Consider the following 288358-nt stretch of genomic DNA (forward strand, 5'->3'; position numbering starts at 1 on the left):
AAGCTTTTGAATGATTATCCTGATTATCAATTTATTCAAGATAATACAGCAGTAGTTTATCGCGATAATGTGCATTTTGTATCAGGAAATACTGTGATTGAAATGACTAAGAATTTGATCAAACATACCTCAATTCGTTCGTTTTAAAAATGTGAGATTGTTGTAGCAAAAAAATTGTGCTTGTTTTAATTCATATTCCGTCGAGTCAAGATTTCAATGACTGACAGGTAATGAAATTTGCTGTCACAAAAATCTTTTGCATTGCCTAAATATTAGAATTTTTCAAGCGCACGAAACGTTTTCTTCGCATGATGTAATTTATGATGCCACATTGCCACAAGACCCAAAAGTATTCCTTCAACATTCTCCAAACGATAATTGAAATCAATCTGGGGCACAAATTCTCATCCTTATAAGTGAATATCATTTTTTATTTTTATTTTTTATTATATCATGGGGGCACGTTATTGGATTCAATAAATTTTAATTGATCCAAATAACCCATGAGTTTGTATAGTCCTGACAGCACATTCATTCAAAGCGACAATTTATGTAGTTTTCAATTTAAAAAATCCGTATTTAGGACTAATAACAAATAATTTTAATGAATTAAATAGAGATTAAGAGACATAACTCACCAAGCTGCTCTTCTGGTTTGATATGCTTATGCAACCACTGCATCCTTCGTGTAAAACAAATTGCCCCTCCACTCAAACAATACTTACAAAGCCCATTGGGAATGTTTTTCCGATCAAAGAAGATATGGTATTTTGTACAAAAAAAAAAAAAAAAACTCAAATCACAACGACAAACCCAGTATTTGGATTAACCATGAATTTAAATAATTCAATCGATTCTTCTTTAGTATTTGGGTATTATATGCCAGTTCTCTGAACACGTAAGGTACTGATCCAGGATACATCAATATAGCGTGTACATTTGGTAGTGTACAGATTTTATTTATTTTTTTTTCAAGGCAATATGGCACTTTGATTGACTATCACCAAACAAGTACAGTAGCGGCGCTCCACATGAGTTTTTGGAAATCGTGGCTGGATCAAAACCATAACTAAACATACCGCATCACATATGATTAACAGATTGGTATGACTCGAAACTAGCGTGGTACGAAGGTTTCGCGTATATAAGCATCTTCAAAGCTACTTTTTAAGCATAAAAGCTTGCCGTCTAGTGGCCAAAATTGATACTACCTCGAATGAATTATCGTGAAAGATGCAAATCAAACATCGGAAGACTATCGAATCAACAAAATATTTGTTTCACTGAAATAATGATTCATTTATTGCAAGCGCATATGCAATGGTATCAACAGTTCTTGAAATCAATTACAAGTGTATGTTTGTAATTTTTAACTACACATGGTTGTTTCAAACTGAGAAAAGTTATATTTCATTGTATTAAGTAGGGTACATGTAGCAACTCAAGAACTCTTTCTTGGTTCCACTCAAACATATCCTCATTTACTTGGATGGAATTTTTTTTGTTTGAAGTAGCTATATAATCTCACGGAAAAAATTATTTTCTGAAATGAATATCAAAACCTGTCCCGTGAAACAAATTCTTGTTTCAACACATTGCACATTGCTTTCATCATAGTTATCATTGATAATGTCGGATAAACATCACATTGAGCCAAATATACTATCTGGCAATAAGGCTTATATTTCAGCAAGTGTAGGATTATTGTTTCCAATCTACTATTCTTACACGAATTAAACGAGGTTTGTTGATTCAAGCGAAGTTGTTCCGAAATTTCCAGTTTAATCCTATGAAATACATATGTACTTGTTTGAAATACATTAAACTTGAAAGCACATAGCATTAAAATCAATGCATCAATATTTTTGTTTCAAGTAAAAAGTTATTGTTACGAGTGAGAAATTCTTCGCACCCAATAGACTGGAAGTCAAAAATATTAGTTGTTTGGTTCGATAATTATTTTTTTTCTCAGTGTGCCATATGATGATATTGCGTTATACGAACTGCCACCATTTCTGGAAAATAAAAAATAGAAACTAGTTAAAAATATACTTACGCTTTTCCAGTAACTGTTTCCCCCCTAGTTATAGTTTCGATTGGTTTTAATGATAAGAAGTTATTGTTAAAATATCGTGCTTCTTATAAATCAGATCCAGAACTCACAGTATCACAACCGCGGATGTCAGAGTCTCGTACCTTTGGAACAACCTTTCTGAATTCTTTGAGGTCTTTAAAGTAATCTCAGAATATCAGTTGCACTTAACATTTTCTGTTCATAAAAATTCACTGCTTTATGGAATAGCTTGAAACGTTGATCACGTATTGCGGTAGAAATCTCAACGGTTCCGTTCTCGAATGAGTGCTAGGCTGCGTGTTATTTATTGAACATTATTTATCCTGCAAAGTCAAATTTTTATGAGTAGCGTGCCTTGTGCATAGGTGTACATAAAGAAGGAGAAATTCGATGGCGGTTCCGTGATCATCGAGAACACAAATTAACTTTAAATGTAATTGGAAAGACTTCAATTTAAGTCCTTTAATCAGAAAGCAATCGACTGAGGCTAGTTATTGAGGCGCCATAGAAGCGGGAATATTATCAATATTAAATTTAGTAACCGGGTAATATCCAACGATCAATGCGAGAGCTAATAATTATCTGAGTTTTACACTTACTTCCGCTTGGGAATTCCTGAATCGAGAGGAGATAGCCTCTGGCTTCTGAATGCGTTTCATGAACTATATCGAACTAGTTATGGAAACGATTTAATGATGTCCTGAAAAATGATAAGGATAAGGTCCGAGTCAATAATTAGGAGACCGTTCAATTTTTTATTAATATTTCTTATTTTTCATTTTTTTTTTTTTTTTTTTTTCATTTTATTCTTTCTAAAAACAGAGTTGTAATTTTCTAATAGTTTAATGTATGTATACATCGTAGTGTTATTTCTTTATTCTTCTTTAGTAATCATACTTTTTCAAATAATTTCATGATATTTTCTCTCTCTCCACTCCCCTCCCTAAGCATCTTTCTCTCGGCGTCTCTTGTCAATTCGCACACATCACTCGACCCATCTACACGCGTAAATAATTGGCAATTTGCTCTCACATTCTCGTTCGCACGCATGCAATGTCATCAACGCTTTTGCATCAGAAGCGGTATTTTGCAATAATTATTTCGGTTATTGGTATCTATTCATATTATTATTCATATTATTAATATTATTATTATTATTATCATTATTATTGTTACCATCACCACCGCTACCACTACCACCGTCGTCGTAATTATCGTCATCAACATCATCATCATCATCATCATCATCATCATCAACATTATCATCATAATCACCGTCATCATCATACTCATCGTCATCGTCACCATCATTGTGGTTATTATAACGTTAATGTTATTTTTCGTTTGCTATGTGTAATATGTATACACTATACATATATAGTAATTTTAAGTTCAATTTAAATGTGAGTTATTTTCATTTTAGTTAGTTATTCATTCTTTCTTTAAACTATAGTTTGAAACTTGGTTGTTTTTTTTTTGTTTTTTTTTTTTAAATTCTCCTTGCCTTGCCATTCTTCACATTCGTCTTAATTTATTATATAAAATTATTATCGCTACTACAGTTCCTACAGCCCTAAACGCTACGCTTGTTTTCAATGTCTTATTCGTCGACGTTCGACTCGCCACTTCGGTCCCAGGCCTTTTACGATTGATCGTCTATATAAGTTCAAAATGCCATCGGACCGAAGATTGCGACTCGCGAGTAAACGGATCCTACGAATGCATGTATATACATATATATACATAATTATATATATATATATATGTATAATGCATATATATACAGAAAGGTATACAAATTGAAACATCGCTTTTTATTTTCCTTAACGTAGAAATATTTTACCCACACGGTGCAGTGCAGGCAGAGGGATTTTTTTTCCGGTATTTTGTTTTTGTTTTCTCTTTTTTCTCTTCAAATCTTTCGAGTCGGGCGAAACGTTTCAACGGCGGGGCTCACTCCGGTTTTCCGTTCAGCCCGTGTAATATGAAAAGTGGGTTTTTATTATACACATGTAGAAGTATTCATTACCTATATATATGGATATAGCTGCTCAATATCGCTTATACAATTAGATCAAGGAGACGAGGTTCAATATTTATTCATTGATTTATTTATTGTAATCATGAAAATTATTTAATACACCTATTACCTATGATGCACGGTACGTGTCTCATTTTGATCAAATCAGTCGAGTGTCTCGAAATGTGATGATTTTCCGAAAGTAAGTTTAGAACGAAACAAGTCTTATGGTCCCTACGAAAGTGACCATCATTTTTCCCGGAATTGCAGGAAAAAATTAGTGCTCATTTGAAAACAAATGGTAGAATCGCAAAAATTTGGAAGCATGGCACGCCACCTACGATAAATCCAACAACGCCAAGTCTTGTCCGTTTTGCGAACAAGAAGACTTTTGACCGAAGCTTCTTCCCAGTACGTTTATTTTTCGTGACGTTTCATGATTTGATTAAAATGGGACACCCTGTGTGTGTACGCTTGTATGCGCGTGTGTTTGTGTTCGTTTACGTTGATGTAGTATCGTTGAAACGTAGGTTGTGAAATGAAGAGAAGTGAAATGAAAATGTGAAACACGTCAAGGAAGAAATGGAAGACTTTTATAGATTGTAAATTTCACGTGAAACGAGACGACTGTGATTATCTTATGTAACATTTAAATGCAACACTGCGTATATTGTAATATAATATTATATTATTTGTACCTGTAACGTACGCTAATCGTATGCATACGTACATAAAATCGCTGTATGTACGTAGGAACGTGGTAGATTATTTACGAAAAACGATTCTTCTCTTACGTACTTCAGCCTTACGCGTTAGCCTTTGGGGAAAACGAAACATCATTCCGAGATTTTAAATTTTCAGCTTAAGTATAGCACATAAGTATCACGTGACTCACATAACATGACTATTTTCCATTTCACATACGGGTGAAAGATTATTCTTTTCGTAGTCAGTGAAAAAAATTTACCAAAATACAAATTACTACAACCCTTTTTATAACGTCACATTACATTACAAATTTTCATTCAGCGATGTATTCAAATATTGTTGACTATAATTTTAGGCTTTTGTGATTAAGTAACTTTTTCGGGATTGAGTTTGGAATAAAATTTGAATAAATTTGTTCTAAAGGATGATTGTTGTCACTAAATATGAAAGAAATAACTTTCGCATGTAATTCAAATGAAAAATATTCGGTAACTAAAAATTCAGGCATCCGAAAGGGTGTTTGTTTCGGCAAAAACTATCGCGTAAGCTTTGTACGGGTAAAAAAAATTAACCTAGTTTGTATTTCAAACAGTCTATTACGTATAACGTACCTAAAGTGAACATGTATGCACCTCGTAGCGTGTACACATGACATGTGTCTTTATACATTACTGAGTTTAGCGTGTATGGTCTGACACTACAAATTTTCTAATACTTTAAGGCTTAGATATACCTACACGCCACCTCTGCGCAAACCTGTTATTGAAAATGACGAATGTACACCCGAGTGAAGTCGATTATGTCCCCCGAAACTTTTTTATTTAGCGGGTCAGAAATAAGGTTGGCAGCACCAGCGTCTATCTTGTGCCTAACGAATAGCACACACCGTATCTGATCTATACGCCGCTGCGATTGGTTCATGAGTGCCAGGCCAACCGTATTGCTAACTTGCTTAAACGAGGAGGGTCAGAATCGACTTTAATCGGGTGTTGTATCGCCGTACTACACCAGCAAAAACGTCGGTATAATGTGTGTAATATGTGTATGTACGTCAGATGCAGAGGTCGGATATAACACTCGCTGATATTTCAATTCAGGATGTATGTACAGTAATGTTCATTAGTGTCTTCTCCTTCCGGCTACCTGGTTTTCGATCTGAAACAAAATGCGAGCTCGATTCTATACGAATTATGTGACAACGGCTGGCGATGAAGCCGACGTGAGAGAATGCGAGTGATTGTTACATAATTCGTACAGAATCGGACTCGCAGTTTGTTTCAGACTGAAAACAAGGTGGTCAGAAGAGGAAGGTATTAATGAATATTACCGTTCCTATATGGGACGTACAGTCAGGTCGAAGAATTGTTTGAAACAAAAACGCACTAAACCGGAGGATCAGATAGTTTAGCGTAACCTAACCTAGTTGTTACATACAGAGTGATCACCTAAAGACAGAATTGTCCGCCATCTGCTGTAGCTTAACGCGCATGCGCTACAATCCGAGAGCAGTTGTTTGCCAGGGTGACCAACCGTCATGAACGTAACCTAAAAAATTTTCACATTTGTCCCGCGCAGTTATGCCCAGTACCGACAGCTGTCAAAATTTCTCAGTTCACACACATCGCGGCGAACTGTCGTCTAAATTTATGACGGTTGGTCACCCTGACAAACAACTGCTATCGGGTTTTAGCGCATGCGCATTAAACTATAGCAAATGACGGACTATTTCGTACAACTAAAACAGTTTTTTCAACAAATACCTAGTGTATTGTGTGACAAGTACGGAAAGTGGGTGCCAACTAAGCGAGTTATGGTTTGCTAGTCATCGTACGACTCGGACATCGCTAATTCGCACGTGTTTTGCACAATAATTTTGCAACATCTGCACGCAGAATTTGATTTGAGAACGCAGGTATTACTGGCAGTGCGTAAAATTGAGGTTAGGGTAACTCACGCTCAACAGCGCAGACGCTGAAAATGGGTTAAATCGAATTATTCGCAACTGCATACGTGCGAAAAAAATGCCCAGCGTGGAAAGTAGAACATTTTGAATATGTTCATGCGCCAACTTTTCATTATTGAACCGTTCGAAAAAAGGGTCTGTACATCTGACGGGATTTGAAAATTGAATTTTTCAAGCAGGTGTTGCAAAAGAAAAACAGACTATAGAACGTTGAATTTCAAATATAGAGACTCATTGGAGTTAAATACTTCAGGAGAAGTAATATTATTCTTCTATCGTTCATCGAAAAATTCAGATCGCTTATCCTGCAATTCTGATTAACCGTAAGTCATTTTATTCGTGATTCAATAATCCATAGATTTTTTGAGTTGAATATTGGTTAGATATAACATTTTTAATGCCAACTTACAAGTTTGTAATCTTGGAACTAAAACGATTGTTCACATCGAATTTTCATAACCAATTGTGACGAGCTCAGAGAAAAGTCTGTTTCAGTTTACTAGGATTATATTCATTTGTATGAATAAAATGAGCTATTGTTCAACAAAATTTTATCAACTGTATGGATTTTCCGATAGAGAAATAGTGGAATAACGCGATGTCCCTGACATTGTTAATAGCAGGATATTTACAGCTGGAATTCAGTGTTCAAAACTTTGTTTATATAAAACCAGAGGCAATATTTCAATCATGTTGAAGTTGACGATGGTCAGTAATACTTTGCAAACCTTAGTCGAGTCGAGTTTTTATTTCGACACATTTTCGAGCTGGCTGTACGTTTCTTACATCTTTAACTCGATCGCATAGTTCGCTGGGTTGTTGCAAAAATAGCAATCATCAACAGCTCGTGTTCAACTTATGAGGTTGAATTAAATATTGGATGGTACACGTATAATTCATGATACATGCTTGCATGTATGTACATATATAATATGTGTGTATATGTGAAATTGAGTTTAAGAGCCTGGAATTATAATTACAAATTCATTTCAGAATATCGTGTCAATACTCATGTATTATTGTGCTCTTTGTATAACGAGGAAGAAAATTGTGGTACGAGGAAAGCAATTTGCCTATTGCCTTCGTATATCGAACGTGATTTTTGTTCATTTACTGGGTGTTTGATCGAGGCATCGCACAGCGGACTTGGCAAATTAACAATAAGTAAACTTAATATATTGTGCGTTGGTTGAAAACTGCTTACATTTGTGAAAAGTCACTTCAAGTTATATCGAGCAATTGAAGTGTGAAATAAAATAAAATATTCAATCTAATCCAGACAAACGAAGTAAAAATATATCATCATGAGTAAACAGTGAAATTCTGCCAAGTTCTTTTGCTCATTGCTGGATTCGTATTTCCTAGACCCGAAATTTTCCGGCTTATCGAATCGTGAGTAGTTTCAAAAAGAGTTGATCTGCAAACTTTGGTTCTCGGGTGCTCAGCGCTGCGTTGTGAGCAATTTCGGTAGTTTCAGCACCGCAAGTAACGTACCTTATATAACAGGCAAGTCTATATAACTCAAACTATTCTCGTGCCTTTACCAATTATAGTTAATCACGTGAACATTTTTTCACGCGTAACATAAACCTTTCGCATAAAGCAATAAAATCATTCTACAACAATTGAATACAACGACTAAAATCCAAAGTTTTATGAAATTCGGAGCGAATAAACGGCGCAGAGACCGGCTAGCGGCTGGGAAAAAATTTGCTAATCGTATAGGTACTTAGCTGGACTTTTTCATGTTTGTTTTTTGCCCGGTTTTAAACGGTGGATCGGATCAGCACGGGTATAACATAAGTTTCAGATTCTTATGCATGGTCAGAGAGAAGTGGTAACATATAGAGGTACCCGGTGGTAATTAATTGGGGCAATTAGCGAGCAAGCGATTCACCGTGGCTTTTGAACGAGCCGGACTTCCTTCCCCTTCGTCCCGTCGCACCAACCATCGCTGTTCCTGACCACCGCGATCCTTTTGCCCGAACGGCAAATTGCCAAAAGTACAAATTCATTGAAGCATACGTATATATTATACTGTTTCGTTGTCGGACTGGGGCATGATTTTTCACCTGAGTGGCATAAGATTCTATTTTCAGTTGCGGCCGAACTAAAAATCCTTTCGATGTACAGGATTTTTGGCTCAAGTTCAGCGGGTTCTCACGTTACATGACTTTTTCATTTCAATAACATGTAAGAAATTAGGAGCGCGCAAAATTATTCAGTTCGAGTGATGGAAGGGTTTCATTTCGATACAAATTATAACGTGTTTGTTTTCGAGGTTCCTAGAGAGTCGTATTCCGTCTGCTATTTTTAACCAAAGATACAAAGAGTCCTAATTTTGTTAACGTGTATTTGGCTTCTGGTTGCTCCGATCTAGGAGAAAAGTTTCAACACTTTCGAAAATGAAGCAACTATTCACACGATAGTATGCATACCAGATAATGGTAAATAACGATTGTTCAAGAAATCCTGAGAAGAAACTAAAACGAACGTCTTACTCTAGTGAAGGATTCGTTTAACGGTAGGATGGTTGACTCCTTGGTTTGTTAAAACAATATCTCCCGTACTTCACATCAATTTGCCGATTCCGTTTCAGGACACATTTATAGCATCCCCGGGAATCAAAGCTTGCAACAAGATTGGAAAAAACGAATGAAAAAACGGAAAGTCATTGTAGAGTTGAGCCGCGAACCACAAGGTAAAATATGGACGTGAGTCGATTGAATAATAAGTATTTGACAGTAAAGAATCCATCCTAGTTCAGTTGTTGTCATTGCCTATTTGTCAAGACCCGTCGTGTTCGAAGTAAAGCTCAGCGCACAAGTCAAATTTTGACTATTTTTTTGAGTATGTTACACAAAGCGAGAGAAAACGAGTAATTTCTCTACGTGTGAGTATATACTGCATGAAGTAGTACTGTACTTTGTTCGCAGGACGTAATTACATACGTCATACGAAGCAGAGTTACACTTTCCGAGGGTAAAGCATGAGTACATATTTAAGTCGGACGATAACGGGTCTGGTAGCTGACAGTAAGCTACACTAGATTATAGTTTCATTAGCAGTGTCAGCATAACGTGTGAAATACAGGATCTGACGATCATGAATTTTTTTAAAACAATTTTTATAACTCTCTTTACTTCTGACTGTTCAAACTAGAAATTGCCATTTTGTGATGATACTGATTCGTAATACTTGCACGTGTAGCTTTTTTTCACACTTTGAATCCTCAGCTTCGTCTTCTCTTTTTCTCTCTCTCTCTCTCTCTCTCTCTTGCTCTCATTTACACATTTCATACGCGGTTCAAAGCTCGGCCCAAACTCCTGAAATTGTCCACGCGTTCCTCCCGTATGAGCGTTTCAACCACTTTCGTACTTTGACATGCTTTGATACGGTAGACGTGCATCTATGTAAGTAACTACACATACCCATTGTAAACACGTGTTCAGGGATGCAATGAATTTTTCACAAAAGACTGGGCAAAAATTTTATTTTTCATTCTAGAATTTACTACCATCAATATTGTTGAATCGTTACTATAAAATCACAGAAAATGAGCTACTGAACAGCTTTTGCCTAGGGTTGAAAATTTTTAAAAAGTTTTCCGTACCCTGACACTATACACTCTAATTTTCGATTGAAATATTTGGATGCATAAAGGAACAAATTAATAATGCGACAATTATAGTACCCCATAGGAATCGAGGGAAAATTTATTAGTTTCCATAAGAATTTCATCTGGTTGCCTACCTATACTATTTTCAAAACATGTCAAAGGTCGTGGAATACATTTAAGTGTGCGTTGTTTTATCCGCAATAGTTATTCAATAAAAGTGTGAAGATGAAATTTGCACAGGTGATACGATCCCTACTTTGACTAACTAAAATTTACGTGGCGTACCTACATACATATATAATATATATATATATATGTATGTATATTGTACTTTGCTAAACGATTCAAGTGTTTTAAATGGCAAACTGCATGTATGTGCAATATTTAGAACCGTAAAACTACGTGAAACTTATTACTTATAAGTCTGAGATCCGAACGAGAATGCCCAGGCTAGCTATCGTGTAATCGGGATTGTGAAATATGAATTTCACCGACATCCCTTAACTGGAATTTCTTTGCTAGAACATCTTTACATGATTCTCTCCACTAGCTGCAACCCGATATATTTACAGATTTTCATAACAGACAACCAACACCGTTAGACGATAGTAATTCGTAATAATAGTCAATATACATATATAGTTGATCAGATCTTTTAACTAATAAAAAGTATCAATAATAATAATATAATAATAATGATTTTTCATACGATACAATGATTTATACGTATATTAAATTTTCTTCTTTGTTTTTTCTTTTTTTTTTTTTTTTTTTTTTCAGTTTTTACCGGCCATGTTGCTTTTGTCAACCCCAACACACCTTAAAAGCGTTTTAGTGATATCACAGTGATTTCATTGCTCCAATATTATCAATAAATTTTTTTTAAGTTTATTTTATTCACTTTTTTTTTTCTTCTCTCATTATTATCCTTAGTTTAATATTTCTGCACCTGAGAACCGTCGCGTTTATAACGTTCAGTTATTTTTTTCTTTTTGCCTACCTAATTTTCACTATCGTACTTTTCAATTATTCAACTTTGTTTCGATAATTGTATATCATACTCGTAATGATGATAATAACAATAATAATAACAATAATTGATTTAGGTTAGTCAAGAACGATAATTATACGTGTTCTAGAAAATATGAGAAACTCAAGAATAGAATCGCGAGGATTTAGACAGATTCGCGAGATTATTGCAGACAAAATTACATATAATGTATATGTAGACAGGTGTATATTCGCATGTATGTACGTATGTATGTTACGGTGTTCCAAAAAAAAAAAAAAAAAAAAACTTTTTTTTCCCATTGAAACAGGTTGAAGAGTTGCATGCTTTTGAAAATAAGTCTCATCATTTTATGATAAATCTACTCTTTCAACCTTAAATAACTTTTGAACGAGTGAATTTATCAGAAAATAATAAACGATTTTTTATTTTTTTTTGTTTTTCGAAGATTGTTCAATTCTCTACGGAAAATGTGATTGTGAATTTTCTGCACGACACATCGTGTTAGCCAGGTATTAGAATCAGGAAGAGCAAAAATCATTTTTCCCGTATCATTCTTATGAAAAATAAAAATGCGCGATGCGCAACCTCTTAATGTTAATATTAAGAGATCAAATTTTAACATGTGTATTTTTATACCGGAATAGAACTTTTAAATCTATTTCGAGGAAAGGAAATAATGTTCGTTTCAAATACCCTAATGCATATAGGTATGTATACATATGTGGGTGTAATTTAGCGACGATCCGAAATTATAGTCTGCTATAACCTGCACTATATATTAACATGATGCAGGTGTAAAGATATTTGCGACGGTATCTCGGCTACAGATTGAATTCTTCTCACCGTTTCTCCTTGAGTCTATTTTTTATTTATCTTCTCTCGGTTACCTTCTATAAGTAATAAAATAAAAGTAACAATTACGAACGTTAATGCCTAAGGCCTTCTTCAAATCATAATATAATCTACACAATATATGCGTGTGTGTGTGTGTATATATTTAATTGTCAATCGTACTTAATTACGTTTCAATGATTTCTATACGCGTATAACGTGTGACAAGGTGAGTATATCTCATAATTTTACAAGTTACTGATTCATATGGTACATTACACACGGAGATTCGACTTTTTTTTTTTTTAATTCACTTTTCGTAAAAATAATTTTTAATATTAATATCATACACGTATAATAATATATAATGTATAAAGTACGCAGGACACGTTGAAATATATTTTACGTAATATGTTACACAAATGCAGACCGTGGACTTATTATGATGTAAAAGTATGATTCATAATTTCCCGCATTTCGTATGCATGTATGTCATTCATTGCAAGTTATATTATTATCGTAATGATAATTACACTTTTCACGTAATATCGAAGTAGAAAAGAAACAGGAACACGTTCACGTATTTAAGTATCTATATTCTATATATATATATATAGCATGTATAGCATACGAGTATGCATGGATGTAATGAATCACGCACTTCTACACGCCCTATTATCATCTGTATATAATTAATTACTGCAGAACCTCGTTTTTATAATAACCCGTTCAGGCCTCTTCTTTTCACGATAACGAGGTTTTGCTGCATTTGTAATGCATAATATACGAACGCATCTACGACATTTAGATTCGCTTTGTAACTTGAATTAGAATTATTGTTATTATGATTATTTTTTAATGTTTTTTTTTTTTGTCGCATTTTCTATACTTTTTTTTTCACTGTGATTTACATATGATTATACTTGCATGTAATTCATTTTTCTAATTATCTATACAATTTTACAATGAATGATTTTTTTTATACCGATCAGTACGGTACATGACGTCATATATATATATATATATACCATATATATATATATGTACAGAACGTATTGTTATGCAATTCAGTACATGTTTAGTCATGAATATTGAGTATATTAAGTATTTATAAATGTATGCGTATGTGTGTGTGTGTGTGTGTGTGTTTTATTTATATAAGTTGCAAATTATCGGATATATATCTTGTAATCTATCATATATCCTTTCGATCTACCATATCGTAAAAGCTACATATATATATATACATGTAATATATATAGTAGGAAAGCTGCTCACGTTATTTGTCAATGATTTTTGGATTCTTTTATTTTTTCTTCAGTTTCATTTAGTTTCCCTTATATAAGTCCATCATTAACGGATTGTCGTATCGTGAATTTGTATATTGAAATTTATAACTATTGGAATATGTTGCGGGTGCGTTGTGTTGCGTGGGGAAAAAGCCGATGTTCGGAGGGTCTGATTTGTCATCATTTTTCGACTTCATTTTGTTTTTAATCTTATGATTAATTTTTTTTTTTTTTTTTTTTCATTAAGACGAGAAGAGGGGAGAGTTTGGGGTTTGAAAACTTGCTGTTTTTCGGCGGCTACGTCATTTCTCAATTATATAAAATGTCATTTTTCGTGCGAGAAGTATATTTAAAAAATTTCTGACCGCCATCCACTGCGCCAGCACGCAGAAAATTACTTGTACCTTGAATAGCTCGATTTAGCCGGAATAATTTTCAGAATGTATAACACGCCTTATAGTTACAATAATTAATTCAATATCTGCGTAATTATAAACGAGAAAACTGTATTATACATAATATAGCGCGACGATGAAAATCGTTTGGTCTATAAAAAGGCGAAGTCGTATAGTTGTTGTTTTTTTTTTTTTGTTCTTTTTTGTTTTTTTTTTTTTTGTTTTTTTTTGCGTATATATTAGTATTGGTTTGATTATTATTTAATTTAGAAGGTTACTTTTACGGTATGAATTACTATTGGAATTTTCATTATATTATTATCATCTATTTTTATCATAGTATAATTGGAAAAACGGAAGGCTACTGCATGTATGTGTATAATATACGTATACATATACAATCATATACCGTCCTTGACACGGTGCACTTATATATGTGTACATATCGTTATAATTTAATCATATATTAAGTGTAACTTTTCTCTCAATATTATAGAAAATCTATCGTATATATTTTTTAAATGCAATGAATTCTATTATAGCTGAGAAATCACTCGTTTCATTCTAAGGCTCCTTTTTGATATTGCATTTTTGATCTGTGGGCTTTTTCTTTCTCTTCTTGTCTATATAAGTGTGTAGGTACAATTTGATTTGTCATTGAAAATAAACAAATAATGCCTTGATATGCGTTAGCAATAATATATGTGATATACCTATACGTACCTCTACATATATGTATACATAGATTTCTTATTTTTCATGTCTTATTCGCTCTTACGATTTGCCGTAGAACCATATTTTCTAGTTCACTGTGAATACCATATTCGTCTCGGTTTTAAGATCATGAAAAACACCAGATGAGTGAGAAAATAAGACACGAATCACAGTACCGTAACAGTTACGGTAAAAGTCATATAAATTCTGAAAAAGGTTGTGATCAACGAGGCGGTAGCAAGTACAACTTCTTTATGAACAACTGAATTCGATCTTTAAAACATCACAAGCTTGTGCACTGCACTCCGTTTTCATTCGGCTCAATTCACTTTCGAGCTCCTTAAACACACGAGTAAATATAATTTATTCGAAAAAATTTTGCGGTAAAATTAAAAAAACAAAAATACAGAATGATTTTGAGATCTGTATTTAAAAAGTTTTCTTATTTTGCGCGCGAACGAACTCGTGTGGATTCATCTATATCGGTGACACAAAAAATGGCTAATACGTTTCTTTTGCCTGGCTAAAGCGATTTGGTCAACTCCGCGTCGCATGATTTGCAAGTTTTTGTGAGCTTGGTAAACTTCAGAGAAAAGCAATTAATTTCTAATACTGTAAAGGGCCGCGAAGTGTGCAAATTTGCCGTGTGCGTTCTCGCGTATACGAGGATATAGAGGATTCTACTCATTGGAAAAATTTTTTCACTCGGTTAAACGTCAAAGTACGAGTTTCGATTGGTTTCCTCACGCTTCGTGCCCCTCTTATAGTTCACCGGAATTCCCTAATTACGCTCTCAGATATTTTCAACTCTCAGCGTACACGATCACTCTGATCCTACTCGAGGTACCCACTCGCGTGTATACACGTGCATACTGTTAATGCAATGGGAGAAATAAAACCAGCTACAATTGAGGGTGAAACCTAATTGTGCAACAAATAACTTTGAATGGGGAAAGTTTGTGTCGAACTTTTTTTGTCTGATTAATTAGTTGCTTGTTTTTTTCAGATTCTTGGTCTAAATGCGCGAGGTCACTGAAATCTCACGGAAAGATATATTGTAAGGGAGCATTTTTTCTTTTTTTTTTTTTTTTTATTCATCGAGGGAATCGAGCTCGCAGCTAGACGGCGTATTAAATTCTGTTCAAAATCTCAAAAAATGTAACGGACCCGTGTTTTAGAATTGTGTAAGTCGCAAAAATCATTCTTGTTCCATTCTCAATGAGTCTTGCCGGCTTGGGATTATGAGTGAGATCGAAATATCTCGAACGATCATGTGAGAAAATCTGCATTTTTTCAATTTTTATTCGGTCCTTTCTGTATTTCGAGTTCCGTGTATCGTAAACGGAAACGGTTGCGAGATGAAGTGATATTTTCTGTTTTAGAAACGAAAATCTCAACCGATTTCTTTGGCTTCAAGAATAATTCTATATTCTACACTAGATAAATCGACCGTACCAAAAAAAGGTGATTGGAAGATTTTTATTTATAGAAAATTAAATGGGGTTTAATAAGCAGTTATGATATTCTAAAATCGAAGGTGTGAAAATAAATATGCTTCTGTATCAAACTCGAGCAGTCGATATTGGTATTACAGCTGAAATCAATTCAATATGACGACAGACGTGAAAAATCGGGCCTGGAAAAATTTTCAATACATGGACAGTTGAACAAACCATCATATTATTAATAAACTTCGGAAGCCACATGGTTTATACATGTATATTTTTCAATCTTGAATACGAATAGTATGAAATGCCACGTGGCGGTTCAGATGCGATTTGAAATACGAACGAATAACTGTAACAATCGTTCACATCAAATGTCCGTAAGCCGTAGCTTTTGTCGTGATTCGTCTTTGAGATAACAGAGAGAAAGAAAGCGAGAGAGAAAGAAAGAGAGAAACAGAGAGAAAAAGAAAGAAGCGCGCTGAGAAATAGGGACATAAAGCCTTTTACAAGAGCCAATGTCACGTTCGAGATCACTGTACAGTTTGCCCATAAGATCAGTTCAAAGCACCCACGGATTCTGTTTTCCCACAGAATTTCCGAGCATGAATTATCTTCTCCCTGAAACATTGTCTCAGGGGTTTTGACAGTAAGCCAATCCGCAACCGTCAACATCGCGAAACAATATTCTCGTGAGTTATCACAGTGCGAAATGCGTTGCTTTGCGCCAGATGCGAACTACACATACATACGAATGATGGCCACTATGATTGAGGAAAGCGCATCATTCGTTTATGGCTAGCTTATAAAATTCTGTAAAAACTTGATATGGAATTGAATCAAGCCTTTGAATGATCGTGCTGACGATCAATTTATTCAAGATAATACAACGCGAGTTTATTGCGATAATGTGAATTTTGTATCAGGAAATACTGTGATTGAAATGACTAAGAATTTAATTGAACACATCCGAATCGTTTTGTATTAAAAACATGAAATTGTTGTATCAAAACAAATTTAGCTCGTTTTTAATTCATGTCGTCAGATCAAGATTGCATCGGTTGAAACAGGTCTTGGAATTTGTTGTTACAAAAATATTTTGCATTGATTGAACAATAGAGTTATTCAAGCGCGATACATGTATTCTTTGAGTGATATAATTTACGATTCTGTTGATTCAAAACGAATGTGGAATTTGCCTGATATTTAATGGGTAAAACCAAAAAATTCATTGTTATCCATGAAGAAGTATAAATTGAACACGGGTCTTTTTTTATAGACAATATCAATTTCGATGACTTCAAACTTGACACTATGCTACCTTTTATTTGGGACAGGTGTAATGACAAATTCGTTTCACTTTATTCGTCTCAGCCAACTTAGCCCGGTTTTATAACTATCTCTGAGGCTATTTTCGTAGCGAGAGAGTTCGCCGCCTAGTGGCCGTTTATAGTACTGGTTCTCATAACGAATATATTAGCCACTTGTTTCATAGCATGTGGTGTTTCCTCAACCTCGTAAAACAAATAATTAAATAATTATTGCAACTGATTGAACCAGTTACGCCAAACAATCTCTGTTTAGATGAACAAAGTATGGCATGTAATTGATGTAAATTTTTTGTTAGCTAGATTCGTACACTTATTTTGTTCGAACTACCTAATGGAGCACGCCAATCATAAAAGAGCCTCTCCGCGCGCAACTCGGTGAAAGTAGAGTCTACAGATAGGAAGCGCGATGAAAAAAACTGTGTCAGAGAAAAAAAAAAAAAAAAATACCATCAATAAACCTGTCAGAAGTCGACATTTTTTCCTGATATAACTTTCAAATAGGACTATAGTTCAAGTAATAATTAATAAAAATTGCAATTTTCATCACGCCCAAATTCAATTTTTTTCTAAACTCAGCTCACTGATTCTAGCTCAATGATTATACAAGTCTTAAAATTCTTGCAATAAATAATGGCGAGAAGCATGGTACGTGAGTATGATTCACGATGTGAAAATTGTAAATAACTGAATAATAACAAATTTTGTAATTTACCATTGCAGTGTTCAAAAAGTCTGCAAAACAAAAAAAAAAATTTCTATTACCGCCACGCGCAAACGCTAGACGAGCTCTGCTCACTCGCCGAGCGTTTTTTGTAAAATCATTCATAGTTACAATATTTCTGACCAAATTACAAAAAAATTTTCGAAAAGTTTTCTTCAAACGTCACGGAAAAAACGGCTCGCTGGAAGTTTTCTCGAACTTGAAGTTCGTCGCATACTTTTTCCTGTCAAAGTTTCCGAAGCCCGGTTACTGGTACCTCACCATTTGTTATTAATTATAAATGAACAAATTCAATTTTTATGCGTCTTATCGACTTTCGAGGTGTGACGTATGTATTCTGAACGTATTGTAAATATTTCAAATCATTTCACCAGTTATCGAGCTAGAATCGGCGAGTTGAGTTTTAACAAACATTGAATTTGGGCGCAATGATAAATGCAATTTTTATTAATCATTACTTGAACTAATAATCTGATTTAAAAATTATACTAACAAAAAAATTTCGACTTTTGACACGTTTGGTTATTGATATTTTTAATTTTTTTGCGTGGCACCTTTTTTTCATCAACCTTTCTACCCGTGGACAATACTTTGACCAAATTTCGCGTGGAGAGGCCCTTTTATGATCGGCGTGCTCAATTGTTTCTGTCAACGAACACACGACTTGGAGGAACGATACACGAACTTCAAATAAAATAATACTCAGTTGACTCGATTTCGGCAGCACATCAAAAGGTTCGCTCGAGCCAATATTTCACTCGGTCGCGACAAGAAAGGCTTTTGTTGAATCAAGGAAGTCGCTTGACTAAATCATTTTGACAAACTAACTAAATCGAAATCGTCGAATCGAAGTCATCATATTTGGAACAAATAAGGGCTACTAGATTGAAGTGAATGGACTCGAAACAAAATCTATTTTGTTGGTTCAAGAATTTTTTTCCCTCCGTGTCCACTTTACAAAGATCTAAGCACCTATCTGTATCACGTGTGGCCCTAACCTCAGATTTCCTCAGATGCGATGAATATGAACCACCGGATCGAACGATTGTCACAACTGGTATATTCACCCTATAACAGCTTCGCGACAAGTGATTGTGAAAAAGTACAGCTTCGATTTCTACCGTGCGGGCTGAACTACCTCAAGATCGGCGATAACCGGTGTCGCAAGCTCCGGGGCTGAGTTTGACCCATAATCCAAGTGTTGGACACTACAAATACGGCTCGGTCATACATGAACGAGTGACCGGAGCAGGTGTCCTCGTGTTACCTGGTCACAGTGACTCTGCCACGTGGATCCCGGTTGGATCGATCGCCCCGAAGCTTCCTCGGCAACTATTTGAACAATATGCGTCGGAAGGCCCGTCGGAAGTCCTTGTTGAATACGGTATAAATGACGGGGTTCAGTGCCGAGTTCATGTAGCCGAGCCAGAAGGCGATGGCGAAGGCTCTTTCCGGTATGTCGAGGCTGGGGAAGAGGGGCTTAACGATGTAGAGGAAGAAAAATGGCAGCCAACAGGCGATGAAGCTGCCCATTATCAGGCCAAGGATCAGGGTCGCTCGTTTCTCCTTCTTCCTTGCCAGCCGACGCTTCTCCCGTTCCGGATCGCGTGGCTTTGGCGGCTTCACTTCTATCGTCGGGCACTCTTTCACCTTGCCCACGTCGACTTGTTCCCGTTTTAACTTGTTCGTTGTCTTTCGGCCGAATATCGGCTGGCACAGACGCAGCTTCAGGGGCTTGACCACCGCGCACCTCGACACCACCCCGCTGTCCGACGAGGATGGATCGAACTCCGAGACCATGTCGACGTCTATGCCCACGCTTGGTGCCCTGCATCGCACCGGTATGGTTTGGGTCGTCGTACCCTCGCCGTTCACCGATAGCGACGCCTTCAGTGTTGTCTTTTGCACTTGCAGCGGCACGCTCACCTGAAACATCGAAAAGCTCGCTTAATATCACGCGGGTCACTTCGAAATGCTTTAGAGGATGAACCGACGGGACCATGTGTATCAAGGGTTAGGAGCAGCGAAAAAAAATTGTTCAAAAATATGAAGCAATGATATTTGTGAAAATGAAAGTGAACACGAATAAAAAAATACATTTCCCGGTTCCCTAAAATACGTTCAGCGCATTTCGTCCACGGTTAATCCTATCTTTTTTCAACGTAAATAGGTATTACTATAATAAAATTTCCTGTGTGATTTTCATCCAAGGGCCCTCGTCGTTGGTGTAAATTTAATTTTAAATGTTAAACAAATTAAATTGAAGAATGAAAAGAAGTCTTCAACGGAAAGTTACTTTCCTTTTGTTTTTTTTTCAGGGTTTTTTTTACGGTTTTTCTGGTTTTTGGAATTTTGTATCAGATGTGATAAACAGTCCTGAAGATGATCCACATCTTAGGGTCGAAACGCTGACGTATAATTCGATGTATTCAATAAGAAGACCTATAAAGTGAAATTTTCTACAAAAAAATATATTCCCCAAGATGTGTTATAATACTTAGCAGTTAACCTGGGCAAGTTTGAATCGTCAAGGAGATGTCAACGATACAGTATAGTAATAACTAAGAAATGTGATTTTGATGTGCATCTTGATTAATTGAAATTTCTCTAAATAGCTTTCTCGGGTTGCGGATGTTCAATTAGACGAACATTTCATACTGCACGGTGCTGAACAACCTGATCATTTTTTTTTTTCACTTCTCGAAGTCATTATGTATGAATTTTTAAACATATACTCTTGGTAAACAAATATTTTCAATTTAAGTACCATATGATTATTTCAACATATTCTTCTTGCCCTTTAAAAAATGACAGAAAAGTTCCAAACACCAAAATCAATTTTGGTTGGATGAATAATTTGTTTGCGACCATACCTTCACGTTATCAGAATGCTTTTATAACCGATTTCTTCTGCTCTACAAGATAGTGTTTTTCGAAATTTTCATCCACGATATTCACATACCATTTGTTTATAAGACCTTCGGTTTAAAATAATTTTTTAGGACCTTTGTGATTTTTTTACGCACTTCAATTGATAAGTAATACCAACATGTTATTCAATAGTACGATATTTAAAAAATTTTTATATGTACATTAGAGTGTTTCAAAAAAACCGACTATTTTTTTTTTTCGAAGAATATTGAAAAATCTTCCGAGTGTCCCTCAAAAATGACCTCGGTAAAATATGAGCTCTTAATATTGATATTTAGAAGTGGCGATTCTCAATTTTCTATTTCCCATTTAAATAACATAGGAACAAATTTTTTTTAAATTTAGAATTTTATTGCCCGAAAACGATTCAGTGTGAAGATATAAATAAAACATATTCTTGTAGGAAATATTACGCTCTGCAAAAAAGATCTGAATAAAGATTTGCGTAAGGTAAGTCGTTTCGGAGTTATCAGACCTCAAACGTCGAACCGTTTGAAATAATGATGTTATTAATTTATAAATGCTACAAAACTGACTCATATCGTTGATTAATGTAATTTATCAATTAACATTTCATTGGAAGTCTATAGTTTTAATTTTAAAATCAATAATATTGTGTATTTAAGTGATATGAGTCAATTTTGTAGCATTTATAAATTAATAACGTCATTATTTCAAACGGTTCGATGTTTGAGGTCTGATAACTCCGAAACGACTTACCTTACGCAAATTTTTATTCAGATCTTTTTTGTAGAGCGTAAAATTTCCTACAAGAATATGTTTCATTTATATCTTCACACTGAATCGTTTTCGAGCAATAAAATTCTAAATTTAAAAAAAAATTTACCCATGTTATTTAAATGGGAAATAGAAAATAGAGAATCGCCACCTCTAAATATCAATATTAAGAGCTCATATGTTACCGAGGTCATTTTTGAGGGACACTCGGAAGGTTTTTCAATGTTCTTCGAAAAAAAAAAATCGGTTTTTTTGAAACACTCTAATGTACATATAATCAATTTTGTTTACTTAGGTACCTCTTGGGATATTTGACCGGTCGATGACGTGTAATATGAAAGCGATTCGAAAAATCTAAGCAAACTCTGATTAAAAGAATTTTATGAATAATCTAAAAGACTATCGAAAGGATCATATATATATATTTTTTTTTGCTGTCTTTACTTTCTGCGAAACTTACGTTCGCATTTTATTGCTCATACTTGTAATAACAAAACAAGAAAATACAATTACCGTCATTCATTTTTATGAAACCCGAGTCCCAGGTAAAATACTTACATTTCAATTGAAATTCTGATTGAAATTTCAAAAATAAATCAATAAAAATTACATGCATCGAGGTCTTTTTGCCCGAGTTTCGATACAGGAACAACATGTTTGCTATTGTATAGTCTGTACAAAATATATGCAGATGGCCCAAGTATTCTTGGAAGAATTGATCATGTGTCAACATTTAGTAATTAGCGACGACGATAGACGCTTAGGACCCTCGTCATACTCGATATGAAATATTCATAAACTTCCATTCGTTTCAAGTACGTTTAGGCTTTACGAGTCACTTTTACGTTATACGTTGTTGACCGGTCAAATATGCTTGGAGGTGTGAATCTAGAAATTTTTCAAATAAACGTCACAGGTACTATATTGAATGAGATGTGTTTAAAATCGATTAGAGGACGTGAAAAAGAAATTATATCGACCGTGACAAATTTTTTTAAACGAAATTGTTACCAATGAATAGTGTAAGCATTGACACGTAATGCTGTAGGCAATTTTTTTTTTTTTATCACCAAACGTCACTTTGGCGTTGAGTTTTTTGTAATTTTTTGACAAAAAAATATGTCTAATAAATTTTTGTCATATATTTTTTCATCACAATTATTTATAACGATTTATAAACAATAGTTTTGAGGAAAAAAAACGAAGAACGCTAGGATATTCCACAAGCGGAAAAATTTATATCGCAGGAACAAGAAAAAAAAAAAAAAATTAATGAGGTTTTTTTAAAACTCGTGATCAAAGTTTTCTTATTTGTTCACTTGCATATAGCGGCAGTACGGTTGCATACAGTCGGACAGAAAGTCAATGAATTGAACTTTCAAAGCACTGGACGACGAAGTGATTACAATCTGCTTCATTCAATTTTGATGATTATGGGACTATCAAACGTTAGATCCGATTTACGAAAAGACGAAATTTCTAAAATAAAAAACAGTAACAAATAACCAACTAAAGTAAAAATCTCGATGTAACATTTTTTTGAGGCTTAAAATCCTTTCTTATACATGTTCGATCACACAGAAAAAATTGGTCATTTATTTCAGTAACCTTTCCTGAAACCGAATTCACCAATTCAAAACAGGTCACGGGGATTTAGCGGAAGCTAGGCGTTTTCGGGATCATATTTGAGGCCATTCTGAGGACCGAACTATTGAAGTTAGGTAATTGCCGTCGGTGAGTTTTTTGATGAAAGATTTATGCTCTACGAATTTGGTCCTATGCATTTTTGCTCGACCTTTCGTCGTTGTCACAACGTTCGAGCTTTAAGTATTCGCGGTGCAAAAAGTTGGTCCTTTTTTTGGCGTTTTCGTTTGTTTTTTTTTCTCACAAATTTTCCAAGCTATAGTCTAATTTTGGGTCCTAAAATCGCTTGTTTGACTGGCCTAGTGAAGATGTTTGTTATTCACTATCACTAAATGAAATGATACATTATTTCGACAGTCCTGACTTGAAAATCAATTATATTTGACATTGTCATTACTGTGTTGATTGTTTGAATAATTCTAGGTTAATTTTTGCCCTTGCATCGTTCTTCAATTCTTTGAATATTTCAAAGGGAATCCTACCACGGTGCACTTTATAGTCATATCATCGATCGATTAACAGTTCTAATTGAACATGTATTTCAAATAATTTTCAACAACCGTAGTACGAGTAGATTCTATCTTACGTGTATAATTTAATTACGCGAATAGTGATTTATTTAAATCGGTACAGCACGGTAATTAGATCTTCTTTCCAATAAAGGGATTTAAACGGATGAGAAAAATTAAACTATTTGCATCAAAGTATGTATATAACTAACAAAACAGCAGTATAATTGAAAAATCGATAACAATGCGTGGTTTTTTTTTTTATGGAAACTTTTTAAATAACTCTTCATTTCCAAGGTCACATCGGAACAGATTTTTGGGTATTTTTTTCTACTTGTTACGTCCGTGAGTAGAGTTTAATCCTGAGCGGTAGGAGTAAGCTGGTTGGCTTCGCTTTTACGTTCCAGGTCAACCGGAAATCAGGACGAGGATTGATTAAACTTGAGTATGTTTGATATATCAATTATATGTTTATTGCGTAGAAGTTGATATACCGGTAGGAATGAATTGTGCTGTGCGAAAGATGTATAACAAGTCCAGATGTGGAGTTGTCGAGAGTTAGAATAGGAGTGTCGCTAGAGACTTGAAACGTACGGGTGCAGAAAAGGTGTGAAGATGCTAAAGGTAGGGAATAGAATTTGATGAGTAAGCGCGATAGTGAATAGCGTGAAACTACGTAGAGATAAGAGGACAGGACAGAGACCATGATATTAATATAAGAACTGTGGGAGAGTTAGCGAGTAGGAAAAATATAGAGAAGTATGCTGGACGTAACATACTAAATTTAATAAAATTACAGAACAGAGTTCCATTGTATGTATACCAATCGATATCAACCTTCTCAAACTTACCGAAAAAAAGCGTCCGCTGGGTTGAAATGTGTGTTAGATTTCCGAAGAATCGCCAGTTCTTATATGGACGTCGACGAATTACGTTAACAATGATGAAAGAAAAAAAAAAAAGTTATGTAACATTATTTCTTCTTGCGGTCCGTTTCATTAATTTTCTCGGCAAATGTAATAATAATAATAATAAAATCGATTTATTGCGCTATTGGGACAAGTCTCTGATACACATCAACTCAATTAGATAAATATGCAATGTGTGGAGCAAGAATAAGCGGTACAAGGAAACTGCATATTTATATTATCAGACCGAGGCAAATTTGACGAATATCAAATAGAGTCAAGACATTTGTGGAATTGTTTTCATTAACAAAAGCTTCTTCGCGGGTGGGAAAAAAACTATACCTACATATATGTTTTACTTGGGGCAACTAAATATTTGCAACCGTAAAACAATGTTTTATTGACTCAAGAAGAACTTCTTCACCTTAAGTAAAACATATTTTTCTGCTGCCTGCAAAGATTCCAAATCATCATTTCTCTTCGAGTAGTCGTGACGTCAAAAAAAATTTGAAAAAATCGTTTACACTAGCAGATAAATTGTTCGTGTATCTTACATTTTTGGTTGGATATAATACGTGAATTCATGCAGAAGCGTTTGGATTTGATTTTATCGCTGTTAAACAATCGAGCTTTTTGGAACACCGTCTTTGATCAGAAGTTATGTAACAGACGGTCAGAAAGCATATTATACTTTTGATAAACCATACGTTTGTATTTCACTTACGTTAGTTTTCTATAATATTTCTCAATCCGTCAGGGAAACAATGTGTGAAAGGTCTGATAAAATCGAAATAAAAATGCAAACCGTAAACTCAAATTATCGGCAATTCGTAAGCAGAAGATAACAATCACATGACCAATTAACATATCTAAATCCAATTTGATTTCAATCGAATTTTAACGCGTTTCATTTGTTTCCTACTATGCTTGCTGTTCTTTTCATTTTTGATTGATTTTATTCCAGCCTGAATCCATCCCATCGTTTTCAAAAGGACAAGCGAGACTGCCAAGTTCGCTTTGAAAGCGAGGACCAGTATCTGAGTAATGGATATGGAACAAGGGGATGCTGCTGCGGCTGGGAGGAGGGTTGAACTGGTTGCGAAATAGGGCGAGGAGGGATGAGCAGAGAAAAAGAAGAAGACTTGGAGAAGGAGACTTGGACCGAGGAAACTGATGGGGAAGAATGATTACTGGGAGGACCGGAAGTGCCCAGTCGAGGTAAAAACTTAATTCATGAAACTTTCACGAAGAATAACGGGAAAGAACAGCAAAGCGAGTTGTCGACAAAAGAGCACGAGGTTGAATCCGTTGTTCGTTAGCAAATTTTCAAGGGACGATCGCCAACCTGCTCTTGTATTGATAATCCGTGAAGCGGATGGAGTTGCTTCCGACAGATATTGATTATTGATCGTCCGTAAGTCAACTAATTGGTCTAATTTTGGGAAAGCCGAGTCACGATCACTTTTGCCGAGATCAAAAACGGTCGTTAGAATATTTTCTATTGTTACAGGTTACTTGAGAGAGAAAAAAGCCTTTGTGGCGAAAATATATTGGAAATTTTGATGAATTTCCTTTTCTACCAAGTCACTGTATTCCAAGGCAGGGTGATTTTCGATTCAAAATTTTAATACACTTTTTTCTCCTAACTGAAACGAAAAAATATCTTGTTGGACGAAAGTTTGTTTGTCGTTACTTTTTTGACAAGTCAGAAATTTCAATAAATGAGGTCAACTTGAAACCGTGAAATAAATTTTTCAATATCCAATTACCGACGAGGAACGTACGAAACACTTGAAAGAGCCATATATCCTGAAAACAAAATCAAGATTTCTAGAACACAATCGCAACCTGACTGAAATCTGCATTCTATCCAATCTGTCAAAGTTTACTTTTACTCATTACTTAAATGGGTTCAAGTCTCGAGGCGTGGTAGGTGAATTTCGACTATTAGCGTGTGAAATTAATTCTGCTTCCGCGCACCCCAGAGGGGAAAAAATACATTTGTTTCAACGAGTAAGGGCGATGCGCAGGTCGACGTAAGTCAGGTCAGATAACGAGGTGATTGATCGGCGCGAGAAAGTAACCGAGGGCCGGCGGGAGTAAAAAGATAGCAGAAATTGAGAGAAGTACAAAAATTCTATGCCCTGTATCATCCACTGTTTAGTTATAATTTTCAAAAATTCGGCAAGTTACCAAAACCACATCACAACAAAATTACAAGAACAACTTATTGTTAGGTATTGCCATTTTCTGTCGTTAAATTGTGAAAGATCCACAAGCCCTAGGATCTATTCATCGTGAAATCGGATCTCGCAGTACCGTGTAGCGATATCGAAACATCATTCCAAGAGCTATGTATTATACGTACTTGGCAGGCACCAATCAACCATTTGTCAGCAAATCAAAACTCTTCAAAGTTGATATCGTTGCTACGACTTATGAAAGCCACGATGACAACGTGAAATAGTAATACTGATGATCTAATTGCCGCACCTACAAATGATCATCTCAATTTTTTGCGAATACTATTTGTTTCATGGCGTGGAGAAGAAGAAGACATGTAAGAAAAAAACTTTTTTTCAATTATCTTTGACAGCTAATGACCACGAAATCACTCGACCGATTTCGATCAGGCTTTAACACTGTGGTTACATGGACTGGGATTAATTCTTTTACTTCTGCGTGAAACGAGGATCGATTGAAGTGTTTTTGTACGGAATAATGGGTGGAATGGGGCTGCTGAGTCCATTTTCGCGTTTGAGATACGTGGACTTCGATACTTTGAGACGTATCCGACATCGATCAGGGTATTCTTAAAGGTAACTTGGTGGCGTACCTTTGTTCTTTTCTTGAGAACAATAAATACTGACGGTTTTAAAGTGAAAAAAAATTCGTGACCGATATTTGGTGTTTGTGTGTGAAAATCCACATTTCACATTAGTCAATCATGAGTGATACGTAGGTCAGCACATGGTTGTCGTAAGGTTAGTCCAATCTGACTTAACGAGGGATTCCAGAAAACGTGGAATTTCGGCTCAAGTGTGAAATGCGTTTAATACGAAATTATTCCTAGGTGGATTTTGACGAACGTAAAATTTGACAAGTCGTTATATCGACGTTGACTGTACTTCCTTTTTTCCTCAACTGATGCAGCAGAGGTTCCGAACATTACGAGTCAATTTCACGTTCGACAGACAGCGTTTCGAATGAGATGTAAACCCGAGGATATCCGAGATTCGAAAAATCGAAAAATCGAAAAATAATCTCTAATCCATTCTGCACAGTGTGACCTATTGAAATATGAAATGAAAAGAAATGAATATTCGCGAATCCAATTCGTGAAGTTTTAATCCATGACGGGGGAAAATTGGCGGGTATATTGCCAATATGGAAATTCAACTTGGCGTATAGTGCGTTGGGCATACTGCTTCATTGTCGCGCTCGTAAAATAATCCAGAAATATTGCACCTTCTCCAAATATAATTCGGCAGGAAATTGCAGAGATTAGCATTAGGTACCGATATAAATTTTTGTTTTCGCCAGTTGCCGAGTGGGCAAAGAATAAATATCGACGAAATGAAATTGAATGAAAAATGGGTATTCGTTTCACTGAAAATAGCTCAGCTGTTTTTTGTAATACACGTAACGGTGCTGGAAATTCAATCGCGAGGGAAAAAGGTCTATTATATCGGATTCATAGCATATGCTGCGCACGGTCCGGACTAAAATTAAACTGTATTCAAAGTTCGTTAATATCGTTATGATAGTGGAATCATACTTTCCTTCAATTAGTCCGTTTTCTCTCTGGGTACATAATAACCACGCACGCCTTGCGGGATATTAATGTCCTCAATTTTCACGGCGTTATCAATCGATTTCACAGGCAGTGTTGCATTTCAGATTGTTTTTAGTCCTGTTGTACATCTATGGAGAATTCGTTCCTGCGTATGTCCTGTTTTCCATACTATATATGAACTATTTTTTGCGAATCGAAATACGTTGCGGTGCCCGTTAACTCACTAGCCTGTGCACTAGTGTTTGTGATAACACGGTATTGATTAAAAATTGAATGACGAGGGTGGATGAGACAGAGCTGCTGTGATCGACGTTGAATCACAAACGGATTAGTCTGTTTCTGGATTCTCGATTTCACGATCAGGCAACACGCCGCGCATATCACCTCCGTGCATGCAGCTTTAAATTTCAGATCGCAATAAATTTTAATCTGAAATTTGCCAACCAACGTTACATTGTTGTATAGTAATTCGGTTTGTACTGTTTCGTAGTAATTCATTCATTATGTACTGCGTAAGTATAAGTCTTTTTTCTGAATTTTTATTTCTAATGTTGACAAGTGCATATTTGATACAGTAAATTGAAACATTGATCTCGAATATTTTTTTTTTCTCTAAAAAGCAACGGCAATTGAATTTCAGTATTTTTGTTCAACTTTATGGTGTTCCATCCATCGTCTGAGATATCATTTTTGTGCATTTGGAAAAAGAAACAATACGACCTAATTTTTTTTGGAAGTTATTCGAATATACATTTTAGACAAGAAAAAAAAAAACAGGATTTGACCCAATTCAGGGACAAATACGCTAATCACGAAGTTGCTTAACGATGAGTTTAAATAATTTACGAGTGAGGGATTAATTTCTTTATTTGAAACGATATTTCAAACAGTTTTTATAAATCTTATTTAGTGTACACAAAATGGATTCTAGTGCTGTGGAAAGTTCGAAACAATACGTAATCAGTCAAGAAAGCTGTTATAAACATAGGTATAAATAATGAAATGAAAATCGATCCGCGTGAATTTGAGTTTCAAGTTTATAACGAGACTTCGGTATGTTATTCATAAATTAAATTCACAAAGTGGAATAATATATCAATTCTTTCAAAATTAGTCAACTCACCATCTGCGCGTATTTGAAAGTTAAAAGAGATATTTATTTTTCACTTTTTAAAAGTTCGAAATTCTTGGGACCTAACATAGAATATCTCAAGATCTTTTAAAGTGTTTTAAACAGGCGTTCTAATGCCTAAAGCTATCGTAAACAAATATCAGTTCGAAAAAATTTTCTTCAAAAACCAAAAGACTGTTTTCAGGTCTGGACAACGGCCTAAAAAACGGGGCCAGATCCGAGATGATTGGGGATGAACGTGATTCTATCTGCCATGGAATGCCCCATGTATCTAAGACACGTACATCTTTCATTTTTGATGATGAAATTGTACGTAATTAGTCCCAAGGCTGAATGTCGTAGGATTCCACGTTTTTCTTCATTCTCTCTTTTTTCGTTTAGTCATCTTCGACGTCGTAATTACGTTCGTTTCGGCTTTTAAAAGCTCTTTATTTATCGCGAAAATTTCCACGTTATACGGTACGGATTAGGAATCAAATGAAATAATCTGACAGACAGCGTTGAGCGAGGATGCGTGATGGATGGTGAAAATGTGTAAATAGGCTGTTCGTATAACGGTCTACGTGGGTAATTTTCCTTACCTATATACCTATATCCATTTTATAATACGTACATTAATGCGTGAACAGGTCGGTTAACCTTTTTCAGCCGACGAAATAGCCGGACTAAAATTTTAATTAGACTTCCCTCTCAATTTATTCGTTTTCCCGCCTTTCATTCCTTTGTTTCAAGGGCATTTACTTATTTAGTTGTTCTACTTAAACGCCCGGCGTATAGAACCACTTGCTTCTTCCCTAGGAGTTCTATATTTAATTTCCATGCGTTATCAAAAAACGATTGTTCTTACATCATTGCTGGTACGTCTAACCTTAGAGTCAATTGATTGTTTTGAAAGCGTGTGCTTTGAGTATTCGTGAGATCAAGGAATCCAATTATGACCATAAAAAGTTCTATTTTCCACGCCTTCGTAAAGTTTTGAGCCCTCCAAGTTGACGACTTTTTGATTATTCTCTCAAATGGCTTCATAGCAATAACAATCATTTTTTTTTTTCGGATTTATTTTTCTTTGGAAAAACACTGTTTTTGAGTCGGTGTGATTTATCATACAGTAAAACTACAGCTTATATTAGAAAAATAACTCGGAATTCTTGAAATCACGTATTTGACCTAAAAAACGTTATTATTCAATGTTTTTGAAAAGAAAAATTCATCTCGAAAATAACTTTTCACGGTCACAATCGGATTCCTTGATATCAATTATCCTTAAAACACGTACTTTCAAAAGTGAAAATTCACCCAACAACGAGTCACCAAAAACATTGAATTACTTTACGATGCCATTCCGCAACGTTTGGCATTTAGGTGGTTAAACTCCGATTAGGATCGAAAAAAGTTTTTGCAAAGTTCAAACAAACTATAATTTCCCCTTTCGTCATATCGAATACAAGATCGCAGCCGTATAATTAATCAGCGTTGCGAGGTAAGTGGAGTTTTCATTTCATCCCGGGCATGCCCTTGTGAAAATGATGGGGGTTATTTGCACATCGATAAATCCCCGTATAAAGAGAGAAAAACGTTGTGGAAATACCTAACGGAAATTGAAGCGAGGCTTCTGTCGAATCGAAGACTTGTCGTTTTTTACTTTTTACCTTCACTTACTAGATATCCGTAACCCCCAGCTTCCACCGGCATTCGGTATGGGGATAGGAATTTAATTACCGGTATACACTCCGCACCTCCCGAGTTCATTTTAACTTTTACGCCTTGAGTACAACATGCCTGCCAAGTTACCCTGGCAACGCCCGTGCCAAAATAATTAGGATAAAATTGAAAATCCGCGCCCGGAAGACCGAGGCGCCTCCTTACCTTCAACGTGTCCTTCTCCTCAAGCTGAGGATTGCTGCCTCCTCCGGGCTCGGCTTCGGAGGTGCTGATGTCGCTGGCAAAGTCGCAGGTCACTATGGGTATTTGGATCGGTTGGTTCTCTATCGTTGCGACGTTTTCCATCGTCGAACCAGCCGTTCTCCTCGCCCCCATCGCTGGCGTGCTCTGGGTGAAACTTGTCTGTCTTATGTCCGGTGATTCCGGAACAACTGGCCGCGGTCTTGGCTGCTTCCGGATTCCACGCCGCGCCCGAGCTTTCGCCGCGAAGTATATCCTGATGTATACGAAGACCATGATGCACGATGGGATGTAGAAGCTGCCCAACGCCGAGTAGAGGACGTACCCGATGTCCTCGGATAACTGGAAGAAATTAAAATCACATGATTAGAGACCCGCTTGCTTCGGAGTTTCACATTTTGAAACCTCGATAATTCGAGTGAGGTAGCTAACCTTGAGAAAAACTTACAACTACGAAGGGAAAGATATCGTCATCGGTCAGAATTTGAGATTATCGATTTTGCCCTGAGGAATTTGTCGAGAAGAAATTTTTTACAATATATGACGCCGGTTTCATTGATTTTTCAATACTGAGATAGCGTTGATTGGAAATTCCTGCATTTTAAAAATTGTTGAACTTTGGCTGCTAAAACCTCCGGAACGAGAGCCTGGAAAAGTTTGTAAAAAAAACGTGGTTTGGAAAAATCTCAAAAGGAAAAAGAATCGAAGGTGAGAAGGTGCGGAGGGTGGTCGAGTGGAGCTGGATTCCCTCCCAATTACAATAATTCGATACCTTTTCAAAGCAAGATCATCTCTTAACAAAATTAATATAAAGAATCGATTTTAGGTCAACCAACATCATTAAATATAATCTCAAGGATGATTGAATAGTGACGTTTAGAAAACTTTCCAGCCTCTGTTTTTTTATCTTGTTTTTTTTTTTTTTTTTTTATTTTTCAGCGTCATTATGTTTCTTGCTCAAACTGTTTTATATTCCCGCTCGGCTATAATGCTCTTATGTCAGAATCTTCAGAGATAAAGACCCGTCCACCCTTCATTATCATGCTGTTTTTTTCTCGTACACCCATTTGCTTCTGCGAAGATCTCAGTTGCTGTAAAACTACTAAATTTGCAAAGTTTTTCCTCACAAATCGATAAAAATAAAATAAAACTTTCGTTCATAATTATAGAAAACGGCATTGGAGATTTAATGAATACACGTTGAAGCCAAATTCCGAAAGCTGCTTGTAGACACATCCAACATTTTCAATATATCTTTACGGTAGGTTGTAATAGAATTGCTTTATTGCAAAATAATCGACAGGTAAGAGTCGTCGGACTGCAAAAACTTTTCCCTTCCTGTTTCGTTATCGTTAGAATTAATGACGAGTGACGAACGCTTTCAATACGCCAAATGATGGTTGGGCGATTTTAGATCTCGCTTGGCTGCTATGTGGTATTTAATATCACCAGGAAAAATTAGCACCAACATTGCCATGCCATTATTGTTATCTACAGCGTGTTATCTGGGACATTTCACATAATTATAGCAAAAAAAAAAAAAAACCACAACGCTGTGAGAATTATTATTATGTTATTGCTGGTAGTGTGCAGCCGGACAGAGAAATATGAAATATAGCTCTTGCTTTCCCACGAGAACAGGTTCGCCACGTTCTTCAGGGAAATTCATAGCGATTGTAATCGCGATTACATTACGTGTGACATTCTCTTTTACTTGAATTATTACCGTTCATTTCAACCCAGAATTATGCACGTGGCGTTCACAAAATCCAACTTTTGTTTTCTCATCAACGATCTAAATTAGTTTCCTCTTGCTTTGTCAAATTTGTAAATGATGATGATATAAGGTAAAACGAATACTATATAACGACAAAATTTTACTGCAGACTTGAAAAAGAAATCCAACGATAAGGACAACAACAAGTACAATTTTCTGTTCAATAGTCAACACTTTTCTTACCTAAAGTCTAACTCTTGGTAAATTCATAAATATACTATCTGCTTGGTCTGCGTCAGAATTACTTGAATCGAATGAAATTATTCAACTGAAATTAATTAAAGTTTGATTCAGATAAACATTTTCATCGACAAACTATGTGACTTTCGTAATTTGAACTTCCCAATGTACAGTAAAATAAATCATTTTCGGGTGATCGAATATTTCATAGAATTAAAAAATATTTATCAAGCTACAAAGGTTATTCGAGTGGATATAAACAACTTGAATGATTAAAGCAGTCGGTTGAAATTGTCGAGTAAATCAAAAACAATATTCAATAACCTCGAACGACTAACGAATTGGGTCAATTTCGACTAATCGCAACATTTTTTGCGATCAACTCAATTAAATTATAGGTACAGACATTTTTATGTAGCATATTACAGACGTCTCGAAATTAGTGTGACGTCACATTATTCGCAGGCTTGAGGTGATCGTATAATCCACACCGAATGTAACTTGTAGTTGAGTTGAAATTTGTTAAAAATTGCATGGACTGCCAACGAAAAATTCAATAGGCAACAATAGGCAGAAACAATTCATCCCTCTTGTAATGGAGTTTTTATCATAAAATTATGCGAAATTTATTCACCTCATTGAAACTCTTGCCCGCTTTACGTGCGGTGTTTAACAAAAATATATTGTAGCCCATTCAATCGTCGCAAGACCACGGAAACCGAGGCTCGAATATTCATATACCGTAAATATCCAATACCCGAGCAATATTGTCTACATATAAACGACTTGTACATAAATATCGATACAGGGTGGACGTTAAAGTGTTCGAGCTGTCGTAAGTAATTTTCTTTTCACGTTGACATTGACGCATTTTGTAAATTACTGGCTTTTCGAAAGGAATAATTATGGTTTACGCAGATCTGAACGGCATTTATTGTAATGTCCGTTGAAAATTGGAAGCACCTTAATCCATCCTTGTACAAGTTGAACTTGAGCTCGGTAAACGCTTCCGACCAAAATCGTTATTCTTATCGCATAATTTTGCTTTACGGGCCGAGAAAAAGAAAACCAACGGTTACTCTAAGCATTAAATTCCCTTAACGAAACTCGAGGACATTAAATTCATCAAAAAGACGAAGTGTGTTTATCAATTCATCGATGTCACACAAGGAAATATAGTTTGTAGAAATATTGATTTGACAAGGAAAAATGATATTACACTTCGTTATATTTGAATACGAAGCTATTGAAAAGTTTTTTCCTGCTAAGTAAACGTAAATGATTCAGTGAAGCATGTTAACTTTTATGTGAACTGGCAAATGATTTCATCCGTTTTGATAGAGACTTTTCCTTTCTAATATTTGGGATATCTTCCATTTACAACACAGAGAAACAGTCACGTATTTTATGAATTACAGAGAACAAATATTAATTTTTTTTTTTCGTTTCTCGAAGAAAAATATTGCGAGTCACTGTTGCGCGGCAAATAATCCGCGAATCAGGAAACGATTTTCGGCGACATGCCACTTTCATCCCTAATGGATTTTTCCGTTTGATATAAGACGCGTTTGATTGATTGCGTCCCTCTCTTGCCGTCTAATCGAAATTTAGATAGCGCACGCATGTTCCGAAAAATACGATCGATAATACATACATGTATAATATAATAACGCAAGTCGATCAGAACTAATGAAATATCTGTCAACCTTTCTAAAGAGGCGACATATATCAGTTTAATAATAAATGATTTGAGTGCGTGCAGCCTGTCAGCCTTGCCAAACGATTGCCTTCGCGGCTTAGCAGTCCGACGTCCAAATATTTGCCGAACAAATTACTCAGCTAAATTGAACGGAAAGAAAAAGTTTTCGTTATTTTCAACCAGTCGGCGCCAAAGGTGTAAAAACGATCTCAGGCGTTTAAATGTGTCGGGAAATTGTGCGTTGCTATATGTAAAAAAAAAAATGAACAAGCATTGGTACTGATATTCTATCAACGTTGATCGCTTTCACACGCGATCAACCGATCGGGATTGTATCTGGTTGATAAATCGCTTTCCGACTATCTCAGCAGCTCGTGAAAATCGCACTTAATAAATCTTATCAGAAGAATTGTAATTCTGAATGATTAATAAATCGACGAACATTAGCGCCAATTTATCGCTTATTGCTGTGATAAATCGGCAGACGAGCTCGAAGCACAGGCGAGCTCACGACACGTCCTCGCAAGCTCTCGAGCTGCAAGAGGAAAAAAAAAGAGGAGGAGGAGGAATAAGGAAGAGGGCGAGACTGGGGATCTTATGCGCTGCAAACGGTGACTCCGTGATCAATATATCGAATTGCTGGGAAACAAGAGCAGCGAATATGTCAAGCTGCACCTTCCTATATCAATGAAATCCCAAATTTCAAGCAGCGAGACTAACGTTAAGTCACGACGAGCATGCGGCAGCACGTTGCACTCGCATTTAAAGGGGTTGATCACTCACGTGTCGCAACGGCCAATCATCCCGGATTTCACACCCTTGTCGCGTATCCAGAGAGGAAAGCTGCCTGGCAAACGGATGAATTGTAACACCTTTTATTTCTTGACCCTTCCACAGGGGAAAACATCGAGTGAAGCCCGTTGCATGGAAACACTTTGGTTGAAATTGCGACCTTTTTTTTTTTAAAGCATCATTTCACTTTTAACAAGCTCTGCGATAGTTAAAACGTTCTAGTATCTTCACATTGCTTGTCCAGTGCAGATTGACAATAGATTGGTGTATTCGTAGACGTAAATTTGTCGTGGATCATCTGACGATAAGTTAGATTTTCGGTCGTGTATTCAATCAGGAGTTTGTAAATAATTATATCTAACGCAGTTGGCAGGGAATTCATTTGGGTATAAACAAAATGAAATTATTTTAATTGGAATCACACGAACTGTACGAATTTTCAGGAATAATAATATTGTAGAATCATGTGATTTTTCTGACGTTGTTACGAAGAGTATTCGGTTGCAATTTAATGTTTCAGAATTTCTTTTATAGACCAAGAACCTTTTTTAATTAATATCAAGTCGATCAGCTTTAGCTTATGAACCTTTGTTTAGTGATTTTTCAATTCAAAACGTTTTTGAACTGATTGTACGTGCAAATGCTCAACTAGAAACTGAGAAATTATTGAAATTTTGAACCAAATTCGATACTACGTGTGAGCGAAAATAAAAGGTTAAAAAGCCGCATAAGAACCTATACCATGAAAACGAAAAAATGAATGAGCTCTTATTTTGACAAGTCATCGCAACACGCGAGAATGACCAAAGTATTTCAGTTTTCCTGAACTTCGTGTACGTTTCCTTTAAGCAGGTCTCGATGAAGAGTCTCATATTGTGGAAAAGTAACTATTCTGTATTGATAATACTTCCGTAATGTACTTTTTGATTGTCATTTTTCTCGGTCACTGTTTCGATTGAAATCAAACTTGACTGGCGAGTGTTGAACACAAACGTGACGAACTACAATTATAATCAAAGCGGACGATACTGTCCACAAAAAATTACTTGAAAAACTCCCGTCGCTAGATTGGCACTTCATAAAAATGTATCGCTTTGAAGAATAATAACTGAACCCACTAACGAGAGGCCTTTCCGTCGAACCTGGTAGTTGAAATCCAGCGAAGATAAATAACGTGACCCAGGGCAAGAGTGATTCCGAGTAACGCCAGCAAACCTGTAGGGCCCGTAAATCGGGCATTCCGTTGATGAAAAATTCATCATTGAACAACGGACTCGCTGCAAGATAAACTCGTGTCGTAGGATAAAGCTAGGGATGGCAAAGCTGAACTAAAGACGTGTAATAGTCACAAAGGTAAACCACTTTCGTCGTTCGCAGCGCTACAAGACCCCCGGTGCTTTTGCAACCTCGTTAAACTGGTAAAGAAACTTGCACGCGTTGAAGTGCCCTGGGATGTGAGTAGAGTCGAGGGTACCTGAAAAAGAGAGCCAACAACTCTTGCGTGCAAGTCGACATCGCGAAAACGTCGACCCCTGTAGCAGTTGGGAGTAGAAGCGGGAGGGGGTGTCTAGCTGCACCACCTCCGTCAGGTTTTCAAATGCAAAGTTAGAATGGCCATAATTCTAAGTTCCCTCGGCGTACCAACCACGCGTCCAACGCGGACGGGTGGTACAATAATAGCCGAGGCTCAGCATAATGACGACCAGCATGTGTGCAGGCCGGACGGCTTTGTCGCCACAAGCATCGCGTAGGAAGAGAACAGAAAAAAAACGAAAAAAAAAAAAAGAAAACAGAAAGAAGGCAGAGAATAAGTAGCAGAAAAAAATGAGGGACGGAAGCAAATATGGCCACACGGAACGTGAAGTAACTCAAATCCAGGTCAGCCGCGCAACGTCCGTGTATATATAGCAACGCGACGTATAACGACTATACATGTAGGATATGTAACGCGTTTTTTTCTCACTGACAATGGATTCTAATATCCATTGCAGCGTGAAAAATTTACTCATTTCAATTGCGTGTACCGCGAGGATTTGCTGGTTCCTTGACATTATGCTCGATTTTTACGAGCTACCGTGTCATTCGTCTGGTCGTAGAACTGGATGAAGTAAAGTGATCGTAAACCATTCCAGTCCCTTTCATAATCACCGTAAAGGGCACTGAACTAGAAATTTCTCTTGCCTGCATGGTTCGTCGAAGAGTTAAATAATTTCGACCGATTGTCGTTGCCGTACGGGTGGTGTTACGGCGGGAATTATTATGCCTGCGCAACTACGGTGTTTGCAACCAGCCATCGGACGGTGAAAAACCTCGAGGTTTAGTGTCTCGCTCCAGGAATCATCAGGGCAACTGCGTCGCGCAAGAGCTGCGAAAGGCTTCCAGTTGCTGACATAGTGGGTTGGAAATTCCTGGAATGGCCACGATTGCCGCAAGCCACGCGCATATTAAAAGCGGAAACAGCAACCGGAAAAGGACCCGGAAGCTTGGCATACCGGATGCTGCTCGTAACGCGAGTGCGCCGTGGAGAGACCATCGCGTATTCACTTGTTAGCTATACCTACGGCATGCTCACGTTGATCTAATTATTCAACCGATCAGCACTCCTTCAGGGGTTAACCTGTTTTGACGTTCGCTCCGTTTCGAACGAAACTTTGCAGCATTGTTAAAAGTGACGCCAAGACATGGGACGTTGTATGTAAGCTTGCACCGATAAATTCAGAGTTTTCTCAAGTTACGTTGTTACTTCGCACCACGTGGATGCAAGATCATGTCAGTCGTGTTGGTAACAACGTCGGTTCGTCGTTTAAAATCAGGTTTGTCGTGAAATCTCAATTCCCATGAACCTACAAGAAAGACTTGTACAAGTGGCGCTACAACTGTGAATAGTTCATTTGACACTGTGTCACTCTACTATTTTTGGAATACTTTACCACTTTCTATCTGTAATTCTTCCTCCATGAAGATGCTCATATTAAAGCTTGTTGAACATCTTCGGTTGACTAGGAGTAAGATAAGATAAAGATCTTAACTAGGAGGAACAGTATCTCTAACCTACAATGACCGAGGCTCGCATTGTCCTTCTTAGAAGCTCAATTATTCTTGTCAATCATTCTTCTTACTCAATTTGTCTACTTATTACTTATGAATATTCATTTATATCACACAATTTTATTATTTTCATTATTTTTCATGTTAATCAGGCGTATGTCAAATTGATAGAGTGGTGGTTACTCTTTGTAGTCATAGCAAGATCACTGATGGGGTAATTGAAGTAAATTTGATGAAGCACACTAAACGGTACAACAAATTCTGCCTCGCCTGATTCGGCGTTCGTATCATTAAACCGCAACCCTGTCAGAGGGTGTATTATTAAAAGGCAGGAGAAGTGAAACTGATAACTCCATGTACTGTACGTGTACGTGTATTAAGCGTTTGGCATGCAAATATTCGAGCAATTTTCATCAGACCTGGTACGGGAAAATGAAGCCAAAGCCTGCTATACCTCTTAGCAGCGTTCTTCGCCTTCTCCGTGGGATTATTAGGCGTACCTAGGCCAAACCGAGCCTGACTCCACTCGACCCAGCCTAGCCTCACCTAACCTACCATCCGGGCCAGTGACATAGGTGCTGAGAATCGCGGATCTCGGAGGATAAAGGCGTACGAGTTGTAAGGCATATGTCGGGATTAATATCAGTATTTTATAGCACTTCCGACGAAAGGAATGAGGCGACAAGAAAGAAGGGAAAGACGCTGGGGAGAAACGTGGAGAAGGAGAAAAAAGGGGGTAACGAGGAAAGGGGCGAGGACTGGGACTGGAAGGAGGGCACTCAAACTCTCTGCCGTAAACCCACTCTATGCGAGCGCACTTTGAAAACTTCTCCAGAGAGAGAGAGAGAGAGAGGGCCGGGCGGGGGTGACCCGAAAACTTTTTTAAACCTTGAAAGAGTAAGAGTGACGGGGAGAAGACTTGGGGAGTTGAAAAAAATTCCAGCCCATGATAAAATCCAAAAAAGACTCGAACCGCGCTTCCAATCCTTTCCTCATCTCGGTTATTCTTTTTGTTTCGAATGCAGGATACTTCTCGACCCTTGATAAAGACGTTGTTGTAACACGCGTTTCAGTCGCAGAGTTTAATTTTGTCACGTACCATTGTTCAACCGTACAACGGAACTCCGTGATCGTTTAACATAATACACCTATACATATAGGACGAGTTTTTTTTGTGGATACATCAATTTTATACAAACTTGGCTGTCGGCAAACGCATTGTATCACGCAGAAATACGCAGGTGTATGCACTGCGCCACATAATGGTTGGCAGCCCAGTTATTGCAGGACGTTTTGAACAAGCAGCATCTGAAGCGAACTCAGAGGCAAGATGATATTTGCTTACGCCGGTACAATAGACAAAAGCGGACTTCGCTCAGATACTCGCGAGGCTGTTAGTACAGGCAGTCTGTACCAAGTTCATGCTCCACGCAATCGAAAACACCCAGAAGAGTCTGCAGACCAAACAGAACGAAGGTGGGTAAACTTGTAGCTCCTTTTGTTCCGCCTTGTCCATGGAAGTGATTCGAACGCTGCTCTATCGGCGAGCAAAGAATGCAAACTGTGGATTTATGGATTTTAAAAAAGAGAAACAAACTCCGTTCCGGTACGTGTGCAAACTGCAACAGGAGTGAAAAGCCCGGCGTGTTATTTTCCTCAACGCCGGTACGTCAGGCAACGACAGTACCGAAGGTGCCGATAGGAAAACCGAGATATCGATTGTCTGTTCACGATCGCAGGATAAGCGCCTGCCCCAAACTCGCGGGCAAGTTCGACGGTGGAAACTGTGATTTCGGTGCTCGCTATCGGGATTCCTCATCATCGGGTGTGTACTAACCTGCCGAATGCAAATTTCCCAAACACAAATACCCGGGAACGCAACGACCTCGTTAATCCAACTACTGCAAGCGCCGAACTCGAACAGTTCAACAGTTATGGAATTGGGTTGATCTCCTTCTCTCGCAATCTACTCGAGATGTTTACAATCGTTACGAGTTATCCAACGCCAGTTGCACCGGTGGATGGGATCTGGAAAGTGGCAGGACGAGGTGAGGATGACTCTGACGTGCGAAGTGGAGTTGACTCGTACTTCATCCCTGAAACTTGGACGAAAGTTTGTCTATTCGTTAAGACACCTTGTTCTCGTGCAAGAAGTCTGTACTGCTCTAAGGCTCTAAGTATTTCCCTCTGACCTAATCCAGTCGTATCACTTTTGCGCAATAGGCCTCTTGGATATCTCTAGTGGCAGATACAGACGACACGTGGACGTGCGAGTGCGGTCAGCTGTGCGGTTTATGTATTAATTCAATTAAAAAGTGCTCTCCGAAATAAACAAAAAATGTGTGGTACGAGGTACTGTTGTGTTGTAAATTGAAAAAATACCCGATTGAAAAATCCGGAGTTAACTTCTTATTCGTTTTCGAGACGAAATTGGGAAATTAGCAAGAGAAATGAGTGAATAAAAGCGTTCAGAAAAATGTAAATAATATTATAACAATTTGATACAAGGAATTAACGTATTGAAAATATACAAACGTCAGATTTTCTGTAATGTTTTATTTTTATAGTACACCAGATAACAAGCCGTGGCAGCCGAATAAGAACACTCGGAGAGAACATAAGGATCGAGAAAATACACGCAAAAATGTACACAAACATACATACACAAACAGAAACTGCAAATCAAAATATACAGAACTCAATATTCATTACTGTGTTAACGATGTGAGATGTTTTTAAGTAATATATACGTACTAAAACCAGCATGAATAAAAATCGAAGCAGATATGCTAAATTTTAATCATGTTTAATTTAAAATCTGGCATCAACATTTTTAGAGAATCACGTGCAAGTTATTTTTTATTTCATTGTTTTTCGTCTACAAATATTATTAGTTCAAAATTTTATACTTATTCTTAAAGATGAAATAGTCTCCACCGATAATATATTATTAGTTTCAAATTTTTAAAGAAATTCTGTCATTTGTTAATGCTGTTATAAACCGAAATAAAAAATGTATTTTTCTAAATCTAATTTCAATGACCAATATACTTATTCCTTTATTATTTATATCTTTTTGATAAGGAGATACATCTCCATTTTCCATTTCTGTTTTGCATGTATAGATGCAAAGTTCCTGAAAATATATTTTTTTACATTATTATTGAACTATTCATTTATCTCATAATTAATACATACCTCTAATTTCACTTCGTACGGCGGATTATGTACTCTCGTCTGTGGTATTACTATCCCACTGATGATTCGTTCTCCACTAGCTTCATCACGAATTTCGACGACCTCCTGAACATATGATGGCTTTGGAATAGTTTATACCCTATAAATGTTTAATTAATCGATCATCGTATTGTTAGTAATACGATAATTCTAAAAATAAATACGTAGTAAAAATTACAATGAATTTGAAAGAATATCTCATATGTTTCGTGCATTTACTTACCTTTCGACACAGATTATCCGCGAAAGAATTCTGCATGGATATTCTGAAGTCCACATTCGATGATAGTGTGGCTCATAATGTCACTTTTAATTTCGTATTGCACTAAATAAAACAATAATTTAAAACGTGCCGTGATTTATATGTGAATCGTATGTTTACTGGTATGAAAACAACGTCCTCGAGTTGCCGCCGTTAACCGACAGATAGCGTCGCCGTCGTTTCTCCATGATATCCAAGAGGCGCATAGTGGTTGACAGGTCTGTAACTGTGTGCGAACGGCTGCCCAGGGAAATTCCCACCGCCGAGTCCTTATTTCGAAGAAGTTGTGTATATTTTTCTTATATACCCTCTCTGAGAGGGCGCGTCTTGTCTGGAAAAACATGTGTGCTCCGGATGAAAGGAAGCCTGCAGAGCTACAAGATTTCAAATTCTGATATCCCGACTTCGAATCAAGACAGGAGTTCACACTGAGATACTACTATGAAATACACTTAGATGTGTGGCATCGATGGGAATCGTTGGGTTGACTTTAAGGGGGAAGGCCACTGTGACGGCTGACAAAATAACCGATATTCAAGAATTTTTTTTCGTAGAGATAACTTATTAATAAAGGGATCGAGTGTTGGTATTTTGTTAAGTGTATATTAAACCTGTTTTATGTCAATTTTTATTAAAGAATATTTAAAATTAACGGATGAATGGGCCTTGACTTGAAGAAAAAAAAGGGCATTGGAAAAAAATAATGTTAATCCGTCTCCATTTTGTAAATAACGAAAAAGAAAAAAAAAAAAAAATGGCCACGTACAATTACAGCTACAATTGTATAGATATTTATAAAATTTTGTTTTGCATTTTCAGATAACCCTTCACCGAAATATCAATGCCACGATGGAGCGGAAATTTTTTTATTCGTTAATTTTAAATACTTTTTCACAAAAATTTATACGAAATAAGTTTAATATACACTTAATTAGCTATCCCTGTGAAAAAATTCGTAAGAATCGGTGATATTTTTTTGGCCATCACAGTGGCCTTCCCCCCTAAAAATGAATGAGACAGAAAGGCGAATCAGAAGTTAATAAAAGAGGAGAAATCGTTTGAAAAATATCCAGCAATGTTATCTGTGCTGTTAGTAATGGATACGAACGAAACAATATCCCTACTTCATTACGTAATTGAAGTGAATTTGAGCAAAATCGAGTAATACGAACCGAGACATCAACAATTGGAGATAAGGTTTTATAATTAGAACGTTGGAAACGAATTAATTTTGGTTTCCTGGATCCGATTTTAATATTTTTGGACTCGTTCGGTTGTCGATAAAGTTCTCCAACGATTGCCTGAATATGATTTAACAAATAGTTATATCCAGAGTGTATAAAAATAGATTTGTGTATGTATAATAGGGTACAGCAGATGTTTGTCAATAATTACATTTGCGTTTTATAACTCTACGATGATGGTTTGGACTCTCGAGGTTTGCTCGAAGGTTGTTCAGAAAATGTTGGAGCATCTGGTCACGGACAAAAATGAGGCCAAAATATCAGAATTGGATGAAAAATATCAAAGTTTAATCAGTTTGAACGTTCTGACTATAAAACCTTTATTCAAATTGTAGCATTGGTGCATTTTTGTCGCTAAATTAAAATTTTTGTTACTATAAATTTGATGTTACGGTAAATTGGAATGTGGATCTAATTACTTACTCGTGGCATTAGGGCACTATAACTTCAAGAATAAAACGCGCCGGTCCTTCGTTTTGTCGTAATTTTTTTGCCCGTGTTGTAACAGAGGCAGAAGCTCAAAGGTCATCCGCACGCGGCCTGCCCAGTAATAAGAGCGCAGACTTAATTGGAAGACTCTGTCTAATTTGATCAACACGTTTTAATATCGCGTTGGTCGAAGGGCTAGTCACGTGACTATAATTTGCTATTACGAACTGTCTAAAGGATCGTTTTTTAAATCAATGATTGGTCTTGCGATGTCTCAATTGAGAACCAGAGGATAATATGAGAAAAACGTTATTTCCTATCACAGTATTTGGATAAAGATATCGATTCTTGCACGACTTCTTGCTCGCTCTGCGCCCTTCTTTTCTTTTTACGTACCTACCGGATATATAGTATTTAAAATCTCATAGAACTTTCATGGAGATGGTGTGGAGAAATTCCTCACTTGGATTGTGGACCATGTGAAAATTTCTCACCTTTACCGTGACTTTTTTTTCATGTAAACTGTCTTGCTATTCTAGTTTTCTCGCAACTAGAATGCACGCGAAGAACACGCACGAGCATATAATTCTCTGTTTTAACTCTCCCGTCTTCGTTTTCGTTTATTCTTGAATATCAGGGCAGTAATAAATAAGTTGCAACTTCCAAACTATTAAGACCCACAATTCTTTCTCATTATTGAAATCTTTGCTTTTCAGAGACAATTTTCTGCAATTTTTTAGCGTTTTTGAAACTGAACTTTTATCCGTCAAGTATTGGATAACGTGACTCAACGGTGGCTTATAAAAGGCAATATGAATTTTATGCGGCTTATACAAGGTTTCAGAATTGCGTTTGTTTTATGGAATAAAGGCAATTCAGAGGTGCGAACAGCTGGAGTACATTGTCCACATAGCGAAATGTGTCTCCATTTGTTACACACGACGTTAGGAGAATACTTAAATTTACTGTAAGCACTGTAAAAGCCGATAGTTCTGTTTCACTGCGAGAGTGTTACTGCCGTTACACGCGTTACTTCGACCAGGGACCAAAACCATTATTCCAACAGTATTGAATTTATGTGACTTGTAATAAATCATAAATGTACTCATGTAGAGTCACCTTGTCACGTTAATAAAACCTCAGTCAGTCATATCTCATATGTACTACACTGATCTGCGTTTACTAAAATACGTTTTTTGCACCTCATTCTACTTGTAAAGAAAACTGTGATTAAATTAATCAAGAAAAATTAGAGAATGCTTTTGATTTGCTAATTTATAACAAGATTTCTACGGGTAAAAATGGCGAGAGTGAAACGGTTATCAGGAAAGAGTCTGTTATTGACGTAGAAAATGAATATGTTGATAAACACAAGAAAAAAAAAAAAAAATGCTCTTAAATATATCAACATTTATAAAGTACGTTTCCACTGAAAAATGTCAGTTTTGCATGTTCTTGGAACAGCTATGATTCATGTATAACTTCATTCTCAGTAGTACTTGAAGTTTAAAATGCTAATTTTTAATGCATTATCGGAAAGAGCGTAAGTTTTTAGCCTAATGAATGATTTCATATTCACAGAAACCGAAATTCAGATCGGAGCAGTGCCGACAGGTTTCGGCGATCGCCTTTTGGATTCAGAATCTTACCACTCGGGGGATGATTGAAAGCCGGGAATTTCGACAAGAAGCTAATTAGATCTGCCAGCGGGGGGGAATTAGGAGTGATAATTTGGAATTCCATCTCCGAAATGCATTACCCCATCTCCGTAGTGTAAAGAACCGGCCGTACCTTCAAGCCGGAACTACTTAATGTCGTACTCGGTTCTTTGCGCTCTTGGACCATCCGCCGTTCCCGCCAAGCTATACATTCACAAAGTGCTTTTGAAGCAGAGCATATTCTTGGACGGCGTGAGTTCCAAAGAACGTCACAGACGGAGTAAGACTCGGCTGTACGGCATCGCGTAGAAGAAATGAAATGTGGGATGAGGCGAGGCGGTGGCGATGGTAGATGGTGGATGAAGGTGGATGCGGGGGTGGAGGTGGGCTACGAGGGTCGGGGGACCAGGGAAACTTTTCAAATATACCTCCCGCCATTATCCTGGCGAAATTACAGAGTAATCGTATACGGAATTGACTCGAGCTCGGGCGAAATGGACGACAGGGATGACTTTAAAGTCTTCGCTCGGTGGCCGCAAACGCTTGGGTCAAGGTCGTTTCACCTTCCGTCACATTAGACCTCCGAACGAGATTTAGTCCGCGTTATATTTTAGCCCCAACTATTCCTTACGGTCATCGCGTATTCGAGCTTGATCGTACAGCTCCACATGCCTGCGCGTATCCCGGTAGGATCTGATCTCGGGAAAAGTTTTTCCACTCGCCTTACGTTCTCCCGTTTCTTTCTTCCACGGGGAATCCCGATCCTCAGACCCGGCAAAAAGCGAGAACTTTTTTAGACGCGCTTGCGAAATTCTTGACGCATGATGTAAGTTACAATCGTTACGCAATGTCGGAGATATCCGAAAAAAGTATGCGATTCCTGATTTCTTGCAGACGTAGATACACAGGGTGTTTCCAAACAAACGTCGCGGTATGTCGGGTTGCTGGCCATTGGGGAGTGGAAATATCGATAAAACAGGTCTCCCGAATCGTAATCACTTGAGTCAAGTCAAGTTGTCTGATGACTTTAACGTAATTCCGAAACGCGATCACTGAACGCTTCAGCTTGGGTTATAAACGAAGAAAACTGCTTGGCTAAGCCCATGCAACTTGGCAACACGAGCAGTTCCAGCACACCCGCGACGACTTTAGACGCGCAATTAGACCGATATTTGTTCCCGTCATTCGTAGGAAACCCAACATATTGCGGCGTTCACACGGAAACACCCTGTATATCTTGAAATTTCATTCAAAATAGATTCTTCGACGATATTGAATTTCCCTGTAGAATAACGTCCTTGGGGTAAATATTCAATCTACTCATCGTGAGAAGACTGTGATTATATGGTAAAATGAAAAAATTAGAAAAAAACAAAAATAAAACAGAACAGCAAACAACGTGAGTACAAGTTTCAGTCAAAATCCTTACACCTACTTGGGAGCGTTTCGAATTGAGGTAACATTTTTTTCTTCCTAAAATATGGTGTAAGCGTCAGTTTTTAATTCACAAAAAATATTCTCACAGTATAGAGTTTTCTGCTGAAGTTTAAAAAGTGCCTCACAGCTTGCAACTTTTTCTCGTTCAAATAACTTTGAAAAAAATACTCATTCCAGTTTCTTTGTGAAATTTACAAAAAAAATGAAGAGTACGGTCATCTATGAATATAATCGTATAGATAATTAAACTGTCTTCAAAAATTATAACACCTTCTTTACGATGGTCGAAGACTAGAAACCAGATATTAACCTTTTTGTTCGAAATGGCGGACTGAAGGTGACCTTCCATATTCTATGAAAACAAGGATATACCGTACTATTTCCGTGAAGTGGGCCACGGTGACCCTGGATTGCCTATAATTAGGCATCACTGTGGAGCGCATCAAGGACATAACCCGGTATGTTATTGTTTATATCAGCATTTGAAAAAAACTGTCTAAACGATTATTTCAGAAAATTTCGCGCTGAAATTAGAATAATCACCTCATGTTTTATACGAATTTTTTACTTCGGGAGGACTCGTAGTTCGGCAAAAAGTAACGTTTAGACCTTGTTTCCAAAAGACGTATTGCCCGAATGTGAAATCATATAATCTAAACGTATTATGTCGCGAATTAGCATCACTGACTATTCGGAGCAGAAATTCCTTCATTCTTCGAGCTGCGAAAATATTTCCATATAATTGCAGCGGACCGTCTTTTTCTCTCTATTCTTTTCCCGCGTGGCTAATCTGTAGTTTTTTACAGGTGTGTACAAGCAGTCAAAGAACAAAGTGAAATTATTGTTCTTAAATTAGCACATGTGCAAATCGTACTCACGGATGGGGAAATAAATCGAAAGGGCCCATAAACTACGCCAATTTTGGCATAACTGCGCGTTACACGGAAGTCAGGCATGTGTGCGATTTTATGAATGTCGCAGCCAGTTCCTGGAGCAGTTTAACTCCAACTTTTTTACACTTCTAGTTTATCTATCCAGCCAATCTGGCTGCAGTTCAAACGAATCGCCAGTTGGGACGGGGATGCCAACGACGCGGTTTTTCTCCCGCGGATGTCGAATCGTTGCTCAACTTTAACAGGTCTCTAAATCACCGTCGTTTCACCGGTGTCAATGGATAACTGCAAGATTGCAATTCGGCAATTTATGCTCAACTTAAGGGGGGAGCCTGCTTTAGAGGCTTCAAAAAAATCAATTTTTTTTTTTTTGCATAAATGTCTTCCCAAACTATCCAAGAATGTGTCCCTAAAATTTCAGACGCAAATTCGAAATATTTTCAGAGTTACAGAAGAAATAGTGAGCAAGCGTCAAGCAGATATACGAGCGGTTTTTTGAAGTTTTCAACCAGTTTTTTGAAGAATCTGAACCAGTTTTTTGATGTTTTGAACCAGTTTTTTGATGAGTCAGAAGGGCAACTCTATGGACCAGGAATCGCTGATTAGCATATTAATGCGGCAAGTTCAAGAAAATTACGATTTTTTATGTACGAAAACTTTGACGCACGATTTCTCCGTTTTTTATTTTTACGTATTTTCCTAATTGGTGGGAAAGATAAGGAAAAAATTAAACGTCCTATCGAAACGAGACAAATTGCATTGTACTTGGGATGAAATTCTCTTCCAGTTGAACCTAAAAAACCTTAAGAAAGTTGAGATTAACCCACTTTTCAAACAATCTAAAGTGAATTCTTTTCCCAAGAAAAATGAATTTTTATTTTAATTTGCGAAAAATTGTTGAATTTTTCACTTTTTGTGGAATTTTCTTGGGTTAACTAGAAGCTATACTATTGAGAAGTAAAAATTTTTTTGGTTTCTTTGTTTCACATGGAAATTGCGACCTGCATCTTTCCCGCCGCACGACAAATGCATATTCGAGACGCCTCGGTGAAATACTTGTACCAGGCATAATATGACATGTATCCTAATGAAAAAATTCGAGAAGACTGTTGAAATACATAACAATAAACCCTGAAAGTTTCGTTTTAATTGGATATTTCTTCCCAAAAAAATTCTCGAAAAAACCGATTTTTTGAAGCCTCTAAAGCAGGCTCCCCCCTTAAATCTACTGTAATATTATAGTTACCGCTTCTTTTCGGGTCGCTTCTTCTTCCGGCGAGGCGTAAATTCGCGAACAATATAATAAAATAGGGACCGGTCAAGCTGCATCGTTTTATTACGTATATTCGCGAGCCTGTTGAGGAGCCGAAATCATTTTGAACGGATAGTTACCGGAATGGTAAGACAAGAAGTAGAACCGAAATGGATCGAATCCGGGAAGGGAAACCGTCTCCGTGACGTAACGATATGCTTCGAACCTTTTTCTTTCCATTCTAAATCGGCATCACGTATCCGTAAAAAGTAAGTCACTCTTCCATTCCCTTTGGAAATCAGATGAATTGTCATGCTCTTTAAACGATAGATATTTATCTTGTGTACGTACGTAAAAACTACGGCGCAAAAATAATTAATCCTTCTAAAATGTTGGACGAAAAAGCTAATGAATCTAGTAATTATTCGTGGAACTAATCAACAGGCAGAAGAAATTTCTCAATGGTATATATACATGTCACCACTGTCTGCACAGTTACAAGATTTACGGGATTTTCACATTGACCTGGGAATGAACTCGAAATTTATGAAGCTTCCATAGTAATTCAATATAAAAATATTCAAAGGCCTATGAAACAAGAAGTTCCCACATTCAAACCTAATTCAGATTCTTAAAACAATGGAATTTCCAGAAGGATTTGACAATTATTTCAACCCCGTAGAAATATAGAATCCCAATGGAATTTTGCCAAGCAATCTCTATAATAATAATTTCGGAAACTACATGCAATTCCCGTACAAAAACCCACGTAACAATATTCTAAATTTTATAAGAACTCAATGCATTATTCATCTCGTAATGAAATTAGTACATATTATCAATTTTTAGCTAGTCAATCACTTCAATACGGTTCAATCTTTCTGCGTTTCGATAAGAAACGGAATGAAAATCACTGTTCAACTACGGACGTAGGTTAAGCTTTTCTTCCTCGTATTCGTGCTTGGCATTGGGGAAACAAATTCAAATATTCTTTTTAAAATTTGATACCGTTTTCGTTTCAACCATTTTTTCAGAGTTTTTATTTGTACGGTTCATGAGCCGTTGAAAGGTCGCACTAATTGTAAGCCGAGTGTTTCAAGATGGAACTCATACGCTTTGGCGAATTTTTTTTCACGCCATTCGCGACGTTATCCGACTTTGCCAATAATGTCATGAAATTGTTCTTTCATCGGTAATGTAATAATCACGAGTTTCTTATGTTACGTGAACCTTAAACTCCTTCGCTCCTGTTAGGCAAAATTCATTCAGATACTCCGATCCATTAAAAAGTCGCCGCTCTAACGAAACTTGAGACGAAGAAAGTTATAAAAGGCGAGTTGTTCTGAATAAAACGAGGAGTAATTTTTTTCTTTTTCATCTTCTACCTCTTCTTCTTCCCCTACTTTCGGGGCGTTGTTTTCCTTTTCATTTCTTTCCTTTCACACGAATGATCAATTTTCACTGGTCCACGTAAATGACTGTCCCATAACACCGGATTATCATGTTGCTTTTCGCATCTACATGCATTTACACATTCATCTCGTGCACTTCGACGCGCAGATCGATAATCTACGTACGAACGACGACGTCTATTAATAAGGTGGATGAAAATGCGATCGAGTAGATATTTACATATTACAGTCTCTTCACATCCCAGGCACGTAGCTAATAGAAAATCAGAATGACAGGGCAGAAATATCAGACTGTTAAAAAACGAGTATCAGTTTAGCAAACTTGAAGCCACCATTTGATTTCGTTTTGCGACATATTTTTATTTTTTGCAGATTCGGCACAATGGCTAAAAGAATATTCGGTTCGTGGTACGACTCGCAAGTTTAACAAATCTGCCATCGGCGGTGTTACTTGTGGTATAAACGTGCACTTAATATCAAATTTGTAAGCGTCTATCCACGACCCTCGCGTTTTTCCCGTTGATCTCTTCGACGAAAGTTTAAAGTGGAATAAGTTCGGTAAGCTATTGTATTTACCCACATAAATGAGACGATTTCACCGGATAATAGTAGCGTTGACTTCCGGTATTGCGATTGTCTTGAGCTGGCGTCTTGAGGTGGCGAAACCGGCAATGCCTTGCGGTACGCTGTTTGCGAAGTCGAGTCCCTCCGGAGCTTTTTCTCTTTTCTCTCTTTCCTGGGGTATGTACCGAGAGGAAAATTAAAAGTAGCAACCGGGCAGAGAAGCATTTCACTGTACGGTAACCCGGTGCACGAAGTGCACACAATCAGAACTGACAATGAGCGTGGATCGTGGAGTGGAGAAAATGTTGGTCGAGTTATACTGTACTGTATGTACTGTAGATCCTGTAGGTATTTGGGTAGCTGGTGCGCCGGATGAAATCCTGCAGCCTCATTCGCACATTCTTGGGTGTAACGAGATGGGTAAACTCCTGAATTGATGATAATAAACTTTGGTAGTATAAACCCGTGCTTTCCAAGCCACCGAAGCGCAGGTTTAACCCCAAGGCGTGACGATAAATGGGTTCGTCTATGAAAAATTATCAAACGACGAGGCGCGCTTTCACCCTCGCTTCAGCATCGTGCGCTGTTGAATCTGGAGAAAAATTGCCAATTTCAAGTCTTGACAATCCGACAATATTTCGGCGGCTAAGGCTGAGGGTAAAAGCTTGAAATTGGCTGCTTACGCCGTTTTATCTCGTCATCTCTCACTCAAAGACGCTACTTTTAGTAAAATAAGAATTCCCGGCTCTATTGCCTCGAGTAAATTTGAAACGACTGGCAACGGGTGAAATCAAATGACGTCTCGTTTGCTCCCTCCCCATGTGCCTATCCCCTTGGGCTCTTGCCGAATCCGACACTTTTCACATTTTTGACAACCACGGCGTGGAAAGTGCTGATTTCAGTCGGAAATTCAAATCACTTCTTATTTTAAAACGATGAGATTGAAGCTCTCTTTAAAAATCGAATTCGTTTCATTATAAATCGTTCTAAATATATAGTCATACATTACCGAAATTGTTGTTGCGGCTTTCGATGACGATTTTCAAGTAAATTCGAACGGGTTTAGGTGATTCTAAGAAGAAACAAAATCTTCATACTCTGTTAGAAACCTTGCAATGACTATAAAAATCCACATCGTTTGGCGTAAGATTCAGCGCCAAGTTATTTCTCTTAGATCAAACAGTGCTGATATTAATATCAAAATATGGTGTGAACTTGACTTAACGTAATATGGCATTACAGTTAACATCGCTTTTTTATGGATCTAGTCGCAGAGGAAATTATCATCAATATCAAAATGCTTTTCGATCGATTTCCTTCGACACGTTTCATCGAAAATAACAATAGTCAAATGTAAATGATTCTTCGTGAAATAATATTACCACATCGTACCCATTTATGATGAATTCTTATAAAGCGAAGAGTTGTAGAATAGGAAAAATAATAGTCAATAAAAACTTCAATTCACCTTGACAGATTTCTAACCCTCTAGGGGGCAGTTTATAAAATTTCAACCCTACGTTCCACTTTCTGTTGATTAAAAATAAATAAATAAATAAATAATTAAATAAAACCACAAAAGTTCTTAAATTCAACCTAAAAATAAAAAGTTGCCTTTTCATTAGATCTCGATGTTTCAAGATCTATAGAGAATCACTTTCGATCATTTTTGTGTGATTAATTATTTGTTCGATAATATCTAGAGAGCAAATGAAGGAATTTCGATGATATTAATCCCAGTCGATAGGCCTTTTCTTAACTTAGAAATAATGAGATTTTGGTTCTGATCGGAGCAGTAGTTTTCGAGTTATTCCAATAACAAAATCAAATACTAAATAAAGATGCAGATATCTCGAGAATGCAAAAATGGGTTTTCATGATTTTGGTCCCCATCAACGTTATTCTTCTCGACTTCGAAATGATCAAATTTTAAAAGCAATCAATCGAATAGTTTTCGAGTTATTGAAATAATAAAATTATAGGAAATGGAAGATTTATTTGACATTGTTTTCAGGATAGCTCATCAAAGTCAGCCAGATCAACCACTTGTTCTGAACATCATTTTTTCTTATCAATCGCGTAAAAATACTACAGAATGAAAATAATGCACATATATAATTACAATAAATATTCGTAGAAAATAAATGTCAATCAGTGGAGAACTGTGGTAATCACAGGGCGTAATTCAAAAATGATTCCATCTCTCCTAAGTTACAAGATAAGAAACACATGCAAATAAAATTGATAATATAACGGTAAGTAATAAAGTATGAACCTCATATCCTTCCCAAATGAAAGCAAGTACTGCTTTGATCGGCAAGAATTTGTTAATCTTTTAAATTAGTGCACGGATGACATCGCGCTTGGGGTGAAAGGAAATTCTTGCATCTTTATACATTATTCAAATTAAATTTCTTCATAATCCGGAATATTGATTATGACAAAAAACAAATTACGCTGATGAAATGTGATAATGTTGAAATTGCAGGAGCAGTCAACTGTATCGCAGCGATTCGCCAGCAGGCGAGAATTGAACAAAAAATATTGTTCAAGTTAGGCTAGTATTCAAAAATATTTGTTGTGCGAGCATCAACAAAAAATATAACAGTTACGTCATGCTGATGACAATGACGCTGATGTATTTCGTGGAAGTGTTCTAAAATTGTAGTGGCAAAATTTTAGTCCAGCTAGAACCTGAGTTCTATGATTTGTTACGAAATGTCGTGAGAACAGCAATAGTGTTAGGCTAAAATTACGATTGGAATTTTGTCAGTTTTAACATTCGATTTACCGAGCACATAAACAATTGGTGCCTATACATATCCTGTACATAATCCTATCTAGCAGATTAGTGATGTTTTTCCCACTATCATTCTTATTTACTGATATTTTTTTATTCGTGGTGGTACAGCAGTATATTACTGTATACATATAATGCAGCACATCTTGGAAACCCTACAATAGTCTAAAGTAATGATTGCGATAGCACAAAGATGAATTTTCGAATATGATCCAAAAATACAAATGTTAAAGGTCATGGATTACGTTATGTTTTCAAAGACTCAGTCTATTTCGAATCTGACCTAAAACTACAAAATTCAACGGTTACGGGTAAGGTTATTTTTAAAAAGATTGAGCCTGTATTGAATGTAATCCAAAAATAGTAATTCAAAAGGTTAGAGTTCAAGTTATGTTTTAAAAGATTGAGTCGATTTCGAATCTAACTTAAAGCTACAAAATTTGAGCGTTACAGGTTATGTCGAGGGTTATGCTATGTTTTTAAAGATTGAGTCCATTTCGAATCTAACCTAAAAATACTAAGCGAACAAATACAAAGATTGAGCCTGTTTCACGGCCAGTCCGCGGTGGCGCTGCGAGCTGATTCTTCATTTCGAACGTCACCGACCGTCCAACAGATTATCCGTCTTACAATTCGATTTCCTGATTCCAAGTGTACGTGTAACGATCGAATCACGCTACGATCGCATAAGTTTCTCGCAACATTCTCGTTAGCAGTGCAATCTCGTTTCAGCGGGGATACGATGACACAGCTACATTTCACAGTACCCGTCGGTAAAAACGTATGCCTGTAATTGCGATACACGATAATACAATTCAAGTTTCTACGAGAGTTTTTTTCTCCACCAGAGATCCAGATTCGATGACAGATAAGCGTTGAATTGTGGCATCCGTGACGTACCTATTCGCTGTACCAATTAATCGTGAGTTCGCGACTCACACACGAGCATGAGAGACGGGGTGCGCGTAGGTATTCTCGAAGAAGAGTGCTCGAGTTCACGCTATTATATTTTCCCGTATGGATCTAAAGGGTGCCGGCCGCCCAGCTTATTCTCAACAATAAGCCGACCATTTTTTACTCGTAAACCCGGAGACTGGGGAATAATTGACCGTGTCCAGGCTCTTTTTCACCCCTCAACGGCTCACGCGCAGACAATATTTCAGCCGTCTTTGCCGTGGGGCGGATCTGGCTCGCGCTACCTCCAAGCTACATTTTTGAGTCTGACGAGAGAGTTCTCGCGCTGCTCGCCGGGAGTCTTGCCTCCGGCTCTGCCGCCTCGATTCCAAAACCAACCCTCTACGTCGCCACGCTGTAGGATCCCGCGGAAGACGTCCCGCGGATTATCATATGTACATTATTATACCCTCGGAAAATATACCATGCGAAAATTAAATTCTCGGCGAGAATCTGCATGAGCTCACACTGTTAGCAATGAATTTTCAACCGGCAGTACAATCGGGTTAAATGCGAAATTTTCACTGTGTTATCAAATCGTAACTTCTCACATAAACGATGATTTAAAATACGTACGTATGTACACGATACTCTAATGTCACAAAATGACAATGCAACGATCGTTACAACGTCGGAAGTGAAATTTTGAACAGTGTCTGACAATGAGTTGTGTCATTCTTGTCACCTCGCTATTCGGTACACGTGTAACCTCACAAGCTACTTCGTATTCTCAGCTACGAACCCCAAATTTTTACACCCTGTGAAGAAAATGTAACGCATGTAAAATATTGTACAATTCTTGTGACTCTCTGGTTATACTGTTCTAATAATTTTCACTAACGAGTTAAACATGCAATGTGTTTTCGTACTGCAAAGCGGTTCTTATAAACACGATGTCAATTCTTCTTTATGGGAAATCTAATTGTTCAAGTATTACTATTCAGTTAAAGTTTCAGCTAATGTTATCCACCGAGAACAAAGACCCAATAAAATGGATTGACCCGTATGATTAGCCGCTTGCGTCACACCTGCAGTCCTTGATCTCAAAAATAATATTTATTGCACAAATGATGTTCCGCGTATTAAGAATTTAGTCATATTCCATTAGCATGTGGGTTGTGGTTCTTTTAAATATCTTCAACGATATTTCGGTAAGTAGACATGAAAGTAACTCGTTGTATATGTATATTAATAAGACTTGCAGAACTACGACCCTTATTTCTTGGGTTGCGTTTATTCAGGAATACTTGGTAACGAGTATTATGCTAAAAATGTAGACAAGCTTAAAGTGTAATTTTCACCTGAGGCGTTAATTGCTCCGACAGACGAAAAGGTAATCGAAATCCCACGTTGTCCTCGGAATCTCATAAAATCTCTTCCAAAAAGTGGTTAAAAATCTTTCCGATTCGGCTTCAGTTTTATGAAATTCCTTAAAAATTCCCAAGTCTCATATAAGATCTTGAACCCACGAACCTTCACGGTGTTCCATGTAACGTTACGTACGAGTTCAAAAATTGTCAAAAATCTATCAAATCTATTGAAATATTTCAAACCCCGTAACGTGCCGCAGAACGTTTGTAGCCTCAAAACTCACTGCAAGTACTCAACATCACAAACGTCTTAGTCTCATTTCGTAAAGTTTTCTTACGAATTATCCGAAGACTGCGACGGTATGTAATGAAAAGAAGTAACGACTCGATACGATGGTGCGAAAAAACAGAAATTATACGGCGTTACCTGCATTCACACAGGGTCGCTACCATGTAATGTGAATAGGGTTCGCTTTACTCGACCAGTTTGCTCATCGTCAGAACTGGCCCACGTACCGTGCGACTCCGTAGCAAGAGGGATTCGTTCCTCAGGCGCGTATGTTGGCGTCCTCGTCCTCGCCCTCGTTGGAGTGGTGGACAACTAGCAGCAGATGCCCCCAAGCACTTTGCAATTACCTGCTGTATAGGTACCCAGGACGGATTGTTATTTCAGGTGTCTCGTTGCGCCCCGTTTTTCCGCAAAGACGTTCTGAGCCAATTTAAGGCTACAATTACAGATTCGTATGTGTTCAAGAGACTCGTGCTGTAGGTACGCAAAGGATTTTTTTCTCGCCTCAATACCGGCAAATGGAATTGAGAGGTGAAAATACAGATGCGGAGCTAACGGAGCAGACTTTTTAAAATGAGTTTTACCAGTCTGAGAGATGAGACGTACCGTATAAGAATGGTCTTCGGAATCATACGAGAGCTTCGCGTTTATTTTATCGTAATGATCATCCTTATATTACTCTCATTTTTAGTTAAATGAATATGTTTAAGAATGTGCTCAGATGCAGAAGGAGAATGGTATTTAATTACATCGCTACACTTTTTGTCGACGATTATTGAAAATAATTTATTGTACAGCGTCTACAGCTGTGGATCTCATTTACCTGTGAACACACTTCGGTCGTAATCTGACTCATCTGCGTCGGTGGAAAACGTTAAACAAGCGCTGTAGAAGGGAATGTCAGTTAATTTTCATTTAACGGAATTGCACTCAAGTGGAAATGATGCTCACATTACTTTATTCATTAGTACAGCCTTTGAGGTATATTTCATGGTACTGCGTAAATAAATCAAATGTACTTAATTTCATTCGTTAAACACTGATAAATTGTTTTACGAATCACTTCAGAGAGGATTTAAAATCATTTTAATCCAAGACACAGCGCGTGTTTCCAAATGTAATAAAGGAACTCATAAAAATACGCCACTGGTGGTACAAAACCATCATTAAGCTTGACGGATTTTGAGTTTGTGTTACAATGAGAATGAGAAAGGAATATGTTTGACCTCTGACCCAAAGACAACTCAATTTTTGTAAATTAGATCACAACCGAAACTGTATCTTTGTGGATTTAAACTTTTTTGATAAGATTCATGGCTGCCGCGTTCTATCGATTTAAAAAAAGTAGTTCTCTGAACCGGTTCGTTTTGGAAATCTGGAAATACATATTTTCTTTAATACTAGAGAACGGGGCGGATTGGAACTAGCTGGTGAAATGAGGGATAGATTTTAATTCAACATGTTTTCCTTACTATACGCAAAATTTTTATTTTCGCTTGCTTTACACCGGAATCGCTTTACTATGCAATACAGAACAAATATAATCGCATTAACTTTTTTCAGATTGATTTCTACAGGCCTGCAAATTTTGTTAAATTCTCCTTAATTCACGTCTGTTTTGTCCCCGACACATTTCTAATGATGTGGCAAATTCTGCAGAATGTTTTCCTAATCGAAGAGTTCGAGAGATTCGTTAATATCCGAACGATTATCTAGAAACTGTGCGGGTTTCTGTGACGTGTTATATTCATTTTTGCCACTCTAGAATTTTCGAGGCAATCAACTTCTCGGTGAATAACTTTTCGCCATTCTCCAAATAATGAGGAATAACATCAGCCATCTGAAGACTATTTTCATGCAATATTCAAGCCAGGAAAAAAGAACGACGGTTCATAATAATTTTATGAATAAAAGACGCTTAGTTGGGTGTTTTTTTTTGGTTTGCGTAATCGCCACAAGACGAAGTGGCGCTTGCGGTTTGAGCATAACTCTCGATCGTTAAGTAATCTAAGCAACGGCCGTTCGACTGATGACGGTTTATTTTATTTTATATTATTTCCAGTATGGTGAGAATCCTCTCACCCATGAATTTCATTTCCCTAAAAATCCGTGAGATGCGAAAATAGTAACATGTGGTAGAAAACTACATATTGTTCCTGTAATTTTCCTAGTATCCATGATTTTTCTCGAAATCCATACTTCAAAAGCAATGCCCTACTGAAATTAGAACGAATTCTATTGGGTAGTTTATTAACGACAGCAAAAAATGAGAATCAGCCGACTCTGTCGATAAGAACGGACTATAACACGCCCTTAAGCTCTCGCAGCATCGATTTACGAGGTGGATACAAGTCGGAGTAACTGAATTCATTTGCAACCGTACGGCGTTCGAAACTCAACATACGGCCGTTTTAATGTTTACCGAAGAATCCATTATTGAGATGGCAGTAATTGGTTTTTACCACGCGTACATGTACGATATGGTACCCAGGGTGCGGATCCGTTCATCGGTACGTTTTGCTTTCCGTGAGCCGATCAAATATTGAAAAGACGCTATCCAGGTACCGGTTTGGTGCTTCGTTCGGTGAACTAGACTGCGGAAAGTAATCCGCTGCAATTATTCAGCAGACACCCACGCCTTGGGCGCTTTTAAGGCGGGAATTCAAGCTCTGCGGATGATTGAGAGGCACCATCTCATCTTGACGATCCGACAACCCGACGAACTGCCAGAAACAAATTCCGCTCCGCCTGAGATGCGGCTAAGAATATTCAAGTGTGTACTGAACCATTTTACGCCAATAATGCCTAAAGACGATGATGACGGACGTCCTATTAGCTGTTTATAGGCTCAGCGGTATCCGGAAATCCGGTTTCAGTGGCTCGTGACGGGTACAAGGGCCAGGTGGTCATCCAAATTAGACTAAACAGTTATGTTTTGACTAGAAGAGTAAAAAGGAAATAAATCTTCAGGTAACGGAACGTGGCAAAACAAAAATAAATATAAATTAGACGTTGAAGAAGCCAGCTACTGGAACATAGCGCAAGCCAAACATCACTAAAATTTATCTCTGTTCTGTAATTTCTAAGCTTACGTTATGTTTCAGAATCGAAAAAGCGTAATTGATTTTGACACATGGTACAAGTGACCAGAAGAGGTGCGAAGAATGGCCACCGGCTGTTGCGTGGAGGTAGAGTTCCAGGCACCGATCAAGTTTCGAGGTACACTGTTGAAAATTTCTTTGTGGAACCGCCTTACACCGTACTGAAAGTTTTATTCGGACACGGAACAATGAATTCACACAATTTGGTAAATTCGCATTACTTTTGTATGCTGTTCCTTTCAATTTTAGTGTATATCAAAAATTTGCACCGTAAACTTCAAACAAACACGTAGTAATTTACGACGCTGCGCCGAATTAGTAAATTTGCAGCATGATTTCGCAAATTGACAACTCTTTCGTACAGCGAATATGTCGTAAATTGACAGTCATTTCTAACAGTGTATTCTATCAAATCGCACACTACTTGCGATTGACATTGAAGTTGCGCAGACTGTTTCACCCGATCCTCTATCGGTTTCCATAACTTATATTAGCGGCTTACAACCACTCCTGGTTCATATCAAGAGAGACGAGATCATCGGTCGATTGTGCACCATGGTTACCTTCTTCCGTTATGTCTCCCTGCCATCGAAGCGAGGGCCTGTTTTCATCGGTTATATCGAGGAGCGGTCACCCGGACAAACGCGCATTATGTAGTCACACTGTAGCTTGAGCCAGGCAATTCTTGAAGTAGCCATTTCCCGCGAGTGTTGGAATATTAAAGACTGCTTACCGATTCGGGACGGTTATGAAGGGCGGGTGTGGGTCATGCTGCTCGCTTCTAAGCCACATTCATTATGCAACCATCGCTCAGCGCGCACCACGCGCCATCCTCGAATAACGAAGCAGCAGCCATACACCTCTGTTCAAGCAGACTTGGCAACCATGATTGAAAGGACATGATTTTTCCCATGACATAAGTGAATAAGTCTGATGCGCGATGCTGGAACTAGCCTTATTCCGCTCTGGTTTTCTCGTGTCTTTCGAAAGGACGAGGAGACGTGGATATACGGGTCCTTGATCGGAGTGCGCTGAGCGGTATTAGCATGCATAAATGCTTGCAGGTTGAAAACTCATCGGCCTTATGACATTTTAACAGTTGAATAAGCCCGCCTGAATCACAACAAAATTTGTACATCGGTAAATGTAAAGGTTTGGTAGCTTTGCCCATGAGTTTCGTCCTTACCATTTTTCGCTCTCACTCCCTCGACGACGACCGAACCGGTTACACGTGTCAAAAACATAATATATATATATATATAAAAATAGAGCGAGCTCTTCGAAAATTAAATGCTTATCCAATTTGTCAAAATTAAACGAGCACCTGAATTTTTTAAAAAAAAGAGAGAGAGATATATGTAATGAATAAACTACGAAAAGGCGAGATAGGCAATTGAATAAATCAACGGACGAAACTGGAAAAACACGAGGATAAATCATACTCGGATCGTTAGTGACAAGTTTGCATTATACACATATTTGTATTCCTTTTACACATATTATATACATTTTATACAAATAATGAAGATTTTACCACATACACGGTAGAAAATAACAGTTCAAACGATTTTATCAGCTGGTTATACATTCTGTTTTCTTTTTCCTTGTTGTTTATTAAACGTTGACACGGAGATGCGGCAAAGGTGATATACAAAATTATTTAGTATTTTAATTTATTTATGTGTATTGTAACGGAACAAGGGCACTCCGTCACAACACGAAGAAAAAATTGTACAGGAAAAAAGTTCAACTACGGGTTACAATTGCGCAACTGAACGTTAACCCTTGTGTAACAAACCAAATAAATTAACATTGTTGGCCGACCGGGGTTGTAGGTAAAATTGTACTGTAACTTGAAATAATTTTACGTATTGGATGCGTACTGATTCATTTGTGGTTAACGTCGGTATTTAAAGCTGAATACAGTGTAAAAATTTGTTATCTTTTTTGTGATTGTAAAATTGGGTAATGTTCCAGTTCTTATTATTAAATTCATTGTATTTAATAAATAATCATTAGAAATGAATATTATGTAGTATAACCTATTTGTTTATAGTTATTCACTCTCTTTTTGTGTAACAATATTTTAGTTTTATGATATATTACACGAATTCGGTTATTTTTGTACGTATACGTGTATTTCTTTTCAATTTTAAAATTTTATCAGTCAAAGTTAGAAAAACTAACAAAATATCTTCGGCGCATATTTCGATAGAAAATCGGTCAAATCGTGGCAATCTGGGAAGTTTTTGGCAAATTTTTTAAAAAGAAAAAAACGATTCAACAATGCGTACGTCGATGGGCACCTGGGTACCTGGTTGGCTACACAAGGGTTAACTTAAAGATGTATAATATGTATAGAAAATTATTCCAAGCGCATAACGCAAGTTTACTTCAACAGAATGTTCGAAGAAATCACAACTTTCGTTCTTGAAAAATGAAAAAAAAAACACAAAAAAAAATCGGAGTTTGACAAAAATTGCAATTCACGGAACTTGTCTGTAAATTTTTCTTCCCATCCCTTTCAGCTTATCTATAATATAACCACTCTTAATCCTTGATATCTACACACGTGTAATTCGAGAAGTCGTTCGCGCAGCTGTTCGGTTGAGCGCTGACTCCGGATACGCAATTCACCCGAAGCTTTTAACTCAGGGCCGGTTGTATATGCCATATGTTAGTCAAAATAAAACAAAGTGTGCATGCATTCGTGTATTTGCAAGCGGAAAACATCGAACGACGTAACCGCGGCACACACAGCTCGCGATTTGGATCGCGAACACGTGTGTCACGTCCCAGCAATTTAAATTCTGAACTACGCGCGACGATATGTATATAAAAGCTTCTCTGATAGTCCAGAACGAGTTGCGCTACTACTGAGAGCTGAGCTCAGGATCCAGACCGCGAATTCAGCGTGCCGACACTCAAAATACTAGCATGCGGATGCACAAATAGATAGTTATGCGAGTGATGTATTTTCAGCCGTAGAAACCTTCTTCGCTAAGTGAGTCGCGAGAAATATTGATTGACGTGACGTGGTTGGTTTTCAATTGCGTTTTCGCCTTGTTCCAGACAGCTTTTCTTCATATATTTAAATAGAAATTTATGAACCTCCCTTCTTCTCCTCGACTCCTCGGCAGAAACGTCAGCCGATGACGTTTTTCTGACCTCGCTAAGCTTCAGCGCAAAATAATATGCATTGAAAAAGTTACCTTCCAGGTGGGCACCTGACACTGATGAAATAAGAAATGATCAAACTCCAATTTATAGTAAACTTCACCGAGTTGATATATCGTGAGAGGAGTTTATAGGTCCGGGAAAAAATAATTGGATATCATCATTTATGGATTGAGCATGTCTGATCATATACGAAAAATTGAACAGGCCTGACCATGTATGTCCATATATACACCCGTATGCTTCTGTATGGTCGTATCAGATCGCACATGAGTGAACATGACCGTACATCCCGTGAAAAAAATTTCTGTTATACATACATCGCTGTATTTGAATATTTTTCAAACTTCTGGAACACAGACGTACACCTTACACAGCAATATCCAACAATAACAATATACAAAACTTGAAATGTTACACCACTTACGAGAAAGAATATCATAGATGAGATTCTGAATAACTTATTAAAAAACAATTTTCTGCGATACTTCATTTGGAAGATGGACTTGATTTTTGAAAGTTGAAACTGTAGAGTAGAAAAATTGTTGCAGTTCAATAAAAAAAATTCTTGATTAATAAATTACAGAGTTTCTCTTCACCAGGGATGACTTAATATTATGCTCTGATATGGACGTATGTATCCTGTCCATATTAGATCATATCAAGCCATATCGTATCTGATTATTTTTCCCGGGGGTTAAATATTATATACCTACTATGGATGAATACAATTATGGTCAGAGTCGTGCCAAATATTTCGTGGGATGACATTTCGCTGGAATTGTATTTAGGGTCAGTACAATGGGTACTTTTGAACAGAGTAAATTTGAAACTGGCCACCCATCATCAGTTTCATTTTCATTTTTCACTTATTTATCCAGAAATTTTACAATTAAATCCTGCTCTGTATCGGGTGAAAAGTTAACCAAAATACACCATGAAACTAGGTGGTGAACACGCTCACCGTAATTTTTTGATACATTGTTTCCCGCGCGTTAAACAACAGACCAATATTTCGTTAGAAGCTGTCTTTTGGTTTTTACACGTCACGAAACTCAAACGACTTGCCGAGATGAGCGTCAGTCACTTTTTCCCCGAAATCAATACTTCCCCTTTTAAATAAAGTGATGAAAAGTGAAAACGGCAGCGTAGCACTAAATCGAAATTAACGTCCCAAACACAGCCAGAAGAATTGTTTTACCGATAGACCTGGCAACGTCCTTTAACACAACGCTATAATCTATCTATGGATGACTTAAAATCAGAGCGGACAATCGCAATGAGAATGCAAGCTTAGCAGTTTCAGCAAAACTTGACAAAAGTAGGATTATGGGGGGGGGGGAGGTAAGGTTTTGCACTTTCGAAAAATCGAATGTTTTTTTTGTCTTATCTTATTGTTAAACATTTCAAGAATATATTCCCAAAATCTTAAGTCGATCTGAGCAAAACTCTTGAAGTTATTGTCTAGTTAGTCTCCTGCCCTTCAACACTATAGCTCGGACAGAAGGTATACAGCTTATTCACTTCTATCGTTCTGGTCCATTATCCTGTTTCGAGAATATTTTATTTCGTAAAGACAGGTAAGTAAAGCCATAAAGACATGTTTTACATTTTTATGTATATACTGTACACTGTACAATATTCTTAAACGAGAGACGAGTGTCAGTTTGTCGTTGTACGTTCGATCGTGCGCTTGTGATTTTTTCTCGAAACTACTTTTTCAAAGTCCGTGTTCACTGCCATTTAAAAACTATTTGACCGATTCATTTCAAACTTGGTAGACATTTTCTACATATAAAATGCCTCCCCCCAACGTCTAGTTAAAATTTTTTCTTTTACATTAAGGGGGTTTCCCACCCACAAAATGGTGGAATTTTGCGTGGAAAATAGCAGTTTACACTTTAGATGGCCACCAAATATTTTTAAATGCATAAAAATATAATCAAAGAACGTTGGGGGGAGGATTTGATGATACTTGGACTAAATTTTAATGGTTTTTGATATCATATAATTTCTAACCGAGATATAGTGAACACCGCAAATTGTTTTTTTTCTGAGACGTTCTGGAGCAATCTCTGTCACCGGCTTGTTTTTCAATATTTCCGCATGAAAAAATTACAGAATATCGTTAAAAATATACTTAATAATGTACAAAAGGTTTGATTAAATTTGCTCAATCCATACTTTTAAAAAAAATTCAGAAAGAAAGTGTTTTTTTTACGCTAAAACCCTTACCCCCCCCTTAACACACTCCGATACCACACATTGATGATGTGAGGATTCCGACAATACGGTAGACGTGTTGCAGTAATCCGTCTCTTGAATTTTTAACTATCATGAAGTGTTCTTTCGGTAGTACCTTTTTAATCGTTAAGCTCACGTAGAAGGACTGACAATGTTCCGCTTATGGCTCGTAAAAAGTTAATGTTGCATATGATGAAAGATGAGTGTAAACTTGGCCATTTGCTAGGCTTAATGTTCACCGTTATGCAGAAGTGCATGTTGCCGAGGTAATTAAGTCTAAGTGAACGCATTTATACTTGCAGTGTGAGTAAAAAATAGTTGAACAAAGCTCGAAACAATGCGAGGTCTGTTGGCCGCAGAGAAATTACCAACACAGGGTGCGAATTTAACGGGCGTGATGCTTCTGAACACCGGCCCTTTTGGCATGAATATTTCAGGATAATACAGAGTCAAGCACGAAACACAGCGTTTCAAGAAGCGTGCGAGCTTGAAACATAACAATGCTTATATGGTAGTGCTGACAAAGGCTGAGCTTTATTTAGAGCTAGTTATCTTACACCGAAGGCTCTGTCTTCCGTCCGAAAAGATACGTTGGTAAAATTTCGACAATACCGTTGACTTGAACGAAAATTAACTCTGCACAGATATGGTTTTCATTGCAGTTTTCACATCAAGATTAAGATTCGTCTGGGATATTACGCAACGTCGAGTCGAGGAGAGTTCAGTGAACCAGATGGGCGTATTCCATAAAAATCTCCATTCCTCGCTGCCCCCAGTTGTGGTATGAAGTATTACCCTACGAATTCGTGTTGATATTGAAGAATCGACTCTTGTCAAGTTGTGTAGCCACAAGGGTGGCATATCTCTGCGGCCTTAATTTATATTGGGTGAAAGGTGTTCACCCCGTGACGGTAGATATTAATTTAGAGCTGGTCGCCAGCGACTGCAGCCGACTCTGAGAAATGACTCTTGGACCAAAGTTTCTGTTTGCGAAAATCGAAATTTACTGAGAGCACCGCGACCTAACGGCGTTCAGGGTTCAGAGTTCGGGGTTTACGGTTCACCGATTTTAATCTCGGAACGAATCATTATTCTCAATCGAGTTCTCCTCTCTCAGGACCAGCCTGTATTCATCCCTTCCCCCCCGGCACCCCGGCACTTCCCCCTCCCACCTCACATCTTCGCGTTCTGTGTTCCTCGACTCGGCCAAGTCCCACATTTTTCTATCTTATTTTATCTTCGGCGCGAGATTGCGACGAATAGGTTCCTACCTACATCCACGGCTCGGCTGGCTTCGCTCCGCTTATATTTCACAATAACCGCATCCCGTCGCTATGTTGGCCAATGTTCACCCCTAATACTCACATTCCATTAATGTTTTCCGCTGAGTGTGAAGGACGAGAGACCCACCATAGCCACGGCTCTGACCCGCTTGTTCTTTCAACAACAAAGCCCACTTTCCGTACGAGACATACGCACTATTATCAAGAATTAAAGTACCTACTCGACCGCAGGACCTGATTACGAGTGAAAGCATTCCATTGTTATTTCGCACACAAGTGAACGTGTGCGGGTGAAAGATTTCGACGATTCAGTGCGGTTTGATAATTCTTGGCGTAAGACTTGGGTGAATACCGATGTCATTCCGACTAGCTATCATTCATATGTCTACTAGTTTTACGGGTAAGGTACGAACCGTCTTGCGGAAGTTGAAAGAACACATTGTTGATTTGCCAAGAAAATTTAACGCTGAAATATGCAACATTTCAGTTTCAATGTACAACTCAAGTTCTTGGCTACTTTTCGGTACAATCATTTCAGGATTACTTGCGGAAAATGCATCACTATCATTGTCAATAGTAGCTTGATTCTGATATTTTTGTGACGGTTGTACAGAAATTTTTTTACAATCTTGACGTTGCGACTTCGTCAATCTTTTCCACCGAAGCAGCTCAGGTTCTCTCTCCTTCGGTCTCGACTTCGGAATTATTGCAGATATTTTCGAAGATTCGTTTCGGCTGCCTGATTAAGGCTCGGAAAGTTGACCTCAGCAGTATCTGCCGGGTTGAGAATTCATATATCACACAAGTCTGGTTAGATTCTGATCACTTCCACCGATTGGAGTCCCGATGTGAATCGAGCCAATTAATACGCAAGCCCCTATTGTAGCCTCGGGAGAATTTCCAGACGGATTATACATACACAAGGTGCCTTGGAACGAGGTTGTTACTCGGCAATGTTCACAAAGTGCAAGTCCGGATTCTTTACGTACTTATGATTCATAGACATTCGTTGTTTTGCACTCAAAGGGATGAATATAGCTAAGCCGTTTCTTTCAAGGTAACTTTTCTTCATTTCCCGTTTCTAAGATCAAAGTAGACTAGTACGTTTCATTTAATTCATTACGATGGTTCACGGTACAAACGAATATAGTAAAATATAAAAGATGTCTGTATGTTAAATAAAATTGTCATTCACCGTTACACGAAACTTATCATAATTGGCGTTGTTTTCTCTTTTTGTCTCTTCCTCTCGTTTGATAAAATTCGTGATTAACTGATTACGTATCGATAAATTAATGGATAAGAAAATTGACATTGACCTACGCATATTTCATACTTTAGCGGTATTAGAAATCAATGATTCAGCTAAAATTTGCAGAAATGATCTGCCTGTTGTTCGAACGCGATAACGTTTAACGATGTAGCTGCAGAAGTGGGCGGCGTTAGAAATATGTATACACTATACCTATGTAGATATTCAACATTGATTTTACTGGTCGGTTATTCCGTGGAGAAAAAATGCCCCGCCGCTTCGTTTTACAGCTTTTTTTATGGCCTAAACAAGCAAAGGAGATGGCAGAATGCTTAAAAGATATCCATAAACAACGAGGGAACGACACTTGTTTCTAAAGAAAGAAACCTAGGATGCGGAAAAATCAATCAACCATTCATTCGTGTCCTCTGAAAAATGCTGATAAGTTTTTAATATAAAGGCATAGTTAATGGAAATGCCGATAGACTCATCGATGTGAAGTAGATTTAAAAAATTTTCAACTGTATGATTGAAGACTCGTCGAACTTCAAAGAAACTCTCTGTTAAAGGTGTACTACTCGTGTAAAAAATTTTTACACATGATTCCGAAAACACAAATCTTAGGGTGACTTTCATATATCTCGAAAAAAACTTAAATCAGGACACTGCTCCTGCTCATGTAACATAATACACCTACTCACGCTCAAATTTTTTTTTACTTGTATGAATGTTAATTTCAAATTTCTACTGAACATTCACGTTTTGAATCGCTCCTGATGTACCAAGTTTAAAGATAAAGATTTTTTACTTTGCAGCAGGAGCTTCAAAACTGCTAACTCTTTTCCAATAAATGCAATTTAGTGCGGAACATGCGTTACAAAATAGTCGGTCAAATTTGCTGGCCAAAATACTTGGCCGCCATTACTGTAATAATTTCAGGTCATGAGCTATCTTTCTATGAAAAGTAAACTCCTGGAAATATTTTTTCCTAGTACTTTTATATACAATCATGTTATTTCTAAAGGTCCATAACTCTTTTTGTTTACCCACACACACTCGATAATTTATGGTTATTTTCATCCCATTCGCTCGTGTCTGATCCATTATATTACGCTACCAGTCGTACAAAAAGCAGATAAACTTAACGTCGTACTTCTTATAATAAAATAGCAGAGCAAACGATCAAATTATTGTCGCAGTTACAGGAAAATAGAGTACAAATGACGATATTCACCTGATTGTTAGGTGTTTCGTAATACTCTCGTTACAGTGAATTTTAGTACATTATCAACTTCGGTGACGACGAGCATAATTACACCGATCTCGAGCTTATACCGATTCGTGGTCGTAAATCATACGCACCCAATAAAGAAAGGCAATATCTCTCATTGTGTACCCGGACATACAGGCACCAATGAAGAGGATTCTGAAATGAGGGGAATCCCGAAAGCCAGACGATGGCAAACACAACGAAATTGAGTAATGGCAATTGGTAAGTGCGAATGCGTCACGAGTTCAGACTTTGTGTAAGTAGTATAATTTCTCGCATACTCGAATGAAGTTGTTCATCCTAGTGGATTCGGGGTCGGACTAAATTTCATGCGCCTACCGCGAAGCGAGGTTGGAGCTTCTTGTTTCGTATTTGTAAAGCCAAAAGTGTCAAACACTATTCAAGGCATTAATCACATCTGTTTGTTGGAAGTTCACTGCAAGAACAGGGGTGAGGACGTTTTTACACCTACGTATGTGCTCGTGTTCATTTATATAAGCGAGAGTTATATAGAGTTATATATTTGTTGTACGATGTGAACATTTACAGGTTTTCTCTCGGCTCAGTGGATACAAAGTAGTCTCATTCAGCCCTCTTCATAACCCCTTTTGAGGCTGGACATCCATTTTACATCCATTACAAGTCCGTTGCCCTTGAATCGCTGAGAAACGGTACACGAGGAATACCGTATTCAAAGGGATGCTTGACGTGGCGACGAAATGTAAATGAAAGAAACGAGGAATAATAATATCGTATCAATATCCGAAGACAAGATCCTGATACTGTCGTTAATTATTTGGAACTTCAAAGAGTATCGAGTCAAGTAATAAGTAGACTTTCAACCATTTTCAAGAAGATGGAAATGCCCTTGAACCCACCGCATCAGTTTAACTGAATTTGTTTGAACAACTTGTTTCACGCGATCCACCTTGTGTCAAAGGATCGATCGAAGGTGATGTGGGGAGAATATGCTTGACAAACCCCAAACTCATCACGTCACATTTGATCACGCCAGAATTAACATGCACTTGTGGATTTGAAAACCTAGTAACCCCTGTCAAGAGTTTGAAATTGCACATCAATGGTAATCTGCATCTCATCATCCCTTGGAATTGAGGTAGGGAACTGATTAACCTAGTTTTCAGGTATGAACTCAGGCCTTTTCCTTAATCATTCTCACGGAACGTTTCATGAAAATTCACCATGATGTCGATGGAAAGAGCATGTTGACTAGGATCACCACAAAAGCTATACTTATCGTTAGTGGTAGTGATTTTCTTATAAACCAAGTGAAAAGTGATGAACGAAATAAGCGTCTTCGATAATGTAGTTTTCTTACATACCTAGTATTGTAATGATTTCTAGCAGCATTCACAAGGACGCGGGAAATTATGAATATGGTTCAACTTTCTTCGTAAGAATTCGATTCGATTTAATGAGAATATTGGTACTCGATTCTCGCCCGTGCGAGAATGATATTGAAGGTATAAGTTCAGATTTAGTTAATCAGAGAAATGTGAGGTTTTCAGTATAAGACCTTTCACGCAATTCAACAACTTGCAGTTTTGGCGATAATAATAACCAATAATTCATCAAAGTCGAGGGTAAATAATATTATGATTGGCATTTTCGTAAGTAATTAATATTTTTTTTCAATCAATACGCATCTTTCTTCGCTATTCCAACTCTATATACGATTTTTCTAGGAAAGACCGACGTATGATCGTCACCGTATTCAAAATTCAATTATCAGCAGAATCAGATCTCCAGGTGAATATTTGAAGTAAGGCCAATAAGCTACGTTAATTTTCTTCCATTTACATAGTACGTCTAATTTCATCAACACTCACTAGTACACAGGGTGAAACAAGAAAATGTATCTCACCGCACATATTACATCAGTTGGTAATAATAACACTTGTTGCATTGTCTGTCGTGGTTGCCAAATTTCGTACGCTTGGTAAAAGTTAGCCGTTTTCGTTGAACTGGTCGACCTCTTTTTGTGGTTTGCGAAACTTGAGCCGTGCAAGGTGAAATGAAAATGAATTCTCTTGAAATTGAGAAAATTAGGAGGATCACGTCTCGGTTGAAAGGTGCTTGCGCCACATGACGGATGGTCATTCACCGTGAATGAAGAACCGTACTGAGATTATTAATAAAAATTCCATCTACCTCGTCTTAACCGCCACTAGAACATGATTACACTGTTACCTGGATCGTATGTAATAATTCTATTCACAGTTAACGATGCTAACCAAGTATCAGTCATACCAAGAAGACGGTGTACGGTGCTCAGCGTCTTCGCATTGTACGTTACACACCTTCTTGAGGAAAAGACGATAAAATACTTTATTACTCAGCTTTTTATGACAAACCCATTCTAGTCTTAAAACCGCGCTGTGCACAGAGTGCGGAAGTTATTTCGTGCAGTATTACTCACACGTTACCGCAACGTTTTTTCCGAAGGGACAAAGTGTTGCCTGTCTGTCCGTTTTCGAAGATCTCTTTGCGTGAACATCCTCAATTGGAGATTTATTTTCTATAAATACACCTTGAAGATTCAACCGAAGCTAACTTCAACGAGGGTGAATCACCTCACCCTGTTTATGGAAAATGAATAGCCCCTATAAATGGGTTGTGTAAGCGCATTAATTATTGCCCTGAGTTAGGGCAGCCATTAATATCCGCCGATGTATTGACTGTCGAAGATACTTGGGAAATTCATTATTGGGTTCATGAATAATTATAGGCGAAGAAAATCCCGTGAGATGTACCACGAACGGTACAAGGACCAACTATAAATTCCTTCCAATGAACAGTGATTAAAGCTTTTAGAATGGAAAACAAAGTCATCCCGATAGACGTTATCTTGAGAAGCTTAAGACTTGCTAAGCAATTTATTCTAGAACAATATTTCACCTCGACGAATATCCCCTTCTCCTAAGCTAACTTGAGGCAGAAGCATACGTTTAGCGTTTGAAGTGGAAATCCAAGAGTGGTTCAATGGATCTTGTGATTTATACAGTAAAATTTTTACCCCAAAGATACGAGCCTATTGCATCAACTGTAACTGGTTTCTAATTGAGCAGACAGTAATATTACATCAAAAATATCGTCGTTATTTTTATCCGGTGTCTGATATTGTTTTTTTTTTTGGCAAAGTCTGCATACAATACCTTCTACAATTGGTGAATAAATAAGAATTTTCACGACAGTTGAACCATTTTGAAATAATACTACATCAGAGTTGTAGACGGGTGAAAAGGGAGAAACAACCCACAAATCCTTTCGTTACTCAGCTCCAATTTTCTTGGCACTTCACGTCACAACGATTTTCATGAATATGTACATAAATTTTCTACCCGATGAGTTAATACAAAATATTCTGAATCATAATGAAGTTCAATGTGCCGCTGAAAAATGCTCAATTACGTGGAAAATCCTATTTCACATCGTCGTGTGAAAGCTTCAAAACAAAAAGATCCCTTTCTTCATACAAATCAGCCCGAATTACGAATACCATAAACGGACTGGTATGATTCAACTTTTGCTAATGGAAAAAATCCAGATTTGTTGGCCTGATAGTCATTTTTATGCTCATACTTAAGTCAGCAGAAGAAACTAGTCTCTCATGACGATTTTGACTTTCTGAAAATTTTCTGATCAGGTCACCAGCGATTAACCAAGTATTATAGAAAAATGAAGAAATGACCTTGTCTTATGATGTCAAGTTTATCGTTGATTTCATTAACAATATTTACGAGGGTATCTTACTTGTAATCCTATACACATTGCATGCACCGATGCAATTTTGTTGAAGATTTTATTGTCCAAATAACGCTTCGGAATTTGTTAACTGTCTTCAGCAAAAACGTTGTTAATAAAACTTTCTATGTTTATGCTAAGGGGATTACTTTTTTCAGTACTCAGGCAATCTGCAGAAAAAAAGAAAAAAAAAAAAACTCGCAGTACCATCAAGAATAATACCAACGTAGACGGTAGAAAAAGAATTGTCACAACAGCAAGAATATTGCGAGTCTTCCTAATGGGTTATTTAGATTGCAAATAACTCGTTTCGTTCTAAATTTGCAAAATTTTTGCTACCGCAGTATACTTTATACTGTCGCCATTCCAGCCCGTCCAGCATATCTTATTTTTTAACGAGTATTTAAAATGAGACTGACAATCAGCTTGAAACTTTACGGTGGCAAATTATTCTGTTGAAAGAGGCTCGCTTTCAACTTCCACCTAACAATAGTCAATCGCTATTATTTGCTTTCAGCTTTGTCTGTATAATGTACGTATACTTTACCTTTTCCTATGAAATAGAATTTTTCAGCGAACAGTTAAACAGTATTCAATTACACTAAGAATCGTCGCAGGAAAATCACAAACTAGTTTACATTAATCTCAATACTATTTTATAACTTGTTTCACTATCGGTACATAGCTATAAGCTAAAGAAATATACGTTCGGAAAGTGAAATAAAGAAATAACCGCGCAAGTCTTCCATCAATTTAACTACGATAAGAATAATAGGGTTCAATACAAAACGAGGCGGAGAATGGAAATCCGGACAGCTAAGATTACAATCATTCAAACTTAGGCTATACGGTTTTGCCACAACTTGTTTTCCGATCGTTGCCACGAGATGTTCGATCATCCCTGCAGCTCAGCCGGTTATAAGTTAGGCATAAAAAACCTCCCCTGACAGCAAGTCGATTTCACTAACCTCACCCTGATTCAGCCTCCCTTGGTTCACCGCGAGGTCAGGATAGCAGTTGAAAAAAGTCAATATCGCAGAATCTGAGGATGAAAATTTGCAACGGACGCTTTGTTTCGGCTCCAGTTGCTTTCGGCCTTCACTTTTCCGCTTCTATTTTTGTCTGACCTTTGCACTCTCCTCAGTCCAATTACCGGGACCTCCGGAACAAAAGGTGGACGCATAAGCGTCAAGGTAGCTTCTACGGGGTGGAGAACAAAGAGTGAAAGCAAAAACCAACAGAGGAACAACGCCGTTCTAACCGGAATGTATTATCCATAGAGGGTATGTATACCCTGTGACGCGAAACGTTCTACAGCTTCAGAGGTGTACCTTAGGCGAGGCTCCGTTGATTGGTTACCGTGGTTTTGGCATCGCTCTAAGGGACGTCCGAAAGAATATCCCGAGGTGAAAAATAGTTAGCGGCATACCGCGAGAAGCCGGAAAGCACGCGAGCTCAACGTGATAAATTTGAAATTTTCATAAATTAAATTCTACTTTAAAAGCGCTTCCGGGTGCCTCGCTGCAGCTCGAACTTTTGCAACCACGCTGCTCCATCTGCATCTCCAGGCTAGGTATTCACACAGGTTCGTGCAACCGCGTGTGTATGCAAATTACGAGCCGCACCGAGGGGTTGGTATCTGGCTATCCGCGAACGAATGAGTCGCCGAACGTTCATATTCAGCCAATATGTACGAGCAGAAAGTCTTGCTGTCCGCTCCGCGAAAGAATTTATTAAACTGTGCAAACTGCACTCTGCTCCCAAGCTTCGACATTCCGCGATATGCATTTCCACGCGGAGCACTCCCCGCAATTCATCTCGGTGACAGGCTTCGATGTAAAAATTGCACTTTTAGCAGCCGTATTTTTAATCTCTTATCGACGATGTTCACCTTACGTATACGTCACGTATTCGTAAAAAATTTTTCACGTGTTCAAGGAAATTGTACAATCTTTATCGAGATTCTAAAAAATGCATATCAGATGTATTATACCAGCTCAAAGTTAGTTTTATCGTATACTGCGTAAAAAAGTCATTTAAATTCACTTTAACTCATGCGAAATCATTCAAAATCGTTTTATTTCATAAATTGTGTTTGTACTTCTTACCTAAAATTTACCCAATATAGGTACGTTACAGACATTTGGCGTACCAGTTTCGTATTATCTCACAAAGTATGCGGTGAAGTAATCTTTTTTTCTCAGTAAATATCGTATAGTTTCGTAAGCTTTTGGCAAAGTGGAAGCGTATTCTTTTCACGTAACGGAGATTTTCACGACTGTAAGAAAAAAAGGGCAGGAATATGGATAAAATAAAAACGAGCTTTTGGATGTAACGTGCTGAGAGCGAAACGGCGCACTGCCCCTTTTATTGGGCCATGAATTCCGTTGGTTCAATGTGTAAAAACGCAGCACGGGGTTCCGCAGTATCATGGGTCCTCGAAGTGTTTCAGATATTCAAAACACCCTTTAGTACGGTTGAGCTATACGATTTTTGAAGTGGCGTGTTGCATGTTCGAAGCCTCGAGCTTCCTTTTTCTTTCGATATCTTATTCCGATTAAGAATATTTCGGCACTCGTATTCTGCGCCAGCCTGGGAACCATTACCAACGGCCATTCCAAGCAACGTCGGCAAAAATTTCTATTCAACTATATGGTAATTATAATGGGGGAAAAAAAAAATGTACCGTTGGTCACGATTTTTGAATAGTACAATAATTGGTTTATAGGAGAAACTTGAGTCACGTGTTCAGAAATTAAGAAAGACAAGCAGAAGAATAAATTTTCATCGCAACTGTAGGATTAAAAATAAGGAGTTAAAGTGAGGTGGATCAGTAACACGTGCTGAAAGAAAATCTGATGGGACGATTTACATAACGCGAGTATGTTTCACGCGTTTTTCCATGCATCTTTTCTTACACAAAGTACCTGTTTCCATAACGGTAGAGTGAACCTGTTAATGCGCATGCGCGGAGTACAGAAAGAACCACTTTCAAGTTCTAGAACTGTAATATCTGTAATATCTGGTTTTATATCGGTTCATCAAAATGCTAAATAGTTTCCTCACAGCCTCGAATATCGTTCGTCGAATTGCAGTTATCCATCAACGACCAATAAAGTTCATTCTCATTGATTATAGTAAAGTTTCAGATATTCAGAACACAGCCGATTGTTTACCGCATGCATCGAACATGATCTCATTCAAGACGCAGCTTGCAGGATGATCAATCGTTCTTTTTATTGACCTTTCGGTTTTCTTGTTCCGCATCATCTGCTTTGCTCCTATAAAGTTCACGGATGAAACAATCTGCCTCTAAGCCAGCACACGAAGATTCTTTATTAATTGGACCAGGAATTTCAAAGTAAAACTCCAAGGCGCCGGCAATACCTGCAAACTGGACTCCTCTGATCTGAAGATATATAGGTATATATATGTATACCAGGTGGCCGGTTTGAATCACTCCAGGCGAATATCTCAGGATCGAAAAAAAATACAAAAGATAACGTTCTATACGATACAAGGGTTTCATTTTTGAGATTTTGCAAGTAACGTGTAAGACCAAACAGAAAACACGTAGTCATTATACATATAGCTGATAGTGAGATGAAAGACTTATTTATACACCTTAACTTTCGCGCTTAAACCAAAATTATAAAGAATATTATATCATTTTAAACTCGCCAATTCTGTATGCTTAAAAAAAATTTTCAGCACGGATTAAGGACAATAGATACGTGCAAACGTTAAGGCAAAAGAAAAAAACAAATCAAAATTCAGGAATGCACAAAACAAAAAATCATCTTTTGCGTCTACCAATTTGTCTTTAATCTAGCCATCAGTTGCCAATATCCAAAATACGAGTACTTTCACCCTTGATGCGATACAAATTTTGTGTGAAACTATTTCTTGCATTATACTCTATTATACGATATGTGTCGTGGCAAATGTATTTTCCAATTTTGTGAAAAAAATATTTTTGGGATCAATGGAGACTGTCCGGAAATTGACCTTTGAATTTATCCTAAGTCAGTCGCAGTAATCGAACAGTGCATTGACCAAACACTGGGATCATATTGTGACGATGTATTCTATTAAAAATTAATAGTAGGAATAGAAAAAAAACCGAAAGTTTAATTTCATAAGACAATTCTAAACAGGTGATCAATCATCCACCCAATTAATTCTTCGCTTAACGGAAAAGAAGGAGAATCGTTTTAACAGTCTAAATAATACACAATACTATGGACGTCATAAAATGCTCTACTCGCCAATATAAATGTTAATGGTCATTGTTTTATGCTTTATGTATTTCTTTATTTATAATGGTTGTCGGTTTTTTGGTATAATCCAAGTATACTTTTATCTATACACTCTGTGCTGTCATTTGTATTTCGTTTTCGGAAGTATCAAGCCAAGTTTGTTGGCTTGCCACAAGTAGGATTCATTTTGTGTAATAGGATTAACTTGACGATATGACTCGTTAACAGTAGCTGAATAAATGAATAATATTTCTTTCTTGACCTTGTCTTAACAATCTTGTGCACTTTCCTCCGTTAATCTATTTACCTTCATATTCAATCGTTATTTAAAACATTACAACATTGTACTGTTGGATAAGTCCATGGCTGATATTCCGATTTGTTACTGCAGTTACTAGTAACTGATAACTCTTGCCGATAGAAACAATCCGGCAATTGATGATAATAATTCATAAGTAATTCAACGGTTAAACGAACTCATCCTAGTGAATTTCGATTGCAGTTATATGAAGAGTATTTTCTAAACCGAATAATATGTAGTACTGTTACTTTCCTGTGAAAAAAGCCATGAAAGTCATAAAGAAGATTGAAACTCGAAAACCTAAACTGACGCAGTCTATCTCACTGTCAGTTTTGCGTTTGGTGGTTTCATATTTTGTGCATTACTGTTCGATGATATTCTCAGCTTATTCAGGATGGAAGAGTTGAATGTTTATTCAGAAAGTAGTCTGCAACGACAACAGAACAAATTTCGCAGGTTTAGAGAGAAGATTTGAAAGATTGATGTGAAATACAGGTATGCAGAAAAAAAAGATCACTTTCACATCCAAGCCACATCTACGAATTTAATTGGAAGAATTAGGTAAAAGAAGCCTTCATACTTATAGAGTGTAACTCTGAAAAATTGTTCAAGTTTTCGATAATCCCAATCGTTTAACTCGTTAAAACTTGAGCGTAAATATTTTCCCGACTTGAAACACGCTGTGATATTTCTGATGAAGAAACGGTAAAATAAAAGTAAAGAAAATAGGAGCCCGTGGAAGATATGAGGACCGAAATCAGTGAGGGCGACATGGAATGACAAAAAGAGAGTGGAAGAAGGGTGTGAATGAAAGAGAGAGAGAGCTAGGGAGAGAGAGAGAGAGAGGGAGAGAGAGAGGGAGAGAGAAAGAGTGAGAAGAAGAGAGCCGAGATGAGAAACGGGAAACGGAAGACGTCTTTGTCGGAGACACTTCAAAGATTTCCAGATACGAACCGATCTGACCTTGGTATTAACTTTTTTCTCCATCCTCTTCCTCTCGTTTTCCATTTCTTTCTTTATCCTTCTGAATCCATTCTTTCTTTTATACATTTTCACCGCATTCGCTAGCTTCTGCAGGGTCAACCCTGCGATCTGCCACGGTCTCCACGATGTTATTAGGGATAAAAAACGACCAACGCTTACTCAGACCGTCGCGTCGTGTCGTCAGGAAAAATGACAAGAAACGTTCTCCTTTAGGGCCGCCTTTTCTTGTTGCCCTTCTCCACCCCCGAATGATCCTGCGAGCTTGGACCGTTTCTCGCTCCTTCTTTTTTAGACACCACTACTACTGCCACCGACTGTAGTGACAGTGATCAGCCCCCGCCACAATCATGGCATCACTAAGGCAACGCGGAATATCAGCTTGGTTCATTTTGCTTTCATGGACGATTTTTCTAGCCATGAATACAAAGCATGTCCATAAACTCATCTTCTCTTGTCTCCATTGATTAGAATCATTCCATTCCAACGTCACTGAGCTGCTTCGTGGACAGCCATCGCGATGCGAGTTGAGTATTTTTTTTTTTTTTTTTTCATTCTGTTCATACTGAAAAACCGTCCCTTTTTATTGTCTGTCATGTTTTCCTTGCCATGAGACCCCTACGGGGTGCAATTTCCACGATGTTCGGTTTCGAATCAAAGTGGCTGCAAACAAAACAATTCCGACTCTCAATGAAGTTGAAGCCGAACAATTATCAGACGATAATTGAAGATTTTATCCGTGTAACATTCTCGAATGAAATCCCAGTTCAGAACCTGTTGACTTCGCTTATCGTTGAAAAATTTCACTATACTGTATCAAGTACTATCCTACCTCGAATACCAAGATTTAAGAACAGGCTTCGAGTCCGACGACAAATTGCAAATAACTCATGTTCGGATATTACTTCGTTATAAAAGAGATCGTGCTTAAACGTAATACCCAGTCAATAGTTTTGTCAAATTACCTAAAATTTTAGGACCCTTATAGTCCAGTCAATAGGGGTTTTTGCCCTATAAAAGGTAGGGTAGTACTGATTTTGATATATGTCATTTAGTTCTGGGCCCCGATGAAAAATCCAAGTTTTCAATCTTGTGGGGAGCTGGGTCAGCACGGTCCGCCATCTTGGATTAAAGGTACAAAGAATTGGTTTTTCCAAAATTTTGCTATACGCATAATGTTGTTGCGACGTTATTACTATATAAACATTTATAATTTTATATACAAATGGTAATGTTATTAATATTTTCATTTTCATATGATTTTTTGAAAGAACATTCCGTTTCCGTTACTGTAACTCGTTACTTATCAGATTTACAAAAAAAAGAGTCTTCTTCTAATTTGTATTAGACAGTTTTGTCGTAGGATCAACCCTTCCAAAATTATTTCGAAAAAAACAATTTTTGTACCTTTAATCCAAGATGGTGAAGCACGCTGCCTCCTCTCCCACCAAGATCCAAAATGTAGATTTTTTATCGGAGTCCGGAACTAAATACCATGTATCAAAATCATTACTGCATCACCTTTTTCACTCCCTATCGACTGGACTATTAGGAGTTTGGCAAAGCAGTCCGTTTCAGCGATTTAATTAGCTACTTTTGAAGTGCACGCTCAAAGAGTGACTGCACTAATGATTTGATATCCTGCAGGCAGTTTGAACCCCTTAGGGAAAGTGCCACTTCATTTTATGAGGGTTTTTCTTGTGTATTTTTTGCACATTAAGCAATAAGAGTTGCACTTTCGAGCTATTAAGTCTTCAGGATAGTTTTTAAACATGAGTTGAATGGTTTCTTTTTTTACAAAATTATTAAATTCGTAATTGTTGTACACAAATAAAGTATGAAAAATACGTGTTTTTTCTTTAAATTAAATTGCGTCACGATCACAAAAAAGCAGATATTGTGCCAAAAATGTTTTTCTTATGTTTGAAGACCTACATAAAGTGTAAGAAAGATACCTTTACTCGTATCTAGGGTGTTTCATCATTTATACAGGTAACAGGCATAGGAGGGATGAATGCTAACGTGAAATTTAGATAAATAAGATAGATACGATAGATCGTATGGATAAGCTTCTCGGAAGTCAACAATGTGACTTGTTAATGAAACTTGACAAGGTGATAGATTCTGATAAATCCACAAGGAAGCTTGTCGGGGTATCCGGACAAGGTGATAGATAAAACGGGCCTTGTGGAAGTAGATTTTCGCAAAGTAGATACGCTCACTTCGATGATTCAGCGAATTTACTTCTAACGATAACGTCAAAAAAAAAGAGGGGCACATTATTTGATAGAAATACAGATTTCTAATGACTTGATAACTCTGATGAGTGTAACTCTATTCGTTTGCAAACCTCAATTGATGATAACACCGGTCAACACGAATTTCGAGTCTTGGTTCTGAATGTCAAGTTTTGATTTCTTCTGTCTAACTGATAGATGAAAAAATATTTTTAATAGAAAAAGTTTGTTTTTGTAAAAACGAGAACGATATTTTGGATTTTAAGAAGAATTAACTATTTTCTCAAACATTTATAGTAAATAACAATTAAACAAACTTAGTTTCACATTCGAATCACTTTCATTCAAAAAGAACAAGCCGTAATAAACCACAAGTGTGAAAGAATTTATAGACAAAGTTTAAAAACGAATATTCTTCGTACTTCTTCTATTTTCGTATGGACTTTTGCGTATTAGACCCCAAACGTAATCTCGCATCATGCTCTCGTTGTACTAACCCTGATAACGTTAATCACGGTGAAGTCTATCACATCTTGGTGAAAACGTTTTTCTTTTTCTTCCGAATGAGTACCTCAACCAAAAACTTCAAGACTTATTTATCAAGGTAAAAAAGACAAAAACAAACTTTATAAGTAATAAGTAAAGGTTTTGGCTATTATAAGATGTATAGAATCAAAATTTATTTATCCCAGTAGAAACTCGAAATTTTTTTTTTTTTTGCCGACCTGTGTAATTCGACACAACACTAATAATCGCACTTGATCGTTTGTTGATTGAATAAGGTATATCGAAAGAAAAATTCCTCCAGGTTTGATCTTTGAATAAATAATACAAAACACAAAACAACGAAATATTTAGTAAAAAACCCATATAAAATCTCGTCAAAGTCCGTTCAGCAGATTAAATTCCGCACCCAAATTATACAAAAAATGGCAATTTCGACTCTCAACAACAACGGTGTCGAAATTCTGATGACGAATTCGTGATCAGTGACGGAAAAATCTTTACGCCCGTCGAAATCCGTGTGGTAGATTTAACGTGCCTCTACAAGAGATAAAGTGATTAAACTTACTTTCATTCAAGATTTTCACGAACACTTTCCACGCGATCCCCGTTCTGCGCGGGACTTTGCGGATCCCCTCCATCCCTCTTTTTAATATATTACACACATTCTCTTCGCAGTTTTTCCTCCTATCACCGCTCGGTCGCCAACTGTTTAGGCACTGCAGCCACCCACCTGCGGCTCTCAAGCGGCAATATTTTGATGAATTTTCCCCTACTTCTTCAACGCGGCAATTTGCATTATTATATACCGGCATAGCTGTGTAATAATTATTATTCATTGTTTCATGAATTTTCATCAACGAGTCGCGGATCGAGCATTTCTATACACGCCCGTCCGTTCGTTCGTCCCTCCGAAGCCGGTATTACTCCGCATTTTTTTACCCTGCAATGATAATTTATTCACCCGTTGCAATCGTAGGTCGCACTTCGTCTAGACACTGCATGCCGAGGTTGTTGAACGTTTTTACGTTCGGAATTGTCTCGAATTCTCTCTACGCTTTCTACGTAAAAATGTTTATCAAATATCGTACACATTCGAACCTCGTTGATTTTAATTACTTCGGTTAATACGATTGAATAACAAGATTTAACTTTGGCGGCATCTTACTTTAGTACTCAGGACGTACGAAATGAGATGACTTATAGATTGAAAGATGAATGTATTCAGCTCGAGAAATTAATTATATTTCGTGATTTTAAATTTATTCACAGTATTCACAACGTACAAGTATGTACTAGGGACACAAGTCAATATTGCCTATTCAATATTTGAAAAAGATTAAGCAGCTTGAAATCCACCGTCACAGTTAGTAACACGATAAAAATTTACGAAATTCAATCACCGTACGTGGAATGTTAAGCTGCAAAAATGTCGTTTCTGACAATGATTTTTTCGATACGACTGTGTACAATGAATTCAAAGTTGTTCACGAAATATCTTATTTCCCCGATTTGAGACATTTTCTTGGTTTGCAGGGATTACAAAGGCTCCGTATTACAGCGGGGCAGCTTGAGCGAAACACTAAAGCAACCTTGTTCTTCGTCGTGAATTATACTTTTCGCCGTAGATTCTTGTCGACCCTTGTGCCCGAGCAAGCAAGTAAATAGGTACACCAAGGATATATATATATATATATATATATATATATATTTTAGGTTTAGTAATTTAACAAGCGAGCAGACTTGCGTGAGAGGGAAAGAGGATAATTAATTCAAGGCAATGATAAATGTATCGAGAAATTGATTAAAATCAGACGTACGATTTTCATCTGTAGAGTTAAGAAGTACCGCAATTATATATCTATATTAAAATCTTGCTTTGTGTAAATTAACTAGGAGTTTTTGAACGCTGAAATTCTGAAATAAAGTGAAAAAAAAATAAACGAAGAGAAAAATAATAGTAAAAATGAATGTGTTCACAAAGATTCAACTGTTTTTATTTCGTTAGTGATTTTGAACTTGACAGTTCAAAATGTAAACAGTAAGGAAGAAGATGGCCGGCCATATTAAAATTTTTATAAATAATGTAGAAAAAAATGACATCAATCACGGATAGATTTTGAGTAGAAAGATCAAGTATATACGGTATATATAAATTGAAGCGATAAGGTGATGTTCAAATTTCGGTGTAATTAATCTCTGGTCAAAAATATTTGCATATAATCACGTCGTGAAAAAAAAAAGATTTAAATCACATCCTACTGCCAAGTACATGTTTGTTAATTCACAATTTTGGGCGGATTCATATTCTAATTTTTGTCATAGATGTTTGTAGAATGGAATACCCATCGAATCGGTTTTGGTACAGGTAATTCTTGTTGAATATTACACGTATTATAATTCTTGGTTTAGTAGAATAATATTAATGTCATTGTTTTCATAAGTCTTACTTATACAGATAAAGTGAGTTCAAAAATATACGGCAGATTCTTTAAATCCGTCTAGATCATACTCACAATCAGAAAATGAGAAGATCAGTCTTCAGACGTAGACACGAATTTTGGTGGGAACTTAAATTGTCTGCGTTAAGTGTTTCTTGTGAGAGAGATGCGACATCTAGCGGTGGTTCAAGAATAGTATTTCATTCTTTCTCATACATATTCGTAATCTTATCGATTTAAATTGAATTCTAAAATTGTCGATGATCACAATTTTTCGTAAAATTTCGTACTCTTTTATGAGAATTTATCGAGTTTACTTGTACTTTCCAACATTTCGAATTCCAAGCTTGGATTTTCGTATATTGTTACAGTTGCCTTCTGCCTCATCGAGAGAAACTATTACATTCAACTACGGTTGTAATTTTTCCATAGAATTTCATACTTCTAGATTCAATGTGAATTTGAGTCTCCGACTTTTGTAGATCTTAGTAGATATTCATAATTTTCTACCAAAATCTACGTTAAACTATTACGATTTTGCGGAAGTTGCATATTTTCGCGAATTCTAGTTAAACATCGTTGACTTTCATAGATATTTATGAAGACTCGTAGTTTTCGATGAAAACAAAAAAAAAAAAAAACTATATAAAACTGCGATTCTTGATGAATTTTTATGAACCACCCATTTTCCTAATTTGTCGTAGAAAGCATTTTCACCGGGGTATACTCGAAGTTTTGACCGATCGAGCTTATTTGTAGAGTTTCAAGCTACCTAAGTGTCCGTAGTTATTCAAATATTTATCATAGAATCTCGATATCAACACCGAATTGAGTTTTTGATTGAATCTTATCGATTGGAAGTCCAGGTAAATCTCGTTGCTGAATCAGTCACTATGAAATTAAAAAAATAGTGAAAAAACTTCACGTAACGCAAGACTTGATCATTGAAAGTTACACAACATCAAGAGTAAACATGTAAGAATTATCTTCAATCTTGTGAACTTCTACTTCAAAGTGCCACCTGTCAAGCAAAGCACTAAATTGATGATATTTCACAGACATTTTATGGCAAAACGTATGGCTTTGTACATCCCAGCTGCTGTCGCTTTGTATGTTTTGGCTAAGGGGGAATTTTTTTTTTATTGTAAAGCTTTGCCACCATACTCACATCAATTTTTTACACATTGTTGACGCTGTAACAGTTGAAGTTGTCCTTTGGAAACCAATGTCGGTGATAATTTCGCAAAAACATTATTTATACAAAGAAAGATTTCAATGTGTTGTGAATATATTTATTATTACATCCACCTGAACTAAACCCCGTGTAGAAATTTGTTAAGGCATGCCAGATTACTGAAATGGACCGCATCGGGCATATTCGTGGCTTGCCACAATTTGTGAAATACTCGATTATGATTGACGTATGGACTTTTATCAATGGAAAATGTTCTCAAACGATAATTTTAGAACCGAATTCGAATTTTCAACCACTGAGAATTCCATTTAAGACAATCACAATTGATATGGCTTTGTCTCGTATTGGCTGTGGCTGCCAAACTTGCATCGCTGTCCGGGCGCTGAAGTGGCTCCGTGGTTTTACTGCCCGAACTACCGAGTATCTTCACTTTGCTTGAAATATGGGATGACTCATTACCGGCAACTTTATTGTTTCTAGCTGTGGCGACCATTCGCTACCAGCAAAATTCTTTCAATATTATTTTTTTTTGATTCTTTGTACAATACATCCTATAGCCAATAGTTCATTAGATTCTAAGTACGCATACAGTTAATCCAGACACGAAAACTACCCCAAGCCAGGTCAAGCTGTCTAGAAAAGGTAAGAGTCCTACGTCTGGCAGGATTAATACCGCGCTGAAGGAACTACAACCATAAAGCAATAAAATAATACCAAACAATGACTTAAGCATCGGAGGGTCGTAGAGGACTTCAGCGGGGGTTTTCCCTCATTAACGGTACTCAGTTCGCGGCCAGGTGTGGACGCTCTCCTGCCTGGACAGCAGGTACGCGTAGGTGACCAAGGGTCATGCATTGTTTAATTATAAGACATACCTGATCCTTTTCCCACTAACTAGGCTATTCCTTCATTTTTCCATCAATCCTAAAATTCGGAACCCTTGCAACAATGAGGAATCACTTCCGTCTCCTACCTCTAAACCTAAGCTCCCAGTCCAACTGTCACCTACAGAATATAACCGACGTTTTTCAAAAATCCAAAGTCAGTCAGTTCGAACTCCCCGTGCTGAGCCGATCGTTTCCAAGTGGTTCATCGTGACGCAATAAAGTTTGTACTCTAAGATACCAGTGACCAGTAATTATTACTTGTGGTACACTATTCTTCTTAAAATGTGCGATAGACACTTTAGTGGTGATAAACGAACAGTGGAGAAGGATAAAATTAACAAGAGAAGGCGAAGGCAACGCAAAATTGCGAGGGCAATGGCACGTGAAATTAAGACCCATGATCTAGACACAGACTCATCAGGTAAGCGGCATCTAAAGAAAATATTTTTTTTTTATATAAAAAGTCATTTCTAATCATTATAATCGTTGATATTAATGGTCAGCCCATTAAAGCCCAGGAAAAAAGTGGGTCAGATATAGCATGAAACTTCAACAATTTCCATTCATAGCAAAATGGGAAAATAAAATGTTCGTATTTTTTCTTATGACATTTTCAATTGTTTAAAACAAATTATTTAAAATATTTGAACAATTTTTTTATTAATAATTGCAAAAGTTATACAACATAAAATATGTGTATTTCATTTTTTTATTTTGCGATGAATGGAATAGTTAGTTTGATGCTATCTAGTTCAGTTTTTTCCTGGGTTTTAATGGGTCAAGGAAGTATTCCAGTGCAATTTCGGTAATATGAAGTTTTTTATTTTTGAAATGACCAAAACAGATATGATCAAAAATTCCTTTCAAAGAAATTTAGATTATGGTAATGGCTATTCGGCGTCAACCGGATCAGTCATCTCTCAGATATTTTTTTAATTTGGCATGTGGATTGTGTAGGGGGAGTTAGATTTTTGTGCCAAAGCGCGAATCTCATGATGCAAAATTCGATTTTTTATTAACAATAACAAATTAGACTCCCATTTTTTTCAAAAATTCATAACTTCGGCAAAAAATTAGATAAAATATTTTTTTTTTTTCAAATTACGCGGAAAGCTCCATAGAATTTAACAAAAAGATACGAAATGGTAAAAAAAAAGTTGTTATCAATTGTTTATTTAACAATTAATTTTTCAAAGATTTTTGAAACAGTGACTGACACGATCAAAAAATTTTTTTTAAATTCTGACATGTTCCTTGAACTGTACTACAGCCTGTGAATTAATTCCAGAGGAGTGTTTTTCTTCGTTTTCGAGTAAAAAATCATTAAAGGTGTCGATGCGCATGAAGTCTCTACGTAATGGCGGGCGGCCGGGTTGCCGTCCACCGCTACCCCGCGGTGGCGTCGCAGCGTTATTTTAGTCATTTTCACGATGTAGGACATGATTGGAGAATCTGAAAAAAACACTGGCTTTACCAAATTTCGCACCCAATTATGGCCAAACCTTTGGAAAGGATTACAGCACCGTTTCACATTTATTGTAGACATTGCTTTCAGAAATGAATTACTTGTATGAAGAATGAGACGATATATTGCACTGATCGATACACTGGTATTCGATTGAATGTTATGCATTTTGAAATGCTCGAAATTTATACTCGTTCAGAATAGTGTTTCACCCACCCAACAACCCTTCTGATTGGTTGAATTCCACCAATGGGGCTAACATAATGCGGGTGCAATTCAATGTACCTGACTTTAGCGAATCTATTTGCCTGAATTTTATTATTTGACATTTGGTGACGTGTCTTCAACTGATTGAAGAATAGAATGACCAAATGACCCCTTCGCGGAATCGAGGCGGTGACCCGGACTACCTGGATAATGAAGGATTTAGGTGACGCATGCACAGGTGCAGGTATTCCATATCCTGGAACAACACTTGACCTGTGTCCGTAATTCATGCGTGAATCATAATGCGTCATAACAAATTTTGAATCTCTGTTATAAAAAAACGATGAAAAACACATTCTTGAAACTTCACTTATCGCTTTGAGCAGGCCTTGTGAAGGTACAGTATTTTTTTCAGATTCTCCAATCATGTCCTACATCGTAAAAATGACTCTAAAATAACGCTGCGACGCCACCGCGGGGTAGCGGTGGACGGCAACCGGCCGCCCGCCATTACGTAGAGACTTCATGCGCATCGACACCTTTAATGATTTTTTACTCAAAAACGAAGAAAAACACCCCTCTGGAATTAATTCACAGGCTGTAGTACAGTTCAAGGAACATGTCAGAATTTAAAAAAAATTTTTTGATCGTGTCAGTCACTGTTTTAAAAATCTTTAAAAAATTAATTGTTAAATAAACAATTGATAACAACTTTTTTTTACCATTTCGTATTTTTTTTTAAATTCTATGGAGCTTTCCGCGTAATTTGAAAAAAAAAGAATATTGTATCTAATTTTTTGCCGAAGTTATGAATTTTTGAAAAAAATGGGAGTCTAATTTGTTATTGTTAATAAAAAATCGAATTTTGCATTATGAGATTCGCGCTTTGGCACAAAAATCTAACTCCTTTTTTTAGCTAATTGTTTATTACTTTGAAATTATATATCGTCGAAAAATTTCTTGTCGCTATTTTTCAAGAAGTTTAATCCTCTCTCAAAAAGATCTTGTGTAGAATTTTTGTAAATCGAATATTTATCACGGAAAAAATGATCGCTGATAACGTAATAAGTATTAGATTTACGAAAGGTTTACTATAAAATAGCCGGATGAAATTTTTTTTCTAATATATGTATAGTTTCAAAGTAATAAACCGTTTTCTGGAAAAATTTAAAGTTAATAAATTTTTTCAAAAAAAAACTCGACTGCTTCGTGGGGCGTGTTAAACTTATCGCAAATTTTTTTGGATTTAGCTTGATTTTTTTATACATAACATGGTTACTTTTTGGGGGTGAGTGTGACATGATCCAAATAAGAACCAGCCTAATACTTACGAACCTTATTATTTCTTTTGATTTTTAGTTTATGAAAGATTTTAAAAATAATATATTTTCATATTATAAAAAAAGTGATACTTGTTATTTTTCTACATATATTGTAATAATATTGATATTGGTAAGTAATAAATAAGTCCAGTTTCTAAAAATGGAATATTTTAATTGTGTGTATGTATATCCAAAACACCCAGATTTGCAGAATATAGGCAGTTCGGGCACGGTCCTGGCAGAAATTGTGGCGCGAGTATGGTACGATGGTTGCTAGCCTAATTGGTCCCCGATCGGGCACAGTACCTAAAACGGGAACATTTAGCCAGGACCCTAACGGGCTGCCACAGTTCAGCCAGATCTGGGCCCGATTTGTAATCTGGCGAACTATAGAGAACCCGACCTGTACCATGGTTGAACTTCTACACGGGACGCTACGTATAGTGATCATTCTATGGCCTTCAGTCACGTTCCATGATAAAATGCTGCGGCAACCGATTCGGTGCATATTTTCGGTAAAGAGGATTCACATAGCTAAAAAGTGTTACGTTGAGGAGTGTCGGTGAGAGATAAGATTGCAACGTCTTTATACTTACACTTTTTCAATCAATTCGGTGTGGCTTATCGGTAAGGAAGAATCATCAATTATACTTGTTTCGTGGTCAATTGAGGTATCGTCCTTATATTCCGATGCGATAGCTCGAACATGTGCGATGACACACACTACCAGATTATTGCTCACTCAAAGTCCAGTGTGATTTTGGAATCTGCTTAAAAAGTTAGGCACTGCTCTTCTTTACCGCATAATACACAAAGCGCATTCACCTCGAAGCGTTCAAGCACACAGCGTAGAGAATTTACGAGCAAGTAAGCTAGGAGCTTAAATGTACGGTCTAGTCAAGCTCGTGTATGTATGTTTGGTCGGTCGGTGGCCCTGACGTTTGTCCTATTTCCGGAGCCGATGCCGTGATTCTGGAAACAAAACGACGGTCGGGAATCCCTCCTAAAATCTATTAGCAGGGTGTAAATTCAGTTCGAGAGACCCTCGCGGTGGGTGCGATGGAGCAGACTACACTCCTCGAGAATCTCTATCCGTAAGCACAATGCCCAAGGAGAACATTCGCGTTTGTGGGAAGAATAGAGGTGGAGGTAGTCAACAAATCAGAGAACTTATGTAATATTATTATTATACCAACCCTCAAAGATTCGCCTGAATAAACACGATGTTGGCAGTAATAACGCGGATCAGATTATCTAGCCCGAGGGGAGTACGAAAATCTATTTAGGCTTTCGTATAGTCATAAAATGGTCAAAGATAAACGAAAATTTAAACACCAGGTTCTCATATATTACGCAGAAATAATGCAAACGACAAGCTAAAAATTAATGGAATTTAATGCACGAACAAGTTTTACAGTTGCAGAGATGGACGTTCGGATAGGTTGGTGACTTGTCCAAGATTATGGCACGAAAGTTTCGGTGGTACATTTCGAGCATGCTGTTAAACGACATGTTCTGACTAACACGGTCTTTTTCAAAAATGGATCTGCAACTGGTGCCAAGCCCACCTTAAGGTCGTCATTAGAATAAAATTGCTCAAGACCACCAATTTTGTCAGCGCTTTCAGTGACTGTGACAGCGATAATCAAGAAGTCAGTAACGAGAGAATGCTCTTGGTTGTACCGTGCAACCTTAAGGCGAAGTTGACCTAACATCGAGAGTCATGATCCTTGCAATTATGATCATTGACGCGAATATGAGCCTGAGGTTACATTCAGTTATCTTGGAACAATGGAAGTAACTTTTTGTGTTTGAAATAGGCAAAGCGGGCCGTTTATTCTGCTAGGAAATGTATATTTATCGCATGATGCGGGTAATGTGCTTATCTAAACAGCCAGTTATACAGTTTCGAAACTGCCTGCAACACTGTGCCACGGTCATGCACCACGCTTTCAATTATCGATATTACCTACTCTCAAATACGTCTCAGCATGCGCATGAAATATTCCGACATAGTGTTCGGAGGCTTTGTTTATGCGGAACTAATGTAGCATTAGCCGCCGGATTCGCGGGACCGAAATAATGCAGGCTATATGGTCCGCACCAATGCGATTACCTACGTCAATTGCGGATACACCGCAAACTCGATTTTCAGACGCGTGGTTTTCCGTTGGATACGTGTAACAAGTATTGGATTTACCACAGATTTATAATGTCTTTTCGAACAACGTGACTCAATTTACAGATAACTTTTGAAAAAACTGTAACATTATTGTTATATCACACAATGTTTACTACTGTGCTTGTGTGATCGTGGTAAAAAGCTTAAAAAATTCCTGATTACTGTAAGAAATATGAGAGTCAGGTGTCGACAGCGTATCATAACCTCAAAACGAGTGAGAAGCAGCTGAGAGTATGTTCTATTAACCGTCCATCGGTAACGTGGGTATTTTAGGGCACAACGTCTTTCTTTCTTTCTGAAGAAAAAATGTTTCTTTTAAAAAAATTTAAGTTCTAAATAACAAAATAAAGTAGTTGAAAGTTTTCCACAGATCCAAAAGAGTATTGGTAAATTCATTCAGATTTTTCGAACAACAGACACATTGAATAATATATTGTGTAACAAGGAGGCAAACTCGGTTTTATCGGGCCGAGCGTAAGATTGCAACATGAATCGTAGATGAGCATGCGTATAAGTCGAAGATGAATGTTGCAAATATGCGAGGCCTAAAGACCTTTGCCTCCTTGTTGCACTCGATTCTTTATACAACAAGAGTATGTTACGCGATTTTTCACAGAGCATAAAATTGAGGTTAGGTTCACGTTATGTCAGATTTGTTCGCGCATGCGCATTCGCAAACTCGCTCGATCGTCATAGAAACGGGTATTTTGTGTACGGAAAACACGCATGGAAAAACGCGTAAAATATGCCCGCGATACATAACAAATATTAGACCCACCTAATTGCTGGCGGTGTCAGTAAAGATTCGCGATGCCGACGAAGATTTTGAACTGGTTTCTTGTGCCCCATTTCCGCGATATTATTATACAGCGTAACGAACCTAACCTATTTCCTTCTTTTCGTGTTCCACTTTTGTCAATAACTAAATCAAATAACAATGCTTACGGATCTTTATGTGCGTTTGCAAATTTCTGCAAGTTTTAAATATAGTCATTGAATTCGTGTAAACTTTGCAAGCGTCAAAAAATTGATTTGTCTTCTATTATAATCTATTACTTCACGCAGTAACAGGTGATGATTTGTAAAATATTAGAACAATTTTCTTCAATATTTCCATAATCAACAAAATGTTATGAATAAATTCACCATTTTACTCCGAGCTGCTGGGACTTAGACAGGTAGTAATTGGAACTTTGAGTGAAACAAATGTATGTGCGTATAAGGTAAAGAAATCAAAAATAATAAGGTCATATTTTATCGATTAAACAAATATTGACGAGATTATAGTAAGTTTTAAACGACGAACATATCACGTCACCCATGGTCAAGTATGAATCTATGTATTACAAAATCAGTGAAATTCAATTGCTTGTAACATTTGCAAGTATCTTTCTTGGAAAGAAATAAAAAATGCAACCTAATTATTTTGTGTTTCTTCACGTGAGGAAAATGCAAGGAACGATTCATTTCTCAAATGCAAAGATCCAGTTGTCTGAAATCTTCATTTAACGTAAATACTTGACCACAAAAAGTTTTTTGTGGTACCTTCACCGCTCCGCTGGTAACTCAGTATCCATTATACGTCGTAAGGTGCGGTCTATAATTTCTAATGCACACTCAACTGACATTGGTACTTCATCGCTAAGAAAAAATTCTGTACTTTTGTTAAAGTCACTTTCTTTTATTTTATTCTTAATATTTAATAATGACCGAGCATGAAGCTGAACGGGTAATCCAAATGTCTTATGAACAGTCTTGATATTAGACAGTAGCGTTATCGCGATTTCAATAAAAACCATAGCACATACATGTCAGTTTTAATTTTTGAATGAATAAAATAGAGTTGTATAAATGAAAATTTTGATGTTTGCATACGGATATTGGATAGCTCGGGAATCACGTGCATGGATTGCAAAATACTCAATTGGCGTGATGTGTGTTTCTAAAGCATTCTTAATTGAATTTTCGTCGCATTCATCTGCACGAGTTAATAATATTTTGCTGACTCAGTAAATGGACAGGTGAACATTATTTAAAACTGAATAAAGTACAATCCTATCAATAGAACCATACTAATGTATTAAATATCACGCGTGAATTTTTATGCATTTCTTCCTAATAAATACCGAGTGGGTTAGAGTTAAATTTTAGTTATGGTTTCAATAAAGTTTACTATTTTTGTTCGTTAAATTATAGACAGGTCTCTCCAAACCTTACGGCTGGTCGCAAGGTGGGCGGGGAAGGGAAGGGGGGGGGGGGGGGGGGCAGGATAAATAATGGACCCCCCTGATGCAATGTTATATTTAATTCAGTCACAGAAAATTGTTAAAAAATAAAAAGCGCGCTTTGACGCTACGACGAGTAAAATGCTCCGAAGCTATTTTATAGGCATTTACACACCGTTAGGTTTCGTAACAGTAACGAAACAAGTTTTGTTGATTAACTTCGATATTCGATATATGTTATGAAACTGAAACGAATCCAACCTACAATATCTGCGAAAAACCGGATTCTAGCCAGCGATATTTCGATATTCGATGTGACACGTCATTTTTAGGAGCGAATCTGTACTGATGAATTTGTACAGGCAAAACATTGTTCTTGTTACGTGAATGGGCAGATATAACCTATGAAAAGAAGTTGCAATCTCGATGAGAGCTTATAACGTGCAAATAACATCATCAGAGTACGTATATCAATGGATTCTCTACCATTGATTTCGTTATACTTATGTTGTTACGCCCCGACGTACCTTTTTCAAAATTCCGTTTTGCTCAGAATAGTTTCTCACGCGAATATCTTCATCCTCGTATTTTTGTACCAATCTTCACCGCCTCTCTTAGTAAAAGTCACGTAGAGACTGATCGCAGTTCCCAATACCAAGTGTCATAAACGGTCAAGTAACCAGTACCAAGAACTAAACTGAGAAACGCTCAGCTAGTTACCTATGTAGCTCAACCACGAAATCTCTCTTTCTGTCGAGACGAATAATAATAATAATTCACTAATCATTAGGACAAACCGCTCGTTCTAAAAGCACCAAATTCAAATACCGAACAAATATTAATCAGTATTAATGTACGTGTAAAAATTACAATAAAATATCCTTTCTTAACGTTTTTAATTATAAAATCGGTGAGAATGAGAACCGTCAAAGCACCCATGCATCCGGCGTAGGACTCGACCTGTGGCTCACCACCAGGGATCAATCTTGCACCCCATTGGCTATTTAGCGGGCTAATTAATACAACATAGTTGCAACCACGGACTCTTGGACCCGCAGGCCCAAGAAGCTGTGTCTTCGGTCTGTTAAAGTCGCGAGGTGCGCTGACGTGAACTCGGGTTGATCCTTCCGAGCAAGAGTTAGTGGTGGAAAATCTTAACTGTGACCGGCCTAAGAATTTCGAGCCTTCTCGAAGAGCTTTTCAGTTTACGTTATTAATTAAAAAAACTCCTTGTCAAAATTTCCTTAATTGAATTGAAGCTTCACTTCGATTCGGTAGAACTGGGTAATCTTAAGTATTAATAATAATAACTATGTAATCACGTTGCTATTTTTAATGAATAATTCTTTTTGATCTAATAATACTTCAATCATTTATACGATAATTAATCTGTGAGCGGACTGTATCAACCCTTTTGAACAATAACTCTTCGGGACTTCGACATAAATTCCAAATTTCAAAGACTAAGTCACCGGATTAACGTCGTCTTGAACTTCAACATCCTTTCGATACTGAGACGGGGCTCTGATCCCGATTACGAACATCCGATGACTCTCGAGTAGTCTTCTTTAACATTTTACAAATAATTGTTCTCACTATTTTATGACATTGTGCATTTTAAGCATCAGGCGACGATCCTCTCTTGTCACCAATAAAGCTAAGACATATGATTGTCTTAGCAGTTTAAAATAAAATTAATGCCTTCTTGCAAATAATACCTCTTTGGGTATTCCAAGAAGGCGTCTTCAGTTTTCAGCTCGGCCCATCACATCATGTTCGTTATTTTAATTAATTGCTGGTTTCATACTATATGTTCAAGATAACTTTACACGTCTAATCTGAAAAGAGAGATACCGTTGTAATCAACCGACCTACCGTAGAGTTGTTCAATTGTCCAGAGAGGGAAAGGGAGAGGGAGATATATTTTACCTTTTACTACATTAATCCCTATTTCATCATTCATTTCTGAAGAATCGCCTGTCCTTTATTATTCTAATCTTGCCTGAACCATTTGAAAAACTCTCACAGCCCTGTACAGGACTATAGCACATACCCACATACCGGCTTATCGAAAGCTATATCTTTTTACTTTTTAACCTTGATTCATCATCGTTACGTGGAAGCAGCTTTTTTAGCAGACAATTACTTATAATCATTCGCAAACACCGCTCTTTCACGTCTATCCCCACGTAACAACATAAATCTCGTCACCAGTTGACAATTGACAATTTACTAATCAAAATTGTTGTATCCAATTCGTCGGCTTGAAAGTAATAACAGGCGAGGTAATTGATTGAGCATTTGTTTACCACTAAACATTCGTGATTTTTATCGGATAGCGCGAGTGGCAAAATTGGAAACAGAACGGTGACTAATACTCATTTCATCTTAAGCCATTAACTGCACTTAATCCAATTTATGGTTGAATGAAATTCGACAAGTATCGTGCAGGATTCGGGAAGAACAGGCCAGCAAGCCGGTCCAAAATTTTTATGACTCTAAGGTGAAGTTGCCTCAGAAATTCACCAAATAACACTGCGACAGAGGTACTTAAATCCATCCGATCCCAACTTCTTCCTGTTTTCCTCCTTGGCTATAACCCTCACGGGAATGTTCCAATTTGCGATCTCACTTGACATCGTTGCTACGTAATTCGTATTGATTTTAAACACACACAATTGCGATTCGAAGTGAACAAGAAACGCCACTCCGAAACACAATAAAAATAGGCAATTATCATCAAGGGTGCACCGATATCCAAGTTACGATTTTTCAAGATCCCAAGAAATCTCATTTCTAATAAAATATCGGTCACATAATCTGAGACCAAGTCTTATTCGTGGAAAATAATTTGCCAAACATGATGAACTTGATAAATAGTTGATTGCTTTCAATAAACATGTGTTATTAATAATCCGCAGAGTTTTTGTTGAGATGCATGTATCTGTTACAAATTCCCTGAATTTACAAATGTAAATGCTGATATTACGTACGCGCTACCCAAGGTTGAATAAAGATGTATGAAGATTGCTAGCCTAATGGGGCTTTGAAACTTTCGTGTATCGACGTATAGACGCCGTATGTCCTCCGCAACTGTAAAATTCATTTTAGGCAATTCATTTCAGCCAAATTCAGCAGTGTTAACCTTACTTCATCGCAGTCACATCGACAAAACCAATGTTTTTTGAATACGTGCACAACATAAATATATACGATTGAATGTTAGAAATCAGTTCGTGATATAAACGATAGGAAAATAGCCGGAAGAGTTGTAATAAAGGGATTAAATTATATCGTGGTACTTACATGTAACTTATGTATTTATAAGTCTAAGACACATGGCTAATATGATCGTGGTCAGCAAAAACGGGGCTGATATAGAAAGGCAATTTTTCATGCTTCAATATACGTTAAATTTTCGAGGCTTATAGCTAGTTCATTTTTATCGGCAACCTGAGACTTTTTCACATAAAAATAGTATTTGTACACATTTATTTGAAATCAAAAAATGCACGACTGTTGTTAATACTTGAGTCCATGCTGCAACAAAATCCGGTGAACTTTCGGCAATCATTACCAAAAAAGTGATAGAAAAACAGATTTCAAAATAATCTGGGTATTTTTTCACCTGCAATTCTGTAATGACCCGAAGGTCGTCTATTCTCGAGCGGTAAGGAACAGACCGGTTCGGTTTCGCTTTTACGTCCAAGGACAATCGAGGATTAGCTCGAGGGTTGAATAACTTTAGGTATGTTTAGAATATCAATTACATGTGTATTGTGGGGAAGTTGATGAAACAGTAGAAACGAAGTTTGCAGTTCAGAGGGTAGGTGAGAAGTCTCTTGGGACGGGCGGAATGAAGCGTTGGCGAGTGCAGAGAGCAGAGTGCAGGATCAGGATTCATTCTGGGAATGAAAGGCGATGGTCAGGTGAGATGGAGAGTCTATTAGGTAGGAGAGACGAAGAATGATTCGTGGATGCGAAGAAGGACTGAGCACGTAACGTTACTGACCTTTAAATACAAGATTGTTTAGAAATGTATTGGTTGAATGGCCCGAAGAATTACTCATGTTCATACACATCGTGCAGAGGCAGTCTCCGTGTTCACTGTTACGAATTTCGAGTTTGAGAATATGCATTCCCGACAAAGTCGATACTGTTTTAGTCAGAATTTTAGCACTTTTCCAGCACGCCCTAATAATAATATTACCCAGAGTATGAGATTACGTGATAATTTGAAAATGCCTCAATTTTGCCTGTGGGACAGTGAACTACATTATCCTCAAGAAACTTTTTGTTACAAGAATCCCAATACTGATTGGTAATTCGCGAACACCTCGTAAACTTTGACGATATTTTTTTGTCAGAATTGTTGGAAAGGGAATTTTTGTTACAAGAAGTTTCTCAGTATATCAATAATGATACAATTTCCAAATCCGTCGTTAACGATATTTTTCTTATTCTGCTTAAGATAATATATGTATAGTGCACCCCTTTTTCCTTTTATAATAATCAGGATTATTGTCTTACGTTTAATCATACGTGTGGATTTATTTTGGCCTTTCACCACAATACTATTTGGCGACTTGTTAAAGTTGTTACCGATATAGAGCGACACCGGAACACTTGTTCTACGATTAAAGGCATATCGAATACACTGAGAATGAAATCTAGAAAGTACGAGTTTGCGATTTATCTTCCCCTCCCCTTTAAAAAGTTGATGCAAATTTTATTCTTTTCGCCCGTCAATTTTGATCCGTGGCTCGCTTAGCAGGCGATCACGAGACCTCTCAAGCAGGCAGGCATGCATTCAGACACACAGTATCAATATCGCGAACAATCCATCAGTCATTCCCTGTTTTCGACCGAATTCCTCGGCTCAGATGTTTTCCCGATACGAAGAGCACTTTTACGCTGAAATTTCTCCGATTCGCTTGATTTTAACTGGAGGTAGCATGTAACCAGCATTATTCAAAATGGAAAAGTTGTTCACGAGAAATCCGAAACGTAAGACTACATTTTTTTTTTTTTTTTTTGAGTAAACTTTCTTTCGTCCCAGAATCCATTTGTATGACAATTTATAGACGAATTGGACCCTGAGCAACGCAAAAAAGATACGAAAAAAACTGACAGTTGAGGAAATACGAAGGAAAAACTGAAGTTTATTTATTTATCTATTCTAATCCAGTTTGCATCAAATAATACATTGTTATATACATCGTAATGTGATCCTTAGAATGCGGATACGCCAACTAGTGACTAAAACTGTAACTACGCGAAATAGTCAGTAGTTGCAATGTTTACGTGTGGTTATAATCTAAATGACGAGTACTTTGTTTTTTATTAGCATAATTACAGTCATTTCTGCGGCCACAATCTTGAAAATTATAATCATATAATTATAAAAACACTGTTTTCAATTATTAAAAATGGAATTCGAACCGAAAACAAGTAAAAGCAGTACAAATTGCTGTGTATACGGTTGTATTGTAAAATGCAGCTGTTCGTTTTTAGAATTTTCTTCGAAAGAACGAAAGTGTGTTTATTATTAATAATAGATTATATCAAGAAGAAAAACTCGATCGTTTCGACATAAAATGTACAGATGACGAAAAAAAATTGTCAACAAAATGAAAATTAAATTAGTAAAAATGAATTCATAATATTGTAGATAAATCTAAAAGTGTCCTTAAATTTTCAAAAACTCGAATAGCTGAATTGTACGCAATTGATTTAATAAAATATAAAAATTTAGCTGCTCGCAATGATTCTACTTGTTTGGATTAAATATTGTGATATAATGTGTAGAAATGATAAAAAAAACTTGGAAAAAAGTTAAAATTACATTACTTAAAGAAGCTGAATAATTGTAATAATTACACGTGCATGGCCAAAGCTGATAACGGGTTGTCGTCAATCACTATTCGTCGACAAATTTCTTCGTCATGATCATCGGTTTGTTGCATTGCATCCAAAATGCTACATCGAAGAGGTTCCAAATTATCACTTACATCTGGGCCGTTAGTTTGACCAAGTTCCATGTGATTTGTACCTTCCAGCACTTCGAGTGCAACGTCAAGATCATTTGAGGTTAGGTTATTTTTCTTGACGTTTCAATTGTGTTTCCTTTGATATTTATATTTTTTCCAGAAAACAGCCATGTGACATCAGAAGGTTCACATCGTGTTGTTTTAGAGCTGACTTTTTTCGAGCATTCCATGTACACTTTTTGTCTGTACACGAGAGAACTTAATTTAAGGGGTTATATATAGTTAGAAGGCCGAAAAAAGCGAATTTTCCAGAATTTTTTCTTAGAAAACTTTTAAATTTATTGATCTAAAAATTTGTACACATATTATGGTATCTTTTAACTGTATTTTAAGACTTGGTATTAATAAAAATATGTTATTTGGAAAGGAGCTACAGCTGATCTCCGGGAGCTCCTCTCAAAAAAGACGTTTTGCGGTGACCACTATATCTTTGAACTGGATCCTCAGAAATTAAAAAACCAAACAGATTTCGTTAAAGTATTGTTAAATCTAGTAATTAATCTAAGAAATAAGCAAAGTAAATTTTTCTGACAAAATGGCGGTTTCTCAAATAAAAAAATCGATTTTTGACCAAAATTTCGGCCTTAAATTGTTTATAAAAAAAAAAAAAAAATATTTATCGGTGAGAAAAAATCATCGATTAATTACAAAAAAATATATTAAAGAAGCTCGTGTTAAAATTTGAGACTAATCGGATTAGTCGTTTTCGAGTAATGTTGGTCACCGACTTTGTAAACACCATTTTGAGAAAAAACGCGTTTAAAGTTTGGGGAGAGAAAAATAAAAATTTACCTTTCAGTTATAAAAAAAACAATAACACACTGTTGCTTTACGCATCTAAATATATTAGAAGGGAGCATTCACAATAGGCAAGTGCATAAAAGGGACAGCGTTCCAGGTAAGCGCTTCCGCTCCGGCCTTGTGCTTTCAAGCACTCTGAAACGCCTTTTCAAATTTGCGTGTAACTTTGAAAATATTCACCGGAACGATATGAAATTTTCTGTGTGTATTCTTAAATATATGTACATTAAGAAAATAAAATTTAAAAAAAGTCGATTTTTTGAAAATTCTAACAGTATATAACCTCTTAAGTCTTCCAAATCATGTCTAAAAAAAAAAAAAGTATGTGATATTAAACTCTTGATAATATCATGTTAGTAATAATTATCAAATCAATGTATCGTATAAGTCAATAAAAATACACCCATAAAAATTTGCTCACCGGTTTAAATAGAACAGTGTTGCTACCACGTGCTTACACGCACCATCTAAACCAGCATTACATGAACAACTCATACCCACGATGCTTCCATCCTTCAGGTCTTCGCCATTAATTTCATGGGGATCATCTCTAATACTTGTTGATTGAAGACAGAAAGCAATTATTTGTAAACAGTTGCTGTTATACTGGCTAATCGTACCGCAGTTCGACAAGTGCCCCCGATTAATTAATTATTTTTTCACCGCCTGTAAAATTTTTACTTCGGGGTATTACACTAACCAAGTTGATAAATTTTTTGAACAGAAACACGCGTTGTTTATTTCAATAATCACTAGTACCTACGTACAAGTATTAAAATAAATGAGCGAAACGTAAACAAGCTAGCTGATTTAATATTTACTATTTTGCGTAGTTCATTTTCTGACCACTATGTGACTGATATTCAAGCCACGCCTATTCCAAGGATCCGAATCCTGCGGAGGTAAACTACATCGATTACTATCTTATACATAGTACTTTTCGCATGCTGCTTGAGGTAATATGTATTGTATTCCTTCACCCTAGTATAATAATCAGCTTTGTTATGGAGTATTCAATCATTTTTATATATATATTGTTACAACGGGGGGAAATTACGAAAGATCTAAGAGAATCAAAGAGTTCTCTGTGCGATTTAAGCGAACGCCGAGCCAAAGAAGTCTCACGAACAAGGAATATTAGAAAAGAAAATAGATGTATTTGGACACAAGCTCTCTTTTTAAAGTCTAGAGACTGACTGTTTTTTCAATAATGTCGGTTGACGCAGCAACCTTATTCTTTTTTAAGACATAAGAGGTTTATAAACGTCTTTTATCTATGATGACTACTAGATCATTTAAAAGGGGACAAAACGGGTGATTTCACCCTTTGTAACAATATGTATAAAGTTTTTTCATTGTTTTTAATATTATTTGGCAACTTGTTCACGTTCCATACACCGACACCCAAACACTTGTACTAGGATCAAGGCGTAATAAATATACTGAAACTGAACTGAAACGAAACTTTGTAGTTATGAATTCGTTATTTTCCTTTCTCATCTTTTCAGCAAGCTGGTGCAAATTTCATGTTGTTCGACCGTTCCGTTCAATCCGTTGATCGCAGTGAGTCGAGACTGTGCGCAATCGATTTCTTTCGGAAAATCACGTCGACATAGTGCATCACAGAATTGATTTGACTGAAAATCAAAGACGGTTGGTCTTACTTTTTGGAGCAACAAATTTTTAGTCTGTACGCACGAGATGGAATGTCAGAAAAAGAATTGGTACCAGAAGGAAAAATAGTTCAAATTGATACAACGATTTGTTTTTAACATTCAAGAAAACACTGTTTATTTTAAAATTGTTATTCGTAGAAAGTCGATTCTGAGGTTTTTTATTTCTTTTTTTTTTTCATTCGTGCATTTGAAATCTCTTCAAAGGTTTATATTTGCATGCATTGGCTTACGGTACTTAGTTTAAAATAGTTTACAATAAGTAAACCTCAGATCCTAATAACTCAGATGCAACAGCTTTCCAACATACCGTGAATGAGTGGTACGTCATAGTTACAAAATTACTTTTTGCCAAAGTAATTTGACCACAAAAATAAGGAAAATTGGTAGACTTAATCCGGTATTAATTGGAGTTATCCGAAAGCATTTTTCAATGAAGCAAATAATACGTTCATGTTTACCGTCTCGCGAAAGAAAAGGTTAAGATTCTCACGTGACCAGCTTAGACTGAATTGTGTTAATTTCATTTACTAAATATACTTCAAGGTTCAGATCCCTCAGATCGGTTTATCGGTTTTCCCGTGGCCTGACGAGACCGCTAAAATGCTTATATAACCGAAAGGCGGTTCAAGATGCAAATTTAACGAATGGAACCTTCGCCGCGAAATGAATTCGTCGCGAACTCTAAGCTCACCGCTTCAAACGCAAGCCTACGATTATTCGTCGTCTCCTCCTTCCACTTTCATCTTGCAGTCTCGCTTCTCGTCTCGTCTCTTCTTTCTTACATCCTCTTCCTCCTCGCTCGCTATTGCCTTCCGGTCCACGTACGCCTCAAGAATTCAACGCCGCCTGAACGTCTCGCCTGTCCAAAGTAATTCGCCCTTTCGACACCTCTCCGCATCCGACATCAGCTGCTTCTGTGTTCGACCACTCATGGTGTCATTATTGCAAGCTTCTTGGAGTAGAATCTTCGCCCGTTCCTTTACCCGCAAAGTCGCGTTCTTGCTGTGACAGTGGTGGAGAGTTAATTTTGGTCTCGCTACAGCTAGCGTCTGCGGTTCAGAGTGATCGGACGTTCAACGATAATGCTGTACCGACCTACACGCCCCACAATCGGCGACCTCTCATCCTGACCTCAGCTAAAAAGGACACGACGATCTTTCCGCGAGTGCGAGTTACCTGCGTTTCTCGCGGATAGAATTAATTTTTTTAACTAATACCGAGGAAAAAAAAACTTTCAACTTTCACGCTGGTCTTGAAAGGTTTTGGAATAATTATTGTGCACTGACGCCCGTTACCTCGTAGCAACGAATTGATTAGATCATCGAGAATATCGACAAATAATCGAACGTGAAAAATGACCGAATTATGTACGTGAGAAAACGTAATAGGTGTAAAACAATAAAGTACACTTGTACATGTGGGACGTTCTTGCAGAATGCAGCGGGGTTTTCATGTGTCTGTAACTTTGGAAGTGTGTTCTATTTGAAGGTAAAGAATTTCTAAAATTTTTTCAGATCTTTGAAGCTAACTTTTTTTTTTTTTTTTTTCTTTAAAGGAATAATAATACTTTCGTGGTGATCGAATTATCGCACATTGGTACGAAAGTACGAAAAAGACTCGCATAATAGGAAAGAAACTAATGTTAAGTAAATGCTTGTATATGAATTTCAGGTAATTATAGACACTTTCATTAGACAGAAACGAACACTAATATCGGAAAAAGGTAGAATGCGGTTATGCTACAGTTATTGCGAACCAGAGTTTTCAATCACTGCAAATCTTGTGAATTTTTTGCTGGCAATAATGGACAGACAATTTTGTAATTTTGCGTGGATGTATTTATTCTGATTTTTTTTTTTATAGAACTCAGTTATAACGGTTCTATCAATAGTTACCAATTGTCGAAAGAAAGCGTTTTTGTTCCAATAGAATTGGAGTAACCAAACTTTTACGATACACAACTTTCCAATTTTATTAGGACTTAAGTTAAAGCTTTTGCATTTCGAACTACCGTACTTTTATAATGTGCTACTTTTCAATATTTTGAAACACACGATTTCTGTATATTTATTGATCTGAGCACGGTAGGCGTTGCGTTCAGTATTATGCAGTAATTTCACGATCAGAAATGATAGGAATTTCTCAAATAACCCAAATTACAGGTGAAAGTTCGAGTTGTAATTTTAAACGTTGATCATGTTTTCACGGCGCCCGGTCGATAATTACCGGCTGTAGTATTTTCTCGAATATCATCAAAATGGTGCAGCGAAATTGATTGTCTTTTACGCAGTCGATTGTTTTAGAGTGATGGGAAACTAATCAGCTTACGGAAGTCATTGAAATCGAGAATTTTTCCAAATTTGTATCGTCAAAGTGGGCGTATTGCATATGTCGGTCTATTTCTCAAGCTTGACGGGAAAAAAGAGATGCATAGCAGAATTCGAAATTCAATTCTAAACACATCCGGCCCAAAACAGCTTTTTTACGTAGAAATGAAGAAGTTGCATCGTAGATACGAAATTGTAATAGTTGGCGATTGTCGACTGCTTGAAACCTTGCTTGGAACCATTGACTAGGGCAGCCCCTCAACATTGTCTACTACAAAGATATTTGCATTTCAAGATGAATAAAAGCACATTTTTCTACTGATTTCAAATGAAAAAAATATTTATCTCAATGATGTAACAACCATTACGTTGTCAGTCAAATAGTTGAAAATCAAAATCATTTATATGTTCAAATCGTTTTATGAGACTCGACGTTTCGATCGTTTGATGGCTTCTTTTTAATAACACTGGTCAACAGTGGTTTTGTTGCTCTTGATATTTGAGTCGTCTTAGAAAGATTCGATGTCAACGACCTTAGGAGTAAGCGTAGTTTTTCGAAATTGGCTCTAGTTATTTATTTCATCGACATTTTCATGTATGACTCAAAAAAGCAATGTTTAGGTGAAAAATTCGATTTATTTTTTTTAATATCTAAAGTTTATCAAAAAAATACTATCAATAACCTTAGTTATGCTTACTTTATTCGGGCAGAAGTATAAAAAATATAAGAAATATAATACTTTGTTGTTCTCGCCATGAAAAAGAGGGCACAACAAGTTTCTTCGAAAGGGGGGGTATTGGGGTGTTCCGAAAAAAAAAAAATTAAAAAATTTCTCTCAAACACGCATCAAACTTTCGGTAGAGCATCTTATATAGAATATCTCAGCCAAATACGAGCTTTTAATATTGATTTTTTTCCATTTTCCATTTAAATAACAGGTAAAAAAATTTAGGAAAAAATATATCTCATAAACGTCTGACATATAAACCATCTTAACGTATATCTAATAAACTATCTGTATTAACAGATTCTTAAAGGAAATTTCACGCTCTATAAAAAAACTACTGATATAGAACTTTAACCGTTCGAGAGAAATTCGCCTTTAAACATTGAGTCATCTCGAATACAATACTACAATAACATAAAAACCAGAGCCAATCTAATATAATCGTAATTATATTCGTAAGTTTTACGTTCTCAAACACCAGGATTCACAGAAAAAATCAGAGCAACAAAAAAAAGTATTTATTTTGTAGAGCTGTGATAATGATGAATTCACTTGTTCTGTTAATTTAAGTATTGGCGTTTTCTTCAGATAAAGCTCAAAGATTTATGATCGAAGCCTCAAAAAAGATCGAAAATCTGTTGAGTATGAATGTCTGTCGAGTTTGAAATTTGTGAATTCCTTCTCGCACATTTAATTCGAAATCTCCATAAATCATTGTGCAGTCGCGAATTTTCGTTGGATTCCTCGTCGCTCTCGGACCTATAATAACAATGATTTATAAATAGTCGGGTATCATTTAAAAAAAGAACTACTATACCTGGGTTACCGGAAGAAGTGGCATTAATGTTAAAAAAACGAAAAAACGATCCAAACGACGAGTCTGACAATGAGTTCGCAGACGTTGGAACGATCGCACTGAATTGTGATCATAAAAATTCTTTTATTTCATTTTTTAATTTCAACTATTATTTGCACATCGCAATGATCGATACATCAATTCAACCTACGTATTTGAATGGAAATATTAAATATGGATGTTACTATAACCTCTAAGAAACGTCCGATTTTAGCCTGATCTTCAAACTCGAGTATCTTTACAACCAATCATCTTGCAAACCTGATCAAATGCTAGAATTACAGCTTGATGTTCAGGCTTTCATTTGGCTTTTCGATCAAGTTTATATCACTTCCGGTCGCAAAGTTCTTGTATATATTCATTATAAGCGCGTTTTGAGAGTTTCGCACCAATGTGCGCCAGAGCGCAGCTTGGAGGCTCTGACGGTTTAGTTCTCAACCTCAACAATCGTATAATTAAAATTTTAACGAAGATATTGTAATTTTCACACATCCATCCATACCGCTCATTACTTAACTTATTTTAATTAAGTGCATATAGTATGGGTGGTTCGTCCTAATTATTAATGAAAAATTTGGCCGAATCAGAGAAAGATTTTTAAGTCGAGCTATTTAGAATTAGTCGAGCATCTAATATTTGGGACTGAATCTAATCTTTATTAGGAGTGGTGGAACTAGTTGTTATAAGAATATGAGTTTAAATGATAGAATTTTGAAAAATGTATGTCGGGGCATAACAGCATGAATGCCTACTTCAATTTTCCAAAATGCACCTTTGAAAAAACCAATCATACAATAATATTGGATATCTTCTTGGATTTAACTTTGTACAGTAGTACTTGTGATTTCAACTGTGACATCACTAGAAGCGACAAGTGTCGACCTAACAATTTCATTTGCGCTTACTAAAACCATTAGTGAAAACGATCGAGATGCACGTAATGGTTAGAATACCGTCAGGTGAGAACAATTTGAACAAGCTTTTATTTCTAATAAAATATTTACCACGGATAAAACTCTTTGAGTCAACGTACGCTTCGAATACAAGATTTTTTTTTTTTACCACTGCTCTCATCCATACCCAAAAAAAGCCTGTTTTTCTCGATAATTTAAATAGCCTGTAACCTCGCAGTGCGATGCGAAGTTTTTATCTGCGATGACTGCCCGTGATTGGAGAAGAAGAAGCGGAGGTAAAAGAAAAAAAAAATGAGCAAGGTAAAAGATTGGCCAAGACAACTTGCCTTGTTTGGCGGTCTAGGCTTGAAGAGATGAGGTACAGATGAGTGCCCATAAGGCAATTGATGGGCTGTGATTGGCTGCTCGAAGATTGCTAAGACTGATCACATCTATCGGATTGGCGAGAGAGCCATTTCGAGTTATCGGCAGGCTCGCGAATATGCGGTAAAACAGCCAGAGAGAGGGAGAGAAAGAGAGAGAAATAAAAAGATAAAAAGAAAGTTCCCTTTATTCGTATTAGAACTGTCACGCAATTTCATCGTCGTAGAAATCTCGCCAACGGATATTCGCGGCCGCATCGATTTCCACACGTTTCTTCTACATGTATGTGCCTACATGGAAATGAATTTCCTTTGGAACATCGCCGGGGTTACGAGGATAATAAATTCGTTCAGGGAATATTTCACAGTAACTGCGTATACATGACGTATTCTCAATAAGCCTTCAGAGAGTTGTGCAATGCGTTCGAGTCGTCAAATTCGGGCTGCGTGACTTTCCGAAATGACTTCCAAATCTGTACCGTCAGAGACCTGGAATTTACATCGTTATGGAATTTCCTGTGTTAATGTTTTTGTATTTTTTAATTTTTTTTTTTTTTGTTTCACCACCGGGTCAAAATTAATTTCCGTACGGAACAGGCGGGGCTGCCTACATGGTTGTGCAAAGTACCACCTCTGACGTTGACTGACGATGGGCATTGTCCAGGTCAAATATAGGCTCCGAAATTGAGAAAAAAGAAAGAAGGCGAAAAACGTACATGAATATTCTACACGAATGTCACCATCGTTTGAACGGCCTTTGGTCGCGTGAAAATTCCCATTTTTTTTTATGAGAATATTCGGTATGAAAAAGTGGGAAACAGTGAAGAAAAATTGGAAAACTCGAGGAAAAATATTTTCTGAAAATTGTAGCTATTCTATCAATATCACTCGGAATTGCCTTCGGTGAAGAATTTTCCGATCACTTTAAACGTCTTCGACAAACCATGTGGTACACTCTGATTTTCCTGACAGGATGATTGCATTTTCACAAGACATGTCAGTCAAGGAAACCACAGTTAAATCGAAATACCGAATATTTATTACACTCCGTTTGGTTTAAATTTGGTTACCGAAAGACAAAACCATTTCATCTTTACTTGAAGTCATGACAAGGTTTCACCAAAGCTAATCAATCATCAAATTAGCAAGAGACAAATGATGGAAGTCCATTTTATATTTCAGTGGAATGGTACAGAGTATCAAGTAAAGAGTTTTGTACAACGCGAGCATGTTTTACGGGTTTTTTCATGCGTTTTTCTGTAGACAAAGTACTCGTTTCTACGATAGTCACGTGAGTCTGTGAATGCGCATGCGTGGAGTACAGAAAAGGCCACTTTTTAGTCCTAGAAGTTAAAATTGGTCTTTTCTGTACTGCACGCATGCGCTGTCGTAAGCAAACTGACGTTACGCGATCCTAACCTCAATTTCGTGCTTCGTGAAAAAATGCGTAACGTACTCTTGTTGTATAAAGAACCGTGTATTAACCGTCCTATTTAATTGTAATTATATACTTTGAGATTATATATATTTAGAGATGGCAAAGGCTCTCTGGATTTCAGAGAAATAGCAAGCTGCTATGCAATATTGAATCTATGAAGAATTTCTACGAGATGGAACACTTAGTTACTAGAAAGTCGATCTGGTTGAGCCAAGACATTCCTGGAATGCTGTTTTAATAAAGGAGGGCGTACAGACACGATGATAGATTCTTTATCTAAACTAATCACATCATCGTGCGCCGTGACCGGAGTTCTTTTTTCCTATTTGTTGCTACCAGAAAAATTCTTCATCATTCATGAATAAATAATCTCTTGATAATTCATGCGCCGTGTACGTAAACAATTTTTCCTCTACTCGTTGTAAGTTGGCAAAATCTCGTGTCCACTTGGTGAAAAGAACCGTTAATGATGGACTGCAATCCTCTTAAATTAACTACTGTTTTGTTGATATATTCAAAACTTTTCCATACGCAAACATTATTTCTCAATGTCATTATTATCGGATATAAACTGCAGTCTTCTTCTACCCGTCTTAATGTACTTATCTTGATTGTCGATGACATTAATTTCTTTGTTCCTTCGTACAAACTGTCACCTATTGACAGCCAAGTCCAGAACTAAATAGCAATCAACCTGCCGGCTGAATCGGCGCGCTAATAAAATGTCAACAATGCTTGGAGATTTCGAGGTTTCGCCTTCGATTGGACAGACTCCCTTTAAGATTCGACTCTATTGATATTGGATACTGAATTTGAGTCTCGAAATATTTGTAAAGAACCGAAACAGCCACGGCGAAAAATTCAAGGTTCTATAGTACAGGGCATTTCAAATGAACCGAGAAAAGCTGAAAGCTGAAAATGTCAAGCCACTTATCGACGGCGCAAGGTTGTAGCGTGTAGTTAGCGATGAAATTTGCCGATAATGTGTTATCGATATTGGCAAAATTCACTTCATGCCTACGAGGAGAGAAGAAAAGTGTGAGCTTTCGCTCCCGCCTTCGTGGCGCGCGATGGTGATCCCCTTTGCTTCGGGCACATTGGAAAATAATTAACGTGCTTTGCGGGAGGTCGAGTGGGTCCGCTTTGTATTTTTCAGGGGTTCAACGAAAAAGGAAAAGAAGGAAAAAAGAGAAAATATCATTTTCACCAAGTCCAAACGAGTGAACCGTGTCGGCGCTTGTACCGAATCACTTCACGGCGGCTCCCCTACTTTGACTCTTGACGCAAACGCAGCCTTGCCGGGTGTCTCGTTCAGCGTTTTTCTTTTTTAAATTCAATTTTGGCCTCGTTTGCTTCTTTCTCAGTAAGAGGGAGTACGCTCTAATTTCAGAACTTCTGCCCAGCCTTCGGTTCTACGTTCGTTCTTGTAAGGAGATTTTTTAATGTCGTAGAAAGCACACCTGAAAGTAGGAACTGTACAAACAGATATGATAAAACACCGTCGATTTGTCAGTGGATGGCGCGTTGTTCTTCCAATAAAGTTTTCACCATACTCTTAAATTACGTATGTTCCTCATACTTGTAGATTTAACTCCAAGGGGTTAAAAATTATTCTCTACATCCCATTGATAACTTATAACTTGCAAGTATAGTTTGGGGTCTTACGGTCCATTTACATATTCAAAACCTGTACTGAAAACGAATTCTTTTGCCACTTTGGCTAAACCTTCACATGGTCTGTTAAAATATGCGTAACTACTTCCTGTATATGAAACTTGCTCCAACTCGTCTGCAAAGTTATAAAAATCTTTTTCAGCTCGAGTAAGATCTGCGCATTCTGCAGCAGTTTGCACAAACAAACAAACTTAAATCCATGTGAGAATATTTGACTATGTGTTATGTTTGAGAGTAGCACCTTATTTACGCGCGTGTTTTTGTGCGAGCAAAGATAGTTTTGCTTGCTCATCAATTAAATTGACACCTCCATTTTGGGAAATTTGAAAAAATCAGTTGTAAGTTTGATTAGGTTTGCGCAAGACTGTGCGGCTATTCGCTGATCGTCAGTTTCAAAAAAAAAAAAAAAAAAACACAAGTAATGTGGAGAAAACTTTTCTTCACGTTAGCAAATTGCGAGTGGCGAATGTAACCGATTTTGAAAAAATTGCATGTGAAAAAAAAAATCGCAGTACCGCTATTTTAGGTTTTCCGAGAAAAAAATTGTTGTGATGGGTTGTGTTGCGTGTTGGCTCACAATTTTCAGCACAAGCCTAGCACACAACTCGACATAACCTTAATTCCTGAGCGTAAAAAATTATTTTTTCGAATTTTTGGTGTTTGTTTGAAGTTACCTGTGAGCGGTATGCGGCACAGCGTAGAACAAACCAAACTCAATTCAACACAACGACTGCTTTTTCAAAATTTTGAAATTGCGGTGCCAACTTGACGGACGTCTTTTCCACACATTCTATATACCAGCTGTGGTTTATAACAAAGTAGCCTTGAATCATGTCAGAAAATCGCGCGATTCCACAATATTCACGGTTTCCAACAACAATTTTTTGGCTTTAGAACGGCCAGTTCCGCTCCACGAATTGTGGACGAGGAAAGTTGTAGGTACCGGGGAATTTGTTTAATGTCCACCACCCGATTATACATATAAGCAACAATTTTTCATTAAGCACCCTCCTCGCGCAGATGTGTTTTGATTACTGGAATTAAAAAGTCTTTCCGCATCCCCGTTTTTTGTTCGTTCATGCAAATTTGAGTCGAGTATAGTTATGAACCCGTGTTTCAGAGGTCGGGATAATTGCGGCCGTATTCTTGCTTTGACTATTATACTTGCAGTGAAAAGATATCAGAACCTCGGAGCATCGTATTTCGCCTCGTTCTGAGCGAAATTTGTTCTGATTGGAGCGTGCAGCCGGTGATGGAGAGGCGCGGAATGCATTCGTGTTTCTATATCTGTACATTTCTCGGTCCAATCGAGCTGCGAGAGAACATAAGCAGCTCCTGGCGGCGGCAGCGCGCCGTTACAATGCAGAATACAAACGACGTCGAGGCTGGCAGTGAAGTTGGCTGGTCGGGGGAAAATGGGAATGGGAATGGGGATTTGGATGGGGAGCCGGTGGGGTTGAAAGGACGCGACCCTAATTATTTAGCGAATTTTATTATCCCCCCGAAAGCTCGAAACTTTCTTAATATTCTTACAAACAGCGATAACTTTCACCCACCTGTCGCCAAGCTCTAAGCTGCCTATATATGTATATACATATATGTATATATATGCGAAAAGAACCGACGATCGCCATGCCAGCCCCATAATTTTTTTATCCGAATATCATGCGTGTACACATCATACGTGAATAACGATCATCCAGCTTGACAGAAAATCGGTAATTGGCATGATAAATAAAAAGCGCTGAGCAGACTTGATCAGGGTGATTGATAACACTGCTTTTCGGATTTACGATTAGCGAGGGTTGAACTTGTTGTTGTTATAAAAGATGAGCGTGAAACGAGCGGCAAGCAGCGTGTGCTTGGATTTTGAAAGTCGAGAAGGGTGGATGTATCGTGTGATATAATTAGCCAATGTTGTTATAACTTTGGAAATTCTATCCTTCTCGGGTTGAAGTTCAATGTCTTCCAGGATTAAATATTGCGCTGCCATCTTACATTCCAAGTATTGAAAAAAGTTTTCTCGAAGAGGTTGGTCGGAAAAACCCGATACTATTCATTAACTTTATTACCGAATAGTCGTACATCGAGTATTTGTTAAATTATTATACTCGGAAGTTACTAAGATTTCTTTGAAGTTAAAAGGTTTAGAATTACTGGTACTACAGACAAAAGTTTGGATATCGATGCCTCGTTTCAAATAGCTTCAAAATGGTTAAAAATCAGGTGTAGATCCGTTCGATTTTAGTATAAGGCGATTGATTTGATTCGGACGATTGTTTTCTACAAAGTCGCTCAAACTAATGTTATCTTCCAGTAATCAACTCAATATTGTCATTCAACAATCGTAATCAATATTTCACAAAAATCTCCAAATTTTAAAAAATTTTGAACTGATTTGTAACAAAGCATCGATATCTCGGCTTTGGTTTTTAATTTCAGTATTTTCTGTTATCGCATTCCTAACTAATTCTCTGTACAACTGTACCGCGAGTATGATTATTTGACAAATGTTGAATATAAAATTCCGAGTAAATGAGCTCGCCAACGATCCTGAGGTGGGAAAAAAGCGTAAATCTACTTTCCGGAATTGATAAGAGGCGACCGCTTTCCTCGGCTATGTACCGCCCAATTTCAACGCGACGTTGGTAAATCCGCAGGAGTGATCTTAGCCAGTCGACGTTGGTGGCAAATCGTTTGGCGCAAACTTGAAAGTGGTACCGTAGATCTTGGCGCCACTTCCCCGAAGCAACAAATCGCCACTGACCTCGATGTTGTCGCCGAAGCTGACCCGCATACAGTACAGTCGGCGCCTGGTGGTTCGAAAGGAAGTCTGGAAAGCCGGGATGAGGGCATCGTATAGAAATAAGTGCGCGTTGGCGAATTGCCCCACGAATTTGTGGCGAGTATTAGCTACGAGGCTAGGAAAGCTGCAGATTTATAGTCTAGTCAAAATATAGGTCTTAATTAAAGACGTTCGAGATATGGCTGCATTTTTGCGTATCGGGGTTTCCGACCTTCAGAAACTGAAGTCTGAAGTCATTTTTGAGCCGCATAGCCGGTGCTTCGGGAAAACGGCAATATTTGACGTTTTTTCCCGTTTTCTCAAAAACTGCTGTCGATACGTGAAAAATGACTTGACCACCGTGTAAAGATCAAAATTCTACATCGAATTACATCGTCGTAAGTCGGAAACGGAGTCGTATTAACAAATTAAGAAAACAGAAATTCTAGTTATCGACGGTATCTGGGGAATTTTTCATCTGTCGATAGCAGCTTTGAGGAAAACGCAAAAAAACGTCAAATTTTGCCGTTTCCTCGAAGAATCGGTTATGCAGCTGAAAAATCACTTCAGATTTCTGTTTCCGAGGGTCGGAAATCCCAATACACAAAAATGCGGCCATATCCCGTGTATTTTTAACTCAGATCTATTTTTACTGGACAATAACGGATAGAAAGAATGTACACTACCTATAAGTTAACGTAGCTTATACATTTTATAAATAATTTTCAGCCCTGCAGATAAGAAGAAAAAAAAAAATTCATGATGCTGCGTATATTTTGTTCCAGTGCTTATTGTGATGTTTCGAATAAATTGAATTTTATTACGATATCTTGCTGCTCCGTTCTTTCTTCTTTTTTTCTACTACGAATATTCTGAAGAGAGAAGAAAACTACTGTGCTGCTTGAATGAATCACGTTCGTAAACAATTCCGGAATTCCTGCAAGAGGCTTAATAATACCATTTTGCTAGACGAAGGTTTCAATTCCCGGAGTTGTTCACGCGAAGGATCAATTGCCGTGTTTTAAGTAACGCGATACAGTTCATTGAATTCTTACGGAAATTGAAGTTTATACTCAAAACTGTGCTAGACATGCGAAGATATTGGAACGCGCGATTCGGGAATGAATAATTTATCTCAAGATGGAAGAGCTCTGTATATCTTATAGCGTTTCGTCGATAACGTTGGTCTGCAAAAAAAAAGAAACCCTTGTCTTTCCTTCTTCTTATCATAATGTGAAATTATAATAGATTTGATACACGTGAAACAAAAAATAGTAATAAAAAATATGTACCACGTATACTTCATGTAATGTTAAGGGCGGGGGGGGGGGTTTACAGCCTGGACGTTCTAAAACATATCTATTTTTAGAAGTTTTTTTGTTTTTAAAGAAAATGCAAACATTCAGAGCAATTTGACTTTAAGGGTTTTATTATTTATAGTTTCGAGAACATTTTGGATTTTTTTTATTCAAATTAATAGTAAAATGGCGGCATGGCACATATAAGTAGCAAACGACCACGTTTTCGATCCGGTGGCGCAGATTTTTCGGTTAATTTTATACGATCATCTTGAAATTTTGACACAATCTTTAAAACTTGTTTATCGATTCGAGCTCGTGGATAGATTTTTGAATTTCAATCCCAAAGTTTTTTACATCTAAATTTTTTGTTTATAATAGTACATAATTGAGAGAAATTTTTTGTTCAATAATCGGGCTATGAGCTTGAACCCGGCAATGTGTTTTTGATTCAAAAACGTTTTTCTATCCGTTACGAGTTGGATAATGATGTCATTTCATTTTCTTTAAAAAAAAAAAACTCCTAAAATTAGGTATGATTTTAGACCGTCCAAGCATACCCCCACCCCCTTAATAAGAACGGTATTTTTGCTTACAAATTATAATCAAACACTAATGACAGCAACGATATTCGTTAAAAAGAAGTTATTAAGTTGAAAAGTTTAAACATTAATATGGTCATAAAATCTATCTAGTAGTATAATTCGAGTTATTTTCTTGTTTTTTTTTTCTTTTCGTACAGCGCGACATGAAGTCACAACGAGAACTGCTCATGGGCATAAATTGGTGTGAAAACAAAGTTAGGTGATATCTTTCTTTCTCTGTCTATAAGTGCAAACTGGTTTTGTATGTACAGATACTATTTAAATAGATTAAGTAGTGTAAATGTAAAAACAAAACACAACAGCTTCGAATTTTTAAGAGTAGAAAAAAAAATCATATCATGCAATATATATCATATATAATATATATATATACGTGACAGCAAAAAATGGAAAACTGCAGATCATATAGATTCGGCAATTTAAAACCTTCGTATCTGTAATATTCTTTTTTTAAGGAAGATTTCGTTGCAGAGATGTGTAATCTTTTACGATATTATTGAACGTGCGATGTCATAAATCAAACACCGTTCACTCTCTCAGAGTTTATCGTATCCGTCACTCCGATGATTATTCGCCGTTTGTGTCTTATATTAGGCAAACGGATCGAGGTTGTCGGATTTTGACTGGGGAAAATAGCGCGTGATAATATGAACTCCAAACTCGGTATTTTTGCATCTCAAGCTGTTCGAACTTTCAACATTTCACCAGGGCGAGTATTCTTGAAGTTCCAAAAGACATAAACGTACTTTGTCGATATCAAAGTCTGCGTTGTGTCATTAGTATCAATATTTTCCTTAAACTATGATCATTTACGCCTAACTTACCATGTACATTCTTTTACAATTGTCAATACGAAATAAACAGCAACAAAATGGGGCTTTAAATAATTAAATGCTTGTGTTCTAAATGTTGAGATAATCAACTGCACAATTTGACAATAAACAAGTACAGAGGGATTACATCACGTGAGATATCATCTCTTAAAATAGATACGTAATAAAAATGTGCACCTGTTGTAGAAATTTATTTTAGATAACCATAAAAATTTGAATTGACAAATAACTCGTATCAATTTTGACAACGGGCAAGATAACTATATTGTAATAATTCAAATTCACTTCAAATGCGCAAATTGAGGAAGACAACGGTTACGCCAATAAATCGTTATGAATTACAGGGAGCCTCAACGTTTCTAGTGAATGAAATTAAAATTATAGACAGCCTCGAGAAAACTTCATTTTACGTATACTCTAACACAATTTTCAGGATTTTATGCAAAATCCAATCCACATAATGTATGCGAGTAAAGTTTGTATCACAGCAGCGTAATTAGATTGCTGCAACTTTTCTTTACTTTGATCAAAATTTATGTAAGATTTTCTCTGTTTCAAATTAAATTTTGACAAACTCGATTATTCACTTACAATGGATGTGAAAATTCTCTGACTGAATTATCTTGATACGAATATTTGGTCTAAAAAATGGATATTCAGGTTTTAATTAATATTATCATTATCATGTACATGTAAATAAATATCAATAATAGAACCAGCACAGCAAGTGGAAAAAAAAACTCCAAAATTTTGAATAGCTAATAGGTATAAGTTTTGTTTTTGATAGTTGAAGACTTTAATTGAATTGATAACCACATTTTGTGGGATTTTAAAGAAAAAGTTTCAAGTATGATTGTCATTGTTATTCTGTGACGTACAGAAAATTTCCCTGACCATTTTTCAAGTGTGAATTTAAAATTAGACTTAGTGGTGCACAAAAATTGTTGACACGAGAAGGCTTGACACGAATAAATACCAACCGTCGGAGGATAGTCGTATACTTACCGAGTTGCCATAGTTTATTATCTTTACCTCCGCAGTTCGTCCCTCGAGTAAAGTTTGACGATCAAGTTGTACTGTGAAAAGGTGAGCCTGATATAAGGGAGAGAGTAAAGTTAGAGGTCAGAGCGTGAAGGCGAATATCCGGTTGTGAGAACATCCCTGGGTCTACGTTGCGATATTTAGGCACTGGGGGGCAGAGCTTACGAGCTTTGAGTGAAGCTCTTCGATCCACTAATGGGTACTTACTTTGGGTCACGACGCCGTTGCAGTTGCGTAGCGTCATAAGTCCGCTTCGTTTCCCCTAACAAGACTCGAAAATGTCCGCCTGGATTATTACGGACGACAAAAATCTCGAAATTACTTGAAGCTATCAAATTTTAGATCGAAAGTCGCCTAATCGAGCGCAATGCACCGAGAAAAATGTCGAATTTTGTCGTTCTTAAAGTTTACGCTCAGCTGTACGTCACGTGGATTGTACAGATCGGATTTTCTTCACTTCTTTAAGCTAAAAATAATCGATGCATCGATTAGTCGAGTCCAAAAAAATAATCGAACACGACTCGATTGAATCGGTGAAAAATTAATCGAGTATTTCGTTTTTTTGGCACGGTGAATTATACAAAATCAAAATTTCGTAAATTTCAATATATAGTCGTAATAATGGGAAAGATTTTTAATAATTTATAGTTTCATTCAAAATGTTTTTAAATTTCAGGTGGAAATATTCGTTTACCTTTCAGTAAGTAAGACCATGATAATAACTGATACTTTTATCGTATAAATTGATATTGTATTGCGTCGTTCGTGGGAGTAAAAATCAAAAACCGATTGTTAGGAAAAATGATCAATTATACTGGATTGACTGGGAAAATATAATCGATTTAATCGAATTTAATCTAAAACCGATTATTTTTTATCATTCTTACAGCCGATGAGCTCGAGGAAAAACCTGTTTAACAATAAGCCGATTTGTAGTGTATACGACTAGAAGAAAATGAGCTGTTGTTCGTCAAAATCCTTCGAGTTCTATGGATGTTTCCTCTAAAGAATATAATATTGCGATTTCTCCAGCGTTTTTTTTTTAACAGGACACTTAGAGTTGAAAATCACCGTTTAAACGTTTACAATGAACTTGAAAAAAAAAATTTTTTTCATCGAATCACAGAGATTTTTGAAATTACATTCAACTTGATTAGCTTCAGTTTCACTTTCTGAACGTCACTTGCGTTTAGTAGAAACATTTCTCGGTCTAGCCAATAATCTCGCTAAACAACCGGCAATCAAAAACCTCGGTAATTTTTGTTAGCTGACACTTTTATTCACCGATTGTTTTTTCCAATGCAACAATCCCAACGCACGACGCTTTTGCCAACGGAGTAACTGAGAAACGTTGGAAAATAAACAGTCGTTGTTATATATCACGCGTCTATACGTACCGTAACTGATTGTATCTGATTCATTTCGTACACATTAATTCGGGAAATTTTCAGTCTCGGGGTTGGCTGGTACGTGCTTTATCGTATTGCCATCGGCTCTAAATAGCCTCCGGCTTTCCCGTGTTCGAACGACAATTGCTTCGTGCGTTGCGCAAATGTGATAAAGGTGCAAGCTTTGTGTGTTGTTTAACGTCATATAATACGCTTTATGGGCTTCGGTCGTCTGTAGAAATTATAATAAACACGTTGCACAAGACGAGCGTGCGACAAAAGAAAAAGATAAATGAATAAAAACAATTCACAGGGTCGTTGTGAACAATTTTCCATAAACTAGTAACTAATCAAGTTAACCTGATAGCGGTCGAACTTTTCGTTTCAAATCGAGAGCCTCGAGCCCTGCAGTTTCTGCTGCAAGTTACAGCGACCGTTTTGCATTTCAATTGGCAGTAATAAGACCCGGAAATCTCTTGATATTTTTGCATCGACTCGAACATTGATCTCTTTGATTTAATTTTTGTCCCAAACCGTAAAGCGGGAAAAAGGAAACTGCTGAAAAATTATTGCTTCACCTAGGGTGACTGTACGAATTCTCCTTTGACGTTCAATTTACTAAAAATTGAAAAACCGAGCGACTCAGAAGATTGAACGTGAGTTGAGTGGGATTTATTAATGAAAAATAACACCCCAAGCCATTTAGCAAAATATAAATTTTTGCTGTCGGTGAACAAAATACAAAAAAATACTGGACCTGCGGTGGTTTTGAAATAAACGTGGCGATCGCAAGCCGCTCCGGTCATTATAGCGAATACATATGTATGGAATTGAACGCGTGCAGAGCAGCCTCTGTATGCAACTCATTTTTGTCAATTGGTCCTCATGTAATGGGCCACTCTGTATGCACGTCAATATGCATAAATGTATGTGCGCGCAGCAATATCAACCTAATATATACCGGTACATGCAGATATATCCAAGCAGTGGAGTCATGCTTTCGAATATAAAACCGTCGTATTATTGTGCGAGGACGAAAAATAAGCGTTAAAAAATATGATTGTATTTATTCAAATTTTTCATTTAAACATGATTTAGTGCTTCTTAGCAGTGAAAAAAAATTATTCCCATTTATTTGAATTCAATCATTGAGCAATATTTGTATCGAATAAAGTTCACCTGATTTGAATCTGTGAAAATTTATTCAGTTTAGTTAATAAAATATTCGTATACGAATGGCTAAGGAAAAGGCTAATCCAGATATTTGAACAAAATTAATAATTACTTTTGTCCAAATACTATGACAGCTCAGCAGGTGGATCAAATGAATGAAATCAATTATTCTTTCTATGGGAATTGGCTCACTCACCAAAATTTTCCTTAATCTGACTATGATAAAATGGTGGCAACGTCACTGAAATTGGCGAAGAAACATTTTCATAATTTTCATCAAAAAAATTTCTTACGTGTTACAATTACAAGAAAATTCCAGTAAATCGACTATAGTTACAATAATGGTTCGAATTTTGTCGAAATTAAAAGAAAATGTCTCACAAGTATCTATTTAGTGTAATCACTTCATGCGAGACTGCAACATTGAATGTGTTTCTTTAGTTTTGTCAATATTTTCAATAGAATGAGGCCTTAGCGTCATTGCCTCACTGTGACAACATCAAATTATCTGGATTTACTGGATTTTCTAATTACAACTGCAAAACTCGTTTTGATTTTGTACTAAAACCTACATTTTTCAGTTGTGCTAACTAATTACAATCGTCAACGGACCGTATGCCACCTAACCACAACATAAAATTTCTCTCGGTGACGAAGAGTTTCAGAAAATAATGCAAAACGATCAACGTACGCACTCGTGTACCAGTCAATAAGGGAGGAAGGGTTGGGAATCAATACGACATCGGTATAAACGGTCAACCAGCGAGAATAGTTGAAGAACAGATCGAGATGGAGGATATATTAGATTCCCGCTATACTCGTGTAAGCCGTGCGATGTTTCAGGAGGCTCAGAAAGTGCTTGCGGAGCAAAAGTTAACTTTAAGGAACGATTACGGCCGGTAAATGAGCTTGAAAAACTTTGGGAGTAACGTTTTACCGAAGAGCGTGCAGCCGGCGCTGGAATTAAGAGATCCGGAAAGAGAATTGAATCGAAGAATTTGACTGTTGCGTGAATGTGAACAGCGTTATAAAGCTGAAGGATTATGGATGCAGACACTGCAGACTCGCCGAAATATAGAATTTGACTCGATCAAAGGGGTGAATGAATAGCTTTGGAAATGATTTTCGTCGGATGTTTGATTTAGACACTCGATTCGCTTGAAAATCAGATAATTTTTAACAAGACTTGCAGAAGTATTACCACAATTTCATTACATCCTTAATTTCAAGTATAAATGGATGTCTCAGGTGAAAGATAACTTCTTCCGTCCTGTATATGAATCAGAAATTTGGGATAATCTAGATCCAATTGTTTGGGAACGCAAAAAACAGGCATTACTAGAAGCATACACCGAATATCGTTACTTTTTACACATGGAAGAGAAAATAAAGTCGTCCTCACTGGTCTTTTTTCGAGATCTTGATATAAAGGGTAAATTCCCGAGCTATTTGGTGTTGAAGTTCCCATTGTAAATTCGTAAAATTATCGTACAGCTGAGATTTCTCTATACATATAATTACAAAATCATGTTTAAAGATGCGTGCTACCGCATAAATGAAGATTACTGTCCTTATTTTGCAAAAGAGAATATATTGTTACACTCGTTAATGGGCTGTTTATACTTTACAATGGAAGAATATCGCATGAACTTTTTTAAGAACTGATGATAGTTTAGATATGTTTCCCATTTTAGAAGATTCTGATGAAAAATGATTATAGAATTCAGTACTGTTGTAGAAGAGGTTATGAAAAACGCTTTAATGAATGGCATAATTAGGGGGGATGGGTACATTTGAGACTAAAAAAAAAAAAAAAACGACAATTTGTATTTTTTTTTTTTTTGATTCTATTGCATTTATACTATCACTTTTTCAAATCTGAAAGTGCATATGTCGAGTTGAATGCAATTTCTTTTATCAGAATATGTTCAAAATGGCATCCGTGACAGCTGGCTGAATGAAAAGCTCTTTTTTAGCGGTGGACGGCCTTCCAGCTAATGGCTGGTCTAAAAAACAACCACACGCCGTTTCGAAGTTAAAATATGAAACTAGAACTTCAGTCTAACACATTTATGATTTTCAAAATTAGAAAACAAAAAAGAATGGCAACCATATAAACAAAAAACAACAATCCATTACTTCTTTGCACAGTCATTCGAGTCAGGGAAGTTGGAAAAAAATTTATCAAACATCTTGCTGACTGAAGTTTTAGTTTCGTATCTCAACTTCAAAGTGACGTTTGGTTTTTTTGTTTCAGACCAGCCGTTTGCTGGAAGGCTGCCCACCGTGAAAAAAGGATTTTTATCCAACCAGCTGCCACGGACCCCATTTTGAATATTTTCTGATAGCAAAATTTGCATATAACTTGAATATATATATGGACATTCATATAAAAAAGTGATGGTATAAGTACAGTAGAATCGCAACTAAGAAAACAAATCTGCGATTTTTTCGGTACCCATCCCATTTAAAAACAGAATGGAAAAGAAAAGTACGAAAAAACGGGATATTATTCATAAATATCGATTATCAGAATGTAAGATAAAAATCCTTGTATTTGTAAAACGAAAGAAACCTTTTTATTTTCTTCATTCTTTTTTCTCCTTCTGTTTTTCTACTATGCATATGCATATATATAAATCTAATAAGCCATGTATCTTTAAAAAAAAAAAACGACGATATTTTGTATCATTCTGCATGATTGAATGGAAAGCAGTAAAAACCTTACTATTATACATTTTTTCCATCTCGCTTGATTATTTAATTATGAAATTCAAATTATAACATTAGATTTTTTGTATCTCTACTTTTGGAAAGCAGTTGTGATGAGACTGATTAAAACGGTGAAAAATTCTAAATTTTTTCTTCGCGTTTCACCATTTTTCGAAAAATACATGAGCCGCCGGAGGAAGAAAAAGCTCTTAAAATAAGCCGAAACCGGTCATAAATAATATTAAAAACTTTACGAGCTATGGTTACGGACTGCTCATGATGTTCACAAAATAACAGATGAAAATCGAAGCCAAAACAAAACTATGCAAAATGATTCACAACTTTCTGTTGAATGTCTACAACGTAAACTAGACAAATAAACTAAAAAACACGCAATATTGGCGATCCCAAATTTAAAAATTAGATAAAATCGAATCGAATTGTTCGAGGTAAATTTGAGAGAAAAACAAATTGCCGGGTATAATTTAAAGAGGTTTGCAACAATTTTCCTTGATTTTCACTTGTTTGGACAAAAAAAAAATCCTAAACAGAGACTCTCATTTAAATTTAATGTGGCTGAAAATACTTTCATGTCTTTGCTCCAGCATGATAAAAAATATACGTAATTTTTTTTCTTACAAACAGGAAAAGGGAGTGAAGAGGTGCTTACGACCTAGTGCCATTAAACGTGCGGCATCTGGAAAAAATGGCTCTTAAGATGAAATTACAATATCCGGGAATTCCCAACATCACAAAATGAAATTAATGAATACGTCATCAATTAGCATCTCAGCAGGATCGGCATGTAATTACAGAGGCGAATATCTACGGTGCCCTTGATGAAATGCCAATTCTGTAAATATTACGTGGTTTCGTGTAGAAAGTAGTAACTTCACGTGTTCCAAACCTGGAACAAATCAGCAGTATCCAGCAGCTTCGGAAAACAAATACGATGTTTGAACTCGGTTTGCGTAAACTGCAATTGATACAGATATGTTACACGGTGCAGCCTGCAGCGGGTATAAAAGTCGATATCGCCGATTCCATGTGCAACAAGATCACTTCGAGCGACTGTAAGAGATAAGAGGAGGGCAACAATGTTAGGAAAATATCGCGATCCGTGTTCCAGTACGACCTTGCACCCCCGTTTCGGTTATCGAAGATTATAGGGCTCAAGGTAATTGAGACAACGGGCGAACCGTGACGTCGCTTACATCAGAGGTTTTACGCTCACTGCAGTGATTTGAATGTTATTTCGGTGTTTGGAACTCAAGGACGTACGAGACCTATAGTCAAGTCGAAATTGTGGTTAAACAAAAATGTGGTAAAGCAAAAGCTTGCAAAGCCTTAGTTAAGCTGATTGTACTTGGTTTCACATTACTGGGAAAAGAAACAAAACTTTTGACGAGGATGAGAATTTTCAAACCGGTAAATTTATAATGCAACAAAGCCTTATTACGTCACCAAGTTCAGAGGAAATAGTATATTTTGTCACGAGTGCGGAAAGTGTATGATTTCCGATGACCGTGAAGTTAGCAGTATGAGCCAAGGCCAGCGCTGTAATCACACGAGTCATATATCGCCTCTTTGCACATTTGATTAATGCTGTGATTTCTAACACCTGTGAACGAAAAGTTTTGATTTAAGAACATAAGAAGGTGCAACGAAGAGCGCGTAAAATTTTAGCAAGTAGCTTACGCTCAATGACTCGGTCCGTGAAATTGAGTTATTTGTATCCATGCACTAAGGGAATATCGTGCATTTCGGTTGTGGGTATGCGTTAATGTCGTTTTAACGCACTGATCGGAAATGGGGCTCTTTACGCACGCCCAACCGCATAGAAAATCAAACTTTCCAAGCAGGCGTTGGAAACAAATGTTATTCTATAATTATTCATCGAATAATCTATATTGTTTGTTCGAATCTAATTAATTAATGTTCACTTTATCCCCATATGAACTCTTTGTAGATGGTTCAGGTTAGATTTCAAGTGAAAATGATGTATTTATTGATGAATCGCAAGTTTAAAATCTGTAAATTATAACGATTGTACATGTTGGATTTACCAAATATCGACCAGCTCGATGAAACAATTGTTTCGGTTAATTTACATTATATTTATTTATTAATGAAGTAAGGTACTGTTCATAAAAATCGGACAATTTGTTTGGGTTTTTCCTTAAACAAATAGTTGAATAATGTGATTTCTTTGATGCTGTTCGTTACAAGTAATTGTTGTCTCTTCAAACCCAGTGTTTAAGTATTTTTTTCAAGATCACATGAACGTTAAAAATTATTTTTATCTCAATAAGGATTACAGCATCACTTTTCAAACCTTTGTTTATTCATATTTTTACACGTCGGTAGAATTCACCGATCGCGTTAAGTGTTACTTAGTTTGAGTATTATCAAAGTCTGTAATAGAATTCTCACTTATAGCAGGAATGCATATTTGGTACGTATTTTTGCATCAAACGGTAAAGTTTTTCTATTTTATTGTTCGAAGTCGCATGCAAAGCTGCTCGATTCACGTAATTTTCATGCCAGTGATGTATCGGCTCTGATGATAGTCAAACGAACGACATTTCACTCAGTTAGCAAAAATCGATAGCATGAAACACCAAGCTCTGCAGAATGAACTCTGGCAAGTGTCTTGTTCCCGAAAATTCCTAACTACCAGTGAGAAACCGTAAAGAAGAAAGGACACCACCGTGAATCCATGTGGCTTTGCGACCATCGGGTAGTAAAAATGACAGACACGAACCGCGGAGCATGTGTGACTTTTTTCCCGCTCTGTCCGCTTCTGTTTATAGCCGTCTAACCCTTTTCTCTTTTTCAACAAAGTTCTCTGGTTCATTTGTCATGAGCTTGGTCCCGCGATTCTGAATTGATGTGACGTCTATAAATCGAATTGATCTATGTATATTGATACATCTGCCGGTTCTATTGACTGTACTATTCATATCTATATTCGGGTATTTTAAGAAAAATTTGTACTAATTATACTTATGCGAAATTTGATTTAATAGAATTATGGCTGAAAAATGTACCCTCGAAACTGCCAAGCGTTGATTTATTTCTACTAAGATCGCAAGGATTTTAGTGACATGTGAGATTGCACGTAACGTAGAGAAGAGTGGTCTAATTAAGCGAAATTTGAAGTTCTCACAACGATTGAAACTCAGTCTAGTTGAGGTAGACAGTGTTCGGTTGTTGACGAACTTTGTGACGAGAAAAGCCAGACTAATGACAATTATTACAATATAACTGGAGGAATCAGAAAATACTTAACTCGCCTATTCAGCGAACAAAATTACGTATTGAAAAAATGTTCCAGAACTTATGACCGAAAATAGAGTTTCAAGATCGGGGAGAATTTTCTAACCTGACAAAATAAAAATCAATTGAAAACTACATTGATTCGTCAATTTCGAAGCAGCAAGTTTGCGAAACGATCCGGATTTGGAACCCCTTGATATTTTCTGAAACGTGCAGATTCTTGCGTTAGATTTTCGAGAGCTTAGTCCTTTCATCCCGGATAAAATGTTCTCACTACTCCGAACCACTATTTAAAATTTAAACGTCCACACACGACTTGGAAACACCAACTGTCTTCGCACTTTCATACCTTGCTACAAAATTGATAAAAGAGTAAAATGCGAGAAAGCGTGAAACGAATATTGAAATTCTTATTGAAGAACCCTGCCAAAAGTGATGACTGCAAGAGAAATATGCAGCCAAACCCGAATGCTATAGGTTTTACATACGAACGTCTTTGCAGAATTTGCAACTCAATAACTTTGCAAGTGTCAATCAATGCCCTTTCCCAACCAAGATTATGTTACAGCCTTGGAAAACTAAACGCCTAAATATGCGTGCATCAAATCGTGCTACACCATCGATATATTTGACTGATGCGCGTCGAGATTTTTGTCTGTTTGTCAAGTTGACCAACTCAGTGTCAGTTGCGGTCAGATCCTAGCGATCAAAGTTTTATAGACTCTCAAAATTATGTCGCGTTGAGAATTTGGGGTAGCCAAAATGTGATGGGTAAGATGGTTCAGCATTCAAGTCAACATAACCTCGAAACGCTTGCGCGAACTGACGCTTCATACCCAGACTCCAATCAGACGGAGTTCTCTGGTCTGTCTAAACAGATGAAAAACGTGGCACTGCCCAAAACACTCCAATTTCCGTTTGACTAACTGGATTGAAATTTTATTCTATGAGGTGAAATGAATCCAGCAGGTCATTTGGATTTATTCTCGTTTTTTAGATTTCACGGGATTTGGGGATCGTGTCATTGAGTGAAAACCAGGGTTTGTTGAGTGACTTACGTTTAATCTAGTTCGCTGTTCTCCACCAGATGTCTCACGGTATCCGCGGTTTTTTCAAATCACTGTTTCACTTAGTTAGTCTTACTTGGATTATTCCTGTTGAGTTTTTTCATGATTAGCATATTTGTTGAAAGCACCAAACGACAAATCTGTTGAATGGCGATATGTAATAAGTGACAAAGATAAATAATAACTAGAAGAGCCGAAATCAATGCAATGCTAATAATGTAGAATACATTCACTTTCTTTTCCAGCGAATTTTAAACTTGGTGACGCATAATTATATATGCAAATAAACCTTTTCCGAGTAATTTATTATTTGCAAAAGTATGCAATGACTCAATACTTAATCTACTTTGTATGATAGCAAGATGAAACATTAATAATTGGTTATCTAAACTAATTGGAAGACATCGGTGTTTGAGGAATGTATTTGTTCTGATAGTTGAAACAAGATAATTACCTGTCATATGTCATACAGAGTAATTGAATATCACTCATAACACATTGCCTGGAATTTCAAAAGAATTTTGATTTTGTACAAGCTAGATTTTAAGTATGGTTAATCGGTTGTCCGGATAGATATTCAACGTTCACTGTGCTACAATATACAACGTACCGTTATTTGTGAATAGGCAATTTTCATTGACTCAAAATATGTATCTGAAGTCTGGTGTAACAGGTACAAAAAATCTATACTTTACTGCCATTTGAATAAAAAGTATAACGTTTAAAAAATTTGTTTCCAAAGTCTTATTCCCGGATTGATGAAATTGTCGAAGTTACATCTCCTTGTTACGCCTGTAAAGGTATCGAAGAAAGCATTTTTCGGCCATTAGACCTTGAAAAAGATTGTAGCGAGAAACTAGTTTCCTCTGAAAACGGAGATTGATTTAACGACTTATTCTGCAACAACATTGAAGGCTGGTGATGATGATGATATTATTATAGGTAAGTCAAATTCGTGGTTATCGGATTACTGATTGTGAAATATTCACCATTTTGAATGCTTATTCAAAAATGTTGATTTATAAAGGGCTTGAGCGAAATATAATTTAGGGTGAAACGGTAAATCGCGGATTGTGATTCACGGTAACTTGCTCGTGTGTAAATGATGATTTTGAAGCGAATTGAAGAAAGATATTCGTTATGAGATTGTCGAGAGTTTGACAAAAGGGCATAAGTTATTGTTCTAGAAAAATGCACTCGTGTTAAAGTGCAATTCAAAAAATCTTGTGCAGTTCGATAATACGAACATTTCTTCGAACAATACGTAATACCGAGTCTTTGCATTAACAAATTTTTGAAGTTCATTTCGAACTTAACACTTCTGTCAATACTCCGAAATTCTATGAATTTAAAAGAATCTCGTAAATTTAAAACAAACCTCAAACTGTCAGCGATTTTGTAGGCAGATTGCAAAATGTAGGGTCTCCGTGATTTCGTTGATTGAATAAGAAACACGATGTTTCTTTATCCTGCTTTTGTTGAGTTTAATTTAAACACGCTTTTGAGTGGAACTTCCGCCAATTGCCGAACAAAGTAACCGTCTGTTGTATTTGGAAAAAGTTTTTATTTATTTATTTTTTTTTTTTTATTTTAATTCCATTAATGATAAGATTCCTTTTACCAACGATCCCTTCAGAGTATACATAATATTATACGGATATATAGTCGGGTCAAGAAGCGTGCCTATCTCCAATTTAATTTATTTTGGCCCTATGCATTCTTGAGCTCTTGGCTTTGTTCTGCATAACTTCGTTTGGTACCAAAGTGATAAATTGAGGTTGTTCCAAACATTGGATTTCATTGGAATCCCCACCGGTCCCTGAGAGACTGTAACGCGGAAGCCCTTGCCGATTACCCCAATGTTATTCCCCCCTCCCGCCATCGGAAGCGGACAAATTTTAATCGGATTCATTTTTCGTAGCAGAATGCGTGAATGGCAATTCGTCAAAGAGATAATCTGCAAGATTTTAGGGATCGTGAAACTCACGAACGTATACCTTAGAGGCAGATCGTCTGTCTTTTCAAGCCGAATCACTTCCCAATCGCGATAAAAGTGTAATCCGTTAACCTCCCCTTCGCTCTTCGCCCTTCCCCGTTTGCCCGCGCGTCCGTTTCACCTTCGCCCACCCTTTCCGTCCCTTCAAATCTCGACAAGATTTCCAACCGCTAACTTTTTACCGAACTTCCGATCGTGTTGATCTCAAAACTTAGCTCGAGATTGATATGGGGCCCGCTTATCCCGCTCGCTGTTCCCCGTTTTGAGTCCCAGTGTTTTGCCCTCCTTTTTATCAGTGTGACCCTTGACCTCAAGTTACCTGGGACATCTATCTCACTCAAGATTCGCTCGAATACTTGACCAACTAAATGCCCAAATGGATGGACGCAGATACGGTCACCTGAATAGCAAACACCGATAACAAGTAAAGCTACCCTAGTGTGATTTACACGTTTCGGTGCAAGTGTAGAGCACCCAAGATATTCGGGACGTGTTTATTCGTATCCACAGTGATTGAGTTTTTAGGGTGTACAGCAAGGTGACCTATATTTAGGGTGTTTTTTTTTTCTTTTTTTTTTTTTATTACATTAAAATATGTACTGAAAATATGTCCGAAACACGTGTATTTTAAATGGGGAAATCCACCCTGTTCTCGGCACAGGTTAGAGCTGAGATAAAAAACTGAAAGAATTAGGCAATTGTTTTTGAATTATTCAAAAAAGATTTGGGGGGGTGTGTTAAAAATTCATCAAGACCCTAAATACGGGACACCCTGGTGTATACTATCCTTTTTATTCGTTACATTGTGCATCAAAATTCGCTAGATAACTCAAAAACAAGGCATCTCGGAGAAAAGTATTTTCTAAAGAGGTTGTTGAAAGTTTCGATAGAATTATATATCAATTCGTGGTAGTCGATTAACCTTGGTTAAAGGTTCGAAGATCATTTTGGCGTGGCTTTCATTTCGATTAAGTCCATGATATCCTAACTTCTCAACTTTTACCATACAGAGAACGTTTATTCGTTGTATGTGCTGAGTTGGGTATATCAGAGATTTGAAAGAAACATTTTCGAAGGAATTTCAGTGCTACAGTATTCTGGTTACATGTTCCAAATGTGTACGAGTATTAAAGTTATTCTTTTAGCGGAAACTGTGGTATATGTAAAATTTTTGTGAATTTTCTAATTATTACTGCCGCTGATCGTCTATTTCGATTGTAAACGTATAAATTCTGCTATTATACATAAATTTCAAAAAGCACCCACTATTTTACCTTGAAATAGAATTTGTATTCCGTACTACTAAATGCCGTGACACAGTGGTTATGATGCAGTAGAGAATGGTGGCCTGTATAGGCAGACGATGAATATTAAAACTGGGATTAGGAATTAACAAGATCAAGAAACTACAATATAGTGAATGAGATTGAGTAATAGTGAGATAAACGGATGAGAAGATTGAGTCAGAACGAAGGAAGAATTGGCAAAGAGAATCGCATCGGAATTTAAAGTCGAGTGAAGGTAAAATATTAAGAGATCGTCAAGAGGAATTTATTCTGTCTCTGAAGGTTCTCGTATAATAATTATTTACTCTTCTCATGCAAGTCTGCACTGATGATTTGCTCATGGATGATAGTTTCTCCGTGAGATTCACGGGGTATTCAATGCAGCATGATAAAGCTGAAGCTAGCAACTAGAGTTAGCAGCCAAATGTGTTAAACTCTTTGAAAATTGAAAATGCAGTTCAGTTTTATCCTTATAATTCTATAAAAGTATTGGGAGTTTAAGGTATTTCACAAAGTTTTGATTTTCGAACTTCATTCATATCTTATTCAAACGATCATTGTGACGTTTGGCTGCTCATTCTGTCTGCTAGTTTCAGCCGCGTCAATGCATGATGTAGCCTAATTGTGGTTACTTCAATCATTTGAAGCTGTTGAAATGGAATTATAAATCGCCAATAAAATTTTTGATTCGAAATTATTTAGCAGACCGCCTTCGAGTTGTCAATTAATTTCTCAAGTATTCACTCGCACTTATACGTTAACACCATTTCCTGGCAATCCTCTCGCGCCGTTTTCTTATACAAAGAAAAACCACTGTTTCTTCAATTCTTGATCAATTGATTGAACAATCCTCAAATAACTTTGGTAAAGTTCGTAATCTGGGAAAGTATGAATAACTTTGATTCTCGCATTTTGCGGAGGTTCAACATTTAGGTCCTACATACAATTTCTGGATCAGCTCAGTCTTAGGGTTTTCCATTTTACCAAGCTTGTTACAAAGTTGTCCAATTTGAGGCGTTCGGATTGCAAAGCGCCAGCTGTTCATTGGCAATTGGTTCATCTTGGGAACAAATTGGATAACTCTAGAAAAACAATTGCTTGATGTAAATCTCGAGCATCACGGAGCAGATTCGAAAGAAAGAAGCTGAATGTACCAATGCATGAACGTCAAAGTATTATTGCGTTTTTGATAAGTAAGTATTTCCCATTTTTTCAACCGTTAAACTGATTAGAGAGTCGAAGTGTTCAAATTTCTATGCATCGCATGTGAATTACCGACTGCAGCAGCGATGTGCCCGTGCAATCGGTGTCGTATAGTCCCCGCACATCATTGTGAACGGAATTCGCATTGCATGGACTTCGAAACATGTGTGAAATATAATCCTACCCACAAACGGACAGGTATTCAAAAGCTTGACGCCCGCGATTGTGCTTTCCAGTATACTATACACTTTTGTTTTTTCCGTCTGCCTTTATATTCTGTATTCTTTACTTTGTGTTTCCGTTATCATCGTTGGAAGGATTGCAATTTATTTCTGTAGACCCCGTCCGTTGAAGCGCGGCTGATGAATTTGTTCGGTCGCATTCAGTCCCCGTCATATTTCACATTTCACATTCCACGTTTCACATATAGAACATATTACGATTGATTTTCGTGCCGAATTTGTGAGAAATTAATCACGCGACGGACCGTCCAACTCTTTTCGCATCCCATACATTCTATCCACACCTTTTACTCGTGATGAGAGACAACTTTTCGGACGTGTATAAGCAACGCTGTGAAACAGAGGCCGCTAATGAAGTTCGGAACACAAACAAACCAATCGCAAATGCTTTGATCACGCACAGCGTGCAGCGTTGCGATTCCATCCGACGTTTTATAACCCATCGATTTTCGCCCTGGGAGTCCAATGTTCACGTCCAAGGATCACTGGTTACGTCTGGTACCACGAAGCCCATACAAGTTGGGCAAGGTTAAGAGGACCCTAGAGTCCACATGAAAAGCCGCTCTCTGCCTAACCTCGCAGTGAAAAAACTTTTTCCAATCTGGATCGTGGGCTGTTATTTATTCATTACGCAAGGTGCACTTTCATCGAAAGTTAGTCGAGTCCGAGCCAAAATTCCGGGGTTTTAACCGCTTGAACGTGCTATTGTCACGAGTCCCCCGCAATCACTGCCACTCGGCGGTCTTAGATCAATTTAATCCTTTATGCAACATTATTACTACCTATTCGAGATGCAGTACCTATATATTCTTGAGATTGATTTGATGATTTCAACAACAAGACACTCGGTTTGTAATGATACCGAGAATGATGCGATGCGTTGACAGTGGTCGACACATCGCCGGCAATCCATGGGGCAAAACAGTCATAAGAGGAGAACCTTTTTTTTGCTACTTTCAACTGACACGTTTAGCAACCATACGTGCGATCATAAAACGCAACTTTCCCAGGCTTCATTCTTACAACATTCTTTCTACATTCCTTCTTCCATTGTTCCTATCCACATACCCTTTCCAAGATGTCCTATGTATCAATACTCCTCTTCTCATAACGCATTTCCGGTGCACATTTTTCGATAAAACTCGTTCAATACCCGTTCACTTCTCTTTCCATACCTTCCTTCGAATCACCCACGAACAACCAGTCTGCTTGTTTTGCATTTCAAACTACAACCAATATTCAAATTGTTATAAATTATTTATCAGAGATTAAGAACTTAGTAAACATAAGTACGACTCCGGAATTTCATTGTAAAAATATTATGAAGTTTCAATTACTATAACATATTATACACAATTTTTTTTTTTTCTTTTTATATCAAATCGTGTCTAATCGTTTGCATCAATCATTTCATCCTCGAATTGAACTGGCCACACAAAGACGGTGTCTGCCTGTGGCGTAAACACGCCACCCTGAAATTTTTATGGCCGATGTTAAACTTGTCTCTAGGCTCGACGATTCTGTATTCAACGAACAATTGATAAGCTTACGACTCGGAGAAATAGCGAACGACTTTATCTTCTGTTTGATACCAGACTGTCTTCTTTAAAAGCCTGTCATATATCCTATTATACTATTTCAATCAGATTTTTTACAGTATTTTCCAACACAATTGTGTAGTGTGGTATGACAGGTGACCGGGCACAATTTGAAAATGATACTAATAAGATATTTGTCGTCACAGGCCTTTAAAGGTTGGCCTCAGTCCGCTATAAAATTAGTTTTGATTTTGCTAATGTCTGACTTTTGCTTGCGACAACGTGAGAAGGCTATTATCATTTTTCAATGTAATTTCAGCAACTCATTGAATTAACAAACTAATATTCAGACCTTGTTCAGGAAAAAAAAAGGTCGACCTTAATTGAAACAGTCTAGTATTAAACCAATGCAGGTATTCTTATGTGACAAGTTGACGTGAATTGTTCAGTTCAGGTTCAATCTTTTTATATCCTACGTATAATCAGTGTTCGATTTCCAAAATGAACTACATTAATACCTACGTTCAGGAACCACGTGCACTTCTTTCTTTTCTCTTCTTGTCTCTTTCAGCAAAAATAACAATGTCTCGAAAAATTGATTGCTCCGTAGTTGCGTCGAGCTAATCAATAATAATAAATTCTTTTACACGGGAAAGTACAGTCTCAATAGGCGAAAAAAAACGAAGGTTTGTAAATTCCTTGATATTCCAATGGCTGGGAGGCGCGTATCTCGCAATTGAAAATGGTCATTACGTGTCTTCAACTATTACTCGAAATTAGCGTCTGGAACTTCGGAAGTGGCTCGCAGTTTAATCTGGTGAATTTATATTTGGATCCAACGAGAATCGAGAATAACCGACGAGAGAAATATGTCGTCCTAAGAATTAAGTCCGAGCTTAAAGGTGAGCATACCTTACCAAGAAGGATGAGTGAGGGAGGAGACGGAGAAACGCGGCATCTGTAAGTAAAGGGGGGAAAAAGCTTATACCGTCTCCGGTTGTAAATAGAAAAGCTTCAAGATCCAACCAACGTGAATTTGAAACATTCAGGGACGGTCACAACTGCCGAGAAAAATTTACCGGCAAGCATGAGAGCAGTTGCGTAATTCTTTGCCACGTTTGCCATTTGCGGTATTATTTTCAACAAAGAGTGGAGTCAAGAAAAGCGCGTCTTACTCATTTTACGTTTCTCTGTTTCCGACCCCTAAGAGGGCAAGATGTATAAAATACAGCCAGCAGAGTAAATCGCCCAGTATTTTTCAATTCCCTACAAACAATCTCGGGCATCAAATGTACGCGCATATCAATAATTGAGAGAAATATTCTCCACGAACTTAGACGACACTTGCGATATAAAGAATGTAAAAAAAAAACACAAAAAAGAATAAAGAAACCGTGATTACATACAGCCCGAAAACAGCTTATCGCTGTTGTTACTGGCGTTTTGACAACCGTGTAATGAATTTTTATGCTTTTTTCATCGTTACTTAAATCGAATTCTCATTATTCTACCAGTCGAAACGATCAGGGGTGCCCATTTATTGGCCCGTTTGCGTGATCGAATCTGCGTGCAGTTGGGGTCGCGCACATCCCTTCTCCACATCTACATATGTATGTATGTATGTATGCATGTATGTACGTCGCTAATTGGAATTGGTTCGCTAAGCTATGCTGCTATGTTGGAACGGAATGCAGAGATAATCAAATCCAATAATCATTCGGCTTATATACCTACCAACCGATCCCTACTATATACATATGTACATACATATATATATACTATATATATATATTCTACTCGGCGTTGCAGCCCGGCTAGACGGAAAAGTATTTATAGTTGGAGAAATTCGAGATCCATTTTACGATCACCCCTTTCGCCTACATTCACTTCGCTGAATTCCACGGGCATATTGCGACCAGGCACTGAATGAATGCCTCGCGCCTCTTTCTACAGGAGCAACTTTACCTCTTCATGCCTGTGCATCGGTGGATCGAAGACATGACCCGTGCTTGCATGCTTTGACAATTGTTCACGCATTCGAGATTGTACGAAGGAACGGGAGATTTGAAAACACGTGCAAAATTCTGTGGAATTTATCCATTTTCAGTCACGGAATCACTTAATATTGCGTTTGATCGGCGATGGAAGCATATTTTATGACTTGCGATTCTTTCGTTCACACCGGCATGAAAGAGGAAGTAGACACAATGAATCACACTAACGGAAGATCTGTCGCAGTCAACTGATATTGGAGTATCTTCAAAGGGAATTAACAAATTTTGTAAAGCAGTGTATTGAAAGAATGGCTAGTAAATCAAAGTTAAATATAGAAAACCGTTTTTTCGATGATTGATTGTTTAGTCGATAAACACAATGGAATTAGCAGAACTGTACGCCATTTTTTCAGACTTTTATCACTCTTATTGCATCAGAGAGCTGATAAAAACATTTAAATATAAACTTTTGCATCAAAAAATATAACATACAAACGATAGAAGCTACAGGCTTTGCTCTACTAATATTACTCATCATGGAGGAATGAATTTGCCTACAGATTGGTGACGCAAATTTTTGTTACGAAGTCAATGCTTTAACCGTTAAATATATTTAAGGATCTATTCTTGCATGAAATTAACTTTTGAGCCGAGATTTGTACGAGTTTTTAATCACTTGAGTATCGTACTGCTCACGAAATACTTTTGTAAGAAAATTCAGTTCTGTACACAATGCTTTTCAAATCATGTCCGTATCAGTAAATGTGGCTGAGTAGTAAGGATTTATTAAAATGAAAAATGACATAATCCCCTTTTCACGGTTATTCGTAAAATTTTGAGTTTCCAAAGAGACGTTTGGAAAATGGATTTGAGGCATATCGTTCTGCGAGGATCGTTTTCTCATAATTTGCGAGTTTTTTTTTTTTTGTATACGGGAGTCACAAGGAAAAGGTTCTTTGCTTTGGAAGAAAACATGTGGGTGCAGATAATAAAGGCATTTGCCACAAAGTCATTTAATTCCCAAGTGTGCTAATAGTATTGCCGATTGTCTCAAATTTTCTAAACGACACGACGATGCGTTAATCGTATTATATTCCGCGTGATGACAGGAAAATAATTAAGCAAGTGGCTATCAAGCTGTTATGATAGACAGTGTGACAGGCACCAAGCAAGAGGCGTGAAATTAAATTGTTTGTAGGGACAGTGGAGTCTTGGGAACACTAATTTCTGTGCGTTGAGGCATGGGATTGACGTTGCCAGTGAAAACTTGACGTTCACGATGAAGGCGATCGATGGTAATAATGAGTACGAATAACATCGTGTGTATACGAATATGCGGGTATCGATTAGAGTTATACTCAATTCATCATTGATCGATTTTAAGCAAATACTCAATTATCGTGCCCCAGATACCGTTACAGTAAATGTAAAAAATTACACGCAATATGTTCTTGTCGAATCTTCCGGCTGCCAGAGGGAGTTGTTACTTCAAAACCTGGTTCAGTATGATAACTTACAAGCTGAGAAGCTTTTTGTTTGATTTGAACATAATTGCTGTTTGTTGATTCGTTTGCCTGGCTGCTGATATAGCTTTCTTTGGTGATTCATGTTTCTCTTTGCGCTGAGATTACGCGACACTCTCTTAGTGAATAAAGTGTACCGTAAATTGTGTCGGATTCACTAGTATTCTGATTTCTTGTTCACCGTTATTGCCCTCGGTAATTTAATTTGAACAAATTTTCTCACTACGCATGTGAGCGGTTATTCATACGTGAAGTATAATCAGTGGAAAGTTGTCTCATTTCGCAATCACGCTGCGAAAGACTTAACGGGATCGATAAATGTGTAGATTTGATACTATTGACTTTGGAGGTTTATTTTTATTATACTTTCTGTTTTAATCCCGTGAATCTTTTAACGATCATATTATATTTTTTCGTCCTTCCTCAGCGTTTCGTATGTTGAATGTAAAGTTTTGAAGTTCATCGATTGTTAGTCGAAAATTGATTGGTTGCCTCGATGAATGAATAAATATACCTTCATCTCACGTGTGCACTCTATGCAGCCGAATAAATGATATGCATACACTCGTTAACGTCATTCACAACATTCGCAACATGCACAGGGATGGGAAAATGCAAATCGTGCACCAAGCCTCTGCGGGCTGTACGTATGTATTCGCAAAAGCTGGGAGAATAAGTACACGGAAACGGTGCAGACGGAATTGATAGAACTTGTAAACGGATTAAAACTCACCAACCTGGCCTTATTTAATTCCGAAGCAATTAAAACTACTCTGCTAATCTGATATAATGCACTAAATTTGTTACCGCCCGCAATATATATGTGCAAGACAACGCACACTCAATGCTGAGGGGATCAGAGGATGACATATCAATTTTAGAATCGTGCAATTGTCCTGCTTGCATGAAAATCCCTGAACGCGTATTCTTACCTTTCAGGAAGAACTTGAACATTGGAAGATTGATATTTTGAGATCTGAATGTTTTTTGGGATCTTTAATACAGCGTTTCCGGCTTTCGAAGCAAGTTTTTCTCCTAGAATTTGCCGGTGTGTACATGAACATTGAATAATCGACGTAACCGTGGCAAAAAGTTTCGCTCTTACGCGGAATAGCAGTAGTTGAGAAATGGTGTTCGATTACCGTAGTAACGATAAAAAGTTGGAAACAGCCGTGGTTGAATAAAGGAGTTTCGGACTAGTTTTATAGAGTATTCAACTTTCGTAGGTAAAAGTAATTAATTAAGTTAAATTCTTATAACAATGCGCGCTTGTTTCAGCAGCCTCGAACAGAGGGGCACGGGGCAAAGTTTTAGACTCGGAAATAAAGGTATAATAGTTTTAACTCGATACAGCGGAAAGGTTCGAGCGCACCAAACTCCCGTAACTCAGTTTTGTTGGAAAACTAACGACTGCGATAAGGTCTTTAACTCTTTAGCATCAGAAGCAGCCGTCGGCGCGCTCAGCTAGTGGGTGGGTATATTATTAATAACAAAATTACCTTAGTTATTAACGACTGTATTTCAAGTGTAATATATATTACACGTTCCTGGTAGTCTCGAGAGTCAGGAGCAACAATCAGGCTCGTGTAACGAGCCGTGACTGCCATACACAGACACCGTTTATTCGATCAAACAAAATTTACTCAGCAGCTGGTGGTGGTGAAATTATTTCACCCCTGGAGACTCGAAGGTACTCGGAGTTGAACTTGTGTACTGATTTTATAAACGGAACTTCCAGTTTTCTGTTACAACTTTATTGCACATTAAATTATTGCATGTGCAGCACGTGCTTTCCGAACAGTTTAGAATTAAGAAGGGATACAGTTGTATGAATCAAATTTGACAAATGCTGTGGATACAATGTGTTTTCGTTCTAATTATTTTATGCTAAACTACATCCATTTGAGTTACTACAACTTCTGAGACTCAGCTTATTCGGATTTTTAGTATCAAAGAAAACCTCAGTATTGCTTACGTAGAAAAAAAAATGACGTGTTAGTTTTCAGATTAGTTAGTAGGTTGGTCAATTATTGGCACCGTTCAAATTGGATTTGAATTTCTAATCCCCGTGAGAGGTTAATAAAAATAGTATCATTTGGGAAAGATATTCTAGTTGTAGTATCTAGACGTAAAATCTTGAATATATTCGAACGAACATCGTGATTCTCAGGATATTACGTGGTGTATAAAGTAGTAGATGTGGACAGTTAGTCTCATTTTTCACTGCACTGCGTAAATGCGCTTAAAATTCTTATTCAAGCCTGATGTTAAGTTGAGGCATTTCTTGATACAAAAAATTAAACATAGTGCAGATATTTTCTCACCTCAAGTATCATAGATACATTAACTTCACGATGGTCATGGTTTTGATGAATATTCATGCTTTCCAAACTACCGGTCAACAACCGTGGACTACAAAAATTGATGAATTTGAATATCAATATCTATACGACTAAAGGATCTCACGTTTGGCATCGTGGAAACAACATACTTCATAGCGAGGTGAATAAATTCATATGGCGGTTATTAGAACCTTGGAAATTTAGATCACGTGTGAATTGCATAAGACACTTTATTTCCTTATTGAAATAACGGCTAACTCACGTCAAGATACCCATTTCACACGCCGATATTGTTTAGCCCCGTTTGATATAAGGAAGAGAATGAATGAGTTTGAACATGTTTCTACGTGCCAACGCCGACAGAAATGAGTAATCGTTTCGATATAACATCGTGTAACGCCCGTTCGTTCGGATAGAACACACGTCCCTTGCCTCATTTGGATGAACATACACACCTAATCCTGACTCTCATCAGACTCCAAAAGCATGTAGTGAAACGGTTCTTCGTGTTCCATTCACCCCACAATTGACCCGATTCGTCCCCTACCATTACTCAGCCACTTCACTTTCACGCTTTCCGGTATTAGGTTCCACCTCAATCACTTTATAAAGAGTTTGAACCCATCTGTCCTGCATAAAGCGAAGATAATCAATGAGTGTTTGCGAAACTGCGGTTATTGCGGTCGAAGGGACGATATAAGTACAATAGCAAGGAGAGTTCTGGACATAGATTTCCGCATTACCTACACAACCCTTTTTCTAGAACGTTCGAGGGTGGGGGATATCCCCACTCCGAACGAAGTTATCGGACGATCGATAACGTCGGAGAACCGAACGATCCGATGATCGATAAAGTCAGTCAGATTGGGCATATCCCCCCACTCTTGAAAGTTCGAGAAGAACAGTTGTGTAGGTAAGGTAGGAATCGATGTCCAGATCTCTCCTTGCTACCTACTGATATATTACATGAACGTTGTTCAAAGTCAAATTCTTTACAAGCGTGACGTAAAGCGAGGATTGTTGCAAGTCATTGTAATTACACAACGAAGTAATTCTCATCAGGCGTTACGAAACTTGGATAAAAATTATACATTTTGGAATAAAAACTTCGAACGAATTCAAAAGTTGCCATTCTCTTTTCTACTAAGTGCACAAGGTATCCGTATTGTTAGTCTCGAGATAGTTCCTCGAGAAAAAAATCGATAGCGTTAATTATCAGAGAATGGGATGTAGCGGTTCTACCAGTAACTAGATGTATAATAGTCATCAATTTTAGCCAGGATATTCAGTAACATTTTCGGCCATCAACTTAGCTGCATCACACGTTTGCCTATAACGCACATAGAATACCTGAGCCATTTGAGTCCTAATTGATGGTTACCCAGGCGAAGATGAGAGGCTCGCAGGATCACAGATCCATTTCCCTTAGGTAGAGATCACGCGGGTGTCTCAGGCGGCCCTGGGGGTAGCCAGAGGACCCTGTCAGCTGCTTAGGAATGCAGGTATGTCTCTGTATTAGTCAAGTCAATTGGTGATCTCATCGCCGGTGCGAATTCAAGATGGAGAGGCACTCTTACTTCGAAGGGTATATAATGTTGCTCAGGCATGCCGGGCTTCTGGTTCAAGCGGTTCGTTACTAGGAAGCCTAATCTCGCGTATCCAGGACCTACGGGGTTCGCCAGACTTTCTATATTGCCACGGGCAAGCGCTTCGACATTGTTCGATCTCGAAACGATGCGAAATTACAGATGCTCGGGGGAAGCTACAGTCCAGTAACTCATATTTGGAGTACTCATCTCAGGATTCATATTGATTTTACACTTTTTTATGTTAAGGTGTTTACGTCCAAATGAGATGCGGTTGCTCAAAAGAAGCCGCATTCGGTTATGAAGGTATACGATCATCGAAATATGATTGAAAACGGAATGAGATATTCCTTCGTAAAAAGTATTGCGTTTTTAATCCATTTTGTATCCCATTCTCGTGCAAATGCGGGTGTTTCTACTACCACTGCCAAACCCCTGCTTGCTCCTTAGTTTTTCCCAATGATTGCAAACATAATTGTGATTAATAAAGAATTATTATTACTATACTTGAACGCATTTTTCATTAAACTCAAAGTCAACCAGACTATCAGTATCATTTACACAAAGTAATTAGTATTATGGTAGGAATTTCAGTTGCAAAAAATTAAACTGCGAGAAGTTATCATACATAATTCAAAAATTTTACCCAACAACAAGCCAAATCCCTTTTGTGAACGGTCTCAGGCACAACGCGTTATGGAAGAATAAATTTACTGCAGAGTTCTCCACATCAATTATAATGAGACATTTTTAAATCACTCAAAATTTTCGAAATTCACGGGAAAATGTGAATATATTTGGAACTTTGAAGCGAGGCGTAGACGAGAAAAGCTAATGATCAGCCGTCAGCCCTTTGCTTCAAAGATTTAGTTTGAGTCTACACGATAAGTATTTCGCAAAGTGAACCCTTTGAAGCGGGAAAACTTCATTCGCTCCTTCACATTTAACCTCGCATATAAGGAATATTACAAAGTTCATGTAAGCTCGTGTTAAAAGATGAAGCACCGTACGAAGCGACAGAAATATCCGCACGTTCAAGTGGGAACTTTCAGAAATATTTCAATTTACGTTATGCGATTTTACACATAGAAAACATTTCTAAATATATGAGAGGAAAGAAATGCTCTACAGAGTCAAAGCTTATGATTTCCTTTTTCCCGGCAGAAAATAGAAAATCAGGTTGCACGTTCCTTCTCGTAATTGCTTTCAAAATGGCCTCTTTTGCATGGAAGATGCATGAGCATTCCACATTTCTAAGCTCGTGTTCTCCTACTTACGTGATATTGCATAGTACGGATGAATATAATACATGCATACAGAGAGCTTGAGGGGTGAAAAGTGCGCAAGTTTAAGTTTAAAAGTGGTCGGAAGTTGAACTAAAGAGAAATTACCATCGTGCTAAAATTATACAGTCAGACATGCGTCAACTTCTATTCTTTGGACTGCCATGTCGTCGCGAGGCACAGAGGTATGCATGAAATTTTGGCTGCGGAAGACAACCGGAAGTCGTCGAGGTTTAAGGCTGCGGAAGTTGTAGCATAGGCCTATCATCGTATAAAAGATCCACGAATACCGCCGCGTCGCGTCGTCTGGGATGACTTTGGCCAAATTTCCGACACGTTTATGTGCCTGAACCGTGCAGTATTGCTTTTGGAATTTGGCTTCTTTGCCAAGGGAACCATTTCATCTCCTCCGAATTCTAGCGCAGGAAGCAGAGAACCAGCGATGTGCATGTGTGACTGAGCAAATACTGCGTAAGCAGTGTCCTCCAGTGTTCAATTACCGAAGTCAAGTCAGCCTTCCGTACGTTTGGTGTGCGCTTCGTCCCTGCTTTAATTTCCTCAATGTTTTACAATGCACTCTCCAAATGGGGAAAAGTTTACTTGAATTTATTACACCTCGCTCCCTTGTGACATAATATACATTAGTTTCATCCAATTAACCCGAGATTAACGGTAACCCTATAATAACTTCTAGAATATAATTCCAAGCTGCGACAAAACAAGTACTTATCGAAGTTTTATTGCTAAAACGATCTCAACGGGTTCAAAGTATCTCACTGGCCAACAGAATTCTATTGGTTTCAATTTTTAACACGAGAACTGCAAAAAAACAAGAACGTCGTAACCAATGGCGTTTTCGTGTTGGTGATTTTACAACAAATCAAGTGGTGCAGGATTCGTCGTAAGTTAATTTGGCCCGAGAAAAGTCACACCAACCCACGCACTGTAGAAAATGTGGTGTCGAAATTTGTTGTTGTGGACTACGATGAAACCACTCTTGTGGTCAATTCGGAAATCGATTATCACATAGTGTCGGATTGACCTCGGATAGTGTTAACATGACCCCAGATAGCAATTTTTGAGGTTTTGAATATCGTATTCGTATATATTAAGACTGGCGTCTCAACTAGAATTAAGAAAATTCAGCTGCAACGTACGACTCTACTAAAATATGAGCATACACTAGATACATTTAATTGTTGATTGTCCAAAATATTAAATTCACAAATCAATGTAATTTTTAATAATATTTCGCCAATAGATAATCATACATTCGTGTTAACGACTCTTCATTCAATGTCTAAGCAAAACAAACTGGCAGAGCTGACCAATTATCTCGTTAAGTATAAGCAATTATTTATATTCTTATAGAAATCAACATTGTTCTAAGAAAATGGTTGCAAAATCAAATCAGATATCACGTCACAGACATCTTATAGCGTAAAATTAACGTCAAATTATAGTCTACACTGTTAAAATATTCCTTCACACTAGTCCATACCATTTGGTGTTGATTTTCACACCAATCGAAGCGTGAACGTTTATCACGCGCGGCAAAAATTTTTCAAGAGTATGTAAAGGTCCACATCCGAATTTTTTTCCCCATGTACACTCGTACGATATAACTTGTGAAGCGTGTATTTGTGTCAGAAAAGGGCGAAGAAGTTGGCTTCATAAGAAATATGGAGGGTAGAGGTAAGGCGGACTATATCCGTGTACGTAAAAAGTGTCCGTAAAGTAGTGGGAAATTAATATGGCGTTGCTGCAGCAAAAGTTCCACAAAGAGCCAATCAGATTGAACCCCGATTGCTAAGCGCCAATCAAATTGTATCCCTTATTCCTTACAAGCGCCGTTCTGGCGACTTGTTGAACCACTATTTCCCGCTTATTTGTGGAAACTTTTTCGGTTGAAAACCAATACGAGTTACGGCTCCTTGCCTCTACCCTACGTAACAAGAAATGATACAAGGACGAGTAATCGCGGTTATGACTCGCAGAGAAAGGAAGAGAGAGAGAGAAAGTGAGACGGATACTCGGGGGTGCTTGAAAGCACCAAGAACGAACCGAAGGCTGCGTATTGTTTTTGGTTTGGCAACAGCGCTGGTAGCTGGGCTGTGTATCGAACGATTCCCTGGCATGACCCTTCCTTCCCGCTTCGGGCCCCGCCGCCTTTCGTCCGCCATCCTTGTTCCTCTGCGCCCTTACTTACCTCCTTCCTTTCTTCCGTCCTTCCGTTCTCGCCAAGTTCCCTGCTTCCTCGTCTCCGTTTGCAACACGTTTATCGAAACACTCGCATGTAGCCAGAAACAGCTCACATGGTGCTCCGACCTTTTTAATAAAAACTTTCATCCCAGTCTCGAAGAACAGTCGTACCAATCCTGGTGGCGGTCTGCGTTCAGATACTGGAGTAAGGAACATCTCACGTGGTCAGGGGTATTGCGGTTATTTTACCAACGGGGTGAATTACCCCGCAAACAATGCCGCTTATGCTGAAGAGGAAAATAAAAGAACTATACCTATGGGTACTAGGTTGGTCCTTATTTGGGGTGTTTTAGAATTTTCCTGCGGACAAGGCGAAAAAAGTTTGCAAATAAATCAATAAAAATGTACGCGAAACCGGGAGCCTGTAAGCCAACCCTAAGTACTCCCGCCAAGGCCATGAATTTTCCTATGTAATTTCAATGGAAATTCGGACTTACTGCACTATTTTTTTCGCCCCCACCTCAATAGTATTTGGAAAAATCTGAATCTTGGCATATGTCTTTCCTATATTCATAGATATTCTACAAAAAATTGGGCGATTCACAACGATGAAATTAACAAAGTACCAGCGCATCAAAGTTGTGTCTTGAAGTAAAAAATCACCATTTAACGAAATCAATGGATTAATAAATAATATTAAACAATTAGAATCTCATATTCGTCAAATGGTGATTTTTTACTTCAAGACACAACTTTTAATGCGCTGGTACTTTGTTAATTTCATCGTTGTGAATCGCCCAATTTTTTGTAGAATATCTATGAATATAGGAAAGACATATGCCAAGATTCAGATTTTTCCAAATACTATTGAGGCGGGGGCGAAAAAAATAGTGCAGTAAGTCCGAATTCCCATTGAAATTACATAGGAAAATTCATGGCCTTGGCGGGAGTACTTAGGGTTGGCTTACAGGCTCCCGGTTTCGCGTACTTTTTTATTGATTTATTTGCAAACTTTTTTCGCCTTGTCCGCAGGAAAATTCTAAAACACCCCAAATAAGGACCAACCTAATGGGTACCCTGTTACGACACCTTTGCAACGATATTCGTCAGTTGGAAATTAATCATTTTTGGATCATTATATTATGAGATGGCCGCAGGTCGAGTGCTCACTAAATTACGACGTTTGTAAGCTACGATCATTTTCCTGAAGATGCAAGAACAAATTCAATAAAATAATTACATACCAGTGCTCGTATAGTGATTTTTTTATCACTAATCGCTTTCAAGCGATGAAAAATGATTTTTATCACGTTGGTATCATTCAGTATTCAACTTCTCCAAATTGCACCGATCTTAATTTTAGCTAATGAACAGCAATATCGAATTAAATATTAGAAGAAAAAAAACTGTGTTAGTGAATATATGTATGAGAAATAATTTCTCAGTGAAAATTAACCATTGTCGACTAAAAGTTCAAAACGCATCTATTAAAATTTTGAACTGTTTCAAAGTGATATTAAATAAACGAGCGATATCGAACATGTTGTTCTCAGTTTGAGTTACTTCTTTAAATTTATAAAAAAAATTGCCATTATGACTTGCGAATATATGTAATAATTTAAAATATCATCGTACGATCATCTCGTAAAGAATTTGTCAAAAAATTGTTGATTCTTGACTGCGCAACCTTATTAACTTGAATATTACATGAATGGCAAACGTTTCATGAATTTCACTTGCTTGCTAGAAAGGCATTCTAGCAAAAGTCTGCAAAAAGAAAAAAAAAAGCACCGAGAGCTCAGATTCCGTAAATTTAAAATCAATATGGTTGACAAGATAGAATTTATAAAAATTTCATTTTATTACCACTTGAATTTTTTTTATCATTCTGAGAGAGCGTGATTTTGGTAAATTTCACTAGTCAACTTTATCAGAGATTCTCAGTTTGCAAATATTTTGCCAGATAGTACTGCCTCAGACTGGTTGAAACACCAAAAAGATTCCAAAGAGGCAAGGGTAAAATAATTTTTCTCTTTTCAACAATACACCGATTTGAAAAATTTCAAGTATTGGGACTTTAGTTCTTACATGTAAGGAAGATTTTTGATTTCGCCAAAAAAATAAATCTTGGCATCATCGATAGATCGATCCATTTACGAGAAAATATAGTGTAGATACACGTGTTTCGGATAAGCAGAAAGGCGAAATGCGGAAGGAATAAAAATGAAAGTTCTTCTACTCATTCCTGGTGGAGGTATACGGCTGTATCCACGCGATAACCGGAAGGGTTGGGTTGAGGTTGAAAAAGAGGGTTGACAAGAAGGCATGAGTAACAGGAACCGGAAGACAAGGCGACGAATAGCGCCAGGCCTGAGTTGCCGAGCGGTAAATGGTAAGTCTTATCACTGCCCTCCAAGAATTGCGAGGATACCAAGGCAATAATTACGTCGGTATCATTACGGCGGGCATGCCATTGGCCGAAATGTTATTTCTACGGTTATACGATTTATCATGTTATTTTCATCCGTAGATCCTGAGGGAACAGAGCTTCCGCGCCGTTTCATCCGTAGATAGGTACAATCATCGTTTGCAGGATGAAATTTTCTCCGAGATTTGCAGGCTACCTACTATTTTTATGTATCATGTCTTTTATTATTTATCAGTATGTTCATAGATTCGTACAGTATCAATCAATCTAAGTCATTATAAAAATACAGCTATAACTAGTAACTGCGGATTACTTCCAACCTTTAAATAACTGAAATTCGGAATCAAAAAACAGCTGGAAATTCTGATTTAAACTATGTAAATTTGATTCAGAGTCATTTCCGTGAAACCCGTATCAACGTCAGATCAGGTTTATATTAGATTTTGTGGATGGGAACAAATCTGAAATCTGAGTCACAGCGCAGATGGCATCGAAATCAGTGTCACAAGGGATGTAAAATTTGATTCATTATTAGTAAAAGTATTTATATTCAGGATACTGTATGTAATTATAAGTACGAAATTACATCATGCCCTCAACTGAAGGTGAATCGTCCGTAGTATCGGAATCAAAAGTTAGAACTATAAAAGAAACCGTTTAAAAATATCCAGCAACGTTATCTGCACAGATTACAGTGAACGTTTGTAACTTTTCTACCACCTAATATAAACAATTTCGAGCAATCCGAGTGACACAAATGACGGTATTAACAATTTGAGAAAACGTAGTCTAGTTCAAACGTTCAACATGATTAAATTCTGGTATTGTTATTCCAATTCCAATCAATTCGGGCTAATTTCACTCACTGACAAGATCCTTATGAATTGTTGAAAAAATTTAAACAAATCTCAAATCAATATTAAAATATAGTTGAACCGGGTTAATTCAATTTTTTGCCAACATTTCTATTTACTGTACAGGGTAAGCTATACGTCAAATTTTTTATACGTTGTCTGGAGTCCAAAATTGGCTGAAAAATTCAGAATCAGATAAAAAATACTACAGTTGAAACTTGGCTCAGATTCATATATATTACGTAACAGAGACGTTGTTTCATTCATACTCACTATCATTGGCGTAAATCGCATTTTTGTATATTTTTGGGACGATTTTTTCTCGTCTTTTTATTTTTTATGTAAACGGGATAGCCGATTAATCAATGGCCTAGCGTAGATTTCAGCCACTCGGGACGCAGGCCAAATTCGCCGGCCACTTATTATGTATTTAAATCCAAAGGGCTCTGAAACTTACAGAAATTCTAAATAACTTTTCAGCAAGAATAAATAAGTTATTGTCTATTGTACAGAGTACAAATGAAAAAGTCGTGTATATATGTTTTATAACATAATATACACGGAGAATTAGCGCAAGGCAAATGATTCATACAGGCGGTGTTACCAGCCGCTAGAGCGAGCGAGATGACTACACTCACTTGAGGGGCAACACCGGTGTCAAAACAAAAGAAAAGTGATTTTTTGACCATTTTTTTTTGGATTGAAGGAAAGGTAACAAGATAATAATTTTCAAGGAAGTTATTGGGCATATATTTAATCATAATACAAAAAATTCTTATCAACATGTTCTAAAGAATGGCGAAACTAGGGCTATTTTTGCGAGATAAGTTGAGTTCTGCGGCACGCAGTGTAACTGGTGCAAATTTGAATCTGGAAAAACAATTACTTGATCTACATATTAATAGCTAAAAAAATGCGTAGAAGATTTTGATAATATTGATTTTTGTGTAATTGTGCGAGTATTTAGATGACAAAGTTAATTTTTTGATCAAATAAACGGCGCTTATTTGTTAATAAATAATGTTTAAATTAATTTATCAAAAATTCATTAATTTGTCGATAAGGTGATTTTTTTCCCCGATCAAATTTCCCGTATGTCTGACGGGAATGCCTCCAGTGGTGCTATTTTTGAAAATTAGTTGATAATAATTTATGCCTAATAACTTCCATAAGTATTATTATCTTATTACCTTTTCTTCAATCCAAAAAAAAAAAAAACAATGGTGTATTTTTTAGGTTCTTACAATGGTGGTGCCCTTTAAAAAAAGAGGATTCCCCGACTGCGTCACAGATTAAATAATAAAAAGTTCCATGCTCATTTCAATCGGTCCAAGTTGTAAGTGCGACAAGAATAAAAACAAAAAAATGTTTTAAATTTTTTGTTCAAATTACAAGATATTATTTTTACTTATTGTGAAATTTTGCCGCCCCTCAAAGTGCCCCTTCTCCATGCTACGTCACTGCGATTCATCCATTATGCAGGGTCACCGCTTGATATTGTGACGAATTGGGTTTCGCCATTGTTTGTTTACGTGTAAAAATGTAAAAACGGCTTCAAACGAAATACAAAGCGAATTTTAGAACCTTGTAGCCGTATAAAAACTACCAACGAATGATATATCAAATCATTTATTTGGTATTTAGGGCCGAGATGAATCAAGGATGTGACAATATATAATCTTCAAGTACCAAGTTGGACAGAATAGAAAATTTTATTACACCTTTTTCATCCCTCCGTATAAAAGAATTGACCTTGAATACTTCGTTGCGTAGATTTCGCACGCTGCCATCACCGACCCTCGACGTTGTTCGTGAGGGCAAAAAATTAATGAAATACCTGAAAGTTGCAGTATCCGACAAGATATCTGAGAATCGCATTAGAGTCTATGGGTAACGATACCATTTTAGTAGGTAAAAAGTTCCCAACAAGTGAAAGAAAAACTTGAATAAATTCACCGAGCGGTAATTCTACGATCCTGTTATGCGGCACGAGGGCCATTAATGGGTGCGAATATGGCCATCCACTGTTCAAACCTCGACCATGACTATCATCGGCCATGTTTTTCAACCCAGCAGACTGAAAGTGCGTTTTTATTTAAAAGCTTTTCAGCAGTTATACGTTATATAAGCTGTTGCATCTTATAATCAAAAGATGCCACGACTTCGTCCCAAGTTAGATGCAAGTGATCGCTTCGAATCCACTCTGAAGAAAATACTCTTACAGAATCGGGTTTGAAATCAACAATAAAGTTTTTCATACGATAGTATAGAAACTTGAAGGACCAAACTTTGGTCCTTAACTTGGCGGACGCAGAAACAAGGACCGTGACTTTTTCCGGTGCAAAATTTATCGACGTGATCATTGTTATACGTACATCACAAGGAACAAGACTCTTCGTAATTGCGATTCTTTTAATTACTAACGATCCCAACCTTACCTAAGTTAACCTAACCGTACTCAGTTATATCCAATTACCAAACTTGGCATAGCAAGGAATCGAAATGAATGTCGGATGTCGCACTGTTGGAGGTTGGCGTTTGTTAAGGACTAGGAACTTTTATGTACGCCTAGTTGGTAAGTGCGCGAGACACAGCAGTTAGTCGGAAGCAACGCTTATAATTATACAGCCGTTCCTAAATGTAATCTACTTAATAAATAATTATTCGACAAAACTAAATTATGAGTTATCACCAACATGCAACAGTGCTTCTGTACTGCTAATTTCCATCTCGTTCTCGGGCTGCTTGGACACAGCGACCCTTTAGCGTCACAGTATTTTTGTGAGGTTGCGTTGTTGGGTTAGGTTGCTAAAGTCATCTGGCTAGCCACTTAACTCACGAATGGCAGAGTGCCCAACTACGTACAGCCGTATACATGGCACTTTTGGTGCGGTAAACAACCAAGCTCACCAAATACTGACAAGCATAAATTCTCTCAGAGTAGGTACTGTACATGTCATAGTCGAATAGTGGTAACTATAGACACTTATTCAAAATTAGAATAAGTACAAGTGCGTAACTATGTATGCTCGAATTTTCAATGATTATTACAATCCTGACGGAAATTTAAAGTTTTCACATTTATTACAACGTCTTGGATTATCGAGGAGTTTTTATCAGATTTCAATTAAATACCCGAGCCTCCACAGTTTATTTACTTAGTTCATTAACAAATTACCATTTGTTGAAATTCAGAAAAAATCCTTCAAACAATTGTATCATAACATTTAATGTTGGAGTTTTCGATTTCGTTCCCCAATTTCACCATTGCCACGTTTCATACACTTACACGACTGTGTTTCAAAGCAACGCATCGTTGCACGACGACATGTAATTCAACCGTATCGACAAGAGTTATGGAAAGTAGGAAATCCATTTGTTTCAACGAAAATGCTTTATAACTTCGTGAATTTAACGATAAACTGCAAAAATAGTGTTACGACTATATCAAGTTTTTATTCTCGCGTAGCACGTATCACAAATCTCATTGCTATCGAATTTTCGTGAACCGAATTGTTTTGCCCGTACGCATACGTTATCAGAAAAGTCCTAGAGCATAGTGTGAAAACCCGGTGGATCGTAAATTACACGTAGTATGTCAACGAAGTCAAGTGCCCGTAAAAATTGGACGATTAGCTCGGAATATTTTTTCGCAAAACGGCACGCCCTTCAAATTGCAAAAACACTTGAGAAAATTGAAGCCTTTCGTTAATTTTCCCTGCGTATACTCGTGCATGCGCGTGCTGTATGATTGAGTGCGATTCCGACCCCACGTGCAAGCCCCAATTTCGGGCAAAACGAAATACGCACGCGTAACTCGTTGGGCGGTTTGCGACCCTAAAACGTCCCTGTACATGAACGGCATACGTATGAACGTAAATAAACAGATTTACGTGCTTGAATGTATGTGTACGACATACACACGCAAGAGCTTGCGCGTATGTTCATTACGGATACGTGGACAAGGTAAGCAGATAAACCGTAGTTACTTCAAACACTTGTGTACTGAATTGCTGAGTAGTTTAATTAGACTTTTATTCCAACTTTCAGTGTGATACGTGTTTACTGGTTTGTATTTATCTCGTTCCCCGCGTGCGAATTATTGTCGACGATAGTCATTCACGATTTCGCATTCAAGAATACTGCAAATTTTTCCACTACTGCTTGTTCAGGTTCCAATATACGTACGATGGACATATTTATTTTAATAATTCACACGCGGTACGTAGAGGTATGTTCCTGAATCATTAACGACAAATGAATTTTAATAAGTAACGCGATAAGTGGTTCAAAACGTTTTACACAAGCGGTTAAATCTCACGCAATCACGTTTAATCTTGGTTTGTTCAAATCAACAAGTTCTAAAGGTTATTTTTATATTTTGCATTCACACTTACGTCTCGGCAGAATTGGACTACCCGTGCAAGATTAAAACGAAACTCTCGGATGCGACACAATCGAACCTTCGACAGATTTTCACATACTGGAAATTATCATATTTTATCGTACAGTGCAGCGCTGATTGCGAGACAACACGGCGCAAGCTGAACGATGAATACTGTACGTGCTGTGAAGTGACGCTATAGAATATTACCGAAATTCTTACCAGTATACGTGGCAGTATATTAGAAAAGGGAAATAAATTGGCCTTTCGATAAAACGAATTTCTTCTGTATGAAAAATGAAACTTTGGAAAGGCCATTTTTCAACGAAAGTTATAAATCGAAACGAGGTACATCGCCGGTAGGTGCCTCCCACCCACGCTCCAAACTTATTATCATCCTTCTCTTTTCGTCTCATCGATATATCCACTTGTGTCAATCACCGAGGCCTGCATCGTGTATAATCGACGTCCAGAGTAGGTATCGACACCGATGGAATGTAATGCGAATTTAACGCTAGCTCAAATTTCGATTAGTCGATGTTCAATTCGGTCCATGCATCTGCCAGAACAATTCCCGATAATAATGTCTGCTCCTCGCAACGGTGTCACCCGTTTATACCTGCTCACACATCGTGATACACATACGCACGCACACTCCCCATTTCCTGACCGCCCCCGCCGCCCCCGGTGGTGTGACTATCACGTCTGCAGATATGCATAGCTGCTCGTATGCACGACCCTCTCTAATGCGCAGCGACGATCACTTCACGTGTTCACGTCAATCCCCTAAGCTCCTGATTCCGCGGGCAAACTCTAATATGCCAAATTAGAATCGCCACGGATACACATTTCGCGCGACATTTACGAATTATATGCGTGCGTCAGGGTGGTCCTTAAAAAGGTAATTTTCGAATTTGACCGGCTCACCCCCAAAATTGACTCTGTATAATTCAAAAATGATCCCCTCGTTTTTTTCACATTTTTATCTCAACCCGTGCCGATAAAAGGGTGGATTTCCCATTTGAAATACACGTGTTTCGAACACATTAAGAGTTCGTGTAAGAATGCTTCAAAAAATCTGTAACTGCGAGGTTTCGGTGCTTCTATCTGAAAAAAAATTCACATTGCCATACTGTGCAATCGCAACGAATTGCAAACTCTCGTACTCTGACTTTTTTGCATTTAGAGGAAGTGCAACTCATCGGGAACGCATGGTATGATGTGAATGGTCCCGTGTCCCGAAGAGGGTGGATTTCCCCATTCACCACTTTCAGCGGCAGATCAAATCTACCATACGGATTTAGATGAAATCTGGTATAGGGGTTTTTTTTGGATCGCTGATCACGAATCTGAACTCAAAATTTGAAAATTTATAGCAGTGGATCCAATATGGTGGATCAAGACACCAAAAATCATTTGATATTGCCATATCGGACCCACCGTTTTGAATTTTATAATTTCAAGTTCAGATTCGCAATCAGCGACCTCGAAAATTCTCGAGTACCGAGTTTCACCAAAATAAAATGAGTTATTGGATTTCGCTGTACCGTATAGGACCCTTTTCGAACTTAAAAATGTTGAATACAGATTCGTAATCAGCGACCCAAGAGATCCCCTTTACCAATCTTCATCCAAATCTGTTCGATAGATTTGATGTACCCCTGAAAAGGTTGAATAGAATCCACCCTTTTTGGGGCATGGGTTAGAATTGAGATGGAAATATGAAAAAATTAAGTAATCGTTTTTGAATTATCTGGAGCCAATTTGGGAGGTGAGCCGGTCGGAATTTAAAAATGACCGTTTTAAGGACCAGTGCATAAACATGCATCCACGTGTAATGGATCTCATGAATAAATCATCAAAACTGCAGTCTTTTCCTTTTTAACTTTTGAGAGCTTCATATTATTTTTTCACGTAACATAAATTATAGTACGGTGAAATGACGAATGAGTATGCATTTTGGGAAGAATCGATTTTTTTTTTCACTTCGCAGGGGGGTGGACCGTGAGTGTAGAACTCAGTTCCCGGGACTTAAGGGTGATAGAATGGCCATCATCTTGAAATTAAGGGTGTAATTAGTTTTTTTCATTTATCTCTGTAACCGTGAGGCCGACAAAAATTTTCTTCAAGGATTTTATACAGTTGATACAATTATCCATAACATTTATACGCAACTTTTTCCGCTAATATTAATAAGAAAAAAGTTATAAGTAAAAGAAGATGAAACATGAGGGGATAAGAAACTGAGGCAAGATTAATAATGAGTTGAAAATCTCACAATGAAATTGCTTCTTAACTTTTTTTATACAGTATTTCTTTATAAATAATTTAACCTATTGCATCTTTTCAATCTGTTTGTTTTTACTCGTTCTTATGGTTATTCAATTTAATTCTTTCTTCTTCATTAAATTTAAAGGAAATTCATTCGAATTCCTTTATTATTTCATTTCTGCACCAGAGTAAATAAAAATATAAAAATCACATAATAATCAAATTCTTAATTATTCTCAATCGAGAAAAGAGTTTCGTCTCTTGAAAGTTTATTCTTTCTGTTTTTAGTTTGAAAAGTATTCACTGATTATGAATTATTGCAATTTATTATTTAACTTTTAGGTTGATTACTTTTTATTTAATTGATTTGAATTAATTGCATGTTGATAATTCGAAATTATTTCTAATTGAGAATTTAAAAATGAAATGATGAATTTATGTCTGAATTCATTAAGATGTAATTTTTTGGTTTCAAAATGGACGTTCCTAGCGGAAATGACTCACAACCCCGTCGTTCAAAACGAATGAGATTTAAGAGTAATGATGATTGATAATTTGGAAACAAGCATTCAAAACATAACAATGTAATAAAAAATTGGACTATTGCTCAAATCAAAATTATTAACAATTTTATTTAATACCGATGGAACCTACTCACATTCTACTACCTACCTTTACAACACTGAGAAATAAATAAAAACAAAACGATTGAAAAATTGAAATGGGTCAAATTTTGTATAACAAAATGGTCTATGAAAAAGATGAAATGCATTTTTATTCTAAAATTTTCAATTAGTTAATAATCTTGCCACAAATTTTCTCATCCCCTCATTTTTCAGCTTTTTTGTTTATAACTTTTTTATTATTATCATTAGCGCAAAAAGTTATCAATCAAAGTTACGGCTAATTGTATTAACTACGAAGAAGCTTTCCATAAAATTTTTGTCGGCCTCACGGTTACGAAGATAAATAAATAACTAATTACCCCTTAAATTTCAATATGGCGGCCATTCTATCACCATTAAAGTCCCAGAAACTGAGTTTTACATTCATGGCTGACCGCTCTACCAAATGAAAAAGAAAAAGTCGCATTCTTCCCAAAATGCTCAGATGACATCTTTCGACACACCATTTGACTATACTAAACATAAAATAGGAAATTGATTGGCCTAAAACCGAAAATTTCATATATCAAACTTTAGTTTCTTACCATCTATGGTTTACAAGTTTTATTTAAATGAAACACGAACATTGTTGATTTTCGTATGTATTTCATCGACTAATAACGTCTAGACGTCTTAGAATGCAAATTGATTTAAAACAAATCAGATATATGTAGTTTCATTTATCATTAAACCAAAACACTTTAGAAAGGTTGACCCGGTTTAGAAAAGGTCAGGCTTTTCCTCAGGTCAATCACGACTTGAGTCCATATCTAGGAATTTTGTAAATAAGAAAATGGATTACCAAGTAGGTAATGTATTAGGCTTCAGGAGTTTTATCCCTCGACGATGTGCTTCCAAGTTTACGTTCACAACGACCGCTATTATTTCTGACGATTTGTAAACTGTACTGAAGTTTCTCAGCTTCGATACGATCACCTAGTCGCTTGCTTTCCATTGGCTTTTCACAGGAATGGATCCATAACTTTTCCGCCGAGTGAGCAGCGGTGCCTAATTGATACTTGCCTGTGAGAAAGGTGCGATTTTAATTGGAAAGCCTATGCCTCATCCTCCGCGTGTTCTTTTGTTGGTATGCAATTTCATCGCTTTTTTCACACCCCTGTGCCGTATGAAAAAAAAAACTACCGTCTAAAACCTCACAATTGTACTCTAACTCTCGATCCATCTCTCTCTGTCTCTCTTTCTCTCTCTCCGCCTATCTCTCTGCTTTCCTTATCGTCTACTTAGCCTAAACTTGGAACTGAACAAAGAGAGAAGAATATCATCACCGTTGCCCAGGCAGCACGCTGGTCGGCCCCTCAACGCCACTCGATGCATGGAAAACCTTTTCTGCAAACAAGGAAAAATGGGGTAGAAATGTCAGGGAGATTACATTTCCCCGCTTTTGTTTATTCACACGAACGCGTAATTCCCCTCCCTGTCTGCATTGCCATTAGGAAACAAACGAACCAAGAACGGATTCGTTTCAAATGATAAGTTCTCGACGGACAGTGTTGCATACGAAAACAGCTGCGTTGCAGGACGCCCCGTACTCGAATTTCCTCTTTACCTAACCTTGATATATCTTAATGTCATTTTCAGTTTTCAGATCGTATGTGGAGTACTAAAATACGCTCGTGCGGAACAAGACGGTGAAGTAGAGGTGAAATTTTATTTTTGAGCAGAAAAAATGAGACCTCCGGTCACTTTTAAGGAAAAGTAATTACATAGTTCACAGCTTGTGTCTTTTTGAAAAAATGAAGTCGTCGTCAGCACCATTTCACGTTCTCCTTAAAACCTTGAAGCTTCCATCTAAAACACTTTTCTGTAGAGTACCTACGTTTTTCCCGAGATATTCAATCATTCCACTCAAAATGGGACACGTGTACACACACCAACGGTTTTGTCGTATTTACAAAAAAAAAATAAAAAAAACCAAAAAGAAACTGTACTCAAATCTTTACAAAAGTGACACTTTCGCGATTAAATGGGACTGCTGGTTTTTTACTGCTCAGTGGTTAGAACGCATGATATTAAAAGGATATTCTCCAAAAATGTGGAAATCGGATGTCTTTCAAGCTATTTTATTTGAGCTGTAACTGAGTAATAGTTCTTGAATGACGACTCGGAATTCATGGACATAAAACTCTGTGACTGCGGGTCGACAAAGCGGTACGTCAGAAATGGAATATTCCTTTGTGTTTCAAGAACTATTATGAATTCAGTCGAATCTTTCCTCACAGGTTTCTAGATGAAAGCAGTCAGGAAATCGGCTGCAGGGTAAGGACCGGCAGGGCAAGGGTGGGAGTACCTCGACTCGAAGAAGCTCTCGCCAAAGCGTTGGTCGAGGCTGGCAAATCTTTGGAGTTGTAAATCGCGGCAACGGTCACGGCCGGCGAAAGTGCTGGTGGGGCCTAAATGGTCGACCGTTAAAACGACGTGGGGCGAAAAGGGCGTCGGGGACGTTGAAGCCGCGGAGGACGTCTCGCCCAGTTTACCTTTGCGACGGTGTGAGTGCGTCCGTACAGAGAAAAGCGAAGCTGTACGGGAGCACCGAAATTGAATGTGCCATGTTTACCGTCTGAACAAGCGAGTGCATGATTTTAAACATGCGTAGTATAGGGTAGGAAACGAATTCTGTTTCATGATTATTGTTGAATTTTCTCAAGTGCAAACTGCAAGCTGTCGTGATATGGAACCTCATTAAAGATGTTACATTTTCAAATGCTCGATGACGTCTATTTCCATCACGCACTTTCAGATAACACGTGAAATTACTAAAAGCCAACGTACGTGTCACGTCCAGGAGTTTTAAGAGTGGGACTTTGAATTTGGAAATACGAACTTTACAACAATTTTGAAAAATGTCCGAAGACGTTTCAATTTATACATACGAACACATTCCATTTGAGAACATGGTTGGCAAGTTTTTTTCGGTTAAAAATGTTGAACGTTAAAGTGTAAACGAAGACAAAAAGGAACAATAGACGGCATTGCTTGTCTTACGGGCTTCTTATCGGAACCGAGGATTCAAAAAGAGTAAACACAACATCTACACACTAGAGTCTCCTTATACATCGTGCATGCAGAGAAGAAACTTCTTATTCACAAAAAGGAACATTCTTTCTTATAATTTGTTGATCGAGTGTTTCTTGAGGAAATAAATCTCGACTGCATTCGTGAGCTCGAAGAATTCCTCTCGAAGCTTTCTGAAAATAGGCTTTTCAAGTATACGGTAGGTATCGCACTGGTATGTTGTCTAATAACTTGTCCAACTTGTGGCTACGTGTATACAACAAAGGCATTGAAGTAGTGCTAATACTGCGAACTACTTAATACGACGGAAAGTGAAGCTGACTGGCTAGGACAGAGTGATGTTCAATAAATTAACGTGAATCTAGCTGAACGGGGATGATGTCAAGTGGCGAGAGTTGGGAATGACACGAGGTAGAAGACCGTCCGGACACGTCAACGTCCGGAGGGCTGCAAGATAAATTGAACCGATTAGTCGGCGAAGGAGTCTCAACATTCACGTCATCATACAGGAAAAGAAGCAAGACTTCTTTCATCAGTCAGCATAATTTTCCCGTCGCCATAAGGCTGTAAAAACATCTGATCAAAAAAGATATCCCCAAAAACGAGTTAATCAAGATCAGACCCCGGACCGCAATTCATTTTTGTAAGTAGAAATTTCCTCGCTTCCGAGAGAAAGTTTCCGTTAGATAAGCGCAATGCACGACTATCCTTGACAGCTTTAAGTTTTCTCTTCATTAATCTCAAGGCCACGCATCATCTTTTGAGCTAATCCCATTAATTAGGCCCTGCTACTTTGCATGCTTGCGCCGAGCGGCTGGTGGCTAGCAATTAGTGGCTTAATATGCGTGTCTACGACACCGTGGTTTAATATCATTGGGCAACGTCTCACAGATTACAGTCTAAAGACCTACCACGACACCGTAAAGCCTTTTAATTTTTCTCAACAACGCCAATTCTGAACTCCCACGTGCATCTGGAGAATCTTCTGCACGCGAACTTTCAAGACTTGCGCTTTGATAAAAAAAAAACGGTTCTTTTGCTTCTCTGTTTTAACTTTTACATTTAACTTTCAGCCGGTAAGCAGTGCTCGAAGGAGACGTAGAGAATGCAGAGATAGAAGGGTGACAGGTTAACAAAATTGTGGAAAGATCCCGCCGCTGAGTCGCGGTTTTTCAAAGAGGCTCGACTCCCTCATTCATTGCGTAGTCTTTGTCAGCCGGCGTTCACGAGCGGAGTTTGACCCGTGGGAACCGCAGAGCGTGCGGAGAGAAGCCAAGTACAGTAACCACGATCATTAAATATTAATCCAACGGTGCTCGAAGTTTTCCCAGACTCCGTGAGCAGGTTACGTCATAAGCCGGGGGTTAAAACACCCTTCTCCCGCCACGCCGTGATGATAAGTCGAAGATGAGCAGAGATGGAACGGGAGCCCGGCTGCAGGGGCGCCTTCGTACCTCTGACATTATGTTCTATATTCGTCGTCGGAAACGGGTTAAAAAATCGAGCAATTGATGGGCGAGGTGACGCAGCAATGGCGCCGAAGAGAAAAGCCGCGTTACCGTGGAGCCAAGTGGAGTAGACTCTTGTTGGTCCGACGAACTGGCGGTAGTCGCTGAGGAATGTCTGATATTAAAATACCGGAGATCCCTCCCCACCTGACTGCACCCTACACCGACGTCTGCATCCTCATTCTCTCTCGTCACAACCCTCTGCGCGTTCTCTCTCGCGTTCTTCTTCGCATTTGTTTTTACGTGTACTGCATCACTCCTCTCTCCTCCCACCGGTCATGGCTGTGAATGTGGATAAGCACATGCGATACGCCAATTTTAACTCGGATTTTGATACCGGTGCTAAACGTATTGCAGGGTTCATTTTTTTCTTCTTGCAACTCATTCAATTTGCGTCGAACGGAGAGTTCGTGTGCTTTATACTTGTGTTCGTGACGTGCATCGCGTGGTTCGGTACGAAGTACCTGGAATTCCTTCTGGAGGTTTCTGATAGTTTGCTGAACATGGAATAGAGCCACTATGCGAACCTGGGAACCATATCGGAAGATTTACCAATAAGTGCAGGCGAATGGCGGAACTTGGGCTGCTCAATCTCCCTCAGCATAAGTACCCAACTTGCGAATCCTGGCGCACATTCACATCCATACACATTTTGCACGCATACAGCTCTGCTGCATCTGTACAAATATGTTTGAACTACTTGCATGTATTTGTGCAAGATACAAATTTCCAAACTTCTTGAAACTACTAATCGTAAAATGAGTTTTTCAATCACCTGGATCTCACACCTGAGCTGACACGATTTTTCTAACTTTCACACACATGTACAGTAGGATGTCCCATATTTAGGGTGGTGACGAATTTTTTCAAGCATACCATCGAAATCTGACTTTTTTTTGCATATAGAGGAACTGCAATTTGTCGACATTGTATGGTATGATGACGTGAATTTTTCCTCAGATATTAGCACTAATGACCACTAAAACCTTGCAGTTAGAGATTTTTGAATATTATAACTTTTCTAATAAAATATATACTGAGAACGTGTCCGGATCATGTGTATTTTAAACGGCAAGATCCACTCTGTTGTCGGCACAGGTTAGGGTTGAAATAAAAAACCAAAAAAATAAGGCAATTGTTTTTGAATTATTTGAAATTGATTTGGTAGATATGCTGGAAAAATCCGTCAATACTCGAAATATGTGACACCCTAATGTACACCCTGAGGGACTTGAACTTACATCTGTTACTTCCACAGAAACCATGATAACAAGAATATGAGGTAGGGTCACGATGACACGGCATTTAGATGACACGGAGCAGTAAATGTTTCGTCACGATCTACGTAAATTTCCGTGGACTGATTAAAAGTTTACAGCATGCTTGCATTATGCAGTGGTAGACATGAGTGATCATTTTCGCATTTGAAGATCATGGACATGAACAGATGACTGCCACTGTAAATTAATACCGAGGGTATCTCGGTCTATTGTAATCAACTGTGCAACTTGTCGATAACGCCACTCGTATTGGAACTCAGAATTAGATGACCTCTAGTTGAGCTATATTTGTACCAACACAGGAAAAACGTTGAGTTGATGTATCTGGTCAGACACTTCCAACACATCTTGCTGAACGTACAAGCCAAGGTTGATACCGTGGGAGGCTGAATGTGTGGTCTAAAAGTTCAGCAGTTATTCGAGTTATTTATAGCATTTCGTTGTCATCAATCGATGGCGGACGATTCCAGGGAAAGATCGAGTCAGTTTCAGTTTTAATGTAAACATCGAGGACGTATCTATGACGAATGGCGACGAGACGTGCACAGGATACGTACAACGCGTCGACTGGAAAGGACGATTGATGAAAGGTCGTAGGCCAACATAAAGGAAGACATAGATCGTTTGCCGGGGTTCTCGCGTTTCACTGCGGTCAGGAGGTTTGCGAGGCGAGGGAGATGGTTGGATCTAGGGCATTCTATTGTATTACGTTGGCGCGCTTCACTACGTGGAGTTTGTCAATGGTGTCGACGGAGAACTCAGGCCCAGCACCGTCCATATGTGGCGCGGATTTATACTCAGGACTTTTATTGAGACAGTAACGATGGAGATGGCTTGTACGCCGTATCGAATTATGCATTTCACCGATCCTAGTTCGCAAGTCACAGTGTGACTGCTATCTCTCTCTCTCCAGCAGAATTATTAGGAGTGAATGAACGACACGTGTGCAATGGTTATACGCACGAAGTGCTCCCTGAAAATGGATACATCGTTGTCGAGAAGAGAGCGAGTCTTTGGAACGACAAGATTCTATCGGCATAGGATTTCTCAAGCAAATGGAACATCGCAATTCTGAGGTGACGAAAGAGTGGCGGTGGAGCCAATAAGGCTTTCGAAGGAATGCCGGGATTGGATGGTTCGATAGACCATGTGGGGATGAGGGTGCTGGGTAAGTTATGTATCGATATCCTGTCGGAGGCTGCTGTCACTAGCCAGGAAGCCGGCAAGTCGGTGAGGAGAGGGGAGGGGCGACAAAGTGCTACGCGGTGGTTAGATTTCAAGGACCTCGGGGCCGAGTGACCTTCAAGTTGCCAATCAGTCTGGTAGACCAGAACGTTAAAACGAAATACATGGATTCGAGCCCATATTGCTGACAAGAATTTACGAACGCGCTGTTGGCTTTTCCGTATGTGAAGAATCGCTGTGGTCTCACCAAAAGACATTGATATCGCGTTCGGCGGACGAGGATTTTCTCGTCACTTTTTTTGGCCCACGAAAAACTGGGGAAAAATCCTTCAAAGCGGACAACCCAAGGACGGTAAATTGCGTGGGATCAACTGGCGAGCATCATCCCATCGCACATTCGCTATCCTAATTCGATCTTTAATGCTGCAGGGTTCTGAGATGCCTGGTGGTCCCTGCTTTGCCCGCACTGGCTCCATCTTCCAGACTTCAGTCCTTCGGGCTTCGAGCTTTGGCTTTTGGCCATGGTCTCACACTTCCCCCGTCTCTTCCAACTAAATCTCAAAGGATTTTTAGGGAAATTGACGTATTCTCGCAGAGGCAGACAGCCTCCGTTTTTTACATCCACCGAATCCTTGCGGCTCGACGGCAAATTCTTTTTATACTTACACTCTCGTGCTATTCAAATCCTCAACAGCTTACAATTTCAGTTTTGAAAATAAACAGAGGTCTGCCTGGGACTGAGCTCTCCTTGTATCCCGTAAAAATTGTTCCAGTCTTCTCACGTGTATAATCTAATGCACCCACCTTTCTGACGGTAACAACTGTGAAAAATAATACGATGCTACTGGTATTCTCTACCAGTTGGAATATCCGAAGTCATGTGTAACAAGAGAATAATCTGGGACAATCACATAACCTAGGAATACATAAATTTCACACTCGATGCGTGATTTGTATTATGGTTCAGTTGAAGGAATATTCTTATTGGTTGACCGGTCAATATAACAGTGCAGTTTTCACAGATACAGCTTTAAGAAAACGAACCTAATTTTGCTTTTCATGTCACTCGGCACGTTTTCGTGAACTATTTATGAAAAAATACAGCTTCATCTGTCAAAAAATCAAAAAATCTCGTCGCAGCACAAAAAGAATGTTTTCATGTAGATTGCTGACAACGGAATGTAAATGGTTTCTAATATCGATTTATCAATTGGTCATGAATACCAGCTACTTCGAACGAGTTCCATGGAATGACAATATGACAAGGTAACTATTTCTAACTTGAAAAATCACTGCCTATCTACAAAGGTACCCAATTTATTTACCTTCTCCCGCGTTCCAATATCATCCGTAATAGTACAGTGTCTTACAGAAGATCTTGCTCTACAAATCTTTACATAAATTTTCTCCATTTTTTAAAATAATTTTCGCACCGGTAAGTTTGGTGATATTAAAAGGTAAACCTTCAATATCAATGTGTTGGATTCGCTCCATGGTTTTAAAGGGAAAATATTAATGCCCCAGAATTTTGTGTAAGTGACCCTTTGCATACTTTTTGGGTTTCGTATGCGTGGTATATCGATGAAAATATCTTTATGTATTCGCATACCAAATTTACTTTGCTTTCTTGCAACCTCTGATTTGTGACACTCAAATTTCAAGGATAAATTTTTGAAAAGGTCTAATTTTTATTTACTTCCATTCAAATTCATGATTCAAACTTTGTCCTTGGACTTCATCTTCATGGTAAATCCCTCCGACATACTAAAATCCTTTTCCATTGAGAGTAACTGGCACCTCAGGTCAGCATGGCGATGGCTGGAAAATGCATCAGTATTTGAAGATACTGTTTCTCGGCTATACGCAGAAGTCAGTATCAATAAACGAAAACTCCATTTTCGATATTACGCTTTTATAGCTGAAATGAAGATGGTATTCTAACAATAAGTTCACTAATCCTTAAGAGGCTGTATGCAGGTGTCGTACGTGAAATTCAAGAATTTTTTTCGCAACTACAATGTATTTTTTTAATTGAAAACAAAGCGTGGTTTTATAGAACAATTATTGAACCTAATAAATAATTTTGCTTATCGAGGTATATTTAGAAATTAGTAACGGACAGCAATTTTTCGGAAAATTTTTTTGCGCTGACCACGATAGCTTGAGAACATATTATCTGGAACACATGAAAGAAATAATTCTGTTAAAAGACATCAAAATTTGATGATTGAACGAAGGATTTTTCGAAATTCCGATTTTTACCAAAATGTCTTATAACATTCTCGTATTTCCTTCTAATAAAACAGAGTGAAAAAAATCCTTTGTTTAATCAGTAGTAGATGTTGTTGTTTAAGCGAATTATGTTTTCCGTACGTTTTACATAAGGCGTTCTCGAGTTGCCGTAGTCAACGAAAGAAAAAAAAAAAAACTTCTTTAAAGCATTGGTATATGTCACCAATTATTAAATATACCTTAACAAAAAGTTACATATTAAGTTCATTAATTATACTATGAAATTATGCTCTGATTTAGAAGAAAAAATGCGTTTACTTGTGAAAAAAAATTCTTGAAGTTTGCGTATGACAACTGTATATAACCCAATAAAATATTTTACCGAGTTTATAAATACGAAAGAAGCGTGTAACGGAAAGTGAGAAAAATGCCAGTGTACTATTTGTTCAATTTTCTCAAGTTTTCTCAACCCTTTCGCCCCCTTGACACTTGTGGCAGTAAAAATAGTACGTCTAGATACCACAGGTCTAGGTACGTGAGTACTCGTAGAGAGCTTATGGAGTCCACCTGTGGCACTTGGCGAGGAAAGTAATATATCAGGACTATCAGGACGAAACCTATCTCAACTCGTCACGGAGGAATACACCGAGCCAACGGTATGTTTTCAAGAAAGTTAGACGAGGCATAATCACGCTGAATTATCTAACTTGGATTACCCCTGATACTGGACTATTTTTTCGAAATAGACTGGGCACCCAATGGTTCCGAGGATGAGAGTGGTAACCTTTGAGTCCAAATCACTCCTTTAAGATAAAAAAAGCAGTGAGTCCGTGAGTATTGACGGAAAGAGTTTCACTCCAGATATCTGTCAACTCGGACAAGCATTCCTTACGGTTAATCAGTGTTCCGAAGCGAATTTAAACAGTTTTCATGACGCGATACCGCGTGGTTATATTTCAGGTACCTGTCACGACGACCTTTGATTCTTATAAATTATACACGATCGCTGAAATTATTTTTCATGCAGAAAACTCGATCTGCTCATCATGCGCGGTATGCTCGTTAAACAAAGAGTGCGAGGATCGTGGAGTTATAATTTAGTGATTGGCAATGTCGAGTAGACCGTAGCTAGTTGGCCACTAGTGGCGATGTGATAGGCATCAACTATGTCGGCGTTGAACCAAAATAACTGTGAATTCTAACGACGTTTAAGGTAATTATGCGAATTAAGGACCTCTACAAGTTCTCCATTTTACAACGTACTCGTTGTCGACTTTCAACTTTTATTTTGAGGGTCTACGTGTGCTGACCAGTATTGATTGCGGGTCAACTATCTCAGCCGTGTGTTTCGCGGATTTACCGAGGTCACGATCTATTGGTCCCTGCAGACATGTTTCCGGTACATTCAGGGAGCTATGAGGTCAGATGAATTCTGTTCAGCGTGAAAAATAAATTCTCCTCGGTCGGTAGATAAACATCGTTCAATGGGTTGAATGTTGGGTACGTGTATTCCTGTATTTCAAGAGGTGCCAGGAAGTTTCAGATGAATATCAAATGCTCTCTATGCGTGGAAAGCATACGGTCGAGGGATGAACCTGAATCAATACGATGGACACACGTAATGAAATAGATTTTGTGCCAAGCATAGCAGTTTTAAATCGCGCTGGAATTACGTTTTATCACTGAAAAATTGACGGAATATTCTTGGTAATAATTCTGACAGCATTTTCCAGAATTATCCAATACATTTAGTGTGATTTACTCTGAATTAAGTAATAAGAGAACTAAAATTCCCACACAGTTGAACACAAAGTTATGATGAAATTCCTCCTTTTTCAATCGTTAACAGAAAGCTAACGACCAATCACTGGGCTCGCTTCTTCACACTGGACATTAAGGGTGAAATATATATGGTACATACTTTGCACATCACTTACCGAGGGCGATCACTGAGTTTTCAAACATGCGAAAGAAATGTGAAAGTTTTTTCTAAATTGTATTGCTATGCAAAATAGTTGAGGAAGTTGTTCGATTTATCAGACTTTCGAAAAGTTTTAAACGTTTGTCTAACCGAGTTCAGATGAATTTATTCGTTACCGAGTTTTCCACTTCAGTTCCGTTGCCCATCCATCTCTGTACTACCGTTTATAAACAGTGTATCGGAAGCGTTTAAAGTATATTTCACAAAAACACTTTTCATCACGTCTGTATTATTGAATGTTAAATTTCAGTGTCATACACTTAACTTAATGGTTATCAGAATCTCTTGACGTATTTAGAAAGGTACTGCGACGATGTATTCAAATAATTCTATCTTAATATTACAAATAAATAGTGAGAATATAAAGTCTCAGCCGATCAGTGAGGCATTAGGCCTACAGCACTCCAAGGAAAGAAGTTTTTATAAAATTAAATGGTGTTAAGTGTAAGTCACGGACTAAAGCTTGATCCCCTAATAAAATCTCGACGACAGATATCGTGAATAAATTGGAAGTTTCCTTGATAAATCATGCACACACCTAAACTATTTATCATCGCTGTTCCTTAAACGGATAATATCGTCGATACGTTCGAATCTCTTAGATGTTTATATTTTCACTGTCACATTCCAAATATTGTAATCTCGATTCTCTATTATACTGTTTTATGATTTCTTATTAATTGAACTTTATTTTTATTTATACACTTTGTGCTGCTTATTCCTGTTAAGCACTGAAGACTATCAAGCCAATTTTGTTGGCTTGTGATAAGTAGGGAGGATTCATTTTATATTGTATTACAAACCTTATGATATGACTTGTTCTAACCACAAAAATAAATTAAGAATCTGTTTTTGACACTATCCTAAACTATTTTGTGAATTTTCCTTTAATGGCCCATTTTATTTCATATTCAATCGTTATCAAAACATTCCAGTACTTACTATCTTTTCTGCAAGTTAATTTTTTAAATGTCAATATTATATTGAACTTAAATAATTAGTGGAAGCAGAATCAATTGAATGGAGCATGCAATTTAATTTCAATTGACGTGCAACGTATATATTACAAATTTTTTCACTTAGGTTTATTGAACGTTGAAATTCCTAAATTCTCGACCGTTATTGATGGTGTATTGGGCTTCTGAAACTCCAATTACATTTCATAAAATAATTCTCAAAGAAGCAGAAAATTTCTTGGTTCTTGACACTTAATTGATAGCAAAAATTTATTTCTAATTGATAAGGATTATAGTGTAACTGATTTGTCCCGTAATGTTGTAATGTCTGTAAATGCCCCCCCCCTCTTCCCACTTGGTACCAAATATCAACTATATATTTCAATTAGATTTGCACTTATTGTGTTAAAGATAATTCTTTAATATCTTTCATCTTTTTAATCATTTGCCGGTTTAATTTGAAATTCGGAACGCTTTTTCTTAGATTCTTTTGTCTTACCTACTTTAAAAATATTTTAATATACGATTGAGTCGTTACATATTATTTATATAGTCACCGTTTCTGGTTGTGCTACGCTTACCGTTATTAACTGCAAACTATGTTAACGTAAAAATGAGCTGATTTGTGTGAGTTTTGAAGAAACATGTCTCCTCTTTTTTACCCTAAACCAGTCTTTCTATAACGGGGTATCAGATCGAGAAATTACCGATACAGTATTGTAATGGTAAATTTTTTTGAGATTGGCTAGCTCCCTAGAAAGTTATATCACAAATAGATGGACAACGCAGAAGAGTTACAGTAGCTCCGAAACTTTTCTGGGATATTTAAACAATGGTTCTTTCACCAATTGGTAGACAGCCAAGCTGCGTTTTTTGAGACACAACAAGAGCTGGTCGAAACGAAATATTTGAAGTAGAAAGTAACAATTCACCGGAAGGACAAAAACACGATTCTGGCTAGGTCAGCAAATCATCCAGATGTTGTGCAACATACTTTGATCAAGATTCAACGTTTTTCCGATTACAGTTTCAAGCCAGTCTAAGAACCGACGCTGATCATCGATTACCGACTACTGCCTAGCCGCGGTTTCCGCGTGCGTACCAGACTCTGTATTCTCTGTGGCAACCCCTCGGCAAGAGACTATCAAAGGTCGTTATTAATCTCATCCGTTAAGACATAAGAGGGCACATAAACTATTGGCCGGCCGCAGGAATATAAAAAGACCGTAAACCGACGTATACGAGGGTCAACAATAAGGTGGCAGCATCACATATGTCGACATTAGCTGATCGATTCGAGGGTCCAGATGACCCATTCTGACGCACGTTTCAGGCATTCACTTCAACCGAGGTATAAGCTGAGCTTTGAAAGTCTCGCAATTACTGTATCCCCGCACGCCGATAGACGCAAGACCATCTTTTTGCTCATCTTTCCCTCCCCTTTGGCTTTTTCATCCATTTACCAATTTCGCACCACTCTGGAACCCACGCGAGGCCTTCGCTCTGAAGCCTCGTCACTGCCCCCCTTTTTCACCGTCCCAAAGCCCCCCGGCCGTTTTCACTTCGCTGCAGGTGTAATATATTCCTCTCTAGTGTCTACGCCACTTTCACAACCCCCTCCATCATGGCCCGGCGTCCGCTGTACCCAGTCCCTCGGCTTGCCCTTATCACCCGATTTACCCACCCCAGTGTGTAACCGGTTCCGAAGCAGAGCTCTGGGAGAGTGTAGGGGCGCCGAGAGGAAGGATATAGGACAGCTGCCGCGGATCGACCCGGAGCTGAAAGCAATACCGCAAACTCGGAAAGAGCAGAAAAGAGTGAAGAAGGAAGAGAGAAAGGCTCGCACGGCCGTACGACCACCAAGAGTTTTGGGGTTCTCCATTTTCCGCCTCACTTCTGCCCTCTCTTCCAAATTTCGCCCTATTTATCTTCGTCTCTATTTCGAAAACGCGCCGCATCGACCACGTTGGGATCCCCCTCCCGGCGTCCCTCTGCCGCTGTGCTACTTCGACGAGAAAAAAGCGACTCACCCCCCTGCTGGCTAACTCATACTCAAACACGACTCCACGATGTGTGTTTCGTCCTTATGATATATGTCACAGATATTTCCCGTCGAACAAGAAACTTTGAGGTCCGCAGACTTTTTCAACGACTTTATCCCCCCAACCCCTGTACAATTCCGTGGCTCTGTACACTTTCAAGCAGGACCAGGTCTTCGTTATTATATTTTTTATTTGATGCTCCGAACATTCGTCGGGGTGATTGCCTGCCATCGGAACCCAGTGTTGGTAGGTACATCGGATCATCCATCCGTGCGGTGTCAACTCCCGATATTCTCAACGACAGTATCGAAAGGATGAGGAGAAACCGTGGCTGGCCAATTTTGCGAGAGCCGAGGCATCATCTGGGATTCCGGATCAACCTGGTTACCCCTGTGTCATCCTGGTTGACTTAGCTCCATGCATAATGCATCGCGGTTGTATCTTCGGCCCTCGAATCGCGGCTGCCGCCAACTCCCCCGCAGATATAAATTCGCTTTATAATATCCAACATCCGAACAATATTATTCTCTCCGATACAGTCGTTGCTTCTGCATACCAGTAGTCCCTTGAGTCAACGTCAACTTGGAACCGGCATAACGATAATATTCACTATCCGTCCAATATACATCACTGTTCTTCGATTTCAATACGCGTGAAGAAGTTTCTTTTCGAACGATCAATCAAAACGTATCGGTTTGTATCCAACCGCTGCCACCAGGGTTACCTTTTTCCTTCAACCATGGAAACTAGAATTTCGGATTCGCCGGACCTTTAGTGTATAAGTACATAAGAAAAAGCGACAATGCCTTGATTGATGTTCGAGGCAACCTGCTATTCACAGTTCATTCAAGCAGTTGTATGCCTTTGGGATACTCCACGTTTTCAATATTGAACATAGCAAAAAGTGACAGCAAAGTTGTAGACCACTTTAGCCGGCACGTATGCAATTGACTCGACACGGGAGGATTATAGAAGTGTCTCTGTGGAAAACCGAGCTTGAAATCTATACGACGCCCACATCCAACTGTAATGTGATTATAACAATAATAATACTTTGACTCAATTACCGCTTACCGGTAATGGGAGAGATATTTGGGTGGATGTGCTAGGTGGGTTAACGTGGTGTCCTGCCTCCACGTTACCACCGGCAGTGTTGCCAAACCGTGCGTTAATTACGGGCCGCTATTTGAAGCGAGTGATGTTTTGTTTTATCAAAGACCTTCGGGTATGTTGAAATATAATCAAATGGTACAACTTCACGTAACTTCGGCTTTCCCTCGAGACGCGAATGTGATCGGCCAAACTTGGATTCCTTGAATCGCGTTATCCAACCGAGAACAATGCCACGATCCACCGTATTAACGGTATAATAATGATGCAAGCTCTAATCGAACATCCAAAAACAACCCCAGTTTACATTACTTCCTCGTTCCCAGTATTCTATTATTCGTTTACAACTTTCGTACATGCAAATGTGGTCTATACACGAATTGATGTGAAATATTTTGTACGATTAAGCCTCCGCTAGCCGTGTGGTGTTTTATTAATGTTGCCGGCCAAGATGAACGATTTCGTCCAGGGCTCTTTTTCTCCCACCTAGAGCTTTTAAAAATTTCAAAAAAATGCAGGTAATCAGTTTCCGGCGCCTACTTGATATTCTAAGAGTTTGCATGGCTAAGTTTTCGATCAGTTAATTGGTAGAAATTCTTAAATAATTAAAACACTCGAGACACCGATAAGTGAGATGGTCCGAGTGGACGATGTCATCCATATTGGCTGGCAGAGGATTAACCCGTGACAGGTAAACATACAAACCCTATACCTCTCATGGCAATGAATACAAAAGATACTCAGTTGAAATTAATTAAAAATATGTCAGCCTCTAATAAAGCTAGCGAGATTGTTTTTAATAGACTCAAAGTTCAAACAATTGCGCTTAAAATGATTGTATTACGAAAGTAATCAAGATGAACTAAACAAATAGAATTGAACGTTGAAAGGAGGGGGCGGGTTCGATTCTTACGGTCTGCTTCAGAGTACAAGATTTGAGGGGGGGGGGGGGGTACTCTCATTGTCTGTCAGGGGTTAAATTGATCAAAGAACGTAAAGCATTGCGTAGTAAAACGCTGACCTTGAATTGAGATAAAATCTGGTGAGCCGGAAAATAACAATTCCGATTCTGTGTTTATGACTGTGTTTGTTCGAAATAGATAAGTAAATTTAATTGAATCTTACAATTTTGTAATTCATCTAACAAAACTGGGTTGGTTTCAGTTTCAACTGAGAAACAAAATTTGACGAACTGCGAAATTCCACTTCTCAGGACGCTTTTATCCTGATGTAGGGTTGGGATTCGAATTGAATAATACGTATACTCGTATTGAGTAGGTACAGGCTGCAACGCATTTGAGAACAAACTGATCAAAATCACAGTGTGAGATTCGTCCAATGATTTGCAGGCAGTGTAACAAAAGCAGGTCACTGCAGGATTAGAAAACATACTGGGTATGTCTACTAATTGGACCTAAGTTGGTGTACCCAATTTCATCATTAGACTTCGAAACACAACATAACTGGCAGTGGTACAAGACACCCCGTTTCACCTTACGGTTTTGTTTCAGTCCGGTAATCTGTCACGGTGAAAGCTGGTTGTGCATATATTTTTATTCACCACAACCATAGGAATTTTGATCAGGCCACTTTAAATAGCTAATTTCCAGCGGTAATTGAAAATCAATTGAAAAACTCACTACTTACAATGAAGGTCTCACCAGCCCCATTTTCTTTCGAACGAAAAGAAAAAGAAAGGTGTAATTATTACGATCGTTAATCATTGAGCAGTAACGTTTACACGGTAAAGAAAATTGTATTTAACAATACGAGAAAGAGGGCGGTGGCACGAAGATGATGATAAATAATTGGCGTAAAGAAAACATGAGGCGACCATCGCGAACACGAGATTGTATTAACGTGCTAGTGATCTTCCAGGTTTTAACGCCAACTACAGGTTACCCTTCGACCTAGGTTCGGGCCACGTTGACATCGCCGCTGCCGATAAGTTGGATCCAATTACTGTAGTTAAGCCTATACGTTACAGCAGGGAGCTCCGATGACACCTGGGTAGCTCCGGGCTACGGCCGTTCCCTGGCATAGATTGATGTTCAACGCTGCCTACGACGTCCACCGGCTAACGTCCAGCGAACAGGTTACGCAGGGTCCACACATATGTGCTAACGCACACGCGCGATCGGGCTATATGTCATAGGCTTGATGTATTACGTGTAAAGGGGTTTATTACTGCGACCCAATGCTGTCTTGCCCTCCTGGAAATACCCCACAATCATACCTTCGGAAAGGGGTGAGACGATGTGCCTGACTTGGTACTGATAACGCAGGAATTCCTCCCGTTACTCCGTGATATGGATATTACGAACACTTGCCGTGTTGATCGATAATTCGAATGAAATGTGCTCTTCTATTCCCGTTGTTGTTTGCGCGATGATGAAAGAATATAGACGTAAGATCAATGGATTCTGCTTTATTCTGCTTTCGTGAATCTACCGCAATTCCAATTCGTGTTAAACATTCGGAAGCCGTACTTAGATACTTGCGGATGTTTCGTGCATCAGCTTAAAAAAATCATGAGGCTGAAGTTAGTAACGTTACTGGAACAATGCATGTTGAGGAAAAATCGTTACTTCGTACCTTTTGGAATGTCTAAGATTTAGTACATAAACCATTATGAATAAGATATGCTCATATTTTGCAAAGCCAACTCTTTGAAAGTCATTCTAAAATTAATGTTGCTAACTTCAGCCTCGTTAAAAATCAAACTTCTTTTTGGAGTAGAAAAAAATTACCTCGTTGACAAAAAAAAAAAAAAATAAACAAAAAAAAAATGTCGCTAAATTAAAAGGAAAAGCTTGGTTATTGGTAAAATCGAAAAGATTACATTATTGAATCGCCATTTCAATGCCGAAAGCACAGTTTTCGTACAGTTTTTGTACTGCTTGATAAAGCATGATCACGTTATTTCGATTAATTGCATAAGTGAATGCTAATTATATACGTAACAAGATAGAGAGAGGTTCTACAAACGTATAAATGTGTGAACCAAATGAGGAGTAACTCCTAAACATGATAAATTTGCCAGCACATGAATAGTGACTCAATGTTTCAAACTTTTTCAAAAATATTGGAAGCCGAATTTCGGCGATTTAAAATCACCTTATCCTTACTTTCTTCAGTTAAAAAACAAATTATTTCAACAAAAATCAAATCAATTCCGTTCACTCATACTTTTTAGATTATTTGGTTGTGTTAGTTCTTCGAACTGGCCATGCAGTCTAAGTAATGCATACTTAAAGACCGAATACTGTACCGATGTGTCCAATGAAGCGAAATCACCGTTACAGAAGCATCGTTCTTTCGATAATTTCTTTGATCCTGTGAAGAAAGATCATTTTCAAGAATCAAAAAGAGTCAGACAGCATTGTTTTGCGATTTGATGGAGTCCATTGAAGTCCTCTCGCAGAAAAAGGTACGGCAGCTAAACAGGCTTGAAGGTCAGAAAAGCTTGGGCGGGCCCCTGATCCAGGTCGTCCTTTATTCCGGTTAATTATTATTACTTACTATCCCTCCTCTGTTCGTCGGAACTCTCCGACATTTTAGACATTGTCAACATTCACCGCGTATAATGCGTCGTGGTCACCCTGACCAGTCGGTGGTTCTGGGGACATGAAGCTCTTAATTAATTTAAATTGCTTTGAACAACGCCTCACAGAGTAAAAAACTATTTTTCGCAAAATCGTACGGTCAGTTAATGCGGTTTCTTGGATAAGTGTATGTTGCACGGTTTTCACGAACATTACGTATTTGCCTTTCTTGAAAGAAAAATAAGAAACAATTCGTTTCACTGAGTTTCATTTCAATCATTACGGAAAAGCAAAATATACGTATGTTATCAAAATTTCTATGGAACCACGTTGTAAGTCAAATGTCAAATTTTAATTTTTTTATCCCAAAAATGATTTGCCATTGTTGGATACCATGAAAGACTAAAATTTTTAATTTTCATGATACACTTTAAAAGAATTCTTTGTCTAGCAGTTTGCCCGGGTAAATTGGGGTTTCATTCACCGGTAAGTACACGAAGTAAGCACAAATATTTTCGCGACGACACTTTGATAAATTCCGCTCTACCCACCGACGGAATATTTACCTTGCTATGGTCAACGTACAATCTAGATATTTGAACGTTGCCTCTTTCTGAGTGTAGCAATATGTTGGACCACGATATCTTGGGGCGACTCCAAACGGATGTGAGTAAAAATCCGAGAAAAAAAACAAGAGAAAAACGATTTCGCAAAATTATCTATATATCCTGAGAATTGAAATGTGAGCGAGTCGAGAACCAAAAAAATTTCTGTTGAGTTCGGTGGTTGGACATTGCGGATGGCCAGCGACGGCATGGACCATCGTTTGTTCCAGAGTGGCTAAGCGAAATCCAATAATCGGCTTGCGAACACTGATTGAACAGTTCTGGTGGTGTAAAAAGAAACTCCTGTTACGAAAACGCTACTCGGAATTTGGAAGAGCGCCGAACCCCTGTGGAAAAATACACTTGAGCTTCGAATGGTCATCATTAACCTCGTCATTAACGCTAAATGGTAACCATAAAATATCCAGTAGTGACTATGGCAGACCAAACAGTACACGGATAGCTGCCAATATCATTGGTGCAGTTGATCAATAGTTTCCTTACTGAAAGCAACGGTACCGTTGCTTAATGGTAGCCATTTGTTAACCAACAGTTTCTCATGGTGTAAGTTAATAATTAACAGTGTGCCCTGATCTGCGAACGATTACGTACGGGTACGCGAGAGATCGATTTTCACGGGCAACACTTGACATTAAAATCGACAGGTAATAGATAAAACCTAGTCGACCCGTTTAACATGATCGACTCAGCTATAGTGAGTATCCGAATAGTCACTTCAATACCAATCATTGTCGTAGACACTAATAACGCGCCAATAACGCTTCGACTTGCGGAAACAATTTTCAGTCGGTCTTGTGGTCAGCTTGAAGAGGGTAATTTCCTAAACTAGCATTCTTTGCAGTGGAAAAACTTCACAGGAAAAAGGAGCAAGCGGATGGAGAAGTGTGAAGCGTTGGAAGAAAAGAAAAGAGGTCACCATCATCTGGCACCCGGGTTGGTCGCTACTCTTACGGGGCTGGGGGTGATTTTAAGAGGAATGGAATTTGACCTAGGATACTAAACCTCTGACCTGGTATGCGCTCTAATCTTTCAGTCATGCGGTGGTGCCACTACGACTGCCTTCTCAACCCCCGTTAACCCAACAGCGTGGCGTCGCTGGGGAGGGGATAGGGCGGAGTTAGATATAGCTATGTTGCCGACGACCTGTGCTGCCGTGTATAAAGCTCAGTGGACCATATTCTTGCCGGGACATTCTACCAGGAGTCTTTTTGGCATAGCTATACGTAGCCGACATTGCGCCATTATGGCTATCGTCCTATATATGTATGAACTGATGCTCACCCCGTAGAAATTCCTGTGGGGATGAGACTGTGTGAATGCAACGTCGTCGTTTCCTCATCATGATGTGTATGCATCTATCCATCCCTTCGTGCACCCGCTATTTTCTTCTCTTTTCATCGCACCATGACGCTTTGAATTTACGACAGTGATTATTGTTCGTGGAAAATTGACTGGCACATTATCCTCGTTTTACTTGAATCAAGAGAAAATTATTCCTGCTCACGATTATGGAAATACACACTTTGTGTGTCTTCTCAAGACTTGGAGCTCATATTCGAAGCACTGCTAATTTTCTCTTACCTCCATTAAAGGATTTCTCTTCTTTTTTACCTTCATTCTGACGGGTTCTTTTCGCAACCTCCTTTCTCTTCTACCCGCACTGGATCGCTCCTGCCTAATTGAAAACAGAATCGATTCTGTATACACCGGTCCAAGAGAGCAATTCGTTCTCGACGTGACCGAGATTCGTTGAAGGGTACAACTTTCATTTCATACGAGTGCCACTAATTTCATCTACTCGGGATCATGTTTTGCTTGAGGATTAGTGGTGATGGCTTCGGAACATCTCTAAAGGGAGGAAGACCATCAACTTGAACAGTCAATGTCGTTTGACTTTGAAGTCGAAATCAGTCATGCGGATGTAAATATCATAGAAATAGGATTCGTTTGGACAAAACGTTGTAACAAGACTATTCAGCATACTTTTTAAATATATGTATAAAAATAAATCCATTCATCTCCATTACTTGTCAAAAATTGATTACCTCGACCACGTTCTGTTATGACTAATTTTCACTACGGCAGTAACCGTCAAAAAGAGAAGAGTTGATCGGTCAATTTCGACCAAGGATGGAGTTGCTTGAATTGAAAGCAATGTACAACTAAGCCGCTCTGTCTATACCAGTTTATCTGTTATTACAAGAACTCATATATCAGCGTAGCCCATGTGTAATACTTTTGAATTTCGCAATTAGTTTTTTGGTACAGTATTGATGTAAATATTAACGATGACAGAGTGGAAAGGGAGGCCAATGACCCGCGCCGTAATGGTAATGCTGCCTTTTGTCTGGAACTTTTAATAAAGTGATACTGTGAATGGTGGTATTTGTGATATGCAGAAAAGTGGAACGACGTTTTCAAATGACGTGCTACTACGGCATCCACGAAGCTTCGAGAGAGACAGCTGAGAGGCAAGGGAAGACCACGCTACGAATGCAGCTGACAACTAAGCCGGTGGAATCCCAAGTCGCATACTTTCGACCGATGATAAAAACGGATTGGAAAGACTGTCTTAAATTCCACACACGCTTCCAACTAGAGACTGTTAAGCCGCCAGGTTGCTTTTCCACTTGCAGAATCACAATATCCGTCGTAACAGACTGTTACCTCATATATACGTGGATATATAAATTATACATAAATGTATTATGCATGAACTCACCGCGGTGCAAGCATTGGCCGATTCTTTTACTACAATTGATTTTAGCAAATATTTCTTCCTGACAACGTTCGAAATTTGCAGTGCGAAAATCTGTTCTATGGAAATTGTACACTACACGAGATGAGGTAGACAGCGAACCAGTTATTTACTCAGGAAAAAGACGTAGCGGGTCTCAGCGTGGAATATTTGACTATAATCCATATGAAACGCGAGGTGATACCAGGCAAATGGAATCTTGACACTGGTAGTATGTATAATTCTGTAACCGCATGTGTCAGCGGATGAGGAGAAAACCACTTTAGTGAACGTGGCAGAAGAATTGTTGGTGGCATCAGACGATTGTTGGCGATGACTTACTTCGACTACACTACGATGGTTTCTTCAAGTGTTACGGAATCATGAACGCCTGTATCAGGATACAAGTCAGGCTATTTAGAATATAATTATTACTATCCGGTAAGATTGAGTCCCGGACCTTTAACATGCAACGTATAATTTGTCTATTATTTTCCTGCACCAATCATAACTGCACATGACATTACTTGGTTCGCTGTATTAGAATATGATGGTGAATTTCTTTGGTGAATGTGGGTGTAGAATAGTATTTGATAATACTTGACTTTCGATTAATATAAAAATACAAATTTACGGATAGTATTTCAAGTTTCCAACACGGTATTATATGCTGTCAAGTCGAGCTTGTAGAATATCGTGATAAGGGTATAGCGACCAGGTATGCCTCGATGCGAGTTCTCGCTTCTACGCGTTAGTTTTTGTATGGTTCGAAAAAACCCTTCGTATTTTCTCTCGACACGGCTATAAAACATTTGGTCGTCAAACGCAAACTGCACTTGCACGGCTACGCGGACCTAACGGTTAACCTCGGTTGGGTTTTTTCCTATCAGACAGAGTCACCTTCCCCTTGCCAGGGGGAGTTTTTAGTTTCAAGTTTAACCAATAAGAAATCGGAATTTAGGAAAATTCTCCACCCACCGCGACGAACATGGGCCAATTGTAAAAAGCAACTCAACAGCCTGACGCGACGTTTCGAAGCGGAAACACGGATTTGTGCTCCGACAAATAAATAAATTCCGATCTCCGATTTTCGAACCTTTTCATTCGCACTCCTTTCTCCAGCTAATTCCTAAGGGTTTACTACAACCGAACATCACGAGGGTCTTGCTGTTAAAATCCGCGATGCCTCTGTTGAGCTATCTTTCAGCACTTTTGCAGCGCATGTTCACTGAACCTCCTTGATTATTGTTAATTAAGAATAATGTATCGAAAATACCGCAGCTCTGGCATCCGGTGAAGACGGGTAGCTAATTGTTCGAAGTTGTCTTGCACTACGAAACCAGCACATGGGTAACTTCTCAAAAGTGGTAACATCAACCATCGACGATGATCCTCTGTTTAATCCGACACGTAGTGAGGTAGAGAGAGATAAATGATAATCGTCGCTCAAGGTGTTGCAGCTGCTAAAGTTCGGAAGTTTTGGGAACTAACAACGGATGGCCACGAAGATCCCTATATCAAAATATACGGGGATGCGATTGAACGAAAGGAGTTCTACATTCACACTATGCTTCGTTAGCCTTCTGGAAATTGCTGATTTGCCACAGGGTATTTACGCATTCTCTACATCAATTCAGGCCTAACAGTTTCACTGTGTTAGTACCTATACACATATTTCTCCATATATGCGTACACGTTGTGAGTATATACCCGAGTGATATGCTCGCATGCATAATATTTATATTAACCAGCTACGAGTTGGACATGGCCGGGTCAGATGTTCCTATTCGAGGTGGGTATAATACGTACCGTGTACAGCCTGTTTCTCAGCACTCGGTACCATGTTTACCAGGAATCTTACACTTCCCGCAGAGTATTAGTTAGGATATTTCCTTCACTTCTAATTGTGAGCCCTGGATAGAATGGTCCATATATATACAATGGACATGTATGAAACATATATACACAACGTATTGCGCAGTGCGCGTGCTTGTTGGCATCACACAGGAAATGCCTCATGCTCCGCAGACAGTTATTGCCGATCAAGCACGGTTCACCTATTTCCGTTCACCTTCATGAAAGTTTCGTGAAAATACGTCCATCGCAACATTATTTTTAGCCAATAAAATAACGGAGCTTCATGTCTTTCATTGTACTCGTTGCGTTATTGGCAAAATTTTATTTTATTTTTTCTGCGTAAAGAAGAGACGAAACAGTTAGAACTTTCTATGAAATTGTGAGGACAAATTGTACGCTCTTGAGGATGCGTTAGTAGAGAATAATTTTTTAATACTAGATACAATAAATAATAAAGCAGTGGGGCTCAAAAAATGGATTCAAATGTTTTTTTAACTGTTATTTCAAACAGCTTGTCTTTGATTTCTGGGAGGTTATATTTTTTATAGAAATCGATTCGACATAGTTCGTTGTTAAAAAAAGAGAAGCTCAACTTATTCTAGCTTTCAGGGTGATATAGGTAGTCATCTTTGACTTTCTTATCAGGGAATTGTGTGATATAGTTTCGGATAGGAGATAACTTATTCTCAAATTTAAGGTGCCATAAATGACTTGAATGCATTTTCTGGACGAACAGTTCTGAGCATACCTATACAAACTATTTTTCTGTAAAAATGAACTCCGTAAAATTCAACACTGTAGAACCGGGTGACGCGGGATTATGTTTCTGTAAAATTTAACTCTGTAGAAACGGTCCTCTATCATTTTTCTGAGATAAAAAAGCAAAAACTATCGTATTTTCACGTAATATACAAAATACATTAAATAAAATCCAAATTCTTTGAATACCTTGAAGCTTGGTGGATTTATGTGAAATGAAGGATGCAAATGGTTGAGATGTCGTAATTTTCAATGTGTAGCGACTTGCAGGGTCTACTTCCAGGGGTCAAAATTATACAGAGATCAACGATTTGGGAATTATTGTACAAAAGCAGTAAGTTCGTGTGAATTCCTAGTTGAATATTCTTGAACCTTGATAATACGTGCTAGCCATACGTCGAAAGGTGAATGCAATGGACGATATTCTAAATGATAAACGAAAAATTGTAGCAGATTGAAAAAGAAAGTTCAACAATGTGTTCAGCGTTCGAAAATCAACGAAGTGAATTTTTTGTATCAAACATCTTCTACAGCGCGATAGAAAACGGAGGAAAAAATTTGTATGAAAAAAATACCTGCGGACACGGGGTAGCACGGATCATATTACGCAAACAAAATCTGCTGACATCCGCAAACACGCCCAACTCAATTTAAATTCCGTGTACTGTTGACATTATTCACCTTCCGTCTGCCACTTTGTTTCGCGGGAATTCGATTTCTGAAGAAAAGCACACACAACACGGTTACAGGAATGAACACCACACAAGATTGACGCGCTCATGAATCTACGAATGATTGAATGTTATGGTGAAAAATTTGGCACAGTTCCTACGGCCAATTTTCTCAATTTTATAGGATGGAGCTGCTCGGCTGCGATTCCGGTCCGCAACGGAGGTGAACACTGGCTCGGGAGGAACATAACGCGCCCGGAATATAGAGAGGCCTTTGTGTTCAGGGTGACCCGAGCTCGCACCGTCCACACGATCGACGCCATTTACGCTGTCTGGCTGGATATGGACGGCACGCGGTAGGGTGGCCGGCTGCGACCGGTAATTTGGTGGTCAAGCCGTGTTCGAGGTAACCTAACCTTGCGCTTTAAGGACTCATTCGGAAGAGGGATGGAATTAACCCAGTCAGACGAGCCAGCGTTGGATCGCATTCACTTCCGCGGCGAGGGTGGCGTCTAAGCGTCCTGCTGCCGGCGGCGCTGCCACCCTGGGGTCAGGGTAGTCCTATAGTATGGGAGAATATAAGAGCTGGATGTTCTAAATCATGGAACTGCCTTCTTCCCGGAAGTTTCTTTTCACCGTCTCAGCTAACGACGGACGAATCCACGGACACGGCGAACATAACTCACGAAGATTTAGACTGGGATTACATTTTGGGGGAGGTGACTATGCGACAGGAGCACCCGTGCTAGGATTGGAGAATTTAAGTAAGGTCGTGAGAGGAAAGAGGACTCGAGGTTAGCTCGCGAAACCAACGGAAGGAGAAACCTAGGAAGAAAAAGATTCAATTCACGGGACGCCCGGTATTCACTTCTCCTAACCTTGGTTGGGTCGTGAGACTTGTAAAAACGTTCGGGTGACTTCGAATTTCAACAAATTTCTTTTGTGCATGCGGTATAAGGTAATTAGGTTATCGAGATTACGTTTGTACCGGATTTACAGAGCAGGTTGGGGCTAAATACAGATGAGTTAGCATGTTCAATTTTGCTTTATAACTAAATTATGCAACATATTGATTTCCAAAAATGGCTACGCCCATAAATGGTTCGTTCGTTTTAGAAAAGATGAATCTCCTTGCTCTGTCCTCCCCGCCACTATACGCAGTAAAAAGCCACTTGCCTAAAGCAATCCATGTTTTGCATGAATCATCATAACAAATAAAGTAACGAGTACACCGAAAACCGTGTTTATATTTTCATGATCTGATCATTTTTCTTTTCTTCTGCTTTCATTCCTCATCGTCAGCGGTTCGAATGAACTACTCGGTCCTGAGAATGAGCGGTGTCCAGCTCAGCATTAACAACGAACAGCGTTCGCCACCTTTCATATTCATAGAAATTTCAGACTGACGATGAGTCACTAAATCACTATTCGATTTTCGACGGTCCATCATTTGTGTACCTAAAAATCCAATTGAAAATATATTTATCGGTATCAAGGAACCCATATTTCGTTGGTGTCAGTAGGCGTCTGAAGTGTGACTAGCAAAAAAGGGTTCGACCTGTTTTGGATGACTCGATACCTTCGAATTCTCTCGCTAATCCAATTCCGAGCGATTTACAGTTCAGGTAGTCAATAGAAGACCAACGTTAATCGCGATTCTTTCGCCGCAGCCCACTCGTCCTTTGTAAGATGGAAAAAAATGATTCCACCATTGTTTGAAGGGCTGCCAGAATCGATTTCACCGTTCTCCCCTCGTCCTTTCATCCATTAAATACATTTCTTTTGCTGCAGCGACAAGACGAGGACCGTCAAATTCCCGTGATTCATGATCTGACGAGCCCAAACCTGAAACTATATGTACGCCTGTGATAGAAGTGAGAATTCTTTAACGGTATTAGTTCTCGAGAGGTCAAATCTATTTCTCTCTTCATGTCCTCTCGATGGACCTCCCACCCTTTACTCGTATATTTTTCTTTTTGCCGTATTGCAATTGCTAGTCCGGAGAAAATTCGATACTGTTGTCAGGCGACACTGGTTGTCTTGTGCAAAAACTACATCCAGTAATGATGTGTGTGACATCGTGCAAGGTATTCATGACTGGCCAGTTGACAATACACCCTGTATTAGTTATTGGGGTAAGCTGGCTCGTGCAATGTCACCCGGTTATAATCAGCCTCGAGTTTCACAGCGTCTACATACCTATAGGTTGAGATTCAATTCTGTAACCATTAATAGCTGGACCTTACTTGGAGTATATTCAGCTGGGGGTCATCGTCATCTAGGGTCTATCGGCTACCTACATTATAGTAGAATCGACATGAAAGATCCAAGGATAGAGTGATTGAAGTACCAGATTCCGCCATTCAATATTTATAGTTACATAGGATTTTGCCGAGATTGAACGCCTTTAGAACGCACGTTTCAAGTATTTGCTCCTCGGGAATCTTTCACGTCTAAATAACATGTAAAACATTCAAAACCCGAATTTTACGTACCAAATTTCAACAAACAAACTCAGCATCACATTTCATTCGATGATTGTGCAATTTTTTACAAGTGTGCACGCGCATAACTCCAATTCTCTGATTTCCCAATTCCTTGCTCTGTCAGGATTCCTATGGATTAAGGAAAGACACCTGAAATGGGATCTTGAACAAGAAGCCAAAGGAAATTAGAAGAACATCGTGATAAAAAATTTCTTTCCATGCTGCGCAGATACTGTTTAAGAATAGAAGTTTGTGTAATTAAGGAACAGCGATATTGTTCCGCCAAAACGTCACAGCTAATTTTGATTGTTAGCCAGGTTTTTTAATCACATCTGATTCCCGTAGTAGCCAACTCGCGTCAAGTGGGTCTAAATCTGTTTAAAATACAATCAACCCATTACATGTGAGGTTTTATGGATCAATAGACTTGAATCATTGGAAATAGTTTCAGAAAACTTTCAAATGATTACAGTTTATGCGCTTGAAAAATAGTTCGTCCCAGTTCTTTCTCAGTCAAGTTCCAACCAACGTACGATTGCATCACCCATTCCGAACTTTTCGTAATTTAGCGGATGTGTACGTATCAAAATTTACCGAGCAGAGTGTTACTCCTTTTAAAAACCGAGCTTATCGTAAATGACCAACAAAGCGTTTCACTGTGAAAACTTTGCAGATGTTGCTTTAGGATATTGAAGAAAAGGTTTCAGAGAAAGTTAAAATGGAGAGAGAATCTCGAGGATTGTACCTTTACCTATCGGCACCGTACGGGGTGAACCGAGAATGTAGAATACGCGTCTTGCTATTGATTACTGAGCAGTCAGCAGTTATCTCCCAGAGAATTCACCAATTGGCGACGCCCGATAATTCCAACTTGGTTTCAATTTGAAAAATAGCCGTACTCTTTAACGATGTCTATTTAGTATCCATTCATCTGCTTACGATAAAATGGGACCATGAAAAAATTGTTACTACCTGTTACAACCAAATTCAAAAATGGTTACTATATCTTCAAGCAGAGGTAAAATTTGAATTTCACGCTGAAGCCTTGCAATTTGTGAAATGACTTGAAGGACGTGTTAGATTTTTCTTCTCCTTGCATTATTTGATAGTTCTTAGCCATGCAAACATTATTAATTCGATTTCAAGTAAAGATTCTTAAAATTAATAACTTTATTACAATATGAGTATTGTCATGTAAACTAGTAAGAATAATAGCAATTTTTATTACTCTTCGCGAATGGCTTTCTAGGTTGCTTGGATTCTAGATTTTAAAATTCCATACTTCTATAATGTCTTTGCTCTATATCTGTAGCTAAGTTTATTCTATCGGAGAGCAGGAAGATGGACTTTTTGGTGCTAGAATCAACTAATCGATTAGTGTGCATTAAAAAGTTATCATGAAGTATGTAAATTAGTTTCATTCGAACAGTAGTTTTCAAAGCAATGGGCGTAATTTAGGGAGAATCATTGAATCTCGCTAGTTATGCCATAACTTTAATGTTTATGATACTTCCGACTGTAGCATAAGCATCGTGTTTGGATTACAGTACGGAAGAATTAATTTTGCAACTAGAATTCCATACATGTATGTACATACATATGTTAAATGACACGAGTTTAATATCAGTAATGATAACGATTACACCGCTCAGTAAAATTTTTGTGCATGAGTAATGTATAGTCTAAACCTATTCCTCCCATCGCAATTTAGTGAAAAAAAAAGACATCATCATTGTCGAAAACTTGGTTTTCCTCAGAAGAACAACAATATTTTGAAAATTAAGGAGAGATAACTTTAATATAACTATATGAAACCTACTGCGGGTGATCATTTCAATAAACTAATACAAAACTTTTTACTCGAAGAACAGGTGTATTTTTTACAAATGTACTCGGATCAGCAGTCTTTAGTTCAAATTTGAAAGTGTATTTTTTTTTCTCTACTGAATAATAACTTGAAATTAAATTGCTTTTTCCAGAACCTGTTTAGAAGGTTCAATTTTCGAAGCCTGTGGAGCGTGCGTAAAATGCCCCATTTTCCCCAGTTTCCCCATTTGCCCCAGTTGAAATGCTATATTTTACACACTAGGACCTTCTCTGTTGCATGTGCACTTTCGAATAATTCAATCTTACACACGGTGCCATCAAGCATAAATTACATAACCCTAATGTTATGCTCTGTCAGTGGCATTTTCAGTGTTTCTCAAATCAAAGTTTTCAAGCAGGTGTTTCAGAAACACCGTAGACGACACGTGCTGATAGGCAGTGTTTTTTGATGTTTCGATGATAAAATTCATTCAATACCGGTGAAATTGTGATTCAAGAAACAATATTTAAATGACCGGCCAATCACATCGCCCAGTTCTTGAAATATTAAAAACCGTCATTTTAAGACTAGACTAAAATCTTATCTTGACGCTACAGGGTTAGCTTATTCAAATTGTGTTGAGATTTTTGCATCTTCCTACACAGTACGCAATATTGCAGAAACGTTACTATATTTCTTTTTTACCGAAATTGCATAAGTGTATGGTTTCAGGGATATTGCAAGAATACTGCAAGATGCTTATATACAAAACAATGCAAAAACAATACCAAAATATTTTTGCTTCATCCTTGTGGCTGAAATGTTACATTCATATTGCAGTATAACAGTATAAAGTTACGTTAAAATACTTGATATTAAACTTGGGATTCAAAATACCTTTTACTACATCTTTGTGTACCAAATTCTACGTATGCAAAAGATATTTTTACCATTATGAGTATATACAGATTAACATATGATTAATAATTTTATATTGCATCCACAACGTTGATACACAGCACACAGTAGGTACCTTAACAAGGGAAAATTTGCACACTGCATGAATATTTCACAAATCGTTACGGAATATGGTACTTTCTGTTACAAACCGAACAGATTTGGTCAAAAATTGACCGACACATTTTTGATTCAGTTGAATTCTTTTTACGAGTTCTTTATCGAAAAAAAGAGATACGTGTTCGAGGATTTTTTTTTCACATATAGAATCCGCAAAAAAAAAACAGCTAAATCAAAAATGTGTCGGTCAGAAGGGTGTTCGGTTTGTAAAAGAAAGTCCCATATTGCAAACACATACATATGCAGAACAAATTGTTAACAACTGAATTGTTTAATGCGCATGCACTGAAATTCGTAAGCAAGAGCAGTTGTTTTGTAAGGACGACCAACATTTTTGAAGTTACATACATCGCGGCGCCCTGTCATCCGAATGTATGAATGCTGGTCGCCCTGACAAAACAACTGTTCTTGTTCTCAAATTTTATCGCATGCGCATTAAACCATTCGGTCGTTAGCAATTCACTCCGTATATGTAAAACAGTGGAAGGTTGAAAACATCATACAACGTGTTTGAAATGTTTCAAATATTGTGTAGAAACAGTTTCTTTGTAGTCGAAATCCAAACTTCTAGCACGAACGAAATTATCATTTCATTCTCATACCCATTAACCCATCACTATTCTTGTGACGGGCTATATGATATCAGGGATTGAGAGCCAGAAGTAAGTGTGTACCTTTCCAAATTTGGTCACCCTTACCATAACGATGCTTCGGAATACTTGAAATCCACGTTATTCGTACAATGGAACAATACATGCCGGGAATTGTAATTTTTGACAACGGCTGAATAAACCGTATAAACAATAGTATGAAATAGAGGGCCTGTTGTTTTGTGCTTGATTGGAATTCGGCAAGAGGCAAGGTCAGCCGTGAGACTGACGATGAGACTCGTGATCTCGAGGGAGACAGGCTGGAATTGCGAAGGCGTGAAGACACCCAATTAATTTATCAGCTCAAGCACCTTTTGTTTATTGTCATTTGATTTCACCTCTTGGGTTATTCTTTTTGAGGCAATTAGAGTTATTTAGAAGAGGTAGGCGCTAGGCCAAGAGGGAGGTTTATTGAGCGGGTCGCCTGGAGTATCACGGGTATCTGATTTTTATTGCCTGCCAATTATTTGGGTGTTTAAAGCTCGGCGAAAACTCGCCCGAATTATTTAGCCCGGTGATTGATCTCGCAGCTTTCAATTCATCACTGACGACAGACAAAGGTCCTTGCTGCTGTCGGCACAAGATCGATGGAATACGGAAAATCGAAGGATGGCTTTTGAATCAAGCAGATTAGTTGGTACCCTGATATACCTACGTGAAGAAAAGCTGCGCAGTGACCCCGCCTTGGGATACTTCACGATGGTATTACACGCGAACAACATTGTAATGTGAACTTGACGTAATTAGTACATATTATTGGCCAAACTTCAAATTATTCCTACGTTGGGCAATCGTCGAATTCCATGTGAAATAAGTAATCGCTCACATCATTTCAGCCACATTCTGAAGACTATAAATGCGTTCGATAAAAGTGACATTCAAAAATCGCTGTCAATTGCCCTACGCCTTTTGTACAAAGAAATACATACAGATATATCACGTAAAGTACAGTTCGTGCAGATCGCTAATTGAGGGATGTTGTACCCTTCGAGTTGAAAATATTTATTTCGAACGAATTCACGATTAAAGTCTCACACGATCCGTCTAAAAATTGCTTTCAATTAACCTTTGCTATACACACCTCAAAATAATTCAATACGATACACACGGGGTGGATGTCACCCCAGCATTAAAACTCTTTCTACGTCAACACTTTTTCATGTGCTGCTCCACAGAAATTGACAATGTTTATTGAACCTTTGGTTAATAGGAACCATTGTAAATTTTTATGGAGCAGCACATGAAAAAGTGTTGATGTAGGAAAAGTTTTAATGCTGGGGTGGCATGCACCCCGTGTGTATCGTATGGAATGATTTTGAGATATGTACAGGTTTGAAATTGGTGGTAGGAAATATTGACAGAAAGTGCTACAACGTTCATTTTCAACAACTCACCTAGAAAAATCTACACTCAAAAATAGTTGGGGTGGATCGCACCCCTAAGTTCCAGCAAAGGTTAATCAACTTGAAAGCAGTACACACGTCGTTTCGGCCATATGAGCTACAAAGCACATCGGTGTTTTAGAATGTAGGAAATGAAGACTCCGCTACAACCGGGCAGGAAATAAATAAGATTCTCAGTTTATATTACCCTTCGATTCTTAAATTGAGCAGTGAATACCGGCAACGCCATACGTTACACTGGCGCCCATTTTCAAATTAAGATAGTTCTCGTCATAGCGTCATTTAAAATCTGGAAAACAATCATGTTCCGTTACACGAATTTATCTCTCGCTATATGCGTATAAGTAAGAAAACACACGCCATATTATAATGTAACCTTACATTAACTGCAAGTATCACACACTTGTAGCGATGACATTTGGCTTTCGGGACATACGTATCACAGGTACAATTGTCAAGAACATAACTTACCAACTCTGCATTTCTCTCTCTCTCTCTCTCTCTCTCTCTCTCTTTATCTATCTCTCTCTCTCTCTATCTATCTCTCTCTCACTCACTCTCCCTTCTGTTCGCTATCGCTCTTTCCCCGCCAGGAAATGAGATCGAGCAAAAGTCGATTAACTTATCCCGGTGGCAACCAAACCAGGTCCTCGTACCTCACCTCGTACTTCGAGGTTAAAATTCTTGGCCAACTGATTATCGGAGTTTGTATCCGTCTAATTTGCACGTGGGTATCGTTAACGAAGCAATTCTCATCCGTTCAATTGTGAGGATTTGTAATCCAGCAAAGAGTATCCGCCAGGTCCCGAGTCCTATCCTCGCATATATCAAGATCAGCGGTGCCAAGATTATGGAGAAGCCATTTCAGCTGCGTCTGCATTTCTGCTTCGTGAGGCTGGAATGGTAGGCAAAAATCGAATACGCGGTTTGTGCTGACCAGGAACGGCGAAGAACGCCGGAGGCGTCATTCAGCGCGTATTCCAATCGGGACTTTCCCTCGTCAAAAAGTTTCTAACTACTTAGTTCTTCCCACGAAATGAATAACAATTCCAAGACAGCGTCGGCAGGAAGTGTTTACCCAACTCAATTCGGCCGCAGGTTAAAAGCGCTTTAACACTCCTGACAGACACGTATAAAAGTGACTTATCATCATTAAATATACGTCCTGCAAGCGCAATAAAAGTATAGAAGTTGGGACGTGAGGTGTAGATCTCACGTACGCGTCTAACTGCAATTCAGAGATATTACATTTTTCGGAAAGCGCATCACGCTTCCAGCGGCAAGCTCCCTTGTTAAAGTGGAATCAATTTCTTAGCTGCAAACTTTGCGAAAATAAGAATCTCTGAGAGATTGCTGCAAGCTCCGCGGAATTTCTATGGGGCTTTACGCAGATGTATATATGTATGTGTGCTAGACGTATACGTATAGTGCATGCGCGGTAGCGACGCTCGAGTAAAAAGACGAGGTGTTTCCAGATTCGTAATTGGCAAATGGCTGCCGAGACAACGGGGGACATTAATTACCTAAACTTTTAATTCGACGCTCTCTCCCGATTCCGCTCATTTTGACACTTCCCGACGGAAACTCTGATCGTCGTAAGACCCTACTTGAAATTCAGACTAAGCCTATAAAAACTTGTTGCTATTCGGCGACTCGACTGTACAGACGTAGCACGTTATGGCAAGTAAAACTAATTTCACTGTACTTTATGTTTGTTCTTGAGTTTGAGATTCTTTTCTTTGGAATCGAGTGCCTTGAAGAGGTTGTACAAAAAATCATAGGAAATATTTTAATTGTTAATGTCTTTGAAAAAGACGCATTTCTTTTACGAATCCGAGCATTGGGCTGGTGCTTTCGAGAAAAAGGATAATTTATTTGTGTTAGACTCGAGTTGATCGCTCCTCCTTGTTGAATTTATAATTCAGTATCCATACAACCAAGAAAAGATCTAGACAGTCGGACTTTGTCTAGATTTATTCAGGAAATAGACAAGTACACAAACCGAAGTTTCTCGAGCCGGTTTTATTGAGCGTGTTATGAAGTAGACACTTGTAGCGATTACTTGGACGGCAAATATTACGGCTTACAGGACCGTGTGAACCATACTCCATAAGCAACAGGCACTCGTTATACTGCCTCAGCTGTGGACATTGACATAAATGTGAGGCAACGAAATTACATATTTATATCGAACGTGGCTTTTGTGAGTCTGCCAAAACTACAAACATTACGCAAACGATGGAATAGCAGTTTCATTATAGCGATAATTTATATTGCCGATGAGCGTGTATTTCCGACAAAGAAATAATAAGTGTCATAAATAAGTACTTCTCCGCTTGTGCCAAAAGCTATTACACATGTTTAGTCGTTGGTATCTGATGTGTGCAGAGTTCGGTTCTCATTGTCCACAGTATCGTAAAAAAAAAGGTAAAATTAAGGTAAATAACATTTTAACCAATAAACAATACCTTCCGATCTTCTGAAAACTTTTACACGTCAATGATTCTGTTATATTAAAAAATAATTTATATTTGTATAGATCATATGTTGAGTTGTCGTTATGTGCAGCAAAGTTTGGAGGTGAGTCGAAGTTTACTGTTTGTCACGGCTCGTCCACTCCATTTGACAACGATACAGATACAGGTGAATATAATCCCGAGCGATGAAGTTTGCTTCCGATATCGCTAACGACCCGTGCATAAGCTAGTAAATCGTACATGGTGGGCGGGGAAGGAAACCGGAGGAAGGATGATGTTGAACATGACGATATTGGGTTCCGGCACACTCCAGATGCGGTGGATATAGAGCCGCGACATTGCCGCTCGCAATAAGTAGGCACTCCACGAGGCAAGGCAAATAAACAAGTATCAGACTGCCTGGTCGTCCGTCAGTATCGTGTACGAAGGTCGCTTGGATCCCGATACCATTATATAGCCATTGTATTTCGACCTATGATAAGCCTGCGACAGATAAAATCATTCTCAGAATTTTCTCGTGGACCAACAGCTTGATAAATGAACGTAAATGAGTACACGACAGTTGGAACCGTCATCTGAGAAAGAGAAGTAGCGTGTTATTTATGCATTAAACGGAGCCAGTTCAACAAAATATTCTTTGACACACTTTTAGGCCAAAATCAAGTGATCCATGTTTCGGTGTTTCATCGAATGGGTATTTATTAGGAAAAAAAATTTGAATACTTGTTTGTGATATCCTGTATTCTTCTGTTTATTCGTACGGATGAAGTGATTTAGCATTCTTATGTTGAATGCATTTCATAGTATAATTATTGTAACCTCTACGATCATATTTCCTTGAATATCTGGGTTACGTTGGGTATAAAATATTCGGAAATGACAAGGCAGGCGAAAAAATAAGCAGCATGTTCCGAGAAAATTCACGGTTAAATAGAACCTCACGCAGCAGGTATCGTAAAACGAGTTTGCGATATTTTTTTCGCGCCGACAAATAACCATTCAGCGATATTCCGAAACACGGGTCTCTTTATTTTGACCCAAGAACGTGTATAAAACCATTTGTTAAAATCGCCGAGTCCTATCGCGCAACCTCTCCTTGTGATTCGGAATCAGCCCTGAGCGGATTGGGGTGGCAGCGACAACGACGTCGTTTCGAGTGGCGGGCGCCATATTTCGCCAATGATCTTTTGAAGTGCAAAGTTTCACCGGTGCCGGCCGATTTCCAGCCCAGTTATGATTCACGGTCAATTGCTACACCGTCGCTGGATTTAATAAGTTTCCATCGTGTTCAAGTAGTGGTGGGATGCAGGGGTTGAGGGGGAACATATTGACGTAGACCTGCCCTAAATACGCGATTTCGCGAGGAATAGATCCATGTCCGAAGTGGTACCAGAGCTTAAAGAGGGGTGCTAAGCTGTTGCTCTCGGTTTTATATTGCTTTTTGCCCTCTCGTCTTCCCTCGGCGACATACTTTATTCCCTGTCAAAGTGATTTCTGACTGAGCGGGAAGCTGCCCTGGAGGGGCTGATTTTTTTTATAACAGAATAATGCGATTCGTCTTTTGGGTAGTCTTTTGGGTAACTGCTCGCGTGTGACTTGTCGAGTCATTACGCTTTTAATGAGCATTCTAACAATTTGCTCCGCTTGTTCTTTCATCTCGTTCCAAGGAGCCGGCCCGGTCAGTAGCGCGGGGGCCGCAAAAGTCGAGGGGTGAAAGGCGAAGAGGGTACAAGCGCTCGAATTCAATCGATTGAGACAAGGCGCGGTGTCGTTCGAGTACAATGGGGTCTGGGAAATGAAATTTTTTCCAAGCGAGCCAATTATATAAGGCTTGCCGTGAACTTCAACCTTTCCGAGACGGTGATATCCATGGAGGTCGACTGCTGAGACTCTCACCGACGTGTACCTATTCTGAGCTTGTTCCAACAAAAAAGCACAATGCTCCCACGTTCACAGTTATACATTTTACTTATTGTTACAATGTGGTTGATTGTGAACATAATCGAGACGATATGAAAAAAACCGAGCACCACTCATAAACCTTCAATTTCCAAGGTCGTTATTCTCCTTACTTATCTAACACTTTATGCTTATCGCCTAGCAAGTCCATTTGCCAACTTTCAAAAATTCAAGAATATGGGTTCAAAATTTTTGTTGGAGACTTTTCAAATTGACAGTATATCTCAATTTGTAAGCTACTACGATATATGCTAACCGTGAGGCTATCCTATTGCGATCGAAACCAGCCATTTGTTATAATGTTTAAACATGGGTTCAGGTATTTCACATTTGATTGGCTGAAGTAATTTATTATGTTTTCCTTTGATGCGTGCAACGAAATATGTTTTGTATTGAGAACGTTCATTAATCTTGTTCGTCAGTTGGCGTTCTTGATACCGATTAGCCGAGTTGGCTATAACAAGGGAATCGTTACAGCATCGGAAACGAATCTTTCAGGATATAAATTCAGAACGGATGGCGGAAACGAACATGACATCCTAATCCTCAGTGAACGTAATTGATCGTTCGGTGTAGTAACGCCTTTCCCTTACGCGTATATGAAGCAAAAAATGTAGAAAATTCAACCACACTGACAAAGTTGAAAAAATATTTATATTAATTGAGTTTGAGAAAAGTGACCATTTTTTTTTTAACGTTGACATACAGCTGAAATTCTTTATCGTTTTACATAATGAATATACCGACTACCTCGAAAGATTTTATCAGATTTCTATACTTTCACAGAATTTCACATGACTTGAGAGTCTTCATTCGAGACTTGAAGGAACTTTGTGAAAATATGAGCCGTGGATTCGAAATTTATAGCAGTTGTGTATAAGACGAATCTACGACAGTTAAATTATCTACCCATTTCCCTTCGCAAGGTACCAGTGGCCAAAATTTAGGAAGATACGTGGCGACAGTAAAAGTGCGTCAGTTTGGAAACGGGATCCCACTCGACTCTCGAGCAACCGTTTTCCGCACACTTCGCGTGGAGCGACCGGCTCTACGGAGCTTTGCATAAATTACGGCGATGCTTTTGCGCTTGAAATGAGACCCAGTTGACGCTACTCGTTCGTTTGGATTACTGACGACGTCGTTTGGCCAAGCAATGAATCAATCTGCTGTTCGCTGCGGGCAGCGTATCGGTGCGCTGTTTGGGGCGTCATAACCCTTCCAACACTTTGGTAGATGAGAGTGCTCCATTGTTATGCCCATGGCTCCTGGAAACCGAGGTTCACGTGTGTCGTGAAACGTGGACCACGCCGATGGCGTACCGAGGTTAAAAAAAAATTTACCACCTATAAGGTTGAACCATGACGCCACATCGAGATCGATTGAATCCAATAGTTCAAAACCAGTGGCATGATCGGCTGGAGTGCAGCTTAGACCAATCGATCACGCTATTAATCGTACCTCATGCGATCTGATGAATTCTGGATCTATATGATTAGTCCGATTGATCGGTGTGGATCACGGATTCGCAGCTTCTAGATCGGGAGTTTAGCTCGTAGAAAGGTCTTGTTAATGATTCAATAATGAGATCAAAGCTCACTTTTAAGTAGAAACACATCTGGAAAAGAATTGGAATCTTATAGGGTTTTCAACAATGAAGCCAATTTTAAAACTCTTTGTCCCTAAGATGTGAATTTTTCAGTTACAGACGTGAAGTTGGTACCATAAATTGAGCAGAATATTAATCATCTATCACGATGACAGGTACATACCTTGATTCCCTCTATCATGAGCAGAGCTCGCACCTCTTAACATGAAAAAATCAATTAAAGCAAACACAACACAGGGAAACTTCTTATCCAGATTCTAAAAATTACGTTACTCGGTTTAAATGCACGGAGTCTGCAAGTTTGCTGTTTTCCTCGCCTTCGGTTTTTCATGATGCATTTTTTGTGATGCATGACCCCTGAATCTGATGAGGCCGAAATTAGTAACGTTATTTCAATAAGTCAAGTTTTACAAAATCTTTATTTTGCAATACAAGGAATATTTGAAAAGTGATGAACCGTAACAAAGTGAAACATACTCATATTTTTGAAACTTGACTAATTCCAAGTCATTATAAAATTGCAAACTAATGATTTAGTCCCCAACCTTTCGCTACACTAACGTTACTAACTTCAGTCTCATTCGCTCTAACATTCTATTCAATTTCGGTATCGACGTAACGAACCGCTAAGCACTGAATCAAAGAGCACCATTTTTGCATTAAAAAACAATCCGCCACGATGATTCGAACATGTAACTTTTACAACATCGGAATAATGTAACCTTTGCAAAGTTTTTAGTAACACAGCTTTAGCATATCACCTCAGCTAGTCATCTTATAAGTGATGACGGGAAATTCGGGATCTGCGTAACATTAACGATGTCGTTCTGAATAAATTTAAAAACCGCTGCTTAGATCTACCAGGATGAATGCCGAAGTACTCATTGAAAGATGAATCAATCTACCTCACGAACCAGGGTTTGTTTCTTCGGTACACAAGCCGCTTGGCATGTGTTCCGAGGTCTGTTTCGAGTATGCGGAAACAATTTGTACACACATGATGCGTTGAATGGACCGTTACTATTTCGTTCTTGTCTCCACTGCGCAGCATTGACGTGCCTGGTGAACTTCTCGCCAGACAATATTAATAACTCGAATATGTTAGTGTCTGCACGGGAAACGCAATCGCGGTAGTGGCAGGTGTCTGGAGCAGAGAGTCGAGTGTACCGGCTGAAACGGTGGCCGTGGCAGAGTGCCGAACAGAAGTAGGACGTTCTTGATGTATCGACTGCTCTGAATCCGTATTCAACCAGTTGCCACAGAGCGATGCTGATTACGAGTGGAGACTATCCCGAGAGATCGAAGAACAGTGCGCGATTTTCGCCATGGTCTTGAAAATTGTCCATGGGTAAGTACGGACCTCAATATAAGCACCAAAAAGCCAAAGTTCAAAATTCCATAAAGTTTCTTATGGAATTCAAGTTGGGAGCGTCGTTTCATTTTTATTCATGCGCGTTTTCAAGGAGAACTTGCACTTTTTTTCTAAGATTATTTGTTTGGAAGTTTGTAGATATTTAAGAGGATTCAATTCCTGTGCGGCTTGCGTTTGTACAAGATGCGTTCCTTCAACGACGTCAGAAAATTCACATCTCCATTATAATTCAACCAAGCCAAGTCTGAGAGACTAAATTTTGTCGAATAACCGTTGTATGCCTCGAATGTGAAGAGCTTGCTGCATACCTAGGGTGCAATTACGTTCTATCGATTAAGTCAGCAGGTTGGACGATAGGATATGTGTGGGTAGTCTAATTTCCAGTAATATCAACTGAAACAAACAAAGTTGAGCGTTAAAATGCAAGTTTAATAGAGAGGAGGGAGAATAAAAGTAATATCAAAATCGAGCAGAAAGTCGTTTGGCAAACGATCGATGTACATGCGCAGCGCAATAATTAATTCGCTGATAACGCTAGGCGTGATTTTTCAGCCAAATAATGGCTCGTTCAATTAGTAAATTAGAATTAACCTGCATTCCTAATCATAATATCTTGACTGTTTATCAAGCGCCATTAGCACAGGGGTTGGGTAATTAATTGATTTACAGTTATTACAGTTACGGCCGATTATAGAACAACAACACGAGCATGATTTACGGACACGTATTTTTAGACACACTGCCCACCTGAGTTCATCTTTGCTAATCGCGAGGCTAGATGTACTTTTTACGTGACACGAAAATGTCTGTGTCATAGTTACCTTAACGTGAATTGTAAACTTTCGCTAATGTTTTAAACAATAAATCACAACTGACAGTAAGATATGGTTTTACTTACCGCCACGATACAACGTGAAGCCAATTTACACGCGAAATTGTCATTTCACCAAATGTCGCGAAAAAGTTTACGTACAGTAAATGGGTAAAATATTGTAATACACACTTCATTTTGAATTAGGAATAAATACATAATCATCCGTTTAGAATAATCGAAAATTTGTTGAAACCCATTGAAATTGAATATTGCATTAAATTGAACAACAATGCGACATTGTTTTTCTCTCCTAATTGAATCGAGCGGAACGCGATCTGGAATAAAGGGATAAAAAATTGGCCCCACCATTAGTCACTGGCAAATGTAACGAGTGGGTCTCGTTCGATATCGAGAGAGAATCGAGGGGCCGGGGTATCGTAGATTGAGAAAGCTTGATAAGCGTAATCAGCTGGAACATGATTTACAAGAAATGCTTAGCCTCGTTATTTCGATCACTCGTTCGGCTCGTTCGTTTTCATCTACCCTCAAATACGCGCCATTTGTTGTACCAGCAATCTATCATGATCAAAGTATAATTAATTATCGCGGACTGCTGAGATATAACGACAGAAGTACGATTATGAGAACTACCAGGGGTTGTGCCAGTTTTCCGAAAGACAATCGTCGATCATACGTCAGGCAGCCGCTGCCCATCAGACGGTTCACTTAAATACGATCCTAATCAACTTCGTACGTCAGTGGATTTACGGATTCTCATCCAACGTGGATCGAGGCCCGCCGAATAGACCCTTGCAGACTAAAAATCTCCAGGGATTAGACTGCCCCGTATGTGGTTGTCTCATCCAACCTTAAGACTCTGTTATCGAATTTCCATATTAGAAGCCTCACGATTCAATTACAACAGTGGAGAGGTTTGACAGCTGATGAGGTAATTTTTGCACTCACGATCGGAATACGACTTGACAAGTGGAACTCTATGCAAAGGAAAGAAACCGGATGAATTGATCTAAGGATTTCTACTGTCATGGACTGACGAATTAACTGATTGTGATTATAATCTTTTTTTTTTGCCATTCCACGTCGCACGATGTTCAACGAAAAAGATTACGACGCTCCCTTGAGCATGGCTCTTTTTGCTGGAACATATCGCGTTACGACGGCGGTAAATTTTGATGGGGATGAAGTTGGTAACGTCAGTTTAACGACGCATGTTTAGGAAAATCGTTGCTTCTCACCCTTGGGATTGTCTGAAATTCAACTAGTAAATCACAACAAAGAAAACATGTTCATATTTTCCAAAGCCAACTCTTTGAAAGTCCTTATAAAATTGTACAACGATTTGTTCCATGATGCTTCGTTACGTTAACGTTACTAACCCCAGCCTTGTAAATTTCGCCAAGAAATAAATCTGGAGAATATTGTTCGGCTTAAGATTACCTTCTTGTTGACACAAAAATTGATGTAATAGCTGGTCAATTTTACAGGCATTATGATTTTACCTGGAATTAGTTTTGTTCACTTAGGTGTAATGATGAACTTTAAAACGCGTAAAATGTATTTCCGCTGATTTCATTTTCCAGCACAGCGCAACACCGCTTACGGTGGCGTCGGCTCGCGTCACGAGAATCGAGTTAGCCGCAGAAATCTTGATTCCTTCTATGCGCGGCGCAGGGTTGCCGGAGGGTGACAACGGGCTGACACTCTAAATTTTGCTATCGGATGCTCAATGAACGATTGTCCGTGTGATAGCGGAATGTGAAATAAATCGGGTGGATGAATTAAAAAGTAACCAAATATCAAAAGTAGATTCCTGCATTTTTATCCCGTGGAAATGCACAGCATCACTGATTATCATGAACCCAACTGTAGAATCAAAATGAAATTTATGACATTGAACGCAATCGTGGATGTTATATCACAAAATTGGCAATGATTCGGCAAGTTGCAGTATCAATAGAGACCGTATTGCCATTTTGATTGGAGAATCTTCAGCGTGCGTCAGTAGCATTGTAACGTGAGAATGGAAATTTTGTCAAACTGGAATCTAGAGTAAATTAGCAGGGGAATTCTCCTAGCAACCCGTTTGCTTCGTTAATATCTACTTTCCATTCAAGGAGTACAAAAACACCACCTGCAGCGGACGGAGAATATTGAGAAAATAAAATAAAAACCGTATACAGATATTAAAGACAATGAGAAAAGTATCTCGGAACGAGTGCCATGTCCCATACTCGAATGGAAACACTTTGAAGCACATTTTATCCTTTATTCATTTCTGTTTCCATTCCATTCATTCAAAGACTGCAGTTTCCCCGGGATTTTTGCCTTCGTTGCTCAGCGTAGGATGAAGGAAAATTACAAGTACTAGTTATGCAGCATGCAGTACAAGGGAAGATTGAGAACAATAGAAAATTGTAAAACCAGGCGATTCGGCTTTTATGGATGTCAAAATTACAGTTCAAAACCATAGCTAGGATAACCGGTTGAATCCGTTTCCACATCTATAAATGGCTAACGATCGAAATGGATTGACAGGTGTAGTTACAGTTTAAAAATTGAGTGATTATAACTAGAACGTATATCGAAGTGTTCAAAGAATTTTAACTTTCGTCACGGATTGAACTAGATTGAAGAAAACAAACCAGCACTAATGCCATTCACGGTTTTACATGGGTTCAAATTTTTGCAGCACTTAAACAGAAATGGATGGACAAAAATTTAAATGTTTAAAACGTATGAGTCTTAATTCAAAGTTAAACGAAATTTGTACAATACAATCGAATAAGAATGCATAGAGACGAAATTGTACATCACCGATTGGGTAAATTTGAAATTTCGTTACAATTACACGATAAAAAAGTTCAAACACCCAAAACGAATCCCAACTCATCGCAATCATTTTTCGTTTGCTGGTAGCCACGCGGCAGTATTGGAAGTGAAATAAGAAATCTTTTGTTTTACACACAAGTAGTTTAGCCAAAAGGTTTTGCTTTTTGCGCCAGGCGTAACCGTATACAGAATCTGCGTTCGCATGCGTACTTTAATTTTCATTTGAATATAGCCAATTCGGTTTAGTAATTTGTCTAAAATTCTGCGTGCCAAAAACTCTTCCTCCGGCTAACGTGATGAAAACGTCATGGAAAAATCTTAAAAATGTAGTTCAACGGTAGAAAAGTGTATTTTCATAAGGTGTAATGAATTATCTTACACGGTATAGAAAATATGAATTTTCCTAAACTTCGAGCATTCACCATTTTGAAACGAAATGTCGAAAGGTCTGATGAAGTTACGAAAACATTGTCTAGCTTCCTTCTAAATTTCAGCCCAAGTGGTTTATTTGGTATCGTGTTCCCAAAAATCCGATACACGCGAATACACAGATTATAATATCTAGATCCGATTTTGAAAACACTCTCAAACAAAGTTTTGCAACTGACAAAACATCTCTCGAAGGTGGTTTAAGATTTTCTGACGTATTTTGCAAAGGCAAACTTACATATAAATATAGGATACTTGACCTTTATAGGGAAACATGGTTTTGAGTATACGTAGAATGAAACATCGGGCCTTTCACGTATTTCCTTTATTTTGGCCATTCAAATCGCACCAAAAATTCAGAAAAAATTTCGACAAGTTCTTTCAGGCTTTTAGTTGAAAATCCAATAGTTTATTCGCTCGATCATTCGGAGGGGAGAGAGCCGTGCGCCTTCTTGTTTACAAAATATACACATAACAAGAAATCACGCGAGCACGAAGGACCCGATGTTTCACTTTAAAGGATAACCCGGTTTACAAATGGTCCTGCCTAAAAATCGGAAGCTCGAACTGAGGTAGAATTACGATGTGATTGGATCGATGGAGTAAGGGATTCTTCGAGTGTATGAATTATTACTGTTATTATTGCCATTGCTTATTATAATACCGGGGTTGGTCGCAGGTGGAGAAGACAGTCGACTGCCGGCAGTTATCCTCACGTTCCATCACGGCAAATTAACTTATTGCCCAACCGTTGAGTCCCCTGCACCCCTACTGCTAGAATGTATCCTGTACCTATTTACTTTACTCTGGGTTGTTGAGCACTCGCGAAGGGTTTCTTCTTCCATCGCCCCTTGAGTATCAAGTCACGTAGTTTCTTAAATTTTGTTTTCCGAGCCGTAGGTACCCGTCACAGACAATGTAAGCGCGGCATTTTGCTGTCTTACCCGCGAAAAAAAATCCACCCCACCCCTTCTTCTATCCCCATGGTTGGCTCTTGGTGTGGAAGGAGAAGAAATAAGGCGATGCGAAACTTGGAGGATTTCAAAGCGACGCAAAGTTGGAAATCGGGAAGCGGCAGGCGGCTTTTCTGGCTTCCTTGCAGTGGCCATCCTCGAGGATTATACGAATAACGGTGACAACTGAAATGCGGCGGTCCGCCGGAAATTTCTCAATCTCAACGCCGCCAAAAAATAAATGATGGATATTTCCCACCCTGTCGAGATGATCGCGATATCCTCGAATCTGCCCGTATCTCATCCTAAATACATTCGTTTCTTCTTTTTAGGGCTGTGTTAGTCGAGATGATGCCTTTTCTAGATTAATATTAATAACAAATTTTAGAGGCTGACACAGTTTATAAACTGCACAATTGTGCTATTTAGTTGTTCTCTGGCAGACCTTTCGGATATACAACCGGAAGAAGTGATGGAAATGAAAGAAAATGTGGAAAGACGTGATCGTAATACGGTTTTCTTCGAAGTGTTGTGACTGCGAGCAAGTAATCGATTTAAAATAGACCTACAAGTGTGTTCGGCCTGAAAAAAAGGAGATTTTTTTTTTGCAATTTCAACAGTTTTGTTTTTGATTAACCAATAATAATGATTCTGAAATTATAGTCCCCGATGTCAAATATTTTGAAAAACGTTTTCATAACGAATTTGAATAAAAAACAGTAGTTTTACGCTAAGACTGAATATTCAAAGACGACGAATCGGTTCAGTTTGGAATGTTATTTGAAGAACTGGTTGATACTCAATCGATCAAATTGTTCGATCTTTCCTGCTAGCCAATTTCTTGAATTGGTGGTTTCTTGGGATTTGTCAAGATTCGAAAGGTAGAGTTTTCTACACGAGCTTTCTTGGAAAGACTGTGTGAACGAAAGATAAAGAAAAACTAAGTAAATATTGTGTAGTATGATGGTGAAAAAAATGACAATTTCAAGCTCATATATTTGATGGACAAACGTGCAATTCTGAACAGTAGAGAAATTTTTCCAAATTCTTGAATCACTTTATGACCTTTTTTCCGTAGGACTTCCAGTCCTTCTTTCGTAGTCTCTGCTGTACTTTTGCTATTTCGCTTGGGTGCCATTGCCGAGTGGTGAAGTCATACGCTATTAGATCAGAAGTAAGAATTTCATTAATTTGATTCATGGCACGCAGCAGGACGAACTTTTGAAAATTGAGAGAAACAGCGGGTACCACAGTCAGTTTCAAATTACATAACGTTTACGAGGAGAAAGGTCTTGGAAATATCAACGGTTTACAACAGGAAATATTTGCGAATATAAATCAGCTCAGTAGCATCGATTTTTCCATCACCCTGCCAGCAACGTCTCAAATCGTCGCAAACAGGAATCATAAAAATATGAAATCCACTTGAACTCGTCAAGAAGGAAACCACTCCAGTCTAATGAAATATCCTCGCAACAGACAGCATCCGTGATACCGATGAACACGGGCGAAGAGGCAAACACTGAACGGCGCAGTGCAAATAAATAGCGTGCAAACCAGTTGAGGGTGCTCGATATTACGAGTTACGATTTGACGTGCGAGGAAAGAGAATCAGCCAGAAGGTCCCCTAACCGTGTACAACCCTTAGATAGGCGTGTTCCAGTTCATTTGTTGTTCACATACCGTTTCGTTCGAAGCAACCCTTCTGACATTCCTTCGACATCTTGCTATCGTAAGTGTCGCTTCTGCTTGCTGGAAGATTTTGTTTTTTTTCGAAAGTTAGCGCAGGATCTGCCGAATCGATCGTCCTTGAAGTAACTTAAATAACGTTGCCCTTACGGAGAATGGGGCATTACATATCAATTCGACCAGGTTTTGACTTCTGCGTTCCGTGATTTCTTGAAAAAATATTCAGGTGGTCATACAGTATTTCTTGTTTATGATTTTTCAAACCTATGCACAGTTTTGATTGTTTAGAATTATTAAAAAATAATAAAAAACGTTACATTTTGTGTCGTTAATTTTAAGATCGGTCACATAATACAATGGAGGCGTACTTTTCGCTGTTCGATTTTATAAGAATTATTTAAGATCCAGTAAGGGGTGGAATAATATTTTTTCATGATATATATATATATACATATATAAAAATCAATTCGCTACCTTCAATTCAATTCAAAATTCATGTGATATCGAGTCGAAGAGTTTTTAAAATTTTTCACAACACTTCAAAAATGTTTCAACATTTGTGTTTGTGGTGTTAAAACTTCTAGAACAGTGAAAAAAATGGAGAAGAAATTACTCCATCGTTTGACCCATCTCAATATGATCAAAATAAGAAATTTTAGAAAAGACAATTTTTAAAAACAAAACGAACTCCATTTTTTGATTTTAAAACATCGATACAAGCATCATATCGCGTGATTCGATAAGTGTTACCGAGAAGTCGAGCAAGTATGAAAACTGGCACAAAACCAGACAGTGAAATATTTGATAAGCCTGTGAAATCGTTCAAATCACATACAATGATCTGTGAAAATTGTGTGAAATTTCTTGAAACCATGGGAAATGTGCTGAAATATATTTTCGAAATTATCTTAAATTCCCAAAATATTCAATCTGAATTACACAAAAGTTGATGAGAAATCGTTAATCGTTATTGTTCTTTGAGCACGATCCCGCCTTCATTATTACATGAACAAATTATTCATAGTTCTGAAAATCTGTTAAGTAGGTATTATGGAAAAGCACTAAAGACTCTTGATAGCATTTCATTAGTTTCCTGCTATTAATAGTGCTTTTGTAGGAAATCGTAACAGTTTTTAAATATTTTTAATTGCTTGCTGAAATGGTTCACGGTCACCAATTTTTTCTCCGCGAGTGCAGATTTGTGGAGTAAAAACGATAATTACACTATGCAAAAAGGTCTCGCGGAAATGCGAATCCTGCAGAGTGAAATACGGCTTCGTGTAACATGCATGTGTGTACCTTGGGAAAAAATGAGATATGCACGGTACGAATATTTACAGCCTGGCACAACATTGGCAGAGGTCGAGCCTCCATGCCGTGTTTTGTTAGTGCGGAAATCGAGCCTAAATAGTTGCTGCTGTTCCCGAGATGCCCTTCTGTTCCAGTCACGATCACCCGACGATCGTTAACAACTAATTGCGAATTCATTAGTTTCATCGACGCAGATCGGAACGTTATTGGTAGAGCATTGGCTAATTATTTCAGAAAATTTGTATACTGTGCGAAGGTGCTGGCACGCGGAATTCTCACCGCGATCAATGCCAAACTCTGTATGCCAGGGGTATGCGTGGAATATATGTACCCGCCTGTATAGGTATAGGTATGAGTACGCATAATACACATTACGTGCCACGCCTGCGGGCTGCGCTTGGGAGGAAACGAACTGAACCAGTAAGTCAGACGAGTGATTTATGCTTGCGTCTGATTTTGTACTCTGATATGTGCTTTCTCGTACGTTCCCTGCGTGGGAATTTTATTTGTTCTCTATTTGAAGCTATTGTTAGAAACTAAATATTCGGAATTTCCAAAGGGCCTGTTCGTCAGTTGAAATCGGAAAGCACTTTTGACTAAAGCCACTCAGGAATCAGTTGAGTCATTCACATTTGTTTATAATTACTGAAATCGCGTGAAATCGCGAAAAGTCTGGTGAAATCAGTTTCAAATTGCTTGCAATCGCTTCGAATCATTTTTAAATCGTTACAAATTCTCTGAAATTAGGTAAAAACCGTTTGTATTTGTTTCAAAACAACTTGAAATCACTTCGAAATCCTCAGAGACTCTTTAAAATCAGTTTGAAACCATTAATGACCATTATGAAACTGCGCGAAATCGAGTGAAATCAATATTGAACTGCTTAGAATCGCTTCGAATCATTCTTTAACAGTTTGAAACTCTCTGAAGTTTCGATGAAAATTTTTTATAATCATTCTAAAACTGCGTAAAATTGCTTCGAAATCTGTTAGCACCATTTGTAACAATTCCGAAACTGCTTTAAATCAAGTGAAATCAATTTCAAACCGCTTCGAATCGATTCGAATTACTTTTAAGTCGTTTGAAGCTCTTTGAAATCAAATAAAAATAGTTTGCAATCGTTTTGAAACCGTTTCAAATCACTTCGAAACCTATGAGACTCTGCGAAATCAATTCTAAATCATTTACAATCATTCAGTTTGAAATTGCTTAAAACCACTTAGTATTGCTTGATACTCTTTGAATTATTTTGAAACCGTTTGAACTCATTTTGAAACATCTAGAAATCGTTAATCGAAAATTTTCAGAATCAGTTCAGAAGTGTTTGGGAGCGTTTGAAATCTCTGACTGATTGTGAGTTGGAAATCATTACTCACTTAATCTGTGAGTGAATAGTCCCTCGAGAGTTATACTAAATATGGAAATACAATTCAGGAATGAAGTGTGCTACAAAGAACAAATTTTTGTGAAAAAAATGACGATATTATATTTGTTTCGCTTTAATTGGTCATACAAATCAAATTATTAACCGTCAATGTTATAGAAAATCTACCAATTCACAAGTTATCATTTTTATCATTTTTTCGCACTCATTCGCATATGTGTACCACCTAATCTCATTCTATGGAATTCAAAGTTATCATATTATTTATCCGACAGTTCAGATTTATATTTCTTTTTGCGTTTTTTTTTTTTTCAATTTTAAAAACTATCAATTCCCCAGAAATAGTTTTGAATGATCTTCTACAACTATATTCGCCGAGGTACTACCATTAGAAGCTTTCTGGGAATAAATAAATAAATAAATTCGATGACCTTGATATGTTTCCGAAATATCCGTAAGTGTGAATCATTCGTAACACAACTATAGTCGCACTGATTAAATATAATTTTCGTGACAAACTTTAAAAATGATGTAAAAACGAAACCTTGCACAGATATTTTCAGACAAAACTATTCCAAGATCAATATTACACCCATGACATCCGGCATTACAATTTGGTGAATTTGTTCTTGAGTTCGAGGTTCCAGCTGTTATTTATCTACCCATATAAGGTATAAGATAAACTATGCTTCCCTGGAGGAAAAGGAATAACAAAACAATTCAATCAGAAAGTAGCGGGGAAATGGCCTCTTAAAGATGGGATCCTCGTCCTTTTCGTGCGGAATTAATAACTATGGTTTCCATTTCCAATTGGATCAATGATCTGGAAAGAAATTCTGTGGTAGGATATAATGTTGACGTTGAATTGCTTTATCTCGGAAATTGTACATCAGAAATTCGAGACACGCGCAAAAAATCATGTACCTACTTCTCAATTAAGATGAAGAAAACGAAAAAATTGTAGTGTTCATAGTTTTCTATATGCGATGAAGAATCATTTATTCAAAGTATAGTATCAAGATCTACTCTAAATATTCAGAAACATGAAGGGATAATTACTTTCCACGGCATTACTCTTGTACAGTTATAAAACGAGAATTTCCTTTTTAATGTGTCTTCGAAGCAGAAGAAGTTCAGTTAGAAGTGATGGAATAACGAGAATTTGTTACGATTTTTCATTGAATTAATAACTTCTTATTCATGCATGAACTTTCGGCAGGAGAATTCGAGAAAATATTAAAATTTTATTAGTTTTGAGATTTGTTGAAGAGATCTGTTCCTCAGGTCACTCAGTGTAGCCATGATTTATTAGACTTCGACAAACTAGTCACAATGTGAGCGCAGACTAGTTTTTTTCTAAACTGAAACAATAATTGAAAAATATTTCATAAACTTTTCATCCAAAAATTTTGAATATACAGATTTATGAGATGAGTACAGATCGCGAGTGAACGAGGTATTTTTTTTCTTTGATCACGTCTTATTTTACAAGGCAATACATGGTCTAGATTTTACCGAAAATCTTACTGCTTTGCATACAATTCTACGAAATATTCAAATTTCAATTTCCTCAAAAATTCTCTGTTCAATCACGACCTATATGCACCTACTAACAGAAAATATGACGTTTCTTGATTTCAAATAAAGTTTATCATGAGTTATCCTGGACACGGCGAGGATAATTTTTTCTCCAAGAACCGTTTCCCGAGGGCTGAAGTTTCAAAATTTCGGGATGAAAAAATTTTATAACAAGTTGTTCACGTATTTGTTCTTTTACGTGCTCAAGGTGCGAATGAAATAATTTTTATGTTATATTAAAAGAGAAATTTAAAGAAAATATGTTGTTTTTTTTTTCTTTCCATTCAAAATTACATTCTTCCATGTAACTCTTTAAAAGGTTGGCTTACCTTCACCATTTTACACACGAGATACAAAAAGTCCGTTTTTCATCAGGGTGTAAAAAATTAAGAACGACTCTTGACAACGTAGTAAGGAATGAGACTCTGGCCGCGCGTAAAGCTCGCTGACCATCGGTCAAAACACGTCCCGTTTCGCGTGTAATATCCCATGTGCACATCGCAATATGGGGGCTGCTTTCATCGATTGGCGTTGAAGCAAAACCGGCCTTTTTCGTGCTGACCTCACGCCCGTAAATGATCAAGACAGCCGTGAAATCCGTAGCTGGCCGTATCCGTGCTGCAGCGTATAAATTTGCGGGTCGGTTCACGAGATTACCAGGTTACGCTTCCCCAGGGTGCGTGCCGAGAAGAGGTTGCCGCGCGAAGGCTGCATCAGCTTGGTACCCAGGCGGGTCAATTTTTCCAGCACTCTACAGGGAGGCCGACTTCCGTCCGGGTCGAGTTCAGAGCTAATTTGTTAGACGTTTGATGTCTCCTCCCCTTAACCATTTTCCCAGTAGTGGCAAAAAGTATTTTCGAAAGTCGTATTTCAGAACGCTTTCGCCGTTTACTGCTGTCGGAATAACACTGCAACGTATCAAGTCGGTTGAATATTGAATATTTCGTATGAAATTGATGGAAATCAGATTTTTTAGTATTGCAAGGACGTACGATCAGTTGGAGACTTATTTCATTAATTTTTATTTATGTAAATTGAAAAGTCTTATCGTAGTCTAGTGTAGATGCATGTCGTGATGATAATGAAATTGTCATTTTGTAACTGTAGGTGACTTGTACCATACTAAACGCAGCCTGAAATTCACGAAATCAGACTCACGATTTTTTTAACGAAAAAATTATACCGAACACACTTCCAAACATTCTTAGCATCATTTCAGAAGCTAGAATCAGTCGAATTATTTTATGAAAAATAGATCCTCCTTTGCAGCTCATGTAATAATCAACTACGATAATATAAAGAATTAGTTGAGAAAGAGAAAATTGAAAAGAATATCCGTGCGTGAATTTCAAGGCGTTATTAGTATTGGATAAAGCTTCTTTAAATGAAATTAAAAAAAAGCTTCATTTAAAAAACACGTGGCTGAAATTAAAGTTTCTAAAAAGCTTGACTTTGTAGAATAACAGGCAGAACTTCTTGTTTCCAAATCACTTTTGAGAATATTCTTTTCTTTTCTTATTCAAATGTAACAAATCGAAACGTAATTTTTGTAAGACTCCTAATTCAAAATCAGATTCAAGTTAAGCCCTGTCGTGAATTGAAAAGATTGTAATAATTCAATAAAACCAATAATTGTATCTTGTACGAAGTATCACGTTAAAATATACGACAGCTTCAAGTGCTGCGTTAGCACTAGTGCAAACAATTCATTTAGAACTGTTTGACGTATGAGCTATACAAATCCATGTTTTACAACCATACGATTGGCATTCAACATTGAACACATTTTATTAACCATGGCTCAACACCACGAACTGCATTCTATATCTTGTCAGAAAAATCGTGTTACTTGGAACTGTTTACCTGCACTCACATTTTATCGTCATATAATTTGCGTCAACTTATAAACACGCTTCGTCGATTCGCTGAACACCGTTAACAGTATTTGCCATAGAAAATAACGTGATAACGAAACGAGGTATGAATTACCCTCCGTTCGTGAACTTTGTGAAACAAAGCATTATCTTGTGAAAAATTATTAATAGCATTTTTTCGCAGACATTTAGCAAATCATATCGCTCCCTGACAAAAATCAACGGTTCGATGCAGTTATCATTGGAAAACTTTTCAGAATTACGTAGCGATGCGATTTACTTCTATCCTGAAATAATCCCGGTGTATTACTTCACGCACTGGGGTTTCTTAAGTCGAGTGATGCACTTTCTGTGTACGGTACTAATTAATGAAATTAATGAAAAAGTGAAATCGAATTAACGATCCACGTGCGGTAATCTGTACGACGCGGCGACGTATGAGTATGACAATGAGGAAAAACCCGTCCACCCTCATTTCGAACAGGAGTGAGTGGGTCTTTGGTCGGAAATTTGAGGGATCCAACTTCGTGTCGAGTAATAAATTTACCAGCCTTGAACGTCTCGAAAATTCTACGAGCTGATCTGAATGGTCAAATAAGTATGTTGGTATGCTGTTCATAAATTTTCTGATTACGGCATGTCAGTTTTGAAATAAAGAGAAATCGTATTCGTCGCTGGAAGGCAGAAAACATATCTAAAATTTTTTATTCATTAAACCGTCCAATTTTAAGAAGTAATAAGATTTATAATCTAATTCAGCATCTAGTAGAACGATATTACCGTACAGTTTTCATTCGGGGAATGTTAAAGCATGTCTGGGCGGGAAAAAAAGTATAAAGAATATCGTGTGTAAGTTTTAGGTTGAAATTCGAAATATTGTGGAAGTTATCGGTGATTTAGCTGAAAGGCAGTCGGGCGGCCGAGCGCGTCGTTACTTCGCTAAACTTTGAATTCGATTATCAGTAAACATAGTTTTTAAAGTAGCTGGCTGAAATGTTTTCTGGATGCTAGTATCAAGTTACTCCAAATTTTGATACAATGTTGTTGTATAGTTTTTCTCCCTCGCTTTGTAGGATTTCATTTTTTTTTATTTTTTTTTCCTTTATTCCATCACTTTTATTCTTACTAAACCAAAGATATCGAGAATGTAGGGTAAAAGACGAATGCTTTGGAATAGTTTATCACAGCACAAAAATGAATCAACCACCGAGACAAAAATTTTATTACAAACGTCGTAGTGTTAAATTGATAAAACGTGGATATCGATTTATCGGCAATTATCTCTTTGAGTATAGCCGTGGAAACGCTGATCAGTGACTGAAATTGTTTGTGACAACAGTGATGATGCAGCAGCAGAGGAGCAGGAAAATGATATTGTGTATACGTTTGGTATCTGTTAAGATGTCAATATTTTCGTTAAATAAATCGTTGAACAGTTTTGGGATCAATGAAAAAATTCAGTACCCCAATATCTCCGGGAAAGTCTTGGCCGAGTGGAAAAAAATTCAACACTTTTGCAAATTACTTTCAATGGTGAACCTGAGACTGGAAGGTTATTTGAGTCGGCCACAGTGGATCCATACAGTGTAGGGTTAAGGATGAATCAAGGTAGGCGTTATTGGAGAGGAATAGGTTAGATGACTGCGGGGTTATTTAGTGAGTAAACTGACTACGGTGGTGGCAGTAGACGTGGGTGTATAAAGCCGTGCATAAAGCTTGAATTATTATTCTTAGCTCGCGGATAAAATCAGCACCGCGGTTTCGAGTGCATGGAAGTGAGTAGGTGTAATAACACGAAACTGAGGAGATCTTAGGGAGAAACTGAAACTCAACACGCTCTATCAGTTCCACGGAAACTTATTAGCAGCTAAGGATAGTTTAAATTAGTATTAAAGTGTTCCCGACAGATGGAATACACGGTTGGATGTTATACCGGAGGCGCGACGGTACATTCAAGCCAGCTGCATGGGTGGGGGTGGAAATTGAGACCAGGGGCGAAGGGGTGTGTGTACGTGTGTAGCAGACTCGTTTCTCCGAGCTTGGTAAGTTGGAATTTTTCTCTTACGTTTAGTTTCACTTTGAAAGTGGTTCCCGGTGTAACGTCGCGTACAGCTCTTAAAAACAGAGTCCGCGTTTCGTAGCTAGAAAGGTGGAAAGCTCGGAAGCTCGCTTTAATTCCATACATGTGCCTGAAAAAAAACATCCAGAGAAGGAAAACGATTAACATGAGAAAGACGAAGTGTTAAGTTATACATGTATGTATTGTATATACATGCATTCAGACCCGGAAGTCACCGCTGCTAATTGTCCCGACACAGATTGTCTTCCGCTTTCTATTATTCAGGCATATATTTCGCATGGGGAACAATTGGAGCATGGTGGTGGTAGTCGAGGTAATTTGTTATGTCAATATAATTTTATTCAGTTACATATATGTACGACGTATGATATACAGAAGAGCAGATAAAGTTGAAAAGCTGAAACGATCAATTCCTCTGTATAAATCTCCGAGCTCTGCGGGGGAAAAAATACTGTATAGGGGAGAAAGTGGATAAAGAAAAAGAAATGAAAGAAAGGCTATGCCGTAAAGTATCGCACGGGGAAAACTGTCCGAATCGCCAAGCTATAGCAAATGCTTTAAGTTCGCAATGTCTCCTCGCTTCAATTGTTGTTGGTTGATTTTCAACCAATTAGTAAACCAGGATCGCCAAATCAACCTTGCAATGTTTTTTGAAAATCGGTTCTTATTTCGAATGTTAAACTTCCAGCAGCCGCATTTCTTTAAATGCTCTGGCTACGGAAAAGCTGCGAACTTTGATTGAGCAAAAATTGATACTTTTTAACAATTTTAGTATGAGAGAATTCTACACAAAGTACTATTCTAACTATTACACAAGCGTAAACTACGGAGAGCTTTTGAAAGAAATGGAAAAAGAGAATACTGGAATATAGCTTAGATACCGATGCATTATTTTAGATCGTAACAAAATGAGAAAAAATCTAACATTTTTGTTGGATTTTACTGTATAACGGTAGTGCGTTTAGTTCGGAAGATTATTTTTTAAAAATATATGTTGCAATCTTCAAAAATTTAATTCCACAACATTGAGCCGATATTGATTACTATCAATACATGGTGATATTGAATTTACAATTGAAAAACAAAAGAAAATCTAGTACAGTCACGTTTTAGAAAAAAAGTTTTCCGAATGGGTCATTATGAATTGGAATTAAACAAATCTACTAGATTTTTAACAATATCGAAACGATTTTCAACGAAGCATCGATGCATGAGCTTTCGTTAATAATTCATACACTTTCTTGTTTGTATCTTCGAAGAGATATTCGTAGCTTACAAATACAACAATTTGCATTACAGAACAGTTAATGAAGGAATGTATCTCTTTGATTCACAACTTATCCACAATTTGAATATTCTCTACCCTGCTTATCTGAAATTCGAATTTTGCAAAGAATAATTGACAATTAGGTATTGCAACAACGTTGAACAACGGAGGCCAAATTTGTTGCGCGATAACAACGAAAGAAAATTCAATCTTGCTAACTTTCGAATAAGGGGTTTGAATTCACGGTAATGTCTTCTTTTCCGCACCAAATCAACGTGCATTTTTTGCGTTAGTGACAAAAAAAAATGACGCAGAGAGAGGGGGGGGGGGGGGGGGAAATCCGCGAGGTAAGCATGCGTTTGAGGCAGGTCGATGTTAGCTAGAATGCTGGGCATATAGCTTTGACAGAGTGAAGGCATTTCCCTGAAAAACCAGGAATTTTTTACGACGTGCCAGGGCTGGTATCGTCGGCAGGTCGGCGTTGAGCAAAAGACACACACACACACACACACACACACAGTCATGTATAATGTATATACGCGGTGCTGTGCGACTAATGGCTTTGTGGCCACGGTTAAAAATGAGGAGAAAAACAGGTGCAATGCAAAGTGAGCTTGTTTTTCCTTTACTTGTTGTTCAAGATCGGTCTATAGATATGGAAGAAAGTTCTGTCGTCCCGCCTGCTTTACAGCTAGGCGCTTATACGTGCCACGACTTTCATCTTGAGGTATTAATTTTGGTCAAACTTTTCTATGCCCACCCCTGTAATATCTACTCTTTGGTTGGCGGTACATGCAACTTTCCATTATTATACGTATCTATATATTATTGTGAGTTAATGAAAAGTAGTCGCGTGTCATATGGCAGTCAACAAATCTCGTTAAATTTCATTTACATCCTTCTTATACCATTTCCCGCTACGGTTAGTGTGCAAATGTACAATCTGGCGGTAAAAACGTAACGGAACGGGGTGTAAGACAGGCAAAAAAAAAGAAATCGTCAAAAGCATGTAACATTACAGACTTGAAATACCACTGACATCAGAAACGCGATACAAATTTAATTTTTAAAAACTACAGCCGCCTTCAGGGTAGAAAAAAAGTCTCACCGTAGAATTGAGAACTTAGAAAGCTTCGCTTTGCTAACAGGTTTTAAGAGATTACATTTTGTCAGCATTCTTATACCGAGTGAACAAGGTTGATAAAGGTTTATGCAAATTACTATGAAACAAATGAAAATAAAGGTACCATTTTATGAGCTGGAGTACCAATGACAAAATGCTTTGATCATACTTGATGGTACTTTCAGTAATCGAATTGGTTCTTAGAGTGATAAAAAGTACCGGAAGCAAGGATTCAAAAAGGGTAAACACAACATCTACACATTAGAGTCTCCTTATACACAGTGCTTGCAGAGAAGAAACTTCTTACTCACAGATAAAAAGTACCAGAGCGAGAGTTCACACGTGTGCCGTAGTGTGATTCCTTTGCCTATTCTACTCTTGGGCATTGTCAACCCTCGCCAAAAAACTATCAACCGTCAACGGTGACGAACATTGCTCTGCAAGTACTTCAACTCGCCTATACTGGTTATGATAAAACTTTGTAACCTGCCAACATCCGTGCGTGACGTTCCAATTCCAATAACATCAAACCAGAGACTATACTTGCTTCTCGGACTTCTTGAATCGTGCCTGTACCTACCATCCGATTCCCAATGTATACATGCATGTGTCAAAGGTGCACAAGAGTGTGCAAACGTAACTGCGTCACGTGTGTATACCTACACAAGTGAGCGGGATTCGCTTCAATCTCAACGCTACTCGAACGGTTCTTCGATGTTATACACATATAATATGTTATATTTCCTATATGTTGTACATATTTGTTTTGCCCGCTTGAACCCCGCGAGGTATCGAGTCCGGTGCGCGTATACCAGTCAATTTATTTGGGTACTCACAGATTGGCCAAATATAATACAGCTGATTATCCGATATCAATAAAAGCTCACCCCTGCAGCCTCGATTTGCGGTAACCCCTCTTTTCGTTATAGCCAGGTGCCGCCCTTACACCCCATCTCTCAATATCCGCAGATCGGTTTACGCAAATATGTGTATATTCGAAACCGAATTTCTCGTACTTCTTGGTATCGCGGATATATATCTGATACAAAAAAATTTCACAGTTAGCTCCTGAGTTGACCACGGATTCGGCGATACCTTGTAGGAACTCAACTTTTTATCGGTTAAGCGCACAAAGAAAGGTCAGATAACGTCCCCGACGAAAGTTCAAAAACACACGGCAGTTCGTCATTATGTTTCATCGGAAAAAGGCTTCATTGTGACGAATGAACAGATTTTGATCAGGAGAAAAAAAAATAATAATTCTATTCACTGTAAATCACAGTAAATAATGTTTTACTCTTTCTTCTCACTCGGTATTAATTTTAAAATCAATAAGTAAGTAATCCTTAAGTGAGTCTTGATAAACTAGTTTTTCTTTTTTTTTAATCTGAGCAAGTTCTTGGCTTCCAGCTATGTTTATTTTAGAAAGTTTACAACTGTTTCAATGGGTCAAAATTTGCAAAATAATTTAATTATACATCAAGTACTCACAACAAGGCAATTGACGTCAATTCAATCGCTTACTATCCACCGTTTTAATTTAATACGTTCTTACATCACGCGGGAGAATCAATACAACCTGATTTTTCCATAATGCGAAATTGCAATTTGAAACTGGAGAACTTATCCGGTTTTTCTACACCAGAAATGCTAACAGAAACTCTTCCGCTATCCGAACTTGAACTTGAACAAACATCGCATTATTATTAGCCAGATAATAATGAGCAAATTCCGCCCCTATAGACGGGGAAAAAACCTCTTTAGCAGCAAGAAACTTATTACGAACTCAGAAGTTTTGACATTTTATTACTTCAGACAGCTAGTATAAAGCTCGTATCATTGTGGCGTATCGTAGGTTTTAGCTAGGTCTAAGCTAATCACTGCACGAGGCTAAAAGAAGTGCAGAAAGTGCTGGACCAAAGAAAACGGCAGCGTCTCAAAGATGAAAGGCGTGTGTACACAGAGCTTGAGTATGGTGGGTTACATGTTTCTGGCTTAAGTGACGCATCGCATAGAACCTAGAAACTTGCGCACCAAAGCCGGGTCAGGGTGTCTTTTGAAAAGTTTTCGCCTAAGCAATCTCTATCTTTCTCTATATACTCACGCGAAGACTGTTCTCAAAGGTTTTCTTTATGCCGTCGAGTCTGCGAGCGGGATTATGCCATTTGTGGCTGGAAGCGCCGTAAGATTGTTTGAATTTTCAGCAAAGTTTCTCACACTTCTTTCTTCAGCAAACGACAGCAGAAGTAAACGTGGTCGCACTGTTTCACGTGTCTGCAGTTACTGTTTTTTTCTTCCCAGATCCCAGATTCTATTGACAGATGATATCCTCGCAAACGAGGTAGTAACGGTATACGTTACCCGAAACTGGTGTATTTGAGAATTTTCAGGGGCGAAATTGAGCTCTTTGAATATGTGATACCGATCCCCCGAAGCGGGAATAAAATCACCGTCATTTCCGATAGGAAATTGGAACAAAGCCGTTGCCGAATTGGATTTAATATATTATAGCGTGAACGGTCGTATAAAATTTGGGAACGTGTTTTATGATACCTACCAAATATCTTTCAAACTATCCTCCCGCACCGTGACTTGATCCGTTTCTTTGCGACTGAGAAACTTCGAAGCGGATGGAGAACTTGATAACCTAAAATTGACGAACTTCATTACAGAAGAAATCCTGAAAAGAATTGTTCAAAAGATTTCAAAGTATGACTAATGTTCCTTTCTCATTTATCGGTTGCGAGCGATTCTCTTAAAGCCGCGTTCAGCTGGCTACTTTGAACTCTGAAAAATGCTGTGTAATGTACACTATAGATATTACCGAAGTATGAAAGCTCCGTCAAAAGAACATCAAACACTTCCGATTCAGCATCTATTTCAATTTTCCTGAGTGGGAGAAACTGATCTGCAGTCATTCCACCATACAGCCTTCCAAAGGTGAATGCCAACCATTTATAGCGTGCCAGGATTGAACCACTGACGGGAGGGATTTTTCAAACAAATCGAAGCCGCGTCTGTCATTAGGTCCCAGGGATTAATGTTCAAGGGATTTTCTTCACGCAATACTCGTACTCCAGTGGCCGGAGAAATACGGTTTATCGCCGCAAGTTGACTGAACCAAATTTTCTCACTGCATAGGTACATCTATACCTAGTAGCGACCCGACGAGAGATAAATGTACTGTTCACGTTCGAACTTTTCAAATTCAATCTTGGCTCGAAGTTTACTCGAAGCCGCGGTCAACACATTCCGACAACCCTCAAGTAATCATGTAACATTCCTCATGAAATCGTTTCTGAGAAACTGGTACCTTTCCGGAAACTCACACCTTGAAATTAACGCAGATATACTGTATATACTAATGCCGTATTTCAATTAATCATTGGAGAACTCGACCAGACAGGCAAATTGTTCGTCACTATCAAGCCGAGAATTGTTTCTCAGATCAATCTTCGGTAGATGCATAGTCTCCTTGTCATGAAGGCGGCATTGTGGTTACGTAAGGAAGTTAACGATTCCTCAATTCCATGGATTTGAGGTGGAAATGACGTATCGTTCGATCTGTAACAACTTCGAACCGTGCCATTCGTGTAAAGTCATTCGACTAACGAGCCGTGAGCTTTTGCTGTACGTTTTAGTACTACATCGTGCAGACTCTTGATTGTAAAATTATGGCAAGCTCTTAACCATTTGAATCCGTAAACTGGTGAATGCATGCTTGATTTAAGCTTGAAATTCAAGCGACAGTGACGATGGTGTATTCCGATTATAGAGTATCGCCGATATGATAACCAGTCACTCCTGGGGAGTCGATCATGATTCGAAGGTGGAATCAACCCGGGTTGATTCTTCAGCGATCAAAATGGCGGCATAGTCGTTTCCGTGACGAATGTGAAGCTGTTAGAGCGAAAACGAAAAGGTTTGACGACGAGCTTTCGATCGAAACGTGATCCGACTCGAAGTGCCCCGCAAGAATTCATCGACGGGGGGGTCAATGCACACAACTCAGCTTCCATCGAGTTCTACCAATAGAGTATCAGACGAATTATTCAGTTCCATTGGCAGAGTGGAGCGATAGAAGAACGAGTCACGCTTATTGAAGAGTTTCTGAAATACATTGAAGTGTATAAAGACGATTATGGGAACTGAGGTGGCGAGGAACTTCGAACGTGAGACAAGCGAAGCTGAGAAAAAGTTATGGAGAATACATGCAGGTGATGAAAATGTGGAGATAAAATGTGTTTTCTACAATTCTGATAGATTCGAAAGGACATTATAGAAAAGGTGACGTCGCAAGTTTCGCTAAATTAAAAAAGATTTCTACATTTCTGAGAGCGAGTTTCGTTCATACGTATATTTTGATACAATCAGCAATTTGTATCACTGATTGTGAGTTGAATTTGTGGGTTTACTAAACCTTGATGCTACGTACAAATTCATATGGACTTCTTGGGATACCGGTTCTTGATGGGGCTCATTCACGGATAAGCATCTCGAACAGTCCTTGCGGCCGACATGAACGGCATTTCATCAGAAGGAAACTGATTTTTGTTTCCGCTCGAATTGCAGGATTTGTTATGGAATCATTCAATTGGTGAGCCGATTGCTCTGAATTGATTCGCACTCTTGAGTTGTTTTTACCAGATAATTTTTTCGTCGTCACGCGAGCTAGATAAATTTAGAAGATATAAAAACAATGAAGAATTGAAATTTGTCGTCGGAGAGGTAGAATTTCAAAGTGTTATTCAAACAAACTTTGTAATTAAAAATTCAAACGGAACCGCCCGTATATTACAGTTACATATACCTACCCCAGAATCATCTCCGTAATTTGAGTGCCTCGGTCGTTCACTCCATCAGAGCATATTAATCCTCTCATATTGCATAAAAATGATTAAGGAGGAAAGATGAGATGAACATTCAGGAATAGTTTATGACATTAATATCAACAAGGGAATAGTGCACTAATATAACCTGGCTGTTTTATTAAATAACCTACTAATATCGTTAACTCAACTTTGGCTACTTTACGAAACTCTTCGAAGAAGAGTAAAGCTCCATTTCAGAACTTAGGAAGTAGCGATCAACTTTTCTCTCGTCATCAAATTGTTGGTCCAAATGGAGAAATTGAGGAGGAATATAAAAATGGAGTGAAAGGCATTGAAAATGCGTCATTTTTGTTACCAAGAACATGCATGATATAGTGCACTGAAAAATCGGTCAGTGAGATTATGAGATACGGTATCAGGCTAACCTGTGACTCTTCACTTGCTCATGGATTTAAAAATAATCTCTTGCGTATGTGCAATAACCGAATTGTCGTCCGATGATTGCTTGAAGCGGCTAAGGATTACAAGATACGATCAAAGGAGGCGATAGACGGTAAGCGGAGTTTTGTAATCATACAATACGGTAAAATCTTAATACACAGACCACGAAAATAAAATATCTGAGTCGTGATTAAGTATCCGAAATCAACGTGACAAATAAAACCGTGAATATTCTTTCCATGTGCGGTTGCACGATACTCCACAGAGAAGAACGGAGCCGTTGATTTACCGATAAGAATAATGTGTAGGTCAAGAATGTGCCAACGTTGTTTCAATGTCAGTAATGGAGCATATAGAAATGTCACGGGATCCCCTGGAGTGCTGGTGAGCCGGTGAGTGACACCAAACACGGATTACTCCGAACGGTTGTCGTTTATCATTCCGCAATAAGCGGTTCCGAATGCGATTACTTTTATACGGAGATAATGATGGTATCGCTAAATGAACGCGAGCAGACTTGGCAGCGTATCTGAACCATGAGAAGGACATAAAATATTTACTGCGGGAAAATTATCCGCCCCTCGGCTGGAACGAGGAAAAGGTGCACGAAAATTGGCAAAACGGGTACTTACCCTACATTTTGGGAACTCCTCCTCGGGAGTTGGCCTCTTCCAGCCTAACAGGGGCGGTATGCAGACCAGTGCGGAGAGGAGCCAGACCAGGGCGATCATGAGTGCCGCCCTGGCAGGGGTGCGTTTTTTGAGGTAGTCCACGGCCTGCGTGATACTCCAAAACCGATCGAGGCTGATGAGGCACAAGTTCATGATGCTAGCGGTGCACAATAGCACGTCCATAGCGGAGTAAATGTCACACCACCAGTAACCAAATATCCAATATCCCATTATCTCGTTAGCAAGAGAGAACGGCATGATGATGAGGCCGAGGAAGAAGTCGGCGACGGCCAGACTGGCAATGAACCAGTTCTGAATGTTCTTCAATGCCTTCTCGGTCGCGATTGCGATTATCACCAGCATGTTGCCGACCACTATCACTATCATAAGCAACGTAACGACTATCGAGGCGAGCACTATGTGCGGTAGGCTATAGCCCGAAGGGTACATGCCGCTGACCACGAAGACGGTGTCGTTGGTCAGACTGGCGTTCCAGGCGTAGCTGTCGTTCAGGGACGCGTTGAAGGAGCCGACGTCCTGCATCGCCTCCTGAAGCCTGAAGAGCAAATCTCCGCCGCCACCACCACCACCTCCGCTGTCGATGCCCCCGCCCCCAGCCCCACCACTCCCACCGCCACCCCAAGTCATGTTTTCCTCGGATATGGTGTCCGCGCCTATGCTGCCACCGTAATCCATGTCGTTTTGCGGACTCGCCATGTTCCTTCACAACGGGGAATCCCGTCTTCTACGGGGAAGCGGCATCTCGCGCCGTCTATCGGGTGCGACTCGAATGCATCCCGAAAGTGAATTTTTACCCTCCCTGTAACCTTCTGTCTTCCTCCACTGCACAATTTACGGCGATTTACTACGCGGGTGTCTTCCAGAATTTTTCAATCGCTTTCATTTTTACTTGGGGAGTTGGATTTTATTACTACTCTTTGAGATCCCTTGATTTTTGGATTAATAATCGCGCACAATGTTTGGTTAGCTTAGTTCCCGAGTGAAGAAGTTGATGAATTACTGTCCCTTTATGTTTTATCGGTTTGTTTAATAATTTGGACCAAATTTTAGAAATCTGTATGTTTGTTTTCAACGCCCTGCTGAGTTTTGTCTACCTTGTTATTAATACTCGTTACTTGGGACTATTAGGAGATGAGGTTATTGCTTCTGACATACTGTTTTGGTAATTCGTTATGTGGTTGTCGTTTGTGTCTGCTGATAGCTTCCTGTTCGCGTACCGCGTCAGTTTGAGTGAACCTATCGTTCAACTTCGTTTTTCATCTTTAATTTTCAAGCGTGTATTATCGATCGAGAAACCAGCTCATGATTACTTAATACGCGAAGAGTAGCTATACGGACAAGAAAGTGAAAAAATTGGTCCCGCTTCGTTAGCTTATATAGATTAAGTACTTTAAGACACACAGTTAACGTTATATAGGTATAGGGTTGATTACGCGTCGACAGTGACTCGAATTAAATTCCCCACCGAAATTCTCGCTTCACCATCTGATTCAATTTATATTTATGCATATGTATATGACTATGACTATGCATGTGTGTGTACGTATGAGCGCGAAGCTGTCACTGGTTCTATCTTCCTTCGCTTCGTATCTTAACTCCTAAGTTTTAACTTCTATATTACAGAATTAAGTTTAACGCTACTGTAACGCAGCTTTTGCTATTAAACTGGCTAGAATAGGCGGGGAGGGGAGTCTAAGCCTTGGATACCCGTACTGCTCCGACCTGCTTATTTCTTTCGAATACCTCGAAATATTGAAAGATATTACGTAGACGATCAAAACGAAAATTATACAATGTTACACGTTTATTACGCCTCCCGCACTTGGTGCTAGGCGCGTACACTTATAAATAATAATTCAATCACAGAACGCTACCTATACATGTATTTACATATAATTATAATACGGTTGCGGGGTATGTATATATCTACATACAGTTTGAGTGGAGTAATGTGTATGGTATTGGTACAATAACTGCCCGCAGCACGTGGATCGGGTGCGTTGCTCATTCGCAACAAAACTGCAAAAAGTTAACGATATTTTCAGCTGCCAAATGCCGACGTACCAAGTACAGCATACGTGCAACGCGCGTATTTACATCCACGCATATCATGTACATGTGTATCATCGAGCCTGCAATTACAACGGATTGAAGCCGACAATATCAATAATCCACGGGGTTAATTATTTGCTAAGTAATAGCATTTATCGAATCAATTACATATATACATATATGTACACACACGTATTCGCTCAGTTTAATAGTTTATCGTGCTGCGAATCGCGTCCGAATCGGGAGATATTATATACCTCCCCAGGTTCTATCCTCACGTATATATAGGTATATACGAGTATATACAACTATTTACACAAATTATTCCAAATCTCGCTCGTATCGTCCCTCACATCCTTAACAAAATCCTCTTTCCGCACCGGTGACTAAACAACCTCACAGCAAATCTCTACTGCTGTAATTCGCAGGCGCCTATACGCAGCCCCGTTTCTTGCTGCTCGGATTTCGCTATAGGGTGGTTATTACGTCTAAACCAGGGGGACGAACGCCGTTGCCGATTGCCGTGGCACTAAAGTATCGGATATCTTCTTGCTCTCAGACAACGGGAGCGGATCGTTTCCGTGTTAGTCAACGTCATTCTACACCGAATTTGAATCTCGAAATAAGCCGGTCCAAGGAAACAACGAAAAAAGGTTTTTATTGGTACACTGGCGATAACGGGACGCCTATCGCACTCCGAAGTATGAGCAAGACACTCTGTACACAATTATTTCTTCCTTTCTCGCAGCGCCTAAACAACTCCGTTAAAGATAAACTGCAGTTTCTTTCATCACACTTGCACAATCGTAGGGAACACACTTCACTCGCAAAACTGCCGCATGGCGTTGTTGTGTTTCGTTCGTTCGAAGAGCGGATTGCGTGCGTTTCTTTGCCGCTGTTACAAGGTTTATCGTTGTTGTTGTTATTTATTTTGTTCATCGGCAGCTTCCCACCCCGTTGAAAAGTCTCTTTCCCTTTGGCGTTGTACCTTTTAGTCGGGAACGAGCCGGGTATAACAATAAGTTCGAGGATGGTGAGGACGAAATCTGGCGTTCCCGTGTCTCTCTCGGCCCTTTCTCGCCCTCCTTCCTTCTCCTCGTTTTAACGTTTCTTCTTACTTTCTCCTCCACTTGCAGGATGCTGCGGATATAATTTCGAACGAACAACCCTCGTACCCGGCTGAGCCTCTTCCTGCCTTAAAGGGACGCTGCCTGGCTCTCGCCGAAGCTGCCGGCACACGCCGCGAAGCTTCCGGCTACCCTCCACGCCGGAAAGGAGACTGGAAGACTCGGCCAATCCGGATTCTGCGGCTCCGTGCAAGTGTATGTGCGTAACCGCGGTCGTTACGACGCGAACGCTTTCGTAGAATTTAATTTCCCAAAGGAGCGGAGAAACTAGACCGTATAGCTTCTTGTAGCTCCGCGATGGTGTGACGTCGGAGAGCGATTTCAACATGCGTGAGAAATGGTCTCAGAATGACCACGGCGTGACTCGTGTAGCCTCTCACCTTAACCGCATCCCTCGGCTACTTGGCTATCTATCTTATGGATTTCAGGTGTTTGGTCTATCCGCTTCTCCTCCTCAGCCTTCCTCCACTCGTTGGTCCCTCGACTCCACGTCGGGTCCTAGAGTTTTCGCGCCAAGACGAATGCCGGAGGCACCTACGGACTGTCGTCCGGTTCAGCCGGGTGGTCGAAAAGCCGCTTCATGCTACCTCGCCCCAGCGACGACGCACTCGTCGCTTCGCTCGCGCGGTTCTTCCGGCCAGAAGCACATGGCACGGTGATCCCTGGTCCCCGGCTTCTGCGATCGACTCGCTAGTCGCGAAAATTAGAAGCCAGCAGGACCTTGACCGAGGCTCTGAGGCACGTTGGATCGCCTGGCACCGACAGGCACCGCTCCGGAAGCTCAAGGTCCTGGTCCTCCTCAACGCCGAGCCGGAGCCACCGAGAAGAAGAGCTTACCCGGCACCTTAGCCATCGAACAAACGACACCGGATCTTTTGTTCCCTAAACTGGACTTCTCTCAGCCTTGTTCTCGATTTCACCACTGGGGTAAGAAATTTCTATCTGCCACTGATTCGGCTCACCCTCGCGCCTTCCCACTTATTCCACTTTTCTGTACCCTTCGGTTCTCCTATAGTTATTAAAATTCTCCTCCTTCTTTTTCACTTCTTCGTTCCATCATCGAGCAGCCGTTCTCTGTGGGCTCCTCGCCTCTTTGATATATCTTCACCCTGACTCTATCTCGTGCTTTGATACGGAACGCGTTCGCTTGTTTTTGTGAACCCCAGTTTACCCGAGCCCGTAAGCTTTTAATTTCGGTTTCGTTTAGGCCACCTTTCACACCTACCGTTGTTTAGGGTATATTATATCCGACAGCACCGTAATACTTCGCTGGGGATATCATTCTATTACCGCGGAAGATTGTTTCAATTTACTCGAATCACCGGGGGTCGATTTCCGGCGTAATACTGGCTCTGATTGATCGTATTAAATTAATTTCACTTCGAACCGCGTGAGAAGGAAGCACTTCAGTTCTCCCGTTACCACACTTGAATTTCAATTAAAACCAACCGCGTGGCGTACAAACGTCTAATTTGACGGTTCACCCAGTATTTATCCTACTGATCCGACCCGGAGAATCCGAAGATCCGGTAATCCTCGAGGTGATTCTGTCCGCAAGTGGACAAATCACACGCGTATACGCTGCTGTCGGAAATTGCATTCTCCCCGAAGCATTCTCGGTAACAAATTCGATGCTGGATGCTGCACGAGAATATTACAGCAACATCACGTGCTCGTTGACCTTCGCGATAACGTGTCACCGAGATCCGCGTAGCGATGTAAACCGAGTCCGATTGTAATGGACCAAGAAACTTGGAACCCCGTTAAGGCGAAAATCACTTTCAACCACGGATGTCGAATCAGCGCAGGAGATGAAGTACGAGCGATCCGACCATTCTGCGTTCGCGAAGCACACACCGCGCACTCTGAGAACTGTTTTATGATCAACGTCAACACTGCGATACACGGGGCGGTTTCCGGTCTCTCGGTCGCGAAATCGTCGCTATTTGGCAGCCGTGCGTCGATCAAACACGCAAGGTGAGAATTGGCCTACTGGAGGCTGCCGGGCGAAATCGTCTGACGGTAGCAGCGACGGGGCGCCGTCTGACGGAGTCGGCGCTACAGGCGCACGCGTCGCGGCGCCGTTGTAACAGCTGACAGTCGACCGGCGACGGTCGACAGGCAATGGCGGGGATTGGCGGTGAGGAAGGGGCGCGGATGGGAGGGGGGAGGGGGGGGGGGTGAGTACCCCAGCAAGAAATTGAACCGTTTCGCGGATACGCGCAGGACGAGACAAGGACGCGCGCAACAAATCTGCTGTGTTGCATTTTTTTCAGTGAGTTGCTCGCGCGAGGTTCTTAGTTTTGAAACAGCGTCATTGTCAGCTTATGGATATATCGCGTTATTAGGAGGATGCTTCGCTCGATTTGGATGTAGACTGACATATTTCGATATATCTGAATCCAAGAATCTGACGTATGGAAAGGTATGTAACAGCTCGATTTGACATGCAATTACGAATAAGAACTTGATCAGAACATCTCTTTTCATGATATTTTTTTATTTTTGTTCAAGATTGGAATTATTCATCATGTTTTTGGTTGAAATTTCATGACGAATTGAACTGTTCTGCCCATTTTTACATTTGAGATTTGTGAACTTGGATAATTGGAAATATGAAGCATCCCCCTATGCGTGTATGGAACATAAAATTAGATTGACAGAACGTTGAAACAAAAATGTGATAAAGCAAAGAATCACACAGTAACACTGAAGTCGTATGTATAATCACATTTTATTCGTGAATTTCGGATATAATAGTATAATCTTGTATACATTCAACTTTATTTATTATTTTTCGGAACAACCAGCGAGCCCAAGGAGAAACCTTTTTCAGACGACGTGTAGTGTATTTATTTATGAATAAAATAAACTATTACACTCATCGGAATCAACCAAATCATATCGATTTCTTTTTAAAAAATCAATGAAGCAGTGTGATTTTTCTAACATTGTCAGTAACAGGGTGTTAACAATTGGAACTCACTGTTTAAACATTTTCTTATCGCACCAGAGACTGTTGTGGTTATGTTTACCTCGATGAGGTCAAATTACACGTGTTTGAACCTTTGTTTAGTCATATTTCTGTTTTGACACATTGTGGAGATGACTGTAAGTCCCATTCATCGTTGAACATGCAACCAAGATTCTACGATTGCACGCGATTCGTAGAAAGAATCCGCGTGGCGGAACTTAATTGAATTTTCACATTAACATCAGAAAGCTTGGGTCTTTGGCTTACCGCTCTTTGCTTACACACCTTTGCATTAGCCATCAGTATGATTCTCCTATAAATTCTTCGACTTTGTACAAAAATGATATCAATATATAGTATTTACGTACCTACTTCGTGAGTGTAGAATTTAATGAAATTGTAGTATCGACTTGCATTAAGCATATGAGTTTTCTGAACCACGAATTAGATTTGCTATCCATTTTTTTCTTTCCGCTTGCTTTTCATATTGCACAACATATGACTTAATACATGAAGAAAAACATTTCTCAAAATCTGATTCTTTGATTCAAAGTACTAATTCGTTTTTAACTTTGTTTTGAATAGAACGCCACACCTGGCATAAAAAAAATTTTTCCTCTTCGAAAACAGTTAGATTGATCTTACTAAATACCTTGATTCGATTGTGCCAAAGGAATGGGATTGCAGGCTCAATTAAACGATAATATTTTATAAAATGAATCAAACTTATTCAAAAGTAAAGAAATGATCTACTGGTTGATAGGAATTATCAACAACGCTTACAGGCCGATTGGGGTTGTTTTAAATGAGCTGGAAATAAATCGTCTTGCTGAATCGCGGGTTTAGCCTGAGAAATATTTTTCTCGTTGTTACAACTATCAAAAATTACCACATTCACGAGAATGTCTCAGTAATTTCTTGATTGTTGAATTTTAAATATCTTGCAAACCTTTGCCGTCATAAATTGCCAAGGTTGTGTAGTCTACGATCGGATCTGATTCGGTGTAGCATCATGCAACAATTGTCAGTGCGCAAGTATGGTCGGATAAAAATTGAGATATAAATGTGACCAGTACCAGCAGGTTGAGATCACAATGTAGAATAAATAGTAAGCAAATTCATTTGGTTCGTTAACTCACTTTTCCATTAGCCTTACAAGTCCTATGAAATATCGTAAATGGTTTTCAATGTACTCTGTCAATTCTCAAAAGTTAGGTATTTCTACAAATGGTACAACGTGTAGTATGCCGAACAAGAGTTTTGATCTGCAAAAATGGTATGAAAAAAATCGAGTATTTCCAGAACCATGCACTCGAGAGACACTAATATCTTCTAAATTTCGTTTTACTGTCTCCAGTTCGTGGAAGATCGACTTTCCGGTGGAAAAGCACGAAATTTTTCAAGAATGTGACGAGAAGTCTGTTTCACCGTATACGTGAGCACTTGCCAAATTGTATTCAATTTACCTATTCAAATCCGTTTTTATAATGGAAGGGAAGGACAAAATAGGAATGATAAAAAAAATAAGTAAAATGAAGCACAAAAAAGTGACGTACAGTCGGACTGTGATTACTCCTGGAAAAATCTTTATCAGTCGCGATCACGTCTCTACTTTCATACGTGACTTTATTATGCAGACGAAATAGCAGCTCCATTGTTGAACCTATAATTTGGATGTTCGTCATGGGAATTTCATATTATTTCAAACACAAATTACAAATATTTCTGGAGAAGAAATTTCCATAAACGGTGCTGGAATGAGTTCTGGAGCGTTTAAGTAACGCTTGAAATGTCTCTCACTTTAATTTAAAAATTGCGGATTTGAAAATCTCTCTCTCTCTCTCTCTCTCTCTCTCTCTCTCTCTCTCTCTCTCTCTCTCTCTCTCTCTCTCTCTCTCTCTCTCTCTCTCTCTCTCTCTCTCTCTCTCTCTCTCTCTCTCTCTCTCTCTCTCTCTCTCTCTCTCTCTCTCTCTCTCTCTCTCTCTCTCTCTCTCTCTCTCTCTCTCTCTCTTCTCTCTCTCTCTCTCTCTCTCTCTCTCTCTCTCTCTCTCTCTCTTCCTCTCTCTCTCTCTCTCTCTCTCTCTCTCTCTCTCTCTCTCTCTCTCTCTCTCTCTCTCTCTCGCTCTCTTTATTTCTCTGCCTCCCTCTCTTTCCTTTTGAGCAGGGAGTATTTGGATAGCATTAGGAAAAGATCCGAGGGGATGAGGGATGTGATGAAAAAAAAAAAAAAAATAAAAAAAAAAGAAAACAAAAAAAAGGCTCCCGTATTTTTTCGCCCTCCTCACACGGCTCAGCCGCGCTTTCTGCGGATATTCGAGTCACTTTCGCAGGGCGAACAGCATGATTTTTTAGTCCGAATGAAGGGTGGAAAGCGAGAGTGGGAGAGAAACAGAGGCTTCCATGCCAGCTCTCTTCGACAATATGCTCTCACACCCCTGTGGGAATAAAATCACCATTGAGCGACAATGACACGATGTGCCTCCTTTGAAGGGAAAAGGTCGGAGGGAACTCGGCTGCCTCCGGGTCCACCTGATCCGCTCGTCCAGCTTCAGCTTCCTGAAGCCTTACCTCGGATCCGTAGAAATTAGAGGTGGCCACAATTTAAGGGCACTGGGGCCGGATATTTGTCAGTCAGGCAGTATTTTCCTAGAGGAATAATGCTTTACCCGTGGAATCAAAATACCGTTAGATTAATTTCAACGTTCAGAGCCAGATGAAGAATTAGTACAATTTCTCTTTAGCACATTATTGGGGCATCTTAGGTCCAAACGCACACGACGGTTGAAAATGTCGAAAGAAGTCATTCTTTGCTGTGCAAATCATTGTCTAAGTATTACTTTGTCACACTTGGAAATGCTGAAAGATTAAACGACTCACCGCGCTTGCTAGAGCTTTGTCTGTTTCTCAGGCAGGCTGGCCACTGAAATTTCAGCCGTCAAATGCGGCTATGGATGGAGGTTGTGTTGGCGATGCGATTTTTTTTTAGATTAAGCAGATCTCAAATAGTTGATGCGGTGATTCGAGAAGGCTGGAAAAATGTTTATTCTTAGTTGGCCGATAATTGATCACAGCTACGAATCATCGCAACAATGTAACCGCAATTTGTAGATGACGCGTGAAACCTTTACGGCTCATGTCCCGTTTATAGTGAGTTGACTCCCTTGACTTGTGAACGAAAACGTTGTTGCGATACGATTTCATCGACCGATCGAATTCAATTATCTTGCGCATCCGCAGTCGGTCACCCAGCCTGCTTTGACTTTCACCATTTCCCGTTGATATAATAATATTATGATTTGAATGATGATGCGAATGATTCCATATTCACAGCGTAGAATTTCTGGTTGCATTTCGTTAAGCGTTGAATGAATTGGGTACACGAACAGAGAAAGGATTTGTTGAATCTACCAAATATGGTGATCAATTCAAATAAATATCGTTCCACTCAATAACTCAGAGTATTGTACAGTTCACTTATTTGTTGAATCGTTAGTAAAAAGATGACAACATTTTCTTGTCGCTCACATTCAACGTCATATTATCTATATTCATTATTCCTGTTTCTTTTCTACTAATGAGAAATATCAAATGTCATACCGTGTATTCAATTTCTTTTTGTTTTGTGATTATCAGTTAGTGTTGAAAAGTCTTGGGTAAACATGATTGGCAATTAGTTTTCTTGTGGATCGCATTTTAACTGCATCAGCTAATCTCGTTTTTGATCTTTTTTTCTCACTTACAAGTAATTATTCCATTCAATTTTTCTGACGAAAGTATTGTGAGTAACGTTGGATGTACAAAATTACAATATGAAGTTTAATAATTTCATGTGCCACACGAGAAGAAAAACGAACTCTTTGTAATTTTAACACAATCTGTTGAATGAGAAATTAGTTTAGTTGGATGTAATCCACAGCATAGCAGCCATATTTAATTTTAAAAAAATTTCAAGAATTTATGCGTCATTATGAGGTCGATAAGACATATTTAATAGCCGAGTGAAAACATCTGACCAAAGTTTCGCACAATGCCGAGAATAAACTGCAGTAGATCAGTATTGGAGTATTTGGCCTATAACTGATTTTAGTAGACCGACAATAAATAAAATACTACACCACATAATAAGTATGGTGTCTGGTGTGTATATTAGGGTGGTTCTTATATGGGAACGAAGAAAATTCCTTAAATTTTTTACATTTTTATTTCATTCCCCTAGTCTCCCCGTTTACGCAGGAAGTTTCAAACTATTAAAAAATATGCTCATTCACTATATTTTGTACTGAATTTTATTTTTAGGTTATCCGTAGGCAAAATATCCATATTATGGAATATTCAGTGAGATTCATCTTCTTTTCAGTGAAAAATAAAAAATCATAAATGGGGTATTCCATGAGATACCTGTGCTCCATTAATTCGTTTTTTTCTCAAGATAACAAATAATCGGATGAAATGAAAAATCACCTCAATATTTCCGTGTCACCGACTGTGATAGATACGTAGTGTCGATATGTGGATTATTCCATTACAGTTCTGAGTAAGCGAATTCTAGTGTTTTGCTTCAATTTTTTTTTTCAGATTATATTTGATCGACAAAACGATTTTTTTTATCACCGATAAGAAGATCAATCTCACTGAATATTTGGAATTATGGACTTTTTGTTTGCGAATAAATTTTAAATATGATTTAGTACAAAATATAGTGAATTAGCATATTTTTGAATAATTTGAAACATCCCGCCTAAACAGGGAGACTAAAGGAATGAAATTAAAATCTGAAAAGGTGAAGGAATATTTTTTTCACTATTTGGAATCGATTTAACAGGTTCCATAGTGAATTTTTTTTTTACCCCATACAAGGACCACCCTAGTGCATATACTTACTGCCATCGTAACCATTACCGCATGAATATCAGTATATAAAGCTGTATAAGAACTATCCGTTTTCCCAAATGTCCGAACTCCAGAAGCCACTCAATTACTAAAGTCGTGATGTAATTAACCACGTAGAATATAGAACCTACTGTGAAAAAGAACTTGCTGGTTCTATGTACCGAGTTTATTCAAACACCATTCTAATTATTTAAATTATAGCAACGCACGACTTCTCAATAAAGCGAGTTTTACACAGTTTGCACCACCGATGATAGTTTACTACAGTCTTTTCGAGTCATAATTCTTCATAAGCAAATCGGTTCATTGTCTAATTTAACTTATAACTACTGTGAATGGAATGCTATAGCGCTAGGTAACTCGTTGATCTCGACGGTGCGGTCCCATTTTTTCCTTAACTTTACGACGATGGCAGGTGGTTTAAAAATGGATCAGCAGTTTAGAACGTGACTAAAATGAATATTCTCTAGATGTTTCTCTGTATTGAAGTAAAACCTTTACTCTGGTGACCTGTAGATCCGTGACTCGTTGCGGAAATGAAAGAAACTAAAACCCTGTGACCAAGATGAAAGTATTTCATTTTTTGAAATTTCACTCCAGAGTCACCATGTACTCGAAAAGCAAAATGGCAAAGAAGCTTTGCGATGTTCCTCAAGTTTCGCGCTGAAGTTCATAACTGTTTTGAATAGGCATCGACTCAACCAACTCCTGGGTGCCTATTATTACTTGTTGAAAATATCTAAATTAGAATTTAATTGAACCCTGGCCTTGTATTTGCTGAAGAAGTCATCAGTCGATGTAAAAATTTAATTGGTAGAGAAAATACAATCGATCTGTGACTGGATTTTGTACGATATCACCGTAATAGATTCGTTTAGAGATTCAACGAAGGTCGCTCCTATCTGGAAGGAAAAGGAGTTTCCACAATTATAAATGGTACGATTCTGACGCGCATTTTTATTCGTTAGGCGGTAGGCGCACGCATACATTACAACACGCTAACCGATACGTATAAATGTTATGTTTACAACGCAACGTTGTCAATTAAAAACAACCATATATATGCAAGCTCCGCGCAAATACCTGAATACACAACGGTACACAAAATAATTTAAATTAAAAAATTCTTCCAACGCATCCAGTTTCATCTAATTCTTTCCAGTCTTCTTCATTTAAATCTTTCCACCACTTTCCGAGAGTTTTTTTTCTGGACTCCGCGTTCTGTCATTTCTTTTGTTTATATTAATTAAGTCAAAAAACCTCCCACTTCCAAGGAAAGAGGAATGCTAATTTCTTTATCCCCTTTTCAAGCTTAATACCGTGCTGGCCACAAAACGGGAAGGGACGAAGAAATTCAAGCATGGGAGATTATCGTTTCTGTCACGGATAAACGAACAAAGAAGGTGTACAATTATGAATTCAGTTCAACGTCACCTCTCGTAATTCTGACGCTCGATTGCCTCCTAATAGCTAAATGAAAACTGAGAATATTGAAGGAAAAACGGAAAAAGTAAAGAGAATAACAGGCCAAATTGTAAGCCTCGTTTTCGAGCTGCTATGTTGCGACGGAGATCGTTGGATGGTGGCTGAATTTTTAAACTGTCTATCGATATTTCAAGACTGAATTGTTTTCATACGATGATTGACAAGGTCTCCGTACAAATGATATTCGATCGTTATTTGCAATGCCGGTTTTAATTATTCAATTATTACCGGTGGTGAGTAACTGCCGTAACTGGCGACCCAGATATATGTACTTTCCTCAAGAGAGAGACATTCGAAAAATTGAAGAACTGTTGAGTGCGAAACGAAATGTGTCGTACCTACGGTAAATCGATCTTGAAGTAGATGTCGTCTCTGTAGTCATACCCTATGAGCATTCGGTACGGTATGGTTGCGAGCGTAAATGTGATGTTGAAAAGCTAGAAGTCCATCAGTCGATTCTCGTTCCAAATATTTAACTGTAAGTTAACTTTAGACTCATTTCTCGAATCATAGTAGGTACAGGTGCGAAGATACTATCGATCAAGAAGCACGTTTTCCATTTTAATAGTGTAAAAGTGGATCTTCCCGTGTGCACGATGTACGACAGTACATGATTTTTTTGCACTGATCGATTTTTTACTGCAGAAGACTTGCACAAAAAGAGAATTATCTCACGTCTGCCAAGTATAAGACATTGTCTTGGTGATACTTCTATTGGAAGCAAGTACGGACAAAAGGATCCAACTCAGGGTTGCAAAATATGGTATAGTTTTACTTGCCTTGGTTTCACATGTACCAGTCAATTTTAATATTACCCCTTTTTAATTAAACAACAAATTTGCATTTACGTAGTTAAATTGAGAACGAAGTGACTGGTAGTGCCAACTGTTACGTGATAACTCCTAAAGTCAGGTCGATGTTCTTAACAACTTGGAGTATTCAAGAACCGAAATTATGAGTAGTTATTACGGCCACTACTTGGATTCACAGACGTGGCTTCAGAGCCCAAGACAGAATACTGCAAACACTCGTTTTTGTTGACTAGTTTACTTATGTCTCACTGAAGACTAGTTTATCAGGATAATGGGGGAATAGCATTCTTAGGAAAATATGCAATCAGAACGAGTAACTTTGAAATGAATTACTTTACAATCAGTCAAAACACCACTACATCTAACAAAGTTGATGCTTGACTAGCTATTAGAAGCATTTGACCTGTTCTGTTTATAGTTATGTATCTATAATACCCACAACTGCTCTGCAAAAAACTACTTGCAATTTATTAAGTTACATTGTATATTCGCAAAAGTACCTAAGTCAGTCAAATGTCTTGAGAGACTCAATCAAACAGAGTCCATAAGAGAAAATACTGTGCATTGGCGTAAGGTACTTTGTTAATTTCTGGGGACAAAGTAGATACGTCGATGTATCTTTTTACCACACATTCTTGCTATCGGGGAGAAAGAAAAAAGTAATATAGTGGTAGGGGTGGTTTGTCGTGACTATGTTGAAGACTCAAACAAACTTTTATTGAATTGGTTGGCTTTTAGAAAAATCTATTTCCTTTGCAGGATAATCGATCTGGACAAACGATGTTTTAATCGATCAGCCGCGCTTGCGTGATTGCATTTTTTTTTTTTTTTTTTGCTCGAATGAATTAGCGAGACCTGACGACCAATTAATCATGAAACGGATACAGACAAGTGAAAACGAATTCGTTTTAAAGTCAAGCAATGAATTTGATGAATTTCGTATTCCTTTTAAGGTAGACCTCGCTTTCGCAATGATTGAATTATAAATTTTCATACGGTTAGAGCAGCAGCTTATACTCACTCCATTTCTGTGGTTTTCAATACATTCGATTAAAAAATAATCGCATCGGAAGAGCGAACATATTGCGGTCGATTTATAAAAAGGACGCAGCCAGAGTATGAGGGATGACGTGTGAATGAGAATTCAATAGTTCTACCAAGTGTGAATCCATAATCTACAACGTCAGAGTACGTTGGTTTCCAAGATATGATTGCCTTAATTATTCGATCTTTAATTACGTAAACACCCCTCCTCTTTAATGTTTGAGAGATGATGTTTTACGCAATTCATGCATCTACTAAAACCACTGGGAAAAAAGTTTTTGAATCTTTGGGTGACGTCGAAACCAAATTGTGCGTGATGTTTGAGCTTGCAATTTTCGGATGAATTCATCGGTCCTGATCCAATAGTGTTGTGGAAGTATGTATGGAGATCATTCCGTAAGAAATCGTAATCACCACTAAACGATGTTCACAGTTCGTACCTGTCAGTTGCAATCGGTCAAAGGTTTCAAATTAAAAAACGACAGTCACGTAGCTCATACCCCGGAATTTCATTACTTCTGCAGAGTTCGCAGGAAAAGCTATCCGACTTTCACGGTGCGAGATGGAGGAACCGTGCCCCGTAGAACGCTAAATAGTATGAAGGAAGTCCCCTATTAGGCTGGAAAATACAGCTTCCTTGACAATAATTGGAACAGTCTCAGTAATTGAGGTATCGCACATTACCGATCCCTCTGAAGATGCTTGTTCTTTTACGTAGGTTAGACTCTTGGAGGTACCACTGCGGGCTTCATTCGTTCGAATGTTCCTTTTTTTTATTTGTGAATTACGAAAAATGCACAGTTAAAATTAGTCGTGTGTAACAATAAAAATTTATGTGAATATGAAAAATATTATGATAAAGGTGACAATCACACACATGTACGAAGAAGAATCAGCAAGCAATTCTAGGTATCTAGAATAAATTTTTAATTCGACCTTGCCATTGCGAGTCACCGGAATGATGATTTTGAACACAAATTTAAAATTTCTCCGACTTTTTAACATGATTCGGGTTTGACCTGTTATCTATCGCGTGCAATAATCGTACGATTTGAATTACTGAACGTCTCTCAACATCTTATGAACCTTTATTTACGACGCGGAAATTTTTGTTTTGCAAACGATACTGTGTGACAATTAATAATTAAAATGACCCGATAGTCAGGGTGTATGAAGCCAATTTATAGAGTAATTGGCAAACTTCATCGTTCAAAAATAACGAAGTCTAAGGTAATGGTGAAAACAGCGCGTAGTAGGCTGAAGCAAAGGCCGTTCTAGCGATGCGGTTAAGGGTCGAGGTTTAATTTCGTAGAATAACCCGTACCCTAATCGTGGGAGAGGACCGAGCCGCTGACCCCTCGTGCAAGGAGTCTACGTAGAGCGAAAGAGCCGGAGGGTAGTATCCGAGGAATCGATCAGCTGGTTCGGAAAGCAGAGGCCAGACGGTCATCTTCGAGGTCGAAACACGGGCGTGTTTCACGCAGATAACCCCGGCGGCCTCGTCAACGCCCTGGGCCCGCATTCCGCGATCCTTTGAACGAAGGTTGCCAGCCGGCTCTGAGAAGTTTCCCCGAGTTCTGGATATCTCCGCATATTTTGGGAGGGGGAAGCCTTGTTCGCTGCGGGCCACGCCATCGCCGAGTCGCGCGCTGCGGCGTGCAGTGTTTCCCAAACGCGGCGTTTTACCGCGTCGCTGACGCCGCCGCGGCTCCTCAGCGGCTCCAGAACTAGTTGCCAAGTTCCCTGGTGACGGAGGAGCGGAGGGGGACGGATACGGTTCCGCGGGATCTCGGCCGAGGTGGTGGGGTGGGGCGCGACGTGCCGAACATTGCGCGGATCCCTAGGCCCGAGGCGTTCACCGCGACCCCTGGGGACCCGGAGTCCAAACAAAAGCGCGATCGGGTCACGAGGGAGCAGTTCTTGCCCAACCCGGAGACTCGCCCCTCCGCGTCAGGGGTCGCCACCGCTACCGCTACCGGACCTGCGGGGACCCCCAGAGGCAGAGTCGCGTCGAGGTGACGAGGAACGATGGTGCGACGCTTGGATCACACCAACGACACGGCGGATGACTGCGGCCCGCGTGAAGGTAAAGCCAGGGCCTCGTCGTCGCACCTCCGGATGTCCTTCCTGAGCTCGGTGGAACGGAGGAACGAGTGTAAATAATAAATCGCGAGCGAATATCGCGCTACGCTTGGGGATGCAGACATGTTTGAATGGCTGAGTAGCGCAGAAGCGTTCTCCGCTTTGCGAGTACAGACTCGTCTATGCGTGTGTATCTGCAATGTCGAAAGGAGAAATGTCTGCATTCTTTATTCCGGCGACTTTGCTCCTCTACGGAAAAATAGGGAATTATTTAGCGAGTCGAAATATAACCCCTGTGTGACATTTTCTTGTCTTGTCACAGTAACTACAAGTTTTCGTATGCGCGTTGTTTTGAAAAATATTTTTATGCGTTTCGACTATTCGTTGTGAAAAGTTTTTCACTCGCTTTCGCTGATGAAACAAATAATGAATATAAATTATACTTCTGTGAATTATACAAGGGCTTCGGGGGCAGGGAATCCGAGAAAATACGATGAAACCTCACGGGGTAGGGGAAGATACAGATTTTAGATGATTCGTAATTCAATACTCAGGTACACATAATCTGCAATCAATGCCTTTATACGCAAATTATAAACGGTCCCTTAATTGAAGTGATCCACAAAACGTGTTGATTTTATAATTAACAAACGTTTTGAACGCCAGCGGAATATTGGTTGTATCTACTCGTCGTATAGGATCGTCACTTTGCCGAAAAAGAAAACAAACTTTTTTGTAATTTGTCCACTCGACTGAATGACCTCCGTCACAATTGATATAATTCCAAGTGAATGTGAAAGGAAGTAACAGGAAGTAACAGGAAACAATAGTGAAAAATTTTTATTGAGAAGGCGTTTCTTTCTTGCCTCATATTTCATGTTTCTGAAAAATTTATATGTTGGATCGACGTAATGTATTGAAGCGAAGTTATTCTGATTCCAACTGTTTTCTCAACAAAGCATTACCAGATACAAGATTGACAGTTTGTAACTTCATTTTCATATTTCCGAGGGATTAGAAATTGTAGTAAGCGAAAGTTTATTTTACGGTTTGAAAATGTCAATCATTCTCATGGTCTCTTTCAAACGTCATTGCAAGATTAACGCAGGTGCAGCATTGTGTATAATGTGAAGACAGCGTCTGAGTTTTTACATACTTATTGTACGAGAAACAATGATAAAAGTCTTCTGAAGTTTTCCGACCGATCACGTTTAGAATTTTTGATTAAAGGGGTGTTGCTGTCTAGGAGAAAATTCCTGAGCCTTAATTTAGGAATGTCTTACGCAGAATATGTTAAATATTTCGATATCGGTCTGCTTTGCAGTTGTCGATGTCGTATCTGTTGTATAGATACTCTCTGTGAATTTATTATAAAAAAATAATAGTATTAATAATGAAATTCATAAAACGGTGGCGTTGATGTAAAAAAAATTATTAAAAATGTTAGGCTTTCACTTTTATCTTTCGACAACATTAGCAGTTGTTTGAAAATAACCTTTCACAATATTAGTAAATAGTCAGATTGTTCAGATATTTTGGACACCAGAAGTAATTTCAAGAAAAATGTCTTCGAGTTTTGTTTATCGAACAAAATGCCTAAGAATAAAATGTTTATTAGATTCGTACAGAAGTTTTAAACCAAATGGTTTAAGAAGTTAATGCTCTAAATTTGTATTAAACGCCCAATTAGCAATGATGAAATCAATATGGTGGCTTATATTGTAAGATTCACTGACATAAGCACAAAGCATGAACGGCAATGAAAAATACAGAATAGAACTCCAAATGTTCAATTACGAAGTGGATATATCAGTCACTGCAACGTGCAGTCCAATATTCGAGTGAAACTTGTCAAAATACCCGAATTGAAAGACTGTTTCTCGTTTTCCCGAGATACTTTTCACGCCTATCGTTTTATAACAAGAATCTTATAAGTAATCTGTAGTATATGATTCCTAATCAAAACATGTCTCGGATATAGCGTCCATTAGGTACAGATGTAATATTCGTCACTAAGTTATAGCGCAAAATATACATGAATACTGTGAGCGAAAATAGTTAGATTATCTGTGTCAACTAAGCCTAGTTTAAATGATTTAGTTTGAGTTTCGCAATATAAGATGTCAGACTGCAGAGTGCGGATAAATGATCTCCTGTAATAACGTGGCATAAAGACTGGGTGGTGCAGAGTTTGTTGGGAAAAAATCGCGTTTTATGTCTGAAAAACTAGATCATAACGTTTTAAGTATTCGCCATTCTTCTGTATTGCGTTTGCTTGTTTCAGTGGGATTTACTAAATTACTGCAGGAGTTAGCGAGTTAGTCGCAATATTCGGAGAAATTTCATGACATCTAAATTTCAATTTTTGCTGCAAATTAAATTGTGGTTTTTGTCCGTTCAAAATTCAATACCACGAAAGCTGGAAGAACGTTGAAGCTCAGGTTAACACAGTAGTTCGTTTCTGAGTCTACTTACATCAATTTATTCGTATAATCCGCTAAGCTCCAACTATTTATGTAAAATTTTACGACAGGAACAGAAATATTCACATGGATAAAACAAAACAGATTAAATCTTGGAAAATGTATTCTCACAGAGCTCATGAAATTTTTTTCTCGTCATATTTCACTGGAATTTCTTTGTACTGGTCTCTGAATTAAACTGAAGAATGAGTGTAATATATTATAGGTGTTAAAAAAAAAGATAAAACATGTGTCTACATCAAATCTGCTTGCTGCACTTTTGTCGAGAAGAGAAAAACTTGCTCAGTGTGCATCCTACGCCTGACCCAACCTTAATTTTTGGATGTACTTTATTATCCTGAGATTATCATGCCTTTATCACGCAATCAGAGTCCAGCCACTGAACATTTTACAGTCAACCTTGAAATCTGCTCAAAACTTTTCATCCAACTTTGAGGACGACACCCGAAAGGCTGCGATAGGAACCTGAATTTCGATGCATAAGGATCCTAAGTTTGGTGTTCACCCTAGTAAAACATACGCTCAAAAAGTCACATGACAAACTGAAAAATTTAAGTGTGGGAGCGTTTAGGACACGTATTATTTACGATAGGATAAAAATGGAACTGAAGAAGCGAATAGAAGAGAAGGAAGAAAACAAAATCTAAATCTTTTAGTTTACTTTGTCTGGGATGTTCAAAAAATGGCAAAATGGCATATTTCTTCCAGAAGTATATAATAAATCCTGACCAGTTCATTAATTTTCAGGTGCAATGGTTACTGATTATCTGATGTTTAATATATGGTTTCAAATAAGACAAATGGTTTTTTTTTTTGTTGGAACGAGATCGACACATCAGTTATTACCCGACTCTTCTCTAGCTTAGTAAAATAAAGATATAAGACATAATTATTCCAGTTTCATCGCGCAATTTTCTGCACGAACATAATTATACAGGTATAAAATGCCAGCCTGTTTCCGTTGTAGCAACTAGAAACCAGATATAAACGATATAAAGACTTTTCTACCTTTTGTTCAAAACGGAAGACTAATTGAAGCCGACCTTCCAACGTCACAGAAAATAAAAGTGTTATAATTCAAATTGAAGTAAAGCTAGTCGAACTCTCGAACCTTACTACTAGATTGTTTAGGATAATTTCTCTAAAAAAAAAAAAAAAAAAAAAAAACCCTACAACGACTATACTTTTGATACCTAGTTTATTCGTATGGAAAAAAGACCAACGGTGTGAGTCACGTTTTTTTTTTACCTACTTGACCTTGAATCCTGGTACGTCAGGAGAATGTTTAGTGTTCCAAAAACTAACGTTCAGAATTTTGTCCGGCAAAGAAGGGATCCCGTAACCTAAATTAGTTTTGCAAAGACATACCGAGCTACCTAAGTCCAAGTAACGATGACGACGGACATCTGCAGCTTGAAATTTATAGCATTCGGTTCGGAGCAATGAGTTTTGCCAAGTTCCAACGCGTTACTCGATGAGAAAAAAAACTTGCACGCCAGCCACGCTTGCAGGCTGGCAGGCATCTCCTTCAAGGTCATCCGTACCTTTAATATTTATCGTTCGCATACCTAGTGCAGAGCGGTTCCTTTTTTTGTTGCTTATCGTCTATCGCGCGCATCATTCGGTTCGCTCTTTCACCAACGTCTGGACGTGTAATGTCGCCGTGACCAGCGTGACGTGCCACCGATCTGTCATTCCGATAGTTCTCCTCGTGGGCTGGAATAATAAATTGATTCTCATCACACCTCACAAAAGGCCAGCCGCATGAAGGTCTGAAGCTTCAAAAGAAAAGAAAACGTAAAAAAGTGTATATTGCAAATAGGAGAAAACGAAAAGAGATGGAGACGGATACTCGCTGAGGTGGTCCTTGTACGGGGTCAAAAAAAAAAAGTTCATTACGGAGCCTGTTAAATCGGTTCCAAATGGTAAAAAAAATATTCCCTCATTTTATCAGATTTTTATATCATTCCCCTGGTCCCCCTGCTTAAGCGGGAAGTTTCAAACTATTCAAAAATATGCTCATTCGTTATATTTTGTACCGAATTTTATTTTAAAGTTAATCGTAGGCAAAAAAATCCATAATCTCGAATATTCAGTGAGATTCATCTTTTTTTCAGTGAAAAAAAAAATAAATCGTTGTGTCAATCAGACATAATCTCAAAAATAATAATTTTGAAACAAAATACTAACATTCATTTAGTCAGCACTGTGATGGAATAGCCCACATTTCAACATTACGTCATATCACAATCGATGACATGCAAATATTGAGGTTAATTTTTTTACTTAATCTGATCATTTGTTATCTTGGAAGAAAAAAACGAATTAATGTAGCACACGTTTCTCATGGAATACTCAATTTATGATTTTTTTCTTTTTCACTGAAAGGAAGATGAATCTCACTAAATGATCCAGAATACAGCAATTTTTGCCTAAAAATACCCTTGAAATAAAATTCAGTACAAAATATAGCGAACGAGCATATTTTTGAATATTTCGGAACTTCCCGCTTGAGCAGGGAGACTAGGGGAATAATATTAAAATCTTAAAAAATTGAGGAACTTTTTTTTCACTATTTAGAACCGATTTGACACGCTCTATCATGAATTTTTTTTTTCGACCCCATTCCATTACCAATCGTTCATTCCATTCTGACGCTGAGATAAAAATTCAGTGCCTTGTTATAAACTCGCCACTGTGAGAAATGTGTTTTACGGTTCTAGTGTAAATTAGGTGTCATAATAAACCTACAGTGCTGCAATCTTGTTTGAAAAGAAACAATGTTGTGTCCAGTTTATTCGGTAGACGACGACGATGCCGCCAACAATCTGACATTTTTACATTGCAAACCATTACTTTTAAATCATGACTTGGAACTCAACAACTTGTTCTGATTGAACAAGAATGAAGATCACAGCTTTCATTGATAGTCGGCTTGAATTGATTACTATCTCAGTGTAGTGAATAATTCATTGCTCCGAACTGTCTCTGTTCTTGATCTTAATAATTAACGAATAAGCAACCGTTACAAAATTATGCTACCAAATATGTTGTATTGTTGTGAGCCGTTACTTAGATATCGAGTACCTACTTAAATTATCAACTTTATAAGTCGTATATAAATGGTAAGTATATCATACTGGCATGAAACTGATTACAGATCCAACAGACGATTTTATTTTCAATTTTATGACAGTGAGACTCCACGTAAACATGGATCTATTCATTAGAATAACCTTGTCGAAACATGCTTGATATAAAAAAAAAAAAAAAAAAAATTCAATTTGCATTTCCAGTTTATTTGAATACGTAATGTGTTTATCGACTTTATTTATTAATGTGTATTGCAACTATGCAGAAATATTTTCAATGTCTACCACAGATGTAATGGTTTGCGTAAACAATATCTTAACTTAACTTAATTAACGTTAATATTTTATGTTTATCATCGGTCCGAGTTGAAAATGTATCATTCACATTTTTGCTGACTTTTTTGCAGAAAGCTACGAATTTATGATTTGTTTGTACTTAAGAAGAAGGTCGACAAAAAAAGTTCTGAAAAAAATTCCGAACGATTTTGCATTGATCATAAAAAATTTCACGTTACGGTTTTTTGAAAGTGAAACTCATTTTCTTTCACAATGATACTTGATAATTTCTGAGCAATTTTATACATAAATCTTATAGTAATAATTGGTCTCGTCAATTTTCAAATATCAACGAACTGCAGCAATCAGAATTTTCGGTCATATTCTAAAGAGGTCGTTAAACAATTTCGTTTTTGTCGCGACAATTCAATTTTAAATGAAAATAAACGAGATTCAATCACGTCACTTACTTCGTTAAAATTGATGGTATTTGTTGATAATTTGAGATTGACAAAAAAATTTGAAAATCCACGAAGAAATAAAATTTCGATAAAGGGATTCAAAAAATGTGATTGAGTCTTAAAGTTGCCCTCATGAATAAAAATTATCTGCAGAAGTAAAGGAAATTTTTCATTCTTCCGTTCACATATAAAAAGAAGATATAAGACAAAAAAACTGGCTCAGATATGATTCAGAGCCAAATGTTGACCAAGTTCGTATAGAATGCTCGAAATTTGTCGATCAAAACTGTGAAATAATAACAAAGATATGCTGGCAGTGGCAATAAAGAGTCCGAAATCTGCGAAGCTGCGGAAAGAAGGAATAAATTTTTCGTAGGCAGCCCTTGTGCAGTTCCCAGAGTACAATACTATTGGAAAACGGTTTCGGTATTACGACCGTATGGGAGTTGAGTTCCAAGGTGAATTTCATCTCATAAATAAAAAATGTGCAGTATAATGTTCCACTTTTATTCTCTGTATTATTTTTTTTTTTTTATTTTTTCTTGTGTGTTTTTTCCACTTTCCCTGCGACTATTCTGCGCTGGTCTGTTCGCCGTGGAAATGAGGTAAAAAAATGTACGCAATAAATCGAGTTATGGCGTATATAAAAATTCGCAAACGCCAGTATAATGCGGTAGGCAGACGGTGTCAAGAGCTTTCTTAAAACTGGTTCGACGATGGGGAAGAAAAAAGAAAACATGAAAATCCATCAAAGTCCATATAACGCAGCCCTCGTTTCTCGCTATTATAGGTACATTGCCCAACATTCCTCCAGGGATCATCTTAATTGGCCGCTTTGATGTTGCTTTTATTGGAAGCGAAAAAGCGTAGGGAGCTGGAAATGAGAGATGAAGAAAATGAAGAAAAAAAAAAAAAGAAACAAGACCTTCCATTCTATCTCAACTCGCTTTTAACCGAGACTCACTTACCTTATTCTCAATACTGCCTTTTATTATCGTCGTCTGAAAATCCATGCCCAGCTAGCGCGCATATGTCGGTCCACGTTCCAACACTTCGAGTACATCCGGAATATGATGTGGCGAGCACAGTTGGACTTTGCGGTGGAAACTTTCCTCGATGAAGCGAATATGGCCAGCGTCTTTCATTGAGTTGTTTGAAACAGCAGACTTGCGGTCCTGGAACAACCCTCAAATTCTCCACTTCTTTAGAAACTGGTGGAAGTTTAATGGAACCTCGACGAAACACAGTTTATGTTGACCTGTATGTGGGAACTTTAGTTTCGAGGAAAATATTTGTTCTTACTAACCCTGATATGACTCTTGCGATCACGTTCCTATGCTCGCACGATTCTTCAAATACTCTACGTATAATTCGCGCGAAATACGGCGAGGAAGCTTAGAAAATGAATGATGGAAAATTTTTAAATTCGACGTGATACGAATCAAGTTGAATCGAATTGATGTCGTATCTCCTTAATATTTATAACCCATAATATATTGAAACTAAAAAATCTTATTGCCAATAATTTCAGAAAGACTGCAGATTACTCTATCATTTTTTTTTTTTTTTTTCATTCCAAAAACGTTATGTCATTCCAATTGTAATAAATTATTATCATTTAATTTGCGTGTGAAATAAATTTCTAGAAATCAAACAAATGAATCTATTGAATAAAAAATCTTTCAGAAAATTTCTAAATATAAATACAAAATTGTATTTATATTTAGATATTTTCTACCTGAAAATATATTTGGCATAGAAAAGAAAAATTGTGACCTCGTTTTTATTTATATTGTTTGGGATATTCCGAAAAGTTTTTTTTTTTTCAGCAAACATGTATTTTTATAACATGAAAACTTGTCTGATCGAAGTTAAGATTGATTTCTGTAAAATATTTCCAATTTTTCGGCACTTACGATGGTGTAACTCCCGAACGAATCGGAAGTCCATAATTTCCTTTGGAGGAAAACTTGATTGTAACTGGTCGAATGCAAGTAAAAAGTTTCAGGAAAATCGAAGGTGTCGCAATTCAAAGAATTCTGATTTTTTTTTTTCGAAAAAATTTTAGAATTGTGTGGTTGGAAAAATTTTCAAAAATTTTTTTCAGAAAGCTCGGACTTATTGACACATTTGATACTCGTATCATTTTTTGAAAAGAATAAAAGCTCTTGAAGATAGAGTCAGTTGAAAAAAGTCTGTTTCGAAAAAGTTGAAAAATCGGAAAATTCATAAAATCGACACAGGTGGCCTAATCGAAAAACGGTCGAACACGTGTTCTTTTTTTTCGATAGACGAATTTAGAAAAAAATTGACACCAAGATCGGCGTCAGTGACCTTCACCGATTAGGTGAAATGGTGTGGAATACCTCATATATACGATACTAGCAATAGATTTAACTGGAACCTTATTAGAATCCAGCACAGTATGCACGGAAGAAAATTGATAATTGAGTAAGCGTAACCAAATGGTGTTACGTCTTACTACAAACGCATGCATGTATTTTATCATCAATAGCGGATGTAAGCTTACGATTAGTAACTGGAATTATGCTAATCGATTATAGTATGACGTGCTATATATGTTTCAATGGAAATCGCGCACGTTTGACAGCTTCCGTTAACGTGAACACACCGTTGTGACCGTAATCACTTACATCAGTTGCTACTATACAATGTATTCGTACCGAAAGGTAACATTTTTGAATTTCTCGTTGATTCAATATCGTTTAATAATCATGTGGTAAGCATGGTAATGCTAAGTGGAAAGGAAAACAAATATCTCACGAATGTTCATAAATGTATAAGTGATCAGCCAGAGAATTGAATTTTAAATTTGAATGCTCTTGAGGGTTCAATTGACTGAGGCTTATGATTAAGTCGACGGGACGAAATCCCGAAAGTCAAACTACCGACAGTTAAAATCGTAGAAAGATCATAAATACGAAAAGATGACTTGTAGAAAGATAAAAATTGAGAACGCAAAAATGTATAAATAAGTTTATATCGACAATTCGAAATATTGAATTGCGAAAATACGGAACGGTCTAAAAGTCGGCTTTTCAAATGTCAGGCACGTGATTTTGTCGAAAATCTATGAATCCGAATTTATCAATAACGACTGACCAAAAACTCGAAAGGTTGAAATCCTGAAGCTCGCTAACGACGGAATGGCCAAAATGTTGAAAGGTTGGATGACGTCAGAAACACATATATTCTCTGCAACGCCACATATATCCGATAACTATGAGAACCGTATTGCGGCCTTTCGGCTTTCCGGTGCTTCTGCATTTTTTAGATTGTAACTTTGCTCCCTCTGAACTGTGATTTTTGAGAAAAATTTTTTCCCTTCTTTGGCTGTTCGAATTATTAGCCGCCCTCAATTTTTAATTTCGTCACTTCCATTTTTCCATATCCTCACATTCTGTGATTTGTTCATACGGAGTGCCGACTGGTCCGAAAATACTTTTCCGGATAAAAGAGCGTTCGGTTAAATGAACTTTTGGGAAAACCTTTATTCTACCGGGTGATTTATAGAAAATTCCAATTTTGGTCCTCTGATCATTCGTTATTTTAAAGTTCGTATCCCGAAAATTCCGGGTTTTCTTCCGGTCGGCTTTTTGGTCATTCGGGATTTTGATCCCCAGCCGATTATGTGTAGCAGGTTTCTTTTTTTTATTACGAAGAAGTCTGACTTGTCTGCGCCCCTAGTGGTTGACTACAAAAACTATTAAAATAGGTTTGCTGTTACAGTGATGTAATTCTGACACTGTATATTTTGTCTCCGTGCATAAGTCGGTGTAAAATCATTACATCGATTCTTTTGTAATTTTCGTGTGAGATAACATTAAATAACATGTGTCATCAACTGTCAACGAATGAACAGATTACAGTGAATTGTGCAATAAAAATTGTAGAATTCACTGTATTTCATTGCAGTAATCGTTCGGTATTTGACACACAAGCTCCGTTAAGACGAACAAATGATTGTTGTTGTTTGAATTTTTATCAAAGTGATAAATGCATTCATATATCTCTATATTGCTGACGTAATTTCAACATTATACTTTTTCCACACGTCATTGAATCAAAGAAACAGATTAACCTGTCTGCGGTAGGTTGAGGATAGGCGTGAACAAAAAACAGATTTTGTTTCGTTCAATTTGGAATGGATTGTATGATACAGCGAAATTCGAACAGTGAAGTACATAACAATACATAAAAGTTATATATTGAAGTTTACAGAGAATTGTAAGTATAAGATGCCGAAAAATAGTCCAAATCTGCCGGTGAAACAGATTTCAAGGAAAATCCGGCAAAAAATCACGTGAATAATTCTATGCCTTATTTCGGACCAGATAGTGCGTGAAGCTTAACGATTGAAAGTTATAGACATTTGCATGAAAAATTTTCCCCAAAGGTATATAGCAATCCACTTCCGGGGTTGAGATAAACTCACCAGAAATTGAATAGCGGCACAGAGGCAATTTCTAGTTTGGCGAAAGGTCTCGCACCTACGTACGATGCATGTGCCCGTGTATGCATGGGCTCACAGTAACGCGTTTAAATTTACCGGTGAGCGAAAGCAGGAGCTGTTGACGCAGCTGAGGGTCTTCCAGGGAGTCAGGTAGGCAGCTAGTGAGCAAATCTCTGTGAATGAACCAAGGTCTAAGGACTAAAGGCAGAAGGCCAAGGGTTCAGCTTTGAGAGACTAAGGGTTGATCCTAATTGCTGAGGTCTAACAAGTTCATTCCCTTAAAGAGGAGAAAAAAAAAACATGCAGTGCTTTCGTCCTGCCATGTTACTTCCTCAACGGATGAACGATTCCATTTCGAATCCGATACTGTATAACGAACGGACGTGCGTTACATGGGGAAGAAATAGCTACGTCGAGATATGAGACACGTTCGTGAAATGAGAAGATTCTCACTGAACTCCCCTGTATTTTCCTAGGAATACAGCAAGGGCCATAACATCTACATAAGCGAAGAGATTCCCATGTAAAATTCCCTAGGGAATGGAGCGACCTGCTTCGACATTTGACAAATGTTTTTTTCATAAGTTGAGACCTTGCTCGAGAGAAACAAGACCAATTCTTTCGAAATTTTCACTATCTGCAAGCCCCAAATGTTGAGCGACACCTGTTTCAGATGGTGTTCAAGATTTCGTTAGTTATTCCTCAGACCACAGGAATAAAAACCGTTTGGTAGAAAGATTTGATGTTTCGCTTGGGTTGTACGTCGTGGAATTTGCTGTAAGCTTTTGGTCCTTTTTAAGCAACTTGTCCGTCTGATATTTGGACCCAAGATGTGGAAGAAAACAAATTAACAGTGCATAGAGTCGTCCAAGAAGACGTACGATATGTTTTCAAGAAAAAAATGAGGTTACGCTTGGTGATGGAATTGGAAAAATTGCAAAGTTAAAGATAGTTAAATAGCATTCAAATAAGTATGTTTCCATAGATACAGAATTGAATGACCAAGAATTAATTAGTGAAAATGATATTGAGGCCCTACTATGGCACTTATAGAATTCACCCCTTCGTGATTTTGCACGTCTTAACGCGATAATTACAATTTTTAGCGATGCAGTATTGATGGACTGATACTTATTTCATAAGTGGATGCTATCTGGGTGTTAATTCAGAGCTCCGAATACTTAAGAAGAAAAAGCGACGCTAAGGTTTTACAAGCCGAAACAGCTCTGAGCGGGTATAATATAGTAATTTTGAGACCTGTCCGGGACCAATTCTCTCCCGGCATTACTGCCGATGACGCGTGTGACGCGGCAATCGCCATTAACGACGGTTGATGGTATGGAAAGTCGCATTTATGGTATAAGTTCAACGATAAGGAAGGACGTTTAGGGTGAACTGTTACACGACACCGGAATTGGATTCATGGCAACAGAAAATGAGAGGAGTTTCCAGCACGTAACAGGGGTCAGCATACCCAACGGCCCTTCTGCCGTTCGGACCCTAGAATGGACTAGGTGCGGTAGCTTAGATACCAGTCAATAGTGACGTGACCCATTGAAACTCACTTCAAATCATTAGCTCTGAATCGAATACAGTACATCACATGCTGCTGTATATCTTTTCTCGAGTAATGGCAGATGTAAATACAAAGCGTCGTCAAGTATAGGCTTGCAAGCATTGTCTAATTGTGAGCCCATTGAATATTTTAAGGTGAATTTTTCACGGTTGAAGTTTCTAGTAAGTTGTTATTACTGTTGTTGTTGCTGTTTCTCTGATTTTAGTACATTCGACCGAAGCTACTTGGAAACGATAATGGTATAATTTATTTTCTATGCAATCCATTCTATGAAAATCCAAAATTAGATTGTTCACCTTTATTTTCCAGGTTAAAGTGCCCTTCTTTTGAGTGGCATTTAGTGAAAATTGGGATTTTTCAAAACGTTATAGAAAGTTGATAATCACGTTGCAGTACAATGAAAGTATGGATTCCACATATAATTCTTCACTTCATTAGCTGTAAGAAATATAGTGTAGTCCGTAAATGAATGGATTGAATGATGTAGGGATCATCGAATGGATCTTAAGGTCTGTACCAGGCACATGAATTAATTGAAAACCCTTTTTCTTGGAGAAAGAATTAGACCTCGATCCCTTCTCGCAGATCTACCAGAATAGATATGCAGCAGACAAGGTTTCTGTTTTGGTGAATCCTTTGAGCCTTTATTGATATCACAGTCAAGTTATGAGTAGATCTCAACTCCCAGATAAACAAGAAATCTGTACGATTGACTTGTAGATAATTTTTGTTCAGAATGACGATTTTATGTTGGTTATACTACTGTCACACTGTCAGATATTGCTATTTGTTTTGAAGAACAGTCGTTTTTGAATTTTGTTAACAATTGCATCGTGTGTTAAACTTTGAAGATTGTCTATAATCACTATAATCCCCAGCAGCGGTATCTTCGACAACTTTGGAAAGTACTTGTACCGTATAATTTTATTACTTTTGGCTTAAATTTGTAAGCATGGAATATCCGGCAACGTGACGAGGTTAGTTGGCCAAAAATCGATAGTTTTTACTGATTTCATTACAAAACAGTCATACATTAAGAATTTACTGAATTATGTTTGCAATCTATGAAGATTTCTTCAAGAATACAAGAATGTAAAACAATGGACGTATACAAAACAGCTTAAATAGCTACGTTTTACTTCGAATCGTTGCAAAATGATTGGAAATCTAGTAGAACTATTAGATTTCATTGTACGATGGTTCATTTTGTTCGGAAGACTGTCTTCTACGAAGTCACTAAAATGTTACTCTTATGGCTATTTTTGATAGAGACACTAAACAGACCACTGAAAAATAAGTTTAGTCACTTTAGAGGAAAAAAATCTTCTGAATAAAAAGAATCGTCGTAGAGTGAAATCGAATGGATCTACCAGATTTTCGATCATTTGAGATTCGATAGCAGGTAGATAAAGAGATTTGAAAACTCATGGAGCTGTTCGAAATGAAGCATCGCTATTCAAGCTTTCGTATATACTCTCATTATTTTCTATTTCCAGATCTATCAAGAGATTTTCATGGCTTATAAATATAACAATTCGCTGAATACTCAATGCATGGCAGTCTCGTAATGAAATGATTAAACTTTACCGATATTTGCCGAACCAACCTCCTTAAGGACGAATCCCACTAACATTTCGAAAATATTCGCCATCCTTTTCTCGTCGTTAGACCAATTTACCGCAACTGACAAGCTGCTCGTCTGAATCAAGCTAAAACCGGCATTCACGCAATTCGCTTATCCAAAAATTCGAAATTCCATGCCCAGAAAAAATGAAATCCATCCCAAACCTAAAACCCTGCATCATGTCGTAACGCGCGACAGAAACCCTAAACTCTCGCAGGTAGCCGCAAGGAGTATAAACACATGATTTCGCCGTAATATCTCCTCATCACCTTTCCACATTCGCATCCTTTTCTCTTTCTCTTAGGTATACTAACGTCTATTCCATTTATTTTCCTCGAGCCTAGAGCCGTCCGCGGTAGGACAGGGTCGTACACCGCGACACCTTCCACGTGTTGCTGCGTCTCTTATTATATAGGTGCTTTCGTCGTTGACGAGGAGGGCCCCGCCCTAGTGACGTCACTCAACGGTGCAAACCACCCCACGACCCAACCTGGCGCGCGGGCGCGCATCCCGTCCGTCTGTGTGCGAGCTGCGAGGGTGGAAAGAGGAAGTAACGGGGGGGTGGGGAGGGCTATCGACCCTACGAGCGCGCAATGGTATCGGGTTGGGGGTTGGGGGGTGGCAGCCGGGTACAGTGACGTCACGGATGCTGTGCATGCTCGGGCGAGAACGAGATCCGATTATACGTAGAACTGTATTGGTGTAGGTATACCCTCGGCATTGACGTGTCGGCCTGAATAAGCCTGTAGGTCACAACATTGGGTGAGGTGATGTCGGGCATACGAAGTCAAAAAGTAGAATGACTGCGGGATATGATGGTTGAGATGTGGAATTTTTAAACAGTCGGTTAACTGGATTGTAGAATTATGATAATGTAGAACGGCGAAATACCTAAATATCGATGCGTAGAATGGTCAGAGTGTATGGAGTCAGGGTACAGAAGCGTTGGAATAATGATGATTCTTTATCTTGCTTCCCTCTGTATTTTACCCTTTTACGTTTCAACTTTTTTATACTTCGATTTTCAACGTTTTAAAATTTCGTTTAACGGATTTTTGCATTTCTGATGATGATACTAATGCGACCATTTTGTTTTCTAATCTTTTTATGTTTTTACAACCACGTTATAACACTTGTGTTTTGTAGGCATTCCACTTTTTGATCCCCACGGTATAGCTGAACTGGTTTCAATTGATCTCACTACGTGCATAGCTGAAAGTGTTTAGTGTATCCATGCAACAATTTTGAGTGAACATATACAGGCAATCCGTTTACCATGCGTAACGTTAGTCGATTTAATACCTCTTTGTAATGAAACTCACTACATGCTTTGCAAGTATGAAATTTTGTTCAACATTTATTAAAAATTTTGGATATAGTCACGTTCAGTAATTTGACCGTGTAATTGACTACCTGAAATACTAGCAATCTAAGCTTGACCTGCAATTAGTGTTTTCAAAATTACGTTGCTTTTGAAAGGCTAAAGCATGTAATAAGAGAGCAGAACTGACGATGAGTTGAATAAACTTGACCTTATCACCTAATATATGTTATGAAATTCTTCTCATGAAACACAATTATAGATCTTTGTATGTATGTGACGTGTTTACAAGTGTATTAACTATTTCTTAAAAGTCACGTCTATGGAATGATATGAAAATACGTCATATCTATTTTAGCGAGAAGAAAAGTGCTAGAGAATGTAAATTCGAAAGCTTTTGGTGATTTGAAAAATCAACGACGGAGCCATAAATCGAGCCTTGAACGGTTATAAGATGGTCAAAACATTTGGTTAATCTTCATGAAGCGAAAATATTTTGAGTTTTTTTATCGTGATTATCGACCCTGCAGTCTTTGTTGCTGTTTCAAGCAATACCAATGAATAATTCTTGGAAATATTCCTCAAGTTATGTTGCGAATTTGACGAGAAAATTCTGAACTAAATACCATACAAACAACAGTCAAAATGATTCATAGCCTATGACTGCTTTCACGACATAGCATTTTCAGTTAAAATGAAGTCAATTTTTTGAGCATTTCTTCAAGTAGCGGAAACAGCTTTCAGTCTCACTTTACGAGACTTTAATGATATTTATGGGTCTTTATCTGAATTTTTTCCTCTCCTACATGACATGCCAGCCTTTTTGCGAAAAACTTACGTTTCGAGAAAATCACGCCTCGATCTGTGATGAGAAACGCACACTTAATCTTCAGTACACTACTGTTGACTTTGTGCCATCTTCACTGGCGTCATTGGCTCCCAGATTTCGTAAATTTCTGACTATTTCCGTGCAGGAAAATGAAACATGGTCATAGGATCCTAAGAGTATCAGCACTGTTTCGGTGTTATAGTGCACAGGGAATTATACGGTAGAATTGAACAGGTTGCTTGAACAATTTCTTTTTCATGAGCTCACTGCATCAGCATAATATGATATTGAAACTTGGACCAGTAGACGTCATATTTTGGTTGAAAATGATGGCGAGAACACTCGACGAAGGTTGAAACGTAGTCTCATGTTAGTGCAAGGGATTTCATTTTTTTAAGGATTAATAGCCTTTGAGTCACACATTATTGTGACGAGTCAACTTTTATTACAAGATAGTATACTGTGGTTTTTGGGGTCGCCGATTAAGAATCTGAAATGGGATTTCAAAAATTCAAGACGCGGATCATCTATGGCGGACCAAAATTTTCTAATTTGATCGAATACGCTCACAAAACTCTATACACGGGTTTTCGGGTTCGTTGATTGGATTCGCCATACTGAATTTTTTAAATATGATTTCAGTTTTGTAATCAGCGACCTTTAAAACCCTTACACAGAGGTTTTTCTCCAGATTCGATCAAATTTCAAATTTTCGTCCGCTATATTGGTTCCGCCATCTTGAATTTTTAGAATCCGATTTCGGATTTGTAATGAGCAACCCAAAAAACTTTTACTTTATGTAAAACATGTATATGTGTAGAAGGGTAACTTTCTCGAAAATGAATTATTCCTTCAATCTTCACGATTCTTATTAATCAATTTGTTTCTAAGAAAAACAATTTACATTATATCGCAATAATTACTCTCGACCATTCAAAATTCATTAGTACGATATCGAAAATATCAAAAAACCGCAAATAAATGTGTTGAAAACTTCTCCAAGTATACAAAAAAAATGGATACAACGTAAGTGACAAGAATACTTCACCACTATGACGCATATGTAGATGCAGCCCGGCTTCAGCAGTTAATGTTGCGATCGGCAATTGAATCTGTGAGGGAGCCTGCACAATTTGATTGTGTATATTATATTAAAATTATGAAACTGATACAAAGCAGTTACTTAACTGAAAATAGTACACATTCTGGCATTAGTGTGGAAAACTCTGTTACCGAGAACCATTTCTCTTTCTATTTTCGTATTATTGAACCGCAATTTCATCACATACCACTTCCCTCAACCCCTGCTAACATTTTTCATAATACGTACCCAAAATACTGACGAATTGCACGAACAGCATTGAATCTTCTTTCGGAAGCAATATGAGATTTGAGACACGTCAGACGTAAGCTTATATCTTCCCGAGCGATTGATCGATGGCCAAATATCCAGCGTTCAACGTCGGCTAACTTGAGCTCCGACCGTCTTGGGCGGCTCCTAAATTGAAGAAAATTTACGGAAGCTGTATGGGCGAAGGATAATAAATAGAGGGAGAAAATACCTTGATTGGCCCACTGTCAGCAACTGATTCAACAAATAATACAACGAACCTCGCTGCGATGCCATTAGAGCTTGAATTCACCTTTGCTTTTCAAGTCACTTGCCGCTCGGAGAGCATGAAAGACAATCGATTGTGATTGTGCGCGTTCTCGAGTCTTGATTTACTTCGGACTGGGATCGAGATCACCGAGATGTTATATGCCGGCTGATAAACAATGCACGACGTACGTCCCGCTTCCTTATGTTCAGAGACCACGTATAACCGGAGTTCGAGGATTAGTATTCGTCTTGTGATGGATCGCTTGGTTCATGCCACCTGCAAGAAAACCCGATGCCATTGACGCGAGCCTGGAATAGAACCGTATGTGTGTCAGGGAAGAAGGACGAGGGAAAATAGAGAACGGAAATCGGAGGGAGAGAGTCCTCGGTAAAGTGGACAAGCTGAAGATGCGGTGAAAAATGAGAATCTTCGATGCGTTACCGCGGCTCGAAAACGGGCGTGACGGAAAATGGGGGACCAGAAGCTTAACCCTGCATCGTCGTCATCAGTTTCAAGTCCTTCGGAACTGGGTCACGGAGGACAGCGTTACACTGACTTCGGTGGGCAGCTTGCGCGTCCCAGTTTTTAAGCGCAGCTCAGAAATTGGGTATATACGTACGTACGTATGTGCGGAGAAATGCTCGACGCGTTTTACGCTGCCGACGACGTTGTCGACTGCAACCAGTTGCCACAGACCTTCCAAGTTACCTCTCAACTTATTTCACCGCCACGTTATACACGCTCTAAGCTAATTCCCGGACCTACGTACGTTTCTAGTCTTTTCAGAATCTTACATCGCAAATGAAAGGCACCGGAGGTATAAATATTAATGTCTTGCGGTCAGTAAAATATACAAGTCTGATTAAACTCACAGCAATTCAGAGCAAAATTTAATGCGACAATACAATCGCTCAGTGCTTTGATTCTAGATTTTCAAGCTGAATATTAAAAAATGTATATGTACGGCCTTCTGGCTATAAACGTTTTTTTTTTAATATTTAGCTTGAAAATAAGTCTACGGAACGATTGGCAATAAAAAAAAAAAAAAAACTATACGCTCTTTTGGGATTAGTGCCGCGATTTTTTTTCTATTAAAACATTACCGTTGCACTGTTCTGTATGACTGGAAATTAGTATGCAAGCAGATATTTTTTGATATTCCTTCGTACGATGCAACGACAAAATTCAGCATAATTCGAGCCATGATTTCGATGCTTATAATAATAAACGGAGGTAAAAAGTGAGGATAGCCAGGCATGTTTTGGCAAATTGTTTATGCCATAAGTGGTAAATAATGTGACCTTTACAGGGATAAAGTTTGTTCTCATTAGCAATATTTCTTCAACCATAAGCCTATTCCTATCAATTAGATATATTTTTTCTCTTGTGTCATCTGCAATAACGAAAATTATTAAAGATAATTACATGTCCCGTAATACGTAAAACGAATAATACTTATAATCTGATTCTTAGAAATTTTAGTCAAATGTAGTTTATACTCCGAAGACCTTATAATCATTCTGAAACTAACTAAAACTGTACAACCTCGCGATACAGGACTAATATTCAAAATAAAGTATTCTTAGAGTAAGCTGAAGCTAGTATTCGATCCAAATTTTTTCCTCATACTGAAAATTTTGTACGATAATAAAATAAAATTGCAATAAAAAAATGTGAGTATCATGTGAATCAGAAGTTTCTCAAGGCATCCTTAAAAAGAACAAGCCGTGAAAATAGTATTGTTCGAAGTACTTTTCTTGACTTTACAAACTAATTCCAGGATTAAAGATACCATAAAGACACTTATATGATCAAAATATTTTGTCGGTGATGTTTAATTTTTTTCATAAGACAATTCCTTTGATTGCCATGCAATTTTTCGATAATATATCGATTCATTCTTTGTACAAATATGGATAAAATTTTTATAATTATCGTATGAACCGTGTCACAAGCCTTCAAGTTTCATACATTTTTGAAGTTATACTTCTTTAGGCGAGTTGAGAGTGAAATTTTAAGATGCACGCGCATCACTGTAACACAAAAGTGTAACATAAAAGTAACAGGTTGAAGCTGCCCGCTAAACCGCTCATAGCTACCAACAAAATAGAAATAGAACCTCTTATTAGTCGCGCATGTTGGCACGCTCGTCGCCTCTGATCACTGTTTTCATATTTATAACATTTATCCACATGTTTCTAGTTTCTACATTCACAACACGTGTTTTAGTTTCATACAAGTGCGAATTATATATGTGCTAATAAATGATATTCAGTAGTGATTTAAATTGAATATTTTGATTAACATTATTTACTATTCGTAAATATTAGTGAAAAAAATTGTGCTTAGATACTTTTTCAAGTGCTCCAATATAATTGAGGTTAACTATCCGTATGTATTATTATTTATAAATTATTTATTCAATTTCTATTCCAGTTTTCAAGATGGGTAAAACAAATGCGGAAATGTGTAAGAACTATTACAATCGAAAGCAAGCTGCCAAGGAAGCTGAAAAAATTCAGCAAGGCTTGTTTAACGATGCCAAAGAAGTATAACTTCTTACGCGCGTACAGAAGTACACGCACCGATTTTTTTTTTTTTTTATCAAAGTATACGGTCAAAGCAAACGGGACATGGCAAATTGTAATGCGTATAATTTGATTGTAAAGTCGTGTAAACGGAAAAACAATTATTGTTGCATTTACAACGTTACGACAATTCTTCTAACTGAATATTTTCTCAGTGGCGAATTGAACTGTTGATTCAGTAACTCAGAAGATTTTTGCAGTAACGTTTTCAAAAATATATTGTCACTGTAACAGAAAACTGCGCTAGTTCCTCATTTTTACCAGAGAGATAGTATGTCCGACAGTAAATTTTTATTTCTGAAGAAATCGGATTTTTTACACCCGGCAGTTTCCGAGATTGTCACACCCTCGATGCCTTTGGCCCCTAATTTAATTACACTCTACAGTTTATTCCAAATTGTTTCATACTTTGTCTTTACCTCATTCGATGTTTTATTTTCTTCGACCACTTGCGGGATTTTTCTGGCTATTTCTACTTCAAACCGCTTGCGCGGTTAGTCCTTTTTTCGTCATTTACTGTAAAATAAATTAATCTTAATGATTATCTGTCAGAGGTTTTTTTTTTTTCAATATTTACCGAAGATTAAATAAATGTCCGAAAATACCATAAGGTAAATATTAGAATTAACTTTTGTTATGGTTTTCCAAATGTAACCATCTTCGTTTAACAAGCGTTTTGTTATTGTGTTTTAAGCTCGGAATCCGCAAATAATTAATTCGTCACCATTTAATCACCGATCCCAATAAAGTTCATAAAAAGATATTCTCCAATATCCCGCTTAGCACGCAGAACCGCCCACAGCCCGAGACATCAAGACAGACGAAAGGTAAGTGCCACCCTTTTGTCACAAAAGCTCGTTTCCTCTCAGCATGAGCTTAACCAGGAGAAGAAAATTCAACGCTCATTTCAGGCAATCGTATATAATAATTTCTAGATACCATTTTCTTTGCAACCTCATTATGCGGGAAGTTGGAGTTTTCGTACACAACTAATAGGCAGACTCAACCCGTCCCATAATAAGATCATCGCAGTAGTTTGTCGGGACAGACGGACAGACAAACCAACGTGCTTCTAAAATCAATTTTTTGGATACTATAGGTCCAAAAATCTGAGGATTCATCGAAAGTATGGAATAGTATATTGTGCTACAAGTGCGGATAGTGAGTAATTTCCGATGAGTGTGAAGTTTGCTTTGAATGCCGCAAAGGCGATCAGTGCTGCCAATACGAGCACTGCTGTAAACTCAGCATAAGCCAAGGTGAGAACTCCATTCACACGCCCATCCGTACGTGTGACACGCGCTGTTTTTTCCAGCACTTATGCCAAACACGGTGATTTGAGAAGCGAAAAAGCCTAGGTGCCCCCGACAGGGCTTAGAATTGAGGTTAGGTAATTCACGCTCAATGACACGGTGCGCAACATTGAGATGTTCGAAAGTACGGGTGTGCCAAAGAAAGCTTTGGCGTGTAAAATAAAGTACTACAGTTCCGCGCAAGCACTAACGTCGTTTCACGATATTGTTCGGAAATAGTGAACTTTACGCACGCTCCACAGATATCGGAGATCGAAATTCCCAAGTAGGTAATGAGACAAGAAAATTTTAGTTTACAGTGATTCGAGAAGTTGCAAAGCCAATTTCACATCGTGAGATGTTACCACATTCGCCATATCCTCCGACATTCCGAGCAGTCTATTCATAGTATCTGTCCCCGAAATCGACATAACAAGGATCAAGTCGCGGCCAACCGCGGTTCCTATCCCCTGCGGTGAATCGTTCGTTGAATGTGAATTAGAAATTCATCCGTGCTACAAGGTGAAGCTAAGCAAGCCCATCGCCGCTGTTATTAAGAGCATCGACGAGTGTCAAGGAGACAGGCTTGGGTACGCGAGGGTGGTTAAGGCCAGTTAACGATGGTTGAGGATGGAAGAAGCGACTGCCGGGTAGGCGATGATGCAGAACACATAACGCGAGAGCCAAGCATCCTCATCTCCCTCCCATCTCTCTACCTCTCTGATCTCAACGGTCGGGAATACACCGCGTCAAGCGTGTCCCTTGGGCTGTTATCCGTTTATTGGGGCAATAGGGTTTACCTTTCCCATTCGTTGGACTGTTCCGAGGATGGGGAGGACTGCACTGACTTAGCTCAACCTCTATAATTGATCGTGCGCTCACGCTGAGCTTCGTGCATGCCTGCGTGCTTCGTTAGGGGTGAGTCCTCCACCTATCGATCCATTTATTATAGTACTAGTATTGTCACCAGGAATTATTAGGGGTGAATACGTTCTCACAGGCTGAATCAAAAATTGATTTTCCCCGTTTTTGATCCCATTCGAATATTCTGGGAACATTTTGCTCTCTGATCAGATCCCTACAGATTATATACAAAACATTCGACAAGTCTTGCATGATGGTAAAAGGTTATACTTAAGGGGGGGGGGGGGGGGGTAAGGTTTTTCACTTTCGAAAAATCGATTTTTTTTTCTTATATGATTGTTAAACATTTCAGGAATATATTCCAAAAATTTGAAGTCGATCTGAGCAAAACTCTTGAAGTTATTGTCTAGTTAGTCTCCTGCCCTTTAACACTATAGCTCTGACAGAAGGTATACAGCTTATTCACTTCTATCGTTCTGGTCCATTATCCTGTTTCGAGAATATTTTATTTAGTAAAGACAGGTGAGTAAAGCCATAATGACATATTTTATGTTTGTATGTATACTATACACTGTACAATATTTTAAAACGAGAGACGAGTGTCAGTTTGTCGTTGTACGTTCGATCATGCATTTGTGATTTTTTCTCAAAACTACTTTTTCAAAGTCCGTGTTCACTGCCATTTAAAAACTACTTGACCGATTCATTTCAAACTTGGTACACATTTTCTACATATAAAATACCTCCCCCTAACGTCTAGTTGAATTTTTTTTTTCCATTAAGGAGGTTTCCCACCCACAAAATGGTGAAATTTTGCGTGGAAAATAGCAGTTTACACTTTAGATGGCCACCAAAAATTTTTAAATGCATAAAAATATAATCAAAGAACGTTGGGAGGAGGATTTGATGATACTTGGACTAAATTTTAATGGTTTTTGATATCAGATAATTTCCAACCGAGGTATAGTGAACACCGCAAATTGTTTTTTTTTCTGAGACGTTCTGGAGCAAGCTCTGTCACCGGCTTGTTTTTTAATATTTCCACATCAAAAAATCACAGAATATTGTTAAAAGAATACTTAATAATGTACAAAAGGTTTGACTAAATTTGCTCAATCCATACTTTTAAAAAAAATTCACAAAAAGTGTTTTTTTTTACGTTGAAACCCTTACCCCCCCCCCCCCTTAACGAACAAACGTAGCTGCTGGCGAGTATTTGGTGTATCCTACTTATACATATGTCTATTTTATTCACTCTTCGAAAAAATGATTGTAAAATATGTTTCGAACAATCCCTGGCGATCTCTATGGTGAATTGAATAAGCCGAAAAATATTAGAATTCCATTAAAAACACCAGAGTTCAGTCGTTCTTAACGTTGAAATTATAAATCCCTTTCTCTGATTGTTGATATATCATTGTCAATTTGTGTTTATTGCATTTTCTCAAATTCATTTTTATTACGTGTACATTAATGTTCATTCCTGAATTCCCAGTGGCTTACTATTTCTTGAAATCAAGACTGAAACGAATTTTCTTTCTATGGAAATTTTTATTCGTCTGTGATCAACATATCGTTGGTTTCTCCTGTCACTTGCGTCGCTAGTCATTGGCACATAAAACTTGCTTAGAAAGAAAACTCGTTCCAGTTTTTATTCCCAAAAAATAGGGGGCCAATGGAAACCTATTAATGAACATTACCGTACAAGGTGATTCGTTTCATTTTTGTTCCTTATCATTTGCACAAATAAAATTGTTGGAGATCTCGTCAACGTTAATTTTTTCCCGCTTGCTATACGGTTAGAAAAAAATGTCCCAGTAGATCCACTACAATTTTTGGGTTGATTTGACCATTTTTTTAATGTATTACTAAGTGAAAAAAGAGGGAAATTTACAAATTACATGTCGATATGACAATTTAAATGTTAAAATTACAAACATTCGTGTCATATTCATTAACAGATATGTAACAAATAGCACAAATATGAAATGGACCTGCTCGGACATTATCTTGAGTTAAATTTTTCTGACTGTGTAACTTTTGATACTGACTTTTGGTCTCATTGTCAGTCATCCTTAAGATCTTTTCGACGTTACGCAAACTTACGAGTTCGTTACTTGGACGGCAGAAATAAAACACCCCCTGCGATCAGCTAATTATTCGGGGAAACCCCCATAATCACCCTGCGTATGGGTGTGCAAAGTGATACACTCACGTCTCGATGGATCCAGATCTGTATATGATAATAATGTATACCTTATTTTTCCGTAACATTTTGTCTGGACAATCAATATATTCTCAAGAATCAAAGTTTGATAAAACATGCGTATGTTTTGATTTTTGGTATGTTTCACGCATCTGGCGTGAAAAAATAAAAATTAATCGTGATATTGTTCTAAGGAAATTCGGTGCTTCACGAATATCTTGACTACAGAATAAGCCCACGAATGAAATGATACAGCGCCATTAAATGTTTCACACAGTCAGCCACGCACTTTTATTACTTCACGTTAACAGATTACTACTTGAAGACAAAAAACATTGCGGATATTTTCGGTTGAATTTTCGTAGATTTTTTCAACACAACGATTTTTGCCAAATCGCCACTACGTTTGTCATCTTGTAAAAGACGCAAAGAGAAGGTATCTGGACAAATCTGGCTTAAAAAATTTTGATTTGTCAAATTTTGAAGTTCGACGGTACATTGTCGAATATAAATTGCACGTCATTTGCCCAATGAAAAAATATACTATCTGCATTAGTATCAATGTAATCTCTGGTCTATCCATTTTTTATTTTTTTTTTTTTTTCATACCAAGCGCTGGAAATTCAAATTTCAACTATAGAGTAGTTATAGTATCATCTGTGGCCACTTTCATGAAATTTTATACTCAACATCGTCATCTCTAATCTACTAAACTACTCAATTCATGAATAAAATCCGACTTTAAGCATGTCTTATGCAGAAATTTTTGTTACTTTACTGCTCGAAAATGGGTATATACATAAATCAAAACACCTTCGAGCTATTTGTGGTTATAACAATTAATTTCACCTCTGATGAATACTGCAAGTACTGATACTACGGCGACCAGAATCAGTTTGTAATATAACATTAGTAAACGCGAATACTTATTTCAATTAAAAAATCTTGTTTATTTTATCCAAACAGACCAAAAAATAATCTTTCAAACCTTATGAGTTCTCATAAAATGTTGGAAGCTGCAGACGGCTCTTTACAAATTCTAACGATTTAACGACGTTCTACACATGCCAGCTACATGTTTTGCAAATTCACGTCTAGTAAGTTCCGTCGATCGACAGGAATTTATTTTGATGAAAATTTTAGCAACATTTACTCGCCTTGGATTCCGAATTTATTTCAGAATTTAGTTTAAATTCACGTACATCGCATCCAATAGCGGCCTCACTAATTTGCATAATTTATAATCGTATGACCGATGTGATCAATATTTCAACCTATAATATCCAATCAGATATGATTTATAGCTTTACACAAATTCTGTATTTACTTGCTTCGCGAACAATGCACGTTTTTGGGCATAAATATCGCTGAGTTAATATTCTGAGTATTTGTTAAAAATCATTTTCACCAGATAGTATAATACAATGGTGAAAATGAAGTAATCGTAATTACTCCAATAAAATCGTGCAGCCGAAATGAAACCGCAACAATGAAACTCGCCGCTTTATTGCGTGCCAAGCAGTAAATTTCTGCTGATCTCTGATGAACATTTCGAAAATGTCGCATTCCACGCATTTTAACAAACGCTCAAAATAACACGGTTCGTTGAATGGAACGCTTTACAATGAAAGGATGATTAGTTGAAACATTTCCGTGCGAATTCATCAGACTATTGCCAGCAAAAAAAAAAAAAAAAACTAAACCACGACCTTTTGTGTAATATTTTTTTGCCAAATAAACAATCAATATCAAATCATTGTTAAAGATGCGAAATTGGTTTCGAGTCAAGGGTGTGAAAACAATACCTGAGAAGTAGGTAATAAATGAACGTGAAAATGCTGTGCTCAAAATAATCGAGTCAATAAATGAACGGAACGATCAAAAGCTGCAACTTGATTCGGCCGAACGAATCCACCGCTAATATTTACCGATTTATTCGTTGGGAACGTCAGATCGATTGGACGGGGTTCGTTTAAAGTTGCGTGCATCGACGGGGAGATTTTTCAATACGCGAACAGAGCGACGAAGGGATCTTATTAGGGAATAGCTCGAAGTAGGTTGAACTCAAGAACAAATGGTACCGCGGATAAATTACCGGTGGAATTCTGAAGGCGTTCGGCGAGGGTGGCATTGCCTTGGGGTGGTTAACACTTGGGGCGAGCAGAGCCAGCCTCGAAAGACCAGATTCTTTCAATAAAACTCCTCTGTGGGTTTTGTTCCCAGCGATTCCTTTATCAGGACCATCTTTATTTTCCTTCGAATTAAATTACCCGTGCTCGATGCTCTGCCCTCCCCTTCATGAATTACGATTGACACAGGAGCGGAAGTGAGAGACAGCGAGAGAGAGAGAGAGAGAGAGAGAGAGAGAGAGAGAGAGAGAGAGAGAGAGAGAGAGAGAGAAGTTAAATCAGAATCGAAGCACCATACAGAAACATATCATTTGGAATGAAACAATTTTCTCGCGTATCTGCCATTCGCTGGACGAAAATAATTAATTCAGATCCAACTGACGATACGGGTATTAAGAGAAAATACATTTTTACATATTGAATGAAAATTTGTACAGCTAATTATATAAGAATGGTTTTATCTAAATAAAAGATCTATATTTTCTTTATAAATACAAGTCCGATCAATTTTCAAAATATCGAAAACTTCGTTATTCACTTTTCCATAATATAAATTCTAAAAGCTCCATTGTTTTTTTTTTTTTTTTTTTTTTGTAGGGTAGAACTTATGACGTTAATGTCCAACATTTTTACAATATCAAAAAATCTCTTTTATTTTAGAACATCACACCTACCGTATTTTGTACACTGCCTTATACGACGAGATCAGATCGAAGAAGATTTTCAATAGTTGGTAGATTGAGAAAAAGAAATAGATCATATTATTTCATCGTAATATTAATCATACTTCGTAATTTATATACCTACTCAGTTTCAGATCCTCGGAATCGTTAAAATATTTCCTACAGATTTCGGTTGTAAATCACGGCTACAAAAGATCGGTCTGTTATATACGTATGAAAAGTTGCCAGCGACCCTGCCAACTTTCCTGGTGATACTTTGGTTATTTCTAGTTTTATTTTATTCTTGCATCTGTGTGAAAGATCTACTTTCAATGGACCGTGACTTTATAACAGAAGAGATGAGCTCCAGGAGTTTCAAAGAGAAATGTTATATGCTCACAAGACACTCACATTTTTCATCTACGTCTATACGTGTTTGTCATATTCATGCAGGGTTTATTGTTAGTGAACAACTATTAAAGTAGCCTTCCAGCAGTCAGTGACTTCAAATTACCCGCACTAATGAGTAACCGTAAAAAAGTGAGAAAGAGAGAGAGAGAGAGAGAGAGAAGGATGAAGGAAGAGGGAGGGGGAGAGGAAAGAAAGAGAAAATATACTGAAATCTTAAAATTTTTGTTCGAGATAATTTACTTGAGACAAGAACGGAGGCTTTTATGTTTCGATGCTGTAATAACGAAGTGACGTTCTTGTTACTTGCAAGTATTTTTTACACAGCATCTTCTTGCGATCAAATTCAACATATTCATTGAAAATGATTATAGCTTGTGAACACTTGGACTCACTGTGAAAAATAATCGTCAGACTTGAATATTTCGATAGACAATTATGGCAGCGACATGATATCACAAGTTCTCAAAAGTGATAAATTCTTACTGAAAAATAACAGAGGAGTCGTAAGCTCTAACTCGATAGCACAATTTTCAATTGATATTTAAACCCCGCACTAAATGGAAGGTATTTAGCAATTGTATGAGCAGATTAAAATAGATCAAGGTTTCTGTTTGTATAAATAGAAAATCAAACGTGGAAAATAAGGTTAAATGAATATTTAACTACATGTCGCAGGATTTTAGGATGTACCAATAGCAGAGTCCAGTAAAAAAATTATAGAACGAAGAAAATTAGAAGTCAATATTTTTAAATTGCAATTAGGGTCGGTCGACTTAAATTGAATATAAACGAATATTCCATCAGTGCCCAAGAAATTTGTAAATTTCAATGAAAAAAATGTCAATTTTTACAAACTTTAGAGAAATTGCATCATCTACTCATATATGTTCCCACATCCACCTCGGAACCGTAGAGTTTATTCAATTTTGTTGAGTTACTGCTTATCTCACTTGTTAATGAATTTTATTAATATCGTCAAAGCAGATAATAATAATATATTTCGTCATCAATTACATCAGTGTATCACTTACAACTGATTCCATGAAATTATTACCTACGATGGCAGGCAGTTTACTAAAATAGACTTTGATATTCGAATTTTTGACGATCCGTCAAATGTTGGTGAGTTATTTCTTTTCGGTTGGTAGACAGACTTTTCGAAATTTTCAATTTCGACCAAGCGTAATCTATAAAATGATAGAAAGCCGGTTGAGCGAGTAAAAGGTCAAACGGACCTGATTGCATTTTACAAGAATCTTAGTGTTCAGACGAGTCGGTAGTGAACTGTACAAAAAGGCATCGCAATTTACCTTCAACTTTTTTTGTCTGCACGAAATGAATGAGAAGATTCAAGTATCTTGGTGAAACTTTCCTTCGCTTTGGGAAACCGATAAGTAAAATTAATTTATCGACTTTAAAAATGTACTTTGAAAAATGTTGGACAGTTTAATGTTACTTTTTAAAAATTTTCTTAGCTACATTCCATTTGCCTTTATGTAAATCTTCACCAATTTTGCAGAAGCAAGATTTGGTCGGAAAGTGGCAAAATATACATTCGCGTAAAAGTTGAGATCAGAAATAAATACAAATGCATTTGTTAAGGCGGGACTCCGGTAAAATTTTGATAATTGAGTTTTTCATTCTTGAAATGACGAAAAGAGATGTGATCAGAAATTCCTTTCAACAAAATTTAAATTATGGTGGTATATATTCTGAAAAAAAATTTTATCTTAAACGATAATGGTGAAATTTTCTGCTAAAATTTTTTCTATGAATGAATCTGAAATAAAATTGACTAACCATAATTTTGACTGCCTATGAACGAAGGCATCGATTCAGACGATCCATCGAATAAAATCCTTTATAGATATGCACCGATTTCCGTACACCGATAACCGACAGCTACAGAATTCCTCGAATCGATGAAAATCACCAATTATTACGGTGAATACAAAAATTTATTGATATAAACCACAAGTTCATTATGTCGAATACAATGAATATAAAAATACTAAGGAAGCAACCTCAAAAAATGTCTACTGTTTCAACGCAAACATACTAACTCTGCATTTTTACAGTCACTATACAACTTCTTATAACTCTATCCCGATTATCCTTAAATTCGTATATTTTATTGTAATTATGAATAAGTACGATGAAGCAAACATAAATAACAAAAGTCTCCGCGTGTAGGCTTCGAAATTTTGAGGAAATCATTGAAAAAACGTGTTATCATTGACAAAATAAAACAGGAAAGAAAAGTTGAAGTTTTTAAAAAATTTATGCTATACAAGGCACGGTGCAATACACGCGTGTGTTGAATGAAAACGAGTTTTTGAGTAATCACATTCTGGCACACTGAAATAACGTTGAGATGACAATATTTTCCAAAACTTATACACCTAATGATACGCCCTCTCAACAAACCAGCAATTAAACCTCCGACTTTCAGCTCCCTAATTGAACACGGCCACGGTATACAAACATCCGTACGTGACCCGCGAGCGGAAAGACCGCCCGCAGCGAAAAGCTGCAGTTTGTTACACCGACGAGCCACCATCGTACAGTTCAATTCGCGTTCCGGGCCGTCCTGCAGGTCCGTGCAGAGGTACGGAAACGCCATCAATTATCTCGCGGGAGCGACGAACGGGTTAATTAACAGCTCGATAACGTATGTTCTGTTCGCCCTCGCGCCTGCCGCTCCGCTGCGTCTCTCAATTCCTATTTCATTCTCAGCCCGACTTTTCAATATCACAGTTTTTACCTTCGATCAGTTGCGCAATGCACCGGCGTAATCCGCCGATCAGGTTGTACTCCATTGATCGGAAACACCGCAGCCCAATTAGTAGCGTGCTGGTTCGGATATCGAGTATTACTTACCGACCGTAGATAATAGCGTAACGCGTAGCGTGCGCGACTGCGCAGCGGGAGGACTCGAATTTAATTCCCAACGTATTGATGCGGACAAGAGCGAGTATTCGCAAGGTGGTGAGACGGGTCGCGTCGTTCAGGCGCAGAATCGACGAGCTGAGGTTCAAACTCAGTCCAGTTACACCCGAGCAAGGTTTTCTGCAGTTTTTTTTCATCCCTTGCGCAAATGCCGGTGATTTTTTAAGTTTCTTGAGACGACTGCTGACGCATAAGGATGGTCACTACTACATCCCTTCCCTTGCTCCACACAAGCCTAATGGCTCATGGTGACATTCCCTATCGAGTATGGTGTTATTTAGACGCAATATATGAAAGCCAACAGAAGAAATATTTCACTAAAAATTGGTAAATATTGGTATAACACGTTATCTCGGATTTTGATTGGAAAATACGCCATCTCGAGTGTGTTGATTGATTGTTTTTGAAATTATTCTTGCCGCATAGCGATTCTATCAAAATAAATTTGAATATTTTCAAATGAATGGAGTGATGCCTTTACGATTCGAACCTACGATAACTGAAATTCTCTGTAACTAAATAATCTTTTAAGTTCAAGCTGAAATGCAATTACGTATGTTCTGACGTTGAAAAGTACTAGCTTTAAAATCCTCACTCACTGAAGCTCGATCGGGGTCGGTATGCCTAGTATAGCTGATGCTTTTTTTTCTTTATCAGCTTTAATCACATAACAATTGCACAATAATAGTGTCCATATTTTTATAAATCCTTTAGTATGGTTCGTTTCCGAGCATCGAGTATTTTTTTTTTTTTTCAACTCCGATACCATTTCCAAAATACATTGTTCTTGTGCATTATATTCTGATGAACTTTGTTTATACCTGTGTATTAATTTTACTTCTCTCTCCGCAGCATCGTTAACAACTTTTAAAATATTTACCAGCTAAAGGCCTGTTTCGAAATAATTATTTTTTAACCACTGCATTGGATCGCGCTTTAAAAAATCTTGGTTGATGCTGAAACGTTCAAAAAATTGACAAGATTTGGATGAAATAAATCACTCTACAGTTAAATCCCTCACACTTTTGATGTCAATGTGAATTTATCGATTCTGTATCTTTGTCATACTATTGATGATGTTTGATGATTCTATATCGTCGTCGATGATGCTCAGCCTAAACACCATTTGTGTTTTCATGTCCTTGGATAATGTTTCGACGAGAAAAGCCATTGCAGCTGATTCAGGATTCGAGTAGCACAAATGATTCTTCAATTTATTTGATGATACTTCAGGAATCCCTTTGTCTATTAAGTTGCAATCACAAAAATTTTTTTTTCCAAATACTTATGTCTATAAAAAAGACGTAAGTAGTATAACAGGGCGGGTTCTGCGTAGAAACACCTTCCTTACCGACCAAGCCAAGCACCTATCGGTGCATTTTAGACGCAAGCCCCCACTCTCGTAAGATAAAACGTGCTCTGCCGATCGCTCGTCGGTAAGAAAATCTCCCAATTGACCATGATCGTCGGTAAAAAATCCTCCAAATGACCATGATCGTCGGTAAAAAATGCCTGAAATTGCCGTGGTATTACCCCTTGTGGGATAAATTGTGCTCTTTGTCGGTAAAGAAAATCATGCCATCGAGCGTGATCGATAACCGCATTACCGAGCGCACCCCGTGAATCCTCAGGCGTTCGAGCGGACCCCGTGGATCCTCGAACGTTCGACCGAGAATCCTGGCATGTGTCAGGTTTTGAGAGCTTCCAGAGGGTTCGAGAAGATTCTCACGGCCTTGAACGAATCTAGACTGACAAACAATTCGTCCGACGTGTTTCGACTCGACGTTGAGCGGCATGCGGTCAAAGGATTTCGGTGCGACGTTGAATTCTGGAAGGTTCTGAAATTTGTATGCGGATGCCTCGACCCTGAACAAATGTAGGCTGACAAACAACGCGTTCGACAGGTTTCGACTTGACGGCAAGCGGTCCGGGACCGCGAGGAAGAGCTTCTTTGACTCTGAAAGATTCTCGGAATCGTCCGACGAAAACAATACTCGGAATCGTCCGACGAGTTTCAACTTGACGGCGAGCGGTCTGCGGACGACGGATTAGGGTGCGACGTTGAATTCTGTGGAGAGCAAGGTTGAATGTCACATAAGCTTTGTATTCAAAAAAATTCTCTCTGAAGAGCTAAGGTGAAGGTGAAGGTGTAAAATTATTTCATGAATATTCTTTAAAAAACAGTTTTATTCAGTACAATTTTTAGGATACAGTTGACAATTGCTTCACAACTATAGTACAATAATTTTATTCAACAGTATCATAGCCAGGATGATATATTTGCCAGAAATGCGGGACCTTTCTTGTAGACGCTTCTGCGCAGTAACACAAATCGTACACCCTCGCCATTCGAACAGTATGATGATTTTGTAGCCAATTTTAAAGTATCAAAACGTTTTGTGCTGCACAGACTGCGTTGGGTATTGTATGCACGTCACATCTTAGAGACACAGCTGAAGTTTTTTGCAAGGTTTGAAGCGACGGACAGTCAAAGTCCAGCATATCGATGATTCGAACTTTGGGGACAATTTTGAGCAACCAATCTCGTTTTTCTTCTCCTTTTACGTACACGATTTCAGCTGTGCACAGCCTGTCTTCAATGGTCCACTCAACTTCCTCAAACGGTATGGTTCCACAGCTCCAAGGTAAACCGTGAAAATCGCGTTCTAACCAAGAATTTTGGCTTTTGTATTTGACGTCCAGACAATCCCGTTCGTAAGGTGGCTTGAAGAAAAACATTGATGGAGATGCTTCCGAGTAGATTGAAATTATAGCCAATTCTTTCAATGTGAAGGTATTGATGAAAGATCTACGGAAGCCTTGTATGTCAACGATAAGCTCCATCTTTGAACTGTGTGAGATGGTGGGAACGGGTCAGCTTTTATACCAACTTTTTCACCCCACCACTGAGCGGGTTGTATTCGACAATACGATTGTGAACAATCAAGCAGTACGCCGATGTTTCAGCGGGAAAGTTGGCTTTAGCTTCAAATTCAAGACGGATGTCGACAGGTCCGTACTTCAAAGATTAGTTTTGTTTTGAACAGTCGATAACGAATAAGAGGACGTCTCGAAGGAATTCACTCTTTGTCAACGACGGCTCGGGGTTCTTGTCGTAGTAGGTAGCTTGGAAGTTTGCGTATATCTCGTACAGGAGCGCGTACAGATTACGACGCATGTTGAGGTTCAGGTTATCGTACGGATAAGATTGAGAGTTTAAAAATAGCTTGACGTCCGTGATATTGCAATGATCGAAATGACTTGCGTTCTTGCCGGTCTTGTTTTTTCGACTTGTTTGGAAACCCAAAATGACGTAACGAGGTTTTTCAAGCTGAGTGGAAGTTTTCACAGTCCAAACGTGTTTCGATGTTGTGGGAAGTAAGGGATATCCGTACAATTCCCAACTGCGGAAGCTCATCGAAATAGGCGGATCTTTCTGAATGAAATTTAGTAGGTCAACTTTTTTCTTATCCGCGAGTTTCAAATACGGTATCAGCCATTCCACTGCATTGATCGTGATTTTGAATTCCTCCTCTTGAGTCTGCATGATTGCGTTGACGTCAGTTTTTGATCTCGTCAAAATTAACTCATGTTTAGCGTTCACAACGATCTTGCGGTAGTCTTCAGCGGAACCCAATATCATGCTGAGCGGTATCAGTACGTCAAAATTACCCTCGGCATCGGTTAATTTTTTCTTCTCTTCTACATCAGCGTTCTCCATCAGCCAAGTCTGACCAGGGTGCAGGGAAGCGTAACCCTTCATGAGACTTGTCAAGCCAACGTTCTTGCTTCTATCAATCTCAACTGCATTAATTTCGTAGCGAATTTCTTCAAACAGATGACAGATCGCTTTGTTTACGAGCTGTGTATTCACAATAGCTGTACCATCAGGTTTGAGGAGTCGTCCATGGATATGTACCGAACTTTTGCTGGGTAATATGCATAAATCCTGATGCTGAATGGTGATTCGAATTTCATCGCTGTTATTGAAAGTTGACGAGGCGTAAGGTTTGTGAGCGTGAATCTCGTAATGGGCAACGGATTCGTAAAAGACGACTGGTGTTTGAACGTTTGAGATGTGTTCCTCCATGGTACGTAGCAGATGATAAAACAGCAAAATCGGATTTTTAGTTGTCGGAAATTCCTCTTCCAAAAGTGGTCAGTTTCAGACCCAGAGCTGTCAGGAACTCCACGTTTCGAGGTGTTAACGGTTCGGGAATCGATCGATGACTGACTTGATCAGGGCATGCCGACTTACTGATATACCTACTCTTTGACAGTCTGTTATATACAATTCCCATCGTTTATTGCGATTTGATATGTAGTCTCACAGTAATAACTTCTCCACAAAAATTAACCAGGTCTCCGTCTTGATCCACTAACCGGAACTGAACGTGATCTATGGTCCTGACGGTGATCGGAAGGTAAATGACGTGCGACGGTACTTCCACGATCTTATATCCTGGTGGCACAGTCGAGAAATACTCGTGAATAGTGTGTACTTACTTTATGTCCATTGACGTAGGCGCCCGTTGTAATGCTGCACTCGACTCGCAACGCGCTGACCTTGAGTATAGTTAAAGGCACGTCTGATTCGTGAGTTTTATCAACCTCCAATACACGTCGTGTGAATCCCAAAAGTTGAGCAATGGAATCATTCGGCTAAAAGTTAAATGTGTGGTTGCATGTGATTTTGCTGCGTAATGTATTATTGTTGGGTTTGATCGCGAGCCTGATATCTGTATTTCTTAGCACGTTTTGAAGATACTTCTCTATGTTCTCGATCTCGTAGCTGCCGGTAGGTATGATGATCACTTTATCAGCTACGTAAATTTTATTGTGACCAACATCAACGTTGGGAATCGAATTAAAGGTTAACAATTCTACCAAGCCAAGAGCATAACTTTTATCACGAGCAAGTTCGATCGGTGGGAAATATTGTGCCTCGAGAATCGAAGAGGTTCCCGAAATCGTTAACGTTAACGAATCATCCATGACTGCGAGTGGTAGACTGACTTTGATGAATCATGCACCATGTTTATATAGCTCACCACTTAGAAATTTCAGACACAAGTGTCTGCATTCAAATGTATCATAATCCTGGTACCTTTCATGATTATATTTAACATTACCAACGAGGGTGGTTGAAGGTTGACGAAACTGTCAAAGTAATCGATGTTATTGTCGCGTTTCTTGTATGCAACCCAGTGTGTTCCCGGACCGGTTTGTCGTCAAGGTTGATTATAGCTGACTCGTTTTTTCGTGGGCCGTTTCTGGGCATTTCGTTTCGCATGAAAACACCGCGGAAATGCTGAACCTTGAAGATTTTTGCATATTTCAACAAGTCCCAATCAGTCAACGCTCGGCGTGGTAGCTTCACATTTAGTTTTTCGAAAGATGGAGACCAAGACCTGTTTTGTACGGTTTCATATGAAGCCCTTTGCCCAACGCGATAGCTTCCATAGTTTTGTTGTGTCGTTTGCTCTCTCCCAGTTCTCGTCTAGCAGCACTTGCATCGTTCACAGCTGTTGCTATACCTGCCGCACCACCGGCTAACGCGCCTGCTGCACTAAGTCCAGCGAAAATAGGAATCAGAAACGGTAGAAAATCACCGACTTTTGAAGGTACCGGTAGGACGCGAGGTGTTCGCACTTTACATTTTCCACCCGCTTTTTTAACGGCGTTCTCAGCTCCCTTCAGCGCAGATTCGATAGCTACTTTTAAATCGTTGTTTGGAACCATAGAACGTTTTGCAGCATTTATAATTTTTCTCAAGGACACATTTTTTGATTTTCGAATTCCCATTCCGAGTTTTGATTTTACTTTCATTGTATTAGCTATTGCCCAAGCGGCTGCCTTTTCACCCAAATTTGCGTCCCTTGCGAGAACCCGTTTCCAAGCTTTCTCAGCCAACACCCTATCGGCCTTGTTTCTAACTTCAAGATTTTCACGACTCTGCTAGTAAGCAATGTCGTGGTCCTTGCAGGCTGCGTCGAGAGGATTGATTCCCGGATCACCCCGCGCGAGTCTCTTTGTTAATTTTGTACCAGGCCCACAGTACTGATAACCAGGTACATGCGATTCGACTGGAAGACTGTTAATGATTTTATTCACCAGATCCTTGCCACGATGTTGCCGCCTGCTGCTTCGCTTACCTCTGTACGCGATCATGTTCGTGCGTTGACTGGAGAAAAGTGCCTTAAAACGGGATATTTATAGCAAATCCGATCAGTCATGTCCGAGATGCGGTATGAGAAACAACCTACTAAGCTTCCCGTGATGAATTTTGACAAACTTTCGGAGCAAAATGTCAAAAGGTACAAACGGCACGGTGAATTACTCCCGAATAGTGTACGTGCAATATTCTGTGGACCGTCGAATTGTGGTAAAACTAATGCGTTGCTCACACTTATAACCCATCCCAACGGACTCAGATTTGAAAGTATCTACATCTACTCAAAATCTCTCAACCAACCGAAATACCAATTGTTGAAACAATTGTTGGACAATGTTGAGAATACGGAGTATTTTGCGTTTACCGAGCGTGAGCAAGTGATTACACCGGAAGAAGCACGGTCCAACTCAATAATTATATTTGACGATGTAGCGTGCGAGAAGCAGGACAATATTAGAGCCTACTTTTGCATGGGTAGACATCATGACGTTGACTGTTTCTATCTCTGTCAGACGTACGCGCGTATTCCCAAGCATCTCTTTCGCGACAACGTAAACTTACTCGTGTTATCCAAACAGGACGGTATGAACCTGAGACACGTATACAACGACCATGTAAACACCGATATGTCCTACACAGAGTTTGAAAGTGTGTGCTCTGCATGCTGGAACGGTGAGAAGTACGGGTTTCTGGTGATCGTCAGAGACAGTGTAACGAACGAAGGACGATACAGGAGGGGATTCGAATCTTTTGTTAGCCTGGAAAAGAAATAAAATCTAACGTTTTCGAGCGAGAGACGCAGTAGCGTTGCAGACTCAGTTGCGTCAACATGCAGAGCTCTGAAATTTCCAACCAAAAAGATGTCCTACATCAGATCGCTCAAGCCAGTGCTACGATCCGTCGAAAACACAGATTGCTCAAGTCGGACTAGGAATCTACGACTCAGAAATTGAGTGACGTTATCAAACCAGTGGTGACTCCGTTGCAAGAACTGGTGAATCTTACAAAAGATACTAAACCTGTAAAACAAGAGGTGGAAGAAATTAAAGAAGAAATAAAGCAGATGAAAAATGAAACGAAAAATGAAACTGTCTCGGAAATGGACGATTCCTTCGCTTCGGCAGGAGATGAAACAATCGTAGAAATACCGGTCGAGAAAATCGAGGATGAGTATTTTGCACTGATGAGAGATGCGAAGACGAAAGGTGAATTGGACAACGTGTACGGTCTACGCAACTTCTCAAACGGACTAATGATTGGTGATTCGTTGATATCTTTTGAGATTGACTACATTCGTATTGGCGATACGCGTTACCCGAAAACAAAGGGTTTGCTGGAACTTTTGTTCAAAAAGAAGCCTGACGGTTCTTCTGTGAGCGCCGGAGATCGGGAAAATTTTAAAAACATAATCCTCGCAACGAACGCGCATAAAAAGTATTACTTATCCGATGGGGCTGTTCGAAACGATAACAGTTACAAATTCAAAAATGTCATTGCCGAATTGATCGATTATTCCCCATCACCTCGCCAAAAGGGTAAAGGTCTACATCCGCAAGCTATGATCACTCGACAAGGTGTTGAAACGAAATACATTTTCTGGGATGATCCAAACGAGTTAGTGGAGCGTTTTCGTTTACTCCTGGCATCTCAGGCAGCGGGAAATCCGAGTCACAATAACGAAATAATCTCCATTATCGAAGAACTACGCGAAGCAGGAATGATTCATTAAGTAGCTCCCATCGTTTTTGCATTCATTACCGAGATGAGCGTCGACGTGTTTGGACGGCATCTGGATAAAATCACGGCCGCGAACACTCGCGGTCCTCCGGGTGTCGGATTTCAAATAACAGCGAACGGGCATTACGATATACGGAATAAGAGGCTGTGCAATGTCGCAGATCCCGCAGAGCCGAACAATGCTGTAACTTTAAAAACCTTAAGACGAAAATGCAACGTGCTGCAAAAACAAATCGACAACCTCTATCAATTGATTAAAGCTTTGGGGATCACCACGGAGAAAGCCTTAGATACCTTCTACACACACTTTGAAACAGGCAGAGACTTGTCGATTCGAAAGGCTGAAATCATTTCCAAATTGTACACCCGACTAAGACCGTTGGAATACAAGCGAGGAAAAGCAAGCACTGGTGACGGAACTGCATAAGCCTGCACGCCGGAATTACCCGCGTCGACGTGTAGACGTGCACGGCATCGACGAGACCTGGCAGGCGGATGTTGTTGATATGCCGTCGTACGCTGGACAAAACAAAGGCTACAAGTGCATGCTTACAGTCATTGATATCTTTTCAAAGTACGCGTGGGCTATAACGATAAAGAGCAAGTCTGGAGATGATGTTACGAAGGCAATGGAATCTTTGCTTGTTCAAGGACGGGTACCGAAAAATTTACACGTCGACAGAGGAACGGAGAAAACAACTCAAAATTTGAATCGCTTATGACACGTTACGGAATCAAACTTTACTCCACGTACGGTAATTTAAAGGCTTCGATCTGTGAACGTTTCAATCGGACGCTGAAAGGTAAAATGTAGACACAGTTCAGCATGCAAGGAAGCTACAAGTGGCTCGACATCTTATCTGATTTGGTTTCGGCTTACAACAACGCCAAACACCGAACCATAAGAATGAAACAGTCGGATGTCACCGTTGCAAACGAAAGTCTGTTATTACGTCAGGCGCACAGAGGGCTTCGAGCGATACCTACCATATCGGCAAAGTTCAAATCCGGCGACAAAGCTCGAATCAGCAAATTCAAAAATGTCTTCGACAAAAGTTACACTCCTAATTGGACGACTGAAATATTCACGATAAGTCGAGTGGAAAATACCCATCCTGTGACATACAAGCTCAAAGACTACCGAGATCAACCCATCGCTGGTGGTTTACATAATGATATTTTATACATCATGGTACAGTTATAAATTAAGTCCTACATGGATTACGATACGGTAATTACAAAGCTAAGGTGCAGGCTTGTAGCCCCACGGAAGCGTGTTGGTTGTGTTTCGAAACTCAATCCGCTTGTCGTCATTCCAGCTTAGTGCTACTTTCTGCTGTTCTACGGTGTATACCTCATGCTTCCGACTTAATATCAAATGCTGATTTGTAGACAAATTTTCACGTTTCAAACCACATTCCAAATAATCGTTGAAAGTTATTTTTCTCAACGCTGATGCTTTGACACCGTTGGCACGTTTATTGTCTTTCTCATCTCCCAAAACTCGGATGCGTACAATTTTGCTCTTAATCCTACAAATTCCAACATTATTTTCCCGTTATTCTGGTCTTTCATCAAGCCGAGAACTTTTTTGTTCGCTCAAGGTATTCCATAAGCGTTGTCAAGCAGATAATCAGACGTGTCGAATTTATGCAAGTCCTCCTTCATATGTTCGTATATGTCGGGGACGGTAAAATTGTGAATCAAACTGTCGGTATCCGTATACATTAATTTTGCTCGGTTGCCAAATTTGTGCTTAGTAAAATTATAATGAAAATCATAGATATATGTTTTAGACAGATCCAGGATGGAGAAACCTGCATACAATGGTTTATTCAACTTGACTTTCGTCTTACTCATTTCGACTATAATCATCTCTTTGTCGAAAATGGTGCAGCTGTGAAAATTAGGTTCGGCTATGGTAGCTCTAGCAGCGTACCGTCAATCCCATTCGGTGATCAATCGAACATCTCTGTACTTTCGCACGTTTTCCATTATTTGGCCAAAATCGGTTTTCAAATCTATGTATTTTTTGAGCCACGGGGTTTGCCTGAATTTGAGAACTCTGTGAATTTTGAGTAAACCCTCCATCGTTGCTTAGTGGTGTTCGATTTAACATTTTCTTAGATTTTAAGCCTTAATTCTAGTTACAATTACAAGGTACAAAACGTACGTAGGATTGAAGGTATACAGGATGGTTCAACGATAAATGAAAAAATATTCATAATTTCAATCTTTTTTTGTTTATTATTGAACGTCCTACTATTAAATGGTATAAAATAAAGGCTTTGTGAAAAAATTTATACAATTTTCTTGAAGCTTATGAAACGTAGAATAATTGGAGACGCTGCACACGTTGTCCAGGTACGGTGTACAAATTAGGCGAGAGTCGACGCATCTTTCAATCCAATTTGGCCGTACTGGCCGCCCAGATAGTGCAAGAGCAACCGCTCCTGCTCCATCGTCTGCACCAATTTCTAGTATTGGGTCTCCTCCTCGTTCAGCAGTCGCGCAATCCGTGCTGGTAAGAATACGCTGAATTCGTCGTTCAGATCTGTGACGACACGCTGTCCAAACCTCGTTTGGATTCGTCGAATGTTGGTGACTTTGTAGATTTCAAAAATTTCCAGCTCCATCAATTTCTTTGTCGGTAGAAATTCGTTCAACTTGCAACTTTGTTCAGTTTTGTGAAATCCATTTTTTTAAATGTTTAGCAGTTACGTGTTTCTTGATAAATTTAGATTTGCGAACTTTTTTGTCATTTTGTTGAGTTCTGACTTCTGGTTAATAACGGTTTTCAAGTCGTGAATATTTTTTAAGAACAGATCGATTTGCTGTTTTAGTTCTGCTTTATTTGGAGTTCTCTTCATGAGAGCTGAAGGTGCAAGACTATCTTTCGGACCTGAAATTCAGCCTTTTATAGCCGTATTCCTCCCACCAGGCACACAGAATCCTTGAAAAACTTCTAGAAGCTACCGAAATGATGTGTCTTTGATTGTACGTTAGAACCTCCCAGAATTCAACGTCGCACCGAAATCCGTCGTTCGCAGGCCGCTCGCCGTCAAGTTGAAACTCGTCGGACGATTCCGAGTATTGTTTTCGTCTAACGATTCCGAGAATCTTTCAGGATCAAAGAAGCTCTTTGTCGCTGTCCCGGACCGCTCGCCGTCAAGTCGAAACCTGTCGAACGCATTGTTTGTCAGCCTACATTTGTTCAGGGTCGAAGCATCCGCATACAAATTTCAGAACCTTCCAGAATTCAACGTCACACCGAAATCCTTTGACCGCATGCCGCTCAACGTCGAGTCGAAACACGTCAGACGAATTGTTTGTCAGTCTAGATTCGTTCAAGGCCGTGAGAATCTTCTCGAACCTTCTGGAAGCCCTCAAAACCTGACACATGCCAGGATTCTCGGTCGAACGTCCGAGGATCCTTGGGGTCCACTTGAACGCCTGAGGATTCACGGGGTGCGCTCGGTATTGCAGTTATCGATCACGCTCGATGGCATGATTTTCTTTACCGACAAAGAGCACAATTTATCCCACAAGGGGTAATACCACGGCAATTTCAGGCATTTCTTACCAACGATCATGGTCATTTGGAGAATTTTTTACCCACAATCATGGTCATTTGGAGGATTTCTTACCGACGATCATGGTCAATTGGGAGATTTTCTTATTGACGAGCGATCGGCAGAGCACGTTTTATCTTACGAGAGTGGGGGTAACCTTCAAGGGTTTGCGTCTAGGATGCACGGATAGGCGGATTGGTCGGCTTGGTCGGTAAGGAAGGTGTTTTTACGCAAAACCAGCCTTGTTATACCACTGACGTATATCAAATTTCAGATTTTGCGAAACATTATTAAGGTGGGAAAAAAATATTGCAATGAGCCGGAGTTCGCATTCAAATTACATCGGAAAATTCACTTCCTTTAAGTTGACCTACAGACTCGAAGTTGCGTGTACTTTTTTTCAAAAATGTTTGCAAACTTTTTTCGCCTCATCGGCATAAATTTCGAAAATATCCGAAATACGGACTACCCTATTACATACAGTATACATAATAGTCTACCTGGTGAATCTCGACGTCCAGTTAATAATGTTGTTAATGGATATTAAATGTTAAGAAAATTCATTATCACAATATATATACGAATAAATAATGAACATTATGCTGGTGCTCTTGCTAGGATCGATAACTCCATGGGCGATGCGTTTTTAGTAGATTGTTGAATATTGAGATGATACAATATCTCAATATACGTGAGAGCTTATAACTGTGTGATAAATTGTATACGTCGCGAATCACCTCGGTCCGTATGCCCTTAAAATGAAACAGGTAAATCTATAGGAATTTTTCGACTTGATAGATAAGATAAATGAGGACGTTGGAGTGAACCAAAAATGAACACGATACATGTTTATTTGATGATACAAGTGATTTATTTATTAAGACAAAATCATTTCGCAAAAAAATCAACATCTAACCTACACGATGGTGACTCACAAACCAAGCTCTGTTAGTACGTAAGTCTCTTGGAACTATCTCAAACTATTTTCAAGTCACGGTAAAAATATCATCGTACAGACAGGAAAGTTATGAACGTAAAAAAATAGTAAAATTCGAATTATAAAAAACTATTCACGCGAATTCACGTATAATCTAAAACACAAACGGAGTTAGTATTGGAATTCGTGTTTATAAAAATCAACCAAGCTGTAATAAAAAATCTCAAATGCAAGCCGTAAAAATATACATAAAATTTGGCGTCTACACGCTTGTACACCCAAGAACAACAACTGCATTCTCTTTATTCTGTAATCCAGAATATCATTATATAACAACATCTCTGCCGGGTAGGCACAACTATTAAAATGAGCGGGGAAGAAAATTTTATGTGAGTGGCGTTGAGTCATTAAATACATATTGTTATTTGTTTCCGCACATTCGATCCTGCAGATTCATCTTAAGCAATGTCTGTAAGACTTTGATGATTATTTTCATTTCTGTTCTGCTAGAAACATGAGAAGCCGAAATCTAAATTTTCAATCACTCAGAAAAGAAGCAAATTTTTGCTCAGTTCTGTCCAGATGTATGAAAAGCCAAAAACTAATTTTTTAGTTTCGGTTGAAAAAAAAACGCATAGGCAGCATGAAGTCAGAATTTTTTATACTTGTTTTTTTCAATTTCGATGTAATTAGAGGGTCTCCACCGTCATCGTAATGTTGTCCCACTCATCCCCTGAAAACGACAACATTACGATTGTACTTCTGCGATTTTGATCGATTTTTTCACACTCCGTACAATTACCAGAAACTTACAAATTCAGACATAAAATATATAAATTCAAATACGTGAAGAATACAAGAATTTATACGTGTGTTATTATTGCTATGTATAGTGTGAATAACCAAATTTTGTAGTAAATTTTTTTATGCAATTATCCGGACTACTTAATCGTATGCGTATAAGCATAATGTATTAGGATTTCACGAAAATCTTTTGTTCAAAGAAACGCGCTACGACCATCAGTAGACTACTTGCAATTTTGTAAGATAATGCATAGCATGATGAATCCGATGAATCTAACACTCTCATCTTCTTTGCCTTTTTAAACCTGACAACTCTTATTTGAAACATATTTCGCTTACACTGTTGGTTTTCGAGATATTTGACTGTTTTGATTTGAATGAGACACCCTGTAGATATTAGGGTGGTCCTTATATGGGCTTGGAAAAAAAAATTCATGATCGAGCCTGTTTAATCGGTTCCAGATAGTAAAAAAAATATTCCTCGATTTTTTCAGATTTTTATTTCATTTCCCTAGTCTCCTTGTTGCAGGAAGTTTCAAATTATTGAAAAATATACTGATTCACTATATTTTGTACTGAATTTTATTGCGAAGTCATTCGTAGGCAAAAAAATCCGCAATTTCGAATATTCGGTGAGATTCATCTTTTTTTCAGTGAAAAAATAAATAAATCGTTGTGTCGATCAGACATTACTGAAAAAAAAATTTTAAAACAAAACACTAACATTTTTTAATCGGCACTGTAGTGGAATAACCCACATGTTAACACTACGTCATATCACAGTCGATGACATGCGAATATTAAGGTTTTTTTTTTACTCAATCTGATCATTTGTCACCTTAAGAAAAAAACGAATTAATGTATCACACGTTTCTCATGAAATACCCCATTTGTGATTTTTTATTTTTCACTAAGAAGAAGATTAATCTCACTGAATATTCCAGAATCTGGATTATTTTTCCTACGAATAACCATGAAATAAAATTCAGTATAAAATATAGCTAAGAAGCATATTTTTCTATGGTTTGAAACTTTCCCCTTAAACAGGGAGACTAGGGGAACGAATAAAAAACTGGAAAAATTAAGGAATTTATTTTTCACCATTTGAAACCAATTTGACACGCTCCGTCATGAATTTTTTTTCGATACCGTACAAGGTCCACCCTACTATACATGCAGTCAATTCTTACCAACTTCATTCCGAAACTTTACAATGAGAGCGCTATTTTGGATCAAGCCTAAAACCACTCAACAACAAAATTTCGAAGACGAATTTCTTTTATGCTCCCCAACAGAAATCGGACTCTTTTATTCTAGTCTCCATGCTGTAGAACAGTGTTTTTCCAACTGTAGATCGCGACCCCCAGGGAGGTTACCAAGTTTCACTTTGGGGGTCGCGGTCGCAAGCCAGGTAAAAGAAAAAAGCGCAAACGAAGTTTAGCGAAGGATCCTTTGATTTCAAATATCATTCGAAATCATCGACATAGTTTTATCGTGGACCCGGGAAGTCGCCAGATTTTTTTTACTCGTAAGCGGGTCGCGAATTCAAGAAAATTGAAAAACACTGCTCTAGCAGACGGCTTTCACAACTCCATGGAGGGAGGGAAATCTAGCACTTGACCGACCGATGGGTCAACGACGCGTCACCGCGGCGATACGCCGCAGCTTTATTTACCTCGGGGTCGTTGCCTCCGTTTCGCTGCCGCTCGTCACCCACACCACCTCTGGGCCTCGAGGTCTAAGCCAACCGGCAACGTTTGCACGCAAGTTTCCCCACAAAATCCCAAAGAGAGCATGCGACTAATGGGGGATTTTCACTACGGAAACATTTTCCCCTCAATCTCGCTACCGCAGGGTTTTGATCAATCGCACTCCCGCCTGTGTCTTGCGGGCGGGACACGTACGTATATCTACCCTCTTCCCTCTACGAAAAGACCAGGCGTATTACCGTTTTAACGGGGAACCTTTTTTTTATTTTTTTTTTTCTTATGCCTGAAAAATATTCGTTACCGTCTAATAGTAATCGAAAGTAAAATTTATACGGAGAAAGATCCCGGAATAGAGAGTAAATATTTTTTTTCATCCCCATCGCGACTTCAAAATAAAATGACTACTCTGTGATTATGTACTGCGGGCTTCTTATTTCCACCTAATGACTACTGTTTATTTATTTCGATCAAAAGAAATCCACGCGGTGAAAAATTCAGTATTCTTTAACTTCATCGTAGAAGTAAGAAAAAATTGTTGCATCTAGAGTTTCGACGATTGTAGACACAACAAACACATTTTGATTGATAATCCCATGAAGCCATGTGTTTAAATTTAAACCTAACGAAAAATTAACGCTGCTAGTAATGCGATGCAGCAAATTGCAAGGCAATTTTAACAGTTGTAATATTGTATCATCAACCCACCAGATAATTCCCATACTTACATCTGTCATTACTGGTGAAACAAACCTATGCATTACGTGGTGAATTGTAAATTGTGATTTTTACAACGACAAGAAGGGAGGAAAAAGTTCTTCTTAACCCTCAGAGCGTAGTTCGTGAGTGTCTGGCAGATGTGCGCGACTTTATGACTTTTTCGATCTTGAGGCTTTCGCCATGAATATTCCAAAAGTTAATCAGTCGTTTAACCACGACATAGAATGATCTGCATAAAATACGAGACACGGAATAGGCTACTCGATTTGATACGCAGAGCAGCTGCGACTGTCAGATACATAATAAGATATATTCCATCATACGAGCGGACCATCGAGTTGCACTAATTGTCGATAAAGTGACTTTTTTGGGAGTTGAAAGCACGATTAGCTGTTCAATTACTCGGTTCGTCGAGGTTGCCCTTTTTGTCAACACTGTTTTATTTATCATTTTTATTCGTAACCATGTGCTCGGGGGGCTGCGGTTTCATCAAGTAGAGTCCACGTGATTGAGCAGCTTGAATATTTTGGATCATATCAGGCTCCTCACGTGAGCGCTGTAAACGAGGTCGATAAGACCACGAGTCTGCTGACTCGCGATAGATAAGACCGACAACTTTATTCAGGTTCACTCGAAATTGTCTTCAAAAACAACGGGCTATTTCTATATAATCAACTACGTACTCCATTTCATTAATTATGATTACTATCATGTCGAAATTGACCACTACATTTTTATACCATTGTACTTCAGAGCATAAATTATGATAAGCTCACCAACAGTTCTGATTTTGTAATGAAAAGCAATTCAGATCTGTTAATTGCAGAGGTTTTCTTTTTCATTCAACTCATAGCGATACAAGATAACCGATGACGTCATAGCTTTTCCGATCTGTCGTATAAAGGGTTTTGAAGGCCCACGCAATGCTCTGAATTTCAGTGAACTTACAGTTAGGGGAAGCCTGTAAGATCCAACGAACTTTCATGAAGTTCTGATCACTGAATTTCATTAGGCCCGGTGAAATCATATAAAATTTATTGATGCTACATGTCAAACTTATCACATTTTACAAAGTTTTTGTGAAATGAGATAAAATTTTGAAAGTCCCCGTATATCATTTGAAATTAATGGAATCCGGTAATATGTCGTGGCGTTTTTGAAATCTTAAGAAATGTTTTAAATACCACATCAACGCGAGTAAAAACTGATTTTCCATTTTTTATAGCAACTCAAAAAACTGAGAAAAATAAATCGAGTCCCAACGGTTTCAAATTTAATTCATATCTTTCAAATCGACAATAACGTAAAGTTTTTTTGAATGATACGATTGATCCTGACAACATCAACACAACAACCGTCGCACCTATTGCCTCGATACTGATATTTCTTCTTGTAAAATAATTTTAAATCTAAGTTTTACTGTCCTTTTTTATCTTATTTTCCTTCTGTTACTTGGTGTTCCCTCTTGTCATAGATGTGGTCAATAAATAAATATTCGTTCTGAGGAGGACCATTTCAATTCAACACTCTGAGGTCAAGAAAACACTATTTATCATCGTCAACACTGAATATCACATGTGTGTTTTTTTGAAAAATTGAGTTCATGTTTATTTCTTTGTTCTCGACTGTTGAAGTGATAATATTCCTCTTGGGCCGAAACGTTAACTAAGAAAAGTTTTTCACGCTCTTCACTGACCTACAATTCCAATAGTTCCCGTATATTAACGAGGTCGATATCATGCATCTTTTAAAGTTCCCCACATATATTTCAAAGTATCATTTCGTAGGAGATGAACTCCATTCGTACTAAGCACAGGACTCTGGTTCCTGCTTCCCGACGACCGCACATTCCGTCAGCCATGCGAACGAATGGTATGAGCACCCTAACTGCATGCCTACGGGATCTAGGGTCCGCTCAAGTATTGGAACTACCGAGTATTAGCAACCTCTGCCAAGGATGTAATCTACAGGCCTTCAGATGTGGGTGGGAGTAGAATAATGAAGTGAACTGGGAGGTAAGCTTTTCCAAAGACGGCCTGCATCGCGTTAGTGAAAAAAGACCATGCAAAGTTACCATGAAGCTTCATCGTGAATTGGGTAAGAAATTCAATGTAATACAGTATGATGAGATTTTCGAGCGCCTCTCACCTCAATACGTGGAAAAAGTTTGCCTGAAATTAAAAAGCAATCACTTTTTAAAAATTTTGTGCTTATACTCGAGAGTGTCACTTCACTTTCGAATGATCTTTAGTTTACTTCTCCAAGCAGTCGAAACTCCAAAAGTTGCGAAACAAAGATTTGGTCACCTCGAAATTGCTTCGACACCCTACTACCTTGCATTTCTAGAAATTAATAGTTGATATTTTCTAACACAAGGTCTTGACAAACGAGCAGTAAAGACAGTCAACCTTATGCAGAATCAGAATTGGTCTCGAAAAGTCGGTGATTGCAGGAACTTTGTACAGCTTAAACAATTAGAAACTCTCTCGACCAGATAAGTTACGACATCGGCGTTGAACAAAAAATGGTTTTTTATCGCATCGAATGTGGTTATGAGACCAGCAAGTGGATCAAATTTCTGATGACGGATTGATGAACTCATGATAGTGAGTCAGCGAGTAAGAATTTGTATGTCCAGCCAAATACCCTGTACCATAATATCCATCATCCAATACGGAATGATACCTTTCAAATTTTCCGCAACGATTCTCTAGGCATTAAAATTCTGTCAATCAGAGCTTGCGATCAGGATGAGAGTCTGTAAGATTTTCGAAATCTGAAACTGTTTGAAATCCTTTCACTCGAACCATTGCAGTCGAATAATTATTAATCAAAATACAAGCAAATCGCACGATGCTTTGTGCGTCGTGCGGTTTTCACCTCGCAGACTAAAATTGAACAGAGTGTGGTTAAACGGGTCTGGCGGTATAATACACGGTCGAGCCGGATAAGAATCAGTGCCACGGGCATATTAAAATTTCCATGCGGCTAGCCCCGGCCAATTGAACTGTCACAGGATCTGACATGGGTTCGTTCGGAGCTTTTTCTTACCCAACTTGACGCGTCCATCCTTATCGACAAATGTGAGGTACGACGCTCCTCGATCACGCTGTTCAGCAGACACAGATTATCAAGGACTGTACCACGCGGAGGAGTTCGTTTCCAATAACGAGCAAAAAATCGAATAAGAAGATATTGAACGAAGAAACGCGGAAGGGTGGTTACAAGGGGTTTAATGGGAAAAAAAGTTCTGATACAGCGGAGACGGGGATGGGAATTAGCAGCGTTCTAACATTGATGGTTCATCCGGAAGCTCTCCTGCAGAACCGGCAGGACCCGTGGGTCTTCACCATCAGCCAAAGGTTATATACGACGGATATCCCCCAGCTAGCTACTCGCGAGCACGTATCGAATAAATTATAGGTACCTACCTTCGAGTGCGAGATCTCATCGTGTGCTTTGCTATTAGCAACACTAGCGATATCGTGTACATGCTATGTGCTAAATATACACAGCTACCTACACGTTGGTACATAACATAAGTGGGAACCACCTCCTAGTCGTGGTTCTCTAATCGGTGACGGTGCGTGCGTTCTCAAATTATACCCGGCAAACGATGGTGGTTGCATGACCTGACCGGTACTTTATTTTGTATGATTGAATAATTGTACCCTGGTGAGACCGGAAAACTAGACTGAGAGACCATTTTCAATGGTCACGATTGCTCAAACGCCACTAGTCATCCTATCCAAGAATATGAGAGATGGGTTGATTTGCTACACCTCATGATTATTATGGTAATCATTCTTATTATGGGTACTAGCGCGAAGCTGAACGCCTATTGAATTTATTTTGAATCGTTTTCTTGTTTTTTATTTATTTATTTATTTTTTTAATTTGTTTGATTTCGAGCAGGCAAGTTAATAAATATTACCTTTCAGTAAACTTGCTACTGCAATTTGTTTCATATTTGTATTTGTATTGTAAATACTGTTTTCAGATAAAATTTCTACTGCAATAGGTTTTGTTATTTTTATGTATGATGCGATGACTTTTTGCCACAAAAAACAACTTATATGAAATTTTTTAACTCATCGAGGAACTTCTTTTACGGGTCATCTTCGTTTTTAGACGCGGAAAACGAGTAAAAAATTTCGAAATTGGCATGATGGATGCAATATCTTCATTTCAATGTAAATATTGCTGGATTGACATGAAAATGACAATGAATTATTTATAATTCGACAACTGTAATTTTAATGCTGTCAAAAAATTGAAAATCACAGTCCTACACGGAGAAATTCTGAGATTTGAAACACTTCCATGCAACCTCATTTCAAATCCCACATCGAAATGATTCTCGACAGTGTTGAGCAAATTTGTAATCAGCCAATTAGAAATGAGAAATCATAACTTTAAGTGCAATGAGAAAAAATCAAGATCGGCGGTCGGTCAGAAAACTATACTCAATATCTAACAGGACGATTAGCGTAAAAGAACACGACAATAACAAACTTGTTGATCATTCGTAGCGATATTTGCTTACACAGAGATATGTTATTATTCGACATGATAACGTAGTCTGACAATGGTCTGTAAAGAGAATAGGATTAGCTGATAGATGCATTAACATGTTAAAATAGAACACAAGTACGCATTTATGTTTTTATTGAAGTAAACAGCATAATAACTTACCAATTATATTTATGCCATTACATTTCTTGCAGAGATCACACTCATTTTTATAAATCATGATTAGAAATAAATCTTACGATCGCTGCCATACAAAAGTTACGACAAATTTGCAAAAAATCTGTTTAAAAATGTTTCAAAAAAAAAAAAAAATATCATCTGGTCATCAAATATTAGGGTGGTCCTCAAAAAGCTCATCTTCAACCAGCTCTGCACCCCTCAGATCGGTTCCAAAAAAAATTCGTAAAATTGTTTGATAGTTAGAGATAAATAAAAAGACTCAGCGACGATAGTCGATCGACAACTTTAAGTAATGACTAATGAGTGCGCATTGGGAATAATTACTTACTGATTTTTAATAGAATTACAAATGATTTGTCACTTTTTTTATTTTCAATATTCGAAGAATTTTTCTGCCAAAGTTTACATTGTTTCAGGAGCATCGACGTACAAAGCTACGATTGTTCTTCATTTCCCCGCTACAATGGCAATACTGTTTAAAAGGCACATGTAACATTTCATTTTTCACAGCGATTTTTAATCGTCAGCGATTATTAGTGGCTTCTGCTCAAATTCAAAAGTCAAACTGAATTTATGGTTACAGGTACCCTTTATAATTGAACTAGAATGCTAAGATTTTTTTGAATGCCGGTTAAAATCCAAAAATAATCTTTTTAAGGATCACTCTATTAATTATATTAAACAATGCTACATGCTTTGCTTCGTGTACTGTCAAGCTGATGGCTCTTTCAAAATCAAGCCTGTACCCAAATGCATCGATCGACTTCTGACGTCGGAGATCCTGTAAAACAAGACATAAGACATGATTATGTGACGATTCGTATTGGAAATAGGAGAAGAGATAGAGAGGGACAGAGAGAGACGAGTTTGGGTCGAAAAAGTTCAGTGGATCTACGTAGTTCGATAATATAAGACGTGTCATAACAGTGAGTTGAAGAGTAAATCCTGGCCGGGTAGAAATTTTAAATGAATATAGTACAGAGAATCCAAAGACTTCACTCATAATCTTTTTTATTCATTCTTAAACATCGTCACTGTCTTCTATGTGTATCTATGTATCTGACTCAAAAAAAAACCTCTCTCGTGTCAATTTTATTTTACGGACAATTTTCTCCTCACTCATCGTTTTATCTTTTTATTCATACATATGTGTGTTATTTCTTATTTATTATGTGTTTTCTTTAAACGATCAGGCTAAATTTGTTAGACCTGCGCCAATTAGTGTCCCTTTTATATTGTAACAAGAAAATAAAGCATTCAAGAAAGGGTGGAGAAATAAAAGAAAAATCCAAGTTCCAAGAATTATGTAAAAGACTCAATTTTCCTTGGTGTCTGATTTCATGTGTTTGTATCTTTTGCTGATTTTATTGCGTAGATTGTACAAGAAACTAAAGTCGATACAGTTATTTCGAAAATTGCTTTCCAATCTCGTATGAGTTGTAATTTGAGAAAATGAGATTCAGAGAATCATGTGCAACAGCGCTTACTTGGAGCCCTTGCCGGATTCATTTTGTGTCATTTGAACGTCCAAACTGTGTTGAAGCCATTAAGCGAATAATTTGCAGATCTTCATCATGTTCTGTCTATACCTGGCACAGCAGACCCCTTGAAGGGTAAGGTACCTCATCTAGAAAATTAGAAACAAAGCTTCATTACACTTTCGTGGAAGCACGGCTATTACAAGCTACAGTACAATGTTACATAGCACATAACATTTTTTACTCATTACATATAATATATGCGAATAAACTGTAATCTAAGCTTTTTTACGATTAGTTTCATGCGTTACTTCAATTCATATGATAATTATGGGATAATTAAGAAAACCGATTGTACTCGAAATTCAGAGCTAGTGTATTATTGAAAATGCTGATGTTGCCATATTTTCCATAGCAATTTCTCATTCAATATTAATATTAATAAAATTTCTCACATCCGTTTCCTACCTGCTGTTTATAATCAACTCACACAGCGGCAAATTTGGCGCACACTCGTGTTGCTGGTATTTTTCCCTCAAAGGCTGTGATTCCAATCTTCTGATTTATGATGGAAATAAATATGTATGACATCTTACATTGTAGTAGGTGAACACAGTTTGTAATTTTCAGCTTATAAGTGAATCAACGTCTGACCTCGTACATTAACATAAGTAATCAAGCATAGCTTTCGCACAATATCTTATCTTGTTGCAGATAGTATAAATCAATCGCTACGAATTTACTCGTATCAGACGCTTTTACAATATCAATTACAATAATGTGCATCGATTGCTATCTTTTCCTTCGTAAAATTAAAAAATAATCACTTATTGTTATTGGTGACATAATTAATTATTGCACGATGGAGCTTAGAGAATATAAAATCAACATATATACGTATTACATTATTTCGCATGGTAAATGATTATATGAAAGTAGATAACGAATATGCGACAGTTCTCATTTCTCATGGCGTAATTCCACCTGAGAGTCCAAAATGAACTATTCTCGACAGAACAGTTACATTGCAGGTTTTTACCTGATTTGCATAGCTTCAAATCGGCCAGTTAGATTTTGCGATGCATATTTGTAATAATATTTGTGGTTCAACTTTCCAGGTAAAGTAGCAATCCAAGATTGCGCCGTTGTAAAGAAGCTTTGATGAAACTGTTTTTTTTTCATATTGTGGAGTCGTACGAGAACTATTACCGAAATCATAGTTGGCCAACGTACAACGTACACGTTTCCTAAGGTGACACCTTGCTATGACAAAATTGATCGCTTCTGTAAACTTCAATAGTCACCATACTCTTCGGAGTCAATAAGATGAAAGCACAATAGTGTCTTTTCGCAATGTGCAATTGACTTTGGACCTGGTAAAAGTAAGGATGAGTCTCATTCATTCTGCCAGAGATTTTCTAGTCGAGGATTCTGCGAACATCTCCAAGTTTTCGTTCGATGGCGTGCTCTAGAGTAACATCCCTGACATTGAAAGGGCATTTGATCTCGACAACA

At 38.1% G+C, this 288358-nt stretch overlaps 1 protein-coding gene and 2 long non-coding RNA genes across 4 annotated transcripts in view; 1 reads left to right on the plus strand and 2 right to left on the minus strand.

The window, feature by feature from the left end:
- Window positions 1-18644: 18644 nt before the first annotated feature.
- On the minus strand, window positions 18645-218222 carry LOC107218025 (alpha-2A adrenergic receptor). Its single transcript, XM_046735487.1, has 3 exons — window positions 217638-218222; window positions 31647-32024; window positions 18645-20048 (listed from the first exon to the last, which is right to left on the minus strand). Exons 1-3 carry the CDS (start codon window positions 218217-218219, stop codon window positions 19455-19457), a joined length of 1554 nt encoding a protein of 517 aa, XP_046591443.1. The 5' UTR covers window positions 218220-218222; the 3' UTR covers window positions 18645-19454.
- Window positions 194030-195484, plus strand: LOC124293663. Of its 2 annotated transcripts, none has more exons than XR_006903550.1 (2): window positions 194030-194356; window positions 194512-195484. It is a non-coding gene; the product is annotated as an uncharacterized LOC124293663 (long non-coding RNA). The 2 variants fall into 2 exon arrangements; XR_006903549.1 differs by having other exon boundaries at window positions 195050-195484.
- A 67823-nt stretch (window positions 218223-286045) lies between the features above and the next one.
- The window catches only part of LOC124293105, an 8140-nt gene continuing 5827 nt past the window's right edge, over window positions 286046-288358 (minus strand). Inside the window, exons 2-3 of the long non-coding RNA XR_006903021.1 lie at window positions 286853-286992; window positions 286046-286146 (exon numbers count right to left, since the gene is read on the minus strand). This is a non-coding gene — a long non-coding RNA (uncharacterized LOC124293105). The remainder of the gene's footprint in view (window positions 286147-286852; window positions 286993-288358) is intronic.

Source organism: Neodiprion lecontei, chromosome 1, assembly GCF_021901455.1.
Source record: "Neodiprion lecontei isolate iyNeoLeco1 chromosome 1, iyNeoLeco1.1, whole genome shotgun sequence".
Lineage (NCBI taxonomy): Eukaryota > Metazoa > Arthropoda > Insecta > Hymenoptera > Diprionidae > Neodiprion > Neodiprion lecontei.

What these genes read in the sequence shown, in the direction of transcription:
- LOC107218025 (XM_046735487.1), bottom strand. Translation starts at nt 218,219, where the DNA reads ATGCAGGACGTCGGCTCCTTCAACGCGTCCCTGAACGACAGCTACGCC. An exon ending in AGGAGTTCCCAAAATGTAGG is followed by an intron (nt 32,025 to 217,637) that starts GTAAGTACCCGT and finishes AATTTCTTCCAG; the next exon opens with TTATCCGAGGACATCGGGTA. An exon ending in AGGAGAAGGACACGTTGAAG is followed by an intron (nt 20,049 to 31,646) that starts GTAAGGAGGCGC and finishes TCGATGTTTCAG; the next exon opens with GTGAGCGTGCCGCTGCAAGT.